General features: G+C 37.5%; 4 protein-coding genes, 3 long non-coding RNA genes and 1 pseudogene across 20 annotated transcripts; 4 read left to right on the top strand and 4 right to left on the bottom strand.

Annotated features, from left to right (window-relative positions):
• Positions 1-68,762: 68,762 nt before the first annotated feature.
• Positions 68,763-84,245, bottom strand: LOC100424026 (killer cell lectin-like receptor 2). The gene is made up of 7 exons (XM_015151065.3): positions 80,057-84,245; positions 78,581-78,747; positions 77,442-77,531; positions 76,250-76,489; positions 74,409-74,551; positions 72,851-72,957; positions 68,763-70,240 (listed from the first exon to the last, which is right to left on the bottom strand). The coding sequence occupies exons 2-7, from the start codon at positions 78,693-78,695 to the stop codon at positions 70,078-70,080; spliced, it is 858 nt and encodes a 285-aa protein (XP_015006551.2). The 5' UTR covers positions 78,696-78,747; positions 80,057-84,245; the 3' UTR covers positions 68,763-70,077.
• A 2,637-nt stretch (positions 84,246-86,882) lies between these two features.
• On the bottom strand, positions 86,883-94,565 carry MAGOHB (mago homolog B, exon junction complex subunit). Its single transcript, NM_001265616.1, has 5 exons — positions 94,422-94,565; positions 91,467-91,525; positions 90,674-90,784; positions 88,703-88,785; positions 86,883-87,245 (listed from the first exon to the last, which is right to left on the bottom strand). Exons 1-5 carry the CDS (start codon positions 94,513-94,515, stop codon positions 87,146-87,148), a joined length of 447 nt encoding a protein of 148 aa, NP_001252545.1. The 5' UTR covers positions 94,516-94,565; the 3' UTR covers positions 86,883-87,145.
• Positions 94,566-100,258: 5,693 nt separating this feature from the next.
• Positions 100,259-157,071, bottom strand: STYK1 (serine/threonine/tyrosine kinase 1). 7 transcript variants are annotated; one of them, XM_015151004.3, is made up of 11 exons: positions 156,779-156,865; positions 135,581-135,696; positions 115,686-115,805; positions 115,105-115,239; positions 112,234-112,497; positions 110,461-110,642; positions 108,657-108,740; positions 105,986-106,194; positions 103,988-104,028; positions 103,228-103,324; positions 100,259-101,706 (listed from the first exon to the last, which is right to left on the bottom strand). In XM_015151004.3, the coding sequence occupies exons 3-11, from the start codon at positions 115,735-115,737 to the stop codon at positions 101,502-101,504; spliced, it is 1,269 nt and encodes a 422-aa protein (XP_015006490.2). In that variant the 5' UTR covers positions 115,738-115,805; positions 135,581-135,696; positions 156,779-156,865; the 3' UTR covers positions 100,259-101,501.
• Positions 157,072-157,118: 47 nt separating this feature from the next.
• On the top strand, positions 157,119-193,091 carry LOC144332777 (uncharacterized). The gene is made up of 4 exons (XR_013400880.1): positions 157,119-157,257; positions 169,749-169,870; positions 190,589-190,646; positions 192,952-193,091. It is a non-coding gene; the product is annotated as an uncharacterized LOC144332777 (long non-coding RNA).
• Positions 180,689-205,038, bottom strand: YBX3 (Y-box binding protein 3). Of its 8 annotated transcripts, none has more exons than XM_015151066.3 (10): positions 204,568-205,038; positions 200,785-200,848; positions 199,792-199,825; positions 197,240-197,329; positions 194,811-194,933; positions 191,540-191,746; positions 185,704-185,801; positions 183,537-183,711; positions 182,848-182,948; positions 180,689-181,247 (listed from the first exon to the last, which is right to left on the bottom strand). In XM_015151066.3, the coding sequence occupies exons 1-9, from the start codon at positions 204,824-204,826 to the stop codon at positions 182,883-182,885; spliced, it is 1,116 nt and encodes a 371-aa protein (XP_015006552.3). In that variant the 5' UTR covers positions 204,827-205,038; the 3' UTR covers positions 180,689-181,247; positions 182,848-182,882. The 8 variants fall into 8 exon arrangements, with proteins under 8 accessions (XP_015006552.3, XP_015006553.3, XP_015006554.3 ...); XM_015151067.3 differs by having other exon boundaries at positions 183,537-183,708; XM_015151068.3 differs by having other exon boundaries at positions 185,713-185,801.
• LOC107000761 (uncharacterized) lies at positions 202,053-214,863 on the top strand. Its single transcript, XR_013400877.1, has 3 exons — positions 202,053-204,053; positions 204,252-204,335; positions 214,296-214,863. It is a non-coding gene; the product is annotated as an uncharacterized LOC107000761 (long non-coding RNA).
• A 32,113-nt stretch (positions 214,864-246,976) lies between these two features.
• Positions 246,977-258,191, top strand: LOC107000763 (uncharacterized). Its single transcript, XR_001447905.3, has 3 exons — positions 246,977-250,156; positions 254,649-254,681; positions 258,066-258,191. It is a non-coding gene; the product is annotated as an uncharacterized LOC107000763 (long non-coding RNA).
• Positions 251,017-251,314, top strand: LOC107000762 (10 kDa heat shock protein, mitochondrial pseudogene; annotated as a pseudogene).
• Positions 258,192-288,358: the final 30,167 nt, after the last annotated feature.

The raw sequence follows: 288,358 nt of genomic DNA, 5'->3' as shown, positions 1-288,358 counted from the left end.
AAATAGCGGCAGGAATAGTGTTAAATCTATAGATTACTTTGGGTCATATGACCATTTTAACATTATTGATTCTTCCTATCCATGAACATGGAATTTCTTTTTATTAGTTTGTGTCATCTTTGACTTCTTTAGCAGTGTTTTCTATTTCTCTTTGTATTTTTCACCACCTTGGTTAGATGTATTCCTAGGTATTATGTGTGTGTGTGTGGGTGTGCGTGTGTGTGTGTGTCTATTATAAATGGGATTATGTTCTTGCTTTGACTCTCAGCTTGAATATTATTGGTATATAGAAATGCTGATTTTTGTATATTTACTTTGTTTCCTGAAAATTTATTTAAAACCGCTTATCAGTACAAGGATTCTTTTGGAGCAGTCTGTAGGGATTTCTGGGTATCAAATCACATAATCTGCAAAGAGAGGTGGTTTGACTTATTTTATTTGGATGTGTTTTATTTCTTTCTCTTCCCTGATTGCTCTGGCTAGGACTTCCAGTCCTGTGTTGAATAGGAGTGATGAGAATGGGCATCCTTGTCTTTTTCTAGTTTTCAAGGGAAATGCTTCTATTGCTTATTCAGTATGATATTGCCTGTGTTTTGTCATAGATAGCTCTTTTCATTTTGAGATACGTTCCTTCAATGCCTAGTTTGTTGTAAGGTTTTTATCAAGAAGGCATGTTAGATTTCATCAAAAAATTTTTCTGCATCTGTTGAGATATGGTTTTGTTTTGGATGGTTTATGTGGTAAATCACATGTACAGATTTGCAAATGTTGAGTCAAACTTGCATTCCAAGAATAAAGCCCACATGATTGTGGTGAATATTTTTTTTTTAGGTACTGCTGAATTCAGTTTGCTAGTATTTTCTTGAGGATTTCAGTATCTATGTTCATGAGGGATATTGGCCTGTAGATTTCTTTTTCTGATGTGTCTTTGTCTGGTTTGGTACCAGGGTAATATTGGCCTCATAGAATGAGTTGGAGCTTATTCCTTCCTCCTCTGTTTTTTCAGAATAGTGTGAGTAGGATTCGTATTAGTTCTTTAAATGTTTGGTACAATTTATCAGTGAAACCATGGGTCTCAGGCTATTCTTTGCTGGAAGACTTTATTGCAGCTTTGATTTCATTATTTATTATTGGTCTATTCAGGTTTCGAATTTCTTTATGGTTCAATCTTGGTAGGTTATATGTGTTTATGAGTTTATCTAATTTTAGGTTTTCAAATTCATTGGCATATAGTGCTCATAAAAATGTAGAAAAATGTAGACTGCTCATAGCAGTCTCTAAAGTTTCTTTAAATTTCTGCAGTATCAGTTGTATTGTCTCCTTGTCCATCTCTGATTTCTTTATGTGGGTCTTATTTTTTTCTTAGCCTGGCTAAAAGTTTGTCAATTTTTGTTTATCTTTTTGAAAAATAAATTTTTTGCTTAATCTTTTGTATTTTTAAAAATCTCAGTTTCACTTTTTACATGTCTGATTTTTATTTTTTTCTTCTACTAATTTTGGATTTGGTTTGCTTTCACTTTTCTACTTCAAGATCCATTGTTAGGTTGTTTATTTGAAATTTTTCTACATTTTTCATGAAGTTGTTTATTACTCTAAATGTTCCTCTTATTACTACTTTTGTTGTATCCCATAGTTTTGTTACTGTATATTTACACTTTCATTTGTTTCAAAATATTTTGTGTTTCCTTCTTAATTTCTTCATTGACTTACTGGTCATTCAGGAGCATATTGCTTAATTTTTATGTATTTGTATAGTTTCCAAAGTTCCTCTTGTTATCAATTTCTAGTTTATTCCACTGTAGTCAGAAAACTTACTTGGTATGAGTTCAATGTTTTTGAATGTTTTAAAGTCTTGTTTTGTGGTCTAACATTTGAAAGAAACAGAAATATAACCTTTCCCAATTCTACTTTTTTTAATTTCATATAGAACTTCTAGAAATTAAAACTCAATACTGGGCGGCCAGGCGCGGTGGCTCACGCCTGTAATTCCAGCACTGTGGGAGGCCAAGACAGGCAGATCACCTGAGGTCAGAAGTTCGAGACCAGCCTGACCAGCATGGAGAAACCCCGTCTCTACTAAAAATACAAAATTAGCCTGGTGTGGTGGTGCATGCCTGTAAGCCCAGCTACTCAGGAGGCTGAGGCAGGAGAATCGCTTGAACCCAGGAGGAAGGGGTTGAGGTGATCTGAGATCATGCCATTGCACTCCAGCCTGGGCAACAAGGGTGAAACTCCATCACACACACACAAAAAAAAAAAAAAGAAAAAAAAAAAAAAGCAATACTGGAAATAAAAACATAATAAACAAGATAAATACTATATTCAATTACACAATGCAAAAGAATAAATCAGGGATAAGAACTATCCAAAATGAAAACAGAAGAAAGTTTCAAAAATATGAAAAAGGACCAAACAGTAAAGAATTAGTGGTTAGACAATACAAGAAAATACACCACATATATAATTGGTGTCACAAAAGAACATGAGAGACAATATGGAACATAAAAAATATATACGGATACATATTAAAAGTATTTCTCACTCAAAAAGAATCAGGAACATTCAGCATACTATTATAAAGTTTTATACTACACAGGAAGTGATATAATACTATTTAAAGATAGACTGTGTAGGGAAGTTTGAATAACTTTTAATATAGAACAACCAATAAAATCAAAAGAAAAGGCTATTGTCAATAAGCCAGCATTGGAAAAAAAAGTGAAGTAATTTTAAAAGCTCAATTAATTCAATTGAAGGTAGTAATTATGGGACAAAGCAGAAATAAAGAGAAAGATTATAGATGTAAATTCAACCATTTGAACAATTACATTAAATATAAATGGTCTGACTACACTTAATAGACATATAACATCAAATTGGATAAAGAAACATTATTCAATTATGTGCTGTATTTGTAAAACCATTTATGTTAATATGAATAAATAATATACTAACAGTTAAAATATGGAAATTATGTACCATTCAAACATTAATCTAAAGAAACCAAGAGTGGTTATATTTATAGCACTCTTGTATTTATGTATGTATGTATCTTGTATTTATGTATTTATGTATGTATGTATGTAATTCAGAAGAAGAAATATTACCATGAATACAAAGCAGTATCACATAATGATAAATTAATCAAACATTCAAGAAGACATAAAAACACTAAATGTGTGTGCATCTATGAAGTGGGATTCAAAATGCTTAATAATTAAAAACAAAATGGAATTAGAAAAAATACAAAATTATATTTGGATATTTTAACTCTCTTTTCTTTTTAAAAACATTTTTTGATGTATATTTGTACGTATTTATGGGGTTCATGTGATATTTTGTGTCATGCATAGAATGTGTAATGATTAAATTAGGGTATTTACGATATCCATAACTCAAGCATTTGTCATTTCTTGTGTTGGAAACATTTCAAGTTCTTTACTCTAGTTGTTTTGAAATATGCAATACATTGTCGTTAACTGTAGTCACTACTGTGCTAGCTAACATTAGAAGTCGTTTATTTTATCTATGTTTGTACTCAATCTCTCTTCGTCCCCTCCCCTCCATAAATGCTTCCCAGCTTTTGGTAACTATTATTCTACTCTCTACCTCTATGAGATTGACTTTTCAAACCCCCACCTTTAATTGATAAAACAAAAAGAGGGAAAATTAGTAAGGTTACAGAATAATTTATTACCAATATCAACCAGCTTAACTTTGTTTGCATGTTTAGAGCAAACACTACCACTAACAGCGGCAGAATGAAGATTCTTCACAAGTGCATAGGAAACATTCACCAAGTTCGTTCATACACTGGACATAAAACCCACCTCAATAAGTCTTGGAGGACAGAAATTATGCATAGTATGTTCCTTCATACAATAAAAATAAATTAGAAATTGTTAACAAAATGACACTAGAAAATCCACTAATATTTAGAAAATTAAAAGCATGCCTCTACATAAATCCATGAGACATAAAATTACAAAATATTTTAATAAATAAAAATTAAACACCTATCAAAATTTGGGAGATGTGTTAATAATGAGTAGAAAGAAAATTATTTCATTAAGTGAAAAATAAAGGATCTCATATAATTGACTTAAGCTTTACCCTAACATACTACCAAGAGAAAAACAAGTTAACCCCAAATAAGCAAAAGGAAGGAAATAATAATATAGCAGAAAAGTATGAAATAAGAACTTAATAGATAAAATTGATTACTGTGAAAGCCAGTCTTTGAATAGATCAGTACGTTTGAAATAACTAGAGTTAACAGAAAAAAAGAGACGAGACAAAAATTATCATTATCTGAATGAAAAGGTGTGGGGAAATTTGCAAAAATCTTACAGATATTAAATGGAGAATGAGTGACTTATGAACAAATGCCAATAAATGTATTGACTTAGATTAAAATACAATTAAAGATGCCTATACAGAAATTAGAAGCCCTACGTTGAACTGCATCAATTAAAGTTGTTAAATTTTTGTTAATTATTTTGCAACAAAGGAAGCTGTAGGTTCAAATTATTTTACTGGTTAACTCTTCCAAATCTTTCAAGAACACAGTTCTTTAAAACACAGTTTGATTTTTTAGAACAAACTCTTCCAGAGAGGTTATTCAAAGAATAATATGATAAAACTTTCAAAATCTGAGTAATTGGACATTAAACTCTAGAAACACAAAGGGCTCCAGCTAGGATGAACAATAAAGGTTGACAGTGAGATTCATTATACCCAAACTGTCAAAAGTCAAAGACAAAGAATCTTGAAAACAGCAAGGGAAAAGCAACTAATCATGTATAAGAAAGTTTCCATAAGATTATCAGCAGATTTATTAGCAGGAACATAACACACCAGATTTAAGTGGAATAAGATATTCAAAGTGCTGGGGGAAAAAATGCTAACCAGGAATACTGTACCTGCCTTTCCTCCTGGTAGTTCTGAGGAAATGAGGCAGCCCAGCTGAACTCTCTCATCTGGACTGCGGGGTTTCCCCTCAGCGAAGCACACCCCTCCACTAAGGGACAAAGTGCTTCGTTAAACGGGTCCTGTTCCCTGTGCCACGCAACTGGGTGAGACTCTCCAGCAGGGGTTGTCAGACAGATGATACAGGAGCAATCCTACTGGCTTCAGGTTGGTGCCCCTTGAGGTCAGAGATCCCAGAGGAAGGTGCAGGCACTCATATTTGCTGTTCTCCAGCCACCTTGAGTGACATCTCCAGGCAAGGGCGTGAACTAGATGAATAGGCCCTGAAGTGAACCCCCAGCAAACTGCAGCAGCCCTACAGAAAAGGGACCTGACCATTGAAAGAAAAACAGAAAGCAACAATAGCATCAACAACAACAACAAAATCTCCACAAAAACCCCAACCAAGGGTCAGCAGCTTCAAAGATCAAAACTAGACAAACTCATGAAAATGAGAAAGAAATCAAGAACAAAAACAAAAAACGCTGGAAACCAAAAATGCCAGAGTTCCTCTTCTCCAGATGATTGCAATCCTTCTCCAGCAAGGGCGCAGAACTGGATAGAGGATGAGATGGACAAACTGACAGAAGTAGGCTTCAGAAGGTGGGTAATAAAAAACTCTGTTGAGCTAAAGGAGCATGTTCTAACCAAATGCAAAAAAGCTAAGAACATTGATAAAAGGTTAGAGGAGCTGCTAACTAGAATAACCAGTTTAGAGAGGAACGTGAATGACCTGATGGAGCTGAAAAACACAGCACGAGAACTTCGTGAAGCATACAAAAGTATCCATAGCCGAATTGACCAAGCAGAAGAAAGGATATCAGAGTTTAAAGACCACCTTGCTGAAATAAGGCATACAGACAAGATTAAAGAAAAAAGAATGAAAAGAAACAAAGCCTCCAAGAAAAATGGGACTATGTAAAAAGACCAAACCTATGATTGACTGGAGTACCTGAAGGAGACGGGGAGAATGGAAACAAGCAGGAGAACACGCTTCAGGATATTATCTGGGAGAACTTCCCCAACCTAGCAGGACAGGCCAGTATTTAAATGCAGGAAATACAGAGAATGTCTCAAAGATATTCCATAAGAAGGTCAACCCCAAGACACATAAACATCAGATTCTCCAAGGTCGAAATGAAGGAAAAAATGTTAAGGGCAGCCAGAGAGAAAGGCCAGGTCATCTACAAAGGGAAGCCCATCAGACTAACAGCGGATCTCTCTGTAGAAACTCCATAAGCCAGAAGAGACGGGGGGTGGTCAATATCCAGCATTCTTAAAGAAAAGAATTTTCAACCCAGAATTGCCCTAGAGCCTGGGTGACAGAGTGAGACCCTGTCCCCAGCACTCCCACAAAAAAAGGGAAACAAAGAGGAAAAAGGAAACAAAATGATTACAAGAAATACAAAAAGTGGTGAAGTAGATGGCAACAGTAAATCCTTTCATATAATTAAGTATAAGTGGATTAAATTATTCAGTAAAAAGACCCAGCATGGCTGAATGAGTAAAAAGGCAGATCTAACTGTATTCTGTCTACAACAGAAACACTTTTGATGTAAGGGCACACAGTCTGAAAATGAAAGGATTGAAAAAGAAATTCCACGCAAATGGGAACCAAAAGAAAAAGGGATGGCCATATTTACATCAGATAAAATAAATGTTAAGTTATAATGATAAAGGATTAGATGACCAGGAGGACATAACAATTATAAACATACATTGCAGCACCCAAATATATGAAGGGATTATTAAAATAACTGAAGGGAGAAATATACAGTATCACAATAATAGGAAATTTTAATATATCACTTTCAATAATTGGTAGAAAAACCACATGGGAGATCAATAAGAAAACCGAAGACTCCAACAACACTATAGTCCAACTGAACCTAACAGATAAATACAGAACACAATCAACAAGAGCAAAATACTCCTTCCTCTCAAGTGCACACAGAACATTCTCCAGGATATATCACATATTAGGTGACAAAAGTGTTAACACATTTTAAAAGTTATAATTCATATCAAGTATGTTTTCTGACCACAGTGGAACAAAACTAGAAATTAATAGCAAAATAAATTGGAAAATTCACAATATGTGGAATTCAAACAACAGTCTTGAACCACTAGTGAGTCAAAGAGAATCACAAGAGAAATTAGAAAATACCTTGAGATAAGTGAAAATGAGTTAAATCATATCAACAAGTATGGGATGCAGCAAAATCAGTAACTAGGAGGGAAGTTTAAAATGATAAATTCCTAAATTAAAAAAAAGAAAAAGTATCTCAAATCAACACCCTAACTTTATACCTTAAGGAATGAGAAAAGAAAGAACAAATAAACTCAAATTAGAAGGAAGAAAATGACAAAGATTATAGCAGAAATAAATAAAATGATTAACATAAGAAAATTAGAAAAGAGTCAACGAAATTCAGATTTTAAAAGAACAATAGAACTAATAAACTCTCATTTAAAGTAACTAGGAAACAAAAGAGAAGACTCAAGCAATAATCAGAAGTAAAAAAGGAGTTATTACAACTGATGCCACAAAAATAAAAAAGGTTTTAAGATGGTAAAATGAACAATTATACGCCAACAAATCCGATAATCTCAAAGAAGTTGAAAAATTCATAGAAACATGTGACTAGCCAAGTCTGAGTCATGAAGAAATTAAACTAAACAGACCTATAACTAGTAAGGTGACTAATTGTGTAGTTAAAAGCCTCTGAACAAAGAAAAGTCCAGCACCAGATGGTTTCATTGAAGAACTCTCTGAAAGGCTTAAGAAGAATTATTATTATTATTATTATTATTATTATTATTATTCTTTTTTGAGACGGAGTCTCGCTCTGTCACCCAGGCTGGAGTACAGTGGCCGGATCTCAGCTCACTGCAAGCTCCGCCTCCCGGGTTTACGCCATTCTCCTGCCTCAGCCTCCCGAGTAGGTGGGACTACAGGCGCCCGCCACCACGCCCGGCTAATTTTTTGTATTTTTAGTAGAGACGGGGTTTCACCGTGTTAGCCCAGATGGTCTTGATCTCCTGACCTCGTGATCCGCCCGTCTCGGCCTCCCAAAGTGCTGGGATTACAGGCTTGAGCCACCGCGCCCGGCCAGAAGAATTATTTTTATTTGTATCAAATTATGTGGTACAAGTGAATTTTGTTACATGCATAGATTATGCAGTAGTAAAATCAGGGCTTTTATGCTACTTACCACCCAAATAATATACATTGTTCCCATTAAGTAATTTTGCATCATTCACTCCCTCCCACCCCTTCACCTTTCCAAGTTTCCACTGTCTATCATCAATCCTTCACAAACCTCCAAATAATTGATGAGTGGGAAACATTTGCCAACTCATTTTAAGAGGCTGGCTTTACCCGGATCCCCAAATCAAACAACAATACAGGAAAGAAAACTACCCATGATGAATATTAATGTAAACATCTGCGACACAATATTATAAAACAGCATTCAATAGCATATTTAAAGAATTGGACACTGTTACCAGGAGGTATTAATTTCTGGAATACAATAATGGTACAACATACGAAAATCAATTCATGTAATCAACCAGATTAACAGAATGAAAGAAACAAATCACATGATTTTCTCAGTACAGATACAGAAAAGCACTGATAAAAATTTAACACCTTTTCATGATAAAAGAGCTCAGTAAACTAGGAAATTACCTCAACATGTTAAAAGTCATGTATGATAAGCCCACAACTAACATCATATTCAATGGTAACATATTGAAGGCCTTTCCTCTAAAATTAAGGAACAAGGCAAAGATGTAAGTCACATAATGATCTTAAAATGGGTTCTTTCATTTTATGGGTTCTAATCTTACTCTGCATTATCCAAACAGGAGGCATAGGGAAGTTTTACACTGATACACAGAGCAGAAAATGCAAAGATGGAATAGAGAGTGATTTGAAGATGTTGGCCTTGAAAATTAAAGCAATGTATCCACAAGTCAGAGAATACCAACAGCCACCATAAGCTGAAAGAAGCAAGAAGTGTGAGTTAATCCTTTAGTGTTGCTATAAAGGAATACCTGAGACTGGATAATTTACAAAGAAAAGAGGTTTACTTTGGCTCATGGTTGGTTCTGCAGCTGGACAGGAAGCAAGACATCAGTATCTGCTTCTGTTGTGGGCCTCAGGGAGCTTTCGCTTATGGGCGGAAGTGAAGGAGGAGCAGGCACATCACATGGCAATAGAGAGAGAAGAGGGAGGTGCCACATTCTGAAACAAGCATTATCTGGCATAAACTCAGAGTGACAACCAAGTCATTACCGAGAGGAGGGCACCAAGAAGTTCACGAGGGATCTGCCACCATGACCCAACAAACACCTCCCACTAGGCTGTCACCGGCAGCCTTGGGGATCACATTTCAACATGAGATTTGGAGGGGACACACATCCAAACCATATCCAAATGAATTCTCCCCTAGAGCTTCTGGAAGGATCATGGACCTGAAGACACCTTTATTTCAGTCCAGTGATACTTGCTTTGTACATGTGGCCTCCAAAATTGTGAAACAATCAATTTATATTACTTAAAGCTACCAAGTTTGTTGCAGCAGCCATGGGAAATTAATGCAGTCCCATTTTCTCGTTTATCAACAAGCCTTTCTAGTAATTTCTATTCAAATTTTAGACCTTGTGAATGATACATTATGGATACATTTGATTCTTTTATATTCCCAATGTGTCATGGACCACGGGATAACCCTTCAAAGAAAGAGACTGTCCACTGCCTACAGTATCCCATTATGGATAATTCTCAACATCCAATATTCAACACTTAATGCTGGGGTACAGAGAGTAACATCTCATCATTGAATTTTGATAGCAGAACGAATTGAATAATAGCTTTCTTATTTTATACCTTCTAGAAAGGGAAAAGATTTGACAATTTCAACTGCCTGAAAGATAGTCATGGGCCCACTCTGCCATTAATATAAAACACGTTAGTAGGCTGAGTCTGACAAAAACAGAGTTAATCTTCAAGTCTCTGGGTACACATTTGAAAATTGTATTGAATTTAGTCTGGGATCTATTCTTTTCAGAAGCTGTGCTTTTAAAGAAGACAGACTTGTTTCCTAGATCTGTCTCAGAATAAAAAAAAAATCTGAGTGAGAATCTTTACTAAATACATAATTATAAAATTAAATATGTATATCAATGTTCACATTATTTTCACAGATATAGTAATTTAAACCTGGCTAGGATTCCTGAAATAGTTCCTGAAGGAAAATAGCAAACAGAAAATTCCCCACAAGCTCTTTGGAATACCAGCATGCAGATTAATATAATTTGTATTATGTCTATACACTGTAAGTCCTATAATAAAATGTATTTCCATAAATAGAATTTTCCCCATTCAAATAAGCATCGTCAAGTAAATATCCTAACAACGAGACTAAATCTAATTGAAATATTAATAGAGCTCAAATTGAATGGTGTTTCCAGAACTAAATTTTTCACTTTACTAGGTTCTGACAATATAATTCAAAGCTAAGCAAAAATTTACCTTTTATCTAGGGGAGAAAAGTATGCTTTGTGTTGGGCATGGTGGCTCACGCCTGTAATCCCAGCACATTGGGAGGCCAAGGCAGGCACATAACGAGGTCAAGAGATTGAGACCATCCTGGCTGACACGGTGAAACCCCATCTCTACTTAAAAAAAATACAAAAAAATTAGCCAGGAATGCTGGCACACACTTGTAGTACCAGCTATCAGGGAGGCTAAGGCAGGAGAATCGCTTGAACCTGGGAGGTGGAGGTTGCAGTGATCCGAGATCACATCGTTGCACTCCAGCCTGGGCAACAGAGACTCTGTCTCAAAAAAAAAAAAAAAGAAAAGAAAAGAAAAAAGGATGCTTTGCAATTTTATTCTGAATTTATAAAACATACCCACGCTTTTATGATGTTTTTACATCTTCGCAAAATTCACTGTATCACTGACACAATCAAAGATTTAAAATTATTAAATTATTATTCTTTTAAAATTATTATTCTTTTAAAATTCCAAGGGTTTTCTTCAAACTTATCAAGTTTGTGCACACCTCAGGATCGAAATGTCAATTTCTGCAATCCTGACTCAGGGTTTTCTAGAATTTTAAGCCACATATTTAAGAACACCTTACCAGCCATGGCTTTTCTAAATTTAACCTGGTATCTCTCCTTTTCTTTCTCAATGAGTGGGTAGTTGATTTTGTGACTGATACACCAAAGATACTCACTTCTCTCAGGCTGGAGGAATTTTCACAAATCCACTTATCGAAAATGGAACGCAAAGACACCCAACTAAACACTAAACATGTTATTTCATACAATGTCTAATCAGTTGCCCAGAAATCTTACTACTGTGTAGAGGAAATTTTAAGTTTGTAAAGCATAATTCTTTGGTTCTATAACTGAAATATTAAGATAAATTACTTTTAAAACAGATCACTTTCAAGGAGAAAAAAAAGATGAAAAACAAATTATTCTTTCAATTAAAAAAATATATAATATTATTTCCTAAACCAGTGTGGAAACATAAAATTTTGTACACATGAAACTCCACAATGTATATGTAATCAGATCTCATATATTTAATGAAATACTTTTCTAGGAAACATATTTCTTCAGTATAATAAAATATTTAATATTTGTAATAGATTTGTAAAGTTATTTCCAGTCATTGACTCACAATTATAGATTTAAATTTTTTGCTAGCAAATTTATTTTATATCAACAAATTCTATGTTTGTATTATTGTTCTTATAAATGTAATCAATAGTGAGCTATGAACTTATGTGTGTTAATATCATTTCTAATAAAAAGCTGATTGTAATTTTAGTAAGCTGTATCAATACAATTCCTAAACCTTCAGATTTCCCTTCACATAATATGTGAATGATCAAATTTTGTATGCTGGCAAGTATGAGAACTTAATCTTCTCCCTTCCTCATTTCTACTGTATTTGTCAATATCTTTAGGTCAGTCTCATTTTCTCTACCAGTGTTTTATTCACCTCACTGCCCAGAAAAGTTCCACACTTTATCCTTTTCGTATTATTTCTCTTGTCAAGAAATACATTTACAGGTATTGCTTGATTTTAAAACTTTCCACTAAGCAGTTCACATAAAATTCAGGAGATTGTTCCAGCCAAATAGTCAGTAAATAGCACCCTGAACCATATTGATGTCATGGGCTGAGCTACACACCACCCCTAGAAGCCACAGAGTTTCCACCACAGCCTTGGCAGCACTGGGGCTTGCTGTTTCTCTACAGGGGTGAGCAGAAACATCCATCGCACACACTCAACCACTCATACACACTCATTTTTCTACTTACTATTGTTATACTAAGTTTTTATATACCTTCAACTTTATCACTCATATTTAATTTGTAAGTGTTTTCTAAGCAGAGAGTTACACCACCTCCTTTTGAAATTCTTCATAGCCCCTGGGAGCCGAGAAATATTTGTTGTTGTAGCTTGCTGGAGCAAAAGAAAAATATTGACTAGAAAATAGTATATCTTTGAACGTGCTGTCTTGTACAAAATCTTCTTTTCATTTTTTATTTGATTCAATATTAAATATCCCAGAAAATGATTTTCAAATGTGCAAACACTAGGCAGCCTAAAATTTTGAATAAGGTCCATCTTACATACTCCTATCACATAGTCCAGGCTTACCTAGCTTTGTGTTGGAACTCTGACTTCTGTGACTTGCTCCCCTATGTATTGTAACTACCTTAACGGACCATGCTTACTTAACCTTTGTAATCCTGGGGCTAACACAGCAACTGGCCACATATGTTAACCCAATACATGTGAGTTCAGTGAATAAATAAATGATATAGAATTGATGTCATTTCCCAGAGCATCTATTCATTCTGCACCACAGATAGAAAAGCACAAAATGATATTTAAGATACAATATAGGTATTTCTTTTTTTTTTCTTACAGCCATAACTTGTAAGCAGTGTGAAGAAAAATAGAAGTCTTTGTGAAAGGCATGTAATATATAAAAATTAAAATCTAATGTTTGATTTTGTTAATTCATTTTTTTCAACTTTTATTTTGGATTCAGAGGGCACATGACAACGTGTGACATGGGTATATGTGTAATACTAAGGTCTGGGATAAAGATGATCCCATCACCCAGGAAGTAAGCATAGTATCCAATAAGTAGTTTTGGGTGCCATGCCAGCCTCTCTCCCACCCCCTAACAGTCCCCAATGTCTATTGTTTCCAGGTTTATATATTTATGTACCAAATGTCTAACTCCCACTTATAAGTGAGAACATGCAGTATTTGATACACTGTTTCTGCATTAATTCACTTAGGATTTTGGCCTCCAGCTGCATCCATACTGGATTCCTATCTTTTGTAATCAATATTATAGGAAAATAAAACAAAAATAAATTAAAATTATTTTTTGCATTTCTAAACTTGGTTATATACAGAAAATTCTCCTAAGAAGTGATTTTCTTGTGACAGAAACCACAGATATATACAACTGTCATCTCTTTCGAATAAGCTGTGATTAAATTGAGAGAATTAATTTTTTTAAGCAAAGTCAGAGAATTACAGTCATCTAAAAAAATGGAAATTCCATGATTAATTATCAAAGCTATAGGAACAGAACACTTATTAGCTGAAACTTTATTCTTTCAGGACTTAAACACTAGGAATTTAGTTCCTCAATGCTTATGGCCACAGTCTTAGTTCCTGCTTTTATTTTCCAAGTCATAGATGATTTTGACCATCTGATTTGGGACATTTTCTGTTTCACTAATACATTTTTTTTCTGAGTCTTGGCTTATAATTGTCAGACAAATAGTACTTAAAACACTTTATAGAAGGTTATTCTAGCATAAATTACACAATAAGTTATCCAGATTCCAGGGTTTCTGTGAAAATGTATAGAAAGAAAATAAACTAGAAAGGATTTAGTGGTTATAGGACTCTGATACGTCATTTCATATGACAGAAATAATTAAAATCCAGGACGTAAAAATTTATTGTGGCAGGAAATAATTTATCATTGTATGATTCCAGAGAAAAGTTAGCTTGATAAGTGAATTTGATAAAGATTTATATAAGGAAAATTGATACTGAAAGTTTCTAAAATATGGGATCTTCCTAGGAAGAAGCTTTTAGCTATAAAGTCTGTAATTTTGATGAAAAAGTCCCAATAACAATAGGTGAGTGAAAATGGGAAAACAAAAGAACTGTTGCATTTCTTCCTGCTTTATACAGTTTGTTTTTTAACTTGTGAATTTTTGGTATACTAGTTCAACTTTTATTTGTTGTTAGGATATTTAAATCAGTTTGAAGTGTTGCATCATATTTGTCTGTGTTTCATGATGGTTCTTCATGAGGCATTTAAAAAATCAGTTTGAATGTTTTAATTCTCATTTTCTGTGTTCTTTCCATAGTATCTTTGTATATTAATAGACAAAAAATGCTTTTTGTGGACTGGAATGATAGTTGGAGCGCTGTACTGGATTCCTAAGTCAAGAGTGTCCTCTTCTGTCAAAATATTGCAATGCATTCTCGTCAATGAATGATTTGGGGGAGAGAAGTTTCTTTTGTTTTGTTTTTTGGATGTCATTTTGTCTAGGATTATTCTAATACCTCTCTTCAACGCATACACACATTTGCTTTTTTCCCTCATTTACTGAGCAGGTTTTAAATGTGCTTTTTCCTTTCTTATGTTTTACGCTCTTCTCCTCAGAAGTCTGGTTTTCCAAGACTAACTCTTCAAGTCCAGAACACACTTTGCTTCTACCCAGCAATCTGACCCTTTTGGAACTCCTTTTTACATTTTCACAATTAGTGTGGTCTTGCTCTTTCTGAGGTAGTTGTCAGTTTAACTGAAACCCCTAGCGCACCATAAAAGGATAGAGATGGGATCTAGGAATAACTCCACTGTAAGTTTTTTTTTTTTTTTTTAATTTACAATAATTTGAAGTTTTGGTATTTTCTGACCCCTAGTCATGCTAAAGGCACAAATTAGTCTGTTTTCATTTTTATTTTTGCATGTAATCTATATATGTTTTAAGGCTATTACAGGAGATTTAAATTTAAGCAACTACCATTAGCTTTTTTTTAATAGTTTTATTTCAATGGGTACCTAGGTTTCAGCAGAATTCTCTGCTGTCTACTTGTCTGTGAAATTATAAAGGGAATAACTTTCCCCGCCTTGATTTTTCTTATTCTTGGCCTAGTTTTCATTAAGAAACCACAAGAAAAAAAGACATAATGTTAACAATATTTTGTATTTCTACAACCTAGTGAACCAGTACACTTAAAAAATTTCTTAGATCAGAAGGTACAGCCCCATCAATTTATAATGCAATTCATTAGTAATTATATTGTCAAGAAGCCATGTTATAACAGCAAATAAAGAGAATTTCAGTTATCAAAGAGAATATGAGATTTTATTTTATTTTATTTTGAGACAAAGTCTCACTCTGTCACCCAGGGTGGAGTGCAGTGATGCCATCTAGGCCCACTGCAACCTCCGTCTCTTCAAGCGATTCTCCTGCCTCAGCCTCCCGAGTAACTGGGATTACAGGTGTCCGCCACCACTCCTGGCTAATTTTTGTATTTTTAGTAGAGACAGATTTCACCATGTTAGCCAGGCTGGTCTCAAACTCTTGGCCTCAAGTAACCTTCCCACCTCGGCCTCCCAAAGTGTTGGGAATACAGGCATTGAGCCACCATGCCCAGCAGAGAAAGTGAGATTTTAGATTATTTGATTACCAAAGCAGAACTGGAAAGAAACACGGATCAGCCAAGGCTTTCCTGACTAGTTTATTTAAACATGCCATTTGACACTGCAAAATATCCTTTCCTGCTTTGTTATGATTATTTATAGTCAAGGACTATGTATGTAATTTACTCATTCACTATGTGTCTTTCTACTAAAGGTCATTCATGTGAACAGTGACTTTTCTTTGTTTTTTCTTCTTTTGTATTCTCAGAACCTAGATGCATGTTTGGCATGAAAAAGATTCTTAATAAATATTTGTTTACATAATTAATGAAAAATTTGTTTTAGAAACTTAATGTAAATATAGTCTTAAATTTTGTTACATATGTATTACATATAGTTCTGATAAAAAGATTTAGATAAAGAGACAATTAGAATTCCACTTTTCCTGGTGGAAGTCTGTTATTTCTTTATCTTGCCTGATTACTCTGGCTAGGACTTATAGTACTGTGTTGAGTAGTAATGGTAGCAGTGGGCATACTTGTCTTATTCCAGTTCTTGGGAGAAATGCTTCCAACTTCTACCTGTTCAGTAAGATATTGGCTGTGCCAACAGACACATGAAAAAATGTTCATCATCACTGGCCATCAGAGAAATGAAAATCAAAACCACAATGAGATACCATCTCACACCAGTTAGAATGGCAATCATTAAAAAGTCAGGAAACAACAGGTGCTGGAGAGGATGGGGAGAAATAGGAACACTTTTACACTGTTGGTGGGATTATAAACTAGTTCAACCATTATGGAAAACAGTATGGAGATTCCTCAAGGATCTAGAACTAGAAGTACCATATGATCCAGTCATCCCATTACTGCGTGTATACCCAAAGGATTATAAATCATGCTGCTATAAAGACACATGCACACGTATGTTCATTGCGGCACTATTCACAATAGCAAAGACTTGGAATCAACCCAAATGTCCATCAGTGACAGACTGGATTAAGAAAATGTGGCACATATACACCATGGAATACTATGCAGCCATAAAAAGGGATGAGTTTGTGTCCTTCGTAGGCACATGGATGCAGCTGGAAACCATCATTCTCAGCAAACTATCGCAAGAACAGAAAACGAAACACCGCATGTTCTCACTCATAGGTGGGAACTGAACAATGAGATCACTTGGACTCGGGAAGGGGAACATCACACACTGGGGCCTATTATGGGGAGGGAGGACGGGGGAGGGATTGCATTGGGAGTTATACCTGATGTAAATGATGAGTTGATGGGTGCTGACGAGTTGATGGGTGCAGCACACCAATATAGCACAAGTATACATATGTAACAAACCTGCACGTTATGCACATGTACCCTAGAACTTAAGGTATAATAATAAATTTAAAAATTTTTTAAAAAAGATATTGGCTGTGGGTTTATTAGAGATGGTACTTATTATTTTGAGATACGTTCCTTCAATGCCTAGTTTGCTTAATGTTTTTATCATAAAGTGATATTACAGTTTATCAAGTCCCTTTTCTGCATCTATTTAGATGATTATATTGTTTTTGTTTTTAATTCCATTTATGTGGTGAATTATGTTTATTGATTTGTATATGTTGAACCATGCCAGAATCCTAGGAATAAGGCTCACTTGATTGTGGTGGATTATATTTTTGATGTACTGCTGGACATGGTTTCCTAGTATTTTGTTGAGAATTTTTGCACCTCTGTTCATCATGAATATCGGCCTGTAGTTTTCTTTTTTGTTGTGTCTTTGCCGGATTTTAATATCAGAAACACTGGTTTCAGAACGGGTTAGGGAGAAATACCTCCTCAATTTTTTGGAAGAGTTTATGCAGGATTGGTACTGGCTCTTTTTTGTACGTCTGGTAGATTTGGGTTGTAAATTCGTGTGGCTGAGAGTATGATTCTACACTAGAAAATCCTAAAGATTCTTTCAAAAGACTCCTAAACCCAGTAAATGACTTAAGTAAAGTTTTCAGATACAAAAATTAGTGGCATTTCTATACACCAATAATGTTCAAGGTGACAACAAAACCCAGAATGCAATCTCATTTACAATAACCATAGAAATAATAAAATAACTTGAAATTCATCTAACCAAAGAGGTGAAAGATCCCTACAAGAAGAACTATAAAACATTGCCAAAATAAACAACAGATGACACAAACAAAAGTAAAAACATTCTATGCTCAAGGATTGGAAAAAGAAATACTGTTAAAATGTCTGTACTATTCAGAACAATCTACAGATTCAGTACAATTCCTATCAAATTACTCATGTCATTCTTCACAGACCTGAAAAAAAGCTATTATAAAATTCATATGGAACCAAAAAAGATCCCAAATGTCAAACAAACAAACAAACAAAAAAGCTGGAGGCTTCACATTACCTAGCTTAAAACTATACTACAAGGTTACAATAATGAAAACAGCATGGTACTGATTAAAAAAGAAAAAAACAGACATATAGATCAATGGGACAGAACAGAAAACCCAAAAATAAACCCAGATGGTCACTAATTTTATATTAATAAAAGGATGTCATGAAATGACAGTCTCTTTGGCAAATTGGGTTAGGAAAACTGGATATCCATATGTAGAAGCTGGATTCATCATACACCAGGCACAATATCAAATCAAAATCAACTGAAGATTTATTTTTGTTTTTTGTGGGTTTTTTTGTTTTTTTTGTTTGTTTGTTTGAGACAGAGTCTCGCTCTGTCGCCCAGGCTGGAGTGCAGTGGCCGGATCTCAGCTCACTGCAAGCTCCACCTCCCGGGTTTACGCCATTCTCCTGCCTCAGCCTCCCGAGTAGCTGGGACTATAGGCGCCCGCCACCTCGCCTGGCTAGTTTTTTGTATTTTTTAGTAGAGACGGGGTTTCACCGTGTTAGCCAGGATGGTCTCGATCTCCTGACCTCGTGATCCGCCTGTCTCAGCCTCCCAAAGTGCTGGGATTACAGGCTCGAGCCACTGCGCCCGGCCTCAACTGAAGATTTAAAAGTAAGAACTAAAACTTTTAAACTCCTAGAACAAAACATAGAGGAATAGCTTACATATTAGAAATATTATATAGAAACAATTTAAATCCAGGAATGTCCTAATAGACTGTACTAAATATACTTTATGTCTTTTTTATCTCAATCTTTCATTTTTATTTTAGAATCAAGAGGTACATGTGCAGATTTTTTACATAAATAACTTGTGTGATGCCAAGGTTTGGGTTTCAATTGACCCCATCACCAAATAGTGAGCATAGTACCCAATAGGTGGTGTTTCAACCCTTACACCTCTCCTTTCATCCCCCCTTTTGGAGTCCCAAGTGTCTATTGTTCTCATCTTTATGCCCCTGTGTACTCAATGTTCAGCTCCCACTCATAAGTAAGAATATGTAAGTATTTGGTGTTCTGTTCCTGTGTTAATTTGATTAGGATAATGGCCTCCAGCTGCATCCATGTTGCTGCAAAGGACATCTTTTTATTCTTTATTATGGCTTCATAGTATTCCATGAGTGTATATGTACCACATTTTCTTTATCCAATCCACTTTTGATGGGCACCTACATTGATTCCATATCTTTAATACTGTGAATAGTGCTGTGATAAACATACAAATTCCAGTGTATTTTGGTAGAATGACTTATTTTCCTTTGGGTATATATCCAGTAATGGGATTACTGGGCCAAATGGTAGTTGTGTTTTAAGTTCTTTGAGAAATCTCCAAACTGGTTTCCACAGTGTAAATTCCAAACTAATTTACATTTCCACCAGCAGTGTATCAGTGTCCCCTTTCTTAGCAACCTCACCAGCATCTCTTATTCTTTGACATTTTAATCAAAATGTCAAATTTGAATCACCATTGTGACTGGTGAGAGACGGTATTTCATTGTGGTTTTGATTTACATTTCTCAAAGATTCCTTGATCTGTATGTCTGTTATGCCAGTACCATACTGTTTTAACTACGGTAGCTTTGTAATATTTTTGAAATCAGGTTGTATGATGCCTTTAACCTTGTTCTTCTTCCTGGAGATTGCTTTGGCTATTCAGTGTCTTTTGTGGTTCCATATGAGTTTTAGGAATATTTTTCTATTGTTGTAAAAAATGCAATTGTGATTTTGAACAGAATTGCTTTGAATCTATAGATGTATTTGGATAGTATGCATATTTTAACAACATTAAATATTCATAAAAGCATAACTACCAAAGCAAAATTATATAAAGTGGGACTACATCAAACTAAAAATCTTCTGCATGGCAAAGGAAATGGCAGAGTGAAAGGCAACCTATAGATTCGAGAAAATATTTGCAAATAACATATCTGTTAAGGTAATAATGTCGAGAATATATAATGAACCTCTACAACTTAATACCAAAAACAAAAAATAGCCCAATTTTTAAAAATGGATGAAGGACTTGAATAGACATTTCTCCACAAAAGATGTGCATGTGGCCAGTGGGTGTACAAAAAAAATGCTCAACATCACTAATCATTAGGGAAATGTTCTAAGATGCTACCTAACACCTGTTAGGATGGTCATTTTACATATATATCCAGAAGGAGGAGAAGAGCCATCCTCTCACTTTCATTTATTACCCTCTTCCTTAAAATGAATATATCCATATATATCCATATATATATCCATATACATATCATATATATATCTATATATATGTTGGTGAGAATGTGAAGAAATTGGAACCCTAGCACATTGTTGATAAGAATGCACTATGAAAAAGCTGTATAGAGCTTCCTCAAAATTTAAGAGTAAAACTACCCATGTTACCCAATAATATCACTTCTAGGTATACAGTATATCCAAAAGAATTAAAATTAGTATCTTGAAGAGATATCTGCACTCCCACATCAATAGTAGGATTATTAAGAATAACCAGAATATGTAAACAACCTAAATGTACATTGACAGATGAATGGATAAAGAAAATGTAGTATGTACATATGATAGAATATTCTTCAGCCTTAAAGAAAGAATATTCTGCCATTCATGACAACATGAATGACCCTTGAGGACCTTAAGCTAAATGAGATAAGCCAGTCACAGAAGAATAAATGCTTTATGATTATACTTACATGAGTTATCTAAAGTAGTCAAATTCATAGGAACAGAGAATGGTGGTTACCAGGGACTCATTTTCAATTGGTTAAGTTTCAGTTATGAAAGACGAATAAGTTCTAGAGATATGCTGTACAACATAGTACCTATAGTTAGCAACAATACACTGATCACTTTAAAATCTGTTAGGAGGGTAGCTCTCATGTCAAGTGTCTTACTTGCCCTCTGCTCCCAAAATAAAGGTCCTCAAGAAAACCTTCATAGATGATAAACATGCCTACTATTTTCATTGGGTGATGGTATTACGAATGTATGCATATGTCCAAACTCATCAAATTGTATATATTAAAAATGTGCAGTTTTTTTGTACATAAACTATACCACAATAAAGCTATTGTAATAAATCTCCAATATAGCATCTATTAATGGTCATCACTCAAACATAATTTGAAGAAATGCAAATTATAATACAAATCACGACATAGCTATTTGTTTTGAACAAAAAATAAATATAACAACAATTAATCTTCTTAGTTTAAAGAAGAAAAATATTTAGTGTAGAATTATTCTGTGTGTTGCTGGTTTTGTGTCTTCTTAGAAATGTAATAGCGGGCTGTATATTCAAGATCCATTTTCCTATAAATAGATTACAATGGTCCATTATTTTTTTAAGTATTTACCTGTAACTAATTGAAAATATACTTTCTGTCATGTTCTTCTGATAAAGTAATTCAAACTTTTTACCAGCCCTGAGGATGGCATTGTGATTATACATCCCTGGGTTCTACTGCTGACCTAAAATAATATAATCTCCATATATAACATTAAAATATATTCCCTTATTAGCTTAAGGGAATAAATGTGAATAATCAAAATTTTTCTTTTGTTAGTGTAGAGCAAATTAAAATTTTTCTGCTTTTTAAAGTTATGAAACAATAGACTCAAAAAAAATTCTTTAAATACAGGATTTAAGTATAAAAAGTTGTGTGTACATATGTGTATATAAATTCTTGGAAATGTTGTTAAAATCTCTTATATGTTAAAGCACATGAGAATGGTCAGATAAAATCTGACCTCCTTCAAAAAATCTAATATTTATGTGAGGGTAATACGAATACAATACTTATCTTCTTTGTTTCTGCATTTTATGTTGAGTGTTGAAGAGCAAATGAATTGTCTTTTAGAAAGTGGCATTCTGGCAGTGGGCAGCCTGTCTGCTACTTAGTGCTCTATTATTTCTCTATATCTATTGTTATATTGTCCTGTTAAATGTTTAAAGAAACATTAACTATTGCTTTACTGTGAGATTTTTATCAAGATTCTTAACATTGTTAGAATATTATTCTTTAATTCTGCCTATTCCTCCACAATATTTTTCTAGCACTCTATCTATATACCACCTTGAGGTCTTCCTTTTTTTAACTGAGGTATATGACACACGTAAATATTAAGAGTATTTTCTTACTGTCTGTCAGGTAGCTTGCGAATATATTTCCAACAATCTTACCTTTCTTCTGAAAAATCATCAGTTTTTGCCAGAGTTAGATTTTTAATTTTAAACCACCCAAATTTGAAAAATATTTACTATAATTTTAGCTTTAAAAAGACTTTCAGATCATGACTTCAGTTATTATATTTTATTCAAAAATTTTTACAGTTTCTAATTCTCATGCAATTTTTATGCTTTCTAGTATATTTGGTATATAGTATAAGAGGAATGTATACTGTGCCTCCATAACTATCCAAATTGCACAACCAATTTTCATGAAATAAATGGTCCTTTCCCACATTACTTGAAACATCATTTGAATAAGAACCACCATATTAGTAGTTATATATATTTATGGTTCATTTTGACAGGAATAAAAAACCTTAATCAGATAAATATCACTTATCACCATTAATTTCCAAAAAATTTTGATCATGCATGCATACATCCAAGAGAAGTATGTTAATTAATTAATTAATTAATTATGAATAAATTTATATTTAAGGCATGAAAGTCACACATAGATTTTATGGGCACATAAAATCCTTACTGTTTTCCTTCTGAGTAATGTAATAAAATAAGTATTTTACAGTTTTATTAACCACAAAATTAAGACAGTTTAGCTGGATCAGCAAAGGTTTATCTGCTCAATTATTAAACACATAATATATTCCTTTTTGAAATGTCAAAGGAATTAAAAAGTCTGAACTGTGTTAGAAAAAATATATTGCAGGCCGGGCGCAGTGGCTCACGCCTATAATCTTAGCACTTTGAGAGGCCGAGGCGGGCAGATTACCTGAGATCAGGAGTTTGAGACCAGCCTGGCTAACATGGTGAAATCCCAACTCTACTAAAAATAAAAAAAATAGCTGGGCATGGTGTTGGGCACCTGTAGTTCCAACTACTCAGGAGGCCGAGGCAGGAGAATCGCTTGAACATGGGAGGGAGGCAGAGGTTGCAGTGTGCCGAGATCACACCACTGCACTCCAGCCTGGGCAACCAGAGCAAAACTCCATCTCAGAAAAAAAAGAAAAGAAAAAATATATTGCCAACATATTTGTATACATTTCCTATTAATTAATTCAGCATATTTATTGAGTGCTCTATGTGCCAAACATTGTACAAGGTTTGAAGTATAAAAGAACAATCAAATAACAACATTACAAAATTAAAATGATTATCATAAAAGCAAGAGTAGACTCACAGTTTGATGCAATAGTATGAGCAATTCCAGGAAAATATCCAAATATGTTTGCAGATAAAAATATTTGTGTAGATTATGAAATATTTAAATTGCCTATTAAATCACAAATTATTTAAATATTAATTTTTTACTGTATGATAAATATAACATTAAAATCAGTGATGAAAGAATAGTGAATCATCTAAACAGTATTCTGGCAGGTGAATGCTGAATTGAAATATATATAGAAAGAAATAATTCTGCCTATGTATGTATACACATGTATGTGCTTTAACTTTTTCCATCTCATCCTAAAATAAATTTCAAATGAATAAAGATAATTTCAGTCCACTTAAATGTCAAACATTTGTTCACTCAATAAAAGCAAATGAACTTTAAAGGCAAGTTGCTAAAGAAAAAAAAAAAAAGGCAAGATGTCCAAGAAAGAATTTATAAGCTTAATATATAAGAAATTCATACTAAGCAATAAAATACAATCAAATGGGCAAAAGATTTTTATATAGGTTATAGGAATAACAGCCTCAGTAAACATCAAAAGAAAATAACTGAAAAGAACAAAGTAAAAATAATCATCTATCCAAATTATCAAACGTTATCTAACATTGGCAAAGAGTGATAAAACAGCTTGCCATAGTTGTCTAATGCAGTGTTCTATAGAGCAATCTAACAATTTTACTTAAAACCACAAAAAAGGTACAAACTCTTTGGCCAAACAATAATAATTCTGTACTTCTTCCCAATAAAAATATCAGAGATGTTCCAAAATTCATATATAATGATGTTCTTCCCCATATTGTATTTATTGTAAAAATTATAATCAAATCATCTAATAACAGAGGCATATTTACACAAATTATAAAATAGCTAATTGCCTTTATTACTTATAAAATTTAAGCAAAACACATTGAAACATTGAGAAAGGAATAAGGAATTGTATTATATACTAGAAGCTTACGGGCCAGGAGAAGAAGAGCCATTCTCCCACTTTCGTTCATTATCCTCTTCCTTAAAAGATACGCCAATTCAAGTCTGACTTGCTGAAAGTAACTTTATGATACTCTGCATGAAGATAAAACATACAAGATAGTTCCTTAATACTCAATGTGCATAAGGGATGAAAAGTATGCAACTTGTGTCAAGTGAGAGGTAAAGAATCTCAAAAATAATTCAGTCTCTTGTCTGCTGATAAATGAAATATCAAAAACATATATTTCAGTATTGCAGGGTCTGTCCATTTATCAAAGCACACTACCTGACTTCATAATATGATACAAAGCCATAGTAACCAAGACATGGTGCTAGTATAAAAACAGACACACAGACTAATGAAACAGTGTAAAGAATCCCAAAGTCAATCCACGAATTAAGAGCCAACTCATTTTCAACAAAGATACCAAGAACATACATTGAAGAAAGGACAACCTCTTCAACAAACAGTGGTGAGAAAACTGGATATGCACATTCAGAAGAATGCAGCTAGACCTTTATGTCTCCCCAAATACAAAACCAAATCCAAAGGGATTAGAGACTTAACTGCAGGACTTGAAACTATGAAACTACCAGAAGAAAACACTGGAGAAATTCTTAAGAACATTGTTCTGGGCAAAGATTTTTTGGGGTGAGACCTCAAAAGCACAGGCAACGAAAGCAAAAATAGACAAACGGGATTATATCAAGGTATAAAGTTGCCGCACAGCAAAGGAAACAATCAACAAAGTGAAGAGACAACCTACAGAATGAGAGAAAATGTTTGCAAACTATCTATCTGATAAGGAATTAATAACGACAGTATATAAGAAAATTAAATAAGTCAGTGACAAAAAAGAAAACAACATGGTTTTTTTAATGGACAAATGATCTGGATAGACATTTCTCAAAAGAAGACGTACAATGGTCAATGAAATACTCAATATCACTAATCATCAGGGAAATGCAAATTGAAACCACAGTGAAATATCATCTCACCCCAGTTAAAATGGCTTTATGAAAAGGATTTTAAAAAGAAACAGATACTGGTGAGAATGCAGAGAAAGGGGAACCACAGTACACTATTGGTGGAATTAAGATAGCCATTATGAAAAACAGTATGGAGATTACTCAAAAAAAGTAAAAATAGAACTACCATATGATCCAGCAGTTTCACTACTGAGTATGTATCCAAGAGAAAGAAAGGTATATATCAAAGGGATGTCTGCACTCCCATGTCTACTGCAGCACTGTTGAAAATACAATATGGAATCAACCTAAGTCCATCAATGGATGAATGTATAAGCAAAATGTGGTATATAATACACACAATGAAATACTATTCAGCCATAAAAAGTGATGAAATCATGTCATTTGCAGCAACTCGGATGCAACTGGAGAACATTATGTAAAGCGAAATAAGCCAGGCACAGAAAGACAAATAATCCATGATCTCACTCATATGTGGGAGCTAAAAAAGTAGATATCATAAAGATAGAGAGTAGACTGGCTGTCACCAGAGGCTCAGAGAAATTAAAGCGGACTGGGGTCAGGCAAACAGAGGTTGATTAATGGACACAAAAATATAGTTAGAAGAAATAAAATCTAGTCTTCAGTACCTCTGTAGGGTGACTATAGGAAACAATATTGTATTATATATTTCAAAATAGCTAGAAGAATTTGAATGTTCTTAGAATACAGAAAAATAAAAATTTGAGATTATGGCACTTAACTATTCTGACTTGATCATTACACATTATTTTAAGGTGTCAAATTATCACATGTACTCCCCAAATACATACAACTACTATGTATCAATAAAAAAAAGAAAATATGCTAGAAAGGTAAATATAGTAAGTGTTCAATAAGCATTAGCAATGCTGCTGCTATTGCTTAAAATGATGATGATGATGATGATGATGATGATGGTGTTTTTTCCTTTGGTACATTCTAAGACATCTCCTGTAATCATTTTCTTTCTTTGTTATTATTAGATTAAATTTCTTACGTTTAGATTGTGAATTCTTAGAACTGCTTATTCCCTTCTACTCAAATATACAGAGTAACAGTTGTCTATAAAAAGAAAGCATTATAATAAAATGCACATGCAAGAACTTAAAAAGGAAAATAATCTGAAATTATTCTGTATAGTTAAATTCTTACACACCTTATTACTCAACAATTCTACTCATAGGGCGATTTGCGATAAAGAGAGGACACATGAAGAAGTCTTTCACATAAGACATGTCGAAGAATGTTGCATGAAGAACTAGTCATAACAACAAAACTGAAAATAACCCAAATTCTCACCACCTAAAGAATTGATAAGGTACAGCTACACTATGGAATAATCAGACAAATAAGTAAAATTCCTGGAATAATCAGACAAATAAATTCCATTATCTAAAATATGAGAATCATACCATCTTTTTTGAAGATTTTGTGCATTGAAATAATGCATGCAAAGATCTGAAATATCATAAACATAAAATCACTGTTAATTATTTGTAATCATTACTCCAATTGGCGTATTTTATTCACTTTAAATATTTTTTATGTATTCAAACTTGAAGCAATAAAATATTTTCTTTCCTAAAGCAATATATTTGTTCTTTCACTGTCTCTTCCACACACACACACACACACACACACAAACTATACTGTCATTAAAATCTGTATGACAAAAATTATAGTTGTTTATATTTTAACACCTAGGGAAAATGCATGGGTATTTTAGAAGCAGGTTAAAAACGTACTTTATTATTTCTAGGTCTCCAAAGAAGCACTAAAATTACATGTTCATTAGTACAGTCAGATATTACTGCTAAATGTTAAGAGTGTACATAAATATAATGAAAGGCCACTTTTGTTTTGAAATATCAATAGATCTAAGTCATTGATTTGCCTATACTCTTAGGCTTTACAAAGCAGTAAAGGACTCGAAATTCTAAACCATTAGTGTGAAAAAAAGTCGTTCTAAAACAGTTTTTCACAGGGTTTGTAATGTGAATCTATGTGCAGATGTTAGACATTGATGGCAAAGCCACAATCAAATGAGATATTAGAGCACAAAGTCCAGTCTTAGCTCTAATAAAGCTTAGAAGTTTGATAAATATCAAAGGGCTATAATAGTTCACAGAAATGCGGGGATGACTTGGGTATAAGCAGTTTCATGGAAACTCTGAAGTCCAGTAGCTTCAATAGCAAGAATAAAAACAGAAGCAAACAAAATAGGAAATCATAAGAAAAACTATGAATTACACATAAGTTAAGTAAATTTCCTGAGACTACAACAAAACTCAAACCACTTAGGAGTTGATCAATAACAACTGAGGCTTAAGTTGACTAACGTACTTAAATCTTGATTTTTGTATTTTTTTTATTCCCTCCTCTATTGCTTTATAAAATATCTATTTTAATGAAATAATTATAAATAAGCAAACCTAAGCTAACTAATAGTGTAAGGAAAGAGATAAATATGTTCTCAATCGCAAGCCACAAATGAGTATTTAAAGACTGTGTGATAAAGTCCACTCTGAAACCTGAAGTGTATAGTAAAAGCTAGCTATTTCAGGAAAGTGTGAGCAATCTAAAAGTCATAATTTTTTGCTATTCGATCTTCCACAAAACAAAGTGAGCTCAAGATTTTCTGAAAGAACCTTAAACTTGAATCTAGGAAGCAGTTCTAATCCTTGGTATGCCACAAATTAATTGTATGGCCTTAAGAAAATGACTTCTCCAGTTTCCTCATGTAAGTAACCAGACATTAAACTAAACCATCTCAAGAATAATTTTTGAGTCTACAATTTTATGTTAATATTATACTCAAACAAAACCTAGACGGGTAAAGTTGACTTTCAATCTGTAAAACGTATCATACTGCCAAGGGTGTTTGTATTTTTATTTTCAGATCCAACTTTCTTATCCTTTTAATTACACTGTGTAATTAGTATGCATTGCATACTAATTGCATACATAGCCTGGTGTAGTGGTGTGAGCCTGTAGTAGTGGCCGCTCAGGAGGCTGAGGCAGGAGAGTCACTCGAGCCTGGGAGTTTCAGGCTGCAGTGAGCCGTGATTGTGCCAGTGCACCCCAGCCTTAGTGACACAGTGAGATCCTGTCTCTAAAAATAAAAAAAATAAACATAATACCTACTATGTCTATAACTATATACTGTGATTAGTTAAATAATGTATGCAGTTTTGAAAAGAGTATAAATTTGTCATCAAATCAGGACTTAGAATGAAGCATCATTCAATTAATGGAGCTGGGAAAATTAATTAACCATCTAGAAAAAAATTAGTCTTTCCTCATACCTAAATAGATTTGAGTTATTGTAGTTTCCATATTTATTGATTCTTCAATATCCACTACATTCTCTTCCAGATTCATCTAATCCACCTTGATTTGGTTAAGGAATTAGAACGGGGCCCAGTTCTTACCAATGAGCCACAGAGGAAGTCTGCAGCAGACTTCTAGGAAATCATTTCTTTCTTTAAAGAAAAAAGACAGAAGAAAATATGATCCCCTTTCTCCTCTGGAGATTCTGTGCAGGCTGTGATGCCTGGAACTGCAACAGCCATATCACAATTATGAGAAGAACTTAGGTTCCTGAAAGTCTTACTGCAACATGTTTACAGCCAACCCTACTCCTGGCCTTCGTGTTTATTATTTATATCAGTCCAAGTTCTTGAAATGATGCTGCTTTCATCTGAAATACACAAACAAGTAAAATTACATTTATTTACATACACATATCACATGTATATACATACATGTATATATGTTTTTATAGAGTATTAGAATGCTACTCTTTCTCAAAATATGTTAAATATAAACTAAACTTGACTGTTAATTATGATGTGTCCTAGTTTAACGATATGAAAAATTCTGATGTTCAAAAATTAAAAATGAAGCTACATTGATATTATAGTTATATTTCATTTTTTAAAAAATCCTACCTAGTTTTCAATCTACCTCAAGCACATTACCAGAAAATATTTCACCTCTACCACACCAATAAAGATAAAGACAAAGACCTTCTTTAGAAATTGTCTATCATTCTCCAGTCAGCAATTTCTAGATATTTGAATAAATTACACTGTTATACCCAATGACTGCTGTTGATATTGATGAATGATAGAAAAGAATTAAAATGCTTAAACCTAAAATCTAAAATGGAATATTGTTATGATTCTCTTTCAAAATCTTCCTGAGATTTTTAACTTTTTCCCTGAGAATAGAAGGAGGAGGAGAAGAAAAATGGTTCTTCAGTTACTAAAAGTGCAATCACAGGAGACAGTGATATTTGAAAATATGGTCATGGTTTTCTCTCCAGATCAGTGGGATCATCTGAGCCCTTAACAGAGAAACTCCATAAGGATTTGATGCTGGATAAATGTGATAATTTATTCAACAGTGTAATTTATTCCGTGAAATATTTTATTGATTTGTCATTTACATATACTAATTTTCACCTTAAGAGTACAGTCGGATGAATTTTAACAAATGTATACAGTCACTATCCACATGCATAATCAAGATATAGAATGTTTCCATTCCCAAAGAGTTACCTCATGCCCCTTTGTAGATAATCCTCTCACACTACCCGTTTCCCTGGCAACCACTGGCAACTACTAATATAATTTCTCTATGTTTGCCCTTTCTGCAAGCTCGTATGCATGGAGTCATACGATATACAACTGCTCAATTATGAATTATTTCTCTTATTAGAATGCTTTTGAGATTTAAAAATGTTTTGAGTATCAGTAGTTCATTCCTTTTAACAGCTGAGAATTGTTCCATTGTCTGAATTGCTATTCATTCACCAGTTGGTGGATATTTGAGTTGCTTATGATTTTTGGCAATTATGAATAAAGAAGTCATAACATTTACATCATATGGATTGTGTGGATACATGTTTTCATTTCTCTGGGTAAATACCCAGTCGTGATTTCTGGGTCATATATTAAGTATATATTTAACTTCATAAGTAATAGCCAATTGTTTTATGAAGTGGCTGTACCGCTTCACATTCGTATGAAGGTTTTTACAGGTTCTACATCCTTGAGAGCACTTGGTATTGTGCATCTTTTTAATTTTAGCCAGTCTGATTGGCTGTATAGTATGTCATTGTGATTTTAATTTCATTGTCCTAATAACCAATAATTTTTATACTGGTTTTTTTTTGACATCTGTATATCTTTTCTGGTGAAGTATCTATACAAATAATTTAATCATTTTTAATAATCTTTTATTTATAGTTTTCTAAGAGCTTTGGTCTCGAACTTGGGGGGTGGGAAAGTGAGGATCCTCCGGAAGGCCTGGGTGGCCCAGAGGGGCCCTGAGGCTGGCAGTTGGGAGGGAAGTGAATCAAGGACTCTCCCCTCAGTGCTGAGGAAAAGGTATTTGGCTCAGTCTCCTACCCCCACTCCCCTACCTGTGAAGGGATGGGGTCTGAGTCTCCTCGCCTCTTTCCAGGGCGCAGAGGCCATTCCTGGTTGAGCCTCTGGAGGCAGCTTTTGCTGAACCCATAAAGGCTGATCATGATGGCACAGGACAGGGCAGCCTATAAGATCCTCAGGAGGAGGTCTGCAGAGTCCCCTGGTGCCCCACTGGGCCTGATGGAGTCAGTGTGATGGGTGGAACATCACTATCACAGCCTCCACCACTCCCAGGGCAGCCTGCCATTGAGTCTTCACCACGTCAAAGGGTAGTGTCAGGACCACAGTCACCATCTCTGAGACTCCACCAGCCACAAAGCTGAGGTCTGCTAACCTCTAGTCCTTTAGCATTCAACCAGCTCTTCTCCAGCTCAGAGTTGGACCCGTGCAGGGTTGAGAAGGGCACATCTTGAAGGGCAGTGGGGCCTAACCCTGCCACAGGGAGCGCCAGCCGCCCTGAGCCACCACAGGCAGACACGGGTGCCGAGCTCATGGCAGGCCACGTGCTGAGCCTGCAGCTGTGTCCCCACAAGCTCCGGCCACCAAGGGTGCGCAGAGATCAGAGGTCAGGGCTCTGTCACACAGGACGGCCTGGAGTTTTGTCGTAAGCCAGTGAAGTAGATGGTGGTGGCTGGCAGGGTCATCACCAGGGTAGCTAGGAGGCTGTCCCCAGGTGTCCTGGTGCCTCACAATCTTCACAAAGGCACCCATGGTGCCAGTGAAGCGGGTTCTGATGGCACAGCGGATGCCATTTGGAGACAGGTGCGGGGGCTCCAGGACACCACTGCCGCACAGGAGGCCCCGCCCTGTGGCTTGGAAGGAGGAGGGCGATTTGGCTTAGGAGAGGTCCAGAGTCTGGAGCGAGGTGTCAGTCACAGCAGGGCATTGAGAGCGCAGGCGGACCTTCACCACGTCCAGGGGTGTCCTGGAGATGGAGGTGACTGCTGCCCGAGGCCACCACTTGTTGGAGGAGGCTAATGTCCTCAGGTCCTGTTCAGCCGCCTCCTGGCTTCAATCCTGCCTCTAGGCCTGGCAGGCGCGGTGGCGCTCGGGAGCACTGCAGGATCTGCGCATGCTCGCCTCCTGACTTCAATCCTGCCTCTGGGCCTGGCAGGCGCGGGGGCGGGGGGGGGGGAGCACTGCAGGATCTGCGCATGCTCACCTCCAGCCAAAACCCACCCTGAGAGCATTGCCGAATTTGATTTGCTGATATTTTGTTTAAAAAGATTAGTTCTATTGAGGGAGGATATTCGTCTGCAGTTTTCTTTCCCCAACATGCCTGTCTAATTTTTATATTAGAGGAATTCTGGTCTCATCAAATGAGTTGGGAAATTCTCCTTCTTCATCTAGAAACTTCTCTTGGAAGAGTTTAAGTGGAATAGGTGTTACATTGTCCTTAAATGTTTGGTAGAATTTACCATGAAAGTGTGGGTTTTCTTTGTGGGAAGGCTTTTTAACTGCAAATTGAATTACTTTAATAGATATAGAACTAGTTAGGTTTAACTATTCCCTCGTAAGTGGACTGTGGAATTGTGTCTTTCAAGAAATTTTTACACTTTACATGTTATAGAATTAATGAGCAGAAAAATATATCCTTTAAATATCTGTAGCATCTGTATTACTTTTCCTACTTTTATTCTTGATAATGGTAATTTCTGTCTTCTTACAGTTTTGGGGAATAATCCATTTTGCTGGCATGTTAAAAGAATCAGCTTTTGATTTATTTTTCTCTATTGACTTCCTATTTCCTATTTCATGGATTTCTGCCCTTATCTTTATTATTTCCTTTCTTCTGTTGGATTTGGAATTAATTTTCCTTATGTTTTAAATTCCGAAGTTGGAATCTTGGATAACCGATTTTAGACCTCTCTTTTCTAAATAGCATTTTATAACTTCTCTCCAAGCAGTACTCCAATAGTAGCAGAATTTTGCTATGTTGCACGTTTATTTTCATTCAATTCAAAATATTTGCTAATTTTGACTATAATTAGCAAATTAACCTATGTGTTATTTATAAGTGCATTTTAAAATTTTAGCATATTTGGCAATGTTCCAAATATCTTTCTGTTGTTGAATTTTTAGATTTATTTGTGGTCAGAGAACATGCAATGTATAATTTAAATTATTTTAAACATATGGGCTATTTTGTCCCAAAATATGGTCTATCCTGGTGACTGTTCTAGGTGCACTTGAGTATTTTTTTTCTGTTGTTGAGTAGGGTATTCTATATATGCCAGTTATTTCAATTTGGTTGATAGTGCTCTTCCAGACTTTTTATATCTTTACTGATTTTTCTCTAAATATTCCAGTAACCACTGAGAGAAGTGTGTTGACATGTTTGACTATAACTGAGGATTTGCCTATTTCTTCTTTCAGTCCTGGCAGTTTTGATTCAGGAGAATATGGTCAGGAGACAGGGAACCTAAGATTGATTCACGCTGACTTCCTAGAACTGAATCAAAAGGAAAACCCCACTTCTCTACATCCAAGTAACAAAAGGATCAGGGGCTACTCCCTTTGCAACATCCCCCACCCCTTTTCTGCATTGAAGACGAAAAATGAAAGTGTCTTTGATTGGTTCCCTCCTGAAACCAATCAGACTGATTACAGGCCAAGTCTTCATGTGTAAGCTTGTAACTTTACTTCAGCCTCCGATTGGTCACCTTATGCAACCAATCAGACTGATCACAGGCCACTACTTCATTTACATAGGGTGTAAACCAAGTAACCAATTGGAAACCTCTAGAGGGTATTTAAACTCCAGAAAATTCTGTAACCAGTTTCTTGAGCTGCTTGGTTGGCCTGTTGCCACTCTGTGGAGTGTACGTTTGTTTCAATAAATCTGCTTTTTTTTTTTTTTTCATTGTTTTGTTTGTGCATTTCATCCAATTACTTGTTCAAAATGCCAAGAATCTGGACACCCTCCACCAGTAACAAGTAACAGTTCTGGTTCTGTGTATCTTCAGATCTGTTATTAGGTTATATATACATTTAGAATTGTATGTCATCTTACCGCTTTTGATCTCATCAACATTATGTAATATTCTTTATCTCTGTTGCAGTAATTGACAAAATTTTCTTTCAGTATAACAAAAATGTCACTTTGTCATCTTCTGATCTGCACAGTTTCAGATGTGAAACTGTAATTCTTATTGTCTCTAAACTCTTAGATGACCTGTTATGTTATTTTTTAACTCTTTTTTTATTTTTGGTAGTTTAGTTGGGATAATTTCTGTTTATCTTCAAGTTCACTTGACTTTTTTTCCCTATCCTGTGTCCAGTTTTTCTAAGAAGTGCATGGAAGGAATTCTTTATTTCTGATATCATAGTTTTATCCTTGGCGTTTCCATTTGACTCTTTTTAAAAACATAGTTTTCATCTCTGAAAAATTTCAGCATGTATCCATGCATTTTTTAATATTTCCACTGTTTCTTTGACATATTAAAAAATTAAGTTTCTCACTGATAATTTCAACATCTTGAACACACATATCTTGAATTTTTTCAGCTCATATTTCTTTTGGCAGGGAGTCCTTTTCTTGCTTTTTGTGTGTTTGTCTCTTATAATTTTATTGAATGGCAAACACTGTATGTCAGGCCAGCATGGCAATACCTGTTCCGTAAATCTGCAAAGTTGGGGTTTGATTTAAATTAATTTAAATTGATTTAAATACAGTTGATACTATTAATCTGAAAACAACTTTGGAAATTGAGGAAGGAAACATGAATTTTATTGAATGGCAAACACTGTATGTCAGGCCAGCATGGCAATACCTCTTCTGTAAATCTGCAAAGTTGGGGTGTTGAGCTAGTTTATGTTTCATTGTTCCTGTGGTCACCTTTAGTACACCACAGGCTTCACATTTTCCCCGTGGTGTACTGCCGCTACCTTACACTTCGTGCAGGGTCTGGGGAGTGGGAGGGTTTTTCTTAGAGTTCTGTTCTGATTTCAGCAGGCCCAGGACAGCTGCAGTGTGAAGGGGTTCTCTCTCTAAGCTCTTGCCCCTCCTCTCTTGTGGCTTGTTATGTGAAAATAACGATAGTGTTGGGAGAAACAGAAATTCTAATTTATTTTGGCCTATTAGTCTTGGGCAAGGCCTTATGTACCTTGGCCTCAGGAGTGTGGTTTCCTCAGCATTCCCTTTTCCTCCTCCTCAGCACCCAAGCTCTTCTTGTGTCTATGGGGAGTCTTGGGCAGGAACGAATTTCTCCTCTGCTGGCATAGCAGATCTCTGCCTTGTGTCACTGTGGGATCCTTGACCCCAGAGGGTTTCCTGCTCGTCTCTCAGTTTGAACATCTTTTTCTTCTCGCCTTCCTTCAACAGCAGAATGTTTTTGTCTAGGATCAGTAATGGGGGAGTTTTCTGCCCCTCTTCAAGCAGTAGACTGTTACTGTGTGTTGCTTGGTGCAAGGTTTGTGGTGGGAGGTATGGTGGTTTCCTCCTCTTTTCTCTGCTACAAAGAAATTTTGCTTCTAGCTTTCTCTTTGCATCACGTATGTTCTCTGTAGACCAGGAGAGAGAGAGAGAGGTTTATCCTACCCTTCCCCCAAGGGAAGAAAACTTTTGCTTATACTGCTTCTCTAAAAGCACTCAAACTCTGCCTGATTCCTGGGAGCAGGAGGGTTGGTTGGCCCTCCCTAAGTATCTTAAAGGTTTTGCTTCAGGTGAGACAAGGCATTGGGAAATGCTGAGGTTTCATGCCTAGACATCGCCATGGCTAAGGGGCTTTCTCTGGCTCTGCCCTGCCCCAGGCCTTCTAATGAGCTCCCACTTGAGGCCTGTGGAAAAGACCTGGAGACTCCCCTTGCAGCTAGGACTCTGAGTGACCTATGAAAGCCCAACTGAGCTTAAGACTTTGTTCAAAATTTAGCGTTTTTATTTTACTTTTATGGCTGCCATCTTTTCCTCTTATGCTCTGCCAAAAATGAAACTGTCTATGAGTCCCATCTCTCCTTAGTGGTGCATGTCCCTCTTGTAGTTCAGTTTAAGTGGTTGCCTTGTGACCTCAGCACTCTGATATCCTCAAACAAAGTTATAATTTTATACATTATCTGGATTTTTCTTCTTGTCAGATGAGAGCGATTATCTCTGTGACTTTTTGTTTTCTAAGCACAAGTTCGAGCAAGATGATTTTTTTTTAACTCAACTGGTTCAGTTTCTGTTAATACATTATTTTTGAGTTAGCATTATAATATTGCTTTGCTGGAATAAAGTCCTTTGTAAAAATATATTTCTGGATGATTTTCAATGAGGGCACTCTACTAAGTGAACTGTAGGCTACACTTTATATAATTTTATTTCATATGTTTTTAATAAGAATCCATGACACCTTTTAACTTAAAAATTGAATCAAAATCAGGCATACAAAATTAATAGTGATGATCTTAAATTGATTTAAATACGGTTGATACTATTAATCTGAAAATAACTTTGGAAATTGAGGAAGGAAACATGAAAGTGTTCAAGTCTTCACGTTTTCATACCAGAAAAACAATCTTTATTACAAGTAAAACATATTTTTAAAAGAATAAAAGTCTAGTGACTTAAAAATCTTTGTAAAAATAGCATTTTTCTTAATCTTAAAAGGGAAAACTTAGGAAATAATGTCTTATGTTAGAGAAATATTAATTCTAAATATTCATTTATTTTAATTTTCTCTTTATTTTCTACTAGATCCTGCTAACATAAAATTTAATACTTTCTTTACAATTAAACATAATATGTAGAGTAAAATCCTATTTTACTAAATGCATTTCTGCCTTAATATTCTACTAACTCATCTGTATATATATCCAACTATAATACATTAATAGATTGTATAATCACAATGACTATTTCTTGGTTACATATAACATTTTGGATTAAAAAAATTTTTTCCTTTGTAATTATCTGCAATTGTAAGTTTTAGTATAGAATCTATAATGTATTTTAAGAAGCAATTGTTCATTTAATTAAACAAGCTTTTTAAAATTTTTAAATGGCTGGAAGAGTATTTAAAAGAATTTTAAGTAATCTTTAAAAGAATTTTAAGTAATCTTTAAAAGAATTTTTAAGTAATTATAAATGGTGAAATTTGTCTTCTTTGTGCTTTTATGTAACTATTTCTAATAATAATATTTCATTCTGGCTTCCAGATATTTAATCTGCACATGGTCATGCCTTTGAGAATATTGTACACATTTGTAAAATTTCATATGTCGTATGTATTATGAGGTAGACACATAGAGAAGAGCACACAATAACTGGAGGACATTGTAGAGAAACTCCAGAAATGTGTTCAATAAAATATAGCACCTTAAAGCAAAACAAAAAATAAAAATAAAAAATTTAACTCTTGGTGATTCTGAGATAAAAACAAACAAAACACCTGTATATTTGTATCATAAATCAATTCTACATCATCTTTGATTGGAGATTAGAGGTAAAATCTAAAACACATACACACTAAACACACTCCTTACATATATATTATACTAGTGCACATTTAAATATATGTTTAATATGCAGATATATGTTTAATATATAATGTATACCATTTGAATTTAATTAGAAAATAGTATATGTAGAGGGAAATCAATCTCTTAAAAAGTGGTGGTTAGTGTTAGCAAAAGGCACACAAGGCTTAATAAATATTCGTGGAAAGAAAGAATGTATGAATGAACAGACGTATGTATGAATTAGTATCCAAATCTAGAGAGACAGAGTTATAGGGATAACAGCCCAGTTGTTTTCTTATTCTCGGGGATTTTCCCTCCCTCTCATTCATACCCCAGCCAGGGACTCTTTGACGATAATTTGCAAAGAAAACATTGTGAAGAGTCTGAAGTAAAAGTTCATTTGTTGAACCCAATGTTTTCCCCCAGGCATTGGGAAGGGGAAGGCAGAAAAGCAGAGTGCAAAATGAAGTGATAGGGGATGCTAACAAGAGAACCCTTGAACACGATGGGACAGAAATAAGGTCATGCATTTTCTACTATCTGTCTGTCACCTGTGAACAACTTGCCACTTCAACAGTTCTGGTCACTTTTACGCTCTCCCGAGGAGAAGATAGGAAACTTGGACACCCTGTGTGGGATTGAGAATCACGAAGGGACAATCTTGCCAACTGGTCAAGACAGAACTGAACCGAACTCTTCGTTCACAAGTGGGATTCTCATAAGAGGAAGGAAAGCAGACACCGTCTGACACTACCCACATCAGGAAGAGGTGAACCTTAATGAGGGAAGAAAACAGATTCTATTAAGGGAAAAAACATTTAATCAGAAAATAAGGCTCTGGAAAGAAAAGGCCAATTGGGGCTTTGTCTAAGGAAATAACAGAATATTTTTCTGCCAGAGAAAGCAACTCCAAGGAAGGAATTTTCAGATTGACTGAAGAGTATTGGTCAGCATCATTAGTACTTTCAGTGAGAAATAATTGAAAATAAATCAGAGCAAGCGTTCCCCACGTGGGAACTCTTAAACAGCCACCTGGGAACTGTTAAAAATGCAAATTCTTGGACTCTCCACCAGAATCACTGAATCAGAAACTCTGAAATGGGACTCAATAATCAGTAGTTTAACAAGCTCTCCAGGTGATCCTTATTCCAACTGAAGTTTGAAATCCCCTGGTGCTAGCACTGGAAGCAAATGAGTCACAGCTGTGAACAATCCCTACCATTAATCCCCTGGGTGGGATAAATAAAAATGAGAAACTAAAAAGTTAAATGATAGAGATTGACCATAGTTCAAAAGCAAGGCTATACGTGAATATAAAATTCTTTCTTAACCTAGATACAAAATGGGAATATGTTTAATCATTTATATAGCATCTCGTTGGTTTTTTTCCAGCTTAATTGAGGTATGATTGACAAACATTATATATATTTAAAATGTACATGTTTTCATATACATTGTGAAACAATTACCACAATGAAGCTAACATAACCATGACCTCACCTAGCCACTTGTGTGTGTGTGTGTGTGTGTGTGTGTGTGTGTGTGTGTGTGTGTGTGGTAAAAACCCTTAAGACCGACTTAGCAAATTTCAAGTATGCAGTACATTATTATTAACTGTAGTCACCATGCTGTACGTTAGGTCTCCAGAACTTACTCATCTTTTAACTAAAAGTTTGACTAACTTCTCCCACCAGCCCCCGGTAACCACCAGTCTACTCTCTGTTACTGTGTGTTCGACTTTTTTAGATTCCACATACAAGTGAGATCATGCAATATTTGTCTTTTGGTGTCTGGCTTATTTCACTTAGAATAATGTCCTCCAAGTTTATCCATGTTGTCACAAATAGCAGGATTTCTTTATATATTTATAGAATAAAAACTAGACTGAATTATGCTTTACGTTTCTTTTCTCTTCTCAATTTTTAATACCTGAAAATGATAATCTCCAGGTTAAGCCTAATAGAGCACTGCCTCTTGCCTGATGGTAATAACACCAAGAGCAGGTGCGGTGCCTATAGGGAGTCAATTTATAGCGTAGACACCATAGCTCTAAACACATTCTCAGTGACTCATTCCAATTACTCCTCTACCTAGTGGGTTTACACTGGCATTTTTTTCATGCCCGCCTAGGTTCTTCCTAGTACCTCACCTTTTCGGCCCACTTTCACTGGCCATCCGTTGTTTAAAACTCAGCCAATGTCATACCATCTTGTCAAAGCATATTCAAACCAACAGCAAATAATATAGTAAATAATAATGGAAATAATTATAGTGAATAATAAATAGTACATAAAATATATAATTAAATAACACATAAGCGAGTTCTACATCACCACGCCAACTCAATCCTCCAACCTCGTAAGAATTGAAAATCTATTATCAAAGACACTATGAAAATACAGCATAAAATAGACCCAGATACTTCCTGAGAGGTTAACGACATCTAGCCCACCAGAGGAAGAGCTGCAGCTGGAGCTACCTGGGCTCCGTGAGTTCAAACCACACAGGAAGCCTCAGACACAGGGGCTCACTTACTGTGTTACCAGGAGGCCCAGGGTGACCCTTACAAGATCTCCTCTCTTCTCCTGCTTTCATCCAAGGTCTAGGAACAAGGCAAAAGTTAATTGTTAAACTAACAGGGATTTAAGATGTACCTTTAAATCCTTGGTTTGCTTTAAATTTGGCCTCTTGGGTACGGATTCTCCCTATAGGTTTACTGTAAGAAACATTCACATGAGAATGTGATATTGGACTAAAATGTCTGATGATTGAAAATAGAATGTTTGGACCCAGATTGGTGATTTTTGTTTTTTGTCTTTTTGGAAGTTTTCCTTCATATTTTTTTGTGATTTCTTAATAGTCATACTTTACCTTAGATTCCATATTTTTGTAAAGTATTTACTTTGTTGGGTTTATTTATTGAAAGTGAAAAAACTAATTCCTTTTATTGACTCTCTTCAAAAATAAGCATTGGTGAATTCTTTGTGTGGTCATTCATATTCCATGGTTTACTAGCTGAATCAAACCCATATATAGAAAAGATACGTGCCAAATACAGATTTTTGGGGGCTAGGTTTTTTGTTGTTGTTGTTATTGTTGCCATTTGACATATATATCATCTTATCTAATTCTCCAAAATGGTATCCATGTTTCAGAGATGAAAAATTAGGGGCATTAGGTGACTCACAAAAAGACATTCAATTGACTAATGCACATCTATATTTTATGTAGTCTATTTTAATCCTCACTTATACTTACATAGGTAGGAAGAAGAGGATAAATTTTGTGATCATTCTTACCCTACTTTTCTGTAATTAATTATAGAAAATGTTTGTCAAATTTTTTTAAGGCCTTTCCATACAAATCACTTAGTTTTTTACATTCAAGGGATATCACACACAAATGTGGTTTTGTTTGTTTGTTTTTTTGGTTTTGAGACAGAGTCTCGCTCTGTTGGCTAGGCTGGGGTCAGTGGTGCCATCTCGGCTCACTGCAACTTCCACCTCCCAGGTTCAAGTGATTCTCCTGCCTCAGCCTCCCAGGTAGCTGCGACTAAAGGCGTGCACCACCACGCCTGGCTAATTTTTGTATTTTAGTACAGATGGGGTTTCACCATATTGGTCAGGCTGATCTCAAACTCCTGACCTCTTGATCCTCCTGCCTCAGCCTCCCAAAGTGCTGAGCTTACCACTGTACCCGGCCCCCCCACGAATTTAACTATGAGCTCCAGGGATGGAACTGGGACAAGCTGGATTTTTGCCTCCAGGTGGCCAACATGAGCTCACAGTGATACCAGAAAATGAATGAGAAGAGAGAAAGTAGCTAATATGAGGGCTGAAAAGTAGGCAGATTGGGAGTTTTCTGGAGAACCGTGTGGAATGGGGAGAGAGCCACTAAGCAGTATCATTTTGCAGCCTAAACAAGGAAAGGTGTTCACTCTCATTGCCCCATAGAAAGCATTTTTACACCCACCTTTCAGCTTTCAAAATGATTGCTGTGTCTCCATCACCAGAATTGCAACTTCAGTGTTTAGCAAGTTGAGAGTCCTCGGCTAGACCCTCAGCATAAACTCTTCTTTTTAGGAAAAGAGATTTTATAATCTCCCTAACATACCCTTAAGTTCACAGTTCAAAGTCCTGACAATACCTTAGCCGGCTATGGAGCTCCGAACTCTTCAAACCTTAGTGCTTGTTCATCATAATTCAATCATCTGCTGCTAGAAAGAGGAAAACCATCTTTAAAAGCAGCTTTCCAAAGGTAACTCCTCCTCTCCAAACAGAGCTGCCTATACATATTCTCCCTCTTCACATACAAATTCTGCTGTGTTAGAACGCTGAGTGCTAGAGAAGAGGGGCAATCTTGTGGAAATCCATATTATTAAAAATCATCTCAGCTTCACAATTCAAATGTTGGAAAAATCAAACAACCAAGATATTTTATTAACAGTATTTTCTACCATAATCTGCCTTAATAACAGCACCAATAATCTTTTCCTCACAGGTAGATATCCTTTCCAACAGAGAAATACCTGTAACAAATGCAAATACTTTTTACTCATGTACCATATTTGCTGTTGGAAATCATTATACAATGAAAAATATATGTTCAAAGTTCAGTATGTCACATAAACCAAATATTATAGAATAATTCAAATTGGAAGAGTTGCAACTATTAAATGGGATGAAGAAAGTTTATTATACCATTATTAGTCTTTAGTATTGTACTTGTTATATTATTTTACAAAATATCTGTTTATATAGCTCTCAATCCATGTTGATCATACATTCAGTGAAGGCAGAAATTCTGTTACTCACTTTTGAACCATCAACATACAGTGCAATGTCTGGCGTATAAAAACCACTAGACAAATAATTACTGAATGAATGCTTTCTCTTTGATTTTTGTTTTTTGTTTGGGACGGGGTTTCACTCTGTTGCCCAGGCCACAGTATAGTGACCTGATCATAGCTCACTGCAGCCTCTACTTTCAATTGTCTCTGGTGCTCAAGCAATCCTCCCATCTCAGCTCCCTGAGTAGCAAGAACCATGGGCATGTGTCACCATGCCCAGCTAATATTTAAAATTTTTCGCTTTTTACAGAGACAGGGTCTTGCTCTGTTGTCCAGGCTGAACTCAAAACTCCTAGCCTCAAACGATCTTCCCACATTGGCCTCTCAAAGTGCTGAGATTATAGGCATGAACCACCATGCCTGGCTGAATGAATGCATATTTTTATGGTTTAACATAACAGAAGACAAAGAATTTTAAGTTACAAGTACTAAAAAGCTTTTAATTTATTTGACAGAGTCTTGCTCTGTGGCCCAGGCTGGAGTGTAGTGGTGCCTTCTTGGCTCACTGTAATCTCAGTCTTCCAAGTTCAAGTATTCTGCTGCCTCAGCCTCCCAAGTAAGGTGGGACTACAGGTGTGAGCCACCACACTCAGCTAATTTTTGTATTTTTTGGTAGAGATGGGGTTTTATCATGTTGGCCAGGCTGGTCTCAAACTCCTGATCTCAAGTTATCCACCTGCCTCAGCCTCCCAGAGGGTTGGGATTACAGACGTGAGCCACTACACCCAGTCGTAAGAAAACTAATGTTATGTTATTGTTAACTTGATTTTTTCTTATTAACATATGATGTTCCAATGAGTCATTGTTGAAAATTGGAGTAACAAGGAGAAATATGAAGAGAAAAAACACTTCCTTATAAAATTACATTAATATGTTTCCTTTCTATAATTTCTATGCAACATACTGGGAATCGCACATTAGTTTACAACCCAATTCATAAATTAGCATTATGCCAGAAGCACTTCTTATGTCATTGAATACTTCATAAAAGTCATTTGAAAGTGTGTATGTTTTTTAGTTGTATGATTGTATCATATATACTAACCCTTTCATTACTGTTGGACACAAGATTTTACCTGGTATTTGACAATTCCAATAATGCTAAGGTAAAATCTTGAGTGTGTACCATTTTTGTCCATGTTGTCTTCTGAAGATAGATTTCTAGTAGACTCTTTGGCTCAAAAAGTACTACCATTTTTAAGGCTATAAATATATTTTGCCAAATTTATGTGCAGTATTTATCTACTAACATTTGCTACAGCAGTTTATGAGAATATAGTTATCACTTTATTCTGACCAGCGAGGCTTACTTTAAAATAAGCCTTGGTTTTAGAGCTTGGCTTATGTGGCGATGCCATCTAGTGGCCATAGTAGAAAATTACAGAATCAGAAGTGAAAAACTTTTTGAAAACTGCCATGAGCAAAATTATAAGGCGATGGCAAATCGCTCAAGTCTCATACGTTTTCAGAAAGCATTCTTGCTGTTTGGATTCCTAAAAATTATCAGGAGCCACATAAAATGAAGATTACAAACTCAAACAGTTTGTAACACTCAACAGTTTGTAGCTCAACAGTTTGTAGCTCAAACATATAAAATGAAGATTACAAACTCAGTTTGTAACACTCAAACAGTTTGTAGCTCACTAATTCATCTCTTCAACCTGAGTTTTTGGAGTACCTACCACATGGTGGATATTCTATTCCCTGCTGATGAAAAAGATGAAGTCTCCATGCATGATTTCCAGGAATTTATAGTTTAATGGGAATACATAAATGCAAATTTACCACTATAAGTTTTACCAAGGGCTTTTACAAGTGGTGACTAATATTTACTAATATTTGTCATTTGAATCATTTTTAGTTTATCAAATGTACAATACCTAATTGTGGTTGACAGCCTCTAAAATAACTCCAATCATCATTCAACTTCTTGGTATTCATGCCAGTGTGTAATCTTCTTCCCAGAGCGTGTGCTCAAGTTGGCATCTCTGTTTCTCTTTCTCTCCCACATACACACCCCCAGCAGAAAACAAACTAACAAACTGCCATGAAGTGAGTAACTCTATGGACAGGTCTATGAGGCAAGATATTGACATTTCTCCCATTAACAGTGAGTGAGGACCTCAGACCAGCCAACAGCACGTGCATGAGGTTGGATATGAGTTTGCCCCAACTGAGCCTTCAGATGGCTGTAGCCCTCACCCACACCCCAAAGGCGGCCTTGTGAGAAACCCTAAGTCAGAGTCACCCATGACTGGATTCCTGACCCACAAAAAGCATAAGTTGTGGGATAATTTAGTAATTTGTTACACACAAATAGTTAACTAATTAACAAATAAAAAGAATGTGAGGCTGGCCTGGTGGCTCATGCCTGTAATCCCAGCACTTTGGGAGGCTGAGGTGGGTGGATCACTTGAGGACAGGAGTTCAAGACCAGCCTGCTCAACATGGTGAAAACCCATCTCTACTGAAAATACAAAAATTAGCCAGGCATGGTGGCCCATGCCTGTAATCCCAGCTACTCAGGAGGCTGAGGCAGGAGAATCACTTGAACCTGGGAGGCAGAGACTGTGGTGAGCCGAGATCGCCCGTCGCACTCCAGCCTGGCTGAAAGAGCAAGAAACCCTGTCTTAAAAAAAAAAGAAAGAAAGAAAGAAAGAAAGTTATTCAAACATTTGAATAGTGATTTCAACATAATTACTCAAGTCCTACACAAAATTACTTAAGTCCTATATAAAATTTAAACTACAATTACAGATTTAGTTAAGCTAAGTCTTTTGAGTACCTCAAACACCTTAAGTGGCAAATATATCCCAAGAAATTATTACAAAACCTATTGCTTGCTCTTAAACCTATCCTAAAATATAACAATAGTTTTTAAACTTCATTTTTTTCTTATTCCTATAATTTTTATTGTTCTCTAAGGCTATAATTCCACTCGATACCTTCCATTAGTTGTATTAATGCATCCTTTTATGTCTTTCTGGGCTTGTAGTGATCTACCTAGACCAATAAGCAAAATATTTCAGTAAATGACTGGTCAAGCAACTGATTTTTAGTAAGTTTGGAACCTGTTTGTTTTTCCCACGATAATTAACCCAAGCTGCAGGCCATGAAGTCTCCTCTTAAACTTCTTTTGTTATAAAAATAAGACATCTTAAATTATCATTTTTCACATAGGTTTGGATTTTTATGACCTAATATCTCCATCATAACTGATACATGTTTTAAGTCTCAACCAACATTTCATTATGTATTATCCTATCTCTATTATGTACTGATATTTTATGTTAGCACTATTATAAAGTATGTATGATTTATTGCATTATTTAAATTTAACGGCCACTTAGAAATTCTATATCCCAGGAAAAGGGAAAAGAAAGTTTGCAGTAAGCTCCCTTTTTATTATTATTATTATTTTTGAATTATACCTTAAGTTCTGAGATACATGTGCAGAACGTGCAGGTTTCTTACATAGGTATACACGTGCCATGGTGGTTTGCTGCACCCATCAACCCGTCATCTACATTAGGTATTTCTCCAAATGCTATCCCTCCCCTAGCCCCCCACCCTCTGTCGGGCCCTGATGTGTGATGTTCCCCTCCCTGTGTCCGTGTGTTCTCATTGTTCAACTCCCACTTATGAGTGAGAACATGTGGTGTTTGGTTTTCTGTTCCTGTGTTAGTTTGCTGAGAATGATGGTTTCCAGCTTCATCCATGTCCCTGCAAAGGACATGAACTCATCCTTTTTTATGGCTGCGTAGTATTTCATGGTGTATATGTACCACATTTTCTTTATCCAGTCTATTATTGATAGACATATGGGTTGGTTTCTGCTATCGTGAACAGTGCTGCCATAAACATACATGTGCATGTGCCTTTATAGTAGAATGATTTATAATCCTTTGGGTATATACCCAATAATGGGATTGCTAAGTCCAGTGGTATTTCTGGTTCCAGATCCTTGAGGAATCGCCACACTGTCTTCCAGAATGGTTGAACTAATTTACACTCCCACCAACAGTGTCAAAGCGTTCCTACTTCTCCACATCCTCTCCAGCATGTTGTTTCCTGACTTTTTAATGATCGTCACTCTAACTGGTGTGCGATGGTATCTCACTGTGCTTTTGATTTGCATTTCTCTAATGACCAGTGATGATGAGCTTTTTCTCATATGTCTGTTGGCCACATAAATGTGTTCTTTTGAGGAGTGTCTGTTCATATCCTTCCCCCACTTTTTGATGAGGTTTTTTTTCTTATAAATTTGTTTAAGTTCCTTGTAGATTCTGGATATTAGCCATTTGTCAAATGGATAGATTGCAAAAATTTTCTCCCATTTTGTAGGTTGCCTGTTCACTGTGATGATAGTTTTGGGTTTTTTGTTTGTTTGTTTGTTTGTTTGTTTGTTTGTTTTTTGTGCTGTGCAGAAGCTCTTTTGTTTGATTGGATCCAATTTGTCAATTTTGGCTTTTATTGCCATTGCTTTCGGTGTTTTAGTCACGAAGTCTTTGCCCATGTCTATGTCCTGAATGGTATTACCTAGGTTTTCTTCTAGGGTTTTTATGGTTTTTGGTCTTTAATCTATATTTAAGTCTTTAATCCATCTTGAGTTAATTTTTGTATAAGGTATAAGGGGGTGTCCAGTTTCAGTTTTCTGCCTTTGGCTAGCCAGTTTTCCCAACACCGTTTGTTAAATGGGGAATCCTTTCCCCATTGCTTGTTTTTGTCGGGTTTGTCAAAGATCAGATGGTTGCAGATGTGTGGCATTGTTTCTGAGGCCTCTGTTCTGTTCCATTGGTCTATGTACCTGTTTTGGTACCAGTACTGTGCTATTTTGGTTACTGCAGCCTTGTAGTATAGTTCGAAGTGAGGTAGCGTGATGCCTCTAGCTTTTTTCTTTTTGCTTAGGATTGTCTTGGCTATATAGGCTTTTTTTGGTTCCGTATGAAATTTAAACTTTTTTTTTTCCCAATTCTGTAAAGAAAGAGAATGGTAGATTGATGGGGATAGCATTGAATCTATAAATTACTTTGGGCAGTATGGCCATTTTCACGATATTGATTCTTCCTATCCATGAGCATGGAATGTTTTTCCATTTGTTTGTGTCCTCTCTTATTTCCTTGAGCAGTGGTTTGTTGTTCTCCTTGAAGAGGTCCTTCAAGTCCCTTGGAAGCTGTATTCCTAGGTATTTCATTTTCTTTGTAGCAACTGTGAATGGGGGTTCACTCAGGATTTCGCTGTTTGTCTATTACTGGTGTTTAGGAATGTTTGTGATTTTTGCACATTGATTTTGTATCCTGAGACTTTGCTGAAGTTGCTTATCAGCTTAAGGAGATTTTGGGCTGAGACGATGGGGTTTTCTAAACATGCAATCATGTCATCTGCAAAGAGAGACAAGTTGACTTCCTCTCTTCCTATTTGAATACCCTTTATTTCTTTCTCTTGCCTGATTGCTCTGGCCAGAACTTCCAATACTATGTTGAACAGGAGTGGTGAGAGAGGGCATCCTTGTCTCGTGCCAGTTTTCAAAGGGGATGCTTCCAGCTTTTGTCCATTCAGTATGATATTGGCTGTGGGTTTGTCATAAACAGCTCTTACTACTTTGAGATACGTTCCATCAATGCAGAAAAGGCCTTTGATAAAATTCGACACCCCTCCATGCTAAAAACTCTCAATAAAGTAAGCTCCCTTTTTAAGACATTTGGCTAAGTCATCAATTTATAACAAAATATTCAACTCCCCTTTCTCTCTCCTTTCTTATTGTACATGATCATCCTGTGTCTAGTTCTGCTTTTTCTAGACTGCTTGACTCACAATTCCCAATATTTTTTATCCTTTACTTATACAGTTTTAAAAAATGCTCCTGTATAAACACATATATTTAAAAGAGGAAATAGAACGATTTAGATATATTAACATACAACTTACTAAAATTTTTATTACTTTATTGAAATACAGTTTTAAAATATAATCTATTATATTCCTTCTCTTAGATTACAACTACCAATAGTAAAACACAATATCTTTTTAGTATCACTGGCAGCTAGCACAGCACTTGGACAGGTGACCTGCAAGTAAACAATTCATGATTATATTGCAGCAAGAACATATTGGCATGATAAATCAGATGAAAGAAATTAACATATAAATTAAAAGTATTATTGCAACAGTGTTTGAAACAAAATAAATATTAATTATCCAGATCAAAACAAAATTACAGAAGCATAAAATTATTGAGGAGGTAACAGCATAATGTGGAACACTGCCCAATGAAAGACATCAAAAAAGATGAATGTAAGAAAATCTTTTCGGCCAGGCACGGTGGCTCATGCCTGTAATCCCAGCACTTTGGGAGGCCGAGAAGGGCGAGGTCAGGAGATGGAGACAATCCTGGCTAACACGGTGAAACCCCGTCTCTACTAAAAATACAAAAAATTAGCTGGGCGTGGTAGTGGGCGCCTGTAGTCCCAGCTACTCAGGAGCCTGAGGCAGGAGAATGGTGTGAACCCTAGAGGCGGAGCTTGCAGGGAGTCGAGATTGTGCCACTGCACTCCAGCCTCAGTGACAGAGCAAGACTCTGTCTCAATAAATAAATAAAAAAATAAATAAATAAAACATTTTCATCCAAACATGCTATGCACATGCTGCAGTCTCTGCCTCAAGTTGATTAATGGGTGTGTCTATGTGTATGCAAACACACATTTACACATACAAATAATGACTTTCTACATTGAGAATAAAAGGTTAATGTGTAGAATTTTAACATTTAATAAATTACTAGAGTGGATTGATAGGACTCACATTTGTCCTAAACCCACCTTCCTAAGGTCACTCACAACAAATTATAGCATGTGCTTTTATTTTCTTTGATTTTTTTTTTTACAACTGCTATAACTACAAGAGCAAGGATAATTGCAAATCAGACTTTTATATGCCAGGCATGTTCTGAAGTTTTCTAAAGCCATTAAAGACGAGATAGTTTCCTTCAGTTCTTCCGCTGGCATGACTATCTGTTGATGGAGAAAACAAGGCCCAGCATTAAATATTCACTTGGATTACTGAGAAGGATAGTCAAAAAAGAACTAATAGAGAATTAGAAGGATGGTGATAAGGGCCTAAACTTTACTGTATAATGCATCGTACACATTTGCCTGACATTCATGTTATTTCCCTAAATAACAAGAGAGTCTTACATTGCAAACATACATTGACTCTATTAGAAATAAAACAAAACAATGTCTCCTGCATTTTCTGCACTGTAATTAATTCATAGATCCAGGAAGAGATGATGAAGTATTGCTCTGAGCTCTTGGGCTCAGCCTCAGAAGCCATTAGGGATGTTATTTCAAAGAGATTACTTTTTCTTTGCTATTAAAAGGCTTATAAACAGGTCTTTTATTATTTATATACAAGTTTATAAATAAAAGGCTTATAAACTTGTGTATATCAAATGCAGAAAGAAATATTTTGATTTAGAATAAAGAAAAATAGTCTAGGAGCAGGTAAAATCTAGGAGCAGGTAAAGTCCATGACTGCTACCTTGGGAAGAAATGAGTTACATTTCCCTGGAGGTGTTCAACCAGAAAGACAAGTACTTGGCAGAGAAATTGTAAAAAGAAATTCACAAACTCATTGAATCGTTGGATATAAGATCCTACTCAAAATGTAAGATTATGTGAGAATAGGTGTTTACCATAACTATATTGACTGCCAGTAGTTCTGGATAGTACTTTTTCTTTTGTCATGAGATTTCACCTCTGTGTAAATATTCTCCTCAGTCATTTCTGAAGAGTAGAGAAACATAACGAGATAGAATATGGGGAAAGAAGAACTTTCTCCATAATCATTCAAGATGTAAACCGAAAACAAAATTCTAAGCCCCCCAACCATCTGAATGGACTCTGCCTCTCAGTCAAGAGCATTTAAAAGTCAACCTGAAAAATGAGTTGAGGCCATGATGGGAAGGAGGAGTCAGACATGCCTCATTATACCCTCCTCCCTTTTGGAATTACTGATGGAACAGACGCTTTCAGTTCCCTAAGAGACATTTACAGCCTATTCTCTCTGAGGCCTGCTACCTGGAGACTTCATCTGCATGATAAAACCTTGGTCTCCACAACCCCTTATCATAACCCAAACATTTCTTTTTATTGACTCCAGGTCTTTAGACAATAACTCTTTCAACCAATTGCCAATCAGAAAATCTCTGAATCAGCCTATAACCTGGAAGCCCCTGCTTCCATTTGTCCCACCTTTCTGGACCAAACTAATGTACATCTTTCATGTATTGATTGATGTCTTATGTCTCCCTGAAATGTATAAAACCAAATTGTAACCCAACCACCTTGGGCACATGTTCTCAGGTTCTCTTGAGGGCTGTGTCATGGGCCATCAGTCATTCAAATTTGGCTCAGAATAAATATCTTCAAATATTTTACAGAGTTTGACTCTTCAGCAACAAAGAAAACAATCATTATAATTCATACATCTCATGCAACATATTGGAAGTAGTTGCTAATAAAAATTATAATTGAGTAGGTTTTCTTCATTTACAAGAATTTCTTTACAGGCCTTCTTGAGTAAAGTGTATATTGGAGTTCTCCACCATTTGTGGTCTTCCGTAGGGTTGAGGATGCTGTTGCATCAGTGATAGGCGGAAAAAGAGTTGATTGGAAAGAGACAAAACTGTAAGATGTTATCATTTCAAAGAGGCTCTCCTCCTACTATAATCAGAAGAAAAAATAACAAGTCAGAATACATAAACACAGAGCTGTCAGGAAAAGGGCAAGCTGAGAAGCTGCAGCTTTGGCTTCCTGAGAGATTTAAGACCCTGTTAATTTTTAAACCACAAACCATAAGGGTTTCCTGTTTTGTTTGGTCTTGTTTTGTTTGTGTTTCATCTGAAACCAACTTGTTTTGTAGTATGGCACCAATTGTACACTGTAATGCCAAATTGTAAGAACATAATTTATAGCTACAGCAATAATAAATCCAGAATTCTGATTTATTCATTCTGCTTATCCTACAAGTCCATTTCTACTTGTCAGATAATCTGCCTCTGCATGGACTTCTAATTCAGTGTGAGACCTCTTTTTTGTGTGACAAGGAGCCCGTTGAAATCTATAACAGTCGCAGGTAGGTAGATCTTATAAATTTGGACATGTCTAATAAAAAGTTTAGAGGTCAAGAGACAGAGGGCTGTTAGCAGCTCAACGGCATCATCAATGCCATTTGCTTTCTAAATCCTTCTAATCTTCTGCGCTTGGACATGTGGACAACTTTGTGGCCACACATAGCTGCCATAGCCCCAGATTAGTATTCATGGCAAGAAGAGAATAGAGGCAAAGCAGGACACTCCAGAAGTCCTCTAGCCAGCTTTGTCTTTAGTTTGATGGCCAGAGGTGGGTCATAAATGGACACTCTATAGCTGCAAGTGTGCTGGGAAAGGGAGTAACTTGTGAGAATGGCAGGAGATTTGGAATGATTCATGGCTTGGCCAACAGTCTCTGCTACTTGATTCTAGCAGTTACACAAGATTTAACCTTTAACCAGATATCAACAAAATTTTTAGGGCCTATTATTCATACTCCAAAATAAATACAAAAGTTAGGGATCCAAGAAGGCTCTTCAGTTCCCAGAAAGGGGATAACATATATGCTATATTCCATAGTACATAGTGGATCAAGAAAACAATATACTATGTTTTTGGTGGTATTTTGATCCTCTGCTCGGTTACCTGCAGCAATTATCGGTAAAAAAAAAAATAAAAATATAAAAATACTTTTAAGAAAAGGAACTTGAGCAAATGCCTTTGAGGAAATAAAAACAGTAGAGTCAGAAAAAGTTCACCTGAGGTGTGTGTCAGGGTTAATGGTGATTCCAAAGATGCCGTAGGCAGTAATGACTTTAAATGGAAAAGGAAAGAGGGGTGAATTTCTGGAATCTACACCAAAGAAGAAAGGAAGAATAGTTCGGCCCTGAACAGAAATATTTGGATGTTTTTAATTCCTATACAGTATTCATTCTTACATCTATTATGGAAACCTTTTTTTTTTTTTTTTTTTGCCTACCCCAGCTAAACACTGTGCTGGTTATCTCCATCCATAACTCCTCCCAAAGGGCCCAATAGCCTACCTTCCAGCAGAACTAATAGTCCATGGTTTAAGTTATGCATTCGGACTATAATAAATCTGAATAAAATGTCATTCTCCCTTTTATCCAACTGGCAAAATACATACTCTTCCTCTAAACTCAATTGAATGGAGTTCTTTGAGAAGACTTCCCTGATAACGTGCTGTGAGTTCTTTGAACACCTTAATTAGGGCCCAATGACTTATGTCTTGACATTGCATTTCAATTACCTGTATTTCTGTTCTCTGAAGTCTGAGCTTCCTGAGGGAAAGATCTAATTTATTTACCTTTACAATTTCAGTACTAAGTATAATATCTTGCACATAGAGTTGAATAAACAACTGTTGGACAAATGAGTAAAGGAACAAATAAATGTTCTGTTAAGGGAAATAATTATAAGCAGAGGAGTCTTAAAAAAAGGAGCAATTAATTCTGTATCAAGGCATCTAAAAAGATCAATTTGATTTACTTGAATGCTTTGTTTCTGAACTAAAATACAAAGTTTATGTTTCGAAAGTTTTCAACTTATAAAGAAAAAAGTCATATAATAGTCTGTATAACTCCAGATAATAAAAAATCCCTGTCTAGATGATTATAGTTTATAAGCTAAGAATAAAGGCTAACTAAAAAGGCTGAGACAAAATGTTCAACAAAAAATATTATCATTTCTAAAGAAAGGGAAAGATAAACTTACCTCTTCTCTACTTTCTTAGTCTGTTTAATTCACATTATTCAGTTCCAAAAGAAAGAAGTTTTGGAAGACCCAGAATTATTCCATTATCAGAACAGAAATTCTTTCACTCAATTACCTGCTTTTTTTTTTTTTTTTTTTTTTTTTTTTGAGACAGAGTCTTGCTCTGTCACCCAGGCTGGAGTGCAGTGGCATAATCTTGTCTCACTGCAACCTCTGCCTTCCAGGTTCAAGCAATTCTCCTGCCTCAGCTTCCTGAGTAGCTAGGACTACAGGCTCATGCCACCACGTCTGGCTAATTTTTGTACTTTTAGTAGAGACAGGGTTCACCACATGTTGTCCAGGCTGGTCTTGAACTTCTAACTTCAGGTGATCCATCTGCCTGGGCCTCCCAAAGTGCTGGGATGACAGGTGTGAGCCATCAATTAACTGCTTTTAACTCACTTCAACTTGGCAATATGCTAATCCAGGGAATTCACTCCCCTTTCCTAATGTTTTAATGTTCTGAATTCACTCTCTCTGAATTTCAAATATCAATCACCATCAGATAGAATTAAAGGTATTAACAAAATCTTTAGAAACAATAGCTGATGACACTTTTGTCCTTTACCTGAAAACTCCACAAACAATTTGGTCAGAAATAGAGTTGAGAGTCTCTCACTTTCCCTGATAAATGCTGAACAGGAAGAAAATATGACATGTGCAGAACAACTGCAAATATTGTCAGCAGCACAATAGGAGATGCTGACATTTCAGCGGCATTCTGACAGTTTCTGTTCTGGTCAGAATTCTCATAGATGCTTACATTGACACTTTTCACTTAGGGAATAGAGCTAAAAACAAGTGCCTATGAAATAAATATCTTTAACTGGTAAATGGAGAGAAAAAAATACCACAGATAACTAGACAAGGAAGGATGGAAAAAACAAAGGAGAGAAGAAAAAAGGGAAACGAGGAAAGAGAAAGGGAGTGAAATGAGAAATAATCTAGTCAAAACTGTAAATGAATTAGATAATCTCTGCAATCACTTTACATGTGGTTTCCATATTGAGATCTTGTCTTTCCTTGATTTTTGTATGATGGCAGAGGAAATTCAAGCCAAAAACTCCAAAAAGCTCCTTTTGGAGACAAGAATGTTCTGACAGCACCTCCTACGATATGACAGAGTCAAAGAAGAAAATATACAAGAGAACTCTGGTATAGAAAATTACAAATTCAAACCATGGGAAAATGGGGTATAGAAAAATTATCTCTTAATTTAGACAGAGAAAGGATTATAAATACTGAAAATTGTCATTTCTATAAATGTCACTGCTCTTATGTTTTACATTGTGTAAATATTTGGAAGAAAATGGCACAATTTTCTTTCAAAAAAAGGAAAACATTCAAAATATTTAAATTATATATATTATATATGCAACATGATCCGCAAGTCTGGAAACATAACGAAGTTTTATAGTAGTGATTTATTCCTATCACTCTGAGATATGGTGACATTACATGATATGTTCAACGTGTTGTTCCTCATTAGCAATGTGTTATGCATAATGGGGACCAACATGGGACATTAATGCAACATTTTTATCAAGGCCTGCACATGTTTCTGTGATATGTTGCCTCCAATGATTTTTGTCTCTAATTTTCAGAATATAAACCTGCTCCATTAGCATTTTCTGGAAGAAGCGATCAAATGGGTTAATCTGTGAAAGTAAATGTTACCTACATCTCCCAACATTATGGCCATCCTGTATTAATGTATATTATGTATATTCTGAACTGCTCCATAATTGGAATAGTCATTCCTTATCAATAATTTACTTGCTATCATGGATATGTGTCTTTTAGTTAATGATCCCTTTGCCAACTAGCCTGGGTTATAGGCAGTGAGTATATCATACTCATTTTGAATTCCCAGTACTTACCACAGCTTCCTATACATGATAGTTGTTTAGTAAATAATTCTTGAATAAAAATAAACTTTAAATATTTCCTTTTTATTTAGCTTTGGAGTACATCTTGGATATATGACACTTAAGCACATACCACCCAGATCCTTATTTCCTCTGACGGTTTTATCATAATAATTGCTCTGAGAGACTTTTCCAATGAAGTCTTAGAGTTACCACATCTCCGCTTATACTTTTCACCACTGAAAGATAGCTTTCTCCATATTCAATTTAAAAAACTCTTCTTTTTTTTAAATGCTCACTTTGCTTCTAAGAGATCTGGACCTAATGGCTTTCATTTTGTATTGCTTTAATGACAAAAGACAAACTTCTAAGTGAGGAAATAAACTGTTTAAAGTTTATACAAATTGTGAACAAGTGTATGAAAAAAAAAATCTTTCAGTGGAATTCGAATGACAGACATTTACTAAATGCAATCCAAAGTGACATGATAAAAGACAAATAGTTTCATAGAGCAGGAAAATGGGCAGTTAATTCTGGCTGGGATGAAACGTGAGAAATTAACATGCCGCTTCAGCTGATTCTTGATAGAAAAATTTTAGCTGTAGAAATGGGAGGGATACAGCACTTCAGGTCAAATGAAACACAACTAGAACACATAACAGGTGAAACAAGCAGCGTCTAGCATAGAGACTTCAAAGCACATAACAATCACTTCTAAAATAGAATTATGGAATTTTGTGTAAAAAAACTGGATTCTACTTTGAGACTTTGACAAAGATAGGCAGATAAAAGCAAAGAAAAAAACTGAAAACAACCCTATTCCACATTATTGATTCCCAATATTCTTCTCTTTGCATCATGAGTCAGAATCTACCATTAAGGATAAACTCATTTTCAGGCTCAACCTTTTTTCTTTTATTTAGTTTAATTTGTATCACCATTTGGTCTTCTTACTGCTGTAACAGACCAAAAGACCTCTTTTACATAACTGCCATAATAACTTGCATGAAAATATGGCACCTGCCATTTTCAAATGCCTATGATAACATATATATCTGCCTTCATACCTGGGAAAATGTCCATTATTCTCAGCCTAGTAAGATAATGGAAGATATCATAAAAAAGCCTCAGATGGATTTGAATATTCCCAACATCATGGCAGAAAAACACTATGTGAAATTTAATATGATTTTAATGTCCAAATAAGGAAAATCCTACTTTGTATACATTAGGTAAATTATAAGAAATTTTATTTGCCAAGTAGATTATGGCAAAAATTCTAAATAAATTAACAGAATGTAAAAGACAAGCCACTGATTGGGAGAAAATATTTGCAAAACCATATTTTTAATCAGCAAAAGATTACCTATTGAGGAATATTTTGGTTGTTTCTGGATTTTTTTTCTCTTATAAAGCTAGTATAAACAGGTATAGAGAGACACCTCACAGATAGCAAATAAGCATATGAAAAGATATTAAGCATCATATACCATTAGGATATTGCAAATTGAAAGAATGAGATACCACTACACACCCATTAGCATAGTAAACACTTAAAATACTGACAACCCAAATTCTGACAAAGACGTAGAGCAACAGCTCCATTCTCATTCATGACTGGTGGGAATGCAAAATAGTACAACATCTGAAAGATAGTATGGCAGATGCTAAAAAAAAAAAAAACTAAACATACACTATGAGCCAGCAATCATACTCTTTAGTATTTATTTAAATGAGCTGATAGCTTAAATCCACAAAACAACCTGCACATGAATGTTTATAGAAGCTTCATTCGTAATTGCCAAAACTTGGAAGCAACCAAGAGTCCTTGTCCAGGTGCAATCACCTGTGGTGGTACTTCCTGACAATGAAATATTCAGTAAAAAAACGAATGAGGTATCAAGTTATAGAGTCATGGAAGAAACTTAAATGCATGCTGCTAAGTAAAAGAAGCCAATCTGAAAATTCTGTATAAGGTATGATTCCAACTATATGACATTCTGGAAAAGGTAAAACGATGGAGATGGTTAAAAAAAAAAAAAATCAGTGTTTGCCAGGGCCTGAGAGAGAGGAAGGAGGAGAGGAATAGATGAAGCATAGGATTTTTAGAGCAATGAACCTATTCTTTATAACACTGTAATGGTAGATATATGTCATGCATTTGTCAAAACCCATAGAATGTAAAATACAAAGAGTGAAACTAATATAAACCATGAACTTTACTTAGTAATATATCAATATTAGCTCATCAATTATAACAAATATACCACACTAATGCTAGATATTAATAGGAGAAACTGGGAGGAGGGTGAGTGAGTATATGGAAACTCTCTGTACTTTCCACTCAATTTTTCTGTAAAACTAAAACTCAAAATTGTAGTCTATTATTTAAAAAAATTCTAATGACATCACTACATACATATCAGGAGGGATAAAATTTAAAAATAAAGACATCACCAAATGATTGCCAGTATGCAAAGAAAATGAATCACTCATGGGTACATGAAATGTTACAGCCTCTTCGGAAAACAGTTTGGCAGTGTTTTATAAATCTAAACATGAACTACCATAGGACTCAGTAACTGCATTCTTGGGCATTTATCTCAGAGAAATTAAACATGTTATGTTCACACAAAAATGTCTATCCCTGTTCATAGCAGCTTTATTTGCAATAGCAAAAAACAAAAACAAAAAACCCTATTTCCTCAAATATTCCTCAACAGGTAAATGGTTAATCAAATTGTGATACATCCATACCTACTTGGCAATAAAAGGAACAAACTATTGATACCTACAAAAACTTGTATAAATTTTCAGGAAATTACGTTTAGGTCACAGACTATATGATTTCATTTACTTAACAGTCTTGAAATGATAAAATTACAGAAACAGAAGGAGTCAGGAACAAGGAATGGAGAAAAGGAAGCAGGTGTGGCTATAAAAGGGCAATAATAGGGAGCCTTGTAATAGAATCACTCTGTATCTGTATCAATGTCAATAACTAAGTTGTGATATTATACTATGATTTTACAAGATGTTACCGTTAGAGGTGCTTTGGTTGGAATGTTCCTTCCAAAACTCAGTGTTGAAATTTAATAGTCACTGTGACAGTATTGGGAGGTAAGACCTTGAAGAGTTGATTAAAGTCATAAGGACCCCACTCTTAAGAATAGATTAATCTCCTCATGAGAGTAAGATCATTATCCCAGGAGTGGCTGTGTTGTAAAAACAGGCTCTCTCTCTCTCTCTCTCTCTCTCTCTCTCTCTCTCTGTCTCTCTCTCTCTCTCTCTCTCTTGCTGTCTCTCCATGTAATGCCTTCACCATGGGATGACCCTTGCCAGATGCCAGCGCCATGCTCTTGTACTGTCTTGGTTTATAGATGCATACCTAGCCTTTCCTCTGTCTTCACATGGCATTCCCCTCTGTGTCTCTGGGTCTTTTCTTATCTCTTAAAAGAACATCCATCATTAGATTTAAGGCCACCTTAAGGCCCACCATAATCTAGCATGATCTCAAGATCTTTACCTTAATTACATATGCAAATATGCTTTTCCCAAATAAGGTCATAAATAAGGTCATGTTCACATTCTTCAAGGGGAGGACTGGAGCCTACCTTTTGGGGGACACAATTTAACATGCTGTACTACTGAATTAGAAACTCTGGAAGTGAGACTCATCAGGCTGTGTTTTCCAGGTGAATCAAATATCAGATTTTGATTTTGAGAAACTAGAAACTAGTAGTAAGATCCACTGACACTGACCAGTACATACCCTTCAACTCTTCACTGGCTTGCCTGATTACACACCAGAACCAGCTTTGGCCACAGGCCAGCATCCCAACAGCATTTCACACTACTGTATAAGTTTTTTCAGTTTTATTTTATTTTTTATGGACACATAATAATTGTACATATTTCTGGGATACAGTGTGATGTTTCAATAGATGTATACATTGTGTAATTATCAAATCAGGAATCAGGGTAATCAGCTTATTGATATCCTCAAACATTTATCATTGCTTTGTGGCGAGGACATTCAAAATTCTCTCTTCTACTTATTTTAAAATAGACTCTACAATATCATCAATGATAGTCATCCTACTTTGCAATAGAACACCAGAACTTATTCCTTCTATCTGTGATTTTGTACCTGTTGACAAATCTCTCTCCATTCCTTCCTCCCTCTACCCTCCCCAGACTCTGATAACCACTATTATACTCTCTACTCCCATGATACCAGCTTTTAAAAATTCCACAAAACAGTGAAACCATGTAGTATTTGTTTCTGTGCCTGGTTCATTTCACTTAACGTAATATTCTCCAGGTTCATCTAAATTAATGCAAATGAAAGGATTTTTTTTTTTTTTAATGAATGAATGCTATTTCATTGTCTATATAGACTAAGTTTTCTTTTTCTTTTTTTTAAAGGCAGAGTTTCACTCTGTCACCCAGGCTAGAGTGCAGTGATGCAATCTCAGCTCACTGCAACCTCTGCCTCCCAGGTTCAAGTGATTCTCCAGCCTCAGTCTCCTAAGTAGCTGGGATTACAGGCATGCACCACCGTGTCCAGCTAATTTTTGTATTTTTAGTAGAGATGGGGTTTTGCTATATTGGTCAGGTTGGTCTTGAACTCCTGACCTCAAATTATCTGCCTACCTCGGCATCCCAAAGTGCTGGGATTCCAGGCATGAGCCACCGCACCAGGCCTATATACCACATTTTTTAATCCATTAATTCATTGATGAGCACTTAGGTTAATCCCATATTTTGGCTATTGTTAATAGTGCTGCAGATATCTCTTCGACATACTGATTTTATTTCCTTTGGATAAATACCCAGTAGTGGGATTGTTGGATCATTTTTAATTTTTTGAGGCACCTCCATATTGTTTTTCATAGTGACTGAACTAATTTACATCTCCACCAACAGTGTTTAAGTGTTTCCACTTTCCTACATCCATGCCAAGGCAGCATTTTTTTTCTCTTTTTCATAATAATCATTCTAATAGGCATGAAGTGATAACTCATTGTGGTTTTGATTTGCACTTCCCTGATGATTAGTGATGTTGAGCATTTATGCATATACCTATTCCCATTTGTATGTCTTCTTTTGAGAGATGCCTATTCAGATCTTTTGTCCATTTTTTAATTGAGTTGAGTTTCTTATGTATTTTGGATATTAACCCCTTCTCAGTTGCATAGTTTGTAAGTATTTTCTCCCATTCTGCATGTTGTCTCTTCACTCTTGATTATTTGATTTGCTGTGCAAAAGCTTTTCTGATGTATTCCCATTTGTCTACTTTTGCTTTCGTTGCCTGTGCTTTCAAAGTCTTAACCAAAAAATCATTGCCCAGACCAATATTATGATGCATTTCCACTATGTTTTCTTCTAATAGTTTTGGTCTTCCTTTTAGACTTTAATCCTTTTAGAGATGATTTAAGTATATGGTGAAAGATGAGGATCTAGTTTCATTGTGCATGTGGATATCAAATTTTCCCAGCACCATTTATTGAGGAGACAGTCCCTTTTCCAATGTGTGTTCTCAGTGCCTTTGTTGAATATCAGTTGGCTGTAAGTTTGTGGATTTATTTCTGTGTTCTTCATTCTGTTCCATTGGTCTGTGTGTCTATTTTTATGCTACCATGCTGTTTTGGTTACTATAACTTTGTGGTATACTTTGAAGTTAGGTAATGTCTTTTTGCTTAAGATGTCTACTATGAGCAGGTGGCCAATGGGCACATAGAGGGAGGCTCAGCATCACTGATAATTAGGGAGACGGGAATCAGAGTCACCACAGAAAACTGTCTAATCACAAGGTGAACAAGAGACAAAGAAAGGACCAAATAATCTATAAAACAACCAGAAAGGAATAATAGAATGCCAATGCATGGTGGGCTTAATATCTAGGTCATGAGTAGATAGGTGCAGCAAACCACCATGGCACACGTTTACCTATGTAACAAAGCTGCACATCCTGCACATGTACCCCAGAACTTAGAAAATAAAATAAAATAAAAAGAATAATAGAATGTCAGGACTAAATCCTCATCTATCAATAATAACCCTGAATGTAAATATATTAAGTTCTCCAATTAAAAGATGTAGAGTGCTAAATTGATTTTTTAAAGAATGATCTAACTTTATGCTTCCTGCAAGAGAAGTACTTCACCTGTAAGAGAAGCACTTCACCTGTAGGGACATAATAGGCTGAAAGTAAAAGGATGAAAATGATATCCCAAATGGAGACCAAATGAAGACAGGAGCAGCTATATTTATATCCGTTAACTAGGCTATAATTGAAAAACTATAAAAAGAGACAAAAATGGTCGTTATGTAATTATAAAGAGGTCAATTCAGCAAGAAGATATAACAATTATATAAATACAGCTGGCCCTCTGTATTCACGAGTTCTACATCCATAGACTCAACCAACTACAGAACGAAAATATTTTTTTTAAAAATCCAATCTGTACTATATATAGTTTTTATTATTGTCATTATTCCCTAAACAATAAAGTAAACCAAATATTTTACATTGTATTATGTTTATAAGTAATCTAGAGATGATTTAATGCATACAGAAGGATGTACAAAAGTTTATACAAATTCTATGCCATTTTATATCAGGTACTTGAGCATCAATGAATTTTGGTAGATGCAAGTGAGAAGTGAAGCCAGCTGGACTTCCTGGGTCTAGTGGGGACTTGGAGAACTTTTCTGTGTAGCTAAAGGTTTGTAAACACACAAATCAGTGCTCTGTGTCTAGCTAAAGGTTTGTAAATGCACCAATCAGCACTCTGTAAAAACGCACCAATCAGCGCTCTGTGTGTAGCTAAAGGTTTGGAAATGCACCAATCAGCACTCTGTAAAAACGGACCAATCAGCACTCTGTAGAATGGGCCAATCGGCACTCTGTAAAATAGACCAGTCAGCAGGAGGTGGGCAGGGCCAAATAAGGGAATAAAAGCTGGCCACCTGAGCCAGCAGCGGCAACCCTTTAGGGTCCCCTACCATGCTGTGGGAACTTTGTTCTATCGCTCTTCACAATAAATCTTGCTGCTGCTAACTCTTTGGGTCTGCACTACCTTTATGAGCTGTTAACACTCACTGTGAAGGTCTGCGGCTTCACTGCTGAAGTCAGTGAGACCACAAACCCACAGGGAGGAACAAACAACTCCAGATGGGCCACCTTTAAAGGCTGCAACACTCACTGCGAAGGTCTGAGGCTTCACTCCTGAAGTCAAGTGAGACTGGAAGGAAGAAACTCCAGACACATCTGAACATCTGAAGGAACAAACTCCAGACACACTATCTTTAAGAACTGTTACACGCATCGTGAGGGTATGTGGCTTCATTCTTGAAGTCAGCCAGACCAAGAACCCACTGGAAAGAACCAATTCTGGACACACAAGGATTTCTGGAAACAATTCCCCAGGGATACTGAGAAACTACTATGCATATGCACTCAACAATGGAACACCTAAATATACAAAGCAAATAGTATGAGATCTAAAAGGACAGACTGCAATACAATAATAGTACCAGACTTCAACATCCCAGTTCCTAAAACAGACAGATTATCCATGTGGAAAATCAACCAAAAAAACCCCATCAGGTTTAAACTGTACTCTAGATCAAATGGACCTAACTGATATTTACAAAACAGTCCAACCAACAGCTGCAGAATACACATGCTTCTCATTAGCACTTGGAACTTTCTCCAGGATGTATTATATGTTAGAACACAAAACAGGTCTCAACAATTTCTTTTAAATATCAAAATCATATCAAATGTCTTTTCTGACCACAATGGAATAAAAGTAGAAATTAATAACAGGAGGAACTTGAAGAATAAATGGGTCAATAAATATATTTAAAAGGAATTAAAAATATCTTGGGACAAACAAAAATGGAAACACAATATATCAAAACCTATGGGATACAACAAAAGGAGTTCTAAGAAGGAAATTTGTAGCCTACATCAAAAAATTAGATCTCAAATAAACAACCAAACATTGCACTTCAAGGAATCAGAAAAAACAAGAACTAAATCCGAAATTAAAAGGAAAGACATATAAAGATTTTTAAAAAGTGGCAAATACGGCCGGGCGCGGTGGCTCACGCCTGTGATCCCAGCACTTTGGGAGGCCGAGGCGGGCGGATCACAAGGTCAGGAGATCGAGACCACAGTGAAACCCCGTCTCTACTAAAAATACAAAAAATTAGCCGGGCGCGGTTGTGGGCGCCTGTAGTCCCAGCTACTCGGGAGGCTGAGGCAGGAGAATGGCGTGAACCCGGGAGGCGGAGCTTGCAGTGAGCCGAGATCGCGCCACTGCACTCCAGCCTGGGCGACAGAGCGAGACTCCGTCTCAAAAAAAAAAAAAGTGGCAAATACACACCATGGAATACTATACAGTTGTAAAACAGAATGAGTTCATGTCCTTCACGGGCTCATGATGAAGCTGGAAACCATCATTCTCAGCAAACTAACATAGAAACAGAAAACCAAACATTCCATGTTCTCACTTATAAGTGGGAGTTGAACAATGAGAATACATGGACACAGGGAGGGGAACATCACACACTGGGGCCTGTCAGGGGGTGGAGGGTAAGGGGAGGGAGAGCATTAGGACAAATACCTAATGCACACAGGGCTTAAAACCTAGATGATGGGTTGATGGGTGCAGCAAACCACCACGGCACATGTATACCTACATAACAAACCTGCACGTTCTGTACATGTATCCCAGAACTTAATAATTTTTTTTAAAAAAAGAAATAAAAACATTAAAGCAGAAATGAAAAAACAGAGACTAAAACAATACAAAAGATCAACAAAACAAAGTGTTAGTTTTCTGAAAAGATAAAATGAACAAACCTTTTGCTAGACTAAGAAAAAAGAGAAGATTGAAATGAATAAAATCAGAAAGATGAAAATGAAACATTACCACTGTGTATTTTTTAATCATTTTTGATGCTTCAACCTTTCCTGTTTCATGCTGAGATGAGATCATCACCACATCCTACTCACTCTATTCAAATAAGAAAATCTAATCTTGAGTTATAAATTTATTAAAATTCTTTAATGATAGAATTTCATTTCTATGGACACTGAAAAACTCTTCTCTACTGCTATATACCGAATATTTATGCCCCCAAAAAATTCATTTGTTGAAACTTTATCCACAGTGTGATGCTATTTGGAGATAGAGACTTTGGGAGGTGATTAGGTCATGAGGGTCGTGCCCTCATGAATGGGATTAATGTCCTTATAAAAGATATCCTAGAGAGCTTCCTTGCCTCTTCCTCCACTAGAAAACACAGCAAAGATGGCCATATGTGAAGCACGAAGCAGGCCTTCACCAAGTACTGAATTTGTTAGCACTTTGGTCTTGGAATTCCCAGTCTCCAGAACTGTAAGAAATAAATTTCTGTTGTTCATAAGCTATCCAGTTTATGGTATTTTGTTATAGCATCCCAAACAGACTAAAACAACGAGGTACCAAGAAATTGATATTTTAGTTCCCAGGACCATGCCATGGGTATAATTCATTAATTCATCAAATATATATTTAGTAACTACTGAAGAAAAGAACCTTTAATGCACTGTGGATACAACTATAAAAAACAAAGGTTAATTTTAAGGTAGAACATACAGACTAGTGGATGAGACAGAACAAAACTTTAAAATATGTGAAGCAAAACATAACAGATAAGTAGACAAGTAAAAATCATATTTAAACATTTAAAAACCATTCTTTCAATAATTGATAATTAGACCAAAAAATCATTAGGACAATAGAAGATCTGAACAAAGCTACCAATCACCTTCACCCAATTGATATTTATAGAACACTCCATTTCAATAGAGCAAAATGCACATTGTTTTCAAGTATACATGGAACATTTATCATGATGGACCATATACTAGGACATATAACAAGTATTGACATATTTTAAAGTATTAAAATCATATAGTATATTTTCTGGACACACAGAAATTAAATTAGAAATCGGTAACAAAATTGTATCTGGAAAATCCTGAAATATTTGGAAATTAAACAACTTTTTTTCTTTTTTTTTGAGACAGAGTCTCACTCTGTTGTCCAGCTATGTTTTTGTATTTTAGTAGAGATGGGGTTTCACCATGTTGGTCAGGCTGGTCTCCAACTCCTGGCCTCAAGTGATCCACCCACCTCAGCCTCTCAAAGTGCTGGGATTACAAGTGTAAGCCACTGCACCCCGCCTAAACAACATACTTTTAAGACATGAGCTAAAAACAATGACCTAACAAAATTTGTGGTATGCAGGAAAATAGCACTTGAAGGGAAATTTATAGCTTCAAGTAGTTATATGTGAAAAGAGACTTTCACTTATGAAGTCAAGATTATAAAAGCAGTTAAACTCAAAATAAGTAGAAGAAAGGAAATAATAAAAGACATATAAGAAACTGAACCAAAAACAAGAAATAAAAAGAATGTTCATTGAAAAGATTAATAAAGTGGATATAAATCTCTAGACTGATCAAGGAAGACAAATAAATACAATATCAGAAAAGAAAGAATATAACTACAGGTCTTACAGACAGTAAATACATAGATTATAAAGGAGTATTATTGTTATGGGTTGAACTATGTCCTCCAAAAGTATATGTTTAAATCATAACCCCCATACTTGTGAACATGACCTTACTTGGTAACAGGGTTGTTTTGCAGATGTAATCATGTTAACATGAGATCATTAGGGTGGGCCCTAATCCAGTATGACTAGTGTCCTTAGAAAAAGAGAAAACCACATATAAAGGCAGAGATACACCAGGAGAAATTCATGTGATGACAGAGTCAGAAATTGAGGAATAAGCTGAAAGTGCAGTAACACCAGGTACTGACAGCCACCACCGGATGCTAGGAAGAGGCAAGGAAAATTCCATCCAGAGTCTCAGAGAGAGTGTGGTCCCGTTAACACTTTAATTTTGGACTCCTGGCCTCCAGAACAGTGAGAGAATAAATCTTTGTTGTTTTAAGCCACCAAATATCTGGTACTTTGTTACAGTAGCCCTAGGAAACTAACAGGACTATGAAAAGCAATATGCCAATAAATTTGACAATTTAGACAAATGAAACAATTTTCTTAAAAGACAAAGATTAACAAAATTGACAGAAGAGACAGAATGTCTAAATGGCCCTGTCTATTAAAGAAATGGTATTCCTAATTAAATACATTCTCCCAGAGAAAATCTCAGGCCTAGATTATTTCACTGGTAAATTAGATCAAACATGAAAGAAAAATACAAATTCTGAAAGAAAACTTTCAAAAATAGAAGCATATTTAAAAATATCCCAAATGAATATATAAGACCAGTGTCTTCCCTATACTGTAAACATTAAAAAATTTTTAAATAGATCAATATCTCTTATGAATATAAACACAAAAGTCCTTTAAAAATTACCCAGTTAAGTCCAGCAACATATAAGGAATATAATATATTGCAACCACATGAGATTTATTCAAGAAGTACAAGTTTTGTTTAACATGCAGAAATCAATCAATGCAATTCACCATATTAAGTGATGAAATGAGAAAGGCTATGTAATTATCTCAATAGACACAGAAAAAATGTATAAAAAATCAACTCCCATTAATGACAAAACTCTTAACACACTAAGAATAGAAGAAAACTGCCTCAAAATGATCTAGAGAATCTATGAAAAGCCAACAGCTGACTTCATATATCATAGTGAGAAACTAAATACTTTTCTCTGTAAGATTGGGAACGAGGAACAAATGCCTATTAGAATCACTTCTCTTTAACATGGTCCTGGAGGTCGTAGCCAGTACAATAAGACAAGAGAAAGAAAAGGAAAGGAAAAGTAAAACTTTCCATATTCTCATAGGACATGATTGTGAACATAGAAAACTCTTAAGGAATCTACAAAAAAAATTGCTAGAAACAAGAAGTACACTTAGCAAAGTGATAGGATATGAGGCTAATTTACAAACTCAATTTTATTTCTATAAACTAACAACAAATACTTTGAAAACTATTTTAAATTCCATTTAAAATACGATCAAAAAATAAATTTCACAAAATATGTGTAATGTATTCTAGCCAGGTGTGGTAGCTAACGCCTGTAATCCCAGCCTTTGAGAGGCCAAGGCAGGTGGATCACAGGAGGTCAGGAGTTCAAGGCAAGCCTGGCCAACATGGTGAAACCCTGTCTCTACTGAAAATATACACACACACAAAATTAGCTGGGCATGGTGGTGCATGCCTGTAATCTCAACTACTCAGGAGGCTGAGGCAGGAGAATTGCTTGAACCTGAGAGGTGGAGGTTGCAGTGAGATGAGATGGTGCCACTCTACTCCAGCCTGGGTGACAGAGTAAGACTCCGTCTCAAAAAGAAAAAAAAAAAATGTGTAATATATTCCAAAAGGTATCACATTGCTCGGAGAAATTTAAAAGACCTAACTAAATGAGAGATAAATCATGTTCATTAATTCTAAGAATATTATTAAGACGTCAATTCTCTCAGATTAATCTAAAGAGTCAAAGCAATCCTGACCAAAATCCCATTAGGCATTTTTGAAGATATTTTGAGAAAATGCAAGAACCTGGAATAGCCAGTATACTTTTGAAAGAGAATGGATTTGGAGAATTGGCACATTTGATTTCAAGGGCTACTATAAAACTACAGTAATTGAGACATTATGGTACCATTACAAGAATAGGCATATAAAATGCTGTCAGAATAGAGAATCCAGAAATTGACTGACACAGGTAGGTCAATTAATTTTGTACAAAGGCACCAAAGTAGCTCAATGAAGAAAAGGAAAGTCTTTTTAACAGCTAGTGCAAAAACACCTGGATATCCATATGGAATAATAGTGAACCTCAACTTTTTTCTCACTTATATAGGAAAATTAACTTGAAATGGACATAAGCTAAACATAAAACTATCAAGCTTCTAGAAGCAATTATGTGAGAAAATCTCTGTGCTCTTAACATAGGCAAAGATTTCTTAGCTAGAACATCAAAAAGTATGAATAAGGAAAAAATGATGTTAGGCTTCAGTAAATTTTTATTTATTTATTTATTTTTCCATAGGTTATTGGTGAACAGGTGGTGTTTGGTTACATGAGTAAGTTCTTTAGTGATGATTTGTGAGGTTCTGGTGCACCCACCTCCTGGCTAAAATTTTAACACTTCTGCTTCTTGAAAGACACCATTAAGAAAATGAAAAGGCAAGACATAGCCTGGGAGAAAATATTCATATTATCTATATCTAACAAAGGATTTGTATCCAAATTATATAAGGAACTCTTACAACTCCATTATCAGAAAACAGATGAACTCAATTTTTTAAGTGGGCATATGAATGTTTTAGAAATATACACATGGCCAATAAACCCATCAAAAGATGTTCAGTATCATTAGTCCTCAAGGAAACACAAATTAAAAATGACAATGAGATACCACTATACAGCTCCTATAATGGCTACAATTAAGAAGACACAATATCAAGTGTTGAAAATGATGAGGAGTAAATGTAATTTTCATATGTTGCAACTGGGAAAGTAAAATTATGCCACTACATTGGAAAATAGTTTAGAAGTTTTTTATAAAAGTAGGTCAGGTACGGTGGCTCATGCCTGTAATGACAACACTTTGGGAGGCCAAGGCTAGAGTATTGCTTGAGGCCAGGAGTTTGAGACCAGCCTGGGCAACATAGAGAGACCCCATTTATTAAAAAGTAGATAAATAAAAGTAAACATACACTTACCAGATGGCCCAGCAATCGGACTCCCAGGTATCTACTAAAAAGAAATTAAAATATGTCCACACAGATACTTGCACACAAATGTTCATGGCACCTTTATTCACAATAGCCAATAAATGGAAACACATCACATGTCCACAGGTGGATGAAGAAACAAATTGTGGTATATCTGTACAATAGAATACTACCTAGTAAGAAAAAGAATGAAATACTGATACACAAAAGCATAGATAAAACTCAAAAACATGCTGAGTAAAAATAACCAGATACAGAAGAGTACATGATGCATTAAATTCTAGACTAAGGTAAACTAATTTGTAGTGATAGAAAGCATATCACTAGTTGCCTGGGGCAAAGTGGGTGGGGAAGTACAGAAAGGAACTCTTAGAGATGATGAAAATATTATATATCTTGATTTCATACTGTGTAAGATATATATATATAGATAGATGTTAAAAGTCATATTCTTCATGACTTAAAGTGAGTGCATTTTATTGCATGAAAAGTAAAACTCAATAAAGTTAATTTTTAAAATGTCAAGGTCAAGAGAAAGAAAGCCTAAAGAACTGTTTCAGATTAAAGGAGACTAAAGAGACATTACAATCAAATGCACTGCATTATCCTGAACATGGAGTTTTTAAAAATACATATAAATGACATATTGGGACAATTGACAAAATTTGAACATGGATTACAGATTAGATCATCGTACTGTAATAATGCTAAATTTTCTGAGTTTGATAATTGCACTGTGATTATATAAAACAAAGTCCTTGATCTTGGAAAATATTTAGACAAAGGGGCATGAAGGCCTCAACTTATTATTAAGTGGAGGATAGAAAGAGAGACAAATATAAAGCAGAGCAAAATATAAACAACTAGTAAGTATGAGTAAAGATTATATAGAAGTTCCTTGTACTATTCTTGCAACTTTCAGTAAGTTTCAAGTTATATTTTATAGCAAAACAAACGTTTTAAAAGATGAGGTAACTTCTAGATGGGAAGAAAAAAATAACTATATTGTAGCTCACAACTGCTTATCAAAACCAGAAGATGCTGAAATAATTTATCCTATTGATAAGAAAAAGACCCAGGATATAATATCAGAGTTCTCTAACTGGTTCTATAGGTAGTTCCAAGAATTTAGAAAGAATGAATAATTCCTCAGGGACATTAAAGGAAGGAATAACCACTCTCAAAAGAGAAAATCTCCTCTTTTCCAGGAAGAAAGACGGCATCTGATCGTTAAAGTCATAGTCCAAAAGAATTTTCTTTTTCTTCCTGTTCATCTTTATTTTTTCAAGAATTAATTAAGTCCTGTAGTTAAAAGCAATGATTTATAATCACAAATTATTATAGGAAACAAAAAAAGAAAACATTCCATTTTCACCTTTTCTTCTTAGCGCACACTGAATCAGAGAAAATAGAGTCAGTTCTCTTCTCACAGATACAATTGTACTTTTGAATGCAATCAATAGTTGCCATTCTTGTTGAGGTCAAAAATGCACATTCTCCTCTCCCAGAAGAAGAACGCATTATTGTAGAATTACTGTAGAACAGAAAACATATGTAGCCAGCTGTTTAATTCCAAAGCTTACAGTTACATAAATCATGATTTTTTTAAATTCTGTTGCCTAAATGTCTAGAATATGGAAATGTTTATCATAACTTCATCACTAAAATATTTTCTTTTGTTCTTAGTCCATTAAATAGAATCATGACCTCTTAATCACACCCACAATCTCCCATTTTATTCCACACTGACAATTTTTGGTCAGAAGGCAAAAGTACCTTGCAATATTGCAATGAAATTATGATATATTGCTTTCCTGTGCTAATTTTTTTTCAATAAAAGTGAGAGATTAAAAAGAAGGTGGCCAGGTACAATGGCTCACACCTGTAGCCCCAGCACTTTGGAAGGGCGAAGTGGGCTCATCACTGGAGCCCAGGAGTTCAAGACCAGCCTGGGCAACATAGTGAGATCCCATCTCTACAAAAAATACAGAAATTACCAGATTATCAGGGTGTGGTGGCACATGCCTGCAGTCCTAGCTACTCAGGAGACTGAGCCAGGAGGTCGGGGCTACAGTGAGCTGAGATCATGCCACTGCACTCCAGCCTGGTGACAAAGTGAAATCCTGCCTCTAAAAACAATAAAAAAGAGAGAGAGAGAGAGAGAGAGGAATTGAATATGTGTAACATAGATAACCAGGGCTCATGTATATATATTGTAAGAAGAAAAGGGAAGAATTGGAATATAGTCAGGGATGAGATTGATTGTTTGTGTTCTGTCTCCTTTCCTCCCCCACCCTATAGCTAGGAGTTATTAGCTAATGACAATTCTTTGAAAAATATCTAAAGCATGACTTCTATTTTAGTAAAATGGTTGATTAAGTGAGTTCTTTAAAAACAATTTAAAATACTGAATAAAAAATGTTAAGCCTTCTTGAATAACTTCATAAACTGATAAGAAGCAGATTCATACTCAGGCTGAATATGAAGTAAAGTAAACTCACTGCAGAGAACAAGTGAAGCACTGAAGATAGTTTTTCCCTTAATGGATGTAGTAGGCTGAAATGAATTCCACTCAAGATGGAGATTCTAAGTAGAAGATAAGCTACGTAGGACTGAGAACCCAAAGGGATATACGTTCAGTATAAACCACCTAGAATTGTCTTGAACCTTGGATCTAAGCAGAAAAGAAAACTGATAATCCAACTTAAGAATTCAAAATCAAAAAGCATCCCTCATATGTTTGCATTTGCTGTATTACTTAAGAAAGTTCAAATCTGCTACAGGAAAATAAAGAAACAGGTAAGGAAGATAAATGAAGCCAAGTAGCTTGTAAGGCACAGGTAGAACTCACAAGATGTGTTAGGTGTGAACAGGTAAAATTAGTAACATATGAGGTGTTAGATATAGATACCGTAAATAAAGTATGTGTGCATTAAACATAGACAAAAAAAGAAGGGATCAAATAGACACTAAACATACACAAAATATACATGAGGCTCATACACACTCAACATTCATGAGGTCTTAAATTCCCCACCCATTGGTGATTCCCATTCTGGTCTCTGCCCAAGAAACACAGATTAAATCCACAGCTGCTCATCAGGTTAACTGGAAACGTACAGCTGTGGCCAGGCTTACACATTCCTGTAAGACAGAATCTTCCCTGTAGAAAAACACGTGTGCTGGCCACAAAAACTTTGTCTGTTGGGTCCCCTTACTCACACCACAAGATGGCCCCATATCATCATCAGGGGAGGATTATGCAGTAGAGAGTCAGGTCGTATGAAGACTGCATAACCCAAGATTCAGGTGATCCTTTCACCCTGCACCTTATCCCGAGTGCAACAACTTATCCTCTCTTTCCCTTTGCACTGTGCTATGGGTTTTACTCTGGTTTAACCAACTGTGATTTGATGATCTTAATTGGGCCTGTAAGCCCTTCTGTTCTGTGACCTCTGGAATAGTCTGCCTGGGAGTGTGCTTGAAGAACATGATTACATCAAGGTAATTCCCTCTGCATGACATCTTTTGCAGGTTTGCAGTCCAGAATTACAATACTTGCAGAACCCACACTTAAAATTATAATAATTAAGATTTTTTAAAAGTCAGTGAATAGTTTAACCAGATTAGAACTAAATGTAAACCCAAGAGTTTACTAATAATGTACTTCAAAATAGAAGGTCTATAGTGAAGGTGTATATACATATATATTACATGTTTTATATGCTATGTGTGTATAAACTAATCATATAAAGTAACTCGAAATAAATTTTTTGGATACTCAGGATACTCATTTGTGGTTGTGGGAGGGATCATTATGGCTGACTTATAGGATGGTCCAATCAGTTCGTACCACCCACCTTCCTTTATGATTTTGTTTCATTTTATGTACCTCATAATACATATTTCTGGGCATGTGTTTAGCATGATACTTTTAAAATTATTATTAATAACTCTTTATGGCCTTCTCTTCCTTTTCTACCTATACTTCCTAAAACACTCTTACTCATTGTTCTAATTGTTACTAAAGACTCCTGCTTAAAAATGAGTTAAACTGTGTGAAATGAGAAGAGACTCTCTTTAGACACAATCTTTTCACCCCCCCACACCAGTGTTATTGTTTGACTGCATTCCAGACACTTACATTCCAGGAGATGTGCCATTATCAATCCATTTCCACTTACTTTCCCTTTTATCATATGATAATCCAATCCAGTAATTATTTTCATAAATCTGAGATTGAATGAAGGCCTATAATAGAAACAAAACATATTAAGTGACTAAATTCCCATCTGTGTGATGAGTGAGAACAAGCACAGGTCAAGGGGCCGGCTGTTTCTATGGTCAGTACTCTGCTACTCTCCACATCATCCTTCATCCGTTCTCGCTAGAAAAACCTCTCTTCCCTAGATCCCTGCCTTTCCATTTCCCAAAGTCATTTCCCCCTCGTATTAATATATTATTCATTTATGTTAAAAAAATGGCTGTCAGTATCACAGATTATTTAAAACATGGAAAGTTTCAAATCCAAATATCTACCAACAGGAAAGTTGTTAAATATTTTTATAATGCTTTATGAAACTATCCAAAATCACACGCCAGGAGAATACTTAGGATGTAGAAAATTGATCATCACTTAATCTTAAGTGAAGAAAGGAGTCCTCAGAACAAATCTATTAAAATAAAAAGGTGTGTGTATGATAGGGGTGCAGTAAAATCTTAAGCCCCATAAGAGGAAGCCTTGCTATAGTTCCACAGCTGGAATGGGTGAAGTATTTGAAAGTATTTACTATGTCTAAAATGTAATATATCCAAGTGACATATTACATAATGTCTGACTAAATGACTAAATATATTTTAAAATATAAGTTTAAATGTGACTGTTTTACACTTGATATGAAATTATCATATGAAATTATTTCATAACTTGATATCATGAATTCTTTTATGCTATGATTTTAAACATTCATTAGATTTGCATATATATTTTCTGTTGTTTTCCTAAACAATGAATAAAGGTTTCAGGCTAATCTTTGCAAACATATCTCTATAAAAACGTGTTTTGAGTATTTGGATAACTTTTATTAGTAACACTTTTTAAAAATTTTAAACACAATTTTTTAAAAATTCAATATTGTTATATTCAATATTGTTATCACTATCATTCAATATTGTTACAATATGTCACTATATTTTCTCTTTTTACAATTCTGTTTTAAAGATACACATCTTGAGATAATATATAACAATGTTAAGTGAGTGTTACCTACAAATGCAATGAAAATCACTATTGAGGCAAATTGGTAAAGCTGTTATCACTTTTATGTTCCTCATTATTATCTCCATTTTGAAGATAGGCTCAGAGAGGTTAAATAAATACTAGAGGTCATCCATCTCCCTTTCTAAGGAGTCTGCAGTATAACCACTCATAGGGAGATGATTTGCAAAGACGCAAACAGCATCCTTAATAATAATGGTTATCACGATAGATAACATGTATTGAATATTTAGTAAGTAGCAGAATTATATGACCACTAGCAGGGAGTGTTTCCTGGGAGCCTCTTAACTATACCATTTTGCTCACACAACAGACACACAAAGACTAGCTAAGGTCTCTCATTCTGGACTCCAGTCTGTCTTCAGTATCTTAGGTCCAACATTGAGAGACAGAGTCCAAGAGAATAAAAGTGAATGTAAAATACCAGTTCATCTTTGTCATCTATCTTCAAAAGAGATGATCTACAATGTTGACAAGTTTGTTTACATCCCTTCCAGTCTTTCTTCTGCATGGTAAAATAATAACAGTTTACTCCACAACAGGACCAGTGGTCTTCAGAGAATTTGCCTACAATATATTAGGTGAATCATCAAACTTCTTGTCATCTGGTATTCTGCTAACCAGAGCAATATGTTTCTCAGCCCTCCATAACTAAATAAAATCCCAATAGCAATCAATAATGATAATACGAGGTTCATCAAGATTCTAGAATACAAGAGATACCTTCACTCCCATGTCCAATGCAGCATTATTCACAATAGCCAAGCTATGAAAACAACCTAAATGTCCATTGATGGACGAATGGCTAAGGAAAATGTGTTATATACAAAAAACAGAATATTATTCAGCTTTTAAAAGAAGTAAGTCCTTCTGTATATGACAACATGGATGAACCTTGAGGACATAATGCTAAGTGAAATAAGCCAGTCACAGAAGAACTAATACTTTATTATTCCAATTATATGAGGGATCTAAAATAGTTAAACTCACAGAAGCATATAATGGTAGTTGCCCAGGGTTGGAGGGAAGTGGAAATGAAGAGTTGTTCAATGGCATAAAGTTTCAGTCATACAAGATGCCTAGGTTCTAGAGATCTGCTGTACAGCGTAGTGCCAATAGTTAATGATACTGTATCGTACACTTAAAAACTTATTAAGAGGGTAGATCTCATGTTGTGACCGCAAATACATAAATAAATAAAAAGACATGAGGAAACTTTTGGAGATGATGGATATATCTATTACTCTGATTGTGGTGATGGTTTCAGTTCTGTCCAAATTCATCAAATTGAAAACATTAAAAATATGCATTTTTGTATATCAATAATAATAAAATTGTCTAAAAATAATAAAACTGAATTAAGTTTTTAAAAAAGATTTTAGAATGTTTTCTAAATAAAAGAAAAATTTTTTTTAACTTTTTCTTTTCCTCATATATTTTATACCATACTAAATTTTTAAAATATTACTCAACCTTTAAAAATGGAGATGGTAAATTTCTACTAATTACCGTGCCTAAATGAGATTAAATATACAAAAGTTCTTTGTAAACTCTAAATCCTAAACAAATATTTAGTAATTGTTGATTAACCAGGTCAATTAATTCCATCATTATGCAAGATAATAGAGTTTACTGTATGAGATTTAATATTTTTATACCTTAGGTGCTTTTAATGGTATCATCACACAGAGTTGCACAAACATTAACACTATGGCAAATCTTGTAGATGTGCAGGAGGGAGTACATATTGATCACAAATAGACCAAATATGTGAAATCAAGGCAGAATGGAAACACACATATGTGCATAACACACACAATTATCTTTCTAACAGCATCCAAATAAAAGTCCTTGTGCCCATTTTAGTGCAAATATATTTTAACTGAAAACCTCCATATTCTATGTCAGCAAAAAGTGGAAGTCTTTAATTTGCTCACAGGACCGAAATGATCAGAATTTTCAGGGGAGTTTACATACTAGTTCACCTTTTGGGAGCAGTAATAATGTAAGACGTGCCAATGAGTTTTGGGAACTATAGGCTTTTACTAATCCAAACATGGATCCTGGAGTCCCAATTCCGTATTTGAAACAAGCAAACCTCCAAGATACCCACACTACATCTATAAGGCACAGACTAAAAGTTGCCCAGTAGACCTCAGAGATCACTAATACATATCATAAGCCTGTTTATTAGGCTTCAAGGATTATGGAGGGGAAGAAATAATGTAAAATCATGCAATCTTTCTTTCAAGATTTCCTTCGTACCTGTATTTTGCAAAAATTTTAAAACGATCTCATTTTCTCTATGACATCTGCTCTTTAGCATGAGGAGTGAATCCAGTTCCTTTTTCTGCAGAAAGCTGTCTTTTTTGAGACTGTCATATTTTAAAGTCTTATTTGTCAAAAGCTGCTCTTTTAAGTAGTTATCATTTTGCATGATGTACTTTTCACTACAGTTTCTTAGAATTTCCTGCTGTTCATGTTTTTCTTGAACACACTGAAAGACTAAAATAGCATACATATAATACAAATAAGTACTCATAATAGTTAAATATTGAAATTTAAGACAAAGGAAAAAATTTTACTCTGACAACCATTAATCATTACTTTAGTTATTACTTTAATTACTCATTTGACATTTAGAAAGTAATACCTCAACAAACTGACCATAAAAAGGGAAACATAAATTTCTCACCATTAGCAACTTAAGTGTAGGATAAATAAAATAAAATATCTGAATAAAATTATGAAGGTGACACCTTATTTCTCAGTTTAGTTCATTTTTAATAACACATCATTTATAAATAAGCGCGAAAGTAAAAGTCAATTTGCCAACATTTAACCACATATCTTCTGCATATGAAAATCTGAACTAAGAAACATGAAGGGATAGCACAATTATTATTGGAGCAGATAGAATATCCACAGCAGAAGAGAGAGTAAGATCCAGATATGTAATTTTATCTGAATATAAAATACCAGTGATTTTTCTCTAAAGATATGAGGAATTCAAACAAAAGATAAAGCTTAAATTTAATATTATGTAACAGCATGTGTAGATTGTTTTACTAAACCATTTCGTCATTACATACTTTGAGAAATGTCAAGAGAAAGCCATAATTTCTTTTGAACAGTTGTCCCTCAAAGAATGTTTATCTCAGATTCACAATAATCAAACCCAAATGGCAGAATACATGTATTACTAAATCCTCTATGAGAAGGAATATTACCATGTATTATACACAGTGAGACAGCTCATCACAGATTCATGGTCAAGGTTAAGTACATTAAAAATGACACTGTGATATGCCCAGAAAAAAATCACCAACAAAGGCCAAAGCCACCTGGGACACTCTCTGATTACAGACGGGGAACAATGGATGGAGCATGGTTAATATCTGCACAATTAGGGGTTACTGCTGCTACTCAGACAAGACAGCTGTATTTTACTACTCACTCTTTGTCACCAACACTGTGACTATCATCAGAAGAAATAAACAGAGGATCCCAAGAGTCACTGCAATGAGACGCCAGGGCACTGAAAACTCTTTAAATACAACAATAAGGAAAATAATCACCAGGGGAAGAGCTCGGCTCACTACTAACCTTGACCTGAGAAACCATTTGAAACAAAGAGACAATCTTCTCTAAAACTTTGACAAAAATATATCACATAAGTATATTTAAATGTGTAATCTGGAAGGTACATGCATGCATTGTAGAAATCCCCCACACAGGAATAGTTCTATAGGATTTAAAAAGTCCATCCCGCATAAAAGCACCAATAGCAGTAGACACAAAACATGTAGTAAAATCTAAGCTAGCATGTGTGCTCCTTCCTGTGATCACAACTAATCATGAAGAGAAAGGAAAAAGCAGTCAATAATCTAAGAAATTAGTAGTCAAATAGTGGATATTCTGAAGCTGCAAATACGGATGGCTCCATCTTTGAGGGAGTTTCTAGAAATCAACTTTTCTTTCTTTTTCATCAATTCTATTTTTCTCTAAACAATACTATAGCCTTTCGCTTTTGAGATCCTCAGTGTCTGAAAGTTGTATCTCTGATTATATTAAAGCAGTCAAAGTTATTCTCATTGTAGAGTTTAACAATGATCATATTTGAAGGGAGAGAGAGAGCAATAGAAAAATTAGAATGCCCTTTTGATTCAAACATTGTTTCTCCATCATTGCCATTAAGATTTGGTAAATACTTAAGGCACATAAAATATCTTCTATCTGCATAAAAATGTTGTTTTAACATTGATTTTTCATTTCTTACACACTCTCTTATACTTTTACGTCTCTAAGAAAACGTAAGGTTTTCTTCAGACTCTAGTCTGTCCTTTATTATCAAGGCCTCACAAATTCTTCTTGACTAGATTTAAATAAAAACATTCTGCTAGCTTCTCAAATTTAAAAGAATTCACTCATTTCTCCATCCTCACAACTTAAAAAAAAATACTTCTACTACTCTACCCCATTATAGTTTCTTATTACCAGCTAAGAACCAGAAGTACAGATAGGAATCTGTTTTCAAATGTCAAAAGTTTGGCAATCCATAAGAAACAGGTGAATGTAGATGCTTAAAATGCATACCTTTGTCATCAGTTTCCCCAGGCCTTTGAGTATCATCAGGCCTTAATCTATTCTGTGACTCTGAAGGAGACTGCAAAAATCTCAGGGTTGAATAAATCTCTCCCTGATCATTCATCTTTAGAGTAAGAAGATAAGTTTTGCATTCAAATCCTGCAACAGGATGGCTTCTGTTGAAAGAAAAATTAAAATGTCAGCCAATAGGAACATACCAGGATTTGATGCTGAGAGATGTGTGTGTGTCTGTGTCTGTTGGTGTGTGTTTATTAACTAAGTGCCTAAAGCATGTAGAGTGAGCCTCATTTATAGAAGAAATGAAAAATCTTTCAACATTTTTGGTAAAGTCATTTATACTTCTAGTGATCACAGTCATAATAATTAGAAAATACAGAAATGATGAGAAAAAAAATCTACCAATAGATTATTGTTCTATTCATCCAGCCAATTTTGCTCAAAATATTCAAAATACATATACAAATGTTGGGCAAAATTGATACCACCATAAATCACTGAAACACTTTAAAACTATCAGTTCAACAAAAAATCTAAATTCTGAAAAAATAAAAATAGCTTGGCTTTTAAAAACTTACATGTATTCTAACATACATATAAATATAACAAAGTTCTTGCATTCTTTTCAACTATACTTGACTCTACCAGAGTGTTTCCCAAAATGTATCACATATACCCTCTACAAAAGAATTATTTGAGGGTTAATATTGCAAATTGGTTAACATTCCAGATTCAGTGCCTTTTGCAAGATGTACTAAATAAAAATCACTTCAGTTGGAGCCCAGACAAATGTATTTTTAATCTCAAATGATTCCATGTACATTAAAATTTTAGAAATAATCTTCCAGTATATTATATTGCCAGAGAAGCCTAAATGAAAATAAAAGTTGTCAACAGGCAGTCATTAATGTCCATAAAAGATTCAATTTATTAATAAATGTCAATATAAAAAAGAATAATTAAATAGCAAATACCTAAAATTTACTTATGTTAGTCAATATAAAAAGATGATACCCAAGAAACGAGAAATATGAAAAAACAAATTGCACATGTAACCATATTCTTTTCTAAATTGTTTTAATTTACAAAATTTTCTAACCCAGTCACATTTTCCCTAATTTCCTAAGAAAAATAAGTATTTTCTATTACAGAGTCATTCAAGATGGATAAAATATATAAATCATTAGACTTAAGTAAAAAGTAATTAGCCCCTCAAATCTCTATTCTTTATTTTGATAACACAAAGCAAAAGTCATAGCATATTGAGAAAGAGAAAATAACTTTTTGTTAATACTGAACTACAATTTCCTTCAGAGTAATGCAGCTCTAATAGAATCAGTAGCGAATGCTTTCCTGTCATTCCTGTTATAATGCTAAGTCATTTGTAATTAAATGCCATATTTCTAGAACTAGTAAGACTAAGGATAATCTGGTAGAAAGATCTGAGAAAATAAAAGCGGATATTACCTGTATCTGTGCTATGCAGTGGTGCAGGTGGAGAAAGCTGATGTCAAAATGAGGGAGAAGCTGGCCTTTCCGGTCCTGGATCCCTAAGGGGTTTTAACATGAAAGGCAGAAATAAATTGTCTTCGAATGTTATTCTAACTCAAAATTTTCTGCCCCACCTCTTGACCAAAGTGGTAAGAGGAAATTGTATGATGAAAGCTGATACTGATGGGAAAGGAAAGATGGTCAAGAGCTGTAGATTCTCTATCTCAACTAACAACCACTTAGTACTCTTTGCAAAATAATGCTCAAAATCAATATTTGAGGGCTGAAAAGATAAAATTTTGTATACATCTTTGGAGAAAATAAAACATCATTAACAAAAAACTAACATAGAGAAACTGCTGGTAAAAGAGATGACTAAAATTCTACATATAAAAATATAGACATATATAAAAGAAGTGTAATGATTAAAATATTTAGCTCTTAGTTTAAATAATAGTCTCTCTGTTAGAAATGTTCTCCTATATGTCACTATTTTTTTACAAGTTCCTTTTTCTATCTATGTTTATTTCAGGTAAGTGTATTTTTTAAAATTACTTTAAAACATCCATAATTCCACTATAAAATTGTGGCATATATTCTTCCAGTTTTTTCTCTGTATGTTACATTTACTATCAAGGTTGGTATCATTCCTTACACAGTATTTCTGATTTATTATTTTCTAATAAATAATATGTATTCCATTATTTTAAAGAAATTCATCTGAAATGTTATTTTTAAAATATTACTCACAGGGATAAACCACCATTTATTTAGGCAATCCACTACTGTTGGATACTTAAATTGTTTTCAATTTTTTGCTATTGTAAAATCTATTTGGTCTGTACTTTTGAATATTTCATTAGGGAAACTTTTTAAGCATAAAATTATATGTCAAAGGGTATAGGTATTTAAAGAACTCTAACATATGTCACCAAATGCCCTCCAGAAAAGATGTTCCCATTGATATTCCATCAGTTGTGTGTGATAATTTCGCATTTGATTTTTTAAGAAAAAGATACTAGCAAATTATTTCTCTATTTGAAATCTACGAAATCTCACTTCATAAATCTGTCCCTAAAATCTTCCAGCAAGGCCTCACATTTTCACCTATACTGAAGACTTTAAAAAATTCATTTTTATCACTCTACCATGAGGTGGACCCTGCCAGAATGTACTGAGATCTCTCATTGACTTTCACTTTTACTGGATTCAGTTTTTTTCAATCTTCTGATTACAGTTCTAGGAAACCAATTGAAATTGTTCTTCAAATCAGGTGATAGTGGTTAATAAGGAGCGTGGGATGGAGAGGCACAGAGCAGCAGGGGAAATTGCTGATACAGGGACATGTAGCCCCTGAAGTCGGCCACATCATCATGTGCAGGCCGTCAGATGAAACATCTCCCAGAGGCTAATTTTACTCGATAATGAAGGTAAAGTTTCATGTGTGGAGTTTGGGCGCTTCAGGAATACTTGCTGCTGGGCATTTTCTTCTTTCCCTCCATCCTGGATTGGTTTTGTCAATCCCAAATCAGAGTAAAGATAGTCCGTATTCCTTTATCTCAATGCCAAAATAAGAAATAAAGAAGTTCTGTGAGAAAAGATAGGAAGTGGGTGACGGGGGCAGGGGCTGGGGTGTAGTAATAGCGGATGTTGAAAAGGTGACAGAGATACTGTCATGTATTGGAGTACGTCTTGTAAATATAACCATATTAAAACCTCCCAACATTTACAAGTATTTATTATTGTCCCCATTTCACAAATGAAGAAACTAAAGTGAAGAAGTTCATTGACTTGCATAAGGAAATGTTATTGCTAATTCTTCATTCCTGTTTAAAATCAGGCCTGACTGAAGACAGAGCACAATGGACCATGAATTCAGAAGGACCTAGGCTTCCAACAAGGTCTTGCCACAAAGTATGAATCCTGGAACCAGGAAAATCTGGCTTGAAATGCTGGCCCCTAGCTCCCACATGTGACTTCAGGGAAGGTACTTCATTTCTCTAAGTCCTGTATTCACCATAGTAAAACAGTGAATTTTTTGGCCATCCAAGGTTGCTGTGAGGGTTAAATGAGATAAGATCCATCTCAAAGTGTCTAACTACAACCTGGCATGTATACGGTAGGCTCTCATAAATGTTAAAAATTGTTACTTGAAGTCCAAGATTCAAGTCGTTCTTATCTATAAAATTTGAATAAGTCAACCAAATCCTCAAGCCTCACTTTTCTCATAGGTTCAATAAAAGTATCACACGCTTCATAGGCTAGGACTAATAAACGTTAGCACTACAGACAGGATTTCTTACACTTCAAAATAAGTAACTGTTTTCTTGTTTTTCTTCCCCTAAGGTTGTAATAGGGGAAACACCAGGACTGCAGTCGAGAAATCCTGACATATCATACTGAGCCAGGTTCTCCATCCTGCCATGAGTCTTGGAGTACCAGTGCCACCATTGCTCTAGAGAAACCATTCTGTGGCTGCATATCTTACTGCCCCATGCAGATAGATACTGGTGATGTTGAGGCATTTTTCTGTTTTGATTTACATCCATATAGCTGGAGAAAAGATGAATAGTTCTCAGGATGGAGACTAGACAAGTGCAGAGCACCCTTTTTTATACTTTTTACGTATTGTCTCTCTAACATAATATAAAGTCCATAAGTCTGTCTTTTTCATTATTGAAACTGCAGCACATGTAAGAGGTATGATGCCTACAAGTGCACTTGATGAACAAAGTGGATCAAGTTAAAAGGAATTGACTATAAAATCTAGATTTGTTCATAGTTTTGAAAAGAGGCAGAATGAAACTGATGATGGGAAAGTCAAATTTGCTAGCTGCTCCTTCTGTATTCTCTTCATTACCAAGCTCTGAATTGCTGGAAAAGGCAAATTTCTCCTTTAAAGGAAAACACAATCAGCACCAGAAGATAACAGTAACTTCAAATGGGATTGAAACTCCCTACTTGGCCTTTTGATTAAAGAGGCACAAAGTTGGAAGTATTAAACCTTATCACAACCAGTTAATAAAACAGAAAGAAGAGAAATGTGAGAGTTTTGAATGTTCTGGTACTTTGTGTTCCAAATTCACTTTTGTGCAAAACATGCACGTAACACACAAATATGAATATATGAAGTATTAATTTGCTTATTTTCTGGCTCCTTTCCTGCAAAAGCCTTTTTTATTTGGGAAACCACACATTTTACTCACTCCTTTCTGGCCATACTGTTAGCTAGAAGCTTAGCACACAGCTTCTAGTCACACCTTCAAACCTTCAGGTCACACTGTCAAACCTCAATGGTTTATCACTTCACAGCAGCACCCTGTTCTTCCTGCCCCAGACTAAAATGAAGGATGTCTGGAAAAACCCCTAGCATGCAGGGAAGATGGTCTGAATCACTTCATTGGGAGGACTAACCTCACCCAGACAAGTTCTCATCTCCTTTTTTAATTTGTTCTAATGCCTAACTTTTATCCCACTGCATGACACTGAATTTCCTGGCTCTTACAGTAAAGAAAAAAAAGAGGCCGAAGCAGGTGGATCATGAGGTCAGGAGATCGAGACCATCCTGGCTAACACGGTGAAACCCCGTCTCTACTAAAAAAAAAATACAAAAAATTAGCCAAGCGTGGTGGCGGGCGCCTGTAGTCCCAGCTACTCAGGAGGCTGAGGCAGGAGAATGGCGTGAACCCAGGAGGCAGAGCTTGCAGTGAGCTGAGATCACGCCACTGCACTCCAGCCTGGGCGACAGAGCGAGACTCCATCTCAAAAAAAAAAAAAAAAAAAAAAAATCTCTGGCTTGAGATTTTGTTTCCCTAATCACCCTTTTTGTCCTTCTTGTCTTTACAGTAAAATATATTCAAATGCTCTAAGTTGGCCGGGCGCGGTGGCTCAAGCCTGTAATCCCAGCACTTTGGGAGGCCGAGACGGGCGGATCACGAGGTCAGGAGATCGAGACCATCCTGGCTGACACGGTGAAACCCCGTCTCTACTAAAAAATACAAAAAACTAGCCGGGCGAGGTGGCGGGCGCCTGTAGTCCCAGCTACTTGGGAGGCTGAGGCAGGAGAATGGCGTGAACCCGGGAGGCGGAGCTTGCAGTGAGCTGAGATCCAGCCACTGCACTCCAGCCTGGGTGGCAGAGCGAGACTCCGTCTCAAAAAAAAAAAAAAAAAAATGCTCTAAGTTTAAAATACATTGTCCCAACAGGACCTCTAGTAACCGATCAAACAGTAACCAACCTTCCTCTTATTTCTGAGAAACCAAACAAGAGGGCCACCTCAGGAACTAAGTTAACCATGATGACATAAGGGCAAAAAAAGGATTCCCAATGGCAATTTAAGGGAAAATAGTTAAGCTGATCTGTAATTAAGACTTCTGATTCTTAAATCAGTATTCTCTCCACCACATCACACAGTTCAAATTAGGACAATGTAGTCCAGAGATTTTGAGTGGTAGTTATCCAACTTTACTGTTCATCATATGGAAGTCAGCCAAGGCAGATTCTGAACTCACCCTCAAATCTTTCATTTATCTTTGTTATCTTTATTAAATTTTTAAAATTTTCTATTCTACTTCATTATCCATTCATGCTAAGAATCCAGTTATTAATGAAAGGGGTCAGTGGTTAAACTTACAGCACAGTTCATGCTCACAGGTTCACACACTTCGAATCAAAACAAAGTAGTCTAACAATAGAATATATAAATCATCTCAGTTACATTTATGTTTACATTAAAAATATCCATACAAATAGACTCAGCCTGATACCAATTCCTGATACCAATACCTATACCCAAGATAAATAATCTAAAGGCAAATAATCTAAAGACAGAGCAAGACAGCAACCAATTCAACAAACTTAAAAACACCTACTATATGGAAAAGACTGTGCTGGGGTTCTGCACCATCTCATGAATAGGGAAGAGGTGGGATGAGGTGCAGAAACAGTACTTGCATTATTTCAAGTGGTCTCTTTATTAAGGAAGGAGGTAAAAAGAACATAATCTGAGTGCAATAAAAATCTAGTTTCATATAAAACTAGTACTATACAAAATTCAGTTTATAATGATCACTGTCCATCAGCAGCTTACGATCAAATAAAAGACAGATCAAAGTATAAGAAAATTGTAGATGATAATATTTTCCTAATGACCTAGTCTCCCATCTTGGTTTAAATATGAGAAATTCTAGTAGATAGTAGGGATAGAGCTAAATAGCCAAAACATAAGGAAGTTAGAGAATGGGGACAAAGACTTAAAGATTTTTTAATATAAGCACGATTTCTCCTCAACCTTGTTCAGTTTTGAATGGATCAGCTTATTCAACGGAGCCAGAGAATGAAGGTTATTTTGAGGAACAACCAAACACTGTGGGCCCACTGGAAGTTCCAAAGGCGATTGTTCCTCTTTCTCCTTGAGGTTGACATCTAAATGCAAGAAAATTATAAGACGATTTCATACTGCACAGTCATCATGGTCTACAACTGGAACAGAAATATTTCACTTACAAAAGACCTGAAGATGATGGTGTACTTGCATAATGAAGTGGAAATCATTTGACTTTCCACGGCAAATCTGAAGACAATGGGCATGCATTTTGAGGAGTGAAAAGGACCATCTAGTGCTCCATGGCAAACAGGTTACCAAGCCATGCTCTAGAGTTATACTGTCCAAAGGGTAGCCACTAGACACATGTGGCTATCTAAATTTAATCAAAATTAAGTAGCACTACAAAAAAAAATAAAATAAAATAGCTTACTGGCACCAATTACACCAGTTAAGTGAAAAACTAAGATTTATTATAAGAGATATTACAGTAAAAAAGATGTTAAGTATAGAATCTAGGTTGGCATATAGGTGTTCACTTTACAATTGTCAAGAGTTTTGTTTTATCCTTTTCACGTTAGAAAAAAAAAATTGTTTAAATAACACGATAAGTTCAGTTATACGAGGCACACCTCAAGTAATCAGTAGCCTCGTTTGGCCAGTGGCTACCCTACTGGACTGCACATAGAACATTTCCATTATTGCAAAAAAGTTATTAGACAGCCCAACTCTAGAGCCTAGCTGCTCAGGAGTCCTGGCAAGCCTTCAGAAACTAATTATTCCACCCAAAAGTCAGTGCTAACTTGTTCCTAGGGCAAGTGGATTATAACTACTGAAACAGTATAACTTTTAAAGAGTGGAGGTTCACATGGAAGAATAAAAGGAAACAAAGGACATGGTTACTAAAAGTAACGAAAGAGGAAATCTATTAGAAAGAGGTTGAAAGGAACTGGGAAACTTAAGTGAGACCCGTGGTCAATAGGAGTTAAAATATTTCTGTCCATTCATACTTACATGTACGTTTATCTAAATGTTTAACAATTTATAAAGCTGAAAACTCATTTAGTTCCTCACCTCCCCTACACACCAAATACATTGTGAAATAAGGAACAAGGACATAATCAAAGATATGCCTAACATGGGGTAGACTTTACTTTTGTAACACTTTAGGACATCACTGCTTATAATTGAAAATATTTAAATGTGAATAATTCCTGAGGGGTTTGTGATAACTGTAAAAAAAACAAAACAAAACAAAACAAAACAGACCTTCTGTAAGCCCCCCAAAATTAAAACCAATCATGTATGAAGGAAATAAGGGAAGATCTACAATTGCCTTTCATGGATGGGAATATGGCTACATATTTCCACCTAAAGTATCTTCTGTCACAGGATATACCTACCAGAACAATTTCTTATTATCTCTAAAGTGAATTAAAGACATAGCCTCCTAGAGAAAACAAAAAACTACTCTGCAACCAGGATTTGGTATGTTTTATTAGAGCAAATTTTTAACAAAAGGTGGCTTTTATTTACAGAATTTAATATGTGTGGGGAATGTCCAACCCATGTGGACTCAAGTAAAGATAACCATTAAGCTGGCTAATGTATTTTCTTATTTTCAGTTTAGATACAAATTTTTTTTTGTTCGCTTCACATTCATAAAAACCCCAATATTGTAAATGACAAATAACCCCTCCCATCCCTTAATTAAATATACAAACAGCTTGAAAACATACAATTTAAATTGGTTTAATCTTGAAGTGTAATCCAATAAGACTGAAAACTAAACATTTCAAGTCTTGTACCAAATAGTAAAATACTCGAAGACCTTCAGGATCCCTAAAATTTAAAAAGGTAAAAGTTACTTTTTCTTCCTAGGATAAAACAATTCTTTAAATTCCTAAAACAAAACAAAATTAAAATCTTTTAACAATTAAGTTAACAATATTTAGGAGAAGGGAAGGATTTTGCCAACAACTACAGCATAAAATGAATATCTTTTCTATAAGAAAAAAATAGTTTCTTCATCAGTATTCATTTTAGTATTTAAAGATTCATCTCCTTATGAATGTCATAACCGCATCATAAAAATGTCTAATAAAGCAGAAAAAATAATACCGTAATGCCACCATTTCATAGAATAACTGTGAACATTTTGATGTTTCTCTATTTTATAATAACTAAAATCATTCCCTGTGCCCCTTTTTACATTGCTTTCCCCACAGCATTAAAAAAAAAATTCCCCAGTAATTTTTAATTAATTTAATAATTCTCTCCCTGTTAGACAACGGGGTTAATTTCCTATTATTAATAATACTTCAATGAGCATCTTCATGCATAATAAAGATTTTCCAATATTTAGGAGTAGTTCCATAGAAGAGATGCTCAGAAATGAAATTACTAGGCCAAAGGTGAATGAAAAATGTAAACGGTTTTTGATGCATATTACCAAACTGCTTTCCAAAAACCACTACCAATTTATAATCCCAGTAGGGTATCAATGCCACATCCTCACCAAATGTAGGAAAAGAAATTTCATAGTTTACAAGCATCCAGTTGGTCTCTGTGAACACAGACTTTTGTGTCCAATAGTCATTATGCATTCATTCCTTTCTCCTTTCCTCTCATAAATATTGAAAGCATCTATTATGTGCAGGGCACTATGCTAACTTTGTGGATACAGCAAGGTTCTCATGGAGCTTACTTAAAGCAGACAAATAGGTTATTACAATTTAGAGTGACAGAAAAAGGGAAGAGCACTATGGGACACTTTGAGGGGAATGGGCACAAATAAGTGGCTTGGATCAGACCAAGAAAATGGGATGTACTACAAAACCCTGGGGCGGAGGAGAGATCGATCTTGGGAAGACATTGGTAGTAAAGGATACTTAGGCTAGACTGGATTTTTTCCATCTTTTTCCCAAGTATTGAGCCCAAGGAGGAAAGTGAGATGACATGGACCTAATGAGGCTGATATAATCCAATAAGGACTTCTTTTCTTTGGATTTTCTGATACTATATCCACATTTTTATACAAAATAGCTAATACAATTTGGGCATTATTATATACAGCTGTTGGATTAAAATTTTTTGGACAATCGATGAAATACTCTGCTAACTTCTACTGACAGACAAGATAGTAAGCCTTTAATGACATACAAATCAGAATTACATCTGCATAATAAACTGATAGGAGGCCACTGAAATTATCTTGGCTAACAAACTGACTATACTATAGTTCTAAAATGAGCCTCTCTAATAATGACAACTTGGCCAAAATGCTTTAACATACTTACTTTGACTGATTTACGTCAATAAGAGAACCTATTTTTGATGTGGTAAATGATATGTGCTCATCTCCAATTACAATTTCAAGCTCCTAAAAAAAAAATAGCAGAAAAATGTAGTTAATATATAAATCTATCCCAGAGATATCTGTATTCTTGCTACAAACGGATCCCAATTTTAGTTGCAAGTTTTCTAGCAGTCAACGGGGGGTGGCGTGGTGGGGGGAAAGAAACTTGGTGTATTAGATATAAACTATATCCTTAAAATAAAAACTGCTCACGAGTACTACCCCCAAATTTAGGACCAACAAAGAAGTGCTTTCCAGAGACATAAAGAAGACACTATGAAACAAAATGACAAAGAAATATTTCTTACAATGTCAGTAAAAACTGAAGACGTCACTTTGAAGCACATGTTAGAAAAATGATAGGAGTATAAGACCATTTTTAATATGACAAATACATATTTTTTCTTTCTGGAAGATTCTACAAATAAAATGTATAATATTAATAACCACCACCACCAGTTTAGCACCTACTGTATGTCAGGCTCTAGTGCTAGGGACTTTATACTCTGTAATCTTGAAAATACCCTTATTAACCTATTTTACAAATGTGTAATTCAAAACTCACAAAGCAGAGGAAAACACTTGTTGATATTTATAACCCTAATGAGGATGGTACTTATATTTGATCCCAAGACTGTAAGACTTCAAAACTAATACTCCACAAAATAACTAAAATTAAGAACTAGTTTAAAAAAAAAAAAAAAACCATACTGTAGATGTTCCTAGTGTGCTGTCATTACTGTATAGCTTTTTCCCTATACTGTTTATCTGCAGGCCTAAAACCAATAATTAAGAAGCTGTATCTGTAATGAATTTTCAAGTTAACAGACACTGTTGAAGACAATCCTAGCTATTTAACCAGAGGCCTAATTATGCAGTTTATGACACACACCAAATGGAGAATTAGCTAAGATGCTCTAACAGCCATAAAACCTTTGACCTGATACAAAAGACAATTTCTGAAGCATGCCTACTCCTCCCCACTAACCAAAACCCATGAACACATCCTTAAGCAAGTAGATAAAATACTAGGCTCTCCCTGAGTCTAAATGATATAAAAGGTTAGCTGCTGTGGTTTGCTTTTTAGTACATCTGTATATCTGCATAAAACAAACTGAGGCCTAAATTTGCTTTTTAAAAGTGATACCATGATTAAAGTAAATACTGTTAACTATTACCTTTGCTCTTCTAAACAATGTTTCTTTAAACAGAAGAGTTAAGTTACTCCTACAGAGTGTCAGCATGTGTTAGATCTCTCCACATTTTCTTCTACTCAAAGAAGGTGATATAAAGTACAATCCTCAGGGATACACAAAAGTGAAATTAAATGTTTCTTCCTTCCAGGGGTTGTATCTCATTTCTCCAAGAGCTGAAAAGACCCAATTCAGAAACCAAAATTTCTTTTTACAGAGTGAAATTAGGCCTTCAGAGTTCTTCAGAAGCCTTTTGAGAAACATCAAGTATTCTGAAGGAATATGAGAGGCAAATGCAATCATAAGTTTTAACAAAGAAACCACCAATCAAGTCTCTCTCTGGGGTATAGGGATGCAAATAAGAATTTTAAAAGTTATGATTTGGCAAAAGTAAATTTTACATAGTCATATTCTTAATAAAAGTGATTAACACACAACAGAAATTATTCATAACACTGCACTGTGAAAGCATCCTAATGTTGGCTAGGGTGACTACAGAGAAAGATATCTAAATTTAGAGCTATGCACTGACTCCTTCACTACTAGGAGGTAGCACAGAAAAACGGAACTAAAAGACAAAATTAAAGAGAATTTACCAGGTGTCTATTAAATGGAAAGCCAAAGAATCAACTTAGACTCATTCAAAATAAATAAGGGGAATCATAATAGTATTATCAATTTTTAATATTTATGCACTTAAAGAATCACTAAATACAAACCTGTCGGCCAACCCTATCAGGGGGAGGCCACAAAGCATCATCTTCTTTTGTAATTTCACTGTCATCAATAATTCTCTTCAGTTCTTCCATTACACTCTTGTGCACATAAGCCTAAAAATTAATCATAATAAAATTGGATAATGTCCACCTATGTCACCCCTCAACTCAGAAAGAAATAAGAGTTACAAACTCTGAATATTCAAATAGAGGAATATAGAAAAATTTAATTGATTCCAAAAGTAGAGAATGAGAGAGAATCATTTATCCTTGTTATATTACTTTTCTTCATCTCTTGCCCTTTCCTCTCACATTTATTTTTCCCTCTTCTCATCATTACCCGTCTTTGAAACACTGTATTCTGCCTTTGTAACATTAAGATCCAAATACCCCCAAGTGGTTAGATCACAAGATCTATAAGGTGAACAGTAATAAATGCAAGTACACTGAAGCAGGAGAATTGCTTGAGCCTGGGAGGCAGAGGATGCAGTGAGCTGAGATCACGCCACTGCACTGCAGCTTGGGCAACAGAGCGAGACTCTGTCTCAAAAAATAAAAATAAAAATAAAAATAAATAAATAAATGCAAGTGTAGTTCACAACAAGGTTAGTTCTCTGAACCTTCTCATTCCTATGGATGCAACCATTGTATCTAATTTAAATGGCAACTCTTTCAATCTGTAAATTGCCTTCTTCTTTACAATATAGCCTTAGATGTACTTTTGTAAATTCAACATAGACTTGAAGAAAATGGGCTAAATGCAAAAAAAAAAAAAAGACATTCGAATAGAACTTACCTCTTTTCTGATCATGACATCATTTTTGTAATTGCTGTTGTTGGCATATCTAAGCTTTCCTGTGGGAAATGGAAAAAAATCAATTTACAATAGCAAAAACTGCTAAAAAAAATTAATGACATCATATACAATTTTAAAGGTAAAGACCATTTTATACTACTTTTATTATTTCCTCCCTCCTTGTGTAAAATCATTGTTAGACATGTAGACAATAAATATTTGCTGGTTAAGTTTGCTGAAGTTGAAGATAGCCAAATATTTAAATAGTCTATGCCTACAACATATAGATATAGGGTCATTTTTACGGCCTATTTTCTTAAGCTACATCATGAACTAGAAAGAGAATCTGCACTAACATTCAAGTTTGTTATATGTATGTATTGGTGTTAAGTGCATTACACAGAGAATTTAATCTAATCTGTAAAACAATCCTAAAAATCAGGTTTTATTCTCTCACCTATTCATAAGAGAGAAAACAAAGTTAAGTAACTTAAACATGGGAGATTCAGACCTAGATCTACTTTCTTTTAATACTCAGGCTTTCTCCACTACAAAAAAATGTTCCTTTTTTTCCTTCAAATGTATGCATACAATTATATTGTAGACATTTTAGAATTATGACTAAGAAGGATACAAACGATGCTTCTGGATCGAAGTTGATGAGTTTGTTAGCTAGTTTATATTTAATTTTAATCCATCATGATTTGTGTATTATCTGATGTATGCTTCCCCTTATGGCTAGTCAGTTGCCCAGACACAGCTATAATGTGCAGCAGTTACTCTAAAATGATAGAAATGCCAGTCTTTGATGGCTTGGCACCAGGCGTAGTGGCTCACGCCTGTAATCCCAGCACTTCGGGAGGCCGAGACAGGTGGACTACCTGAGGTTAGCAGTTCGAGACCAGTCTGGCCAACATGGAGAAACCCCATCTCTACTAAAAATACGAAAAAGTAGCCGGGCATGGTGGCACATGCCTCCAATCCCAGCTTCTCGGGAGGCTGAGGCAGGAGAACCGCTTCAATCCAGGAGGCAGAGGTTGCAGTGAGCTGAGATCGCACCACTGCACTGCAGCCTGGGTGACAGAGCAACACTCTGTCTCAAAAAAAAGAAAGAAAGAAAAGAAAGAAAAAAAGAAAAGAAAAAGAAAAAGAAAGAGAAAGAAAGAAAGAAAGAAAGAAAGAAAGAAAGAAAGAAAGAAAGAAAGAAAGAAGGAAAGAAAGAAAAAGAAAGAAAGAAAGAAAGAGAAAGAAAGAGGAAGGAAGGAAGGAAGGAAGGAAGGAAGGAAGGAAGGAAGGAAGGAAGGAAGGAAGGAAGGAAGGCAGGCAGGCAGGCAGGCAGGCAGGTCTTCGGGAGACTCAATATTACCAATAGAAGAAGTATGTGTAACAGTGCAGTGGCAGATACATTGATTAGAACCACTGTTCTAGCATAAAACTTCCCTGATAATATTCAGGTGCTTAATTTATGTGACCTGCTAAAAGTAATAGAGACAAGCTTGACGGTGTTCACAGGCAGAGGAACTGAAAATAATACTACATAAAGAATAGATGAATTCAGGTAAATTTAGCTGAATTTATGGGGAGAGTAAGGTCGAATACAGTGATTAAGGTTTCTAAATAATTGCAGGGCTGGCACGGTGGCTCATGCGTGTAATCCCAGGACTTCGGGCGGCTGAGGCTGGTGAATCTCTTGACCTTAGGGGTTTGAGGACAGCCTGGGCAACATGCGGAAACCCATCTCTACAACAACAACAACAACAACAAAGGAGATGGGCGAGGTGGCACTGGCCTGTATTTCCAGCACCTCGGGAGGCTGAGGTGAAGGATCACTTGAGCTTGGGAGGCGGAGGTTGCAGTGAGCTGAGATCGTGCCACTGCACTCAGATCTGAGTGACAGAGTGAGACTCTGTTTCAAAGTAATAATTGCAGGACTGTAGTTCACGTGAGTTCTGCCTGAAATGCTTGATACTCTTCTCCTTTCCTAATATACGTTTCTCCTCTAATTTTTTATTCTTGCTCTCACAGAACATTGTCCAAAGCCTGCTTATTAATATACCTACTGCTTTATAGTTAAATGTCTGTGTCCCCACCAAGACAAATCTCTTTGAGTTAAATTTGTCTTACTCATTAGTGTACCTTCAAATTTTGTATTTGCTTGTTGCCCAGCAAAAAACGTGCATTTAAAAAAAACCAAAACATATATATCCAAATGAACTTTCTTGTTGCAGGTAGGCAGGACCAATGTAACATTCTCTAATAGCGCTGTCAGAAAACAAATTGTTGCACGCTACTGGGGTAGCAGTTTCACCTCGTCCTCTGCTCTCACTGCTCTGGAAGTCTGTTTTTTTCTCTCAAAGGCCAAGTCTCTCATTTCGAGACTCATCTCAAGAGTGTCTTCCTCTAGGAAGATTTTCCTGACTCCCTCCTGTGGAACTTTACATCTCCCCTCTTTTTTGGTACTCTTCATGCGTCCTGTGGTGAACAATTATACGTAGACACCTAAAACATATTATTATTCTCATTTGTTAACACGTCGGGCTCCTCCCCTTCAAAGAACACACACAGCCTGAATGAAGAAAAGGTACTGGTCACCACAAGATTTTATTCATCCATTGGACCACCCGCTGATGGGGGTGTTTTCAAAAAAGTGCTAGCATTTTTAATCCAGGTCAACAATCTACAGAGTCCCTTCTGGTGCAGTTACAGAATTCTGATTACTGTAAGTTCGACTTTTCAGTTTGCGACAGGATTAGCTTTAATTTATTGCAATTAGTTCTCTTTCATTTATAAAACCAACTTAGGCCTCCTCTATTCTTAAGCTCCTATTTCCTTCGAGGGAAGCAGTGGCCTCCGCCCCCTGTACCCTCCACACCACCCGGCCTCCCCTCGCCTCCTCCACGGCCTCTCGGTCTCGCTCCCCTTTCCCAGCACCGCGTGCCGTGGGCCTCTTCTCACCGTCCGGCCGAAATTCGAACTCCAGAAACTCGTGCCCAAACTTGCCCTTGTGCCCTACGTAGTAGCGCAGGTAGAAATCGCTAGCCATAGCCATTTTTGTCCCCGAGAAGCCCGCCGAAAACCCAGCCAACGTGTCCCCCGGCGCCTTGTAGTCACGTCATCGCGCGGAATAAGTGCGTCACCACAGGCGCTTCTCTTCCGCCTGCCGTGCAGTCCTGGACTAAAGCATGAAAGCCGAGTCTCGCGTGAGAGGCCAGTTGGTGCTGAAGGGAGAGTCGCATGCCGTGACTTTCTCTTTACTAGGATTGGAGGCACATTATTTTCAAAATAAAGATTACATTATATTAGCAAATATTAGAAATGTGAGCATATGATAGTATTTTTTATCGACTTAGAGCTAAATTAGGTTTGCAAGTGGCTTTTACTTTTCTGGTCTCCCAGTCCTCGGGGCGTTTGTGAGGTGGGTGTGGCTCTATTCCCCCTTTAACTGGGAGCTAAATAAAGATAAAGCTTAGAATAGAGATGGCAGACCGGGAATATAAACCATTTTTCTTACTTGATTTCTAACAGGGTGCTTTCCCCTTTGAATAACGATTGGTAGTTGCCCCGGACCTATAAGCCTATAATAATAGAGACAAAGTCAAAGGAATCCATCACAGCAAAGAACTTAAGAGATCTCATTTGATCTCTCAAGAATTCTGTGAGCTTGGCAATGTAGATTGCTGTATATGCCTTAGGCTGAAGAACAAACAGGCTTAGAGATAGTCACTAGCCCGAGGTTAGGTAGCTGTAAGTGTTGGGATTGAATCCCAGGTCTTCTCACCACCACTTTCTACTAAAAATCACTGACGGTGATTTCAGTGGGACAAAACTGGCTTAAAGTCTTAAAACACACACCCCCTACGCCTGAAAAACCCTGACTGTCACCGTGCTGTTTTTTAACAGCAGAACTTCTATGGTTCTTAATTCATTCAGTAAGGGTTAACTTTTAGTAGCCTGTGGAGTTTTGGCAATTTGACTTAAGATACAACAATGGTTTAGCCCATTACTGTTTCTCGCCAGATATAATTAAATTGGAGGAATGAAAGAATGCTCCATTGTGGCATAGTTTTTAAGGTAAGGGAAAGACTTTTACACAAAGTCTGCTTTTTAAATATTATTGATCACCCTTTTGTTATCAACACAGAGAGTAATCCTCTCTGCTGGTTGACAACCTTCAGTGATTTTTGTAGAAAGTGGTGGTGAGAAGACCTGGGATTCAATCCCAACACTTACAGCTACCTAACCTCGGGCAAGTGACTCTCTAAGCCTGTTTATTCATCAGCCTAAGGCATATACAGCAATCTACATTGCCAAGCTCACAGAATTCTTGAGAGATCAAATGAGATATGTAAAATAAGCTTTAAATTTTATAAAACGTTAGTTTTAACAAACATTTCCTATGTGACAGTTTGAAACTAGAAATAAAAAGGCATTTGCACTGGTAGTCTAGAAAAGAAAGCAAACTTGTAAGGCAAATATCGGCACAATGGAGCAATTGCTATAATTAAGAATATATGTGCCATTCTGGCCAACATGGTGAAACCCCGTCTCTACTATAAATACCAAAAACTTAGCTGGGCGTGGTGGCGTGTGCCTGTAGTCCCAGTTGCACGGGAGGCTGAGGCAGGAGAATCGCTTGAACCTGGGAGGCAGAGGTTGCAGTGAGCTGAGATGATCCCACCGCACTCCAGCCTGGGCAACAAGAGCGAAACTTCGTCTCAAAAAAAAAAAAAAAAAAAAAAAAAAAAGGAAAGGAAAAGGAAAAGAAAAAGGAGGAGGAGGGAGGGGGAAGGGGAGGAGGAAGAAGATGATACGTGGCCGGGCACAGTGGCTCATGCCTGTAATCCCAGCACTTTGGGAGGCCAAAGGGGGCAAATCACCCGAGGTCAGGAGTTCAAGACCAGCCTAGCCAACATAGCAAAACCCTGTCTTTACTAAAAATACAAAAATTAGCCGGTCTGGTGGCACGCGCCTGTATTCCCAGCTACTCATGAGGCTGAGGCAGGAGAATCGCTTGAACCCGGGAGGCGGAGATCGCGCCATTGCACTCCAGCCTGGGTGAGGAAAGCAAAACTTCGTCTATATATATATATACATATATATATATATATATACACACACACACACACACATACACACACACATTTATATATAAATATATATTTTATATATAAATGTGTGTGTTTGTGTGTGTAAAACATGCTGGTAGTACAGCAGAGGAATCAAGAGCATTCTATTGCAGAGTAGGTAAATTTGTAAAAAGAGTATTGGAGAAGGACTATCAACGGAAGTATTTGAATTGGACCTTGAGAAGTAAGTTCTGTTTATGTTCAGTGGGATGAAAAAGCATTCCAGGCAGAAAATGACCTGAGCAAAGACAGTGGGTGAAATGCATATTTTGGGAACACCACGAAATTCGGTATAGCTAGAGCATAAGGTTTAAGTAGAATGACTAAAAAGGCAAATTGAGCCACTTTTCCTTGAATCCATGTTAGTACTTATATAACTATTAGTATAGAAAAATGAATCAATCCCTACAATAGGCCACCGTTTTGGAAAGTACGTAAGAAACAGCAAGCACCATGTTTTATCACTAGGGTGACTAGCCATTCCAGTTTGACCAGGACTGTGGAGTTTACTGGGACATGGGACTTTCCATACCTGGAAACACCTAGGAAAACTGAGATGGGTTGGTCACCACACTTATCACGAGAATAATTCACAGAAATTTGAGCACTGTATTCCATAGTATCTCTGGAAATATCAGCTGTAATCCATTTTGTTGAATTATATGGAAAGCCTCATTCAATATTAGATTCCCTAATGTCTCTCCTTCAGGTTTTTGGCACATGTGGCAGTGTTCATCTTCATGTTTACCTAAATGGAACTATGGTTACCAGAATGTGTAACTATGTAAGTAGAGGTTATGGAATGCACAAAGTATTAACGTCTTTGTTAAGTGGGCCAGTTACTGTCTTGATCTCCAAAAATGACATAGGGGTTCAAGACTATAACCCTGTTTGTAAGATAAAATATGAAACCATGTTTACTTAACTCTTCATATTTTAAACCAAAATTTGAACCTTTTGTATGGAAGCAAGAATTACAAGGTGATAAAGCATTTGCGTTTTGTGGTGTTCTCGGATGGTACACAACAGTGATGTGGTAAAGTTCTTTTGTATGGCTGCTGAGCACTTGAAATGTGACTAGTGTGACTTCGAACTGAATTCTTCATTTTGATTAATTTAGATGAAAATTTATATAAACATATGTGGCTAGAAGCTACTGTATTGGTCAGCACAGTTAGAATCTTTTCATATACTTTTAGTTGGGCTAGAAATAGCAAAAAAAAAAAAAAATTGTGAACATTTTTCAAATCGGTTGTTGTAGGCTCCAAATTAGGACATACTTACTGATATCAACACAGTTTACTTGTGAAAATAAATGTTTGAGCTGCTTAATTGAAGCCAAAATACTGTTTTCACCTTTGCTAATACAGTGGTAAATTTCAAAGCACAAAGTGAAGAAGGTAAGAAATAAACATTTTATTTCCAACTGAAATTAAGGCTTAATGATTAAATCATTCTGACTTCCAATTTTCAGAAATATGTTCCATCTTTATCGTGATAAGCACTAGATATTATAGTCTCATATTTTAAATTTATGAATAATTTTTGATTCATTTGATTTTGTATTTACAGAACAAAAGATATCAGGGCTATTTCATCCAGTTATTAATAAATGGATCAGAGTAGTAAGTCAAGAATAAGTGCATAATGTGGTTTAAATTTTTTAAAATACTCAGAATGAGGTAGTCTATTTTTAATTCATCCATCCACCTTGCTCTTCTCTTTTCCATAACAGACTTCCCTGTGGACTTTAGCCTTATCTGTCTTTTTACCACTCAGTGGTATTAACTTTTTAAATAAGAGAATCACTATCATGCAGAAACACCTAACTTTCCACACCATTCTTTACCACATACGTTCATATATGGAGAGCGCTTGGAGCTACTTCTAGATTATCATGACATGATATATTTAATTCGATTATTCAACCTAAAATTTTTTTCCAGCATTTAACCATATTGTATGCTTCAAACGCATAGCATAATATCTAACTCTTTTGCCCAAAATGGATAAACATAGTCTGCTAAATTAAGGATAACAGGATATCTTCCAGTCTTCCACTGTATTTGCTACTTGTTTATTTCAATGAGCGTGTCAAAGCAAAATTTTAAAAAAATTATTGCAACAAAATTAAGATTAAGAAAACTGCATTAACTTACTTTTTTGTTTTAAAATGCTAAAAAACCCACTGCTATTATTTAATTTTAATAACAGAATACCTAAATCTGGCATGAAAAACATAGTGTTCTCCATGAGCATAATTTGAGAACTACTGGTTCAGACTATTCTATTTTAAATGACGTTGCCAAGTGTCCCTTAGAGACTGTATCTAGGTGGGTGTTTGCTTTATTCCTAAGTGTTGGAACTTTTTTTAACAATAAAGCATAGATTAGAAAAACAAGACTGGAAGAGAAGGCAATCAAACCAATACAAAAAAATCTATCTAGAGTCAACCTGATTAAACGATAAATATTTTGATTCTTTTTTTCATTCATTAGCTTGGAAACACCCAGGTTGGCTGAAAGGTCAAAGATGCCAGAAATATCATCCTCCTTCTGGAAGAAGTCTGGCCAAATGAGAGAAAGAACCAGTTTTCTTAGAGTAAAAATTACTGTATCCAGTTTTCCAGGCAGAAAAACAAATACAATTGGGGGTAAAAAATTTAAATATCAATTGTCTGCTTCCTTCCCTCCTACTGAAACAAATAAGACAGTACAACAAAGCAACCTTCCATTTCACTGTGTTCCACTTTCCCTTAGCTCACTGTGCTGCAACCCATATGCTTTCTTGCAGTTCCTTGCCTCAGAATTTTCACACACACGTGTCCTCCTCCTCGGACACTCTTCTCATTCGGCCTGGGTTACTTACCCATCCCTAAGGTCTCAGTTTATAGCCCATTTCTGCTCAGGGAAGTGTTCCTTTTAAACTCCCTTCTACTACCCTATGCTTTTCCTTGATAGCACTTAACACTTTGCACTTAACAGATACCCACATAAATAAATGTATAATGTGTCTCACCTTCTAGACTGTAATCAAAAGCTTCCTATTTCTTTTATCCTACACCTAGCCAAGTGTCTGGCACGGCAAGCCTTAACACTCAATATTTTTAAGTGATCAGATAAATAAGTAAATATTTGTAATTTTGACTTAAATGGACAGCCGAGAGGCAACAATGGGATTCCAAAGGACTTTGTAATTTTGTGTGAAGCCACTCTTCCACCCTTCTCCCTACTGCAATTTGCTACCCATTTAAATCCTGACTAGTCATTGTGGAATTCTCAGAGCGGCAAGAATCATTATTCCTTTAGCTAACTCATTAGGATTCCATCAGGATTCCCTCTTCTACAACATTTTTAGCTGCCAGTCATCTTTCTTACGGCAGTCTTAGATGTCCCTTTCAGGGTACCCGAGTGTTTTTTAAAATTGCAGACCATCATGTTCAACAGAATTGCCCTCATGATGATGTTTTCAATATTTTGAAATAGTATGAGTCCACTATCATCATCCAAAAGCATGCAAAAATGATGACTTCATCATTGCACATGTATAATATCACTATTTGTGCCGTATCATCTTTAGGCACATCCTGCCTCGCAGTATTACCGACTGAGTTTCTCTTCTTGGCCATAGTAGATTTTAAATGAAAAATATATGAAAGGTTCTGGGTTAGGAAAGGCAAAAGAAAAGGAGAAACACATTTATTGAGCACATATGTGCCAGATAGTGTACAAATACATACTCAGTACATACCAGTCCTCAGAACAACCTTGTGAGACAGGTATTATCCACATTTACACATAAAGAGTCCCTTTTCTGACATTGTACGTTATCTCTTGAATTTTTCTATTGACATTAACTTTCATTTATTTACGTTTATCCTCCGTATGATATTTTTAGCGGTTATAAACCAGAAAAACATATTTCCATTTAATAAATATTAATTTAATAAAATAAGTTTCACAGTATATCAATGGATGATTGAAAATTAGAAGCTGCTATCCTTCCATATCAGATTACATTCTTTTCTAGCCCTTGTTAAAGACTGAGCTACAAGGCCTTCTTGCTTAGTTTCTACATTTCCTATTTATTGTGCACACACACACAGACACACACATACACACACACAGCATTCTTATCACTGTTCTAACATTGACTCTCTAGGCTTAGTCTCCTTAGTCTAATTGGAACTAGGAAGCTAGCTTAATGAACAATACATGTTGAATGCTCTTAATCATGAAATGACTCCTCCATCTTCTAATTAAACGTAGTAACAGAGTTTACCTGTTTCAGAATCAGATAAAAGGGGACCATCTTTCTTTTTTCTATACCTAAGGTGAAACTCAGAGGTTTCTCCATTATAGTTCTCTTCCAACCCTACATGGAGGGCTCAGGACTGAAGAACTTTGTGTCCTACCACCTTTTCTTGAAGGAGGTGTTGGTCCACATCTGTAATCCTGAGCAAGAAGAACCTTAAATTTTCTTTCCCTTCAACTCTTTTATTGGATTTCTAACTCCTTCATTTCATTCCAAATTTTCTGGACGTTGTAATCATCTGGAGAAAAATGTGGTTCCAGAGGAAACTAGCCTAGGATGGGAGGGATGAGCTTATTTGTGTCATGCCCCAACAAATACTGTAGAGTTCTAAAACTTCCTTTGCACACGTCTACCACTTCTACCCAGGATTTCTAGGACTGGAACAGCAGAAGTGAGACTGACAGTATGTCTTAGCTCAGGGTGTGCAGAGTCTCATCCAGCATCATTTAGATTTCCCGAGAAATGTGCAAAGGAAGATCAAGAATCCATGTCCCATTTCTTCCTTTGTGTCCCCTGGAAAGACCATTCTCTGTTCTTAGAGGAATTGATTCCAAGAACATATAATCATGCATGAATGTTTGTTGCCCGGGACTCTTCAAAGCATGCTATAGTTGTAGAAGAGGCTCTCCACTCTGATGCCGGCCACAGCTGCATACAGTTCAGGTACCACCAACTCTGGTACTTGTAACACAGCCTTGTCATCTGCAGTTTTAATGGCAACTTCTAGGCGCAAGCGCAGCTCTCTAGGTGAGGGGCGGCCAGCCTCACGCCAGCACCAGCAGGACTTCATAATCCCGTACCTGAGAGGGAAACAAGAGAAGCTGACTTCCTTGACAAGGCAAATGTATGGGGAGCATGTCTCCTCTCCTCACAAACCTTAACAAACAACTCTGCAATTCTTTAATTGTCTTCTGTTTGCCCTGCTACTCATATTCTTCCCAGAGAGTGATATTCCTTCTCAACCTTTTTATATCAAGTCTCTTAATAGCACTTTCTCAACACGTGCTCTTGTACGATAGGAATAACTTAACATTTTCCAAACTAGGGTATGACAGGACAGTTTTATCACTAGACGTTGTTTGCTGTACATTGTAAGCAACGTGCAGTAAAGTAACAGGGCTGGGTAGAACTGAACACATATCGTTTTTACTCTGATATGAGATAGAGTTTTTAATCATTATATACTGCTGCATGCTTTAGGTTGATTTTCATGTTTCATATATCTCCTCATCAAGATGTTACATTCTTTAATGTTTGTGCCTCGAAGCTGCTGCTAGAACTGCAGATGACAAGGCTGTGTTACAAGTACCAGAGGTTGTGGTACCAGGTCAGGTATTTTGTCGGTTAGGCGTCTCTCCCAGTATCAAGACCAGCCTTTTACACATAGAAATGTTTGTCATCAATTTCTTTCTATTGTCCCTAGCTCCATCACTATACTGTGTGCCTGTGTGTGTGTGTATACTCATATATAGTTAAGATATTTAAATTTAATCTGCTTGATGCAGTAATTGTTTATCATAATGAAAACCAAGTGCTGTAGATTTACCCATTCAATGATGAAAAACTTATAAAATAGCAACAATTCTAATAAAAACATGAATATATTCTCTGCTGCCTTCTTATACACAATTTAACCTCTTCTTACATTCTGTAGCAGTTCCTTTTTGAACTTCATTGGTAATAACAGTCTGTGTAATTTTACGTTTCCATTTCCTGCCTCTACGTTGGTTCACTAACTGTCCCTATCTGCTGATAACACTGGATCCTCCTCCTGCCTTTCTAATTTCTGCTTATCCCCCCTTCCTCTGGTTGGCTTCTGCCACACTGAGAGCTGGAAAAACAGGGAGACAGTCATTTAAAAGTTAAATACTAAATAAGAACTGGTATACTCTGAATGGGTAACTCTAGTGCAATGGGTTTTATGACAGCTGTCTGAACTGTGGCTGGCAGAAGACTGACATGTAGACTAAACACAACTGTACTTGCATTGGGTTTAGTTTACTTGCTACCTATTTTAGAAGCTTCCCGTGGAACTAAACTATAATAAAATTAGATTCCTAGTGTAGTTCTCAGTGTGTGGTGGGGGTATGTGTGTGTATGTGGGTGAGTATGCGTGACTGTGGATGTATATGTATATATAACATATATGCATATATAATATATGAGATAGGTGTATTTCGCTTCGTGGGTTTGGTTAAAAGCTGTACATTGGTACATACAGACAGGCAAGGATCATCTGAGCACTTTGAAAAGGGCGTGATTGATAGAGAGCAAAACAACATTTGGCATGAAAGAAGAGCAGATCTTTAAAACCCACTTACATGGTACGTGTGCAGCTACTGGGTCTCTTCATGATTTTCCTTTTTTGGAGATGCTGTAGGATGCTGGCAGGAGGGACTTCGGGATACGGTGGTGCCCCTGTCGTTATGAAAATAATGAGAACTGTAGGGTCCTCTAAAATACGAACTGTAACTAACACTATTCTTCATCCATTTGGATTGGTTGCTTGCAAAAGATATAGCCGTAGGAAAAATACTACATACGATTCAGTTGCTCCCTGGTGATCAAATCTGGATATAACGTAGTGAATTGGGGGGAAAGGTGTTTTGGAGAAAAAAACCTGATAAGTTAGGAGAAACCTGAATCTCTAAGAAAGTAATCAAATAAGACAAAGTAAGACATAACACCTGCCCTCCACTCTCTGCACATGGGAAGGTGTGCAGTTTCTCAATCAAATGAATTAGTAAGCCTGAAGTAAACATTTTTATGTTTATCCAAGACCACTCTGGGAATTATCCTTGGAATTTGAAAACATCCCGTGGATTTGGTAATATTTTGGGGAAAATAAAGATGAAGAGAGAAAAAGAAAGGTACAAAAGGACAGGGAAGAAGGGAGTGGGGCAAGCAGAAAATAATCAATTTATATGACCATCACGGGAATCAGGCTTAGATAACATGTCGTCCATTACAAGCTTCAACACTGTACTGAACCCTTTCTGAAAGCATACATCACCTACTCCTTAAATAAACATGCTTGCATATTTGCATACAGGTACACACTATTTTGGGGCTCATCCTTACCTAGAGTCACCATCTCATAGAGCAGGATCCCAAAAGACCAGCTGTAAAAGAAACAAAGCCATCTACTTAATTGCTATTTCTGTTTTTCTAAAGAGAGCTCATTTAAGTGTCAGAGGCCTTCAGTAAGAGCCCCATAAAAAAGGCAGATGAAGGAGAATCAAAGATGAGTGTCTGAAAAGCAAAATAACTGCCATTAGAAAGCATTTCTGCTCAATTTCCGTAGATTCGAATCTCTTTTAGGATTGAAGCTATATCTCTATTTACTCTCCTGTATTTTAAATTAATAGATGATTATTATTTGCATATAACCACACAAACACATTTACCTCAATTACAAAAGCACATTTACCTAAAAATATTCCCTCTTGTCTCTTTCTTCCTTTCCATCCCTCTCTGCTGAAATTCTAGCCTTTAATCTTAGAGCAAATCTAATCTTTATTCTTAGAGCAAATCCAACAAGTTTTATCATTTAGTCACTATTTTCTCAGTAGATTTAATTCCCCAAACCTAGGAAAAATATTAACAGAGCAAGCTTTATATATAGTTGAAATTGTTATTTGCCTAAGCAATATGACTTGAGAGGTGTATAGTTCACTATTCTATAATATCATTATTAAATGATTAATATTTTACAGTTAAGTTTATTACCCCCAGATGTCTACTGAAAAGCACATGTCAGTGAAGCAGCAATGGAAATCTCATAACTGACTCATCCTATTAACGGATATTCTAAATTTCCTCTGCTGCTCATGGCATTCATGGCTAGCAGGATATTCTACATTACATCTATTCACTTCTCCAAGCAATTGAGTTATATGGCTACCAAAAGTCAATTGTGATTCTTTATGATCCTGTTAATGTCAATTTTACATGGAATTGCAATTATATGTAGTTATATAATCAATTATTTTATATACTGATTGCATGCAAAACAGTGTTATCTTCCCTCAAACTAAGTTGAATGTTTTGAAAATTATTTATAAAAATAAACTGCTGAAAAAGTGTTGTCAAATCGTGTGAGGGAGACAACTGTAGAAAACTGGGAAAAGTAACATCAAAAGTCTGCAAACAATTTCATAATTATTTTCAAGTTTCTCATGCTACCTAAAATCATTCTGAACTGGAACTCAAAAATAAATCATTCTTATTTAGACTAAAAGATACTATTTACACTAAAAGAACAACATACAACTTCATTTGGGAGACTCATCCTCATAAAAAGAAGACTTGGCCCTCCTTGAAAAAAACAGATAATGTACATTTTAAGTTTTATGTTAAAATAAGTGATTGAAGGTATGTATGTTTCTTTTTATTTTAACAATGTATGGTTTAACTGGCATTTTGGTTATGTGGACCTACCTCCTTCAGATAAAAGAGACTTTACTAGATTAAGTCCTAGGATATTGATGTGAATAATCTTTTCACTTTTTTTTTTTCTAATTAAGGCTGCTAATCTAATACAGAAGAAGTACTTGAGGCTGGGCATGGTTGCTCATGCCTATAATCCCAGCACTTTGGGAGGCTGAGGTGAGAGGATCACTTGAGCCCGGAAGTTCTAGACCAGCCTGGGCAACATGGTGAACCTTGTCTCAAAAAAAAAAAAAAAAGAAAGAAAGAAAAAAAAAAAAAGCCAAGCGGGGTGGTGCATGCCTATAGTCCTAGCTTCTAGGGAGGCTGAGGTTGGAGGATCACTTGAGCCTGGGAGGTGGAGGCTGCAGTGAGCTGTGATCATGCCACTGCACTTCAGCCTGGGCAACACAGTAAGATCCTGCCTTAGAAAAGAAAGAAAGGAAAAGAAAAGGTTGAAAAAGTACCAAAAAGGACTGCAGACAGATGACAAACATGAACTCTGTCACAGAACATTTCTGCTTGAGAGTATGCCTGATTTCTAAGTAGAGATTATATTTGTAGAAATAATTGGCAACAGATCAAATCATATTGAGGGAGAACACCCAAGTCATGAAGAAAGTAAACTCAGAGTCCAGGAATAAACCGTACACATCTGCTCTGATGCCAGCAGGTTTCAGGAGAAGCCGTTCTGGGGCAAGCCACTTGAGAGGTATGGTTTGAGTAGAGGAGATGGCCCCTCGGGTGTAAACTTCATAAGCCAGGCCCAATCCACAGAGCTTAGCAGTGAGATCACTTTGGATCAGGATATTCCTGGCTGCCACATCCCCATGGAACAAATGCTTATCCTGCAGGAATTCCTGTCAAGATAAAATCAAATATGATCAGCTGTCTGAGATCACAGCTTGGGTCACAGACAAGGAGAGACAGTCCTAGGAATCTTCAAAAACACAAGGACATTTTCTACTCTGAACAAGTCTCACTAATAATGATACGTCACTCCCAAAGCATGCTAATGAATCGCACGTTTCTGGATTGTGTTTAGGAATACCAACTTGAGCAAATAATTCAAATGACATTAATACTGGATTTTGAAAATATAATCACCTCTGTGCCAAACACTGACCCCTGCTTGATTTTCCTTTCCCGTGAGAAAGGACCCAGCTAGACACTGGAGAAGGGAGTAGATTCCAAGTTTCTTCCTTTTTTCTTTTTTTTTTTTTTTGAGACAGAGTCTAGTTCTGTTGCCCAGGCTGGAGTGCAGTGGCGGGATCTCAGCTCATGGCAAGCTTCGCCTCCTGGGTTCACGTCATTCTCCTGCCTCAGCCTCCTGAGTAGCTGGGATTTCAGGCGCCTGCTACAAGCCCAGCTATTTTTTTGCATTTTTAGTAGAGACGGGGTTTCACTGTGTTAGCCAGGATGGCCTTAATCTCTTGACCTCGTGATCCGCCCACCTTGGCCTCCCAAAGTGCTGAGATTACGGGTGTGAGCCACTGCACCCGGCCTGATTCCAAGTTTCTAGCAGTAGTCCCCAAAACAATGTAATACATACCAAAATTGAGTATCATAATGAAAAATTTACATACATATCTCACTTTTTACCCTAAAATAACTGCATGAGTTGAATTCAGAAATTCTCTTTTAGATAAATTGAAATTTTACAAATGGCCACAGAGTTATTAAGTGGTACTGACCAGAACCAGGTATTATAATTCATAGGATATACTATATAAACTCTACTAAAAATTCTCAAGCCAGTCTGCATATTGGAATTGCCTGAGAGCTTTTTAAACATAAGATTTTCACCCCAGATTTACTAAACCAAAATGTAAGAAGAAAGACCTGGTAACCTACATTTTTAAGAAGTATCAAATTCTAGTACAGCCAACAGAGCATCGGAGAGCTATGGCACCCTATGATAATTGATTTTTGGAGTCATTTCTGATGGCATCAAACTATTCAAGACATAAGGAGAAGCTGCAAAACTATACATGACTGAAGACCTGGAGATTGAGGGCTGTAATTACTAAACAAGGATGGTATAGAAAATTAAAACGTAAAGGTGATAATTTCCAATCACTGATGATAAAGAAAACTAGCAGTTTTCTGTGTCTGGTGAAGCTTTAAAATAAGAAATTACACTGCCGTGATAAGAATTAAAGAATGTAACTGACTTTGAGGTTGTTAAAAGTAAGAAAACAATAGTATGATATTGCCTTGTAACAGGTAGCACAGGGTCCTGATGAATGCACCAGTTTGACCAATTCATCCCTGTATGGCACCTCTGCAATTGTGGTTCTGAATACAGGGTAGGCTCTATCCTGACACTCTTTATCAAGGGAACATACCAACGAGGCCTTCCAAGCACCATAGACAATATTCCCGTATATGATGTGTACTCTCCCTGGTCCCATAGGAGCTTCACCCATAACTATTACTCTTTACCCACCTTAATCCTTTTTTTCTAACCTTTTCCTGATTCCACTTAGATCCCTATATTCCACACCTCAAGGTGACAAGATATATCAAATACTTAAAACAGCAGCTTCACAGAGCCCTGATTTTCCATAGCAAATGTTAATTTTAAACACAACTATTTAAATAATTTCATAGAAATAGACATAGAAAGTTCCTGGGTAATTCTGGTAAAGGTAAATTTTTTATCTTAAACCCCGAGTTCTTTGTCTTCTCTCTTTAAGTTGTTTTAAAATAAAGGAATTATCCAACTGTTGCTCTTTTCATTCATCCTTTTCCACTTGTTCCTTAATCATTTTGTAATTACATGTACTCCCTGTCACATTCAGTATCAAAGCAAGTCTCTAACCAAACATGTTTTGAACTAGTTTTTCTTGTTTTTCAGGTATAAAATTGCATACTTCCTTCTGGTTCTGTCGCCTTTCACCCATTCAGTTTCTCTTTCTGTATCTTTTCCCTACTTGCTTCCCTATCCATCTCTTTTAATTCTATTATTAGTACATACGGGGATGTAAAAGTATCAAGTAAATGGGCGTATACCTCTTGGCCCTGGCTGTTGAATTTTAGGACTGAAAAATCTTTAAAATCCTTCCTGTTCCTTGTATAAACCCTAAGTTGACTACTTTCTTCCTGAAATTACCAATAGTGTAGTAAATTATCTAGATAAATCCCTAAAGAAGGGACTAAAAACAATTTATCCATGCTAGAGTTTCTGCCCCCTAACTTCTATCTAATTTTCTTTAAAACATATACACCACTTGAGAATATTAGTATGAGAAATATGGCATAAAAAACAAGGTTAACAAGGAAATGTCACACCATCAGTTGTCATTTTGCATCGTCTTACCAGCGCCAAAAGGACCTGCTTTCCAATGTGATATACTTGTTTTTCTGTGAGATCATAGAGAAGACCATCCATGGTCATCACATCCTAGAGACAGGGGGAAAAAAGCCATTATATCAAAATGGCACTAACAGATTTGGAAAAGAAATAAAGTTGGGCAGAGATACTCTGAAATGCAGTTACCAAAGCTAAGAAAAATATAAGGACTAATGTTCAAAGTGAGGCTGATGTGGGAGATTTTCAGATAGGCAGAGAAATAAAATGATCAACTGGACTGGAAAAACAATGACAGACATAGATGAATAGCAGGTAAGTAAGGCAAGTATAAATAAGACTATCCACTGAATAAAACAGCAGTTTTTCTGGGGCTCTGTGTGAGTGTGCGTGTGTATGCACATGTGAGCATACATGTGTTCATGATTAATTTAGCACATTAACTGAATGCATCTTTATTGAATGCCTGAAATGTCCCTTATTCCATGTTAGGAACTTGGAATACAAGCATGAGTAAAATAGCATGGCTGCTGCCTTCTGGAGCTTGTTGTGTGACAGGCACATGTGAATCAGAATCAAATAATCACACATAAATCAATGGTTACATATCTGTAAGTGCCATAAAGGAAATGTACAAAGTGCTAAGACAGCATATGATCGTGGGCAGAAGAGAGTTGATTGAGTTGGAGGGACAGGGAAATTGTTTGATGAGATCTGAAGGATGAGTGGAAATTAACTATGAAAAGAAGAGAAGAGAGAAGTTTGGTGGAACAAGAAAAACATATAAAGATAATCTGAAATAGAGCTGCGCGGTATTTTTGAAAAATGGAAAGAAGCTAGTGCAGTTAGAGGACAAAACAAATTTTAGATGAGTGACCTCTTTGAAAAGTTTAAAATGCCTAAATACTTGCAATTGTCCTATTGACAACACTGGATGGAAGACAATAACAGGGTCCCTTTCTCATACACATTCAGTTGTACAATAATCAGCATATGAGGGAGGTTCAAAGAATGTTGAACTTGCTCACTAGCAAGTGAGAAACTAGGGAAACAGGTAACACTTCTCAAAGAGGAATACAGAACAGGAGAAATTGCAAGGAAAAGGACATCCATTTGAGGCTAAAAATGTCTGAACATTTTAATTTTAAAAAACATGAGTTTGAGATACAAAAGTTTTACAAGCTAAATTTCTCCCTGAGTTTGCCCCACCATACTATGGTAATGTTACAGAATGGAAAACACACTTAATAACCACAACAAAATTACAATCATTATCAAAAATACTCATGTTGTTACATAATTATCTTTAAAACAGCTACCATTTTGAGTGCTTACTCTGTACCAACCACTGCGGTTTTCACATACGTAATTTCTTGTATTTTTTATAATAATTATTACTCCCATTTTACAGATTCAGAAAACTCAGTATCAGAAAGGTGACTTGCTCAAAGTCACATAACTAGTAGGAGGTGAAGCCTAAAGTCCATGCTCTAAACTTGTACTGTCCACTCTGTGCTCATTAGCCACATGTGGCTATTTAAACTTCTATTACTTAAAGTTAAATAAAATTTAAAATTTAGTTTCTCCATCACATCAGCCACATTTCAAGTGTCTAGAAGGCATCTGTGATTAGCGGCTTATCACATTGGATGGAGCAGTTATAGAACATTTCTATAATTACAAAAAGTTCTATTATTCTGTCATGCTATTATAATGTCTCTGCATTTTGTCATTTGTCACACTAATTGACATGTGAAAAGCTAATCAACAAGGTCAAGCCTTAACCTCCTAATACCTCTGCCCTACTGCTCACCCGCCGACAGGTCCAGAGAAAGTTGAGCAGGTCCCCGTGGGCCACATCCTCCAACACCATATAGAGTGGCAGCTGTTCAGTGCAGCAGCCTTCCAGCTGCACTAGGTTCTTGTGTTTTCCCAGGTATTGATGGAATTGGATTCGCCCTAAGAAATCTTGTACCTCATGGAGCCCAGCTGGTTCTGTAGAGGATGAAAGAGCCAGGCAGTGAGCAGTCAGCGCATCCTCAATGAGTGGGAGGCAGGGAGCAGGAGGCAACTTAAGACGGTAATTCTCAAGGCCCCACATGGGAGTGAATGTAGGCAAAAATAAATACAAAGGGGACCAATTAGAAGAAGATGATGCTTAATATCACTGATCTTTTATCAAAGGTAACACAGAATCATAATTATTAGAACTGGATAGGCTTTCATCTGCCTAAACAGAGAGATAGTCTGTTTGCATTAAACAGTTATCGCTGTTTAGTCCTTTGGATTCATACCCTTGCTTGTCTTATCTTTGTTCTATGTATCCACCATTACTGGCCCATATCATGAAGAAGAGAGAGAGAGAGAAAGAAATATAATATAAGCTGGGTTCAATGGCTCACGCCTGTAATCCCAGCACTTTGGGAGGCCGAGGCTGGTGGCTGAGGTCAGGAGTTCGAGACTGGCCTGGCCAATATGGTGAAATCCCATTGTTAGTAGACTAACAATACAAAAATTAGTTGGCCATGGTAGCACATGCCTGTAATCCCAGCTACTTGGAAGGCTGAGGCAGGAGAATCACTTAAACCTGGGAGGCGGAGGTTGCAGTGAGCCCAGATTGCACCATTGCACTCCAGCCTGGGTGACAAGAGCAAAACTCCGTCTCAAAAAAAAGAAATATAATATCAGGAAAGGGTATCAAAGAATAAAGTAAAATGAGGAAACAACCTCAGAATCCTAGTCCAAGTAACATCCATTGTGAAAAATATCAGTTTTAACAGCCTCCATAGCAAAGAAGAGCTAGGGAATCTAGGATGCAAGGATGTTTTAACATATGCAAATCAATTCTGTGACATACCGCATTAACAGAATAAAGTATAAACATCATATGATCATTTCAATCAATGCAGAAAAGGTATTTGATAAAATGCAATATCCTTTCATGATAAAAACACTACACAAACTAAGTACAGAAGGAATGTACCTCAACACAATAAAGACTGTGTAAAAACCCACAGCTAACATCTTACTCCTCATAACATTGTACTTATTCGTGGTAGTCATTTTAGTTATTATTTGGAGATTGGGTGAGGATTCACAAATAAACAATTTGTGTAATTAAAAAAAAGGGCCGGGCGCGGTGGCTGAAGCCTGTAATCCCAGCACTTTGGGAGGCCGAGGCGGGTGGATCACGAGGTCAGATGATCGAGACCATCCCAACTAACACGGTGAAAACCCGTCTCTACTAAAAAATACAAAAAACTAGCTGGCAAGGTGGTGGGCGACTGCAGTCCCAGCTACTCGGGTGGCTGAGGCAGGAGAATGGCGTAAACCCAGGAGGCGGAGCTTGCAGTGAGCTGAGATCTGGACACTGCACTCCAGCCTGGGTGACAGAGCAAGACTCTGTCCAAAAAAAAAAAAAAAAAAAAAAAGGACACCAAGAAAAACATTTCTGTCTCAGGTTTCCACTCTATTTCCTTCTTCTGTACACAGCTGTGATCACAACGGTTAGTTAACATCTCAATGTTCACAAAGCCTGTTAATATTTACTGTGAGGGGAAGGGGAGTCAAACACTTCTTGTTTTACCTTTTAAAGCCTTGAGAATAACACTCTTGGGCTTAGAAGCGTCCCCAGTGTTCATATTGGCTCGCAAGATAGGCCCATAGCTACCGTTGCAAATCTGCTCCAGAACTTCAGAGAGTTGCTCCCGCGGCACCTGCAGCTTAGCCAGGGCAGGTGTAGCTCCCAGAAAGTTTTCCACTGATGTCTCCTTAAGTGGCAAAGCCACATTTCCTCCATGTCCAGCTGCTTCCCAGCTTAGGTCCCTAGACGGAGGGACAGGGGCAATGTCTAGAACAGAAAGATGGTGTCAACCAGTTTTTCTCTGCCCTGGGAATTCCCAGAAAGCAGACCCCGAAACAAACTGGCAAGCAAGTTCCTTCAGCAGTTTTCTCTCTGGCCAATGTGGAGTTGTCTTCTGATGCTTCTCTATAAACCAGCATCAATGCCAAGTTTGTAGAAACTTTACGATAATCCCCATTACTTCTTAGGACAACTTGAGAAGGACCCTAGGAAAGCGGTCATGACACTTCCTTTCTGCCTTCCTTCCTCTGGGTTACAATTGAATACTCCCCATGAGTGTGGTATGGAGACAATTAGGGAAGTTCCTGAATAGGAATCCAAACCACAGATGCCTAAAGGTGGAGGTAACTGCCAGTGAGAACTGTCATTTAAGTCAGACAAATGGCTTTCAAAGTTGAAGGAAAGGTATGGGTAATTAATCAACTTTAAGCTATGGTTATTCTTCCTCCCTCAAGTTACCCCAAAAGTCAAGTTATTTCATATATCCTTGAGTCTCGGTCAAAAAAGTCTTCGGGTACTTTCTCCCTCCCTTGGCCAGCAAAAAAGAGAGGTTCATCCTTCTTATTAAATCTACATTTATTCATTTATTCAATAAATACCACTTATTACATGCCAGGTACTGTTCTAAGTGATGGGAACAGGCAAAGTCCAGATTCACCTGAAGATTACTTTCTAGTGGTAGGGGAGAGGAAGCAGGTAATAATATATCAAGCAATTAATGTTGTGGAGGAAAATAAAAGATGGAGAAAAAGCTGAGTGTGGTGCCATGAGCCTGTAATCCCAGCTATTGGGAATTAGCATTCAGCCTGAGCAACATAGCGAGACTCCATCTCTTAAAAAAAAAAAAAAAAAAAAAAAAAAAAAAAAAAAAAAAGGCAGTAGGGAGAAGCAACACCAGTGAATCAGTCACCTATGTTATATATGAAGGTCAAGAAAGGCCTTTCTGATGAGATAACATTTGAGAAAGGCCTGGAAGCAACTAGGGAGCAAACCATGCTGGTGTCAGGGAGAGTACTGTAGGCAAAGGGAGCAAAAATTGCAAAAGCATTAAGTTGGGAGCATACCTAGAATAGTTGAGAAACAGCAAGGAAGCCACTGTAGCTGGAGCCAAGTGGGATCATTGGAGAGTAGTAGGAGATAAGGCCAGGGAGGCCCAGATCATGTAAGGCCATGGAAATAATTTTGTCATTTTTCATTCTGAGCAAGACGGGAGGTTACTGCATGTGTCTGTGTGTGTGTGGCAGAGAGATTTCAATCTGACAACGAACAGGACTGACTATTAAAAGACTCATTCTGACCTTTCTATAAAGGAGTAGGGGCAGAAGCAGGGAACGTTAAGAGTGTGTTGCAGTCATCTGTGAGATGTGAGAGTAACTTGGGGTTATTTTGAAAACAGGGTAACAGTGTTTGCTTATGGATTAGATATGGACTATGAGAGAAAGAAGGGAGTTAAGGATATCTTCAAGGTTTGAGATTGAAAACGCAGAAGACAGGACTTGCCCTTTACTAAGACAGGCAAGACTATTTGGGGAGGACATTTGTGAGAGAATTTCAGGACCTTTGTTTTGGTCATATTACATATGAGATTTGTATTCTATTGAAACTGTGCAGTAGGTGGGTTAATACGAGAATCGAGTTCAAGGGATTATCATTGGAATAGAAAACATATTTGAATCCATAAGACTAAAAATTATAGCATTTAGGAAGTGGCTTTAGTTTTTTTAAGTATTTCAAGAAAAGAAGTTCAAAACTGTTTCAAATGCTTTTGACAGATCAGGTAAGAGGAAAACTGAGAATTGATCATTGGACTTGTCAACATAGCTGTCATTGATGACCTTGGAAAGACTTGTTTTGGTAAAGTGGTAGAGAGAAAAACCTTATTTTAGTGGGTTCAAAAGAGAATGTGATGAGTAGAAGTACTAGAAGTGAGTTTAAGACAACTTGTTTGAGAAGTTTTCTATAAAAGTGAAGTATAAGATAAGTGGGATAAAATTTAAAGAAAAACAAAGGATTAGCCACTATAGAGTTTCATATTATTACGAGAGTTTTCTTTTTCCTTCTTTTTACCCTGAGTTTCATGTATGAGCTGATTCCCTTTTATTATATGCTCAATGGAACTCTGGAATAGACTGTTATCATCTACTTAGCACTTCAAAGACTATTAAAATATGAAGGCCCCTCCTTTCCATCATATATCCTGGAGGCAAAGATTAGGAATGGAATGTATCATAGGGTGATATGTCATCCTCCTAGGATGTTAATAAAGCCCTGGACTTTACCCCCTTAGGTCTTTCTCCTAGGTCCTTAGGCACTCATATAGTCAAAGTTTTGATAGTCCAATAGGAATAGAAACAGGTTATATGAGGTTTTTTTCTTGCACAATCTTTTTTCAGTCAGTAAGCACATGTTGAATTCCAACTCAGGACTTCCTAGAAAAGAGATCATCCCCCTCTCAACTCCATGGGAGGGAACCCATGCCTCTCTCATTGCAGGTATCTAGACTTCTACACATGGGCTCATTGAAACTTAGACCATACTTTTTCCTAATCTCCATCTTCTTTAAGCCCCTGCCCAGCCCCAAAGTTTGAGCTTTACCTCGAGGTCCAGGACGCTGCTGTTGAGTTCTTTGTTCTCTGATAAAAAGCCACAGGATGACCCCAAGAAGGATGAGGAAGATAGTAACCAAGAAGGTTGGGACGATAATCACTTCATACTGCTTCTCCTGGATGACTGGGTAGGCAATCACATAGGAAGAGAAGAGAATGAAGAAGAAGCCTAACCTGGCGTTCATGCAATTTCCCCTATGCACCAGCAATCAGCTCATCATACATGAAAAGGTCATCTCTTCTACCTTCCCCTCTACTTCCATTCAACAGAAACACTGCTGGGAGTAACTCTCTAATCCGAAACCCCAGTGGCCCTGTTTCTTAGCCCATCAAATGTACATGACGTTGCTTCTGGCAGTTTTCTTACCAAGATTGAAGATGCAGCATCTGGATCGCTGATTAGCACTTACCCTCTCCCCAAAAAGACAACGGCTTCTAGTCCCCATCCTTTTATCACCACTGTCTTCATTTCTACTGGAAATCAAATCATCCTCCTTCTAGAATCTATCCAGACCTTAGCCTTCATAATTCTACAATCAGAGGAGAGACATCTGTGGAATCTGTACTTACCACACAACTTGTCACTGAGACTGCATTCCAGGAGCGTCCGTGTCATGCCCATTGCCACAGGGCTGTCCTCTTCCCTGCTAGGCCCACAGAGAATGCACAGAGCACAGCTGTGAGTAATTCCTAAGGATTGAGTGATTTTTGAAAAAATAAAAATAAAATGAATGAAAAAAATAAATGAAACACACACAGAATTTTACACTGCCTCTACAGATCGCTAGTTAGGTAATTGGCTACCTCTCTGAGTCATCCGTTTATCTCTATCTACCTAGCTGACATTCAGGTTGGAAGAACCCTCCCGACCTTCTCCTTTCAACATTTCTCTTTTCTCTATTATACAGCAAAGACAGCTCTGATCTGCTCTTCTCCTTTCATTCAATTGTTACTGAAATTATTTTAAAGTCTCCCCTCCCAGCTGAGACTTCTGCTCCCATGATCAAGTACAGATTCACAACATCTATCTGAACCGTGATCCACGCGTTATGTAGGCATGATCTACCTCCCCTACAGTATTAAGCATGTCTAATATGTTTTTTTTTTAGCTGTGCATCACATTTTTTAAGCAAAACTGTTTTTTGAAGTTGGGATCTTGCTCTGTAGTCCAGGCTTGAGTGCAGTGGTGTGATCACGGCTCACTGAATTCTCAAATTCTTGGGTTCAAGTAATCCCTCTGCCTCAGTCCCCCGAGTCTCTGGAATTACAGGCATGAGCTACCATGTCTAGCTCTAAAGAAAACATTTAATTTCATTTTTACACACAGTTAATTCAGGTAATGAATAAAAAATTGACAGATGTCAAAGGACATGAATTACACATTTGCTTTATTTCTCTGAAATATCCGCACCCTCACAAGCAATGAACAGACAGCATTTATCAATGAAAACTATTTAATTCTTCATCCCTCAGAGCTTCAAGGTGCTTCCTCTGCTCATATCAGATATAGACATGGACACTGATTGCTACCAGGATATAAAGGAAGTATCAGTACCAAGCCACCTTCTCTTTCTCTCTTAAATAAAAAGAAAATACATTCATATGATTCAAAAAATAAAAATGTAAAATAGGATAGCATAAAAATCTTTCTCCCACCCCATTCTTTTCCATTTATCCAGTTCTTAACTCTCCTCCAGTCTCCTCCAAGTAGACTCTAGTTATTAGTTTCTTGTTTGTCTGACAATGGATTCTTTATGTGTATCACTGTTAAGTCTATATAATATAATCAGTACATATTTCAAATAACACCCCCAGAAACTTGGTTCTTTCTTTCAGAAGAGAACTCATGTTTGCCACTCTCCCATCCCTCTCCTAAATTTATATTTTGCCTTTGCTTGACAAGACACGCCCATGTTTCTATAGTCAGCAAAGCCTACTTCTTTAATTCTGATTAACTTGAAAGAAAATATAGTGATTTTTCTCCTAAATAAGTCTAAATATGTGATCCAGTTTTGGAGTGACTCGATAAAAACATAAAACAAAAATCAGAAGCATAGCTTACATAATATGCTACCATATTGTACAGCTGTTACATTGGCCATATTGTGCGGTCCTCTACTATTACATTATGCATTGTTTTTATTATAGATACTAACAACCACAGTGTTACTTACTGAGGTAGAATCTCTCAGTGCCTGAAAGACCTATGTAAAGAAGCCTCCCAGATTCTGCCTTACCTGTTTTCCACTCTTCCTGGAGCACCATGAACTTGTATGTGTGTTCAATAGTTAAGCAATTCCCTTATAACTCAAGAGAGACAAAACTGTGTAGTTGGTTGACAAAAGCCCAGGTAGACAGCAAAGTAGCCAGCGAGTGGAAAATTTGCACAGAAGACGGAAATTCTTATCCTTATCCTTATTCTTAGAACGGGATCTAAGAAGTCGACGAATAGTTAGATAGCAAAGTCCACCATATCTAGTGTGTAAACCAAAAAGGCAAGGAGAAATGTGGCTGAGAAAGTTTTCACAATTCACGAGGCCACATGGAAGGACTGGCACTTGTGATGAAACTTTCAAGAAACAGACCCTTAAGAGAGTGGCACAAAGGAGAAGGTCTGAAAAATAAAACACTGGATCAGTAGGGTGAATTCAGGAAGGCTATTAGAAAATTCATCACTGCTATTCTCATTCTTATTTTCCTTTCCTTCGCTTCCTTTTCAGTGGATTATCAGAAGTAATTATTTTCATTCAAGGAGCAGCCAGTTTAACCAGTTTGGCTTTCTGGGGAGGAGGTTCTCAGCCTACTCCCTCTTACCACAGCACAAGTGGAAAAAAAGGGTCAGTCAGCAGCTAGCTCAGACTCGTGAGCTCTGCCCAGAAAACAAACTACGCACCCACTGATACATACTGCAGGGAGTCGTTTAAAGTCATATGTGTACGTGTACCCCAACATGGGTACAGTGAACTGCTCATGGAGGGCATCCATACTCAACCATATGCACCTGGCCAAACACACCTATCCCTGATAATTCAAACTCATGCTTACACCCTTACACTGACTATCACACCTATTACAGAGCACTCACCTTTGGATGCACTATGGCCTGCTACTGCATTTCCTGAACCAGGTTCTCACCATCCCATTTATTTGTACATAAGTCGTTTAAAGAGGCAAGGCTTATTGATATCTCGCAGCCCAGTGAAATTGGATGCCAGAGCAAGAAGATAAATGTATAGAATGATGAGGCCCACTCAATGAAATTGCTTTCCATATGTGTATACAATAAGCCCTTTCTGATGGTTACGGTTTAGGTAGAGGCATATGGAGCATACCAGATGAGTCTAGGATTTTTAGGGCATACACACCGGGCACACCCACATATCCATGAACGCCAGTGTGGGAAACCTCACCACAAAGAGGCCACCAAAGCTCATACATCAGAGAATGCTTATATTTACTTGTAACAGCAATATTCCTCTCTAGATCACTGTTTTCCTTGAAATTCACACACAGAAACCACATGGCTTGGCCTGCCCACTCTGACAAGCTGAGAAAAGTCATGCCTTGATGCCAAAACCCTCGAGGATGACTTTTCCCATGGGTTCAATTCTGGCCCACCTGACCACTAGAAGGATACTTCTGACCAAGGTGCCTGTTCAGTCTGACCAATACTCCACTCCCTTTCATTGTATCTAAATACTTTTCCCAATATGTCATATCTTATATCGTATAAGAAATAGCATATCTTAAACTAAATATTCTCCTGCTGTAGGCTACTGCTTCTTCTCTTAGCTGAACTGTAAGTTCTTAACACTATAAAGCATTATCCACAGTTATCCACAGTTCTCTATTTAATGTTATGAATAATGAAATCCATGGCACTGGAATCAAGGGTCTAGTGAAATTGTAATATATTTTATTCTGACAACTATGTTTGATAGTTGTAAAATACGATTGTATATACTTTGCCTTTAGTTTACATAATCCTATATCTACAGAGCCAAATCTCTTCAGGCAGGGTTCTAATTAGAACAATAATATCGTCTCTCTGGTAGTTATCATTACTAAATGTTCTCTCATCAGTTGCTTCAGACTTTCTCTTAGCATGTTAAAGTTTTAACTCCCCTCTTTTTTTTTTTTTTATTATTATTATACTTTGAGTTCTAGGGTACATGTGCATAATGTGCAGGTTTGTTACATATGTATACTTGTGCCATGTTGGTGTGCTGCAGCCATCAACTCATCAGCACCCATCAACTCGTCATTTACATCAAGTATAACTCCCAATGCAATCCCTTCCCCCTCCCCACTCCCCATGATAGGCCCCGGTGTGTGATGTTCCCCTTCCCGAGTCCAAGTGATCTCATTGTTCAGTTCCCACCTATGAGTAAGAACATGCGGTGTTTGGTTTTCTGTTCTTGTGATACTTTGCTAAGAATGATGGTTTCCAGCTGCATCCATGTCCCTATAAGGGACACAAACTCATCCTTTTTTATGGCTGCATAGTATTCCATGGTGTATATGTGCCACATTTTCTTAATCCAGTCTGTCACTGATGGACATTTGGGTTGATTCCAAGTCTTTGCTATTGTGAATAGTGCTGCAATAAACATACGTGTGCATGTGTCTTTATAGCAGCATGATTTATAATCCTTTGGGTATATACCCAGTAATGGGATGGCTGGGTCATATGGTACATCTAGTTCTAGATCCTTGAGGAATCGCCATACTGTTTTCCATAATGGTTGAACTAGTTTACAATCCCACCAACAGTGTAAAAGTGTTCCTGTTTCTCCACATCCTCTCCAGCACCTGTTGTTTCCTGACTTTTTAATGATTGCCATTCTAACTGGTGTGAGATGGTATCTCATTGTGGTTTTGATTTGCATTTCTCTGATGGCCAGTGATGATGAGCATTTTTTCATGTGTCTGTTGGCTGTATGAATGTCTTCTTTTGAGAAATGTCTGTTCATATCCTTTGCCCACTTTTTGATGGGGTTGTTTGTTTTTTTCTTGTAAATTTGTTTGAGTTCTTTGTAGGTTCTGGATATTAGCCCTTTGTCAGATGTTAACTCCCCTCTTTAATTGGGAATCCTGAGGAGAAACAGTGCGATGAAGGAGACACAAAGGGGAAGAGAATGAAAGTAAAATGAGGAGTAAAGTCCATGCTAAATCTTTACGAGACTATAGTCTGAAGACCATAAAAGCTCATGAATATAACTATAACGAAATTGAACTAAATAGTAGTATTAATTCTCTAAACTTTTATACATACAATACAAGCATAATGTCACACTGCATTTAGGCATCTATTTTAATTCACACTATATTCTATTTGCAACCATAACACAACTCTTATTAAGTGGCATTTCTGTTCAGTTAGCACAATACAGTCTCCCAGACACAATCTGCAATTTACCCATGACTTTCCAGAGTAAACTATTCTTACCAAAATATACCTAGACGTAAGACTTCTAAAATCAGATTTCCTGTACTCTGCCTGCTTACGTGTGGTGAAAAATTCCGTGATTGAACTCACTAGAACATCTGGCTCTATTCCAGTAAGGTACAATTAAATCCGTTGTGCCAGCCTCACCTTCAAGCTTACTGCTTGCTTATCAACACATGCGGATCTTCTAGCCATGTTCTTTTTAGATAGACAAGTGATCCACCCTCCCAGGTGGATGCCACATGGGTCAAGGAAGTTATTAATGGCTTTGGGCTATGGGGCAGAAGACTCAAAGACTAAAAGTGAGGAGGGTAAACTATATGGAGGTAGCAGCCCCTAGCCTGAAACAGTCTGCCTTCTTGTACAGTCAGTCTTTCATCCTTACCCTTGAGCTATCTGGAAAACAAAACAAAACAAAAACAAAAAACCAAACCAAACCAAAACCCAAACCAACAAACAAAAAACATGTTTAATGGGCTGAACATATTAATTTGGAGGTGAGACAGAGAACAATGCTCAGATCTAGAGGATTTGAGAATTACTTGTTACCAACATCCTATAAAACAAGCTTCCTGTTTGCAGATCTAATAAACCTGTGTTTAGTAACTACGGTGTGCCAGGTATTGTGCTAGGCACTTTCATACAAAGAAGGCAAGGCAGAAACTGAAGGGTTAAGTTATGAATTAGTGATTAAGTTATAAATTGGCCACTTTTTTTTTTTTTGAGGTGGAGTCTTGCTGTTGTTGGCCCATGCTGGAGTGCAATGGCATGATCTCGGCTCACTGCAACCTCTGCCTCCCAGGTTCCAGCAATTCTCCTGCCTCAGCCTCCCAAATAGCTGGGATTACACGTGCATGCCACCATACCCAGCTAATTTTTGTATTTTAAGTAGAGACAGGGTTTCACCATGTTGGCCAGGCTGTTCTTGAACTCCTGACCTCAGGTTATCCGCCCGCCTTGGCCTCCCAAAGTGCTGGGATTACAGGCATGAACCACCATACCCCACCAAATTAGCCACTTTTTAAAAAAAATGGCAGAGCAAAGTTGCACACCCAGGTCTTTTACTTACAAACCCAATGTTCTTTATACTATTTCCTTATACATATATACTTGTCTTTCAAATAAGCAAGACCAATGAGGTCAAGAAGGATTACATTAGAATCCAAAAGAATCATGGAGACCACAAGGCTGAAACCAAATTTTACTAACAAATGCACTCTAATTTGGAAAGAATGCATGAATTGAATCTGCCTGTAAGGGTGTCATATAGGAACCTCATAGGGACATAGATGACATCTGCCTGTCTGTCTTTAAAGTACATTCTGAAAATAGAGGTAGAATCAGAATTTTTTTCCCAGTATTCACCAGATTATGCCATCTTGGGTTGTTTCCTTTGTTCATTTTCCTGGGTCTGATCCCCAATCCTATTTCTATCTTCTGCTTTTTGAGTAAAACAGTCCGGTTCTTAGGACTAGCCATCTTCCACCGTGAGCATGAGGGTCAGGAAGAGACCAGAAATTGCAGGGCACAGGGCACTGGCCTAGGAATTAGGGTCTTCATGCGGCTCTCTCGGGGCCCCAGGCTCTCCCTTTCTAGGGAAACAAACCAGTGAGAGGACACCGAGTGCATGGAAGGGCACACTGGAGACATGATTCTTTGTAAATCCAGAGAAGCATATTTGTGTAGATAACTTGCCTTATGCCCGGTGATATCTCCTAGTGTGGGTGAGGCAGGGAGGAGGTTACCTAAGAGAGGTTATCTTGTCCTCTCACTCTTCTCAGACATTGAGAAATTGTGCTTATTCTGATCTTTGCCCTCCCTCATCTTCCTAGAGACCCAGGGATCAAACCGAACTTTGAAACTCTAGGGAAAGTGTTTCAGAGGGCTTCTCATAGGGAAACCCCTTTCCACCATGGTGCCTAGGAGTCCCTGAGCCTGTTTCAACAGATCTTTTGACTCATTGGTGCTCACCAGATGATGACATCTGAGGGCTATCAGCTTTTCTTGCTTCCTATTTTTACCTATCTCCAGAGATTCCTGAAACATACGTGATATACAGTTGAGATGAGGAAGCTTAATCGGTATCCTGGTACCTCACAAAAATTTACTTTGCAGAGGAGCGAAGTGATTGGAAACCAGGCCCCATAACATCTAGGTAAGAAGCGCAGTGCTCACAGACACTTACAAACAGCATCAGATTTTAAATATGGTTTCACAGATAAACACATTTTATTTCCTTTGAGGTATTATACACATTCAAAACAGCTTATTTTTATCATAATTATCTTGCTATTTTTTATGTGCCCAATTCCATAATCCTTCATCTACCAGTTTCAAACAAAAGCCCAAAAATAGCATATCTTAAACTAAATATTCTCCTGCTGATTACTTTCTCTTTCTGAGATTCCTAATGAATAACAATTTTCCCAGCTCCTCAGTTTCCCCAGCTCAGCATAAGGGCTATCATCAGTAAGAGGGAAAAGCCGAGAACACACAACGCCACTCCCACTCAGTACAGGATTATCTCTGATCCATCCGCGTCTCCTTTTCCTACCTGATTAATGCACCAGAAGACGGCTTGGGGCTGCTTTCAAATACCTTGTTCCTACTGTTGTCAGTGACCTTTCATTTCCAGGGATCAGTCCTCTTCTTTGGTATTCGGCCTGCTGGGTTTTTCCCTCTATGGAAGATTTTGGGTTCTCTAAAACTCTCTTGGAAGTCTCCCCTCATAAGTGAGGAGATCTGTTTTGTTTTCTGGCCACTTTTCCAGGCTATCTAACACACTGCCCCCCGGCAGAGAGGAGGGCCCAAGCTGAGGAGGACTGAAGGACGACAGGCTACACAGGCTGTAGGGGCACATATACATGTACACGCACTTTCTCATTCTCTGATAAATGAGACCCGGGCCCAGGCAGACAGAGAGATGTGGTCATGAGGTTTCACCATCAGAAAGCTAACTCAGCTGCTGCTTACCTCAGTGCTGTGCCGTACAGGGTGTGTCACTATAAAAGTTCTATATGTAGAATGTAATTCCAGGTAAACAATAACAAACCCCTGGCAAGCGGAAAAAGACACCCCTGGGAACACATAACCTCCTGCCTCATTCTGCACAGCCGGTATCCAAGGGCAGGTTCCCCTCCCTAGGGAGTGGGTCAGCGTGGTTCAGAGCTGAGCAGTCCGGGAATTAGGGGAAGTGGAGTCAGCCGTGACTGTGCCGTAATAACAGAGTGAGAGGGTTGAAGTTCTAGTTCTGGTTTGGCGGGTGATTCATTCAGCATCCGGAAGCATGTCACCTGACCTTGCCATTCCTCGCCTTCCTAGTTTAGGGAGCAGGAAACGTGCGTGTCTCCTAAGGGTTGTGCGTCTCTCTCCTGCTGCAGAGAGCAGCAGGAAGTTTATCAACTGGAAAACGGGCATGCCAATCAATAAGTACCCTCAGCCAGTTATGCTACTTCTCCTTGTCCCTGCAAGAGCTCCCAGATTTTGGAGGCTTCCTTTAATCCACATCTTCCCACCCATATCATGGCAGCCCTGGAATCTGATAGGTATCTCTTCCTACCCTTACCCTGCATACAATTTCCTGTGCTATAATGGTAAGGAAAGGGGCTTTGGAGTTTGGCTTCTGTTTGAATCTCATTTCTGTCATTCATTATGACTTTGTATGGGTATTTTAACTTTGTGAACCCCCGTTTTCCCATATGTGAAGTGCTGCTGATGATATCTACCTACCAGGGTTGTTGAGAGCTGTATAGCATAATTTCTGTAAAATATCTAGAACATTACCAGAGCCATTGCGGATCATCAATACGTGTTTCTCTCCCTCTTCCTTCCTTACTTTTTCACCTGCCTTTCCAGTTGGGAAATAGTCACACAGCTGTATCAATCAGGTAAACATGCATAACCAAAAATAACAAAATGAAACAAAAAACCTTTCATCTGAATATTTATAATATTTGTGGATGTAAGTATACTCATCTCCATGTACAGAGAGGGAGTTAAAGTAATCAAAAAGTTAATGCAGGATTTAAAACTTCTTATACTTGAATTAGGTGCCATTTGACAGCAGAAATAGTACAGCTGCCAGTAGATATCTGAATTGAACAATTACGCTGAGGAAGAGAGATTTAAACCAGATAAATCAAATAGCATAATGCTGTAAACTAAGGTATAGAAATGGAAAGAATGCTAGATAGTGGTATGGTATTTACCAGGGAAAATGTATCAGCACCTGCCTGATTTCTTCTGCCTCTAAATTTTTCAGCTCCTCGTACTGATTCCACTGATAGCACTTATATGCTGGCTAATTTCCACCCAGTTCCTGAACCAATTCTGATGAGGGCATTATGGGGATCAGCAGTCTCAGTCCTCTTCATCCTATTTATCTTACATACTTCCCAATTTGGGGAAGATGTAGCCTTTATCCACTTCCCAAAATCTGCCCCCTTACTCATGCCTGTTAACAGAACTCTCTCAAATCTGGACCCCTCACCTGAATGCCATACAAGTCGATGAGGCCTTGTTGTCCTCTCTTTGCCTAAATCAATCCTAAGTAAGATTGAAATGTTGCTTTATACTCTGATTACCGTGCTCTTGCTACTAATATAAAAGCCTCCCAGATAAATGCAACCACAATGGTCGAATGCCTCTTCACTGACCATCATCCTGCTCCACTCTACCTCATTCCTACTTCATTCACACCCCTGAACCCCACTGCCTTTTGTTCGGCCGACCACACTGAAAACCTGAGTTGCTAAATCTTGCCTGAATTTTACTCTATAACTGGACCATCCATTTGAGACAACTCTACTTCTTCTGCTTCTACAATCTAGTGAGTTTATCTCACATCATTCCTTGGGAGGCCAGCCTTATTCCAAGTCATTCACTCAGATGTTAAATAACTAATCATAAAAGTTATTAAATATGTTTTGCTATGAAGGAGAAGTTTAAGGTGCTATAAAAAAGGTGCAATAGAAAGAAAGTCAAAAAAAGTTTCTCTAAGTAAACAATATTTAAACAAATGATGAGTAGGAGCTGACTAGATAAAGGTGGGCACAGGCACAAGGCAAGAGAGGAGGAGTATCCAGGCCTTGGATGAGAAGAGAGCTTGACACATTCTCAGAACTGGAAGGTCAGTGGGCCTGGACAGTAACAAGAGAGGAGAAAACACGAAGAGATGGCACTGTGCAGGTAGTCCAGAGGCAGATCATAATGAGCCTTTAGGCCATGCTAAACATTGCTTGTTTTATTCTAAGTATCACCGAAGTGTTTAAGTAGAGTGACATGATCCATTTTGTATTTTTAAAAAAAACATTATTTGGAATACTACTCAGCAATAAGAAGGAACAAATTATTGCTACATACAACACTTGAATGGAACTTAAGGACTTCATGCTGAGTGGAAAAAGCCTGTCTCAAAAGGTTACACGCTTTATGGTTCCATCTGTATAATATTTCCAAAATGGCAAAATTAGAGAGACAGAAAATAAATCAGTGTTTACCAGTAGGAACAGGGAGAAGGTGTGACTTTGAAGGTGTAGCATGAGGGAGTTCCTTTATGGTGACAGACAATTTTGTATCTTGACTGTGGTGATAATTACATGAATATATATGATAAAATATCAAAGAAATATGTACAGAGAGGAACAAGATAATGCATGAATGCAAAAACTGAAATCCCAGGAAGCTCTATAATCTAGTTAATTATACTATGCCATTGTCAGTTTCATAATTTGGATTATTTGCTACAGTTATTTAGATGTTCCCACTGGGAAAATGGGTAATTGTTACATTGGATTCTATACTATTTTTGCAACTACTTGTGAACTTCTAATCATTTCAAATTGAAAAGTAAAAAGTATTATTTTTGCAGCCATTGAATAACAAATTGCAGGTGATAATAAATACATACGAGAATATCAATTGTGAAACTAACAATTTCATAATCATTTTTGGGTTACAGTAGTGACAGTAAAAAAAGAAAAATAATGGACTGGAAACCATGAGGAGATTGAACCAACAGGACACAGTGGTTGTAGAAGGTAAGAAGAAGAAGGAGAAATCAAATAAGAGGAGAAGATGATGAGTCGTTCTGGACATTTTGATTTGAGATGCCAGTGTGACTTTTAAGTAGAATATTAGAAATAAGCATTTGGTTGTACAGTTCTTAGGATTCATAAGAGAAGCCTGGACCAGAGATAAATATCTGGGAGTCATTAGATAATACTGAAAGCTTGAAAGTGAATAAGAGAGAGAGGAAAAAATAAACAAAAAGGAAAAAGAGAAGAGAGGAAAAGAGGGCCTAGGAAAGAATGCATGGAGTTCCTACGGATAAGGCTACATGAAGGAAGAGGAGTTGGGGTCCAGGAGGAAACTCAAAAAGGGCCTAAGAGGGAAAAACTAGAGAAGTAAAGGGGAACCAAGAATTTGTGCTGTTGTGGAAGCAAAGGAGAGGATCATGGACAGCAGCTGGACTAAAATCTGATGAGAGGTCAGGAAAATAATAAGTAGTGGATACAGGCAACATGGAGGTCACTCGTCATAGAAAGAATGGCTATAGTGTAGTGGTCAGAGAGCAGGGTGGTTCTGGGAATGAATAAGTGGTGAGGATGTGGAGAAAATGTGTTTAGGGAGCTCTTCTGTGATCTTTGAGACTTGTATGAATGAGAGGACTGAAAAGAGGAGTTCAGAGAGAGATTTTATAGTTGATTTCTTTGGAAACAGGGCTCCAGCAAGATGAGAAAGGGAACTAGTAATACCCAAACATGCAGTAATCTCTCATTCTAAAAAAACAAAGCAAAGTTTGGTATGGAGAGGCCTGTATCAGGCATAAATAGTTTACAAAGCCTAAATACACACACACACACACACACACACACACACGCACACACACAATGAAAAACATTAAGATAGATTACTAGAACACATAAATATCCCAGAAAAAAAGACACATATTTAGGACTTTAATATAAAGAAGTCAGCATGAATCAAAATGAGCAGATCAGTGGTTCTCAAACCAGAGAGCACATTAGAATCTCCTAGGAGGCGTTTTTTAAAAATATCAATCCTGATATTCATTTCCCACTTGATATGGTTTGGCTGTGTCCCCACCCAAATCTCATCTTGAATTCCCATGTGTTGTGAGAGGGACCCAGTGGGAGGTAATTGAATCAAGGGCCAGGTCTTTCCCATGCTGTTCTCATGATAATGAATAAGTCTCATGGGATCTGATGGCTTTATAAGGGGGAGTTTCCCTAAACAAGTTCTCTCTCTTTGCCTGCCACCACCCATGTAAGATGTGACTTGTTCCTCCTTGCCTTCCACCATGATTGGGAGGCCTCCCCAGTCACTTGGAACTGTAAGTCCATTAAACCTCTTTCTTCTGTAAATTGCCCAGTTTCATGTATGTCTTTATCAGCAGCATGAAAATGGATTAATACAGTAAACTGGTACCAGGAGTGGGGAGCTACTGAAAAGATACCCAAAAATGTGGAAGTGATTTTGGAACTGGGTAATAAGCAGAAGTTGGAACAGTTTGGAGGACTCAGAAGAAGACAGGAAACTGTGGGAAAGTTTGAAACTCCCTAGAGACTTGTTGAATGACTTTGACCAAAAAGCCAGGCCGGGAGCGGTGGTTCATGCCTGTAATCCCAGCACTTTGGGAGGCTGAGGTGGGCGGATCATGAGGCTGAATCACGAGGTCAGGAGATCGAGACCATCTGGCTAACATGGTGAAACCCAGTCTCTACTAAAAATACAAAAAATTAGCCAGGTGCAGTGGCAGGCACCTGTAGTCCCAGCTACTCGGGAAGCTGAGGCAGGAGACTTGCTTGAACTGGGAGGTGGAGGTTGCAGTGAGCCGAGATCACACCACCGCACTCCAGCCTGGGAGACAGAGTGAGACTCCTGTCTCAAAAAAAAAAAAAAAAAAAAAATGCTGCTAATGATATGAACAATGAAATCCAGGATGAAGTCATCTCAGATGGAGATGAGAAACTTCTTGGGAACTGGAGCAAAGGTGACTCTTGTTATGTTTTAGCAAAGAGACTGGTGGCATTTGCCCCTGCCCTAGATATCTATGGAACTTTGAACTTGAAGGAGATGATTTAGGGTATCTGGCAAAGAAAGTTCTAAGTAACAAAGCATTCAAGAGGTGACTTGGGTGCTGTTAAAGGCATTCAGTTTTAAAAGGGAAACAGAGCATAAAAGTTTGGAAAATTTGCAGCCTGACAACGTGATAGAATAGAAAATCCCATTTTCTGAGGAGAAATTCAAGCCAACTGCAGAAATTTGCATAAGTAGCAAGGAGCCAAATGTTAATCACCAAGACAATGAGGAAAATGTCTCCAGGGCATGTCAGAGATCTTTGAGGTAGCCCCTCCCATCACAGACGCAGAGGTTTAGGAGGAAAAAATGGTTTCATGGGTTGAGCCCAGGGTCCCTCTGCTATGTGCAATCTAGGGACTTGTTGCCCTATGTCCCAGCTGCTCCAGCTGTGACTAAAAGGGCCAAGGTAGAGCTTGGGCTGTTGCTTCAGAGGGTGAAAGTCTCAAGCCTTGGCAGCTTCCATGTGGTGTTGAGCCTGTGGGTGCACAGAAGTCAAGAATTAAGGCTTGAGAACCTCTGCCTAGATTTCAGAGAATGTTTGCTGCAGGGGTGGGGTCCTCCTGGAGAATATCTGCTAGGGCAGTGCAGAAGGGAAATGTGGGTTTGGAGCCCCCACACAATGTCCCTACTGAGGCACCACCTAGCGGAGCTATGAGAAGAGGGCTACCATCCTCCAAACCCCAGAATGGTAGATCCACCAACAGCTTGCACCATGTGCTTGGGCAAGCTGCAGACACTCAACACCAGCCCACGAAAGCAGCCAGGAGTGGGGCTATACCCTGCCAAGCCACAGCATCAGAGATGCCCAAGACCATGGGAATCCACCACTTGAATCACCATGACCTGGATGTGAGACGTGGAGTCAAGGAAGATCATGTTGGAGCTTTAAGATTTGACTGCTCTGCTGGATTTTGGACTTGCATGGAGCCTGTAGCCCTTTGTTTTAGCCAATTTCTCCCTGTGGAACAGCTGTATTTACCTAATGTCTATATCTCCATTCTATCTAAGAAATAACTAACTTGCTTTTGATTTTACAAGCTTATAGGTGGAAGCGACTTGCTTTGTCTCAGATAAGATGTTGAACTGTGGACTTCTGAGTTAATGCTGAAATGAGTTAAGATTTTGGGGGACTGTTGGGAAGGCAATATTGGTTTTGAAATGTGAAAACATGAGATTTGGGACGGGCCAGGTGTAAAACGATATGATTTGGATGTCTCCCCATCCAAATCTTTTCTTGAATTCCCATATGCTGTGGGAGGGACAAAGTGGGAGGTAATTGAAACATGGGGGTAGGTCTGTCCTGTGCTTGTGATAGTGAATAAGTCTCACAAGATCTGATGGTTTTATAAAGGGGAGTTTCCCAGCACAAAAGAGTTCTCTCTCTCTGCCTGCCATCATTCACACAAGATGTGACTTACTCCTCCTTGTCTTCTGCCATGATTGTAAGGCCTCCCAGTCACTCAGAACTGTAAGTCCACTAAACCTCTTTCTTTCATAAATTTCCCAGTCTCAGGTATGTCTTTATCAGCAGCATAAAAATGGACTAATACACCACTCCTCTTAGAGATTATGATGATTATAAACCCCATAGATTATGACTTCACATATCAGCTTCAATCAAGGAAATGCTTCCCAGGAGATACTAATGTACAGCTGGGGTTGAGAACTACTAAGATATATTCATCAAATGGAATTTAGGTGATAGAATACTTGTTTGATAACAAAAATTATAGTTTTGATTCACCTGTACACAAAATAAATTTTGGGAAAAAAGCTAGATGCTTTGAGAGACATAAAAAATTAACATTATAAATTATATTGGGTTTGCAATAACTTCCTAAGCTTAAACAAAAAACTTTCTTCCAACAGGAAAAAAAAAAATCACAATGAAAACATCAACCAATAAACAAATAAAAACATAGTACTTTTACAGTAATAAGAAAACCACTAATATGCCAATAAATAAATAGTCAAGGAACATGAAAAACAAAAGAAAACCAGTTCACCAAAACAAAATGTTTAACAAATATGGAAGCATGGTGAACTAAAATGAAAGTTTTTTTATCTTAAATAGTAATGTTAAAACTACTTTAAAATAAAACAAGATACATTTTTTTGCCAATCCATTTAAGAAAAAAAGATATTTATTTATTTATTATTTATTTATTTTATTTTTTAATTTTTTGAGCTGGGGCCTTGCTCTGTTGTCCAGGCTAGAGTGCAGAGGCGTGATCTTGGCTCACTGCAGGCTTGATCTCCCAGACTCAAGTGATCCTTCCACCTGAGCTTCTTGAGTAGCTGAGATCACAGGCAGGTGCCACCACACATGGCTAATTTTAAATTTTTTTTTGTAGAGATGGGGCCTTGCCATGTTGCCCAGGCTTATCTAAAATTCCTGGCTTTGAGTGATCCTCCCACCTCAGCCTCCCAAAGTGCTGAGGTTATAAGTATGAGCTACCACACCCAGCAGAAAACAAGATTTGGAAACTAATATTTATGCTCTAAAGAGTTTTATTTAAAAAGACCACTCTTATAAGATTGACAAGGAATCTAAATGTCTACATTTTGAAAAATAACTTGGCACTATGAAAATTGAGAGTCTGAATGGCCTTAACGATTTTGACTCTGTAATTTCTCTCCCAAGTGTCAATTATGTATATGTTTTTTTTAAAAATGGAAGATGTTTCTGAACACACAAAAAAATCTGTGACACTTATTTAACTGTTTTGAAAATATAAATAGGGATTTGCTTCAAAATAATTCATGAACTTGAAGGAGGAGAAATAGGTGGAGAAATAGGTGGAGGAGAAATAAAAAAAAATTAACCATGTGTTCAAAATTGTTGAATTCAGGGGATATACATGGGAAGCCATTCTACTATTTTTGCTGCTTTTGTATATATTTGAAATTTTCTGAAATAAAAAATTAAAAATAGAAGAAAAACTTAAATTTTCATCAAGAGGAGGGATGTTTCAAATTATTTTTATATAGTTGGACAATGGAATACTACATATTTATTAAATTTATGTTCACAAAAAGTTTTAATAAATGGCAATTTTTAATGTTAGTGGGTTAAGTAAAAAGGCACATTTTAACAATATATGTACCACAAGAGTACAATGAAATTGAGTGGGAAAAACACCTGTGTAGGGGAATCCCAAAGAGAACTATATAGAATGTTATAGCAACAGTGATGATAGTTAGTATGAATAATTTTTTCCTCTATTTTCTATTTTCCAAATGGAATGAATTAAGCCTTAGTTATTTTATAATAAGAACATGCAAAAGAAGAAAGACTACAAGGCAGAAAAGTTTGATAGCCGAAATACAAAAGAGAAAATTGGCTGAGGGTAATAAAAAAAGTCAAAGAGGGAAAACAATCTTCCTAAAGAACTAGTGTTTAGAATTAAAGACAAAGTACAATCGTTAAATCAAGATTAATGGCTTCAAAGAGGGCTCTCCTGGCCTACAGTCAAGGTGAAGATCTGGAGTTTAACAAGCTTCACTGTTGCTTGCTAAAGGCATTATCTTGCCGACCTGGGAGAAAGCCAAGTTGGAACTCCCACGAACAAAGTTAATGTATCATCTCCATTCAACTGTAGTAAAGGAGAAAGAATAAAAGAACCCGTGTCAGAGTTAGGGGTGGGTTTATCTTAATGTATTGAAGCCTTGGTTTACTAACCTATACAGTTGAGATAATTCTGCCTGCTTACATCAGAGGATTCTAGTGAGAATTAATAAGAATGTAAAATTGTTCTTCAGTGATAGTAGGTAAAAGTGCCTCTTCTAGCAAGAATGTATTTGTATAACATAATTACTTTTCAGACAAATGGTTCCAACTTTGTGCTCCTGATCAAGATTCCCTTTTTGATGGCTTTCCTTCAATGCATTAGCATAAATGTAGCTAAAATTCCTTTCTTCCCAGCACAGGCACAATAAAATGAAAGTGCCCGAAGACTTGCTAAATGCTAAGTAAATTTAGGAAACCAATTCAGTGAATAAAAAGTGAAGGAGCAGGTCCGGGTGTGGTGGCTCATGCCTGTTACCCCAGGACTTTGGGAGGCCGAGACAGGTGGATCACCTGAGGTCAGGAGTTCGAGACCAGCCTGGTCAACATAGAGAAACCCCGTCTCTACCAAAAAAAAAAAAAAAAAAATTAGCTGGGTGTGGTGGCAGGCACCTGTAGTCTCAGCTACTCAGGAGGCTGAGGCAGGAGAATTACTTGAACCTGGGAGGCGGAGGTTGCAGTGAGCCGAGACTGCGCCATTGCACTCCAGCCTGGGTGACAGAGCGAGACTCCATCTCAAAAAAAAAAAAAAAGTGCAGGAGCAGTGTGTGTGCAAGTGTGGTTGTGGGTGTGTGAGGTGTGTGCGCAGGAGTGTGTATTTTCCTAAGTTGAAGTTTGCAACTCTACTGCAGCTAGCTTGTTGTCTTAAGAGGGCCATGCTGGAGCCCAACAGCCTCCTGCCTTGGTCCTGCACTTTTCCTGCTCTGAACTTGTATGTGTGAGGGAAATGCTGGGCTCACTCACTCCTTTCCTTATGGTCTTTTATATCTGCCATGAGAAAGGTGTATTTACTATTCAGACTCCTAGGTTTCAGCTCACTTTCCAGTTTTTTTAATTATAAGTCTCAGAAACATAACCCAGCCCATTTCTGAAATTCAGTATACCCATCTCTCCTACTATTATAATTAGCTTTGTACTTTTGAGTGAATTACTTAATCTCTCCTCATCCTCAGTTTCTCATCTGCAAATTGGGTTTGCAATAGTATCTAACACAAAGAGCCATTGTAATAATTAACCAATTTTACATGATAATGCACCTAGAACAATACCTAGTACATAGTAAGCAGTAGCTGTTACTAATTATTCCTATGATAGCTATAAAAATAAGAATATTCCTATAATAATTACTGTTATTATTCCTCAAATTATGACATTTTTGAATGACCTCTCCTTGTGGATAAGACCTTCATTCTATGTAACATCAATATGATAACATAATAACACTCACATTTCTGTATATTCCACAGGAATAAGATAATTATTTCCTGACACCTGAGCTTACAGAAAATCTTACTTACACTTTGGTACAATTTTCTGACCATCCTTCTGCAATGTATCTGCTTTTTAAATCTTAAATTGTCAATTGTTCTATTCTTTTTTTGTAAATTGCTTCATAGTTTTCAAATTTAAAAGGTCATATGAGTATTAAAGTGGACGCAGCAGATTTTATACTATTCTTTTCCTAGGCTCTAACAACCAAAATGTAAGTCAGAGGTTCTACTTGAGGAGCTTTTTAAAAATCCCATTGCCTGGGATGCATCTCAAACCAATTAAATCAGAATCAGATTCTGGGAATAGGAACCAGGTATTGAGATGTATGTAAAGCTCCTAAGGTAATTCCAATATGCGACCAAGTTTGGGAATCCTGCCTTAAACCCTTGTTATCTCCTTTTCTTAATTCATCCAGAGAAAATTCACCAGACTCTAATTTATTAGATAAGATTCTACATTGGCATCCACTATTCTAGTTCTCTCTCTCTCTTTCTCTCTCTCATTCTTTCTCTCCCCCTCCTCCCTTCATTCATCTCTCCCTCATTTGTATGTAATCTTCAGCAAGTGAGATCATTTCCCCGGGGTTTAATCCCTAATCTGTAAAATAATGGGTCATAGTCTTGCACAATGTAATCAGAGATGTTTTGACAGCACAAATGAGATAAAACATATGAAAGTACTTTAAAGTTTTAGAATACAAATACAAGTATTTCAGAAATCCAAGGTAGAATTATCATATTCCCCACATCCTTCCCTCTCCTCTCATGTAGACATGCGCAAGGCCATCTCTTCTGAAGTACCCTTGCTTCCTGAAGTAAAGCTTTTCTATGGTAAATAACTTGAGGATCTGTTAAACTCTTAAGGTTTTGGTATTTCTTTCACAGACTTTCAAGCAAACTTTACTTAAGGCTGTATCATTTGTCGACCACACTTTTTATCTTGTCTTATATCACTACTTACAGTTTTTAGAGAGAAAAAGGGTTAACGAGTCTACAGAGGGATAATATGAGATGCACTCTGGAAAAAATCTAAGACAAATGAACTTTAAAATAATGCTATTTTTGCACACCAATATGGTCTCCAGTATGATGAGGTCCTGACAGTAATCTTCACTTTGGCTTCAACTTCCTTCTGCTCTGAAATTCATCTTGTTTTCCTCACCTAAATATTTCTCAATAGAAAGTTCTAGGAGAAATGCTTGGTTGAAAGGAAGAAACTTCTCCTGAAACAGGGAAAGGAGTCAGGAGATCTCAGTTATAACACTGGGTCAATGACTTCCCGTGTGACCTTTGGCAAATCAATTAACATATCTTTTCTTTTTTTTTTTTTTCTTTGAGAGAGAGTCTCGCTCTGTTGCCCAGGCTGCAGTGCAGTGGCACGATCTTGGCTCACTGCAAGCTCCACCTTCCGGGTTCACACCATTCTCCTGCCTCACCCTCCCGAGTAGCTGGGACTACAGGCCCCCGACACCAAGCCCAGCTAATTTTTTTTTTTTTCAATAGAGATGGGGTTTCACTGTGTTGGCCAGGATGGTCTTGATCTCCTGACCTTGTGATCCACCTGCCTCGGCCTCCCAAAGTGCTGGGATTACAGGCGTGAGCCACCGTGCCCGGCCCAATTAACATCTCTTTTCTAGAGAGTTGCATGTAAAGTATTTGAGATGTATAACAATCAGTACAAATATGAGGTATTATCATTATTTATTGATATCTCATGAGGAGTACTCAAGAAAGTAGAACTATAATGAAACTAAGATATATAAAATATATTTACATATGAGAATTCAGAAGTGTAAAACCTGAGAAAAGGTGGATAAGAGTTTTTCTCTATCATCTTAAGCAAGAAATTTAATACCTTATATCATTTCCTCAAAATCCAGTCCCTGCAGTCCTTTTAGTAGGATCTGTGCATCCTGTATGTTGACAGAAAGAATCAGAGCTCCTGGAAAATCAAGAATGGTAGATGTGCCCCTACAATGATACAGAAAGCAGTTTAAAGCAAAGGTATATGAATAATGATAGCAATACCTGCTACCCTCGTGGATTCTTGACTTGTCCTGGGAACAAAAACGTGGCACTGCATTAATGTTTAAAGATTGGTCTTGTTAGAGGCCGGGCGCGGTGGCTCAAGCCTGTAATCCCAGCACTTTGGGAGGCCGAGGCGGGCGGATCACAAGGTCAGGAGATCGAGACCACAGTGAAACCCTGTCTCTACTAAAAATACAAAAAATTAGCTGGGCGCGGTGGCGGGCGCCTGTAGTCCTAGCTACTCAGGAGGCTGAGGCAGGAGAATGGCGTGAACCCAGGAGGCGGAGCTTGCAGTGAGCCGAGATCGCGCCACTGCACTCCAGCCTGGGCAACAGCGTGAGACTCCGTCTCAAAAAAAAAAAAAAAAAAAAAGATTGGTCTTGTTGGAGGCATTTGAACCAGAGCAGCTCCATTTTGAATAGGGGCTGGGTAAAACAAGGCTGAGACCTACTGGGTTGCATTCCCAGGAGGTTAGGCATTCTTAGTTATAGGATGAAACAGGAGGTCAACAAGATGCAAGTCACAATGGCCTTGCTGATAAAACAGAATGCAGTAAAGAAGCCAGCCAAAACCCACCTCCACCAAGATGGCCACAAAAGTGACCGCTGGTCATCCTCACTGCTCATTATACACTAATTATAATGCATTAGCATGCTAAGAGACATGCCCATCAGTGGCATGACAGTTTACAAATGCCACAGCAACATCTGTAAGTTACCCTATATGGTCTAAAAAGGGGTGGAAACTTCACTTCCCAACCCTTTCCCAGAAAACTCATGAATAATCCACCTTTGTTTAGCATATAATCAAGAAATAACTGTAAGTCTACTCAGTAAAGTAGCCCACACTGCTCCTCTGCCTATGGAGTAGCCATTCCTTTATTCCTTTACTTTCTTAGTAAACGTGCTTTCACTTTATGGACTCACTCTGAATTATTCCTTGAGCAATGTCCAAGAACCCTCTCTTGGGGTCTGGGTTGGGACCCCTTTCCAGTAACATCTTCCTGGAAACCATGAAGGGACTATACTGAGGAAAATTCTATGGACCCAAAGGAAGTAGACTACAGCACTGCCAATTGGCCAACTTTAGGTAAGGGGTGGGATATGTTTTGCCCAGGCAAGACTACAGCACTGCCAATTGGCCAACTTTAGGTAAGGTGCGGGATATGTTTTGCCCAGCCAAAGGATCAGATTAGGTTAGAGGTCGAACTTAGGAGAGTATCTCCTAAGACAGAGAGGGTTAAGGTCCCTCCTAATAAAAGGCAAGGATGCTTAACGCAACTTGAGTTTGAGGCCCAATTTAGAAAGGTTAGAGTCCGTCCGAAGATTTAGGGGTTAGAGGCCCCTCTCAGCAAAGTCCTTCTTAGTTAAAAGTGGATTTGACACTATGGGATGTTAACTGCTATTCTCTTTGGATTAATCTGCCTTGCACTCTTTGCTGACAGCTTTGGGTGACAGGATTAGGCATGTACAGGATCACCAGACATGGGGATCTTTTTTCTCCCCAAAGGGGGAAACTTGACAGCTGATGGGACTGCTAGGAAACATCCTCCACTACTGACAAGTGGCCACCTGGGTCTTTCTCTAGTCTCCCTGAGCTCCTTGGCTTCCCCACCCCACCGTAGGCAACACTTTTATCCCTTCCTGTTCCTCTGTCTGTACAAACCAGTTGCAGGAATGGTAGAAATCACCATCTCTTGCAACGTTTTGATTAATGAGTAAAAGGATTCACGAGGCTAGTCTTAACGCTGTAGCGAATCTGGTGTATTTTGTGCTTTGAATTTGTCTTTCTGTGTTATTCTGTCATAAAGGGGAGGTACCTTGGGATAGAACACAGGCTTAGGACTCCATAAGCTGGATAGGGTTTCTCCCTCATCTTGTTTTACTTCCTTGGGAGCTTGACTTTGTAACCACGTGGCAGTACTTTCTCTTAGTCTCTGCCATCCAGAGGACAGCAATTTTGGAGTTTATGACATAGTTAGCTCTAAAAATTGTTTTCAGCAGTTAAAAGCCTTCATTAGCTCAAAACTGCCTGCTCTAGGCCGTTTCTGGGAAGGCAATGGAAACCTGCCAATGCTGTAGCTTAGTAGTTAAGGCTTTGTCTTTTCACAATGGCATCCCTGGTTCAGGGTTCAATTTCTGGTTAGGGAATTAGTACTTTCTGGTTGATATTTGTGTGATCTTTGCCATTTGTTGATTTTATTCCCCTCCATGAACAACTTCTATCTTCCCTTCTTGAATCTTCCTTTCTCCAAGCTACCTTGTAGACTCTAAGTCTTGTAAAAACTGCTAATCATCTCTTTTAAAATACTGGTACACTTGTGATTAAGTCATAACCTTAGTGAAGGCTTACCGGTTTCATCTGGGAGGTTACTTTTGGTAGAGTTTAAAAGCCAGAAAAATGGATTGTTTGGCCTGGCTAAAGTCAGGTAATAAGAGATTTAAGAGGATTTTTAAAGTGTTATGGTTAAAAGTCAGCTTTAATTAAAAGCAGATATATGAGCTATATGTATATTTAAAAGGTCTTTATAATTTTTCTCTTCTTGGATCTTATTTCTCTGAGGAAAAAAAAAAATTTTCTTCTCAGTTGACTAAATTGTTGATAGGGTTTGGCTATGGCCCCACCCAAATCTCCTTTTGTAGCTCCCATAATTCCTATGTGTTGTGGGAGGGACACAGTGGGGGATAACTGAATTATGGGGGCGGTTCTTTGCTATGCTGTTCTTGTGATACTGAATAAGTCTTGTGAGACCTGAGAGTTTTAAAAGTAGGAGTTTCCCTGCACAGGTTCTCTGTCTGCCTGCCGCCCATGTGAGACATGGCTTGCTCCTCCTCCTTGCCTTCCACCATGATTGTGAGGCCTCCCCAGCCATGTGGAATTGTAAGTCCATTAAAGCTCTTCTTTTGTAAATCGTCTAGTCTCAGGTTTGTCTTTATCAGCAGGGTGAAAATGGATGAATACAGGGCTGGGCGCAGTGGCTCACGTCCGTAATCCCAGCACTTTGGGAGGCCAAGGAGGGCGGATCATGAGGTCAGGAGATACAGACCATCTGGCTAACATGGTGAAACCCCGTCTCCACTAAGAATACAAAAAATTAGCTGGGCGAGGTGGTGGGCACCTATAGTCCCAGCTACTCGGGAGGCTGGGGCAGGAGAATGGTGTGAACCTGGGAGGTGGAACTTGCAGTGAGCCAAGATCATGTCACTGCACACCAGCCTGGGCAACTCTGTCTCAAAAAAAAAAAAAAAAAGAAAAAAGAAAAAAAAATGTATGAATACAATTGTTTTTCTCCATTTTGTCTTCTTGCCACTCTTGATACACATGAGGTGATCTAAAATAATTTCTAACAGCCTGGGAGTCCTTGGGAAAAGCAGAGGAGTTGCCACAGATCCTGTTTTGGAAAAAAGCTTCTGTTTTCCTTATGAAACCACTGGAATTGAAAGGGGATAAATAAATCCTTCTCAAAATCTAATGCTGTGTTTCATTTTGTATTGTGTTATCTGATGGTTTTGACTTTTGTGGGTATCAGAAATTACTTCTCATTATGAGAGAGCTTTGGTTGGTAATAACTAGGAAACATACTTTTAGGGATGGCTAATGGAAGTTATGGAGGAAGGATACTCGGCTCTTTGCATGTTTGGATCAGAGAAGCATACTCTTGGCCACCTGGAAGATATGGAAGTGTCCCCATTGCCACACTGAGAGATAAGAGTCCCAAAGGATGTGGACTTATTTCCTCTTTTTGGGGATTCAACATCTGGTATAAAAATGGGACCTTTAATTTTTTTAAATCTGTTTTGCCTTCCAGCTATGCCTGCCTATTAGGCTCTTGAAATTACATGCTTTCCTGGTCCTGTTCCTCAAAGGGCTCCTCCCTGAAGCCAGTAATTCAATTAAGAAACTTAAAAATTGGCAAATGAAAAATCTTACAACTATTGGATCTTCTGTCTGTTGTGTATTCATATGTGTTGTATGTGTAATGTTTATATATGAAAGAGCTCTGATTAATTGGTTTAAAAATAATAAGCACTTAAATCAAATATTTTGTCAGAAAAATAAAAACTGTAAGGCTTTTTAGTTCATGCAACTTTAGTAAGCTTTGGGAAATAAAGACAGTTTTAAAGATTATTGGTAAAATAAAAATGTCTTCCGAATTTCGACATTTGGTCTAAATTAGGCAAATAAGATATTAGATTTACTAAATGCTTTAAGGTCATAAACTGCTTATTTGACTTCTGAAAATTGTTTGGTATACCTGCTTTAGAGACATTAGATTCTAGATAAGTCCTGGGGATATGTAGAATTCGCCATGCCCCCTGGCTATGCTGGAAAGATCTTATCTTGTACTTCTGTCTGGTGTCCTAAGCTTCACACCTAGTACCTAATTAAAATCACTTACTTACCAGGTTTTTCACCAAAAATAAAAGTTGCTAAGAGTTAACATTGTAGGCCGGGCGCAGTGGCTCAAGCCTGTAATCCCAGCACTTTGGGAGGCCAAGACGGGCGGATCACGAGGTCAGGAGATCGAGACCATCCTGGCTAACACGGTGAAACCCCGTCTCTACTAAGAAATACAAAAAATAGCCGGGCGAGGTGGCAGCGCCTGTAGTCCCAGCTACTCGGGAGGCTGAGGCTGGAGAATGGCGTGAACCCAGGAGGCGGAGCTTGCAGTGAGCTGAGATCCGGCCACTGCACTCCAGCCTGGGCTACAGAGCGAGACTCCGTCTCAAAAAAAAAAAAAAAAAAGAGTTAACATTGTAACATATAATCGAGACTACTGGAAAAACAGTTTTAACATGCAAGGTGTGTAAGGAAAGTGAAATGTGTTTTTGGTAAAAGATTATAAGAAGGCATGGGAATGTGAATTTTTTTTAGCCTAGTTTAGAAGGCTAAGGGGTTGTAAGTATTCTTTATCCTGAAAGTCTGAGCAAATTGTGGAAGATCTGTGAAAAATTAATCTTGTGAAGGAAATTCTGTGTGAACATACTGGCTAAAGTTAAAGGGGTCTTATTCAGTTTTTCTGTAAATTGAACATTGGAATAAAAGCACAACAGGGTGTTCTTAGAGCACTGATCTGCTCCTTAACAAAAATTTGTAGAGTTTAAAAAGGCTTATGGGAATCTTACCTTTTGGTCTAACTGCTTAAGATTGAATAGATTTGTCTATAAGGTTTTATTAAGAATTAGGATTGACATTAACAGTACACTAATGCAAAGGGTAAAATCTGGCTTTCTCTCTTGAATAACATTTTTGTGTAATATTTTTAAAAATGAAATTCTGTTTGCCTTTTGACTAAACTATAAGAAAAAGACAGGAAGGAAAAGAGACATTGTGTGGAAAGCTGTCTTCCCTGTATTAATGAGTAAAGTTTTTTGTCTTTTTACAATTTTTGAGTTATCATTTTGGCTAAATGAATGACTTATGGTGACCTGAGATTCTATGTTTGTAATATCAAGTGCTTAAACCTTCGATATTTGACAAACTTTCCAAAATCAAATGATAAATTATGTCTTTTTCTGACCTAATTAATCTTTTCATATTAGGTCCCCTAAAGTCCAGAAGAGCCATATTTGGCTTAATGTGGTATAGAAATCTATAGAAATCATACAGGAAGCATTATAAAATATAAAATTATGTTTGCCTTTCTTTGGGCTATATTTGAATAAATACGTTCTTAGTTATGTGTTCCAAAATTATGGGAAGCTCCTATAATTCTAATATGACTTAGTGTATTGTTAATAATTATAATTGTTACATAATATTATTGTGTGCCATAGAGGTAACCACATTTCCTTGTCAATCATGTCTGACTGTGACTGCCCTAAGACTTTTTGTCATTCACAGACAACTGTTGTCTTGTTTTGATCCTGTTTTAATGGTGCCTTATAATCAGCAATAGGACTTTGACAGGTGCTCTTGAATGCAGGTTTCTGATAACTTTGGAGATTGTGACATTAGGATAGAGGAGAAAACTTTCATGATTCTCATGGAGAGCTGAAATGTTCATGAATATCAAACAGAACAGGAGTTAACTGCATGGATTGAACTAACAAGGAATGACTGAAATAATCATTTTGTGACTTTTTGCTTAAAATATTGCTAATTCTTTGCTTTGTTTTTCAGAGTGAAGAAAATTTTTGGGTTTTCTATAGCTTGTGGCAATACTCCTGTAAAGAAAATTTTAGAGCATATTTCTCTCTGATTTCTCCAGAATTTGGAAACTACTTGTGAGTATGCTTAACTTACGGCAATATAGTTACTTGCATAAGTGAAAAAGAATGCTTTCTTTTGCAACAGGACACAATTGGATAAACTTTTTATTACCAAGTCTTTGACTAGAATAGCGTGCTTTCCTTTAAGGAATTAAACTTGACTTACACAGCCAATAAAAGCTCCTTGGGAAAACTGGCCTCATACCTTGTCTATGCAGTCCCTGTACAGGGTTCCTGACCTCTGGTAAGTGAAGAATGTCATTTTCTGATGGGCCCAGGAGCCCCAAGTTATCTTGGGACCTCAAGAGGAGGGGAATTTATCCAACTCATAGGTATTTTATGGTACAAAACCATGGCTGAGCTCAAGGAGTTTTTAAAAACTCTTAACTGAAATTCCTGATGGAATAAAGTTTCATCAGAGATAATTTAAAAAGAACCTATGTGAAAAATAATTATTCTTGCTGAACTTCATACAAATAATCAGGCCAAGTATAACACTAAAGCTTACTTTTGCAAACAAATCAGTTCTATTATGATTTGTCTTTAGTCAAAATGAGGAGATAGAAAAATTATGTTTCAAGAACTATGGTACACCTGTTGTTAGATTCTAGTCCCATCAGTTTTTAGTTTTTTTCTGCAATTTAGACTGACCCTGCCTATTCCTGTGAATCAACCAGTGATCTCTAACTGCAGCTCAGAAGAAACAAGATGGATGGGTAATATAAAAATCTGGATTAGTATTCTAATTCTGGGCAAGTACTGGAATCAGTTAGTGACCCCATATCATCTTGGTTCCAACAGTTGCCCACTTCACAAAAAGCCTTGTTAGTTTACTTAGGATAATTTTGTTTATTTTGCTCTACTCCTGTGGAATATATTGCTTTTGCACCCTTTGTGTAGGAATGCAGTATAAGCTTACTGAATGTTTTCTTAAATTGAACACTTATTAATATTCCAGATATTATCTTTTGTGGGAAATCAAGAGTTATGAATGGCCATCTGCATATTGATGCTTTCTGACCAAGCTTCTCTCTACCCTGAATACAAAAGACACTGATAGTTAGGCAGCAATATCATTGCCACTATTCAGCCTGAAGAAGTTACAGAAGATGGATCTTCATCCCTCTACAACCCTTAGGATTAAGGGTCCCTTTGTAAAGGAGAGGAGAGAAATATGTTAGAGGCATTTGAACCAGAGCAGCTCCATCTTGAATAGGGACGGGGTAAAATGAGGCTGAGACCTACTGGGCTGCATTCCCAGGAGTTCAGGCATTCTTAGTTATAGAGTGAAATGGGAGGTCAGCCCAAGATACAGGTCACAATGACCTTCCTGATAAAACAGAATGTGGTAAAGAAGCCAGCCAAAACCCACCTAAACCAAGATGGCCACAAAAGTGACCTCTGGTGGTCCTCATTGCTTATTATACACTAATTATAATGTATTAGCATGCTAAGAGACACTCCCACCAGTGTCAAGACAGTTTACAAATGCCATGGCAACATCAGGAAGTTACCCCATATGGTCTAAAAATGGGGGAACCCTCAGTTCTGGGATTTGCCAATCCCTTTCCCAGAAAACTCATGAACAGTCCACCGCTTGTTTAGCATATAATCAAGAAATAACTATAAGTATACTCAGTCAAGTAGCCCACACCACTGCTCTGCCTATGGAGAGCATTTCTTTATTCTTTTACTTTCTTAGTAAACTTACTTTCACTTTACTCTATGGACTCGCCCCGAATTTTTTCTTGAGCGAAGTCCAAGAACCCTCTGTTGGGATCTGGATTGGAACCCCTTTCCGGTAACAGTCTGACCTTTACTTTTTGAAATGAAATACTAAAACTGTCTCAAGAAAAAAGTAATCTTCAAATCAGGAGGAGAAACATCATGAGTTTATGACCAAAATTCCAGAGGAAAATCTTGGAAAATTTTTGCCTAATTTTTACTTACATTAAACAACCAGTATATATTAAGTATCGTTAACCATTCCTTGCTAGTCCCCATCTGTCTCCTCTAACATATTTTTGGACCTTTTCCCAGGACCCAAGTAAGAAGGCAAAATTTAGATGTTATATTCTCGATCCATATCATCGCCTCTTCCTCTTGGACAAAACCCAGACTCTTTTCACACATCGCCATGAAGCAGAGTCCAGCCAATAAACGGAGTGAAGCAATCTGCTTCGGAATCCACCCTGCTCTGCTCTTCCTTAACTGACATTTGTGTTTTACACAAACTTCCTCGATACTGGTTTTGATTCCCACTATTACCTAGTACAGTTTATTGCACACGGTTATAACAGCAAACATTTATACTGTGGTAGTCGTGTGTTAGGCACTCTTCCAAGCACTTCACAAATATTTAGTCATTTAATTCTACCAGATGAAGAAACTGGGGCACAGAGAGGTTAAGTAAGTTACTCCAGACCACACAGCTAGTAAGCAGTGAAGATGGATTCCAACCCAGATCATTTGGCTTTAGAGTCCATGTTCTTAAAATCTGTCCTATACTGTTTGTCCGTCCAGTAAATTCTCAAAAACTAGTATTTTTTGTAAAATTAGAATTACCTTTAATATTACTTGTTTTTTAAATTGAGATATAATTCATATACCATAAAATTTACCTTTTTAACGTGTGCAATTTAGTGGTTTTATTAGAGTCACAAAAGTATGCAACCATCACCAATATCTTATTTTAGAATATTTCCATTACCCTAGAAAGAAACTCCTACCCAATAGCAGTCATACCCTACTGCTCCCTTCCCCAGCCCCAGGGATTCATGAATTATTTTCTGTCTTTATGGATTTGCCTATTCAGGACATTTCATATAAATCGACTCATACAGTATGTGGACTTTTGTAACTGGCTGGCTTCTTTTACTTGCAAATGTTTTCAAGGATGATCCATGTTGTAGCATGAAAGAGTACTTCATTCCTTTTTGAGGTTAAATAATACTGCATTGTATGGATATACACAGAGATTTTGTTTAGCCATTTATCAGTGGGTGGGCATTTGGATAGTTTTCACTTTTCCACATTTATATAAAACGCCGCTGTGGACATTCACATACAAGTTTCTGTGTGGACATGTTTACATTTTTCTTTGGTATATATGTAGGAGTGAAATTGCTGACATGGTAACTCTATGTTTAAATTTTGAGCAACTGACAACTGTCTTTTAAAGTGACTGCATCACTTTATACTCCCACCAGTAATTTATAAGGAGTCCAGTGTCTCCACATCCTTAACAAACACTTCTTGCTTTTTGTCTTTTTTACTGTAGCCCAACTAGTTGGTGTGAAATGATATCTCATTGTGGTTTTGATTTGCATTTTGATGCTGAGCATCTTCTCATATGCTCATTGGCCATTTGTATATCTTCTTTGAAGAAATGTACATTCAACTCTTTTACCATTTTTTTTGGTTGGGCAATTTGTCTTTTTATTGTATAAGTACCCAGTATATATTCCAGAAACTAAACCCTTATTAGATATATCGTATGCAATATTTTCTTCCATGCTGTTATGTTGTCTTTTCACTTTTGATGATGTCCTTTGAAGCATAATAGCTTCTAATTTTGACAATTTTGTGTTTGATTGCTAGTGCTTTTGATGTGTGTTTAAGAAATCATTGCCCAACCAATATCACAAAGATTTACACTTACGTTTTTCCTAATAATTTCAGAGTTTTAGTTCTTACCTTCAGGCCTTTGGTTCATTTTGAATTAGAGGTCAAGGTCCAACTTCATTCTTTTGCATGTGAATATCCAGTTGTCCCAGCACAATTTGTTTAAAACACCCGTTTTCTGCTCTTTGTTATTATTAAAGATAGTCTTTTTCAGCCTTATTATTATTAGAGAAAATGTCTCCCTTTGTCCCCCAGGCTGGAGTGCAATGGTGTGATCAGAGCTCATTGCAGCCTCAAGCTCTGGACTCAAGGGATTCCCTCTGCCTCAGCCTCACAAGTAGGTGGGATTACTGGCGCGTGCCACAGCACACAGCCCACGCAGTCTTGATTACGGTAGATTTGTCATAAGTTTTAATATCATTAAGTGTGGCTGGGCGCCGTGGCTCACCCCTGTAATCCCAGCATTTTGGGAGGCCGAGGCGGGCGGATCACGAGGTTAGGAAATCCAGACCACAGTGAAACCCCATCTCTACTAAAAATACAGAATGAGCCGGGCACAGTGGTGGGCGCCTGTAGTCCCAGCTACTCGCGAGGCTGAAGCAGGAGAATGGCGTGAACCCGGGAGGCGGAGCTTGCAGTGAGCTGAGATCGGGCCACTGCACTCCAGCCTGGGTGACAGAGCGAGACTCCCTCTCAAAAAAAAAAAAAAAATTCATTGTGTGATTCCTCCAACTTTGTTCTTTTTCAAGACTGTTTTGGCTATTCTGAGTCCCTTGTGTTCTCATAAATTTTAGAATCACTTTGACCATTTCGGAAAAAAAACAAAAACAAAAACGGCTGGAATTTTGATAGCGATTATGTTGAGTATGTAGATCAGTTTGGGGAGTATCACTATCTTAACAGTATTAAGTCATCCCATTGAAGAAAACAATATGTCTTTCCATCCATTTAGGTCTTCTTTAGCTTCTTTCAAGGATATTTGGGATATTTTGTAGTTTTTGGTGTTAATGTAACATTTGTTGATAATAAACTTTATAGTTCCATGGCCTCTAAAGGTTAAACCAGAATTTGTGTGTGATTTGGTGAGACCACAGAATGTTCTGTGTCTGGAAGAATCTGTTCTAGGACAGGTTGGGCGACAAATGCCTCCCAGAGACTGGCCAGAAACACATTCTATGTGAAGTAGCATGGTGTAATACAATGCCACTATTGATCCTTCTCATACCTGGGATAAGTAGACAGACTATAGGGCACTACATTCTACAGTTGTCTTGATGTCACAACCCAGCTTATTTTCCCCTGACAGCCCACAGGGGATGATCTAAATTTCTCAGGTTGTCATAAATTGCAGGGACGAGAGAGTGTGTCCAAAGAATCTGCATCCCTAACTTCCTATTAACATAAATACTTCTATTTATCCATCCTCCTACAGAGACCACCGCTCCCTAGGCACCAAAAATATGTCTGATTGAGATTTAAGTAAAAGCCCAGAAAGATGCAGCCCCCAATATCTCCGCTAAACCCTAAACTCAGGTGTAAAAATGCTAGTACATCTAGCACAGGACAGAGAGTTCTATGTCAAGGATCAATGAACTTCTTTTTGTGAGCAATCTATCTCACACACTATCTGAATATTTATAAACCCACAACCTGTCACTAGTTATGTCTTGTTGATACTGTCAAATTTTTGTTGTCCGTCTGTTTGTAGATATCCTAAGGTCACACTTTTATGACCTTAGTTCAAGTGAGCCTGATTCTATTTCCTAGTAAATGTTAACTTAACGAATTAAGAATAGTTCATTTTAATGTCAGCCCCCCAAAAAAGGAGACTTAGAAAAAATGATTTTGGTGTGGAAGGGGAGATTATAATTGTAGTTTTAAATCACATTTGGTTTACCTACATTTCTTTTTTTCTAATGCTGCAAAACTGGAATATTTTTCAAAATTATCCCCATTTTTGTAAAAGAAAACCATTTCACAATAATTTGTGGATATTTTGCCAACTTCATATTGCATGTGGAAACTAAGTTTAAATGAAAAGGTGACTTGCATAAGTCAGAAAATGAATCAGAGATCTAATCAGATGTGGGACCTTCCAATCATGAATCCATAATTAGACTGTCTCTAAGTATGAAACATGGGTGAGGAAAAGAGACAGAGAGTGAACTCAAGGTCACTTGGGGTTATGGGAACCGCCTGGGCTCCAAGAAAGAATGCAAACACAGCAGGTTCAACTCTCAGTGTCAGAAAGCCATGCCGTTCACACACTGTAAATGAGGTGACCATCCCATACCTTCTGTACCACTATAATCACACCTCCCTGTTACAGAAACAAAAAACATAAGAACAGCAACTCTGTTGTCTATTTCTTGATCTCTTTGACAAATACACTATGAAATACAGCACATGCTTCACAAATGCCACAGAATGCCCTGTGTGTACAATAAGAAGGGTGCTTTGAAAGCAACAACAAAAACCTAACTTCCAAATATACTGGTGGGGGAACTAAGGCACAGAGTTCAGATACCTCCCAATAGTTAATTAGCACCTAAGCATTGTGTGTTGGCATCTCCATCTGGTGCTCTTCCCACTACAATTTCCCACCCTTCATACGACTGACTGGATATTCCATCTATTTTTTTTCAGTTGAGTTTTGTAGGGATGAGAATGAGGAAGAAGACCCTGGCCCTTGCAATTCACAATGTGCATACACTTTCACCGTTTCTTCTGGGTCTTTGGGATGCACATGTATCCGGACTAGCCTCTGCCAATCTCTACCAGATACATGAAGGCTACAATATTTATATCTCAGTTGTGTTTTCATTGATGGGGCTTTAAGAATATTCTAATTAATACTCTGCTTCTTTTTTCTTCCTTAGCCAGAACTCGCTCTGACTTATACTAAGATATCAGCGCCAAGGAAATTTAAAGGAGTCAGGCCTTGAGCCCTGTGAGGAAAGACCACAGAAGCAGGAGTCAGGGAAGCCATGTGATTTCACATCAGATGGGCTGGATTTGTGGAATTGGAGAATAAGTCTTATAGAATAAATCTGACCACAAGGAGGTCAGGATCAATTTTCAGCATTCCAGTTTCCTCTCTCCTCCTTCCTTGAACCATAAGCCAAACCTGTTAATTCTACTACTAAAACAAGTTCTTTCTTGCTGTTATAGCGTCTAACTGGCCGGAAGTGGTACTAAATTTGGGCCCAGGATGAAGAGGTGTCAAAGAGCTGCAGCCTTCACCTCTCTGGCTCAAGTGATCCTCCCATCTTAACCTCCTCAGTAGCTGGGACTACAGGCGTCCACCACCATGTCCAGCTAATTTTTGTAGGTGAGGGTCAACCAGGAGCTTTTCCTGTCTAGGCGAAGCCAGCCTGATCTGGCTTAACAGAGACTTTGGAGAAGTTGATTCTAAGCCTTTTTTCACTGACACAAACTAGGGGTGACTTGACATACAATTGGTCCTGATAGCTGACTATTGTCAGAAAAAAAAAGTACTTGAGATCAACTTCTCTAAACATCAAATTAGCACCTTTGGCAAGTATTTTTCACCACTTATTTGGTAGCATAATATGAATATAAAATAATCCTGTCTCCTAAAGTTGTCCAACACAAACCCTGCATTCATCTCCCACAACACAGTACATCTGGTTAAATCATTCAATGTCTGAGTGTGCAACTAAAATCAATCATTTCAAGGCTTTTTCCAGAAAGGCATCTGACTTCATATGTGGATATTACATGTTGATATGGTTTGGCTCTATGTCTTCACCCAGATCTTACCTCAAATTGTAATCCCCATAATTCCCCCATGTCCAGGGAGGGACCCGGTGGGGGGTGATTTGATCATGGGAGTGGTTTCCTCCATGCTGTTCTCGTGACAGCGCATAAGTTCTCACGAGATCTGATGATTTTATAAGGGGCTCTTCCCCCTTTGCTGCCTTCACACGCTTTCTCTCGCCTGCCACTATGTAAGACGTGCCTGCTTCCTCTTCTGCCATGGTTATAAGTTTCCGGAGGCCTCCCCAGCCATGAGGAACTATGAGTCAATTAAATCTCTTTTCTTTATAAATTACCCAGTCTTGGATAATTTATAGCAGTGTGAGAAAGGACTAATACACATGTGTATTACTGAGATTTTTCTATAACCACAATGTATAGTTTGAAATACATTCTTTTCCCTTAAACCTTTGGCATCCACTACTCTGTCCTTACTAGAATTCTAACTTAGCCTAGAATTATATACATATAATACTTTTAATTTAGATCAATATTCTAAAACTATCATATTTCTATATATTGTTATCTAACAATTTTTGAAAATACACTTAAATGTATAAAGATGCGGCTAGTTATTGAGGTTATAAAAGGTTAACAGCTACAGAGGAAAAAAACTAAAGCAGGTTTCCTTTTCATTTTTTATTTTGGCCAGGAATTTAAAGCATAAAAGTATAAATTTTGGGTCATAAAAGTTAAAACACTACCTTCAATTTGCTCTGACCATGGCAACTGTTAAGAATTAGCGGTCAGCTGGCCTCCACGGCTCACTTCTGTAATCCCAGCATTTTGGAAGATTAAGGCATGAGGATCACTTGAGGCCAGGAGTTCCAGGCCAGCCTAGTTAGCCAGGGTCTTCAGCAAGACCCTGTCCCTTAAAAAAAAAAAAAAAAATACAAAAATTAGCTGGACATGGTGGCACACGCCTATAGTCCCAGACACTGGGGAGGTTGAGATGGGAGGATCACTTGAGCCTGAGAGGTCAAGGCTGCAACAAGCTGTGATCATCCCCCTGCACTCCAGCCTGGGCAACAGAGTGAGACTCCGTCTCAAAAAACAAAACAAAACAAATTAACTGTCGATACTCCTTGTTGTCACTATGCCAAGAAGGGTTATTGTGAAAGAGAAATATGAGAAAACTGATTGAGATGGCTTTCAGGGAAGTGCATAATACTCAGAAGCTTGGATACGACCTAGACTGCTGGGGGCTAAGGAAAGAGTGAGCATCAGGAAATGTTCGTGCTTCCTGAAGACTCACCCTTAGGAGGTAGTATTCACAATATGATAGGGCTGAACTCTAACTGCCCAATTCAGCAGAAGGTATAGGTAGGAAAAGCTAGTGAAGAAGGCCACCTGGGCTGAGGAGGGTTCTGCAGGAAATGAGGTCATAAGCCAACGGATGGATAGAAACCCCTTACTCCATCCCCATTATCCTTTCCCTATCCAGAGGTTACTATATCCTCTGAACTCTAAACTCGCTTATTATTATTCTGGTTAGAAATCTCAAAGAAATTGTGCAAAGTTCAAAAATAAAAGACTTCTTTTTTTTTTTTAAACCTGGAAGAATCTCCAGCAATTTCCCAGTCAACCTCTACCCTTCATTTTTAAAAGGAATAAAAATAATAATCAAACAACTAAGGACCCCTGAGGTAGGTGCCTTGTTGTTTGCTCACAAAGACAGAGCTTAAAACAGATTTCAGGTCCCCTGGACCGAGAGAGGACTCTGTCCACTCTACACTGATGTCTGTGTCATTAGTTGCCGCCGCCGCTGCTGCTGCTTTTTTTTTTTTTTTTTTTTCTTTTTTTGACAGAGTTTCACTCTTGTTGCCTAGGCTGGGGTGCAGTGGCACGATCTTGGCTTACTGCAACCTCCACCTCCCAGGTTCAAGCTAATCTCCTGCCTCAGCCTCCCGCGTAGCTGGGATTACAGGCAGCTGCCACCATGCCTGGCTAATTTTTTTTTTTTTTTTTGTATATTTAGTAGAGATGGGGTTTCACTATGTTGGCAAAGCTGCTCTCAAACTCCTGACCTCAGGTGATCCGCCCTCCTCAGCCTCCCAAAGTGCTGGGATTACAGGTGTGAGCCACTGCGCCTGGCCGGCCATAATTAGCTTCTTTACCTTTGTGCATATTCATTCCCTTCTACTTTCACTTTCTCCAGTTAGAAACTATGCCAAGACATGATATGCTAATACCCAACCTACTTATTCAGTACTTAATCAGTTTGCCTATTATTATCTGTTTCTTCCCAACAAGACTGTAATTTGCTGGAGAGCACAGTCAGCTTCTTTAGGTCCCTCATTAGCACAGGCCAGAAGTAGGCACAGAACAGTAGCTACATCTAAATTCAGAAAGCATGTTGGAGAACTGGAGACTGGCTGAGCCTGGGCTGGTAGGGAGGACAAAAATGAAGTGGCAAAGTAAGAAGAAAAAGCATGAAACCTTCATGAGAATAAAAATTTAGGGGCCAGCTATTTTGTTCACTGCTGTATCCCTAGCACCAAGAGCAGTGTCTGGCATATATCGGAATTCATATGATTGTTGAATAAATAAGTAGCTAATTCATCTATGAAAATAGCATTGGCTCTGCAAGAAATTTTTATAGAAAAATAACCTATAGAAACTAATGAGGCATAAAGAATTAAACTACAATACTAAAAGTACAAGGGGGAATGGGGAGTAGTTTTTAACAGTATATATAGCAAGTCCATGGTACCCAGGTTTCTGCTCAATAGGGACACATTTTTTGTTCCATAATTAAGCAGGTTGTTTTTCTTCAGATAAAATATTTAAAGTTCTTTGCTATCTATAAACAGCAGGCAAAACATCGAGCCTTCAGAATAAAAATAAGATAATATACTCAATAAAGAACACCATATACAAAAATCAACTCAAAACGGATTAAAGACTTAAATGTAAGATCTGACACTAAAAGTACTAGAAGAGAACATAGAGAAAAGCTCCACATCATATTAGGATAGGCGAGGTTTTTTTGGACATAAACCCAAAAGCACAGGCAACAAAAGCAAAAATAGACAAAGGGGGTTACATCAAACTAAAAAATGTCTGCACAACCAAGGAAAAAATCAACAGAGTGAAGAGATAACCCATGGAATGGGAGAAATATCTGAGAAGTGATTCATGTCTGGTAAGTGATTAGTATCCAAAATACATAGGGAACAAAAACAATAGGGGGAAAACAAATAACTGTATTAAAAATGAACAAAGGACCTGAATAGACATTTCTCAAAAGAAGACACACAAATGACCAACACATACGTGAAAAAATGTTCAACATCACTGATCATCAGGGAAAATGCAAGTTAAAACTACAATGAGCTATTACCTCATACCTGTTAGAATGGCTATTATCAAAAAAATGAAAAATAAGTGTTGGAGAGGATATAGGGAAAGGAGAACGCTTGCACACTGTTGATGGGAATGTAAATTAGTACAACCATTAGGGAAAACAGTAGGAAAGTTCCTCAAAAAATTAAAAGTAAACTACTGTATGATCCAGCAATCCCACTATTGGGTATACATCCAATAGTGGTTTGACTTTTGTATATGGCGTTCTTTATTGAGTATATTATCTTACTTTTATTCTGAAGGCTCAGTGTTTTGCCTTCTGTGTATAGATAGCAAGAAAATGAAATCAGCGTGTCTGATTTCAGACATACTGCTGTCTGCCTGCCATGTTTATTGCAGCATTGTTCACAATAGCCAAGAGATGGAATCAATGTAAATGTCCATCAATGGATAAATGAATAAAGTATAAATACATATAGTACAAACACAATTAAATATTATTCAGCCTTTTGAAAAATGGAAATTGACAACATGGATGAACCCAGGAGACATTATGTTAAGTGAAATAAACTAGGCACGGAAAGAAAAATATCCCATGATCTCACTTATATGTAGAATCTAAAAAAGTTGAACTCATAAAAGTAGAGAATAGAAAGGTGGTTACCAGAGGTTGGGGGATTTAGAGGGGTTGGAAAGATGTCAGAGGATATGAAAGGATTCTTCCTAACAAGGAGGAATAAGGTCAAGAGATCTACTGTACAACATGGTGGCTATAGTTAATAACTATGTATTGTATTCTCGAAAATTGCTAAGAGAGTAGATATTAAGTGTTCTTACCACAAAAATATGTGAAATAATACTATGTTAATTAACTTAATTTAACCATTCCACAATATACACATATTTCAAAACAACATGTATATGATAAATTATATATATAATTTTTAATTTTTTAAAATTAAACATAAATTTTAAATATACATATAATAAAAATAAAGAATACCCAGTTGGGAAAGCTCAGGTATGGTAGGCAGAATAATGGCTTCCCAAAGATGTCCATGTCCTAATCTCCAGAACCTATGAATATGCTGATTTTTAGTAGTGTTGAAATAGCGAAGGGGAATTAAGGTTACAGATGGAATGAATCAACTGACCTTAAAATAAAAAGATTACCCTGGAATACTCAGTGAGTTCAGTGCAGTTACAAGAATCCTTAAGTGTGAGAAAGGCAAAAGTGTGAGCGTCAGCATGAAAAGACATGAGAAACACTCGACCAGCCATTCCTGGTTTTGAAGATGGAGGAAGGGGCCATGAGCCAAGGATTGTAAGCAGCCTCTAGAGACTGGAGGAGGCAAGGAAATTGATTCTCCCTTAGAACCTCCAAAAGGAACCATCTATCTGGAGACCTACCCATCCATTTTTACTTCTGACCTCCAGAACTGTAAAATAAAACTTTATGTTGGGTTAGGCCACCACCTTTGTGGTAATCTGTTACAGTGGCAACAGGAAATGTATAAACTCAGGTTAAAAGAAAACAGAGCTGCAGAATCACATAACTCCTGGCAGAACTTCGGAGCACATGTTGGTTGGGACTGGTTGTGAGGGTTTGGGAAAGGTGGGAATTAGTTTCTGCCAGAGACAACCGAAATAGATGCAATGCTCAACTAACTTGTGCATGATTAAAGACTTTAGTTGTTAATGGGTTGAACTATACACCCTCCCAAAATTAATATGCTGACATTCTAACCTTCAGAACTCATAATGTAACTTTATTGGGAGATGATAGTGCAGAGATAATCAATTAAAATGAGGTAATTAGGATGTACCCTAATCCAATAAGACTAGTGTCCTTATAAAAAGGGGAAATTCAGGGGCAGGGCACGGTGGCTCACACCTGTAATCCCAGCACTTTGGGAGGCCGAGGCGGGCGGATCACGAGGTCAGGAGATCAAGACCATCCTGGCTAACACAGTGAAACCCCATCTCTACCAAAAATACAAAAAAAAAAAAATTAGCCGGGCGTGGTGGCGAGCGCCTATAGTCCCAGCTACTCAGGAGGCTGACGCAGGAGAATGGTGTGAACCCAGGAGGTGGAGCTTACAGTGAGCTGAGATCACGCCACTGCACTCCAGTCTGGGCGACAGAGCAAGACTCCGTCTCAAAAAAAAGGGGGCGGGGGGGGGAAATTCAGAGACCGATATATACAGGGAGAATACCACATAAACATGAAGACAGCCATCTACAAGCAAAAGAAAGAGGCCTGGAATAGATGCAGCCCTCATAATACCTTAGCTTTGGACAGCTAGCCTCCTGAACTGTGAGACAATCATTTCGTTGTTTAAGCCAGAGGTCACCAACACCCGGGGTGCAGACCGGTCAGGGGTGCACAGCAGGAAGTGAGAGGCAGGTGAGCCAGCAAAGCTTCATCTGTATTTACAGCCACTCCCCACTGCTGTCATTACCTCCTGAGCTCCTCCTCCTGTCAGATAAGCCAGGACACTAGATTTTCTTTCTTTCTCTTCCTCTTGTATTTTTGGTGGAGACGGGTTTCACCAAGTTGCCCAGGCTGGTCTCAAACTCCTGAGCTCAGGGCGATCCACCCACCACCTCCTCCCAAAGTGGTGGGGTTACAGATGTGAGCTACCATCCCCGCAAGCATTAGATTCTCATAGGAGCGTGAACCCTATTGTGAACAGTTCATGTGAGGGATATAGGTTGTGAACTCTTTATGAGAATCTAATGCCTGATGATGTGAGATGGAACAGTTTCATTCTGAAACCATCTCCCACCAACCTCATCCGCATCTATGAAAAAATTGTCTTCCACAAAATCAGTCCCTGGTACCTGGTGCCAAAAGCCATGCAGTTTGTAGTACCTTGTTACAGCAGCCCTAGCAAACTCATACAGTAATGCAGGCACTGAAAGAAAACGCGTATGATTTTCATTGAAGCAAATACTTCATGATGTCTCATTGAAAGACCTAGCTGCCGCCTAGCTAGCTGTCAATGGAGACTGCGGTATACTGAGGGGGAAAAAACGGGTAGACAGCACAGAGTTCCGTTTCCAGGTGTATTTCAGTTGAGCTGTGCTGCACATTATAGTAACTCGACTCCTTTATTGCCACAACTACTTCCCACCCAGTGGGAAGGAAGTGTGGTCTCATAGGTATAAGAAACTCCAATGTGGAGAGGACTCATTACAGAAGGAAGCAACAATCGCATAAATGAAAGAAAGAAAGAAGGGAGACAAAGCGGGGATGAGGGGTTGATAGAGAAAAATGAAAGAGGAAAAAAGACATTAAAAAGAAAACAGAGGTGAAACCTCGTCTCCACTAAAAATACAAAAATATTAGCCGGGCGTGGTGGTGGGCGCCTGTAATCCCAGCTACTTGAGAGGCTGAGGCAGGATAATCGCTTGGACCTGGGAGGTGGAGCTTGCAGTGAGCCGAGATCGTGCCACTGCACTCCAGCGTGGGTGAGAGAGCAAGACTCCCTCCCCCATTCTCCCCACCCCCCAAAAAAGAAAGAAAGAAAATACAGATTCAGTCAACAAGGGATAGCACATCACGCTGTACCCTTTTTAATCATGGTTATTGATATCTCATTTAAATATCGCAACAACCCTGGAAAGTAATTCCCGTATTTATGCTTTGCAGTCGAAGAAGCTGAAGCTGAAAGCAATGAGTCCATGGTCTGAAAGGCTATGCAGTCCTCTGACAAGTAATTCCTGTAAGCTCATTCTTTCCCTCCCCCCTCTGCTGATGGCCCCCTCTCCAGGAATAAACAGAGGTCCCCCATTCCTGGGTTTTCTCATGTTTCTCTCTGCACCAAATCTGCTGAGGCAGGTTTAGTCCCTTACCATATAAAAACACAGAAGCCAAACCCCACAAGATGCTTGTTCCGAAGAAACACAGGTTAATTCACTTGGTGATTTCTGTTTGTTCACATAAACACAAACAGCAGATCACAACCGTTCCGCTCCCAGCCTCTTCCCTTCTTCTCCCTCCCCAGCTGCAAAGTCCACCCCCAGCTGCCTCGCCGCCATTCCCCTCCCACCTTCTTTACCCTCCCCGCCGCGCCCGCCCCCCATGCCCCGTTCACTACCGTGTCCCTCCTGTGGTCACTCCGGTTTCAGGTGGGACCGGCCCAGTCAGAGGGGAAATAATGACTGGCTCGGGTAGGGCAAGGTGTGCCAGCCTCAAGGAAATGCTTTTCAGTCCCTCCTTCCCACTGCGGGGCGTGGCTGCCGGCAAAGGATGGAGTTCGGGCGGGCTCCCGCGAAGGGAAGTCTGCGGGCTCCGGGGTTTCCGGGACTCGCCACACGCGAGCCACAGGAAACCTCTGCTGAAGCTGTAAAAGCTGGACTTGTTGCTGATCTACAGTGATCGCTAGATGCCAGGTATCGCGGAGACTCCAGTCCAGGTGAAAACGGAGTCACGATACAGGGCAACAGCGCCACCTCACGGCCGGCCCCAAAGCAGCGGCCTCCACTGGCGCCTAAAAATGGTCAGGATTCACATTCAGGTGGATTATTCCGCGCCAGGAACGTTCTCCACCTGAAGGCTTTGCCGGGGTGTTCCAAGGTAATATTGACAGGCCGGGAGTGGTGGCTCACGCCTGTAATCCCAGAATTTTGAGAGGCCAAGGCGGGTGGATCACCTGTGGTCAGGAGATCGAGACCAGCCTGGCCAACGTGGTGAAACCCCGTCTCTACTAAAAATCCAAAAATTATCCGGGCGTGATGGTGGACGCCTATAATCCCAGCTACTCAGGAGGCTGAAGCAGGAGACTAGTTTGAACCCAGGAGGCAGAGATTGCATAGAACCGAGATTCTGCCACTGCATTGCAGCCTGGGCGACAGAGCAAGGCTTCGTCTGAAAAAAAAAAAAAAAAAAGATAGTACTGATCACTGCGGAGACGTGGGGGAACCTAGAAGGAATTAATGGGAATTAAAATCCCAAGATTAAGTAATTGATCATTCATTTAGAGAGCACGCACACACACACATATATATGTATATGTATATGTGTGTGTGTGTGTATGTGTATCCCATTATGTCCTGGGTTCTCCTCTGGGGAAACAGTGAACAAATTAGTTATGTTACCTGCCCACATGGAAACTAAAATAATAGAAAATACTTAATAGATAGGTGAAGGAATTCTGTTAGATATGAACACCTAATACAAATTCTATTAAAGAAATATGGGTCATAGGAAACTTGAATATGTCACCAGTTTGTTCAGCATTGAACGCATACGAAACACAAACTGACATTCATTAGAGCAAAAAGAACTTGGGTGCAATGTAATGTGGAATATTTAGAGATTGAGATATGGCAATTCTCTAGAGCTTTCTCTATTGGCATTTTCATTTCCTTTAGGGCTTTATAAAAACAGGATGAATTGTACTTAATGCCACTGAACTGTTCATTTTTAAATGGCTAATGGTTGATTTTATGTGATGTGAATTTTACCTCAAAAGGAGAAAGGAAGACATCTCATCAGTTAGTTGTTCTTTCCATCCTTTATGTCATAAGTGATAAATCAAAGCCAAATGAACTCTTTGGAACTTCATATTATGTAATTTTCTACTCTACCTCCCCAAGCATGCTCCTTGATGACAGATAAAGTAGTTTACTCATTTTTTAAATTTCTGCAGTGTGTTGCTAGATACTCATTCTGATGCACAGAATTTTGTTTAAAATCTCGTTACTGTTATGGTAATAGAGGTTATAACCTCTAGGATTAAAAATATATATATATGGTACAGAAAGGGGAGGCAAAATTTTACTTTCCAATTTTGTTGAGCAAATCAAATAAATTATACATTAAAAACATTTCGAGATAGAGAAAACACTGGAAATGGTAATGCCGAGACACGGAAACAACTAAGTACCACATAGTCTGAGTTAAACAGCAGAAATACACAATGAGGTACATATGTATAGCTAGTCCCACACATTATACTCATTAATAAGATGGTTAGAATATCCATTATTTCTCTTTTCTCTTCAAGTTTTCATTCCCTTGTAATTTCAATTATTACCTCCATCTCAAATTTATGAGCCTCCAACTCATTGTCAACAATGCTTCGGCTCCAGTGTTTCTACCAGATCATTATTTCTGCCTCATTATTAATTCCGTAGGAATTTGTCGAATGCCCATTATCTCTCTGTCCAGATTAAGTACTGAACAGTAGTGGGAAGTCACACTGAAATATACATTGGAGATCTCTTCCTTCTCCAGTTTAGTCTACATGAATCCTAACTGCCAGATCCTGCTCTCCTCTAAGCTGTTAAAGCCATCCATCCACGTGTTACTTAGTATATTCCCTCTTGTATGATTCTGCAATTGTGAGGAAGGAATCTATTGGTTTAGTGGGGTGGAATCTATTTACAGAAGGCATGGAGGAATTCCTGGAAAGTCATTCATTATAAGAAAAAAGAAAATCAAAGCACAAAGGTATTTTCCACTAACAAGAATAGCTTGGGGTTCAGCATTGTGTCTGCATCTCAATGTCCTTTGGCCAAGCCCTTATGAAATAACAGAGTCCTAGTGAGAGGGGACTCTAAGTACAACTGGTAGAGTTATTTCACAGAAAAATACAACAGCAACAATAAAACTGTATGAGACCTTGTGTACGCAAGGTAGCTTTGCGTTGGAACTGTTTTCAAGGGAATATAACACAAAAGCGAGGCAGGTGAATTCTTCCAACCTTATCTGGAAATGCAGCTCAACTTTCACAAAAGGGCAAGCAGTGGCTACTAGTGGGAGGTAGCTCTACATGGGCCTGAGGCTTACCTGAAAGGCTTGCACTGGCACAGAGGATCAGAATCCCTTTGACGAAAGCTATAAACAGAGTCAGTGGTAGAGTCACCGCAGCAATGCCTGGCATCTAAATGGAGCTTCCCAGGCATTTAGAGAACAGTAGACATCACCAGAGGAAATCTAAGACAAGGAAAATAGTGGATTCTATGTAGCAGCTAGGGTTTGGGATTGTGAAAATGTATGAGGTCCTCTACTATCTTGAAGATCTTCAGGGACAGTTGGGGAAAGGATCTTTTAAGAAAAACCAGAGGTTCTGCAACCAACTAAAGGCAGTGACAGAGTATGGGAAATTACTACTGATATGACCTCATGTTTAACCCTGGTTGGTATACCCTATAGAATATTGATCATTGGTAAGCTTCCATGTATATGTTGTTTCTTTTTACATTATATATTAGTTTTCTATTGCTAACATAACACATTACCACAAACTTAGTGGCCTAAACAATATAAATTTTTTATTTTACAGTTCTGTAAGTCAGAAGTTAATATAATTCTACGTGGGTTAAAATCAAGGTATTAGCAGGGCTGTATTCTTTTCTAGAGGTTCCTGGGAAGAATTTGTTTTCTTGCCTTTCCCAGCTTATAAAAGTCTCCCATATTCTTTGGTTGCTAGCCTTTTTTTTCCCCCATCTTCAAAGCCAACAGTGGCTGGTTGAGTCCTCTCACATCAGGTGTGTGTTTCTGTGACCATTCTGCCATTGCTGTGTGTCCTGTTCTCTCTCTGAGCACAGATTAGAAAGTTTCTCCACCTTTAAGGACTCACATGATGAGTAGATTGGGCCCACAGGATAATCTTCTTCTCTGAAGCTCCATAACCTCGGTCACATCTCCATTGTCACTTTTGCCATTAAAGGTAGCATAATTGTTACCGGTGGAGGGTGTCCAGGTTCTTGGCGTTTTGAACAAAGAAATGGACAAAAGACACAAACAAAGCAATGAAAGTAAATCACAGATTTATTAAAATAAATTACACTCCACAGACTGAGCAGATTCGAGCAAGTGACTCAAGAGCCTGGTTACAGAATTTTCTGGGGTTTAAATACTCTCTAGAGGTTTCCTGTTGGTTACTTGGTTTAAACCCTATGTAAATGAAGTAGCGGCCAGCAACCAGTCTGATTGGTGATGCAAAATGACCAATCGGAAGCTGAAGTGAAGTTACAAAGTTACACACGAAGACTTGGCCTGTAACCAGTCTGATTGGTTGCAGGAGGGGACCAATCGGAGGTCCTTTCATTTTTCATCTGCAACGCAGAAAAGGGTGGAGCGGGAAGTTGCAAAGGAAGTAGCCTCTGATCGTTTTGTTACTTGGGTGTGGATAGGTGGGGTTTTCCTTTTGATTCAGTTCTAGGAGTCAGAGCCAATCGGCCTTAGGTTTCCTGCCTTCAAACCCTATTCTCCTGCCTCATAATCACAGGTTCTGAGGATTAGGGTGTGGACATCTTTGGGGGCCCATTGTTCTGCCTACCACACATTGCTTGGAAGAGCGTGCAGTATAAGGTCCATGTCTTACACCTCTTCGTAGTCTCTGTTTCCTGTAAATACTAAAAAAAAATGTTATTGTCCTTAAAAAACGTATACCACTTGCCAACTACTTTTATTCTCAAGAACATTCGTTCTCCCTATGGATTAAAAAAACGTGATAATTAAGGATATGATGTCAACCATTTGGGTCCACTCATTTTTTTCTTCTCGTTTTCCTTCTTTCGCCAGGATTCTCATACAGTTGTTCGGTTGAGAATGACTGTTTAGAGATCACTGACCTACAGCTAGATTCCAGAGCTCGCATCAGCTTGAGCAGGTTGACCTTTCTGGGCCTCAGTTTTCTCACTTGTAAAATTGAAACGTTAGACTACATTAGCCTCAGGTTCTTGTCAGGGTTCATATTCTATGATCCTCTAAACATTGCATGCACAATCTCATCTCCCCCTAACTCCTGCCTGCTAGAGCTGTTGCATGCTATGGAACATCTCTGGCAGGTGGACATCCAGCTTTGTCTACACTTCTTCAGTGCTGAGGACTGGCCACCAAGTAGCTTATTCCATTCATAACACCTGATTATCAGAATTTTTTTTCTTATACCTAACCTCTCTAACCCCCAATTTGTTTACATGTAAAATGAAACAAAAAAGCCTAACTCACAGAGTTGTTGAAAGTTCAAATAAAAAAAAAAAATACTGAAAGTACTTCTTGAAAATCAAAAGCACTACAAAAGGGTTAATTGCCATATTATTATTACCTAATATTGCTAATAATAACTTACGTTTCTATTAATCTATACTTGTGCAACCTATGGTGGATTGTACATCTCTCTTTTAAACACTTTATTTGTTCATCTCAGTCCCCTTCAGGTAAAACATCAAAAATAATTCTGAATCAAAATTCTGACATTATCCCTCTCTAGCTATATTACTGAGATATTTTCAACTACATACTTGATTTTTTTTAAAAAGCACCCGTTTTATATTATTTCCACCTACTTCACTGATAAAGGTAAAAAGAACAGAGTTTTTACGATACCACTAAATAATTATCTAAATGTTGGTACTTAATTCAATAAGCAGTCTTTAAATATGATTTTCCAAATAGCTACTGCCCTCCCTAATGGACTATAAGCTTCAAGGTAAGAATACTGTATCCACTGAGCTGCTCAAATCAGGAAGCTGGGAAATGCCACATAGATGCTGTTCAATCTTTTTGCCTCCATTTCATGTAATCAAATATGAGTAACAGTTGTACCTTCTGAATCTCTTTATCTTGTCTCTTTTCTCTCTTACATTATCTGAATTCACCCCTCTTCTTTTCCTGCCTGAATTTCTGTAAGAGTCTTCCAACTGGCCTTCACTCCTCAATCTCACCTTCTAATTTTTCATTTTATTGCCAGCATATTTTTCCAATGAGTATGTCTTACTATGCAATACCTACCCCCATTTACAATCTTTGCAAAATAAAATTTCTTTTTTTTTTTTTTTGAGACAGAGTCTTGCTCTGTCACCCAGGCTGGAGTGCAGTGGCCGGATCTCAGCTCACTGCAAGCTCCGCCTCCCGGGTTCACGCCATTCTCCTGCCTCAGCCTCCCGAGTAGCTGGGACCACAGGCACCGCCACCTCGCCCGGCTAGTTTTTTGTATTTTTTAGTAGAGACGGAGTTTCACCAGATTAGCCAGGATGGTCTCGATCTCCTGGCCTTGTGATCCGCCCGCCTCAGCCTCCCAAAGTGCTGAGATTACAGGCTTGAGCCACCGCGCCCGGCCTGCAAAATAAAATTTCTTAAAGATGATTTCTTACATTATTACAAAATAAAATGTCTTGATGGTGAATCTCCCTTAACCCTCACCTTATCTATACTTCCTAATATCCACCAATCATACTACATATTCATTTTTTCTACAAAAACCAAAGAAACAAGTACTAAATCCTCTCACCTGACAAGCATTTGCACACTCTTTTCCCTATGCTTGTAATGCCCTTCCCCTCCTAACTTACTTAATAATTCCCACCTAGCTGTTTAGGATGCAGCTCACCTCTGAGAAGTAAATGGTCCCTGAGCTTTACTCTGAGTCGTCTCCTATGCAGACTGTCCTTCTTTCTTCTTGGCACCAGAGTGTTTCTCATTTGTAGTTTCCTTGTCTGTTTCTTCTAATAGACTATATTCTCCCTAAGGACAGAGAACCCAATTTATCACTATTTATGGACCCTTGCAAAGTGCCGTGGTGTGTTTGTCAAATATGGGAAGAGTATAAGAAAAAGTGATGGTCTTACATTGAAGTCTCAAAATACTTTCAGATTTATCATTTTGTTAGATCTCTATAAAACCTTAGTGAGGACAGATACTGTAAAAAACATGTAATTTTTATTGAGATTCAGTGATTGTGTCTTGTCCATAGTCACACAGAAAGTAAGCTGCAAAGTCAATATTTGCCAAATTAAATGCTTTATTAAATACATGTTTGTACCCAAACACATAAAAATTGCTAGTAAAATAAACTTTAAAAATGTAACTGTGTGCTAAAGCCTCTAAGAGGTAATTAAGAAGTGCATTGAGATCAGGAAGCCCAAATCTCACCAAGGATTCATTTATATCATAATAATGCTGTGGTCTGAATAGAGTCCAGGAAAAAAAAACCCCAGAGTGAAATTTTTTATGTATTCAACATTACCAAGGGGAAATATGCTTTTATCACATGATGTGAACACTTTGTGTAGCATAAGGTTGCTATTACTACATAACACAAGATCCCCAGTACTTCCTTCCCCAGGTCTTCCCAATATCTTTCAAAAACTCTAAACATATTCCCGGAGCAATGCACTTGTGATTTATTGTTCCTAGAACACTCTGGATTTCTCCTCAGCTACCCGCCACCATCACTTCCTTCAGGTCTCTGATCAAATGTAATCTTATCAGTGAGGCCTTTCCTGACCACCCAACCCCACTCCATCTTGGCACATATAGTCATCCTTGCCATTATTTTCCCTTTAGAGCTTATCATACCCAAACATACTATACAATTACTTCTTTATTTATCATCTTTCTTCCTTAACTTTGTAAAGACAGAGTCCTTTTTGGTTCACAGAAGTATTTCCAAAACCTAAAACAGTATCTGGTACATGATAGCCCCTTAATAAATATTTATGAAATGGATGAGTGAATGAGTCAATGATCCGTGGGATATATTTCCTTCTGGGTTAAGCATGAGGTGTAGTTGTATATTTTGGAAGCAAATTATTTGACTCTTTTTATAGATGCAGTTCACTTATAGCTACTTGTATTTCTTAGAAGTAAATTTCTTACAAAATATCAGAACCAAATTTATGGCCCACTTTATTATGTATAGGATTCATGGCTAACATATTGTGCTCTGCCTCAATTTTAACTTCAACCTATTTGCCCTTTACTTTATTATCTTTCCAATTTACTTATTTTTATCTTTTGATGTCATATATATACATATATATTTTATATATATATAAAATAATATCTTAAGATGCTTTACTATATATAGTATATAGTAAATATAGTATATATTAAATACAAATATAGCATACAGTAAATATATAGTATATACTATATAGTATAGTAAATATGGTCTATAGTATATACTACATATAGTGTACTATATATCATATATATTATAGTATATTTAAGTATATATACTATATAATATATATTATAATATCTTTCAGTATACGATGTATAAAGTATATATAGTATATCATATACTATAGAGCGAGTAAAGCATCTTAAATTGTTCTAGAATAGGAAGGAGAAAAATTCAATAAACGAAGGAAGTTTTTTAAAGTTATTAAAATGTCACTTCTTATAAATGATTTTTGCAAACATAGTATTAAACAATGCTTGGGGAACTAAAAATTAGCAGTTTATGAATGGGCAAAGCTAAAGACAGATCTCATTTTCACCATGCTGTGCCCCTACAAGTGCAGCATGAAGAGGCAGTTAATCTTTTCATGGGTTCTTCCTTTTGCCTAGCACTGACAATGTAGCATGAAGAGAAAAGCATGGATATTGTAATCAGAAAGACCGTGGTTGAAACCTAAATCCACCTCCAAACAGTTCATGCTTTGGACCTGTGGCAGAGATTGTGGTAGGTTCTGCCCACCTCACCTGTTTCTTCCCTCCAGGTGCACTTTCCCAGCACCCTCTCATCTGGGTAGGACCATGTAACTAGCTCTTGTCCAGAGACCATAAGCATTAGTGCGTTGTCACTTCCAGTCCGAAGCCCAGGGGCTCCCTCATTTCCCTGCCTACTGGCTGGATGAGCACAGAACAGGCTGAAACCACGTTAAAGGTGATAGAACCACAGTGTGAAGGAGACTTTATTCTTAAGTAGTGACCGGAAGGAGAAATGCCCAGAGAGAGCCACCAAACCAAACAGAAAAAAATAGATTAAGCCACTGGAATTTAAGATTGTTGATTACAGCAGCTAGCATTATCTTGAGGAATGCAAACATATTAGGATGCAAGAGCCGCTGTTTTCCACATCAGTAAAAGGGAAATAGAATGTGTTTCAGTAAAGGTAAAATATAGTATATTTACAATGCTTGATATTTTGGTTACTTTTGTAGGTAATATGTAAACCAGGAGGAAAAAATATATGTGTCTTGAAATATACATGTCTTGAAATATATGAAAATAAGGTTTTGCTAAAATTTACTAATATTTTATATCATGAAATGACAGTGGCACCCTCACTGGGTCTGTATGTCACAGGGTTGTGTATTCTGTATGGAAGACAAGATATTCATCTAGTATCCTGGTGAGCAATACATGGAATGAAGGGGTTGCTCATGTGCAAGATGCATTTGTCCATACCTGTTTAACATAATGCAGCCTATGATGATATCAGTGTGGTTTAGTTTATAAAACAAAAACCAATAAATAGTGTGATCTTAGCAAAACCATAAAATGACAGGAGTAATAAGTACAATTATTTGTTTTTACTGCTTTCATCTGTCAAAATACTCAAGAGTTATCACGTTCAAAATACTATTCATTTTTCCCTTTACACAAAGTCAAGTTTCCCACTTTGTGCTCTATTCTTTGATAAGTACTGGCAGGAATATGCTACCTAGCAAATGATATCCCATGACTTAAATACTATGATATAAAATAAACATCAATCCTCTATATATGTGAGTTTCAAATCCACAGATTCAACCAATTGCAGATTGAAAATATTCATTAAAAAATGGATGATTGCATCTTTACTGAACATATGCAGACTTTTTTCCTTGTTATTATCCCTAAACAATATGGGATACCGATACCGATTGTTTGTATAGCATTTACATAGTATTAGGTGTTATAAGTAAGCTAGAGATGATTTAAAGTAGATGGGATGATGTACATAGGTCATATGCAAATACTATACCACTTTATATAAGGAACTTGAACATCTGTGAGTTTTGGTATCAGCAGGAGGTCCTGGAAGCAATCCTCCATGGATACTGAGGAACAACTGTACTTAAACACTATGTCTATACAATGAATATATCTTATGTTACATGATAAGGGAATAAGAGAGTAAAGAAAACAAAGACACACATAAACACAAATGTATTCATGGCAAAAAAAGGAGGAAGTACTCATGACAATTACAGTCCTTATTTCTGTAAGCAGTCAAGTGGTTGTAGCTGGTATTTGTAATACCGTCTTTCACTACCTTTTCTGTGTTCCCTTTGCTTTTAGCAACACCTCAGCTGGTCATGATTCTTTACCAGGTGGTGTGACCAAAACCTTCATTTCTGAAGGATCTGCCCCCTTAGTACTCCTCCCTAGACTAGGTTGCTATAGTTTCACTGACCTTAATCACAGAGCATGTAATCTAAGAGATGCCCTAAAGGATCTACTGTATTCCAGACATGTTTTCTTCCTGATTTCCATTGCAAAGCAGTTGTCCCATTTTGCCTTAGGAGTCAGGATCTTTCTCTGCTAAGGTCAGCATTCACATGGGACACAGGAGAAGTCTATCCATATAGCTCTTCTGCAAATATTTTTTGCCACCAATATTCTAATCATGTTCCTTCCAAATCCCTGAGCATCCAGTGAAACCATTGGCCACAGCCCATAAATCAGTATATAACCACATGTTTAGCCATTTTCTGTTACAAGCAAAGTAAACAATCAGGTGCACTTCTCAATGTTCAGCCCACTGGGGGGTTTCCCTTTACCAGTGTCCTTCAATGATGTTCCATAGCGGGGCTTTAGGGCTGCAGCTGTGTAATTTCAGGTAGTGCCTGCATATAGTGCAGAACCATCTGTAAATCAGACCTAAGTCTTCTCTTCCTCTGACCACTGATCACAGGAAGCTCCCAGTGAGGCTGTAAGTGTAGGCTGGGAGAGAGAAGGCAGTATAGTCGGAGTGGGCATTTGGACCACTTTTCATGTAACCTACTTGTGCCTTTAGGCCTGCTCAGGCCTGATCATGTATATACCACTTCCATTTGATGATGGAGTATTACTGGCATATCCAATTTTATGGGTTGAGGAGCCAGATAACTCCCAGTTCATGGTGGGGGGCTCAGGTCCAGTTAAATTAGTGGCCCATAATTAAGTAGTCAGTCTCTACTAGGCCCAGTAGCACACCAAGAGTTGTTTATCATAAGAATAGTAGTTATTTGTGGATGATGGGGCAGGGCCTTGCTCCAAAATCCTAAAGACTTGTCCTATGATTCACCTAAGGGAGCCTGCCAAAGGCTCCAAACAGCATCCTTATCTGCCACTGATACTTCAAGCTCCATATGGCCCAAGTAGCAAAGCAGCTTGCACAGCAGCCTGGACCCGTTGCAGAACCTTGTCTTGTTCTGGGCCATACTCAAAACCAGCAACTTTTCAGCTCACTTGTAAATGGGCCAGAGTAACACACTCAAATGAGTAACGCGTTCCTTCAAAATCCAAAGAGACCCACTAGGCATTGTGCCTCTTTCTTGCTTGTAGAAGGGGCCAGATGCAACAACATATCCTTCACCTTAGAAGAGATATCTCAACATGACCCACATCACTGCGTCCTAGAAGTTTCACCAAGGGAGAAGATCCCTGAATTTCCATCACATTTATTTCCCACCCTCTGACATACACATTTCTTACCAACAAGTCTAGAATAGTTCCCACTTCATGCTCATGAGGTTCAATCAACATAAGCCATCAATGTAATGAACCACTGTGATATCTTGAAGAAGAGAAAGTCAGTCAAGATCACTGAGAACTAAATTAAAACACAGGTCTGTCAAGTTGACCTACTGATATGGTTTGGCTCTGTGTCCCCATCCAAATCTCATCTCAAATTGTAATCCCCACATGTCAAGGGAGGGACCTGATGGGAGGTGATTGGATAATAGGGGCAGTTTCCCCCATGCTATTCTCATTATAGTAAGGTAATTCTCACGAGATCTCATGGTTTAAAAGTGGTGCACATTTCCCTGCCCCCTACTCCCATGTAAGATGTGCCTTGCTTCCCCTTTGCCTTCCACCATGATTGTAAGTTTCCTGAGGTCTCCCCAATCATGCAGAACTGATAAAATTTGGTTGTGTCCCCTCTCAAATCTCATCTTGAATTGTAGTTCCCATAATCCCCACGTGTCATGGGAGGGACCCAGTGGGACGTAATTGAATCATGGGGTTGGTTACCCCCATGTTACTGTTCTTGTGAATTTTCATGAGATCTGATGGTTTTATAAGGGGCTTTCCCCCCTTTTGCTTGGCACTTCTCTTTCCTGCCACCATGTGAAGAAGGACATCTTTGCTTCCCCTTCCTCCATGATTGTAAGTTTCCTGAGGCCTCCTCAGCCATGCTGAACTGTGAGTCAATTAAACCTCTTTCCTTTATAAATTACTCAGTCTCACGTGTGTCTTTATTGGCAGCATGAGAAAAGACTAATACAGGAAGTGAGTTAAGTAAACCTCTTTTCTTTATAAATTACACACTCTCAGTAGTTCTTTATTGCAGTGTGAAAATTGACTACTACAGAAAATTGATACTGGCAATTTGGGGCACTGCTATAAAGATACCTGAAAATGTGGAAGTGACTTTGGAACTCAGTCACAGGCAGAACTTGGAACAGTTTGGAGGGCTCAGAAAAAGACAGAAAGACAGGGGGAATTTTAGAACTTCCTAGTAACTTGTTGAATGGTTTTGACCAAAATGCAGACCAAAAACCTCTTTCCTTTCTAAGTTACCCAGCCTCAGGTAATTCTTTATAGCAGTTGAAAATGGATTAATACACCTACCCTTTAGTTAAGACAGTGAAAGTGCATTAATAGCATCGCCAGGAGAAAGCAAACTGCTTCTGGTGAATCTTATGAACAGGTATGGAGAAAAAGGGATTTGATAGATCAATAGATGTATACCAAGTACCAGAGGATAAGTTAATTCACTTAAGCTATGAAACCATATCTGATACTGCAGCTGCAACTATAAGCATCACCTGGTTAAGCTTGTGATAATCCTCCGTCATTCTCCAAGATCTATCTGTCTTCTGGACAGACCAAATACGAGAGTTGAATGAGGATGTGGGGGAATCACTATCCCTGCATCCTTCAAGTTCTTGATGGTGGCGTGAATCTTGGCAATCCCTCAGGGAATGCAGTATTGATTTTATTTACTATTTTCCTAGGTAGAGGCAGTTCTAATGGCTTCATCTTGGCCTTTCACACCATAGTAACCCTCACTCCACAGGTCAGGGAACCAATGTGGGATTCTTTCAGCTACTAATGGCATATGTCTATTCCAGCTATGCATCTGGAACTGGGAAGACCACCGGATGGATCTGGGGACCCACTGGACCCACTGTGAGATGACTCTGAGCTAAAACTCCATTGATCACCTGATTTCCATAAGCCCCTACTCAGACAGGTAGGTCAAAGTGATATTTTGGGACTCCCAGAATCAGTGTAATTTCAAAACCAGTGTCCAGTAATCCCCCAAATATCTGATTATTTTCCCCAGTGATTTTTACCCCAGCAAAAGGCAGTAGGTTTCTTTGTGGAGGGCTTGGAGAAGATTAACAGTATACATTTTTGATAGGGTACCAGGCTCCTCCCTCAAAAGGACCTGGACTCCCTTTCATGACTCTCTGTTTTTATGATTCAGCTTAGATTTTTGTTCACTTGACCTAGAACTTTTCTGCTTAAACAGGTAAAAAATGTAGTTAGACTTTCTATTTGTTTCCCTTCTAAGAGCACTATAAGCAATTAGCTAATATCACAGGTCTACACAAGTCAGACTATTCTGATTACTGCTTTGACTCTGATGCCCTCTAATGTAACTACGCCCAACTTGCCTTCGCCCCGCTACCCCAAGATCCAATTACTCCTACTGCATTTAGGTTTCCCAATTCAGTGACTGCAGTTCCCGCTATGAGGTCTGGCCTATAGAGAGTAGAGCAATCAGAGAACTCTTCAAGGATGCCAGAACTTCCTTCACAAATTTATTTCTTCCAGTATTGCTGAAAGATATGTCTTCTGGACTTCTCAGTGTGAGTATGTCTTAAATGACTAATTCACTCTAATTCTAATATCCCTATGCCTTTGGATTTCTTCCTCTACATTAAACCAAGGCATTTTTGGTATTTCCAATTCACTCATGGTGAACCACCTTTTGGTTAATGTTTTAGCCAAACAATCAAATTAAGTTTTAGAGCTCATTCTAACTCCTTGAGTTGATCTGCAACATTAAATGCAGAATCTCTGCATAGTGAGCCCATGTCAATAAATTCAGCTTGATCCAATTTTATGTTCCTTCCATTATCACCCTATACTCTTAGTATCCATTCCCACACGTATCCCCTGGATTTCTGTGTGTATGAATTAGAAAACTCAAGTAGCTCATTGGGAGTGTAGTGCACTCCTCAAGGGTCATACTTTCTACCTCACCCTTAGGGGCCTGCTGGGACTTCAGTCTAGTTGTAGGTCTAGAAGAAAATAAGGGTGTTGGGAGTGGGTCCTGAGAATCAACATTGTTTCACTGGGCCACTGTCTCAGAGAAGGCAATTACTGTTTTCAAGGCAATTCAGGGTTAATACCACTGGGGGTGAGGATGCCACTGTATTGGGCATGGGGGTACTGCTTCTTCTGGAGTTGAGGGGACCACTTCTGCTGGGGCTAGGAAGACCTCTTCTACTTGTAAAGAATGCTATGAGAATTGAGGGACTCAATGTCCCCAACTTCATCAGGGTCTTCCCACACAGCCACATCCTAATGTATAGGATCCCATGCTTTTCCATTTAATGCCCTCACTTCAATAAAACATACCATGCAAAGCTGGGAATTCAACTTGCCGTGTACTCAGCCAGTCACAGGATGAGGTTCTGCCTTCGATTTTCAGCAATTTCAGTCCTACAGCTACAGGAGATAAGAGTCTCCTTCAGCTCAAACATAAAAACTCTTGAGACAGTTATGTAGTGCTTAAGCTGGGATTTCATATCCCTAAGCTCATCCTTTTCTTTCACTACTTTGTCTAGCAACATAGGAATAACCAACTAACATCATTATTTTCCTTAGTTTTCCAAAAGTGATTGAAAGTATCATATACATAGTCACTTAGCTCCTTGCTTCCTTGTAAGTGGTGAACTAGGAGTACCCAGTAGAGATTTTGCATATCTCCATAAACTATCAATACACTATCATTCATGCCATACACTATCAATGCTTTACTTACTACTGGAAGTAGTCATTAGCATCTTTAAATCTAATCAGATTAGAGTCAATTCTGGGAACTCCAGAAGCAATTCTGAAAACTCATACTTAAAATTCTATTCCTCTAGAAGCACTCTCAATACCAAAATCTCTATTAGTCAGGGTTCTCCAGAGAATCAGAACTAGTAGCATATATTTATATGTGTATATATAATATATACATATAAAATGTATATATAATATACACATATAAAATGTATATATTATACACATATAATATATATAATACATACACATATAAAATATATAATACATACACATAAAATGTATATATGATGTATATATGTATGTATATATGATGTATATATATGATCTGTATATAATGTATATAAAAGATTTATAATAAGGAATTGGCTCATTATAGAGGCTGAGAACTGCTTGCTGTCTGTAAGCTGGAGTTCCAGAGATGCCAATGGTTTAATTCAGTCAGAGTCCAAAGGCCTGAGAGTCAGAGGAGCCAGTGGTGTAAATACCAGTCTCAGGCAAGAGAAGATGAGATGAGATGTTCCAGTTCAAGTGGTGAGGCAGGGAAAAAGGGGTAAATTCCTCCTTCATCTGCCTTTTGCTCTATTCATGGCTTCAATGGATTAGGTGATGCCCACATACACTGAGAAGGACAATCACTTTACTGAATCCACAGGTGCGAATGCTAATATCTTCTGGAAACACTCTCACAGGGGGTAAATTCCTCCTTCATCTGCCTTTTGCTCTATTCATGGCTTCAATGGATTAGGTGATGCCCACATACACTGAGAAGGACAATCACTTTACTGAATCCACAGGTGCGAATGCTAATATCTTCTGGAAACACTCTCACAGGCATACCTCAAAATAATGTTTAATCTGGGTACCCTGTGGCCAGTCAAGTTGACACACAAAATTAATCATCAAAACCTTCCCAACTACAATGAACTTCATAAAGAAAGGTCTCAATACCCACCAAATGCTGCTTGTTGGGGATGATGGAAATGATTAACAATTGCACATGCCATTAGCAGTCATATAACCTTAAAATTTAACCTTAAAAAGAAAAAGGAGAAGAACTAAGCAGAAAAAGTAGGAGGAAAGGGTCTGAAAGTTCTGAGTCTGTCAAGAAAATGACTTCAGGAATAAAAATAATAAGGAAAAAGTCATTATCAGCACACTTTACTTTCACAACATCATCAGGGTTATCTCAAACTGTACTTGTCAAAAAGGATCTAATATCACAGTTTAAATACACTTTTTCTAAATAGAAACTAAATGACCAGAACGAGCAAGGTATTTGATCCTTGTTTAGCTTCTCTCTTACCTATTTTCGTCGGCTATACTTACGATACAATGTCATTGGCACACACTTGGATTACTCTACATTGGCTGTGGCCTCCACTATCCTTTGCCCTACAATTATGTAGAGGTATAGATTACATGTCTCAGGCAGTGAAACATAATCCCTAGATGAGACCAGGACAGAGCCATCCACAAAAAGACAATGGCATATTCTAGTTGAGGGAGAGCTGGGATAGTCTGAAATGTCTTCCCCTTTACCTTTAGTTGAAAACCACATTGTTCCTTTCAAACATGTTGAAACCACATTCTTGAGTGAGCAGCCTGAGGTTATAGATGATGAGTTTTAGACCTGAACCTAGATCTTGTAGCTCCTGAGCTTGTTCTCCATCTAGCCTACTTTCTGTGAATTTCAGTCTTATAATACATTTGTATAACCAGCATTCACAACATTCTCATTTCCTAAATGGCAACAAAAGAGACTAGCGAGGATCGTTGTGGAGGCCTAAAGCAATGTTGATAACATTGGTATTTAATGTGTTGTTCATTTATGCAAGAGAATTTAAAGATAACTTCATACCATGCCTCTCAACATTTTTCACAAAATTTTTATAATCTTTCACTTTGCCTCACCGAATTTTTCTGACTTCTGCAGTAGTCAAGACAGGTTTTGGTTAGATTTACTTGAGTCCACAAGGCAAGTTTCAAAATGGGAGAGGTGCTTTAATTGGCTGGTTCAAACCAGGTCTTTTGGCCACCCCAGTCAGCATATGGCCCCAGATTCCCTTGTCTCCCCCAAAACTCAGCAGTTATCATGTTCATAGAGCAGAAACTACTGGACCTACATGATTAGATGGTCTTTCTATTGGTCCAAGGATAAATAACTTAATAATATCACTAAAACCACTAAACAATAGCAGAGTTATTTTTAAGAGCCCATGGAACATTCACTAATCCTGGATCATAAACCAAACAAAACTCAACAAATTAAAATAATCAAAATGATACACTGTGTGTTCCCCGATTATGATGAAATAAAAGTAGAAATTAATACCAGAATAACAGAAAAACCAACAAGCACTGGAAATTAAACACCATACTTCTTAATGGGTCAATGAAGACGTTTCAAGAGAAATTTTAAAATACATTAAACTGTATGAAAATATGAATACAACATTTGAAATCTGTGGGCACAATTAATGCCATATTGAGAAGGAAATTTATAGCATAAGTGTTTATATTAGAATAGGAAAAAAGTCAAAAATAAATAATCTGAGCTCCAGTCTTAAGAATCAGAAAAAGAACAAAATAAACCTAAAGCAAGCAGGAAAAAAGAAATAATAAAGCACAGATGTCAATAAAGTGTGAAACAGAAAACCAGAGAGAAATCAATAAAACAAAAAGCTGGTTCTTTGAAAATTTTTGATGAAATTGAAAACCTCTTATGAGACTGACAGAAAAAAAAAGGATGCAAATTACAAATATCAGTACTGAAACAGAGATTTTACTACCATCCCCAAAGACATAAAAGGAAAATCTAAAAAATCATTATAACTCTTCATACATAAATGTGGTAATAATTTAGAGGTAATGAATTCCTTAAAAAGCACAAACTACCAAAACTCCCCCAATATAAAATAGATAATTTGAATAGACCTATAATTGTTATATTTGTAGTTTAAAAATTCTCAAAAAAATCCTCTATGCTCAGATGGTTTCACTGAAGAATGCTACCAAACATTTAAAGAAAATTTAACATCAACTATACATAATCTCTTCCAAAAAATAGAAGAGGGAGGAACACTTTCCATCTCATTTTAGAAGGCTAATGTTAACTGTGATACCAAAACCAGACAAAGACAGTACAGAAAAAAAGCTACACACCAGTATCCCTCATGCACAGAGGAGTACAAAACTTCAATAAAATATTAGCAAGTTAAATCCAATAATATATTTAACATTATACAACATGACCAAGTGCATTTATTCAGGGAATGCTAGGCTGGTTCAATATTTGAAAATCAATATAACCCACTATATTAACAAGCTAAAGAGGAAAAATCATGTGATCATATCAACTGAAGCAGGAAAAGCATTTCCCAAAATCCAATAATCATCCATGATAAATACTCTCAGCAAACTAGAAAACAGAGAGGATCTTCCTGAACCTGATAAAGAAGATCTACAAAAACACCTACAGCTAACGTGATACTTAATGATGAAAGGCTGAATGCTTTCTCCCTAATATTGGGAAAAAGGCAAGATTATCCACTCTACTATTCTTAGTTAATATAACACTGAATGTCCTCACCAGTCAGCACAATAAGAACAGAAAATAGGCCGGGTGCGGTGGCTCACGTCTGCAATGCCAGCACTTTGGAAGGCTGAGGCGGGTGGATCACGAGGTCAGAAGATCTAGACCATCCTGGCTAACACGGTGAAACCCCGTCTCTACTAAAAATACAAAAAAAAAAAAAAAAAAAAAAATCGGCTGGGCGTGGTCGCGGGCGCCTGTGGTCCCAGCTACTCCAGAGGCTGGGGCAGGAGAATGGCGTGAATCTGGGAGGCCCAGCTTGCCGTGAGCCGAGATCACGCCACTGCACTCCAGCCTGGGAGACAGAGCCAGACTCCGTCTCAAAAAACAACTAAAAATAAAAATAAAGAACAGAAAATAAATGAATAAATAGCACACAGATTAGAAAGGAAAAAATAAAACTGTGCCTACTTGCAGATAACATAATCTACCAAAAAATTTCCTAAAACTGTTAAGTTCAGTGAATTTGCAGCATAAAAGGTCAACATATACAAATCTATTTCTATACACTAGCTATGAACAGTAAAAGCTTATAGTACCATTTGCAATCACTAAAAATGAAATACTTGGGTATAAGTCTAATTAAATATGTGCAGAACATATATGCTGAAAAGTAAAATGCTGACGAAAGAAATCAAAGATTTGAATAAATAGATGTATGTGTTCATGGATTGGAAGACTCAACATCAATTCTCTCCAGACTAATCAAGGGCTTAACACATTCCCTATCAAAATCCGAGCAAGATTTTTTTTTTTTAGAAACAGGTAAGCTTATTCTAGAATGTACACAGGAAGGCAACATAACTAGAATAGCTAAAACAATTGTGAAAAAGAATAAAGTGGGAAGAATCACTCTACCTGATATTAAGATTTACAGTAATTATGGCAATAGGTTATTGGCAGAGATATAACAAACAAGACTAGTAGAACAGAATAGAGACCCTAGAAAAAGACCCACACAAGCAGAACCAACTGGATTTTGGCAATGCTATAGAAAAGCTATGCAACTAAGACAGTCTTTCCAACAAATGGTGCTGGGACAACTGGACAGACACAGGTGAAAAACTGACCCTCAACTTAAACTTCATATCTTATACACAAAGATGAAGAAAAACATGGAAGAAAATCTTTAAGACCGAGGCTAGGTAAAGAGTTCTTAGACATAACACCAAAAGCACAATCAATAAAGGAAAAAAATAATAATAAACTGGAGTTCACTAAAATAAAAATTTTTTTTTCTGCACAAGATACTGTTAAAAGGGTAAAGATAGCTAGGTGTGGTGGCTCACACCTGTAATGCCAACACTTTGGGAGGCCGAGGTGGATGGATCACGAGGTCAAGAGAGCGAGACCAGCCTGGCCAATATGGTGAAACCCAGTCTCTACTAAAAATACAAAAATTAGCCAGGCATGGTGGCGCATGCCTGTAGTCCCAGCTATGGGAGGATGGGGCAGGAGAATCACTTGAACCTGGGAGGCAGAGGTTGCAGTGAGTCGAGATTGTGCTACTGCATTCCAGCCTGGGCAACAGAGTGAGACTCTGTCTCAAATAAATAAATAAATAAATAAAAATTTAAAAAGAACTCATCTAGATTATAAGAACTCCCAAAATTCCAACAGTAACAAAAACCAAACAGCCCAACAGAGTGAGACTCCGTCTCAAATAAATAAATACAAATAAAAAAAGTAAAGAACTCATCTAGATTACATAAAGAACTCCTAAAATTCCAACAGTAACAAAAACCAAACAGCCCAATCAGAAAATTGGTAAAAGACATGGAAAGACATTTCACCATAGAAGATAGAGACATGGCAAATAAGCACGTGAAAATATATTCAACGTCATTAGCTATTAGGGAAATGCAAATTAAAGCCACAATAAATATCACCTCACCTATAAACGTTAAGCAAATAACGGTGACAATACCAAATGCTGATGAATATGTTAAGAAACCAGGTCTCATACGCTGCTGCCATGAATGTAAAGTGACATAGCCTCTGTAGTAGTTTGCTAGGGCTGCCGTAACAAAATACCACAGATTAGTGGCTTACACAACAGAAATTCCTTTTCTCAGGTCTGGAGGTTGGAAGTCCAAGATCAAGGTGCTGGCAGGTTTGGTTCACCCTGAGGCCTCTCTCCATGGCTTGCAAATGGCCTTCTCTTGCAGCTGCTTTACATGGTCATCCCCCTGTGCATGCATGCTCCTGGTGTTGCTTCTCACAAGTACACCAGTCGTATTGGATTAGGCCTCACCCTAAAATGGACTTATTTTAAACTCATTATATCACCCCTTAAAACAACTTATCTCCCAATATGGTTATTGGATTAGACCTCACCCTAAAATGGACTTATTTTAAACTCATCTCTCACCCCTTAAAACAACTTATCTCCCAATATGGTTACATTCTGAGGTACTGGAGGTTAGGACTTCAACATTTGAGTTTTAGGGGGACACAGTTAGGCCCTTAACAGCCATGCTGGAAAACATCTTAGGAATTTTTTAAAATACACACAGAAGGCCGGGCGCGGTGGCTCAAGCCTGTAATCCCAGCACTTTGGGAGGCCGAGACGGGCGGATCACGAGGTCGGGAGATCGAGACCATCCTGGCTAACACGGTGAAACCCCGTCTCTACTAAAAAAATACAAAAAACTAGCCGGGCGAGGTGGCGGGCGCCTGTAGTCCCAGCTACTCGGGAGGCTGAGGCAGGAGAATGGCGTGAACCCGGGAGGCGGAGCTTGCAGTGAGCTGAGATCCGGCCACTGCACTCCAGCCTGGGCGACAGAGCGAGACTCTGTCTCAAAACACACACACACACACACACACACACACACACACACACACACACACACGAAAGCTTCTTCCCACAATTTTTATTACTCGGGAAATTCTGTTCTCAACTGGTAAGAGGGAGTTTTGACCAGTGGTGCCAAGTCCATGTGGCAGGCACAGGCGTTGCCTGGAACTCCTTATGTGCAAGTCTTCATGAATTTAACAATGAGATCAATGCATAAAAGAACAATACTATGGCAATAGCAAAGTGGTGATTTCTAGTCTCTTTTATCACATGCCTCTATTCTATACCCCTTTTACTAGAATACTGTCCAAACTAGAAACATAGGGAGGGATCTGCAAACTAAGCTCCCTGTGTTATTTGACCAGTGTGGATCATTCATTAGAGCTTACCATCCCCATTCTGAAAGCCTGGGTGATTCTGGAGCTAGGTCATCAGTTAAAATGAAATGCTTTCACAAAGCATTATGGGAAAATCACAAAGCTGATGAATTCTTATCTCTGCTGCTGTACAAGGTCACCACATTTCCAGAGATTTGTATCAGCACCTGTATCCTAGTTTCTAGACTTTTTCTTATTAAACAAGATGCTTATGCCATAATATACAAAATCATTCTCAAGAGATTCTTTTCCATTTTTTACCCAAAACTAGCTTCAATCTAATTTAGCTCTAAAATGTTTCTTTAAAATCTCAAAACATTGGTCTTTATAAACACATTTATCCACTCCAAGAGCAAAAATCTTTCAAAACTTGCATCTTTGCAATAAACACAAGAGCCCTTATAACACTGTTACAGCTGATTTACTTGTGATCTGAAAGTACCCAGCATCACTCTTACACATAGTAGGCACTCAAATACTGATCTGCATAGTGCTGCTTTCTAATAGGTGCAGTGCCATCAAATATGAACAACCACACAGTTAAGCTGTGATTGCAGTATGACAGATAGCTTTCCAGTTAATTTCTGGTTGTGGTCTCACCCCAGTAGCATGTATTTCTTGATAAAGCAATCCAAGGTCCCTGGTCTGCTGCTGTGAAATAACGTGCTTTTGGCCCATCCTCACGTCACATCCAATTTGTGTTCTTTCTGTACCTACAACCAGTGTGTTTTCCCCAACTCTGCATTCATTCCATTTTTTTTCTCCAGAAATAGAATAGCTACAATCCTGAAACAGTATGTAATAGTATCTAGAAGTAAGGATATTGGGATTATATCAGGCAAAATGTTTGCAATGGCAATTAAGATACCCTCAATATTCCATCATAGAAGGCTAGTACAATTATGGATAGTTCTGTAATGGAATGTTATATAGTCAATACAAATGATGAGAGGACTCTACACATGTTGATAACAGGAAAAATACTAGGTGAAAAAAAAGTCGGTGCCAAAAAATATACGGTACATTTTAAAAACATTTTTAAAAGTATGTTTGAAATATTCTATACTAGAATAGCTTTAAAGTGAGCAGGAACAGAGAAGGGGAAGTTAGGAAAAAGAAGACTGGCTAAATAGTATAGTTGAATTATCCATAGAACTTTAAACACGGATATGTCTAATGATTGTTTTTAAGTTGTTAACATAAGCACAATTTAAGCTCATTTCCTCTTCTCAAATTTGCATTAGTCTGCCAATCACACACACATACACACACACGGACTCACACACATGAAATATGTGAAATGGATGTATTTTTAAGATATGCTAACTGGTTGCCTGGAGGAAACTGGAACCAAGATGGGAGACTTTTTTAATAGAATACTTTTTTATATAGTTGATTTTTTTTGCTTTGGCCTATTACCAATTTTTACCAACCCTTTTAACTTCAAGATAATACAAGGTTCTTGAACAGTTCACATTCATCTGCTTGCCATTTATTAGGCAAACAATGCCTCCTCCACCTGCAGTGTTCTTCCCTGCAGATACTCAAATGTTTAATGACCCCTCACCTTAGGACTCCATTTAAATAGGAGACCCTCCCCACTATTTAAAATCAGCATACCCATATAATTATGCCAGTCCCTATCCTCCTACCATGTCTTATGTTTCTTAACAGCACTTATTGCCATCTGAATTAAATTCCATATTTGTTTATTTTCTATATGTGCCTGGTCATTGAAACAATGGTACTTTGTTGGTTTGTTCCGTCCTAGCCACTAGAATAATGTTTACCACAAACCTAGACTCAATAAGTACTGTTGCAGCAGATCTGAAAAATAACTATATAGCACTGACAGCTGCTATAGTTTTTCTCAACTTAGGGGCACCATGGCTGGGAGTGGGGGAGAAATGTGAATGAACCCAAAAAGGCAAGAGCTCCCTTGTATACCCTTGTCACCCCACTGAATGAAGATTACTCAAAGAGACAGTACCAAATAATTCATGCCTACTACTGACCTCAGACATGAACTTGTGAATTTCCAGCTGTACATTTCAACAGGAATCCAATTTTTTATCATCTCAAGCTTATATGCCTAAATTTGTGAAACAGCATTAATTTAATTTACATTTGGCTTTGAATTTGCCACTAATCAAGTCAAGTAAAAGAAGTGGTGGAGAAGACAAACACAGGCTAAGGTCGGCAAAAATACACTCCTATTAAACATTTTGTCCTTTGAAGGGTAAAAATTTTATTTTTGAGGAACTTCTTACTGCACATTTTCAAAGAGAGTCACATAAGAAAGCAAAAATGTTATCCTCCCCTCATCCTAGAAATAAATAAGAAGGACATAAATTTTTTTTTTTTTAAATCATGACACTTGGAGGTTTAGCACCAGCATCCAAAATGAACAAAAACGGAAAAAAAAGCATTTACTATATATTTCAGATTTCTTTGGTTGGGGTTCTCCCCATGCGGTATTAATATTTCTTCAATATATATATTACCAAAACAGTAAAAACCAGGAAAAAAAATATAAACCTAGCGGTCACTGAAACTGGGGAGGCTGCTCTCTTGTCTTCTGTGCAGGCAGGTTCTCAGCTTGCTGGAAAAATTTGTTGACATTTTCGTTTTGTAGTTGTTTCTTAAAGAATAACAGTAAACATTCCAATGTCCAAATCTTGCTTTGTCTTCCACTTTATTGCTTGAATGTTTCTTTGGTGTTGGTAAGGTTGTGGCCTGCTTTTTGCTTTATTTCTGAATGGTCACTAATTCTTTAGGTCACCTGGGAAAAATTAAAATCAAACTTACAAAGAATGACAAAGTAATCATGAGTAAAAGAATAAAAAGGCAGAAATTATCTGCTTTTCATATAATTAGAAAAAGAGTACTTCAAATGCTCTAAATACAAACACATCTTGTATAGATCTGTAAGCAATATGTTAATTAAATGGAAACTCTCGCTTTTTAATAAAGTATTTTTATAAACCAGAAGTCAGTACATAATAGCAAAAATTTTATAAAATTGTATAAATTAAAATTACCATTACTAATGAACAATACTCAAAATCATTTTAGTGGCTGCACCCTATCTCCTAATATGAAAATACCACAATTAGTTAGCTACTTACCAAATGTCAGACAGACTAAATTGTAAAAATATTTTTTCCTAATATTTAAAATTATTTCCTTAGAAACAATACCTAGAAATAATGTTACTCCATAAAAGGTTATGATCATTTTTATGATTAATATGCTACTCTAAATCAGTTAATTCCAAGTTTGAATAGGGAACTTATTTCTGTGACAGACTGTCCATGCTACCCAAGATAAAACAGAATATTGCCCTCATAGCAAATGCCTACCTAATCAAAGGCTGATTAAAATCCCACATCATTGGATATAAAAGCAGATGGCCTTAAGACACAAGAACTTATAATAATCCCAAAACTTCATTTATGAAATGTTAACAATTTTTGAAAAACAGCATTGACACCGAGTTTACAACCTCTCTCTTAACTAAAAGCTAATGGAAAGGGTGATAACCAAGAAGTATAAGAACTAAAGTCTCAGTTAAAAGGGTTATAGGAGGGAAAAAAAAAAGCCCAGAACTTATAATTGAGTTGATCTTTCTAGCTACAATCCTTTCTATGTAAATAAAATGTCCAAGATCTTTAAAAGACAGAAAAAAGTAGAAAATGACAAGAAAATAACAAGCTATCCTTTTATGAGAGGTTATTCTTTACCATACCCTATTGTAAACACTTCCTGTTATTTCACTTAATAATCCCTGCAACAACCCTAGTAAATATAATTAGTATCCTAATTCTTACCAGTAGCAGACAGTACTGAGACAGAGGATAAACTGCTCAAGATCACCCAGCAAATGAGAGGTGCAGTAGAGCCTGCATTGGATAGAAAAACCTTGGCTCTTATACATTATGCTGCACCGCCTCAAAATAAATAAAGTTGATTATCAAACGAAAAGGGAAGGAAAAAAAACCTTTAGTTTATTCTACTGTTTCTGATTACTTAACAGGTTCTGAAACTGTTTCTGATTACTAAAACCAGGCCTTTGTTAGCAACTTTCAGCATCAGTTTTCCTAAGTGGTACTGGCAGTTAAAAAACTGCCTGTCTAGAAAAAAGAAGTTGAGTATCATCAACTCCGTCTGAATGCTTATACCCTCACCAAAGCTTATCAAAATGAGGTCAATCCCAGAAATATTTAACCACCAAATCACTCTTGCCACAGAATCCCAACAGAGACAAAGAGTTGGCACAGATGAACTGCAGAACTAGTTTAGACTAATTTGTACTCTTGTTGAGAAACCAGTAATACTAAACAGAAAATACCAACTCAAGACTGGGCTGCCCCAGCGCTTACCCTGCCGATGGTGAAGGTGCCTGGGGAGCCTGGTGTTACTCAGCACTGCTCTGCTGGGTGGGTGGAGCGGGGTTCTCAGTTGGTGCTTCACCTGCCTTGGCCTAAAATGCAAAACAAAGCCATAAATCAGATAAAGTCACATGACAGTGGAAAGTTCAAGACTGAAAGTTCTTCAAAGTTTGAATTTTCCTGTAAAGGAAAATTAGCATGCAAAAAATTACTCTTATGTATGAGTCACAAATTAGTACCATATTCAGTCCCTGGCATTTCTACCAAAACAAAACAAAACCAAAACCCCACAAAAACAAAAAACAAAACAAAATTAGTACCATAGAAGAACAGCTTACAAACGGCAAACTAAATACCGCTACTCTCCATGAAGTCTGTGACATACAACTGCTTTCAACTCGTGTTTAGAGGCAGCTTCCTCTCGATTAATGCCTCTCTTATTTGAAGAGCCCTAAATGTATGAGCTCTGAATCCCCATTAGTATGGGTCATTCTTTCAGAGAATGTTAACTGGATTCAAATATTTGGTCTGTGTTATGTGCAAGGCACACCCTATATATACAGATCTTGAGCAAAATGTTTTTGTATTTGTTAAGTGTCAAGTTATCATGTGATAAAACCACTCTTAGAATGCTAGTTTGACATGATTAAAGACAATCCACCCTGACTGGTTGGATTGACCTCTTTGCCATCTTGTGAAGGAGCGTTAGGAAGACGCGGGCGACGCCGGTAATTGTAGGGACGCCGGTATCCACGGCGAATTGACGGCTGGTTTGGACCACTGGAGGCTTGCTGATTTTCTTTATCTTCAGCCTCTCCAACTGCTGGGGCAGGTCGTGGGCGAGGAGGTCCTCTGCTGGAGGGAACACAGGACAAAAGAGAACAAGTGCCAATAGAACAAAATAGAACAAGTGCCAATGGGACAGGGCTTCTCCAGAAAATAATGTTTTATTTATTTTTAAAAATTAAGAAGTCAAGTGATCAGGACCAGGCGTGGTGGCTCACCCCTGTAATCCCAGTACTTTAGGAGGTTGAGGCAGGCGGATCACTTGAGGTCAGGAGTTTGAGACCAGCCTGGCCAACGTGGTGAAACCCCATCTCTGCTAAAAATATAAAAATTAGCCAGGTGTGGTGGCATGTGCCTATAATCCCAGCTACTTGGGAGGCTGAGGCAAGAGAATTGCTTGAATCCATGAAGCAGAGGTTGCAGCAACCAGAGACTGTGGCACTGCACTGGAGCCTCGGCAACAGACGGAGACTCCATCTCAAAAAAACAAAATAAACAAAACAAACAAACAAAAAAAGTCAAGTGATCAGTACTTATTGCTAGAATTATTCACAGGCCAGTGCAGCAAAAGGAATCGAGGTTTCATGAAATAAAAAAAAAAAACAAAACAAACAAAAAAACACATTTTCCATCATTTTCCCCTTTCATTTGAATACCTATTTGCAGTGCACATACACATACTGAACACATACTCTGTTCCTATCAGACCCTTTGATAAGCACTAAGAATAGGAAAATTAAAAAAGAGAAGAAGAGTAGTCTGGCATCTGCCTTCCATGAACAGAATTTAGTAGAGACTAAGGGAATTAAACATGAAAAGAAACAATATTATGTGTCAGAGTCTGTGCTAGTCGGTTTTCAAATTAAATATTTAATTTGAATGGTAATTCTGTGGATGAGATTTATAACGAGAAAACCAAGAGGTTTAGACGATAAAGTGTACGGTTGAGCTGTATAAAAGTGCTGCTTTTATAGGTTAAAAAAGGTCAACTATGACTTTCCAAGATCACATAGCCAGGGACTGACGAAGCTGAACCTCACACATGCTACTGCATCCTTTTTGTTCCAATAAGACATTTCTATGCCATCTCTTTTATTTGAAAGTCCTTAGTACTTAATCATTCGTGATTATGCCTAAAACTGGAGGGAACCTTGTGAAGAAAAAGGATACAATCCTTTTACAATTACATTGGTAGAATCCTTTCCCAGTATAATATACTTTTTCTCCCTTTAATAAACCCATATTGACACATTTCAAGGTAGCATAAACACCATTCAGGAAGGAAGTTGTAGTTTTCCCACTTACCACAAAGGGTAAGATAAAAGAATGGGCAGGCTTATAGTATAAAAAGCTTCAAAGGGATCTTAGGGAGGGAGTCTAGCCTAACTCAGTCTTCAAAAGGAATAAAGCACAAATACAATAACCCAGCATTCACTAATATTAACCTCAATGGTGGTAATAATATCTAATACATATTGAGGTCTTTATCAGGTACCACACTAATTATCTTAGCTGCATTAGTACCTTTAATCCCCAACTACAGAATACCTCTGTTTTCAGACAGGGTCTCACTCTGTTGTGCAGGCTGCAATGCAGTCCAAGAACATACATCTAATGAATTGTAGAGTAGGAAGATAAATTCAGGTGATCTGATTATACCCTGATTTAAACCCTCTACTGGACTGCCTCAAGGAGCAATATTCAGTATCCCAAACACCCTCTGACACTCAATTCTTCCTCCATTTGCAGCATTACCACAGAATTGCCCACCAATAATTTATCTGATTTATTTTGATAAAAATTAAGTATTAATTTACATCATATTATAGTTCCAGAATACAAAATGATGCTTTGGCGCCGCAGAGATAACTAAAAAATCTAGTATTAAGTAGGGGGGAAATGTCACACCACCACCTGAAAACTCTGGCATGCAATCAAAGCATTCACATCTTCTAGATATATAATGAGTCCATTAAAACAGAACCACACGGTCCTCATTCTACCATTAAAGGATGTGCACACAAGTCCTTTAATGGGCCATTAGTGGAAAATGCCACATACCTACGGTACCTTGGGCGGTAAGTTGGATTTCGATGAACCGGTCCCTGAAGCTGTGCTCCCTCTGGGACTCCATCCTTCATCTCTCCAATCTCACCAGCCTGGAGAGGCAATGAGAGCTGACAGTGAGTGTCACAGCACAGGGGATAAGATACAGTGCATATAGCTATGTTCAGAACATTTTTGAGAAGTAAAAAATAAAATGCTTCATTAAAGCTAGGCACTCTCAGCGGTAACACAAAACTATTTATGAGTAAATCTTTGTGAACGACTGAAAAGGAAGACAAACCTAGTCTGACTAGAACAGTCATTTGCTTAATCCCAGAGCACCTCACTTTATTTTCGTGCATCAATTTAACATTTTGAAATCGGATACATCTCATTCATCTATTTAAATAAAATACTCTTTTATTTTTCTTTACAACAAAGTTACTTTAAGCCAGTGGAATAAAATTAACTTATTGTACTACTTCCAGGGGGAAGAAAGAACAACTTAAAAAACAAACAAACAAAAACCCACCAACAATGCCTGCAATTCTTTACCATACAAGCCATAGCTTAACTTTATTTTCTTATCTCAAAACATCCCTTCCGCCTCCTAGGAGCCAAATATTGTCCTTCATATTTCGTCAAGAAAAGAGACACAGTCAGAAGACAGTTTCCACATTCTCACTAGCAAATCTACCAAGCTCCCTGTATTTACATTAGAATGTTCTTGTCTCCCCTTACCCTGGATAAGTGATCCAAGCTCATATTTGAAACCAACAGCCTCTCTATTCTCATCAAGTAGATACAGCATGTTAACTCTATTCTTCACTATATATTTTTGCCTTTTCTATCATTTCCATCCAAGCATATATACCCAGTGAAATAGCACCCATACTTTTCAGTTTCTTAAAAGTTTGAAATAAGCACAAAGTTACAGAAAAGTTACATGTAATTCTCAGATCCCATTCGAGTTTCACCATTTGTCCCAATGATGCCCTTTATAGCAAAAACACCATTTAGAATTATGCACTGAAGTAAGTTATATCTTTTTGTTTGGAGCAATTATTTATTTATTTGAGATGGAGTCTCGCTCTGTCGCCAGGCTGTAGTGCAGTGGCGTGAACTTAGCTCACTGCAACCTCCGCCTCCCTGGTTCAAGTGATTCTCCTGCTCAGCCTCCCAAGTAGCTGGGACTACAGGTGTGTGTCACCATGCCCAGCTAATGTTTTGTATTTTTAGTACAGATGGGGTTTCACCATGTCCGCCAGGATGATCTCAATCTCTTGACCTCGTGATCCACCCGGCTAGGCCTTTCAAAGTGCTGGGATTAGAGGCATGAGCCACCATGTTGGTTTTCATGACCTTGATGCTTTTTTAAAGATGACAGACCAGTTATTTTGTAAAATATCCCTCAACTTAGGTTATTTGGTGTTCACTAATGATTAGATTTTGTTTTTGCATCCCCAGCAAAAGTGACACTGCATTCTCCTCACTGCATCCTGTGAGGTGGCATATAGTTCCAATTTGTGCCATTACTGACAACGTTCACTTTGATAAGTGGTTAAGGTGGTTACCTGCCACCAGGGTCCTCCTCTGTAAGTTCACTCTTTCCTTCTTTGTAATTAATGAGTCCTATGTGAGGAAGTACTTACAAAGTGTGTAAATATACTATTCCTTATCATATTTTTCAATATATTGGTTTATTTATTTATATTTTTACGGACTCATGGTTTTCTATTTTATTCAATGAGTTGTAATCTGTTACTATCATTACTGGCCAACGGGAACCCCTTCAAGCTGGCTCCTATCCTTTTGACATGTTTCCAACATTCTTGGAGTACTTCTTCCCTTTCTGGCACAACATGATGTTCCAGGCTCATATTGTACTTTCTCTGTCCCAGCTCTGAAATCAGCCATTTCTCCAAAGGGAATTCTTTTTGTTTGAGAATGTTATTTAAAAACAAAAAATTGGGGGACAGGTATGCTCAATGCTGTTACTAAGGTATCACTGCTTTCAGGAACTTAATAGACAGAACTATGGAACACATATACACACAATGTTACATATATATGTGTGTCTATGTATGTGTATGTATGTGCGTGTATGGCAAACACACATGCCTACCTTGATCTGCCCATCTAATGGCTTTATAAGTTGTTGGTGAGATAAGGGGTAAGGGAGAGACTGGGGCAACTCTGCATTGTAAAAAGCAAATCAAATCACGCAAACATCTTGCTCTGCTCTCGTATCTTCTTCTAGCTACTACCCCATTTCTTTATAGACATACATACTAAAGAAAAACCAAACACCATGACCACCACTACAGAAACCTCAATGGGGGATATGTCTCCTCTTCCCACCCTTTGCTGTTTCTTAAGTTCATTCTATTTAAACTTTTGTCTTCACCAAACCACTAACCTCCAAGTTACCAAATCTAATAATCAATTCTCAGCTCAATCTCCTCTACTTATCAACAAGCATTTAACACATTTCATTCTTGAAATACGTTCTCCTTGGCTGCTCCTTCTCATTGTCCTTTGTTAGACAATCCTCATCTTCCTAATCTTTAAACTGTTGGTGAGTCCCAGAACTTGATCCTGGAATCCTATTTCCACCTACACTCACCTTATAGTTTATCTCATCCTGCCCCTATGGCTTTAAATATCCTGTTTTATAACTCCAAATTGGCCAGGCGTGGTGGCTCACGCCTGTAATCCCAGCATTTTGGGAGGCTGAGGTGGGCGGATCACAAAGTCAGGAGATTGAAACCATCCAGGCTAACACAGTGAAACCCCATCTCTACTAAAAAAAAAAAATTAAAAAAAAAAAAAAAAATTAGCCGGGCGTGGTGGCGGGCACCTGTAGTCCCAGCTACTCGGGAGGCTGAGGCAGGAGAATGGCGTGAACCTGGGAGGCAGAGCTTGCAGTGAGGTGAGATCATGCCACTGCACTCCAGCCTGGGCGACAGAGCAAGACACCATCTCAAAAAAATACATAAATAAAAAGAAATTAAAAAAAACTCCAAATCATTATTTACAATCCAATTTCTCCCCTTCAGACTCCCATTCACGCTTTTCCTGGGACCTGATGGACTTGATCCCTTGCTCCATTTAGGTCTCTTCTCAACTACAACTTAATGAACTCCCCAAAACGCTGTCAACCACTGTATCTAAGGCTACACCTTCCATCCTCCAGCCACTTCCTACCTCTTCCCTCTGTTTTTTCTGCCTACTTAACACCTCCACTTGTACGTGAATTTACTATGAGAAAAAGACCTCCAAAGAATTTTCACCTTTCCCTCCAAACCCAATCTTCTTCAATATTCCCATATTTGTTTAAATCAAAACTACAGAGGTATTATTTACTCCTCATACAATACATTGCCATTCCTCATACTCCTCATTCAATCCATCATGAAATGACGACACCTCTATATGCTTAAAACATCTTCCAAATCTAACCATTTAATGAGACCTTGCACTGACAGCTTCTCTAAAACAGCCCATGTTCATCTCTCTACTGAGAAGATTACAGCAGCTGTTCTCCCTCCTTTTAACTCTTGCCTTCTGTGGTCTAGTCCCAACAAAACAGTCCAATAATCTCTTAAATGTTTCTTTACTGTTGAGATCCCTTTACTGGCTTCTCATCACATTTACAGTAGGTCAAGTCTTTACAGTGGTCTACCAGCATGACTGACCTCCCCTGAGATCTCACCTCATACCCTCCCCCGCTTCACTCACATCATCCCCATCATGAGCCTCTCTTTAGTTTCCTAAGTAAGCTCGGCCATTTCTTCCTTAGAAACTGTGAGTCACAAAAAAAGACTGACAGAAACAGCAATTAACGTGTATAAAGGATGAGAGTCTGGCAGAAAGACTGGGTGACATGAACAAAATGAATTAAAATTAAGTTCTACCACTTCTTGTCCATGTAAAATAAAAGCTGCTGATTTTTAAAAATAATCAAATTCCTTCATTTGTGACAATAACAAAAAATATGGAAACCACTCTTTCCCTCAGGCTATAGAGAGAACTGAAGAACCAATTCCAAATATCTGTCACTTGGCAGATGCCACAATGTTGCTCCCTTCCCTCCATCATATAATTATTTTCTCAAAGACAACAAGTACCTAGTAGCTCAGTGAATGATTCTACTTAATTTTCAAATCTACAGAACTATTTTCTTTAAAAATGGAAGTCATTCAGTCACTAATAAATCATGCTATATTATGTCCTTGCATAAGGCAAATACCACAGGCCCATATATTCCTATTTTTTTCTATTATGCCCAATACATTTCATAGCACTGTAATAGAAAATGTTGGCAAAGACTTTTCTATTTGATCTCAGTAATTTTACCATCCTAGAGATCCATCTATATATTTTTAAGACATCACACTGACAACTTTGAAGTAGCTTAGATATATGGATGAGAGCTTTAGGAATTTTCTTTTGATGATCTTGACTGGCTCAATCAGACTACTTAGTCAGGGAACTAGCAGATATTATACAGATTATTAAAAAATACTGTTTAAAGGATCAAGACAACTTTTACTTCTGACATGGAATAGGTAGGAAAGTCAGTCATTCAGTCCACAACTAAATGTAGTTAGGTTACGGGAATAAGTAGTGTACATGTTCAAAAGGAGCTTTCGATTAGCTTCTGTGCATCATGTTTTACGTGGCACTAAGGAATGACTTTGCTCTGAAACTTCAATTCCTAAGGTGAAATACATTTTATTTCAAAAGACATGAAAAAGAACCACCACGCTTTCAGCAAACATGACATATGTTGTATACGCCAAACACTAAGGAGGAGTATTTCAGGAAAGCACTATTAAGACACTAAAAATAAGTGCATATTACAATCTCACTGACTTTTCCTGTCCTTGTTTCCTAGAAGCCCCGAGTGCTGCCCTAAAGCTACTATGTCTCATGTACCCAATCTCTCCATATATGTAAGTCTACTTGTTATTTTTAGCACATTTGTCAGGGGCAGCTGTTGAAGAGTAGAAGGAAAAAAAACAAGAAAGAACACAGTCATGCATGATGGGACAGGAGAAGGGTAGCAAAGAACAGACTGAACATAATGTTCAGTCAAAACATCTAGTGGGGGGGAAAAAAAGAAACCCCAAGGACACTAAGGAGAAAAAAGTTGTGGCTAGTGATAACAAAAATGATGACCTATCCCTAGTTTTCCAAGTTCCCCAGGAACTGCAAAGTTGATGTAAAGTTTATTAAGCACAAAACAAACAACAGCTGTACTAATATTTTGCAGTAAAAAAGCAGAATCAATAATCAACAACCTCCATTCTGGTAGGTTGCCTTTAAAAATCAGCACAATCTCATTTAAATCTAATACTTTATAAACGTTATGTATGCTGTAGGCATCTTTTGCTAAATCCTTTATATTTAACCATCACAACCCTATGGTGCAGGCATTTAATGCCCCCATTTAATGGATGAACTTAATCTAAAACTTGGTTTACTCAAAACCTCACAAGTAAGTAGCAGAAACAGGATTCAAATTAAGCCTGACTTCAGAGTCCAAGCTCTTACACACTCCACCTGTCTTGTTACCTTAATTATTTTTTCATTCTTCTATCAACTAGAAACTTTAGCCACGAGGGTTCCCTATTATAGGCATGGAACACGTGGTTTTGCTTCTAGAAATGTTACCGGAATGACTGCTTTGAAAAAGCAGACTGAAGGCCTTGCCTCAAGCTTGTGTAGCATCAGGAAGCCATAAGCAAGGTTTCTGCAGCTGGTGTTGGAGGAGGAGGAGGAAGAGGAGGCAGAGAAGGACGGAAGGGTGAGGATTGCTGAAGAGAAGTCTCAGTTGCAATTTTACCTGTATTCTGTTGGGATGGGGTAAGACCCGTGAGCGACGGTCAAAGGTCTGTCCCACGTGGTAAGGCGGGAACCGCCGCTGCCGGTACTGAGGGCGATACTGGGGGCGGCGCAGCTGATTCCGGGCCCCAGAGAACTGCCTATCAGTGGCAGGGGGGTCAAATCCTTCACTGCTGCCGCTCCCTTCCTCCTCCTCCTCCCCAGCGTACTAGCGAAGCAAAGAAACAGAGATTCAGAAGAAGTTTTAGCAAGGAAAGAACCAAAGAACACCATTTAGGATGAGTATCACCAAAAGAAAATCTCCCCAAAGCAATAATCCTTTCCATTATACAGACAAAATGCATTTAACCCAGATTATCATGTGATTTCCTGGGATAAACTACATTAAGATTAGAGTAGATCTGTGCAGATAAAATACCAAGAAGCAGAAAAGCAAGAGCAATCAATCTACAATCAATTTAATATTAATCTAATTAGAACTTGTATCAGCTAACCCACCACCCAAAGAGTATCTGCAAAGCTTATAATGTTTAGCTCCATCAAATGCATGTCTCCCAGGATTTACCATCCACTGAGGCAATGTCAGGGAAAAGCCAAAAAAGAATACATTTTATGATGTTACCAACATATTTGACCCAAGTGGTATTCTTCCTACAACAGTCTGTAAAGTGTGGATGGGATCTCTGAAAACTTCCAGGGGGTCAGCGAGGTCAAACTATTGCCATAATATTACTAAGATGCTATTTGCCTTTCCCAGGCATTCTCTCAGAAGTATATGGTCTCCCAAGGGCTACAATGACATGTGGTCTCTCAGCAGACTGAATGCAGAAACAGATGTGAGAATCCAGCTATCTTCTATTAAACCATACATCAGAGATCTGCAAAAGTATAAAGCAATACCACTCTTTTCAATTTAAATAGTTTTTTTCCATAAATACTGTTATTTTCATGAACATATAATTACTTTAAATAAATACTTTAAATTTTACTTTCTAATATAATATTAATATAAATACACATTGACAAAAGCTCTAGGATCCTCAATAACATGTAAGCATATAAACAGATCCCAAATCCAAGAAGTGTGAGAACCACTGACCTATGGCATGACTCCCTTTATATGTTTAAGAGTAAAGCTTTAACCATACTCTGATGGTAATAAGCCCTAATCCTGGAGGTTTCTAAATACAGAACTTATTAACAAAGGAAATTACTGATTCATTTTATATTTTTCCTCTAAATTATATCATATATTACCATTTTACATTTTAAAAAACCAAACATCCTACAAAGACTATGTGATTTCATGTCTGACTTTAAAGGGGATGTGCAATTGTCTTTAATGGGAAGTAACTAGATTTTAAAATGAATAAATAAAAAAAGCAAAATAATGACCCATTACTTTTTTTACAGGAGTGTATTTAAGCTTTGGACCCTTCCAGAACAAGTCCACATGTGCAACCAAACTCTCCCTCCAACAAAGCCTCAACTAGTGTAACTTCAAAAACAACAAGCCTTTCCACTCTTCATAAAACCTCTACCAAAGATGAGATTCACAATTATGTAAATGTTTATTTGCACAGAAAATGCTTACCAAAATACTAAGTGTGAGACAACATAAACTGTTTTTCTTCTTAGGCTTATCTTTCTCTTTTGCATTTCACACAATCAAATCTTTTAAGAGTTTTACAAAGCATAATAATGGCACCAGCACTGCTGAACATGCTCTTTTGAGAGATACTGAACAAGTTGTTGGGACTTAGACATTACGACAAAAAAGCTCATTTATGTCTACACTTACGAGTTTTAATAATTTTGTTTCTTAAGCGTTTTAACAATTTTGTTTCTAAATATCTTTTATATGCATAACTTTAGAATTTTCAGGTTTTGGAGGGGAAGTCTTTAAGAAAAATTTTTCACTGAATGTTTTTCTACCACTTTTACTTTTGAATTAACCTAGGAGTCAAAATAATCACAGTTAGAGCTCTGTAACTCTGATGAACTTGAAAGAGAACATGTAGGAAATGCTATAGCAGCTCTTTCCTAGCTACCCCCTCATAGCTTATTAAAAATCAAATAAGATAAGCAAAAACAAAGAAACAAGTGCGAAGTCCTAAGGAATCTGACAGAATTAATTTGGGCAGGGTGTGATGATGGTAGAGAAAAGAGGAAAAGCAGTTAGGTAAACAGAAAGATGTAAATCTATCAAAACATAAAGATAGGTCATTCTCAATCTGCAGATATTTAATTCTGTTGCGTTTTTCTTTGGATGAGATAGGTAGTCACAATCCTGTGCTGACAAACATTCGGAGTTTTCTTCCATGTGCCAGTACCTGGTTCTAATTCTAGAAACACCAAGAACTGATTCAAATCTAGTAAGTTCCTCATGACCACAAATATACCGGGTCCGTTTTGGGTGCCTTGAGAATACTCCTATAAACTGAGCCTCCCAAGAAAGCTCCAGCCAGATTTGCTTACACACTCTTTCCCCTGCATTGAAACCAATCTAAAGAACTAAAAATCCACAGAATCACTTATTGCTTCTTTCCTTTGAAATAATGGAAAAATGCTATGCTAAATAAAACAGCCTCTTAACCAAGGCAAATTAGTTAATAGTTCCCTGGCCTGCACTTTTATTGCCTATTCACAAGTTATTTCCCATTCTTTCACCAACGAAATTTTTATTTTCTTAGAGGTCAACAGTGTCGGCACCAAGGAATGAACAACAAGGTTAAGTCAATGATGGAAATTGCATTCCTCTTTGCCAGTGAATGTGTGACTAGGTTCTGGCCAGAAAAAAGAGCCAAATGAAGAGAAACCTTGTTAAAACCTCAGCACTGTCTCCCTTAAGTCTTCCTGTTCCAAGATAATTAAATGTCTATTACTTGTAGCCAAATATATCCTGACTGATACAACTTCTGAATGGCAAGTTTCTAACGAGACCAGTAGCTCTTTAAAAATTTTGAGCACTAAAATTTCCCCTTTAGAGTACCGTGTATACTGCTCCAGTGATGGGTGCACCAAAATCTCAGAAATCACCACTAAAGAACTTATTCATGTAACTAATCACCACCGGTTTCCCAAAAACCTATGGAAATAAATAATAAACATTTTAAAAAATAAGATAAAAATTTCCTCTAAAGAAAAAATAAAAATCACTTAAATCATTTGTCTCCAGGAGAAGACAAGGCATTTATCTGCTCCAAGTACATACACTTAATTCCATGCATGAAGAATTTCTCAATCACTGGTAAGTAACAGAAGCAACGTACATTCCGGGGAGGGCCACGGCGCCTTCCATAGTAGCCACGTCTGTAACGGCGCCGATCAGCAGCGTAACGACTCCCTTCCACAGGAACTCCATCCGGGCCAGTCACATTGGCAGCTTCTGCACCCTGAGAAGAAAAGAAAAAGATGGCCTCAAAATTAAAAAGAACATAAGCTAACTCACAAAACAGCCTTGGACTGCAAGAGTGTAAGACTGGCAGAACATACTAAGAATTCACACTGTGAGTTTAAAAACAGATCTAGGTTTTAAACAAAGTGAGCAAGGCACTTCACAACCTGATTTAAACATGTATGGCTTGTGTGCTCCCACAACCTGAGCTTTGCTTTCTTGTCTAGTTATACCAATCACAAAAGCAATGTGTAACCTCTTTAAAGAACAAACTAGCAAATATACAACTGTCAAAGTAGAAGTAATGCTAGACCAGGAAGACTATTCCTCAATGGGAAATATCTGAGATACTGTTACTTTCCTAGAATGTGTTGAAACCTATGTTAGTCTAGGAGGTACCAAGAGAATCCCTATTCATGGGCTCACGTGATTCTCTGTCCAGCACAAAGGTACTGAGTGAAACTTCTCCCATTTTGGCAGCAACAAGAAGAAAGGGTCTTTGATGAATAACATTCGCCACACATGTAGTCCTTCTTTACACTTCCTTCTTTAGACTATCCTTGAAACAGATTTAGAATTCTTATTCTCATATGGACAAATGGATAATGTTTCAAAAATGTAAAAAAAAATGTAGACCAAGAAGATTTCAGAGAAAGTATTTCACACCCTACATCAATTTGTAAAACCCCGAGTTCCGAAAACATACAGAAGAAAAATCAACCCAAAACAATTTTTTAAAAATTGGACAGGATATCAGAGATCCTCACAGACCAGCATGTGCCGGTGAGTGACCTGGAAATCTGAAAGACTTACAAGATACCCCGGAGATCACACTGGTAAAGATAATCACTTAAATTTCTGCATCAAATGAAATGAAGTGTTTTCTTTTAAAACACAATGGTTTGAGAGCCATTAGGAACATGAACTATGGAATGGTATATGTGTACGTGGGAGGAACACATACAGGGAGTTAACCTGTCATTCATTCAGTTAATTTCTAATTCAGCTGCCACGACTACCTGCCATGGCAGTTGTGCTATATGTAGTTTTAGCGTGTTTTTAATCTAACTCAACATTGTTTTACTAATATCTATAACAGACTAAACACAAAGCATAAAGGATACTACTGACATGGAATTAAATATATAACAGTATTAAAAACTGCTGTAGCTAGTCTTCAGGATAATCCCTCAACTTCTTGGATTCAATTCACCTGAACAAAGCTATTTTAGGGTCTATCAGGATACCTTCAGCTTCCCAAAATCCAAACCAAACAGAAAACAAAATGATTAATATTCAATTTCAATTTCCTTTTATTGAGATTAAAATATACTTTACCATGTACTATTTGTAGGTAGAAGTGCTTACAAGTCAGCCTGAAAACTTTACTTTGATAAAAGAAATCTTCTGCCCCAAAGCAGTTTTTTTTTTTTCTTTTTAGTTTTTGAAACAGAATCTTGCTCTGTCACCCAGGCTGGAGTGCAATGTCTCAGAGGTACAGACTCCACCCCCTTGGTTCAAGCAATTCTCCTGCCTCAGCCTCCTAAGTAACCAGAATTACAGGCGTGCGACCACAATCAGATATTTTTGTAATTTTAGTAGAGACGGGTTTCACCATGTTGGCCAGGCTGGTCTCGAACTCCTGATCCCAGGAGATCCGCCCGCCTCGGCATCCCAAAGTGCTGGAATTACAGGTGTGGGCCACCGCGCCCAGCTACAAAGCAGTTGTAATAATAAGATAGTTAAATTTTAATCTGCATTTCAAAATACATACCTTTGGTACAAAAATAAAAGTTATTTTTAAATTGAGAAATGAGCTTTTCTTTCCATAATCAGAGTCGATCACTTATTAAATAAGAATTAAAGTATCTTTATTGCAGAATGTTTAAATATTTCTGCTGGCTGGGGGCGGTGGCTCACACCTGTAATCCCAATACTTTGGGAGGCCGACACAGGTGGATCACCTAAAGTCAGGAGTTTCAAGACCAGCCTGGCCAACATGGCGAAACCCCGTCTCTACTAAAAATACAAAAATTAGCCGGGCGTGGCGGTGGGTGCCTGTAATCCCAGCTACTTGAACCTGGATGGCGGAAGCTGCAGTGAACCAAGATCGCACCAATGCACTCCAGCCTGGGCAACAGAGGGAGACTCCATCTAAAAAAAAAAGATTCTGTATAAAAGTCACTTCCTGCTATTGTACAAAAATTCCAAAGTCATGTCAATTAATAAGGGGCTGACAGACAATTTACTGTGCAACAAAACTATGTGCCAGCACTTTGATACCCAACCACAATTTCCTCTCACCTTCTCTCCTTCAACCACATCAAACTCTACAGTTTCTCCATCTCCTACACTGCGCAGATATTTCCGTGGGTTATTCTTCTTGATGGCAGTCTGGAAAGAGAACAAAAAATTTTATTTGAAGTAAAGAGAACAGAAAATTTTATTCAAAGTATATTTCAATATTGGCCAGAGATGTCATTGCTTTCAAGTACACTAGAGTGAACCTGAAGAAACTGTTGATCAATTATTATTTTTCCATCATTCTCCCACTAACTTGGAGCTCTAAAACAACAACAAAAAAACCACTATAAAACTATATTCCACATTACTTTCTTGATTTGTGCTATTCATCTTGACAGGTAGATTAAACAAAACATGTTTTTCCTATAATTGCAGTATGTGCAGTGACTACACACTACTGTCCCAGGCTGATCACCTGATCATATTAGCTGTATTAATTACCTCAAACCAAAGATAAAGCTGTAGCTCCATCAGCAAGGGCAAAAAAATGCTTTTGTGAGATCTTACATACACACACAAACACGTATTTTAGGGATAGAGGTTCCTGTAGACAACAGAAACTACTCACTTCAATAGGGATTTTTAAAATGTGAGCTAGGCTTGAGGGGGAAAGGAGGCAGTGATAAAGAAAAAAAATTAAAATGCCAAGGGGATAACTATTTCTGACAGAGTAAACAAAATTGTCTCAAGAATCAGAATGTATTAGCAATAATCTGGCCTCCCCCCTCCTCCCTCCCATTTTGTAGATGAGTTAACAAGAGGCTAACAGTTAAAGTGATTTATCTGAAGTCACAAATGTAACAGCCCCAGGGATGATGGGGGAAGTGGAGGAGAGGGAATTCATATCCCTGTAGTCTACCTATATGATATTTATTCAACATTTCCCCCATCACACAATTCATATGTCAACAAATCCTATGTTTCCTATAATACATTAAAAGGTTAGTGAAGATGCTATTCTTCATTAAACATCTACATCTAAATATCTCCTTATGAATAGGTACTGTTCTCTCTTTTTCAATCAATGAAGGCAGAAAATAATTCCTGCAATGCATTTCCATTTCTTTGGCTGGTATCTCTAAACAGTTAAAGGGGCTTGAGTTTCTATGGAACTAGGTCAACCTTATTTTACAAAGCGATTAAGCATGTGTAATCCAGCCCATCCCCTAACTCCGAGTAGGAGGGAAAAGAAATAGTGAGCCAATAGAGCAGAGACCTCACCCATAGAGGAAAAACGGCAGTTCAGGACAGGATATATGCGCACGCAGCATGAACATTCAGCCATTCCAAAAACAGCCCCTCCCTGCCGGCTCTCTCCCTTTTTCCTGTTAAACTGGGCAGGCCTCAACACACTGAGGTGACTCACCACACAACCTCACGGGGGCTGGAATCGGGTCATATACTCACAGGCTAATAAAGCCAGCCACCAATACAGCAACTTCTGAGGATCTTTACCTCTAGCAGTCTTCAGCATTCTTACCCCAAAAGGTCTATTAACCTCAAACCTCCAAGTATTATAAACAACTCTATTATGACCCTAAAAGTCACTGTATCTCAACAAAATAAATCTACTCAAATTATCTAGGTACAACTGAGATATATCCAGTCAAATAGAAATATAAACAATAGAAACCATAGCTAGATACCACTCTCTCCAACTCCTACTGCCACTCCAATACACACACAAACCTAAACAGAAGGAAACAAAAACACAGAAAATCAGATGTGTTCTGGACTTCTGCATTGCAAGAGAACGGGCTGGCATTAGTACCTGCTGCTCTATCTTCCTTACTGTTATCCTCTGAGAACACATATTTCAGACAATTCACTGAAAACTAAATAAAAAGAACACCAAGGATAGTATTCTTTCTCTTAGCCTATTTTATAAAGGAAGTCTAGGATATATTAGTAACAAAATAAATAACATCCTAGGCTATCAAAGCAAAGAAAAACTGAGGCACCAATAGCAGAGAAGCTCCATATCTTACCCATTGCCTCTGTTTCCTGCAAATCTAAGGGAATTTGCATCTTTTGACCTGGATATGTCCTAACATGCCTCATTTAACAAGAGTGAGGGCTACCCTGGAAACTGGAAGTTTTCTCATCTTACTATCTGCTTCTCTGTGCTATTTACTTCAATTGAGAGCTGCTCTGACAGAAGAGCTTTAACTAACACTTACCCAGGCAGAAGCCAGATTGGCTCCAGGCAAACACTAAGGAGGAACCACATCAGGAGAACAGGATGCTAATATGGAAAGAGACTTTTTTTTTTGCCTAAGGACTCAAAGTCTTTAAAAATTAGAAAGTGGTCTAACCAAATATTGCTTTATAAAACTGCAAAAATAAAACTATTTGAAAACAGTTAATATGATAGGACAGAAAAAATTATTTGCCAATCTTAAAATGTGGAACTGAGCTCTTGTTGCAAAATAAATCACAGAAAGAGTTTAGATTAAAATAATAATCCACAGGACTTACTTTTGGGAAAGGGATGACAGAAGATTACATACCCCCTCCTCACATAGAAATGTAATATTTATAATCCCTCTTACCTGATGTACAAATACATCTTCTTTGGTGTCATTTCTGTTGAAAGACAAAAAGCTCACAATTAAAGGTAGTAGGTATGTGGAAAAACTTAAAAGAACCTATGTGTTATTAATTTAAATCCCAAGTCCTCAAAACACAACATATATTTTCACTTATTTTCTACACTCAATTCAGACACCTAAAATCAATCCTTGTTAAACATTTCTAACTCCACAAGCCACCCACCTTCTTCCACATTGCCACAGTGCTTAGATCTAAGCTCATAGACTCAACATACAGAAACATCCCCTTCCTCTGTCTCTTTCTGAATCACATGGTGTGTAATCAGAGCCTTAGATTTTCCTCCCAGCAAAAGCAAAGCAAGACAGTTAAAAGGACAGGGCACAGCTGTGAACTAGGCTCTCCTTACACTGAAACTTAAAACAGTCCCCCACCCCCACCCCACCAAAGGAGACAAGAAATTGGAGGAACTTTAAGAAAGGGTGGGAAAGCAAAGAAAATGTCGATATCATGTAAAAACCTCAGAATACACTCCCAACATCTTGTAGTTGTGTTCTCATTCCTGTATGGTTAAAAGCGGCCACAGTTTAGTTTCTACATAGGACTAGACCAGAAGTGGGTTAAAGATCCAGCTCAAGTACTGACTAGTTGGGTGACCTTAGGAAAGCAGCTTAACCAGTCTAAGACTCCATTTCTCCATCTGTGAAATTATGGATATTGTCTCATTTATCCTAAGGCCCTTCCCATTTCTGATTTTATCCCCTCCTCCTTTTTTTCCTTAATGACTAGACTTTACGAAATAAGTTATTTATTAGTGTCCTGGAAATGTATTTTAAGTAATATTTAACAACCAGTAGCTTAGAAATAAGAACATTACAGTGCTTAGAAACCTAAAAAATTTATATAAGCCATTAATGAAGTATGATAAGGGATTTATAACTGTTAGTGCCACAATATAAGTATAATTTAAAACATGCAAATACACACACACATACCGATTTATAAATCCATATCCATTTCTGACGTTGAACCATTTGACAGTGCCAAGGACTTTGGTGGCTAAAATAGGATTAAGCAGATAAATTAGTATCTGACCTACAAAGAGATAAAGCTCATATCACTAAGATCTTGATAACATTAGACAAAGCCTAAACATACCTAAAGAAACCTTTAAAAGCTTAATTCCAAAATACATTAGAAAAAGAAAATGGAGCAAGCCAAGATAGTCTAAGGAAGCACTTTTCAGAAGACTAAACCTTTCTTCCTTATTCAACTTTTCAGTAAAGTCACAAGATAAGCAGTGATTATGTCTATACAATTCTGTAATCATTAAAATTGAGAAACACTGAAGGAAAAAAAAATGTTCAAGAAGAATGTTACAAGTTTTAAGCTAGACAAATGTTGTAAGTTCAAAAGAGGGGCTACAATAAAAGAGTGAAAGACCTTAATACATCACTTTCATACTTCGAAATATTAGGCAAACTTGAATGAGAAACATGGTAGCTCCTTGTTAACAGGCACTCTAGAAAGACGTAAAGCAACTTGTCCAGTTGCCAAATGGGAGCCCATCAGAGGAGTCAAGAATAATAATAGAACTGCTGCTGTCTCAATCCAGTTCGGTACTTACCACCCTGAGACATGATATAACAGGTCTTTTCAAACCACATGATGAATTTGGGTTTGTTTCTCTGTTTACCTTGCTCTCTACAGTTGTGCGAATCAAACTTAAGCATTTTCCATAAAATCCCCCTCTTTACTGTGATCGCTGTCTCTACCTCATGAACAGGACCACTTCTCTACAATGCCTGGTTTTAGCAGAATTAAGAGAAGGAATCTAAACAAAATAAAACTTCATGTAACTTGTATTTTGTAGGTTTATATTTATCTCAACTATTTCATATATGATCTTTGGAATCAATCGTGAATGACAAATTCAGTACTTCTAGGAAATGTCCCTGTCTAAATTCAGGAAGTGCAAAAAGCAATTATCTAGACTTAATGAAACAGGAAACCTGATAATAGATTACCTTAAAGACAAAATAAACAAAAAAGGCTCAGTAGAGAATGAAAGTAATTATTAACATCAATCCATGCTGTCTCTTCATAAAATACAAAGTTTATAATTTCCAAGGATAAACAATAAGGCTTCACTTTTAAATTCAAAACTAAAATAGTAATTAGGACTCGCTCTGTTGTAGGCAGGGTTAGTTCTGAATTTTGCTAGACTGATACACTTGGGAAAATACTTTAGCTCTCTTTGTGGGGGGGAAAGAAAAACAAAAACAAAAAACATGTCTTTATATCTCCAAAGTTATGCAGTCTACATTGATTAGGCATTCTCCAGCTTTAATTCCAAAGATCTCTCATCTCTCCAAAGGAGAGATCAAACCCAGGCAATCTTACGCTTGAGGCCACTCTAATCGGAGCAGCAAGGCAAAGGACAAAAAACCAGTTGAAGTTTTAGATGTAAATGTACACAGAAGAGGCCCGTTTTTGATACATGCATATGCATTTAAGTCAGGCAATATTCCAAATAATATGCTTTTAGTGCCTCTTTTTATTTGCCCAAAAAATTAATTACCTGGGAAAATATAAAGACTGGAACTGTTTTTTAATATCTAGCATTGTTGATGGAATAATCTTGACTAAAAAGGCAAAACTAATAATACAAGGAAAAGATGATAAATAATTCTCAGGGCTAGCCTCAATCCAGGCTGAAGGTTATTTTTACTCTCCAATGTAGTTTAAAAAAAAGTTTTGTAATTCCACAAATACTTCTCTGAGGACTTTATATGATCAAATTCATTCCCACTTCTTGCTTTAAACCATAAACCTACTACATATACACTAAGGGGAAGGTTTGGGGAGGAACACCATAGATTTCCATAATATTTATCAGAAGGAAAATTTTTTTGCACTCGTGAAAACAATTTTTCCTGGTCTATGTGCCTATAAACTCAAGTTAAGCCCATTTGCAAATACTAGAACATACCCATTTTAGTCAGCACTGTGCCTAGCACATCTTAGGCATCCATGTGTTTGCTTGGCAAAGGAAAGGGGATGGCAGGACACACTAGACAGAGACAAACAGTGTTGAGGCGTCATGTAGAAACGGCTGTCCTTCATTTTTAGAGAGATGCAGTAAGAGTGGAAAGATAAAAGTCATCAGACTCATCACCAGGGATCTGCAGAGGCAGTTGGTTAAGGAAATCAACCTTCATTTATCTGTTTCCCTCATCTTTAAAGATAGTAGTATCTGCTTTCCCAATCTCAGAACTGAGTACAGGATTAAGTGAAAAACCGCAAAAGTTTTCTACAAAAATAAGGCATCATTAAGAATGTTATCTTAACAGTGCTTTGGAGAACACAAGGTTGTCTCTCTCAGACATCTGGCAGAAAGTGTTCCAATAAATATTTGCTAGAAACAACATCACAATGTACTACTGACTAGATTTAAGTAACTTTTAGTCCAGTAAAATGAGGCCTATTTTGTTTCTTAACCTACACAGGTTACAATCACCATGTTGTTTGGTAGGGACTTAGTAAAAGCCCTGGAAAAAAAAGAGGAAAATAGTCCTCTCAAGGTGGGGAATATTGAAAGGTGTTACACTTTTCTCACATTGTTCCCTCAACTTTCTTCCCAAAGGGGAAGTAGGGCTCAGAGAGATCAGACAAACATGCCGCACCCCAAATAGTGAAAATGTCTCCGAAGCATCCTACACCATCTGTTAACATTCCTGTGTTCCTGTTTAAGAGTGAACGATATGGACACACACCCTTTAGGGAGGTTATTCACCACCCACCTGCTTTGCAAGCGTTTAAGAACTCACACAGGGCGTTACTTAAGAACAGAACGCTTAAGTTACGTGACTAAACCAACAACCATCACAGAAACCCTTTCCATCCACTGCTCCCCTCCAAATCTGAACATTTCATCTTCCTGTTTCCCTTCCTAGGTTACAAGTGCCAAGGTAACAATGTTTTGAACTAACGTCATACTCCTACTTCCGACGAAGTTTTTTCAGCTGCTACACCACGTGCGTTCCCACAGTCCGGGAAGAGGGAAGCGTGTAGCCATTGGTGGACACTGAATGGCTGTTTGCAGCAGTGGGCACAGAGAGGGGGAGGAGGACGTGGGACTAAGATCCAAGTTTCCCGGAGACGATTGCAACACCTCTTTGCTGGCATGGAGCCGACAGGAGCATGGCGTCTTTCCCATGCCCATGTGGGAAGGGCGTCAGGGAGAGACACCCGACCCTTTCTGGCAAGAAGCTTTTCTATCTTTCCCTCCCCGTTTCCTTCTAGCGCCTTCCTCTTCCCCAAAGGAATGCTCTCCTTTCCCAGATCCCAAGCAAGGACCCAAAGTGCCAGGCCCACGTGTCCGTCCTTCCCCTACGTCCACATCCATCTCTACCCAAGGTCCCCTCTCCCAGACCGCCTCTCTTTTCCTCTCCAAACGCAGGCATTTTCCAACACGGCAATCCGCGACAGTGCCCGTCTGGTAGACAGAAGTTAAGACCTAAACTTTATGGCCCGGAACCAGAAGGTAGGTGCACGCGGCGGCGAGGAGCGCAGGGCGCAGCGCGCTCACCTGGGAGCGCCAGCAAGGGAGGCGGCCAGCGGCGGCCGGAACTGGGGACGCGGAGACCCCCGGAGACCCCATGCTGTCAGCGTCTCCAGCCCGGGTGGGAGATATAGCGCGAGCTGCCCACACGTGCTCCGCGGCCGGCCGGGCCCGCCCCACTACTGCATCCCCTGCCCTCCCCGGCCTGACTCACCGAGAACTTTTTTCTCCGCGTCTTCGCTGCCGGGGGCGGTGGCTAAAGAGGTGGCGGCCGCGGTACCCGTGGCTGCGGGGGCCGCGTCCCCACCCGGGTTTCCTGCGACGTGGGCGGCGGGCGCCGGGGCCGCGGCCTGGGGCGCACCGCTGCCCACCGGGCTCTTGGGCGCGGGGTCCTGGGGAGCCGCGGCGGCCGCCTCCGTCGGAGCCTGCGGGAGGGTGGTGGTGGTGGTGGTGGCCTCGCCCGCCTCGCTCATGCCTCCTCCTCCTCTGCTCTCGCTCAGGCGCCTCGGTGGCGGTTGGTCGGCGGTTAGCGCGGCTGGTGGTCGCGGTGGCCCGGGCTCGCTCTCGGGGAGGCCGGGGCGGATCTCGCGGCGCAGGCGGCGGCGGCCGAGATGGGGTCGCGCGGCGGAGGCGGCTCGAGCTTTGGGCTGCGCGCTCCTTCTTGGGCTCCTCGCTCGATCTTACTGCCCCAAAAATGGCCCCGCACAAGTTTTTCTAGGCGGCGCACCGGCCCGGGAGGGAAGGGCGGGCGAGGGGAGAGGGTGGGGAAACTTGGCTTGGGAGTCGGGCCCTGGGCTCTCATTAGCATTTAAAGGCGCCCGGTGCCCTTTCCATGGCTCCAATCCGCCGGGACGCGAGCGCGCGGGCCGCGTTGCAGAGCCAAGGAAAGCCAGGGTGAACGAGGCGCCTGGGTGGTCGTCTGGAGCGTTCCGAGGAGCCCGCGCTGCTGACCCTTTGTTGGAGCGGGGTGCAGGGGCTCTCCTCCCTCAACCCATCTTGACACCCGCAGCTGACCTATAGGAGAGGTAAAATAGGGCACCCAAACTACTCTGCGCTTTACTGTCTCAAACACTTGTTTTTAAATCCTTTGCATCTAGTCAGTAATTCAACATATATCAAGCCTCAGCAGCTATTCGTAGCGCAGCCATTAAAAACTGGAATAATAAAACCTTAAGACTATTTGGCAACTTACTCCTGAAAGGTAATATACGGATAATTTCATCTGTAACACGCAGATGAGGAAATTGACCTCACAGATTTAATGTAAATTCAGAGTTTACACCAATTTAACCGCGACAAATAATGAGCTGTCAATATATATTTAATAAGGTACTTGAAAAAAACTGAATAAATCCACGTCCTACCTTCTGCTCCAGTTGCCTCTGCCAGCTGGTGAAAGCTTAAGGAACTGAGCCCTCTTAGCCTCCAGGATGAGAGGTATAGAGAAACAGATCACCCAATCAACATTATTCCCAACTTGACGAGCCCGCATGGCCCTTTGAGAATGGACTGGATGGTACTAAACACAGGGCCAAAGGGTCTGGGATCTATACCCAAAGACTGTCTGGAATACAGGATTATTTGGCCCCTAGGGTTCAGACAGATGAGGTATAAATTCTGGCTCTGTTCTTTATTAACCAGGTTAACTTGGGACAGAGATTCAATGTCCAGAGTCGGTTTCCTTCTTTATGAGAGGTTCTCAAAGGTGACCTGAAAAATAGATGAGATTATCATGTGTAACTCCAGTGTCCGGTCCACTTAAAGCTCCTTCGTTTTGTTTGTTTTTTAAGTTATTGCCTGTTCCCTCAAACAGTTTACCAAATTTTTTCCAGGAATGAATCTGTAATGTTGATGTCTACCTTACATCAGTAGGGTAACTATCAAGTGTAATTCATCTTTGTATCTTCACTGGTTAGTACAGTATGTAGCATAGAGTTTGGACATAATACATTTTTACAGAATGAAAACAGACCAAATTCTTCCAAACTCAATTACTTAACTGCACATTTGCTATCAATTATGAAACTTTCCTGAATTCTTACTTTCTTGTTTCATCCACAGAAAACACAAAGAAATTATTTGAAAAAATGGCAAATTATGGAATTTTGAGCTTTTCTATGTAATTCATCAATATTTTAAAAATTACAAACTCTTAAATGTTAGATTCATATTTTAGTTTGACTTCAATATGGAGCATACAGCGATGTTATATAAATGCAGATGCTTTTAAAATGCTGGTCTAATTCTGAGAATGATTAAATTATTTCTTAATTTGAAAGGTTATGCTCTTAATTACAATTAAATTATAAGAATGATTTATTCTGGTGAGGACTGACCATTGACTTTCTTATTCAGCAAAATGATTATCATTGCCATTACCTTTCAGAATTACATTACAGGAAAAAAGAGATTGAACTCTTCAAACCGATCCAAAAGTAAAGCCTTTTAAAAAAATTCATCCTTGGAAATAATTCATAACTAACAGGTGTGGTCTCCAACCTCTGGAAGACCCTAAAATAATTACAGATGCACCCTGGGATTTCCTAGAATTTGTGCTGGACTGGCTCCCAAAACTACATATCATTGTCATCCAAAAAAAGCAGTGAGCAGCTGGAAGTTCTTGGTACTGGGCTAAATAAATCTAAAGAAAATTAGAACAAACATGATCTATGTTGTTTTCATAATCATAACTAGGAAGCAACTTGGATACAGATACACATAAATTTAATCCATTCCGTCATTCACTAATTCATACACTCATATTTGCTAAGCAAAGACTTTGTCAAGTACACCATTATGAGTATCCAATGTTGACCAGAATGGAGCTGGTCATAAGGTCTTTTGATGTGATGTTAAATTATTTTTCACTATCAACATTTCTGTTGTAAGACAATATCATCATTTATTAAGTTTAAGTCAACAAAGAATTATAATCTAATTGCTGACAGCAATCATTTTTAAGCAATTATTGATTTGATCATAAAAACAAATGCCACTCTGTTCCTAGCATGGAGGAAGTTAAAGCTTTCACAACTGTTGGAAGGGCTGAAGGAGGGAAAGTCAGAGAAGCTCCGTTGAAGATCTCAGACTCCAGTCCCCAAGACAGTGGTTCTCAGGAGTTCTCCTTGAAGCCACTGGAGCCACAAGATCTTTCGGAAGTTCTCAGCAATTCAGGGCTGGATTGAGGTTTTGTGACACTTAAAACTCATACAATTTAGAGAGCCCTTTTTGAGATAAAGTTATGAATACTAAATTGCTATGAATACTAAATTGCTAGGACTGCTCCTAGAGTCTTAGAAAGGATCGGCACAAGATAGGAGCCCTGAAATTTAAACTTCATTAGCTTTACTTCTGTACCTGCTATCTCAGTCAGCACCACAGATGCAGTAAGTCCTCAAGAAGTTCATCTGGAAGCAGCTTCGATGCCCATGCATCTTTCTGTAACTGACTCTGGAATATAATGGTCTCCTCCTCTTCTTCCTTCTAAACTTTGAGCGAAAGCCTCTCATTTGCAGATTCCAACTTGGAAATACACAGGCCAGGAGGGAGATTCTGGGAAATGTAGTCTCTGCGTTTGAAGAAGCTAAGGTTGATGCTAAATTGAGAAGAGACTAGCATATCACCCTAAGGAAGAAAATGCAATTAATTGACTAAGGAGATTGAGGAGAATTCAAGTTATTCAAGGGACTGGAGCTTAAAGTAAGGAAGCATTGTATATTAGCATATTTGAAACTGGAAAACAGTGAAGTATTAATCTAAATTAATACAAAAAAGAACATGAGGGAAATGATCAGTTTGGAACAGAAAAGTTCAAGAATAAGAGAGTAAAGGTATTTCAGGATGTCTCCAGCAATGTTCACGGGGAGAGTGGACCTTGGTTATCATGCTCTGTTTGGCACTCAGTAATAGTGCATTCAGCACATTTATTAATCATTCCAATTCAGTGTTGAGAACATCATGCAAAACAGGACAGGAATGCCCCTGTATTGATGAATTTATGGTATAGACCCACACTGTCCCAATGGAAATATAATTTGAGTCCCAAGTGTGAACCAAATATTTAATTTTAAATTTTCAAGCAGCCACAATAAAACAGTGAAAAACAGATGAAATTAATTTTAATAGATTTTACCTAACCCAATCAATATAAAATATATATTATTTCCACATTTAATCAAGAGTAAAACTATGAATGATGTATTCTACATTCCTCTTTTTTTTGGTGCTGTCTTCAAAGTGTGTATCTTACACTTTTAAGACATCTTAATTTGAACTTACATTTAAAGAGTTCAGTGTGGCTGATGACTGCCATATTGAGTAGCACAAGCCTTCTAGACAATTAGAAATTTAGCCTGAATAATTCTTCAAGATTCCATTGGGAAAAAGTCCTGGTCCTGAAAGGTGGACCATACATTAGTCTGTGGTTACCCATCAGGATAATGCTACCTGTTGGGCTGGTTTGAGCTTCCTTTGTGACATGTAATAGCCAAAGAATTGGATATTATATCCAAACATGTAATTGGATATTATATCCAAACATATAATATCCAAACATGAACCATAATGCTGTAATTCTGAATAACTCTATAATGATGTCACTGATAATCTCTAGGGTATGTAAACAAAGTGAATTTACAATATCCATTCCATGGCACCACTGCCTTTATAGACTATGCTTCTTATTTAACTTTCACATATATTGGCCACCATAGTGAAGATGTATTATAGGATTTCTTCCTTTTCATTAAGAGAACTAAGAATATGGTGGGGAATTGGCTGTGACTTTACTCTCCCCTATGGGAAGCTGGATTTAGAGTTCAGAAAATGTTGCACCTGTAGACCTGAGATTATTAAGCAGGAGAAAAAAAAAAAAAGCAATTACTGAGAAGTTTTAAAAAACCTGATTATTTCAACATATATTGATTTTATATAAAAGTTCCAGCTTCTAAGTGACGTTGTTGCATTTGTTTTGCTTTTACTTATTTTCTCAACTATGTAGATGTGTTTATAGTGTTTATTTAAAGACTAGCAGATGGATACAGTTTTGGTGAGGAACTTGAAAAGATTATCCGATAAATTCAAACTAGAAAGAAATTTATCCATCTCAACCCCACTCATTTTAGAAACAAGGAATTGCAGTTCAGAGATTAACCGACTTTCTCAAACTAATTTATGTATTTGGTGGCGAAGCTAGAACCAAAACCCGAGTCTCCTCAAACCCAATTCAGCACCCTTGCCACCATAAAATTCTGATTGACAAAATGTCCATGCTCTATCATTGAGTCCCCTCAAAAACAGAGCAAGGCAGCACTTTGGGAGGCCAAGGCGGGTGGGTCGCTTGAGCCCAGGAGTTTAGGACCAGCCTGGACAACATAGCAAAACCCCGTTTCTACAAAACCAACCAAACAAACAAAAACTAACAAAAATTAGCTGTGCTGGACATGATGGCACATGCCTGTAGTTCCAGCTACTCAGGGCTACTCAGGAGACTGAGGTGGGAGGATCACTTGAGCCTGGGAGGTTGAGGCTGGAGTGAACTGTGATCATGCCACTGTGCTCTAGCCTGGGTGACAGAGTGAGATCCTGTCTTAAGAAAACAAAGAAAAGAAAGAAAGCAAGGCTGTCTGGCTACAGAAGATAATGTTCAGATCTTTCCAATTAGGTCCTCTGGAGAGGAAACCAAACAGCTGTGTGCAATTTTATTTGAAGCATTTTGAAACTTTCTGAAGCAATGAATAAAATATATTCTCTTCTTCCTAAAAAAGCTTTATTCTGTCTCTTTTTGCAATACTATTTTTCTCTTTTTTTTCTGTTTTAATCCACTTTCTTTATTCTTTTAACTTTCTTTATCACCTCACTTTATGTCCGTACTTGTTTAGGAATTAAATCTCAGAGACTATCAAATCTAGATTATTGTCTAGAAGATATAGAGTCTTTTATTTCTTGGTAGATAAGATAATTCTTAAAAATGCACTCTCAAACAGCAAACAGGAAAATGCACTCTCAAACAGCAAATAGGGAGGAAAATCATCCAATGTGTCTCTTCTTCAGTTTTTGCCCTTCAAAATTCTTCCTTCTCTTCTCTTTAAATTGAACTCTTCCTTTTAGTCAGACTTTCATTTGATCTCTTTAGCATCCCTAGTGGCTCACCATAATGATCTATTTCATACTCATTTTTTGGAGACATGTTTAATTGGATTTTGATGTTCCTTTAACATGGAAACTTTGGAGTAGAAACTGAGAATGAGAAAATTTGGGAGAAAGAAAACTGGCTCCTAAGAAAATTCCAAGAGAGAATTTGTTAAAATTCCAATCCGAGTTTTAACTTCCAAATGAATATATATATATATATATATATATATATTCAAAAAATAAATACACGTGCTCGTGCGCACGCGCGCGCACACACACGACCACAAAATAGTAGTATTTGTTAATGTAGATCTGAATATGTATTTATTTTGACATTATGGAGTAAATATAAACAAGAAGTATAATATCTGCTTCTCCAAGGATTTAGATCTCCAGAAATCTTACTGCACTGTGAGCAAAATATTTCTAGTTTTTTATTTCCTTTTATTCTGCTTTTGCCAAATCCCTTGCATCCATCACTATTGGTCTTTTAGTAAGCATGGGATGGTAGGGAGCAGAATTTAAGCACAGACGAGTATTATGACGGGATACCTATTAGTTTGTTTGGGGTGCTACAGAAAAATACCATAGACTGGGTAGTTTCTAAACAACAGAAATGTATTGCTTACAGTTTTGGAGGCGGGGAAATCGGAGATCATGGCACCATCAGATTTGGTGTCTGGTGAGGGCCTGTTCTTCATAGATGTTGCCTTCAGTGGGTCCTTACATGGTGGAAGGACAAAAAGGCTAACAAGCTCCCTCGGGTCTCTTTTATTAGGTTGCTAATCCTATTGGTGAGGGCCTGTGCTCATGACCTAAATGTCGCCAAAAGGCCCCATCTCCTAATGCCATCACCTTGGTGATTAGGCTTCAACGTGTGAATTGTGGAGAGACACAAACGTTCAGACCATGGAACCCATGTGTTGACTAGCACGTATTTTACTACCATTTCCAATTACAGATCAGCTTGTTGCCAATTTCCAGAAACACATCAACCTAGTGATATTTTACTTTAAATCATAAAATATGTATTTTAAAATAGTTTTAGTAAAATAATTTTTATTCTATTGGTATTCTTTTTTTGCAGCCTACACTGATTTGCAACATTAACTCTCAAGCCAGCTTTTTCTTCTCTTTGACTTTTTATTACATTTAAGATGAAAAAGAGTAATCAATAATAGAATGGTCTTATTGATAAAGACAGATCAATTTTAGAGTTTTTCAAGATAAATGTTTTAGCGTTTAAAGCTATACCACTCTAGAAGTACCCACAGTGAAATTTTACATGAAAAATTAAGAAACAAAACTAGGAGTCTTGAAATATCAAAGGGATAAACTTAAATTCAAGTAGGTTAATTTGTAAAAACAAGATTGCAAGAATCAACTGGAATGGTTTGGTTTGTTTTCTGAGGGGGTTACTTTTTTTCTTGTTGGTGAGTTGAGTGATGATTTATATACATTTATTATTATTATTTTGGGGGCCATCCTAAAAAAGACCCACTAAGCTAAACACCTGTATTTTAGAATAGAAGGCAATATTAAAAAGTATGTTCCAGTAAAGACATATACTGTTTGACTGTGGCTACTCCCATTCTCCTGTATGTCGATCTCATGAATTTCTTTTCAAATTCAGGATTCATAACCTATAACTACTATGAAATATAAAATATTTCCCTAAAATATGGAAGCTGACATCTAAAAGGACCCATTACACATACTGGGGCCTAAGAAAATAGAAGAATGCCATTTTATTTGAATTGCACTGATGTGTATAACTAGCTATTTTAATGTATCTAATAAGTGTAAAACAGAAGAACACAAGTTAAATTGTACCAAGAAGGAACTTGGTTTGGTAGCATGAAAATGTGAAGGGTGAGAAATTCCATCATGTGACAAAATGACTTTGAGGTGTCCCTTTGAAGTAACTACAATCTCTGTGGGCAGGGAGTTGGTTAATGGTTGGATGTAGTCTGGGCTGTTTGTGAAAAGGTCATTAAAATATACTCAATTAGGACTTGACTGTCCGGATTTGACAGGAGTAGGAATCTGCTGTGGAGGGTTCTCCACACTCCATTCCATCGCTCAACCCTTCTTTATAGATTAGGAAATAAGATTCACTATGAAGACTCAACAGGTATAACTGGGCACACCTTATCCTTGGTTTCTGATCTCGGTATATCCTGGTCCTTCAAGATTAGTTGGCACTTTCCTGACCTTCATTATGGCTGAAACTCTTAAGCAAGCTGTACATACCTGCAGAAATAGGCCACAGTACTCTTTGAGTTAGAAGTCTGTCGAGAAAATGCTGGATTGGGGTTACTGAAGCCTTTTGCTCCGGATGGGGACCAGCCCCTGTTGAGAGTAAATTTGGTAATCAGAGGATCCCTCTCGTTTCCTGCAAACAAAAACTGGAAAGAAGAGACAAAAATATGAGTAGAGACTCTTATAATTTCATTTGACCTTAACTCTCAGTGCAGTGGCCGGATCTCAGCTCACTGCAAGCTCCGCCTCCCGGGTTCACGCCATTCTCCTGCCTCAGCCTCCCGAGTAGCTGGGACTATAGGCGCCCGCCACCTCGCCCGGCTAGTTTTTTGTATTTTTTAGTAGAGATGGGGTTTCACCGTGTTAGCCAGGATGGTCTCGATCTCCTGACCTCGTGATCCACCCGTCTCGGCCTCCCAAAGTGCTGGGATTACAGGCTTGAGCCACCGCGCCCGGCTGCTTTTTTACTTTTCTATTTTCTTTACAGACAGGGTCTCGCTCTGTCACCCAGGCTGAAGTGCAGTGGCACCACCATAACTCGCTGCAAACTGTATTTTCCAGGCTTAAGAGATCCTGCCTCTCCTGCCTCAGCCTCCCGAGTAGCTGGGAATACAGCTCTGTTGCTATTGTTCCTCAAACTCCTGGCCTCAAGTGATCTTCCTACGTCACCTGCCTCAGCCTCCCAAACTGCTGGCATTACAGGCTTGAGCCACCACACTTGGCCAGTTCATTTTTTTAATCCATTAACTTCTTAGGCCTTTCTCTGGTTTGCTGTATTCTGTGGTTTTGAGGGTGGGATAATTACTTGAATATGAACAGGAAGCACTCTTCATCTGGTACTTACCATGGTCTACATACTAAACACGGACGTTGTATTTATTATTTCTAACCTTTACACCAGCTCAGTAAGTTTGGTGTTATTGCAATTTTATAGGTAAGGAAACCAAAACTCTGAACGGTTACTCAATTTGCTTATGATCATAAAGATAGTAGGTCATAAAATAGGGATTCAAACTGAGATTCATCAGGGTCCAAAGTCAGGACCATCTCCTCAGCTCTACGCTGACATTCATTCCTCTTGTCCTTATCCATGCAGATTATGTGAGACTATCAGCTCTGGACAGTAATTAAGTACACGTTCAGAGAGGCAAGTTTGTTTAAATATTATAGGGGAAGTTACATCATTATATGCTTACCTTAATCCTCCTGCCTCCCTCCATCTCTGTCAAGCTCTGAGGCTCAGAAATACGGAGGCAAAGAGTGGAGGGGAAAGGATGTATGTGCAGTCAGACAAGTGACAAGGCTATGACTGTTTTTCCATTTTTATATACATTGATATTTTATGTGTCTATTTTTTTCTTGTTTCTATCTTATATACAAGCTAGAATTAACATCAATTTCCCCTCTGCTATGCTACCCCAACTCCATTTAAAATTCCAACTTGATTATGTAAATTAAATTGCATGTTATTCATATTGCAATAGAAGAGTCAGAGAGAATTCTGACTAACTGGATTTGTTTCGGTGATTTTCTTTTTCCTTATTCTAGAAAGCTAAGTTTTTGGCATTTGGTAGTTTGCAAGACTGAAAGCAGAAGCGGCTTCCAGAAGAACCCCCTCCCCTGCCCTCTTAATTTTGTGAGAATCCAAGCCCACTGAAGAAATTATGCCAGGAAATTCAGAGCGGAAGGGGAAAAGAGTTAGTGTCTGAAAGAAGATACGCAAAAGCAGAATTCAAGTTAAGGAGAATCTCAAGCCTGGGGAAAAAAATAAGCTCATCTATGTAACTGGGACTGTGGCTGTTCCCTCTTGTGTTCTCTGGAAGGACTTCGAAACGTGCAGGATATCTTCATAGTAGGCACATTTGAGTAGCACCGTGTTCCTCAAGGTTCTCAATTCTAGCAAAGATTCCCATGAACACTGTGGTGCAGAGCCACAGAACCACTGGACTTGGGCATTCCTGCAAGTTGGACAGTGTTCATCTCATCAGTAAGTGTGGTCAGAATCTAGATTAAAGACTAAACAGCATGCTCTATTGAAGATGGGATGGGTGTGAAGAGGAGGGGATGGATTTGGGATGGATTCCCCCAAATAAAATTAATTTTAAGTGAAAGAAAATAATGTAGGCTGATTTTTTTTTTTTGTCTCCAACATACATTCTTTACCTTTTTTCCTCCCTGCTCTATGCCCCAGAGAATTAACCACTTTGAATAGCTTCTACAGACTTCTTTGCTCTGGCTTCCAGTTGGGTCCAGTCATTGGAGGGCACTGCAGAAGAAGAGAATGGAATGAATTGGGATATGTATTTCCAAGGATCCCTCCCTATAGTTTGATAGAGTCCCTTTCCTGAAGGCAGCAAATCCTGTCTAGGGCCCCTGTCTAGTCTGGGTTGGGTTCTGGAAATGATTTCCTCTCTTTGCACTCTCAAACCCTAGGATCTTTAAGCTTCCCTGTTGTTAGCCCTGAGGGTGCTTCATCATTCCTGGTTGATCTCCCCTAATCCTCCCTACACATTTTAGTGTATTTTTTTTTGTTAAAACTCTCAATTAATTGCCTTTTATCATGCTTTTTCCTGCTGGGGCCCTGACTGATACATTATATGACTTTTTTTCACCACACATGGATATGTGGGCTATGATTCATATCTCTTCTATGTGCCTTCCCCCCGGCTCCCCTGCCACTGGAATTACCAAAGTATTTGTGTGGTCCATATCAGAGCCATGGGTAGATTACAACTCTTAGCACTGAAGCCAAATCATTTTGAAATTTTAGCACCAAAAGTCCCACATCCTGGGAAATGCCTTAGTCCCAGACAAACTGGATAACTGGTCAGCCTAGCTGTGACTCTGGTGTAGATTTGGGTGTGCACTTTCACAAGTCCCCAGTGATATGTGACTAGAGTACTATGGTGAGACTATCTGAAAGTTACTACACAATTACACATATAAGATAGTCCAGCAGAAGATAAATTAAATTAGGGTAAATACAATCCATTTTAGTGTTTAGCAATTACCTGGAGAATACTTTTTGGGGGGCATGACTATAAGACCATCATTTCAGAATGGATTGTTAAAAATTAAACTTCTGCTTGAAGATGGTGGAGTCATGTTGTCAGAATCCTGGGCACAAGGCAAACATCATTTCCCCAAACCTGGACATGCCATCTGACACATGGTTTAACATGATGGGACAGATGATAGAACCTGGAAAAGGCCACTTAGATTAAGCTGGAGATGATTACCTACCAGAAATTCAGAGTGTTTTTAGGAGACACAATTTCCATCCCAAGAGAAAAGACATTTCTGTCTTAAGGCTCAATAATGAGGTGGCAGGTAGCTGAGAAAGGAAGATGACCTCTGGAACGCCTGAGGGTGTCAACCTCAGGAAGCCACTAGTGCTCTCAAGTCATGTGTTTCTGAGACTAGTTCAAGGTACTTGACAGATGGTTCTGGGTGCTTAAAACCAAAGAAGATTGTAGGTAGACATCCCAAATGTTGCCAGAAAGCTCGGGAAAGCACACTATATTCATAGTAAGGTTAACTGGCCCATTCAGCCCTGGTATGGGCAGGAGCAAAGCTGAGTATCCTTCTCTCTGCAAAGCCTAATCTGACTATACCCAATCCCTTTGCCAAACTTCTCTCAACTGGTGAAGCTGGTAAAAGAAACTGTTTCCTTCCATAGCAGGAGACAAGGTGCAGGCAAACAGATCCTTTTCTGTGGATTGACCCAAGGGCCCATGAGAGAGTTGATGGGGAATTAAGGTGGCAATTAAAATCTCTGAATGCTACTTTTCAAAGTTTTAGGTAACTGGGGCCCCTGGATAGCCACACTGGATACCCTTCTCTCATTCTCACCAGAGAATCGGCTTCTGTGAATGTTTGCCTGCTGGTACCCCCATTGAATTGCAATAGACTTTAACCTGCCGCCAAGGTGGTGGCCTGAGGCACCTGGAGAGAGCCTGGGACCTGAAAAAGACTGGCCCCATAGCAACACCAGCTCTACCAGTATCATTTTGAAATTTTAGCACTGAAAGTCCCACATCCTGGGAAATGCCTTAGTCCCAGGCAAACTGGATGACATGACTGGATAAACGAAATTTAAAGTCGTATGTCCTGGGTTTCAATTTTACAAGCTGTGCAACTTTAGACAAATTTCCATTTCGTTTCTTCAGTATCTTCATCCGTAAAAGGCAATGATAATAATAGTACCTCTTGCCAAGCATGGTGCCTTATGCCTGTAATTTCAATACTTCGGGAGGCTGAGGTGGGAGGATCGCTTGAAGCCAGGAAATTTGAGAGCAGCCCAGGCAACATAATGGGACCTTGATCCTACAAAATTAAAAAGAAAAGAAATTAGCTGTGCAGTGGTGCACGTCTGTAGTCCTAGCTACTCAGGAGGCTGAGGCGGGAAGATCACTTGAGCCTAGGAGTTCAAAGCTGCAGTGAGCTTTGGTGGCACCACTATACTGCAGTGTAGGTGACAGAGCAAGACCCCAGCTCTTAAAAAATAATAATTATAAGGTTGTTGTGATGATTAAATGAGACAAAGTGCATAAAGTTCTTAGAATAATACTTGTCACAACCAAAATACCCAGTGAATGTGTGCTTACCCTCATCATCAGCAGGGACACATGTGTAAGATAGCTGTTTAGAGTTTAGGGGTGTGCAATCACCCTTCTTTTATTGTGCTTTTGAGGAAAATTTACATGCTCACAACTAACCACACAGTAAGTGCTTTGATGAAAAAGCTGAGTGTGTTTTGGGGTTCTTTAGGAGAGGGAGTTCCAGTGGGGCCACTCTTGTCTCAGTAGAGGTCACATGCAATTGACACCTCTTTTGCTTGACTCACTTTTGAGTCACAGCTCTGCACACTGTGCTCAGGAACTGGGAAAAGCTAACCAGCTCTTACCAGGTACTTTCTGTGTAACAGAGAACTGGTTGTGCTTGGGAAAGATTTTTAGACAACAATAAACTGGAAATTTGAAACAGGAAAGTATAGTCTAAACCTTCACCTGGTAATGGATGAAAAGCAAGGAGAGTGGCACCACCCTCTCATTCTTCCCCAAACATGGATGGATGTGAGCAGGGGACTATGACCCAAGGGTCAGGGAGAAAGGAGAAATGGAATGGCTTCAAGGATGAAGAGGCTTGACTGAAGATTTGGTTTGAATGAGCAATTCATGGCTTCCCACCAATAGAAAAACCTCATATCTCCGTTTAAGCCCCACATGGCTACTCCATTATCTGAGACTCCAAGTTCTGTGAGGCTAATATAGACTCTGAGTAGCCCTGTCAATGAGTGGATTTGGAACTGTTCTGGAAGAAAGAAAAATTTCCAAGAAGACTCAGTTTCTGAAAGGCACAGGCAAGAAATGTCCCCTGTGCTCAGCTCACATGTTCAGCTCTTGAGGAACTCAGAGAACTTATCGCCCCTCCATCCAGCCACTGATTTTTCTGAAGGTTCCTGTCCTTGAAACATCTCTCACTCAGGCTAAAAAAATGGTTTCTTTTTCTATGCTGTGACGAGGACAACAAAATAGGTGTAAATTTTCTTTATAGAGATATATTAATTGATTATGGAAATGAGGTAGAACAATATTGAAGGCCGGGCGCGGTGGCTCAAGCCTGTAATCCCAGCACTTTGGGAGGCCGAGGCGGGCGGATCACAAGGTCAGGAGATTGAGACCACAGTGAAACCCCGTCTCTACTAAAAATACAAAAAATTAGCCGGGCGCGGTGGCGGGCGCCTGTAGTCCCAGCTACTCAGGAGGCTGAGGCAGGAGAATGGCGGGAACCCGGGAGGCGGAGCTTGCAGTGAGCCGAGATCTGGCCACTGCACTCCAGCCTGGGCAACAGCGTGAGACTCCGTCTCAAAAAAAAAAAAAAAAAAAAAAAGAACAATATTGAAATATAATATTAAATTATATCTTTTTGTCAGCCTATTTGAGTGGCAGGTTGGATTTGATTTAATTTCATTTAAAGAAAATAAAATAATTTGACAATTCATGGATATCTCATTTTGTGAAGACTCTTGTCCTCATTATTTTCTCGAAATCTTATTGAAACCATATAAAGTTCTGTAATAAGTGTAGATATCTTGATGACAGTTAATTTAGTATCTATCATGTGTTAAACCCCACTCTACAGAGCTAATTCTAACTAGTTAATATGTACACCCAGCCAGTTGATCACAAGAAGATTAGTTTACAGGGCATGAGCCATCAGTGTAACTCCAAAAATTTGCATTTCTTATGTGCATATCTTAAATAAGAGACAGGTATTAACAGTGTAAACTGTCTCAAGGCCAATTTCCTATTACTTCCTTCTGCCTCTACAGTGTCCCTGGGGAAATACTTTCTTTACCATTTAAAATTTTTTTTCATTCAATCTTTTAAAAAGAGGGAGGGATATGCGCTATTGTGAAAAGCTTAAAAAGTAAAGAGTTTGGCTGGGCGTGGTGGCTCACGCCTGTAATCCCAGCACTTTGGGAGGCCAAGGTGGGAGGATCATGAGGTCAGCAGTTTGAGACTAGCCTGGCCAACATGGTGAAATCCCATCTCTACTAAAAATACAAAATTAGCTGGGCGTGATGGCACACGCCTGTAATCCCAGCTACTCAGGAGGCTGAGGCAGAAGAATCGCTTGAACCCAGGAGGCAGAGGTTGCAGTGAGATGAGATTGCGCCACTGCACTCCAGCCTGGGTGACAGAGAGACTCTGTCTCAAAAAAAAAAAAAAAAAAAGTAAAGAGTTTATAAAAAGTGAAAATCTCCCTTTCAAAGCCTTCTCTCCAAATCCCACTCACCAGAGATAACCACTATTAAAAGTTTGCTTTACATAATTAGGTACAGTAATGACTTCCATAATTAGGTACAGTAATGAAAATATAGAAGGCTAGAGAGTCATGGTGATTAAAAAAATAAATAAATGGAGAGAAGAGAGGAATCTTGCTTAAGAACAAAGTTCTGAGTAACTGCTGACTGGTGAATGTGAAAGGCAAACTGAGTTGTAAATCAGCATTCAGCAACCATCGTGGCACTAACTGGATCAAGGTAAGATTCATCAATTTACACTAAATCAAGGAAGAAAATTTGATGAGGAGCAGGACATCTCCATGGGTTCAAAGTATCTCCCCACAAATTTCTCATTAGTTGGAAGAGAAAAAATAGTAATTATATAGTGGAGAGACTGAAGAACACCTTGATTAGGTAGGTGATCAAAATTAACACCATCAATGAGTGGTAGATGGACATCGTGTGTCTCTAGATGAGGTATCCTGTGAGAATACAACATCACCTACGTAGGATTCCAGCTGTAAATGCATAACCTGAATTTAATAATGAGGAAATATTAAACAAAACCCAAATGAGGAATGCTGTATTAACACGAAGTGGGTCTATATTCTTCAAAAATGTAACTTACCCTCAAATGGTTCAGGCAAAAAAAAAAAAAAAAAGAAATAATAAAGCAAATGGTGTAAAAATTTAATAAGTGAATCTGTGTAAAAGGCAAGTATTTGGATTATTTTTGTACTCTCTTCTACTTCCAACTTTTCTGTACATTTGAAATTATTTACTGAAAAAGTTGGCCGGGCGCGGTGGCTCAAGCCTGTAATCCCAGCACTTTGGGAGGCCGAGGCGGGCGGATCACAAGGTCAGGAGATCGAGACCACAGTGAAACCCCGTCTCTACTAAAAATACAAAAAATTAGCCGGGCGCGGTGGCGGGCGCCTGTAGTCCCAGCTACTCGGGAGGCTGAGGCAGGAGAATGGCGGGAACCTGGGAGGCGGAGCTTGCAGTGAGCCGAGATTGCGCCACTGCACTCCAGCCTGGGCAACAGCATGAGACTCCGTCTCAAAAAAAAAAAAAAAAAAAAAAAGAAAAAGTTAAATATTCTAAAAGCATTTTTTTAATCTTTCAGGATTTTTCTGTACATTTACAATGTTTGTGGGTGTGTGTATATATATATATGGATACTATATATTCAAATGCATTTTCTGTCATTATAAATCAAGTTTACTTTAAAAATTTATTAATCTACCAATTGCTATGATAAAACCACAGAACTGGGCACTGAAGCACTGAAGAGGAGTTGGAGTGGTTCTCAGTGGTACACCAAGAAGCCTAAGGCCTCAAAGCAGAGAGTATGACATCTTTGTCATTGGTTATGGTTCCTGTGGTCACCTGGCAGGTTGGGGAACAGAGCGAAATAAGGGTGAAGGGCATAATGTGAATATCTTACTATGTCTAAACACCCAAATCAAAATATAAAACACATTAAATATATGAGATAAATATGGGCCATTATACATTTGGCATATTTTTCACTTATTCATCTTAATATATGTCAGATTTATAATCCATGCAACATCTAGCATATTGTGGAGATTTAATAGAATTTTAAGATAACTAAGAAAATAAATTATTTTATTAGATTCTGTTGGTCAATCACAATGCTTATGACCAAAAGGCAAAAGAGACATTAGTTATCAAAAGACTCTGCTATTGATTGTGAATCCTTTAGAATATAACCTGCTAAATTTAAGGCCTTTTTTTCTCTCTTATTATTTTTTGAGATAGGGTTTCACTCTGTCACCCAGGTTGGTGTGTAGTGGTGCAAACAAGGCTCATTGCAGCCTCGATTTCCTGGGCTCAAGAGATCCTTCTGCCTCAGCCTCCTGAGTAGCTGGGACCACAAGTGTGCACCATCACACCTGGATATTTTTAAAATATTTTGTAGAGATGGAGTCTTGCCATGTTGCCCAGGCTAGACTTCAGCTTCTGGGCTCAAGGGATCTTCCTGCCTCGAGCTCCTAAAGTGCTGGGATTACAGGCGTGAGCCACCACACTTGACCTTCTTTTCCCTATCTTTAAAAGGCCATAATAATGCTGATTTCTCAGCAGCTCTCTGGGGAGTAACTTGTAAACAATGTCTAAAGGCTTCAATAACTTATGAGTGCCTTATAAAGCTAAGTTAATACTGACAGGTGTTATGGGCTGAATATTTGTTTCCCTTCCTCTCCAAATTTCTTATGTTGAAGCCCTAACCATCAATGCAATGGTATTTGGAGGTATGGCCTTCTGGAAGGAATTAGGTTCAGAGGAAGTTATGAGAATGGGGCCACCATGATGAAATTAGCATCTTTATAAGAAAAGGAAAAGACCAGAACCCTCCCTCTCCCTGCCTTGTGAGGACTCAGCGAGAAGGCAGCCATCTGCAAGCCAGGAAGAGAGCCCGCACTGGGGTACTAAGTGGGATGGTACCAGCAAGAAGGCAGCCATCTGCAAGCCAGGAAGAGAGCCCTCACTGGGGTACCAAGTGGGGTGGTATCTCAATCTTGGATTTCCCAGATTCTAGAACTGTGAGAAATAAACTCTTGTTCTTTAAGGCACCCAGTTTATATTTGTTATGGCAGCCTGAGCTGACTAAGACAACCGGGTATCTCAAGTCGCATACAACTCTGTAGTTTCAGATGGTGAAGAGTGGAGTGAGTGGGAGGTCTCAAGACCAGCTGGAGGCAGTCATGAGCTTTAAGAAATATTGCATGTGAACATTGTGACGGTAAAGATAATAGACATTACTGTTATTTATTTGGGGATATAATTCCAGGAGCAATACAATATGTACCAAACAGAATCAAATGAATAATGTAGCAAAATTTTGAAATACTTACCAAAAGGTAAGGTTCTTACAGAGCCCGGGAAGGTTATTTCAGGTCCTCACCTAAAACTCTAGTTAACTTGGCTTGTTTGTTATCACTCCTCTGAATGATACAAAGCAAAAAGGTAACCGAATTCCCCAAGCTTGACTCAGCGTGCCCTTTCTTTCCCCACCTTCACTTTTTTTTGGTCTCATTTTGAGACAGAGTCTTGCTTTGTCACCTAGGCTGGAGTATAGTGGCCTGGTTACTACTCACTGCAGCCTTGATCTCCTGGGCTCAAGCAGTCCTCCCACCCCAGCTTCCTGAGTAGCTGGGACTACAGCCATGTATCACCACACCCTGCTATGATGTTTTTTTTTTGTAGAGACAAGTTCTCGCTTTGTTGCCCAGACTAATCTCAGACTCCTGGCCTCAAGCAATCCTCCTGCTTTGGCCTCCCTGCTGGAATGGCTGGTCTCTTTCCCCTTTTATCATTTTTTCCTCTCTTTTCCAGGCTCAAGCCCTCTCTTCAGCAACAGTAGCATCTTGTTACCCTTATCTTACTCACATATATACAGAAGGCTGTCACCAATGAGAACTAATTTGAGTTATTCACATTGAAACCTCACCTACTGTAAAATATATGCCACAAGTAGACTGAAATTCTAACAAATAGAAACTTACACATTTTAGTTAGTGTGTTTTTGGTAAAGAGATTTCATATCTTGTGGAAACTTCAATGGGTTAACAGTGGTTGCCTGGACTGTTTCATTAAGAAGAGCTCGGAGGGGCGCCGTGGCTCAAGCCTGTAATCCCAGCACTTTGGGAGGCGGAGATGGGCGGATCACGAGGTCAGGAGCTCGAGACCATCCTGGCTAACACGGTGAAACCCCGTCTCTACTAAAAAATACAAAAAACTAGCCGGGCGAGGTGGCGGGCGCCTGTAGTCCCAGCTACTCAGGAGGCTGAGGCAGGAGAATGGCGTGAACCACTGCACTCCAGCCTGGGCGACGGAGCAAGACTCCGTCTCAAAAAAAAAAAAAAAAAAAAGAGCTCTGGAGTCAAATCTGAGCTCAGGATGAAGGAGAACCTTGACAGGTTAGTGATGCCAAACATGTCTACACAGGATTAGTCGGGGGATTCCGTGTTCCTGTGTCGGATCTTCCATCTATAGGTAAACGTATTGCCTCCTCTACAAATCCTCTTTTTACTCATGTGCTGTCACGGCTTCATATGATTTTACAGGCTGTTTCTTCTGGCTGGAATACCCTTTTTTGTTTGCACACCTGAGAGCTTTCATTATTTTTTCAAGACTGTGTTCACACTTTACCTTTTTTCCAAAGCCTCTCCCAGTTTCTCAAAGCTTCTTTTGACATCACTGGATTGTGAACTTCTGGTTTCTCACCAGTCTCTGCAGCACCTGAAGAGGGCCCAGCTAAAAGTGAGCACCAAAAGAATGATAAGGGAGTAAATGTACACACACAAGAAAAAACACAAACTAGTGGAGGAAAAGAGAAGACAAGCAGTATCTAATATAGGAAGTTAAGCATGCAAAGAACACAAAAAAAGTGACTTGCAGTATTGTAGGTATTTGGAAGCAAAGAAAAATCTGGGGATAAGGCAAAGAAGCATGGAGGAAATGACATTTGAGTGACACTTTGACAAACATAATATTTTGAGAGAGATGGCAAGGATCATTGCCATAAAGGCAGTGTAGGTAAGGATGAAAATGTCCTCAAAAAGGCATTTATGTCATTTTATATCACTGACAATATAATGTAAACTAGTTTATAAAACAGCCTCTGTTCTGTAGAATAAATAGTAAGAGAAGATGAGAATCTATTTTGTAGAAGAAGTTCAAGATCAGATCCCACTCTCCCTCTGGGAACAAATCTAAGAGCAGAAACACTAAAGAATTATTGGAACAATGAAGGAAAAAATGGAGATAAGTTACCCAAAATAAACTTTCCTGCATCTTACGTTTGCTTAATTAGGTCTGCCAACAAGGTCCTGATGGAATAATAAATAAAAGTAGTGATCATTACTTAGAAAGAAGTAAAGCTAAAGAGGGCAAGGCATGGAATATTGACTAAATGAGGAAGTTATTCTGCAGTGAAACCTGTTTCATACTTGCCAGGGAACTTGAAATGGGAACTATAAGAGGTATAAGATAACTCATCTTTGTAGAAACATTTGGCTTCAAACTATTGTGGTTTGACTTTGAATTTTTGCCTAGATTATCTTGTAATTCTGGTTTTTTTTTTGTTTGTTTATAAAATAGGAATAATGATGGTTATCATGATGATGACTGAAAAAACTTTTGTAAGGATTAAGTAACCTAATCGAGTTCCTTGCACATAATAGGACCCTAAAGCAATGTATGGTGGCTTCTGTGAGTGCTAGGCATTATGCCCTATGAGTTCTACTATGCACTAGGCATTTTAGTATATGTTATCTGATAGTGTTCTCAACATCACTTTTAATAGGTATTATGAAAACCAGGATACAGTCAAACAAATGTCCTCAGAGAGTTAGGTAAATCCTCAGATTCCATATTTAGTAAATGGCAGACCTAGATCTTAAAGACTGGATGGCCTGGCAACAAAAGATATAATAATTCCGTTATACCATGCTCCTTCACAAACATGTGACAATTTGAGCGCAATTTTTTTTCCCTTTTCATTTTGTCTACTACTAGCCTTGACTCTAGCTTTTGAGCTTTCACTTACCTTTGAGAGTATGTAGATGTCATTTGTGAATGCACCTATATGTATATATTTAACTCTCCTGATCACCATTGTACCAAATTGTAAATGGACCTTGAGAAGTAGGTCAGTTAAAAATTTTGCTGTATATTTGTTTGATTTTGGTTTTTGTTACATTTGGTTTTGTTTGGTATAACTCTGTATAAACCTAGAAAAATGTCAGTTAGAAATGGTTTCTCTGTCCTGAGCTTAGAGCAAGAGTTCTTAAAGTGCAATCCCAGATCAGCAGCATTGCATCACCTGGGAATTTGTGAGAGAAGCAAATTCTTGGACCATATACCCCAGGCCTAATGAATCAGAAATTTGAAGGGGAAGAAGGTGGCTGGCAGGCAGCAGTCTTATGTTTTAACAAACCCTTTAGGCAATTCTAGAGGGTACTGTAGTTTGGGAACCACTGACATAGGGCGTAAGCAGCATGTAATTTAGCTTTTGATAACAGGTTATACTTATAGTGCATTGGTAACTTTTACCTTTCTTTTTTGCTAAGTATAATAAGAAATACTGGTTGTAAACAACTTCAGAATGTCATTTTAAAAATCCACTGACTTGCTTCTAATCAATATATTAAATATCCTTACTATATCTGCTTTATTATTATTATTATTATTATTATTATTAATTTTCCCTAGGAAAAAGTCTTTTTTTTATTATTATACTTTAAGTTCTAGGGTACATGTGCACAACATGCAGGTTTGTTACATATGTATACATGTGCCATGTTGATGTGCTGCACCCATTAACTCATCATTTACATTAGGTATTTCTCCTAATGCTCTCCCTCCCCCAACACCCCCCGACCCACCCACAACAGGCCCCTATGTGTGATGTTCCCTGCCCTGTGTCCAAGTGTTCTCATTGTTCAATTCCCACCTATGAGTGAGAACATGTGATGTTTGGTTTTCTGTCCTTGTGAAAGTTTGCTCAGAATGATGGTTTCCAGCTTCATCCATGTCTCTACAAAGGACATGAACTCATCCTTTTTTATGGCTGCATAGGATTCCATGGTATGTATGTACCACATTTTCTTAATCCAGTCTATCATTGATGGACATTTGGGTTGGTTCCAAGTCTTTGCTATTGTGAATAGTGCCGCAATAAACATACATGTGCATATGTCTTTATAGTAGCATGATTTATACTTCTTTGGGTATATACCCAGTAATGGGATCACTGGGTCAAATGGTAATTCTAGTTCTAGATCCTTGAGGAATCGCCACACTGTCTTCTACAATGGTTGAACCAGTTTACACTCCCCCCCACAAAAAGTAAAAGTGTAAAAAGCTTTTACACTTTTACAACAGTGTAAAAGCGTTCCTATTTCTCCACGTCCTCTCCAGCACCTGTTGTTTCCTGACTTTTTAATGATTGCCATTCTAACTGGTGTGAGATGGTATCTCATTGTGGTTTTGTTTCGCATTTCTCTAATGACCAGTGATGATGAGCATTTTTATGTGTCTGTTGGCTGCATAGATGTCTTCTTTTGAGAAGTGTCTGTTCATATGCTTTGCCCACTTTTTGATGGGGTGTTTTTTTTCTTGTAAATTTGTTTGAGTTCTTTGTAGATTCTGGATATTAGCCCTTTGTCAGATGGTTAGATTGCAAACATTTTCTCCCATTCTGTAGGTTGCCTGTTCACTCTGATGGTAGTTTCTTTTGCCGTGCAGAAGCTCTTTAGTTTGATTAGATCCCATTTGCCTATTTTGGCTTTTGGTGCCATTGCTTTTTGTATTTTAGTCATAAAGTTCTTGCCCATCCCTATGTCCTGAATGGTATTACCATTCTAGAGTTTTTATGGTTTTAGGGCTAACATTTAAGTCTTTAATCCATCTTGAATTAATTTTTGTATAAGGTGTAAGGAAGGGATCCAGTTTCAGCTTTCTACATATGGCTAGCCAGTTTTCTCAGCACCATTTATTAAATAGGGAATCCTTTCCCCATTTCTTGTTTTTGTCAGGTTTCTGAAAGATCAGATGGTTGTAAATGTGTGGTGTTATTTCTGAGGCCTCTGTTCTGTTCCATTGGTCTCTCTCTCTGTTTTGGTACCAGTACCAAACAGGCTTTCTTCAGAGCTGTCACCCGGCTTTGATGAAACAACCATGACACTGACCCTAGACTAAGGTTTGAATTCTGCCTAAGTCACTCACTACCTCGGTTACCTTAGATAATTTACTTGATTTCTCTCTTTCTAGTTTTTTTTTTTTCCCCTGTAAAATGAGGAAGAGATTGGTACAGTCTCCTTTGCACTACTGTGAGGATTGCCAAGGGTCTGGATCACAGTTGGTTCTTCCGTGGGAATCATTGCCATCATCGTCATTGCCCTGTGTGCGGCCTTCCTTCCGCCAGCTTCTGTGTCCTCGGTGACATCATAAAATCAGGGAAAGGGAAGTCTGGAAACACTGGCCATTGAAGAATACGGTTTCTGAGAATTTCCACTCTGAATTTGCTTTCAGTTCAGTGTTATCGCCACCCTGTGGATTTCTTGGGTAATGAGACTCAGACCGGGAAGTGAAAACGGGGATTTTCAGCAAATCGGTTCCAGTAAATCTCAGCTGCTCTTGTGGGCGCCCTCTTTTGAGCACCGGAGGAATGAGCACAGTCCTTCATTCTTTTGGTTTTGCAAAGTTGTAGAGCTGCGTTCATAAGTGGTATCATTAATTAATCTGCCCTTCTCCCTAGACCTTCCTCCTCCCCAATTTTCAATATAAAAACTGATTCCCAAATAGTTTTAATTTCAAAGCTGGTCAGTGGTAAATTTAGGAAGATAATTTAAGGTCTCCTGACTTCCAATCAAACATAGTTTCCTCTTGCCCAACTGGATAATAGATGCTTGTTTTACAATTAGCTGATTATTTCTCATTATTTACTTACTTTATAAGTAGTAAACAATTGACCAATTGGACTTATGGCACTGTGTTTACATGTGATCCTGCCCCTTTCTAGTTTATTTTCTGGAGGTTGTCAATCATCTTCCTTTAGAAGTATTTTCTGCCATTCTTTTTTGTGGAATTATTGGGTGATTGTCTAAAGGCCTGTCCCTATTTGCAGGGACTCTTTGAGAATTTCCACCTTTGTGTATTTCTCATACTTCCTGAAATATCCCTTCATTTCACAGAAACTGTGCAAATCTTATTTCCTCTAAGCCCAATTTAAGTCCTGCTCACTTCTGAGCCTTTTAGGCCATAGTAACTCTTGCTCTTCTTTCTGAGGCTCATATCACTGGCATATATGAATTATTTTAATGTCTTAATCATATTACTAAGAGCACTCGAATTCCCAACACATACATGATTAATGCTTATTTCTGGATCTATTGTGGGCATCCCTGCTTTCTCTTCCCCTTTCTATCATATTTCCATCTTTCCAAACAATCAGAAAAAAAAATCCATGGCCTATTTTAGATAGTGGCAGATTATTGTGTTTTGTTTCTACAGGTGTTTACTTGTGGCAACCTGTTTCCTCGTTGTGCATGTGTGTGCATGCTAAGTACGTGTGTGTGTTTAATTCCCTTATAACCTTCTGCTGTGAGGATTTTATCTATAAGTATTCCTTGGGATCTGTGTGCAAGTTGCTTTCCTCTACAGGAAAGGTTTTCCTTTGCTTCTTACATGCAAACTGAAGGTATCACTTTAAAACAAAATTTCAGGTTGAAGTTTTGGGGACTAAATGTTGCAAACATGTTTGAAGCCTGGCTTATGGTTATGAATTCTTAATGGCAATTATTTTCCCTCTCTCCTCTCATTTCCAAGGTTGAAACCTTTAATACATTTGTTGTTCCCTTTTTGTTGGCTTGTTTGTTTGCTTGTAGCTCTCCATCACAATCAGGGTGTAGTTTTATTGTATCCCAGGTGCATGTGTGCTGGAGGAGTTTCTATGAATTAGTCTCCAATTTGACTGTTTTTTCATTAGTCCAACTTGAGTGTGGGCTTTGTGGCTGTCCTTTGTCCACACTGGCTACACCAATGAAAGCTCAGATTATCCTTGATTTACATATACCCTCAGGACAGGACCAAATTTTAGGCTTTACTTACTTCCCTGGATTTTTGCTTTGTCTTTATTTTTGTTAAATCTATGAACATTTCCTTTTATTTTTACCAGATCAGTCATGCATTTAGCCATATTTTTTCATGTTACAGCTAGAATCCTAAATTCTTTGAGTTGAGATACTTGTCCTTGAAGTACACAGTGATCACCCATTGAAAGTTTTAGACTAATTTTAGGATGAGTTTGTAAATTTCATGGAACAATTCTGTTAGGATTTTAGATTGCAATTTCACTAAATTTGGAGAATTCCAGGAGATTAATATCTTCACAATACTATTCCTTCTCATTCTTGAAAATAACTTATGATTCCACTTATTTATGTCATTATGTTCTTCAGTAATGTTTATGTTTTTTCCTTTGAAGATCTTACGCTGCAGTTTTGTAAACAGGGTTTTTTTAACTTCCATTTTTTTATTTGTCACTGTTGTATAACTAGCTAATACTTACATAGTACTTACTATGTGGCAGAAATCATTTTAAATTCCTCAGTAATCTTTTACCTGATGAACTTGTTTATTGATTTAAATAGTCTGTCATTTGGTTTCTCTTGAATTTTCAATGAAGGCAACTATATTATCACTAGTCATTGACTCCTTTCTCATTTTCTTTTCAGTACCTGTGCTTTTTATATAATTATTCATTCATTTTTTATTATTATTTGTCTATTTGGTGTCTCTCTTTAATGAGATTGTTCTGCACTGTGTGGGTTGTCACTCTTGATTGCAGTTTTATATTTTCATTTGAGAATTCCTCTTCCTCTGCTTACAGTGTTCAAGTGGAGACGGTTAGAATCTGAAGGATAGAAATCTGACAGGATTGAATTGAGGAAGAAAATCTGGGCCCAAAGATAGAAATCAGATAAGATGGCTATGGATGAGATTTGTTCTGTACATATATATGCAAACACACACATGCATATATATATAAAAGTATTGTCAAACCATTTGCAGTGGTAGCTCAACCTGACGGTTCAGAGTTTCCAGACAATACAAAATGTGTTGGGAAAATAGTGTTGAAAGACAGATACTTCCATCTCTCATGGAGCTTATATCAGAAGAGGAGTCAAATGTTGAAAAAAAAGATTATACTACAACAAAGTCATAATCATTGTACTAAGGACATTAAAGCAATAGATCATTTGGCAATGCGCTGCTCAAAAGAATCAAGTTTAATTCCTCTTCCCCTGCCTACAATGTTCTAGTGGAGATGGCTGGAATCTATTACTGCAAGACCTTCCAGTGCAGGAATGAAGATTTTTCTATTCCTTTTGGGTGTTGCCAAACACCTGGAACACTGTGCTACTTCTGTGACCCAGTTATTCATACTAATGTCTCCAGTCTAGAAGCAAATGCTACACTGTTCACTGCATGACTGTCTCTCTGTCTCTCTCTCTCTGTGTGTGTAAATGCTTATGTTTGCGTGGGGATGTGGAAACGGGGCCAACCTGCCTGACTGTTTCACATGCCATCTCTAAGCAGTCATCCGAAGGATGATTGTCCTTGGCTCCAGACTCCTCTTTATTTTCATTAATTGCAAGTTAGCAGAGTCTGCAGAATTCATCTCACTCGTATCAGCCATCTTATCTGATTTCTAATTTCTATTTTTGCGCCCAGATTTTCTTCCTCAATTTGATCCTGTCAGATTTCTATCTTTTAGATACATATACATATATTTGGTTTTCTAGTGACATTTCCTTCTTTTGTTCCAACAGGGTTAAGACTTTGTTCTTTATTTTAAAATTCATTCTCAAAGATTAGTTGTGAGGTGAAATTTGTTGCATTTGTCCATCCTGCTTCATTGATGTAATTGTTACTAATACCTACTTATTAATTGTTTTCCTTATTCTTAGCTATCTTTTATTGGCTAAACTGCTAGCACAACAACCAATAATAGAAGAAGTAATAAAATAATATTTGTATTCATCAACCTCTGATCAATGCATAGGTCAGAGAAACAGTGACGTGAAAAAAATGAATAATGATCATAGGCTATTATATATTAACTGAAATCACTTTGCATTTCTCCAAAACGTTCATAAATCATATCACAAAATTCTCCCCACAAGCCTGGGACAATTGGTGTAATTTCAAGTAGAGAACAACAGATCCAAAGAGTAATTGAGATTCACACTATTAGAATGTAACAGAATGTCTCAATGCTCAGGGTAGCATGGCTGTTAAAAGCACAAGATGTGCAGCCAGACAGTCTGGGTTCAAATTTCATTCCAATTACCAACTAACTTGTGTTACCACTGCAAATTATTTAATTTCCCCCTCTCATAGTTTCTCATCTACAAAGTGTTATTAATTAGTACTTCCCTTAAAATATTATAGTAAAGATTAAATTGAAAGAGCTTAGAACCGTTTCAATTATATAATATGGTGGTCAGGCACAAAGGCTCATAGCTGTAATCCAGCACTTTGGGAGGCCTAGGCGGGCAGATCACTTGAGGTCAGGAGTTTGAGACCAGCCTGGCTAACATAGTTAAACTCCATCTCTACTAAAAATACAAAAACTAGCCCGGTGTGGTGGTTGACTTGAACTCCTGGAATCAAGTTATCCACCCACCTAGGCCTCCCAAAGTGCTAGTTATAGGTGTGAGCCAGCATGCCTGGCCACATATATGATTTGTATTAGTCCTTTTTCTCGCTACTGATAAAGACATACCCAAAACTGGGTAATACAGGAAAAAGGGTTTCATGAACTTGCAGTTCCACATGGCTCACAATCATGGCAGAAGGTATGGAGTACTGTGTCACACCTTACATGGATGGTGGCAGGCAAAAAGAGCTTGTGCAGGGAAACTCCCCTTTTAAAACCCTCAGATCTCATGAGACTTATTCACTATCATGAGAACAGCATGTGAAAGACATGCCCCATGATTCAATTACCTGCCACCAGGTTTTCACAGCATGTGGGAATTCAAGATAAGATTTGGGTGGGGACACAGCCAAACCATATCATTCCGCCCCAGCCCCTCCCAAATCTCATGCTCTCACATTTCAAAACCAATCACGTTTTCCTAAAAGTCCCCTGAAGTCTTAACTAATTTCAGCATTGACTCAAAAGTCCACAGTTCAAAGTCACATCTGAGACAAGGCAAGTCCCTTCCACCTATGAGCCTGTAAAATCAAAAGCTAGTTAGTTACTTACTAGATACAATGGAGGTACAGCCATTGGGTAAATATAGCCATTCCAAATGGGAGAAATTGGCCAAACAAAGGGGGTACAGGCCCCATGCAAGTCTGAAATCCAGAGGGGCAGTCAAATCTTATAGCTCCAAAATGATCTCCTTTGACTCCATGTCTCACATCCAGGTCATGTTGATGCAAGAGGTGGGCTCCCATCACCTTGGGCAGCTCTGTCCCTGTGACTTTGCAGGGTATAGCCCCAGTCCTGGCTGTTTTATGGGCTGGTGTTGTCTGCGACTTTTCCAGGCACATGGAGCAAACTATCAGTAGATCTACCATTCTGGGGTCTGGAGGATGGTGGCCCTATTCTCACAGCTCCACTATGTGGTGTCCCAGTAGGGATCCTTTGTGGGGGCTCTGACCCCACATTTCCCTTCCACACTGCCCTAGCAGAAGTTCTCCAAGAGGGCCCAGACCCTACAGCTAACTTTTGCCTGGACATCCAGGAGTTTCCATACATCCTCTGAAATCTAGGTGGAGGTTCCCAAACCTTAATTCTGGATTTCTGTGCACCTGCAGGCTCAATACCACGTGGAAGCTGCCAAGGCTTGGGGTTCCACCCTCTGAAACAACAACCTGAGCTGTACCTTGGCCCCTTTTAGTCATGGCTAGAGTAGCTGGGATGCAGGGCACCAAGTCCCTAGATTTCACACAGCAGAGGGACCCTGGGCCCGGCCCAGGAAACCAGTTTTTCTTCCTGAACCTCCTGGCCTGTGATCAGAAGGGCTGCTGCAAAGGTCTCTGATATGCCCTGGAGACATTTTCCCTGTTGTCTTGGTGATTAACATTCAGCTCTTCATTGCTTTGCAAATTTATGTAGCTGGCTTGAATTTCTTCTCAACAAATGGGTTTTTCTTTTTTATCACATTGTCAAGCTGCACATTTTCCAAACGTTTATGCTCTGTTTCCTTTTTAAACTGAATGCCATTAACAGCACCCAAGTCACCTCTGGAATGCTTTGCTGCTTAGAAATTTCTTCTGCCACATACCCTAAATCATCCCTCTCAAGTTCAAAGTTCCACAAATCTGTAGGGCAGGAGCAAAATGCTGCCAATCTCTTTGCTAAAACATTACGAGAGTTCAGTTTTTTTTTTGCTCCAGTTCCTGACAAGTTTCTCATCTCCATCTGAGACCATCTTAGCCTGGATTTCATTGTCCATATCATTATCAGCATTTTGGTCAAAGCCATTTAACAAGTCTCTAGTGAGTTCCAAACTTTCCCGCATCTTCCTGTCTTTTTCTGAGCCCTCCAAACTGTTCCAACTGCTGGCTGTTACCCACTTCCAAGGCCACTTCCACATATTTGGGTATTTTTTCAGCAGCACCCCACTCCTGGTACAAATTTACTGTATTTGTTCGTTTTCATGCTGCTGATAAAGACATACCCGAGACTGGGTAATTAATACAGGAAAAAGGGTTTAGTAGACTTACAGTTCCACGTGCCTGGGGAGGTCTCACAATCATGCAGAAGGCAAGGAGGAGCAAGTCATGTCTTACATGGATGGTGGCAGGCAAAAAGAGTCTGTTTAGGGAAACTCCTCTTTTTAAAATCATCAGATCTCATGAGACTTATTAAGTATCATGAGAACAGCATGGGAAAGACCTGCCCCCATGATGCAGTTACCTTCCACTGGGTCCCTCCCTCAACATATGGGAATTCAAGATGAGATTTAGGTGGAGACACAGCCAAACCATACCATGATTGAAACAGTTCTAAGCTTTTTCAGTGTAATATTTACTACATTTTGAGGGCAGTACTATAATTAACAACATTTTGTAGATGAGAAACTAAGAGATGGGGAGATTAAATAATTGCAGTGGTAACACAAGTTAGAATAAAATTTGAACCCAGACTGATTACTAGACTAGTAGCCTAGTAATCCCAGCTACTTGAAAGGCGGAGGCAGGAGAATCACTTTAATCTGGGAGGTGGAGATTGTAGTGCCAAGATTGCACCCCTGCACTACATCCTGGGTGATAGAGCAAGACTGTCTCAAAAAATAAAATTATTTAAAAAAATCATATAACATGCACTCAATAATTGTAGTAGTTATTATTATTGCTATATTTTGTCCAGCAGCTTTTACTGTATTATATTATTGTATGTATAGGGGTAAAACCCCACCCCCGATATTTAACTGTGAGTTCTTTTCTATTTCCCTAAGCGTCTCGGCTGGTTTGAGAAATAAAGGGAGAGTACAAAAGAGAGAAATTTTAAAGCTGGGTTTAGAATTTGGAGGAGACATCACATGTCGGCAGGTTCTGTGATGCTCCCCGAGCTGTAAAACCAGCTAGTTTTTATTAATGATTTTCAAAAGCGGAGGGAGTGCATGAACAGGGTGTGGGTCACAGAGATCACATACTTCACAAGGCAATAAAACATCACAAAGCAAGTGGAGGCAGGGTGAGATCACAGGACCACAGGATGGGGTGAAATTAAAATTGCTAATGAAGTTTTGGGCATGCATTGTCATTGATAACATCTTATCAGGAGACAGGGGTTGAGAGCAGACAACCTGTCTGACCAAAATTTATTAGGCGGGAATTTCCTCCTCCTAATAAGCTTGGGAGTGCTACAGGAGACCAGGGCTTATTTCATCCCTTCGGCTTCGACCGTAAAAGGTGGCCGCCTCTAGGGGGCCATCTATAGACCTACCTTCAAGGTGCATTCTCATTCTCAGGGATGTTCCTTGCTGAGAAAAAGAATTCAGCGATATTTCTCCTATTTGCCTTTGAAAGGGGAGAAATATGGCTCTGTTCCATCCAGCTCACTGGCAGTCAGACTCCAAGTCTTATCTCCCTTGTTCCCTGAAGATTGCTGTTATCCTGTTCTTTTTTCAAGATGCCCAGATTTCATATTGTTCAAACACACATGCTCTACAAACAATTTGTGCAGTTAATGCAATCATCATAGGGTCCAGAGGTGACATCCTCCTCAGCTTATGAAGATGATGGCATTAAGAGATTAAAATAAAGACAGGCATAGGAAATCACAAGGGTATTGATTGGGGAAATGATAAGTGTCCATGAAATCTTCACAATTTATGTTCAGAGATTGCAGTAAAGACAGGCGTAAGAAATTATAAAAGTATTAATTTGGGGAACTAACAAACATCCATGAAATCTTCACAATTTATGTTCTTCTGCCGTGGCTTCAGCCGGTCCCTCCGTTTGGGGTCCCTGACTTTCTGCAACAGTATGTAAGACATTTTACGTAAAATGTAAATTTTCACAGTCCTTTTGAATTTAGGGATAAGCCCAGAAAAAAAGAAAAGAATTCTAACAGTGCAAATATACACAAACACACACATGCACACATATATAAAAGTATTGTCAATCCATTTGCAGTGGTAGCTTAACCTGGTGCTACGGAGGTTCTAGACAACAAAATGTATCAGGAAAATAGTGTTGAAAATGACAGATACTCCTGTCTCTCATGGAGCTTACATCAGAAGAGGAGTCAAATGTTAAAAAAATGATTACACTGAAACAAAGTCATTATAATTGTATTAAAGGCATTAAAGCAATAAATCATTTGGCAATGTACTGCTTAAAAGTATCAAGTTCAATCATGATGACTGCAATTTTATCTCCTGGAAGATATACCTGGAAAATATGGTATTTGCTTTTTAAATTGTTAAAAAAAATGTGGTAGCAGAATATTTACAGCTCTTATTAGAAGAATTGGAAACTTAGCACTTTTTTATTTCCATTTTTACTCTACAGTTGAGAAAAACAAAGAATCTAACAGGCAGGATAATTCAGGACTTTGGAGACATGTATTCCATTGCGAAGAAAATGACAGATGTTCTATTGTTATTGTTGTTAGAAGATTCTGGAAGTGGGGAGATGGCTAAAACAGTAAACATGCATTAGTAGGTTCATGGATTTTAATTAGTATGTTAGGAAGGCAAAAATAAAAACTTTCTATGTATTTATTGGAGATTAATATACACAAGAATTCTTCCATTACTTGTGTCATTAATCTATATTTAACTCAAAGTTGAGTTAATAAAAACAGCTTCAGGGGTTTCTTTATTAATGTTATTATTATTATTATTTGATACAGAGTCTTGCTGTGTCACCCAGGCTGGAGTGCAGTGGCACGATCTCGGTTCAATGCAAGCTCCGACTCCTGGGTTCACGCCATTCTCCTGCATCAGCCTCCTGAGTAGCTGGGATTACAGGCACCTGCCACCATGCCTGACTAACTTTTTTGTATTTTTAGTAGAGGCGGGGTTTCACCGTGTTAGCCAGGATAGTCTGGATCTCCTGACCTCATGATCTGCCCGCCTCGGCCTCCCAAAGTGTGGGGTGTCTAACACTTAACATTATATAAGATTATCCAATATATTCTGATTGCCTACTACGTCCTAAGCACTATTCTAGGTATTTGGGGTGTATTAGTGAGCAAAATAGATAAAGATCTTTAACCTGAATGCACCTCAAGTAAGTCAATAGAAAATACCCACTGTGTTCCATGAACCCTGTCTTTGTGGAGAGAGAAATGGGAGAGGAGTAGAACCCTGCTTCTGAGGATGGAACTGAGGGCAAACTAAAGGTAGCCAAGCTGCAGTCAAAGAAAGGGACAGCTGTCATGACATGCTCCTCAGGCTTGTTCCAATGATGTTTGCTCACCTGAGGTATCTTCACTGTTTACCCCTTAACAAGCGTCTACATTTGTAGGCGCACTTGCCACTAGGTATGCTGTTCAAGCAACGTCATGAACTATCCCCTGCATCTCAGGTCATCTCTGTTTCTAGGCAGAATATTCAGGGCATGAGGAGAAGCCAGATTACAATGGATTGAGAAGTGAATAATTGCTAAAGAAGTATTCTTAGATGACAGAGTGAGATTTCAGTGGCATTAAAACAGTCATTCAGGATCCTGCTACTCAGATTTTTGCCACACAATTCCTGTTGTAGGAGCTTATATGAAAATAATAGTGGAAAAAAGAAAAGCACACTTCTGTTGAGTTGCATCTAACATAAATTTAAGAACCAAAGTTAGGACACCAGGGGAAAAATTGTGGATTGACGGAATTACCCTTGACGATCCCATAATTGCCCAAGTTCAAGTACTTGGTACCTGTTTTGTTTTTACAACTATATATCAGTTCCTGTAACCTTTCGTTAGTTAATGTCTTTTATGCAATTAATTAATTCTCCAATTGCTTCCTCAAGAATATTAGCAAATCCATCACTGCTTACATGTCTGTTCATATGAACCATTCATTCCTTTTCTTCTTTTTTTCTTTCTGACTGTATCTCAAAAAAAATCTTTTGAATCAATTCTTTATTTTATTTTATTTTTTTTGAGACGGAGTCTCGCTCTGTCGCCCAGGCTGGAGTGCAGTGGCTGGATCTCAGCTCACTGCAAGCTCCGCCTTCCGGGTTCATGCCATTCTCCTGCCTCAGCCTCCCGAGTAGCTGGGACCACAGGCGCCCGCCACCTCGCCCGGCTAGTTTTTTGTATTTTTTAGTAGAGACAGGGTTTCACCATGTTAGCCAGGATGGTCTCGATCTCCTGACCTCGTGATCCGCCCGTCTCGGCCTCTCAAAGTGCTGGGATTACAGGCTTGAGCCACCGCGCCCAGCCGAGTCAATTCTTTATTATTTCCTTAGGTTTTCCCTTGTATACTGACTTTTTCAGCCTGATTGTACTTAGTAAAGGTGATCATTAGCGTCGTATATGCTACATTTCAACAATTTTAATGTGTGAATGGATAGCTTCCATTGTAACATTTGAAATTATCTGGATAAGCACTGGGTAATGCAGGACTATTTGGTGCAAACCAGATTACAAGTACCTAAGTGAGCCCTTTGACTCTATTTCTCCCTTGAGAAGGCTGAGCACAAGAGGGGACCATTGACTATTTATTGACCTAGCCAAATGATGAAGAGAGAAGAGAATAATCTCTCTGTCTTAAGCGAGAAAGCCCAGCTAGAATATATTCCAGGGGGTAAATGACCAATAGTGTGCACTGCACAAGGATTCTGAAACAGCATACCTATCCCTAAAATATAATCAAGTTAATATCCTAATATCCTTGGTTCCGAACATTCAGATGAGAAAATCCTTATATCCTGGGAGGGAACAGAAAGGGAGGTGGGCAGAGATTGGAAACATGGAATGAAGCACAAAAGTGTATGAAGAATAAGCACGCCTCTCTTTTCATAAGTACCTCATAGCAAATACATTATCCTACAGTTACAAAACGAACCCAAATTTTACAATAAAAACACCATCAGAGAAAAAATTATCTCTTATTAATTTTTCAAATAAAATATCTCATGCGTTATCAATTAAAAATTTTAAAAAGTAAATTCCACATTACTCTGCTCTCCAATGTCATCTTCTGCTCATTTTATTCAGGCCATTCAGATACCTTGTTAGATTCCCCTTTCCTTTCATTGTAGCTAAAATCGAGTCATTTTCACTTAAGCAATTATAGGTGCTTGCATCTCGAAAGTCAAAAAATATTCCGTTGCTTTCCCTCAACAGTCTCACACATATTCCTTTCCCAACTGATAAGAAAGATGATTACACATAAAAAATAATACAAAAATATCTCCACAGTTAAGTTTTGAAAATTTGCCTTGAGCAATACCATTTAATGAGCAAAAGTGATGTTCCTTTGATCAGTTACAGAAGTAGAAGAAATAAAAGAAAGAAAATATTGTTTTCTACTTAAACTATCAGTCAATTTCTAACAGATGTCCATAGTCCATAAACTGTAAACTTCAACTCCACAGGAAAAAAATATCACCTTTAAGAAGTTATGGTGAGTTTATGCCTTATCTACACTCTCAGAGAAGAAAATGTGAAACTCTCTGTTTTCTTTAAAATTGTGTAAACATTGCATACAGTTTACTTAAGGAATTATTCCCCTTAGTTTATGAGAAATCTGAATTTCTAATTCCTTTTGAAGCTGATATTCCTAGTATCATACTACTAAATGGAACATGAGTTCCACAGTGTTTTTTGTTTGTTTGTTTGTTTGTTTTTTTTAGCAGGGCAGTCCTATTTGTACAAATATAGGTCCAGGAAAACTTAGCCACATCCAAAATCTTCCAGTCTCCTTCCTGTATGTCTTTATTTCCATCAGAATCCCAAAACTTTTAGCTCTACATTATAGTGTCTGTCTTTATTACCTCCAGTAGTAAAATTCTCTACCATCATATAAATGACAAATACAACTTGTATATACTTATAATATACAATGTGATGTTTTGATATATGTATACATTGTAAAACAATTACCAAGAGTTAATTAACTATGAGCCAATTAACATATTCTTCACCTCACATAGTGATCCTTTTGTGTGTGTGTGTGTGTGTGTGTGTGTGTGTGTGTGTATATATATATATAGTGAGACTATTTAAGATCTATTCCCTTACTGATTTTCAAGTATACAATACATTATTATTAACTATAGTTACCTTTCTGTAAAAATGGATCTCTAGAACTTATTCCTCCTGTCTAGCTGAAACTTTATACCTGTTGATCAACATTTGTCTCCCCATTCTCCAACCCCAATCCCAGCCCCTGGCAACCACCATTCTACTTTCTTTAGATTCTACTATAAGTGAAATCATGCAGTATTTATCTTTCTATGTCTGGCTTATTTTGCTTAGTAAAATGTCCCAGGTTCATCCGTGTTGTCACAAACTACAGAATTTCTTTTTTTTTAAAGGTTGAATAATATTGCCTTCTAATACACACACACACACACACACACACACACACACACACACAACATTTTCTTTATGCGCTCATCAGTTGATGAACACTTAGCTTGATCTCATAAATGGCTATTGTGAATAATGCAGCATAACATCAAGATATTGATTTTTTCCTTTAAATATATGTCCAGAAGTGGGATATCTGGATCATATAGTAATTGTATTTTTAACTTTTTGAGAAACTTTCATACTGTTTACCATAATGACTGTACTAACTGACATTTGCACCAAAAGTGTGCAATAGCTCCCTTTTCTCCACATCCTTGCCAATCCTTTTCTTGTATTTTTGATAAAATCCATTTAAACAGGTGTGAGGTCATATCTCATTGTGGTTTCAATTTGCATTTTCCTGAAGATTAGTGATGCTGAGCATTTCTCAAATACTTACTGCTCACTTGTATATCTTCTCTGAGAAATGCCTATTCAGGTCCTTTGCCCATTTTTAAATTGGGTTATTTGTTTTCTTGCTATTGATTTTCTTACATATTTTGCATATTAATTCATCAATACAGATATGGTTTCAAATATTTTCTCTCATTGTGTAGGTTGTATCTTCACTCTGTTGATTGTTGCTTTCACTCTACAGAGCTTTTTAGTTTGATGCAAGTCTATTGTTGCTTTTGTTACCTGAGCTTTTGGGGTCACATCTAAAAAATCATTGGCCAGATCAATGCCAAACTTTTCTCTATGTTTTCACTTAGCCATTTTACAGTTTCAGGTCTTACACTTAAGGCTTTAATTGATTTCATTTTTGCAGATGGTGTAATATTTTATATATGATGTGGTTCAAATTCATTCTTCTGCATGTGGATATTCAATTTTCCAACATCGTTTATTGAAGAGATTGTTCTTTCCCTACTGTGTGTTCTTGGCACCTCTTTGAAGATCAATTGATTATACATGCATGGGTTTACTGGACTTTCTATTTTGTTCCAGTGGTTTATATGTCGCTTTTATGCCAGTGCCATGCCATTTTAATTACCATCATTTTGTAGTATCTTATGAAATTACATGGTGTGATGCCTCCAGCTTTGTTATTTTTACTCGAGAGTGTTTTGGTCTTTTTTTTTTTTCATAGAAATTTTAGGATTTTCTGTTTCTGTGAAAAATGCCATTGGATTTTGGTAGGAATTGCATTAAATCTGTAGATCACCCTGGGTATTATGGGCATTTTAACAATACTAGTTCTTCCAATCCATGAAAACAGGGTATTTTTCCATTTATTTGTGTCTTGCTCAATTCCTTTTGTCAATGCTTTACAGCTTTTAGTGTACTGACTATTCACCTCCTTGGTTAAGACTTCCCTTTTAATATACTTTTTGACCCATTTGCTGTGCAAGAGTGTGTTGTTTAATTTCCACATTATGTGAGTTTTCCAATGTTTTGACTGTTATTAATTTCTAGTTTCATGCTATTGTGGTCAGATAAGATACTTGATATGATTTCAGTCTTCTTAAATTGGTTAAGACTTGTTTTCTGACCTAACATGTGATCTACCATGTAAAATGTTTCATGTGTACTTGAAAATAATACATATTCTACTGCTGTTAGATGGAATGTTCTAGATATGTCTATTAGGTTGATTCGGTCTATAGTGTTATTTAGATATGCTGGTTTCCCTATCTCTATTGATTTTTTGCCTGTAAGCTTTTTCCATTGTTGAAAGTAAGGTATTAAAGTCTCCTTCTAATGTATTGCTGTCTCCTATTATTGTATTGTTATTTCTCTCTTCAGTTCTGCTGATATTTGCTTCACAGTTAGGTGCCCTGATCTTGGGTGCATATCATTTTACAATCATTAAATCTTCTTGATGAATGGACTCTTTAATGATTATATAATGACCTTCTGTATCTCTACCCACAATTTTTCACTTAAAGCCTATTTTGTTTACATAAGTATAGCCATGTCTGCTCTTTTTTAGTTATCATTTGCATGAAATATCTTTTTCCATCCCTTCACTTTCAACCTGTATGTGTTCTTAAGGGTAAAGTGAGTATCTTGTAGGCAGTGCGTAGTTGAATTTTGTTTTTTAATTCATTCAGCCACTCTAAGCTTTTTGATTGTAGAATTCAATCCATTTACACTCAAAGTAATTATTGATAGGTAAATAATCACTGCTGCCATTTTGTTAATTGTTTTCTGATTAGTGTGTGGTTCCTTTGTTCCATTCTTCATCTCTTGATGTCTTCTTTTGTGATTTGATGGTATTTTTGTAGTGATATACTTTCAATCCTTTCTCTTTGTCTTTTATGTACTGATTATAGATTTTTTTTTCTTTGTGGTTACTATGAGGCTTACATAAAACACGTTATAGTATAATAATCTATTTTAAGCTGATAACAACTTAACTTTGACAACATTAAAAAATTCTATACTTTGACTTCTCCTCCCCCTCCCAGTTTTTATGTTATTGATGCCACAATTTACATTTTAAATGTATCTAGTAACAAATCTATTATTGTGAATCTATATACCTATTATATCTATATAATAGATATATATTAACAATTTATCCATTGTTATATCTATTAACAAATTATTGTACCTATAGTTTTGTATTTTATTATACTAGATTTGAAGGCTATTTATGCACTACCATTATATTAGAGTATATAAATTTCACTATATTTTTCCCTAAAGTGAGTTTTATTTTATTTTTATTTATTTATTTAAAGTTAATAGACTCTGTTTCTTAGAGCAGTTTTAGATTTACAGAAAAATTGAACATAAAGTACAGAGTTCCTATATATTCATCTCCCATCCCTACAGTTACCTTTATATTAACATCTTGTGTTGGTGTGGCACATTTGTTACAATTGATGAATCAATATAGACACACTATTGTTATCTAAAGTTCCTATTTTATATTAGGATTCACTATGCATTGTACAATTCTATGGGTTTTGCCAAATGCATAATGACTGCTTTAACTTTTATCTGTCATAAGGACTAAGTGATATACAATTTTAGTAGAATGAACAGAAAAGAAATGAATATAATTAAAAATCAATTTGTGCAATAAAATGATTTAAATTATATGGATTGGTGCTGCATAATTTAATAAATTTTTATTTGCACTGTAACATACTTGTAAAAGTAGACTTATACAGTGAGTTATATAGCTTTGTATGTTTCTACGTTTATAGTTAGAATTCTTTCCTTTCAACTTTAAAAATTTTCTCTGGCATTTCTTGTAAGGCAGGTGTAGTGGTGATGAACTACCATAGCTTTTGTTTGGGAAAATATTTCCCTCTCCTTTATATCTGAAGGGCAGTCTTAGTAGGTATAGTGGTCTTGGTTGCCACTTTTTTAAAATTATAGCTCTTTGAATAAATTATTCCACTCTCTTCTGGATTCAGGGTTTCTGCTGATAAATTTGTTGAAAGTGTTTTTGGGGTTCCCCCATATGTGATGTGTTACTTTTCTCTTTCTGCTTTCAAAATTTTCTTTTTGTCTTTGACTTTTGATAATTTAATTATAATGTGTTTTGTGAAGATTTCTTTGTATTTAGTCTATTTTGTTACTTTTGGCTTTATGAATCTATACATTAATTTCTCTCTCCAGATTTGGGAAGATTTTTGCCATTATTTCTTTAAGTAAACTTTCTGCTTCTTCTCTTTCTTTTCTCATTCTTTTACTCCTATAATGCATACATTGACTCTCTTGATGATGTACTATAAATTCTGCAGATTTTCTTCACTCCTTTTAATTTTTTTTGTTTCTATAACTGGATAATTTCTGATGACATGTCTTTATGCTCACAGATTCTTTCGTCTGATTGATGAAGTCTGTAGTTGAAGTCTCTCTGATATTTTTAAGTTCAGTCTTTATGTCCTTCAGCTTCAAAATTTCTATTTGATTTTACTTTTAATAGTTTCCATTTTTTTTGGAACTTTTCATTTTATTCATGTATTATTTTCCTAATATTTGCTTAGTTGTATATTTGTGTCCTCTTGTTCTCACTGAGCCTCTTTAAGATGGTGTTAATGACAATGATTACTGTTATTTTTTGAGACAGGATCTTGCTCTGTCATCCAAGCTGAGTAAAGTGGCATGATCATAGCTTACTGTGGCCTCAGGCTCCTGGGCTCAAGTGATCATCTCACCTTAGCCTCCTGAGCAACTGGAATTACAGGTGAGTGCCACTATGGCCAGCTAATTAAAGAAAAAAGTTGTAGAGAAGGGGTCTTGCTGTGTTGCTCAGGCTGGTCTCAAACTCCTGGCTTCAAGTGACTCTACAACCTCGGCCTTCCAAAGTGCTGATATAGGCATGAGCCACTGTACCTGACCAAGATGATTATTTTGAATTCTTTTACAGGTAACTCATAGATCTCTAGTTCCCTAGAGTTTGTGCATTTGATGAGCAGGTACCTTTTCCAGCCTTTATAGACTGGCTACAGCAGGGAAAACCGTGCACCAGTCAGTTTATCTAGAGATTCTGTGTGGGCCATGTAACAGAATCTCTAGAGAGACGGCTTTGGTGTTTGGATTAATGTTGAGCAGGTCTGACACCTGGAAAAACAGAAGCTGTCCAGGCACCATGGTCTACTGCGGTGGACCTTTTGTCTGGGTCCGCAGAAGCAGGCCTGGAGGTGGGATCCACAAAGACCAGCCTGAATCCTGGATCCATAGCAGCCATCTGGAAGCTGCAGTGGGACTGGGACCTGGGTCCATGATATAATAGTAGGCTTGGGTCTTTGGTCCTGGGTCCACAAAGTCTGTCCTGGAGCCTGGATCTATAGCAGTGGTCCTGGAGCTTGGGTCCATGGGGCCAGTTTGGTATTGGAATGTACTGTAGCAGTTCTGGACCCTGGGTTTGTTCAAGTAAATCTGTAGTGTGGGATTCCAGGGGCTGGCTGGGACTCTGGGGCCATGGGAACCAGTCTGGAGCTAGGCAGACCTGGAGTCTGAGTCCATGTGGGCCAGCCTGGATCCTGGGCCATGGGATCTAGCCTGGTATGAGATTTCACTGAAAAAATATAGCAAAAGTCTTTATGCCTATGGGTCCTGTCCACTAGAAGAGTTTAACTGGCTCACTTCTTCATTTTAATGGAGGCATAACCTATGTACACTATAACGCATATCTTAATTATATAGCTTGGTAAAATTTTACATATAAATAAACTTGTGTAACTGCTTATGAGATCTAGATAAAGAACATCTCTGTTAGCTTATTCTTAAATTGAACTCTTGATGTTTTTGGAGCAAAGTCTGTGCCCCCAGATCCAGGTGAGGAACAATATATCCCTTTCTGTAAGCTCTCTTCTTCCCCAAAAAGTGCTTTTTTATGGCTTCTAAATTTTGCAGGCCATGAGTATATTGCCTACTTCAAGGGAAGCAGAGATAGCTCTGTAGTCCAAATCCTATTCTGAAGCAGCGGACTTGGCCTCTGGTGTTCTAAGATTTTTTGCAGATGTGACTTTACTTTTTTTTTTTCTAAAGCATATTTAACTTAATTGTTTTCATTTTGTTTACAAAATGACTAACAAAGTTGAATATCTTTTCTTGTGTTTATTGGCTATGTCAATTTACTGCTCTGTGAAGTGTCTGCTCAAATTATTTGCCTATTATTGAATGGTTGTCTCACATTTCTTATTGCTTTGTAAGGGTTCTTTCTAATTTCTGGTACAGCCCTTCTTAAAGACTTGTGATGCAGATATCTTCTTTATGATCTGCTCTGTTGGTGTCAATTGCTATTTTTATGATTTCCTAGGACAATTTTGGAGGCCACCTCTCAATAAGTTTTGCAAATAGCTCCTACTAGAACAATTATTCCACTTTGTAGGATCTTGTTTTTCATTCTCCATTAAACCAATCCTGACCTATTGAAAATGAAGTGAGGCCATTAAATATAAATTGTGCTTTATCCAAAATGTAATATGTAAACATTGCATATAACTTTTTGAAATTAAACCTTAATATGGCATCATGAAGAATTAACAATAGATAAAGGAATCTGAGCAATGTTCCATAATGAAGTTTGTTTATTCCAGAGTAAAAGAGAGTGAATAATCTATGTATTTACATGTTGTATAGATATTATAAATATGTCTGAGTTAGCAGGTAGACATATAACCATTTTAAGGCAGGAGAACAGACCGCTAGATGCTATTGCATTGTTCCTGCATACCTTTGATTCTAAGTGTCTTCATAAAGGGAAACTATAACTTATGAGAAATAAGACTTTAGATCTATAGATTATTTGTTTAATAAAATAGGAAGACATATCAGGAAGCTCAGCATACCTCATTTAAATGGGCACTGGCCTCAATAAAGAAACTATTTTCTCTCAAAATTCTAATCTTTTCAAGCAATACATTTTGTTAACCAACAAAAATAATCATGGTCCCTTTACTTTCTATTTCTTATTTGACTGATATTGTGGTTGACCCTAATAAAACTCTCAGAAGCTCTGTGTGGTATAAGTATTAAGAAGAAAAAGCAAAACAAGCTTACATATTTCACCCTTGTATATAAGGACTGATGCCTAACATAGATTAACATCATGTAAAGAAAGTTTGAATAATATCATGTTTTTTAAGAAAATTCCGGCCGGGCGCGGTGGCTCAAGCCTGTAATCCCAGCACTTTGGGAGGCCGAGACGGGCGGATCACAAGGTCAGGAGATCGAGACCATCCTGGCTAACATGGTGAAACCCCGTCTCTACTAAAAATACAAAAAACTAGCCGGGCGAGGTGGTGGGCGCCTGTAGTCCCAGCTACTCGGGAGGCTGAGGCAGGAGAATGGCGTAAACCCGGGAGGCGGAGCTTGCAGTGAGCTGAGATCTGGCCACTGCACTCCAGCCTGGGCGACAGAGCGAGACTCCGTCTCAAAAAAAAAAAAAAAAAAAAAAAAAAAAGAAAATTCCTCTCCCGATCAGGAATATCAGACAGCTGTTAGTATTTGTTAGTGTTTCTCTTGCTGTTCCACTTAGTGTTATTGACTTTTGTGCTTTAACCTTTCCCTTTCCTGGAATATCTAACTCTCCTGCCAATCTCAACAACCGGTGGAAATCTGACTGAGGAGCTTTCTCTAAATCCTGTGCTGGAAACCTTCTGTAATGAGGAGGCACATTCTACGTCATTGAGAATAAAGCTATCAATCATAAATAATCCATAACAATAAAATAATAAAGATAACAATGTTTTTCCTTTATCTCCCTGTTTTTGTGTTTTAGCATCCCCGTAGGACTCAATTTAATGTTGAGGGATAGGTAACATTTCACTGATTATTTCTGTATACCCACCAATTCCCAAAGGGCTGTGATGGAGGTTTACTACTTTAAAATGGAAGGTACAAAGCAAAGGTAATAAGCTTTTATTCAAGGAAGTCTTTCAAAGTCATTGATATAACATCTATTTCAAATTGTTGTGAATATATATGGCACATGAAAAGAAAGCAACCTCAAGAATTAAAACCCAAGTTTTACTTTGGATTCTTCTCCCATAACGAGTAACAAGTACTTGAGAAAGTCATTAAAACACTCTGGGCTTCACTTCACTCTCCTCATTTTCAAGTTAAGGATTTGGGAAAAAAAGTTTCCCTGATATTTTTTGCTTCATTATTTTAAGATAAAGTTTAGTTTTATAAAGTTAGATTAATAAAAATTTAGGTTTTAAAGGAGAAAATAAAAGAGCTATATCTATTGGGAGATAACCGGTTTTAATGATGCCGTAGATACATTTTTCACCTACATCAATATTGTTTTCACCTGCAAACAATATTGTTCTGTAAAGATGACACAAATGGTAGATGTCAGTTTAGAAGCCCACGTTTACCCGTGAATAGAACATACTGCTCTTTCTCAAATTTGCATCAGTAGATGGATCCCTTGAGGGAATACCATTTCAGGAGATGGAATTTTGAGGATTCACATTAGAAATGAAAGATTCCAAGCCTCACACAAATCCAAAGGGAATTAAAGCTCTTCTCTTGAAGTTCAATGCACTTTAATTTGGCTTTGGATAAACAGACTGCCAAGCTGAGCTAATGATTTTCCCCAACTTCTACGACTGTTCTTCTTACTCCCTTCATACTGCTTTGAAGTAGACAGCTTTTAAAATTTCCTAAACTGAAATTCTAATAGTCTTCCTGTCTAAATTGTGTGAGTCAGGGCAAATAAAAAAGTTGAAAATACAAAGTAGACATTTGGATAAGGCTATAATATACTTGTAGAAACTCACCTAAGGGCTTAAGAGAAGACAGTAGAGGGATAATAATGTGAAATTCGTCTATATTTATAATAACTGTTGTTCTGTTCCCTGATAAGACTACTTTCGTGTTACTTTAAAAAATACTACAGTCATCATCTGGTCACTTCTCCCTGCAGCTACTATTATTTCTGCAGTGTGCTCCTGTGCCCCACCACCGTCTCTCCACATCTCATTCTGAATACTATACAGCTCTCAACTTTCTCTTTGATACTGACTATCCTATTTGTTCTCTAATTTCTGCCCTTATCTTGTATAAAAGACAGAAATAAAAAGATAATTGGCCGCAATCTTGCCTCCTCTCTGTAATAGCTCTGATTCTTTTCTGCCAATGTCTTCCTCCCGCATGCCAAAGACGTGGCTGCCAGTGCCTTGGATCCTGTCTCTGGTGTTAACCTTCTACTTGGCTCTCTTACCAACTCACTCTCACCCTCCATATACTAATACATGCTGTCAGTATGTGGGAGGCAATCTTTTCTTTCATCCTGCTGTAAATATCCCAAAGAAGAAATGCATGCATTCTAAGGAACACCCATATCGTTCATCATTATCACTAATATTTATTGAATACTTATGAATATACCAAGATAAGAACTTTATATGTGTAATGTTATTTAATTATCACAAAATGATATGAGTTAATTACTGCTTCTCTTTTATAGACAAAGAGAATGAATGCAGCTTAGAGAGGTTAATCAGTTTGCTCTAATTACACAGGCAGTAAGTGATGAAGACAGATTTTGACACTGTATCTGACTTCACAACATAAAACTTAACCCCTGTGTTCTATTACTTAAGGGAAGTTTTCTTCTTTGGGTGTATTCTCTCAATCAAGCCTTTCCCCTGCTTATAAAATAGTCTTTTATATTTTTGTAGTTTTTCATAGACAATTTGATAAAGTATCAATTTCTACCATGAGAAACCTTTTTTTTTTTTTTTCGGATATACAGCGTTTGAGACAAGCATAAGTCTTTAGAAAGTGATTAATTCAGTTCTCTCAGTTTTAATAATGCTCCAGGTCAAAAAGGTAATAAATGGAGGAGTCAAGTCCTGAGTTCATGGAAATCATTAGATTTGACCTTTTGTGTTTATGTGAGAAGCAACATTTTTTTTTTTTTATTTTTTACTTCCTAATTTCCTTCTGTGGGGGCAAGTTTGTCTTAATTTTCCTTTCAAGGTGCTGTGAAAAAATGTCATTGTTCACCACATGTTCTCTGGATCCTCTATGCAACTTCTAACATCTCACTTCCAACATTTTTTGCTAAGGGCATGCATAAGGTGTCATCCATCTTTATTTTTAAATTTAATATCTATGAACTAAATTAAATCTTATATTAGATATTATACATTAATGTAGGTCTCTACATTATAGATGCTTTCTCTGATGCTCCTTTGTGACTCCTTTTCTACTGAGAAATCAGAAAGTTCTCCTAGATTCTTTCCCAAAAGAGTTTTTGGGTCATCAGGCAATTATATTTGCATTATCTTAACCTTTTGTTGTTTGTCATTCTTGTCATAGTTAAGGAAGACAGCAGAATCCATATATCATTTGACAATTGTTAGTAACATAGAACACCATGAAATAGGTGGTAAATCATATGAAGGAAATGTTGCGGTAAAAGCCGCCTCAAACTCCAGAGGCCATTCCTGGGTAGCAGCAATGCTGTTATTGTTCTCTATAAGCCATATAAGTGAGGATCCCCAAATTTCCCCAGCAGAGGGGAAGTATAAGTCTGATTTAAAGATGTTTTCTTTCTTTCTTTTATCTACCTTGCTGGCTTTGAGCACAACCCAGGAAGAAGTTCAAAACCAAGAAAACGGTAAGTCTGATACGATGACAGGTATAAAGTTTTGAGACGTGTTAGCAACTAGACTGTCTTTTTCACTTCAGTCATGTTTTTCCTTTCTTTTTCCCAAGACCATAGAGAATAAGATGTAAGAGAATTAAGATTTCAACCCTAATTCCAACATAACAACTGACTAGACAATCTACTCAGCATATGACTTGTTAAATCATGATTCGATTTCATATTTGTCTTTTAAGTCTATCGATTTCTCTATCAGTTACGTACGATGTCAGTTCTTCTAATCAGTAGTACAGATTAACAACAACCACACACTAACATTTCTAAGATTTCTCTTATCCTTTCTCAAGAGTCTTGCCTTATTATTTTAATCAGGTGGTATTGAAATTTCAGGGAGAGATTTAGCTTATTTTGAATAGCATTTCTAATAGCTAATTGAAATAATTAAAGGACAATTTCTTGTTATACACTTGTCACTTTGGTCAATTAAAATACAATTTTAGAATGCTAATTAAATTGATTAAAGAAGTTATTTTTTTCTACAGATTTGTAGAGATAAGCCTTCTTCAACTTATTCATTTTAAATTAAGAATGTATTTACTGAAAACCTATTATGCAGAGGGTACAAAAGAAACATGTGATGTGACTTATTGCCTTTAGGTAGCAGACCATCTTCATGGGAGAGTAAGGCTCAAATATACTTAATAAGGTAGTACCTAAAAGAAGTACTAAATTCAACGTTTTTACTGATAGATTATGTTATACAAACAAGTGATACACATTCCATAGACCCGCAGGATTAGGATAATGACGAACAGGGTCTCTCCTGGCAGTACTATATGAAAGCAGAGTAAAAGTCGGCAATAGAGGGGCTCATGGCAGGGCAAGCATTTAGAAAGTTACTTCCACTCTTTGACCAAGTATTGGTTGAAAGGTGTGCCATCGAAACTGTAACCAAAGGAACCATTATGCTTCCGGAAAAATCTCAAGGAAAAGTATTGGCAGCCACAGTAGTACCTGTTGGATCAGGCTCTAAAGAAAGGGTGGAGAGTCAATCAGTTCGTGTGAACCTTGGAGATAACACTTCTTCCAGAATATGGAGGCACCAAAGTAGATAACAAGGATTAGTTCTCATTTAGAGATGGCGACATTCTTGGAAGGTATGTAGACTGAAATAAATCCTGTTGAAATGGCATCAACACGAAGCTTCCTATTCCACTGAAGTTCTGAAATTTTTCATCATGTAAATAATTTATATGTCTCTCTTTTACACTAAGCTAATCATAAATGGCAAAAATAATAATGACTAAGTTATTAGAATCAAATAAAAAGAGAATTAAAGGAGTCAGATGAAATAAGCAAGAATGGAGTATAATTGATTGAATTATTTTTTCATAGTTATGTTTGCATCTATTATATGTCGTGCTATTGCAATGAACATTAAAAAAGTAGTGCTTGGAATAAGATTAATAATAACTATTGTAAATGTATCATTTGAACCTCTCCATCCTTATGGATTTCATTATTTTAAAAAGTACCACTTTTTTCACATAGAAATAATATAAAACATAATTTAAAAGTTGAAATATTTACAAATCAACCTCAGGTGTCATTACAAAGTTTTCGGCTAAATTGTAAAATCATGTATTTAGTTTTAAGAACCTATTTTTTTTCATTCTCGTTAGTTTATCTAATTTTTTTTTTGTAATTTACATCCTATATTTGGTCTTATATATTTTCAATCTTATATATTACTTAAAAATAAAGTAGGAAGCCACATTAAGAATAAAATAAAAGGACCATGAAAATGGTTGTAATTGATATCTAGAAATAAGATGATATATAAAGTGGGTTGCATAAAAGCTATACTTACATTTACCACAAGGTGACACCCTAGCATCACGAGTGACAATAAAACTACAATACATTCAGAAGCATAATCACAATATGATGAAAACTAGCTCAAATTATTACAAGTTCTTTCTTTCAAGGAAATCATCATGAGAAACCAGGGTTTAAGCATTATGCTTAGTATTTTATAAGTTTAACTCTCCCTGACTCTAGTTACCTTAGATTTTAGATAATTCTAAAGAATTATCCAGAATAATTCTATATAATTATCCAGATTAATTCTAAATAATTATCCGGAATAATTCTATATAATTATCTAGATACAACTAGATAATTCTAACATCTAATTTTACCTCTTATCTTGGCATCTTCCCTTTCCTCCTAGTCATATCTTCCTTTATTTAAAGAGAAAAATGAATCCTACCTAATACTCAAGTCAGTTGTATATCAGCTCACTCAGTTCTTGAAAAATAATCCTTGATTTGTAGAATCCACTTTCTAATTACTCTCCAGTCAACAGGAGTTTGGTCTCCAATGCCACCTTTCTATTGAAACTAGCTTTCAAAGTTTCAATGAGCTCAATGAGTATCAAAATGAGCTTGCATTTGACACTAACTGCTGTTCATCCCACTCCTTCGGAAACTCTCTTCTAGTAAGGTTTGGTGGCATTAGCCTCTTCTAAATTTGTTGTTAGCTGTTAGGTTGTTGCTATTCGATTTAGTTAGTTCTTCTTCCTTAGTCTCTTTCTTATATGGTTGCATCCTCCAGAATTTTGCCACCAAAAGATCTGTCAGCCAGTCAGTTTTCTGTACAGGAGTCCACAGACTATTTTCTCAATCCTTTCCTTAGAGTTCAAGAAACACAATCCAGCCAATATTGATTTCATAATGTGGTGGGCTTTGGGGCATGCACATCTTTTTCTTGAGTTTCCATCCAAGGTTTAAGGTTTTAGTTCCTGATACTGAGAACACCGAAGGCAGATGGCAGGCAGCTTCCCCTCTGAATCCTTTTCAGGCTCATCCTTCTATCCTCTCAACTTATCCACTGCCACCACGTGTCTCTTCTTGCATTTGATTCTGATGAGTGGTTCTACTGCTGGGCTCCACTGTTGAGTAGGGAGAAAAAAGTGGTTTTGGATCCTGCATGTGAAGGTGGAGAGGGAAATAACTCCAAGTCATGTATTGTGTTAGGTCAGATTCTTCAGAAGCCAATCCTTAAATGGGACTGTTTTTAAAAAATATTTATTGAGAGCTCTCCCAGAGAGGGGATTTAGTAAGCAGGGTAGATAAGGAATAAGGCTAAGCAAAATGTGGTCTCACGTGCAGACTAGCTTAGTCTAACCCCACACAGAAAAGTCTGAAACACCTATTGCTCCATAGAGTTAGTCTCACTTGAGGCAAGGAGGCCAGACTTTTATACCTTCATGCCAGAGAGCCACTGCTAAGGGTAGTTACCTGGAGAATGGGGTAGCTGTGAGTTGCTAGTAGCCAATACTCACAGCAAGTCAATGGCCACTGGCCAGTAAAAGGGATGAGGGCAGGGCTCCCATAACTTCCCTACCTGTTGTCTTCAGATGGAGGATCTGAAAGCAAGTCACGCTTTTTCACTGCAAAGGTTAATCCTTGCTAATATCCTAGAGGTAGACATGTTCTATCTTTGACCTAGTGTTTAGTCACTTTTAAAAACTCAGTTTACATATAGACAACAAAAAGTAGACACTTTACAGTGGAGAAACCTGGGTGATACCATCTTAAATAAGTAATCAAGTTAACATCGTCAGTAAGTGCCAAGACACAGTGATATCAGGCACCCCCTGATGTGATCCAAGGAGAAGGGCTCTTCACCTCTGTGGTACTCTTTCCAAAATCTGTAACTGCAGTTTAGTTATAAAAAAATCAGACAAACACGAATTGAAGGACATTCTATAAAACAGCTGCCCAGGACTTCTTAGATATACAGGTCATGAAAGACAAGGAAAGACTGTGATACTCTCACAAATTGGAGGAGACTAAGAAGTTAGAAATAAATGCAGTGTGCGTCTTGCATGGAATCCTGAAACAGTAAATGAGCATTGGTGGAAAAGCAGGAAATTCAAACAAAATCTGTAGTGTAGTTAAGAATATTCTACTACTGCTAACTTCTTCATTTTGATAGTTGTACCATGGTTACGTAAGATGCAAACATAAAAGGAAGGTAAGGGAAAGGTAAACAGGCACTCTCTATTATCTTGGCAACTACTCTGAAATCTAAAATCATCCAAAACTTAAAAAATATTTTTTTCTTTTGAAAATCGTTATTCTGTTTACTTATAAATGAGGGACTGGGTTTGTGATGAAGAAGAATCCATTCTGCCATATTACAAGTGCATGAAATAGTTGACAAAATAATATTCCTATTGAACAGTGAAAAATCAATAACATAAAAGAATATTTATATAAAGCATAATTTTATGCTACATATTCACTGAGATGATACATGACAAATGGCTGTAGTATGGCAAATAGAAAAGAGCCACTTTGTTTTCCAATCACTTACTAATAGTAATTGCCCTAGAATGAGAACAACATATTACCAAGTCACTTTAGAATTTGCTAAAAGAAGATGTTTGAGCAAGAAGGGAGCACTTACTTTATACTTTATTCTCCATTTCCCTTAGGTGTTTGGCAAGACCAGGATGCTCAATGGCAAGGTGAGATCCTGGTTATCTCTTTTTCTTCTAGCATTTGTTTCCCTAAGTGGAATACGAGATTTACTGCATCTTTTTGGTGAATGATATGAAATAGAGGCCTGATGTTCATGACTGGAGGGCTTATCATTGAGAATTATGTTAAGCTGTAAGTAATAAAATTCTTGACTAACTGTAGCTTAAACAAATAGCAGTTTCATTTTTGTATATAATGGGAAGTCTGGAGGTAGACAGGCTCCTGTATTTCAGCTCCTCTGTCTTCCTTTGGGGGTGCTCCACCCATTGCAGGACACCCAGCAGCCTTGCCTCACTTACTGAATACAGTTAGGGAGCTGCAGTGCTGTGACAGCCAGATCGGCCAGCAAAGATTTCCAAAATGCTTCCAGTTGAGATCCACTGGGCACATTACTCCCCTGAACAAAATCAGGGTTCTATTAGCAAAGAAGAGGAGAAAGAGAAGTTGGGCTAGCACTGCCTGCCAGAGAAGATAATGAAGTGGAAAATAAAGGGCAGAGTTATATTTATTTACTTTTACTCTCAGGACAGGGACTGACCTGAGTACATTGTGCAATGTGCAAAAGTAATGTAACATAATGTCATTCTGCCACCTGAAACTGTGACCATGGAACACGTAGCAAAGAGGGAGTGAGGGAAAGGAAGGTAGGAGACATCACTATCATCTGATAAACAAGCAAGAGCTGGAGAATAATTACCCACAGGGTAATTGACAGGATTGAACAAACTCATAGTGAAAGAAAATGTCACAGAAAAATTAGCTATGCAGGACATTTTATCAATTTTTTTTCCAGAATTAAACAGACTGATGAAAGAAAACATTGTAATATGTATAGCTCCTCCATGAAAAGGATTGTAAGCTGCTCCAATTCTGTTACTCTCCTATTAAAGGAAACTAAGGGTTATAGAAAAAAGAAAAATTCAGTTTTAAGCTGAAATTAATACTTGGTTGATTCTATAATTCTACTATTTTTCCTTTATCTTTTTTAGGAAGTCAATTCAGACAACCATATTAGTTTTATTTATTGTTTAATTTACAGATTATATGTATCTCTCTGTGTGTGTATGTGTGTGTGTATCTTTTCTTTTCTTCTTTCCTCTTTTCTTTTCTTTTCTTTTTTTTCCTTTCTTTGAGAGACAGAGTCTTACTTTGTCACCCAGGCTGGAGTGTAGTGGTGCCATGACAGCTCACTGCAGCCTTGATCTCCTGGACTTGAGTGATCCTCCCATGTCAGCCTCCCAAGTAACTGGGACTATAGGCTCACACCATCACAGCTGGCTAATTTTGTATTTTTTGTAGAGACAGGGTTCGCTATGTTGCCTAGGCTCATCTTGAGCTCCTGGGCTCAAGTAATCCTCCTGCCTCTGGCCTCTGACACTATATTTTTACTCTTTTCTCTTATGTACAGTGTTTCCAAGTCTATGGTATAAGGAACATCAGGAGTTAATATATTCATATGTTAAATTTTCTTAACTTTCTATAGTGTTATAATGGCATAGAATAATTATGGACGTTTATAATGCTTTCTGTCATTTACTAATTACTGATGATATTTATTTGCATTTTAATAAGAAGCCTGTAACCTAATTGACCTCATGTAAAGGAAGAAAGCTATTCCTGTTAGTCCTAGTGAAATTTGATCAGTGTTTCTTGGATGACAGTAAATGTGAACAGATAACATACACAGTGTGCAAAAACTTCTGAAAATAACTGATTTTTGTAGATTACATAACTAGGGTTAAAGAATTAGGGACCCTTAGCATTGCAAGGTACTTTTAGGAATCTCCTTGGATTTAATTATTCTCTTTAGCAGTAATCTTTGTCTAATATACTGTAAATTTTACTAGTTTATCTTTATTATCTATCTTGTCCACTCCAAAATAGAACTTTTTTGTTTTTTCTATTTACTACTGTATCAGGAGTGCTGACAACTCTGGAATACACAGTAGGCACCCAATACATATAAGGGAATAAATAAATGAATAAAAGCTGTCTGTATCTGCTGATCATCCGCAATTTAGATGTCCCATACTACATTCCAAGTAAGCCTACATTTGAACACACCTGGTAGTTTAAAAAAATGTGTACATGTATGAAACTATTTTAACATAGCACTGCAATAAAATTCTATTAAAATAGAAAAACATAAGTTGAGCATCTTTCCATATTGTATAAGTAATTCCTTGACCCCAATTTAAATTTCAAATGTGTATATTCCAAATAAACATACATATACTAAATCTATATATATTTGGAATATATACTTTCCAATTATGTATATAAATATTTCAAATATATATTTTATAAATATATGTATTCCATACATAATATATATCAAAGTATTACAATAATCAGGTTGGATTTAGTCTAACAGCCAGTTCATAATGATACCTTAAAAATATACTTGATAGTGCTTTATAGTGCTTTTAAAACATGATTTAAGGAGCAAAATCAGCTAACAGAAGAGCATAATTAGGAGATTATAGACATATCTTTTAAAGAAATTAAATTCCTGGTACAAATAAGAGAAGGTAAAAAAGCTCACAATTCCTTTTTTCTTTTGTAGTTGAGGGCAAGCCAGGTACATGTCCTGAATTTATAGAATCTTTTGACACAAAGCAACAGAGCCGCAGTCAAGACTGAAGTCAAAAGAAATTTAGATCCCATCTGGGCAAAAGGGCCTCTAAGGAACAATCTAAGATTTCCACCTGTTGTTCTGGGGTTCCTTGTATAAATGATTATGACTGCAGAGATCTTATGAAGTGCTGTGGTACCTGTAGATGTGGCCTGAGGTACACACATCCTCTTATGATTGACCCTGTATTTTTCAATTCACCTCCACAATCTAAGGCATAAGTAAGTATGGGGCAACATGATCTCCTCATCCGTTCTCCGACTCTCTTAAAATACTTTATGTATCTTTTGTCTTAGTATTCTTCCAACCCAACCTCATATTTTATATTCTATTATAACTATAGTATAGAATTTATAGTTAGAATGGTCTAGAATATAGTCCACTTTCTCTATGACATATAAAAGGGCATGCCATCTCAGAAGAAATTCCGCATATATGTCACCTGATTTCAATTATTTATTCATTCAATTAACATTCATTGGATGCCCACTATATGTCACACACTGAGAATGCAGGAATGGACAGGGCAGATGGAACCTCTATAGTTATGCAGTTGATAATATTAGCATATGTTCTTTACCCTTCACTAAGCAACCAGAACTTTTCCTTTTTTTTATTCCCTTCTGCACCCCTTCCATCTCTAAGGAAAAGAAAGCATGAGTCTCATGTCACTTAAAAGTTAGGCATCAGTTTTTAAGCCTTGGTTGAACTACTTTCTTCTCTGTTTTCCTCCCAGATATTGGATGGAGAAATGGATTCAGACGGAGGCATCATTGAGCTTATTCTTCTTGACTCATCTCAGTCCAAACATTACTCTCTCAAGTGTTGTTGTTAAAATCTGCATATTAAAAGCTCAGCATCATCTATTTGTGAGCTCTGTGTCTCATTCAGGGATTTTAATTAATTTTGAGTTCTAAGGGTACCAGAAATAACTGGATTAGCAAAGCCTACGGTCTTCTCTGCTGTCCAGTTGGGATACCTATGGCCCAATGGGGCATCCCCAAAGTTTCTTTAGAATATGAAATCTAAGGGATTCTGGAAAATATTCAGAAAACACACATTTCAATTTAATCATCGAAATGGCCTGCAGATAATTCTGAAAGTCCACCTGGCATACAGGTTCTTTGTTCCTGTTTTGTCTTGTATGTAATTGGTATTATTTTAATCTTTCATTTGATATTGATCTAATCTTTTACTATTTGTTTTGGGGAAATATATGGAAGAAATCCATGCCAATGACATTTACTAATCTGCTTAAGTTAAGGCACAAAGTAGATTAGTGAGATCCATGGGAGCCATCTCTTATGATGTCCACTTCGAGATGACAAATTTTTCCCATTTGTATAATTTGAACTTGTTAATTTAAGAAATAATTAATGAACTTTAATGAAGCCTACCTTTGCACAGACATGCTTCATAATATGGCATGAAAATGCATGAATCATATGGATAGTAACTTGTACGAATTCAAAGAACAAAGAAATTGCTGGTAGAAGCTATAGCTGACAATGCTGGCAAATATTCTCATTTGTTTTTATATTTTATTCAGTGATGGGGAAGAAGAAACTCCAGAAAAAAGAATTCCACATAAATATTAGTATGTTTCTTTTATACTTTTTCAAAGAAAACTTGTTAGAATAAAAAGAAAAATTATGTTTACTAAAAGGTAGTAGCCAAAAGTTGCATATAGCTCAGCATTGTATTATGTTGCTCAAGGCTTACATTCAATATACTCCTCTGCAAAGCTGTAATTATGATTTTGTTTTACTGAGTCAATGAGGAAGAAAATTATTGTGTTCCCGTAGTACTGAAATGAAAGTGAGCTTGCAGCTGGAGTGATGAGATAAAACTAATCTTGCTGTTAGTGTCTAATTGGCCCTAAACATGGCGGGTCTTAGGCACTTTGAATAGCAAGGGGTAGGTTGATGATAATGCTAGTGAAAAATTAGAATTGACCACTTTAGCTGCTTACTAAGTAAGACTACTTCCTACCACCGTGAGCTATGTAGCTTAGCTATCAACTTTTAAAACTTATTTTTATTTACTTTGAATTCCACAATTAATATATAAAGTCATTCTCAGTGTAAACATATTTTTAAAAATTATGAACAAACTAAAAATCCTTCTTGACTTACCTAAAAATAAATACTATAATCTATTTGATTTATTATCCAAACAGGCCTTTTGGGGTGCCTTTATGTTTAAGAACATTTATAAATATATACTGTTATTTTGTGTACTTAATTAAACATAACGTATACATCATAGCATATCCATTGTGTTCCAGCTTTAGTTTCTTACTTAACAATATGTCTTGGAGACAATTCCATGTCAATTTGTAAAGAACTGCCTCATTCTTTTTTTAACTGCTGCTTAGGATTTTATACAATTAGATATATTAGAATTAACTCCAGCATTCCTCTGCTGGGGGCCATGTAAATGGCTATAATTTTTTTGCTATTACAAATAATGTTTAATATATATATGTAAACATACATGTTTTAATATAAGTATTATTATTATTTAGGTATGGTGAGACCAACAGATCAGAAGATGACTACCATTGAAGAGATAGTGTGTTATTTGCAGATCCCAAGAGAATGGGACACACCTTGTCATACTGTGGGTGGTCACACATGGAAGCCTCCATGACAGTCAAGTGGCAGAGGGAGCAGGAGAGGACTGTGGGCAAGATCTTCTATTGTGGTTTCTGTGGGAAGGAATGGTTGATGCAGGATAAGAAGGTTAAGGATTAGCTAGTTTGTTTCAGTGGGCTCTGGGGTATATAGACTGTTCCCGGTTGTCTGAGACCCTGGGGTGATTAGGACAGGTGGATAGTGGTCTGGAGTGTGAGATCCCAAAGGAGCTGGTTGTGGAGTGTGGACACTGAATTGATTTGCCTTCGTAAAGCAAGCTCACTGGATGGGTTGCTTGTTGTCTCTAAGAATTGGCTAATCCTCAAAGGGATGGTCTCCCCAGGGTGAGCAAGGCCTCAGATGTCAAGGCATTGACACACAGAAAATAAAAGCCATTTGCTATTTAAATATCCTTCCATTTCATTTTCCTATGTTAGCTCCTAATGGAATTGCAGAAGGGAAAACAGATTAAAGCTTTTCTAGGTCAATCATTTTAAACAAATACGTAATAACGATCTTGAAATTTTTTATGTAATATTTGTTTACAATATTTGTTTAAAAAATAAACCCATGGTGACTGGTAGAAATTGTGAAAAATTTAGAATATACTTTCTATTTCAGTTATTATTAAATCTCCACTTTTAAATAACATACACTGAGAAATAATCAATATTCTTCCACATTACCTGCTTAGAGAATAAGGTGGTCTCATGCCTTAAGTGGTTGAATTTACAGCTTTTCTGTTTCTGGACCTGCCTGCTCTTCAATATTTTGTACTTCTAGAAAGAAGTACATATTGGGAAGTAACTCTTCTGTTTCTCCAAGCTTGTTTCTCTAGGCAAATGCATTTTTTTTCTCATTTAGCAAAAGCAAAAAAAAAAAAATTTTATTCATAGAATAAATCGAATAAAATATTACCACATTTTTGAGGTTATATTACTTTAATCCTAATTCTGATACAGTTAGCAAGGTGATCATTCTTAAATCCAATAAACTAGTGGAAGCAAGTGTTTTTGCTTATTGTCTCAGGGAGAATGGCAGTGGTGTATACATATTTACTTCCTTAATTCTATGATTTCATTTATTATAAGATATAACATCACTTTAATGTCATATAACTTTAATATTGAAAAATAGCTAGCTACATTAAAATACGCATTGATTGTAGGATGAATACCATTAACAGAAAAGAAAAAATAAACATTAAATATTTCAGTTGTACTAATGTTTTTAGGGGATTTTGTGAGATTTGTATTAATTTTTTTATTGATACATGATCAATGAACATATTTTAAAATTACATATGATAATCAAATACATTCATATAATTTTTAAAGATCAAATCATTGTAATTGAGCTATCTATTCCTTTAAATATTTGTTCATGAAACTATTTTTAAGTGCCCTCTTTTAGACTTCTACACTCCAAGTTGAGGTGTGGTGAGCAAAAACAAATAACAAAAAACAAGAGAAGTGGAAACAGTGCTTGTGCCCAGAAAAGTGGTGAAGGCAGGGTCCTATGAGCCGTTTTGAGACAAAATAAATTTTTAATAGAGGTGACTCTAGCCACTACTGTAAATATAAATTTACAGTAAATTTAGGACCAGTTATAGTACCAGTAAGAAAACAACTGAGTTATGGGCCCATATACCTAATGTAAATGACGAGTTAACGGGTGCAGCACACCAACATGGCACATGTATACATATGTAACAAACCTGCATGTTGTGCACATGTACCCTAGAACTTAAAGTATAATAAAAAAAATAAAAAAGGAAAAGAAAACAACTGAGTTTAAGCCAGTGGATGACCAATAAAGAGAAAAGAATGTCCGCCTGGAAAAGAGTAGTCTAAGAAATATGTAGCACTAGAAGGCAGAGCTAAGGAGAAACTTTATCAGAAACCGTATCATATCAAAAGACATCATAAGGAAGCTCTTTAATGTTATCCAAACTTAGGCTGACCACCTACACCTCTGCAAATCTTTTCAACAACAGCTTTCTCTTGGATATAGTGGTGAGTAGAAATTTCAGTCTTGGTTGTTGTCTTAATTGTTGCTCTTAGAAACGTATATTTGTCCCATATCTTTCAATTCCATAGTAAACCACTGCTCACTTTGCTGTTGGATACCACCAGGGTGCCCTGAATATAATACTCTTGAATTATTACTGTTTCTTCCCCCATAATAACATTAAAGAAGGAGGTAAGAGTCAAAACAATCTTTCCCTTTATTCTCTTTCCTGATGTATACATTTTTAAAAAGGAAAAGTTTAGACTAAATGGAAGAAATTACAATGTAGAATTGGAAAATATTAAAACTTTGTACTGAAAGTAATTTTGTCCGGGGCCTAAGGAGAAAGCATTGAGGAAATTAAACTTTCAACAAAGAATCACTGCAAGTTTCTGTCTACTGACCTTTCACAAAAATGAGACAATCTTTTCATCTTAAGAGAGTTCTAGCAGTATCTCAGAAAAAAGAATTCAGGGTTGGAGATATTAAAAGATGGGCTCAAATGATTTAAGGAAGGTCTCTCAGGATAGAGAAGTGATTGGACTTGGGCAAATTTCATGGCATAATAATTTAGAACTGGTGGACATATCAAAGTGAGGGTCTTGAAGCTAATCTTTCTTTTTTTGTTTTTGAGAGAAGGTGTCACTCTGTCGCCCTGACTACTGGAGTGCAGTGGCACGATCATAGCTCACTGCAGCCTCAAACTCCGAGCTCAAGTTATCCTCCCACCTCAGCCTCCTGAGGGCTAGGTAGCTAGGACTACAGGCGTGTGCCACCATGCCTGGCTATTTTATTTCTTACATTTTTTAAAGATGAGGATTTGAGGTTTTGTTATGTTGCCCAGGCTAGTCTTGAACTTCTGGCCTCAACAAATTCTCCTGCTTCAACCTCCCAAAGTGCTGGGATTACAGGCATGAGCAACTGCAGCTGGCCCATAAATGTTTTTAAATAAGCTGTTTGTCCAGGTGAACAGACTGTTGCCTAAGAAAAGTTGATTTTCAAGAATTTCCTGAAGCACAACAAAGTGAAGTGATTTTTGGTCTTACAGGCTTATTTTTCCCAGACTAAGTTTTCTCAGAATAACTAGGTCATATTAATACAGGAGAAGGTTTCAGTTCTTAGTTCTAATATCTATGTCACGTACATGCAGGTTGTTACAATTCTCATAGGCCAATTTCTAACCTGATTTCCTTGCCATCAATTTTGTAATAGTTTGGCTTCTTTGATCTTCTAAACCTCTAGTAAATCCCAGGATATCATGTTGCTTACCTCTGGGTTTGATTGTGCCCTGGAATGTAACCTTCTCTTCCTACTGCAGTATGTTTCCTCAAGTCTAAATAATTAATCTATGGTAATGCTCAGAGAATTTTCAGAAATATAACAGGTGATGCCTGTTGCAATTTTAACTCCTAAAATGCCCAGGAATTTATGGTAGAGGGATATGGATACAGGCTTTAATTTGGCATTCCAAATTGTATAGTGTCTATGGGGAAACGTGGGTCCTCTTAGCTGATTCTCTTTGCCATGTTTCTATAGAGGTAAAGTACAGGCATACTTGTGTAATAATATTAAAATGAGACTCTTGGTTTTATGAAATGCCTTAGATGGTTAAAGCTAACTCTGCTTACCTTTCAAACAAAGTACTAGATGGCCTAAGCAGGACTTGCAAACCATGTGGCTGAAAATGTATTTAAAACTAATGTGCCATACCTACTTTCAGGTAATGTATACCAAGCAGACTGGAGATGAGAGAGAGAAGTTCTTTGGGGAAAAAGTGGTGAGAATGCTGTGACAATTTTCCTCTCTCCCCATGGAGATGAGTTGAAGAAAATGCTTCCTCCTCACTGACCACTTAGTAAGAGGGGCTCAAGAGCTTAATAGGGTTCTCTGGAATTTGAGGAGTACCAGTTAATCATTGTCTAAATCACCCCTGAGAAAAATGTCTTCAGGTGAGTGTGGCTGAACGACCCTGTTGCCCAGCAGAGTAGAAGGCAGCATTTGAGAGGAAACCACATGCCTAGCCGCAGCAGATGAAAGGTGCATGCTTTCTATGGAGCACTTGTGGGCTACCTAGCAAAGAGAGACTGAAATTCCCTAGGAGATGTTCTGAAATGGAGAAGCAACTCAGCAGAGAGAGGCTGGGGCAGAATCTGGGAAGGGAATGGGAGTGATCAGAAATTGTCGGCTGAAGCCAGGGTGCTGTCCAGGTCAAGGGAGTTGCAATCAGAGGCTGCAGGGTTGGGGAAGGGGAATCACTCTTTCGCACCCACCCCACACCTCACCCACTGCCCCCCATGTAAAATAAAAATAAAAATAAATAAACATAAGAGAAAGGGCAGCTTTCAGCATGTGTCCCAGTGGCAACCTATAAAATAAGTTTCAACAAGCTGAAGTTAACTAAAAATTATTTAGTCATTTGGTCAAGCGAAATCAACAAACACGGCAATTCTTTTTTTATTTTATTTTATTTTATTATTTTTTTTACAATGCTTTAAGAGTTTATTTAACAATTCTCTACCCAGTTGAAAATTAAACCAAAAGAGTTTCATGGAGTCATTCTGAGATGCTCATAGAAGTATTAGCAAAACGTAGCTAGTCTGTTTTGTACGTCATGTAAATATTTTAGAATAGCATTCTGTGATCATTTTTTTTAAAAAATTTAAGTTCTAGGGTACATGTGCACAACGTGCAGTTTGTTACATATGTATACATGTGCCGTGTTGGTTTGCTGCACCCATTAACTCGTCATTTACATTAGCTTTTTCTCTTAATGCTATCCCTCCCCCAAGCCCCCACCCTACAATAGGCCCCGGTGTGCAATGTTCCCTGCCCTGTGTCCAAGTGTTCTCATTGTTCAATTCCCACCCATGAGTGAGAATGTTTGGTGTTTGGTTTTCTGTCCTTGGGATGGTTTACTCAGAATGATGGTTTCCAGCTTCATCCATGTCCCTACAAAGGACATGAACTCATCCTTTTTTATGGCTGCATAGTATTCCATGGTATATATGTGCCACATTTTCTTAATCCAGTCAAATCATTGATGGATATTTGGGTTGGTTCCAAGTCTTTGCTATTGTGAATAGTGCTGCAATAAACATACACATGCATGTGTCTTTATAGTAGCATGATTTGTAATCCTTTGGGTACATACTCAGTGATGGGATCACTGAGTCAAATGGTATTTCTAGTTCTAGATCCTTGAGGAATCCAAACATAGTGATTCTCTTAACTGAAAACAAGACAATCAGAGAAAGTCATCTTAAAAATATTATGATGTATTTGTTTCCATGAAAGCCAGGAAATTAAAATTATAACAAATTCTGGTTTTGTGATATTAAAAATAATTAAACTTAAAAATAATTTTGTAAGTTTCAATATATCTACTTTTCAATTTTTCAGTATATTTTCCCATTACTTTAATGTTCTGGAAAAAAATTAATCATTAAAAATATATAGAAACATGGATATAGGAGAATATATTTTCCCTTTTGCCTCTAGTTTCAATGTAGATAGTATGAAAATATTTGTAGTATCTAATATAGTAAGGCACTGGTATTTATTTAAAATTTCAACATTTTGCTAATTATGAATTTTTCTGTGTTAATTTTGACTGTTAAATGTTGCATTAAAATTATTGATAAAAATAATAAGCAAATAAATATATAGCATTGTTGTTGATTACTGAGTTTTTTGACACTCCCTGAAATTTTGTACCCAGGGCAAGTGCTTCTCTTGCTCCACCATAATTCTGGCTCTACTAGGTGGAGACATATACTCTCATCTTACAAATCCACCATGCTCAGAGAGTACAGTCTGGATTTATTGATAAGAAGATAATTTTTTCTAAGTGGCTCATAATTTGCGAAATAACTTAGTTTCACAGCGAAGTTAGTATTTTGCATTGTAAACAGAACAGTTTTTACTTCTCTTTTATCACTCCTGCTTTGTAATAATGTCCTGAAACCTAAATTATTATGACAATGTTATATAACCTTCTTATAGAATATGTTTCATATTTATGATTGATAGAAATAACTCTTAAAATCTATATAGAATATTCATGATCCATCACTCAACTTAGAAATAGAACATAATAACTCAAAACTGACTGTATGCTTATCTCCCAGTCCAACTCCCTGCAGGTAACAATCCAAATTTTCCTTTATTCCCTTGCCTTTAATAATAGTTTTACAACACAGTATCTGCAAAAACAAACAAACAAAAAACCCAGCAGTTGCACATAATGTTGGAAATGGTATCAGATCAGTGCTGTTCAGTACCTTAGAGTCTCTTTAGTGATAGCATGATAAATACCAGATAATTTTTTGTTCTTTAATTGTTAGTCTCATGACTGGTGACATTTTCCTGCCATACTTTAAAAGGAAAAAGATGGCCGGGCGCGGTGGCTCACGCCTGTAATCCCAGCACTTGGGAGGCCGAGGCGGGTGGATCACGAGGTCAGAAGATCGAGACCGTCCTGGATAACATGGTGAAACCCCGTCTCTACTAAAAATGCAGAAAATTAGCCAGGCGTGGTGGCGGGCACCTGTAGTCCCAGCTACTCGTGAGGCTGAGGCAGGAGAATGGCGAAGGCTGAACCCGGGAGGCGGAGCTTGCAGCCAGCCGAGATTGTGCCACTGCACTCCAGCCTGGGTGACAGAGCGAGACTCCATCTCAAAAAAAAAAAAAAAAAAAAGGAAAAAGATGAAGAGATTTGTGAATCTGTTTATCTGTTGCCTTTTTTGATTTTTTAAAACTATACGTATTAAATATTTATTGGGTACAACTTGATGTTTTGATATATGTATACATTGCATAAATCAAGCTAATTACCATAAAAATGATAGCTTTACAACATATTTATATACTTCTAAATAATATATTGCTTAGTTGGCTTGTGTTTTACAGCATGGTATTGTAATATATGCACAGTATTAGGTGGCTTGAATTTTTTTAACCCCACATTCTATTTTCTTTTCCAACTTTTATTTTAAGTTCAATGGGTTCACGTGCAGGTTTGTTGCATGGGTAAATTGCATGTCATGGGGGTTTGGTGTACAGATAACTTTGTTACCTAGAAAATCAGTATAATACCTGATAGGTAGCTTTTCAATCCTCACCCTTCTCCCACCTTCCACCCTCAAGTAGATACAGTGTCTATTGTTGCCTTTATGTCCATGTGTACTCAATATTTATCTCTCACTTATAAGTGAGAACATGCTATGCTTGGTTTTCTGCTTGGGTGTTATTTTGTGTAGGATAATAACCTCCAGCTCCATCTTTGTTGCTGTAAAGGACATGGTCTTATTCTTTTTTTATAGTTGCATAGTATTCCATGATGTATATGTACCACATTTTCTTTATCCAGGCCACTGTTGATGGGCATCTAGGTTGACTTCATGTCTTTGCTATTGTGAAAAGTGCTGCAGTGAATATGTGAGTGCATGTGTCTTTATGATAGAACAATTTATATTCCCTTGGGTATATACCCAGCAATGGGGTTGCTGGGTCAAAGGGTAGTTCTATTTTAATGTCTTTGAGAAATCTCCAAGCTGCTTTCCACAGGGGCTGAACTAATTTACATTCCCACCAGCAGTGTATAATCATTCCCTTTTCTTCACAATCTTGCCAGTATCTGATGTTTTTGACTTTCTAGTAATAGCCATTTTGACTAGTGTGAGATGGTTTTTCCTTGTGGTTTTGATTTGCATTTCCCTAATGATTAGTGACATTGGACATCTTCTCATGCTTGTTGGCCACATGTCTGTCTTGTTTTGAGAGGTGTCAGTGTGCTTTGCCCATTTTTAATGGGGTTGTTTTTTACTTTTTGATTTAAATTCCTTATAGTTTCTGGTTAGTAGACTTTTGTCAGATGCATAGTTTGCAAATATTTTCTTCCATTCCATAGATTGTATGTTCACTCTGTTGATAGTTTCTTTTGCTGTGCAGAAGCTCTTTAGTTTAATTAGGTCCCACTTGTCAATTTTTGTTTTTGTCGTAATTGCTTTTGAAGTTTTCACTGTGAAGTTTTTGCCAGGGTAGATGTCCAGAATGGTATTTCCTAGGTGTTCTTCTAGGGTTTTTATAGTTTTAGGTTTTACATTTAAGTCTTTAATCCATCTTGAGTTGATTTTTGTATATGGTGAAAGGAAGTGGTCCAGTTTCAATCTTCTGCATACGGCCAACAAGTTATCCCAGCACAGGTTATTGAATAGGGAGTCTTTTCCCCATTGCTTGTTATTGTTGACTTTTTCTAAGATCAAATGGTTGTAGATGTGCAGTTTTATTTCTGGGTTCTCTAACTTGTTCCATTGGTCTATATGTCTGTTTTTGTACAAGTACCATGCTGTTTTCATTACTGTAGCCTCATAGTATAGTCTGAAGTCCAGTTGTGTGTTGCCTTCAGCTTTGCTCTTCTTGCTTAGGATTGCTTTGGCTATTTGAGCTCTTTTTTTGATTCCAAATGAATTTTAGAATGTCTTTTCCTAATTCTGGGAAAAATGTCATTGGTGGTTTGATAGGAACAGCATTGAATCTGTACATTGCTTTGGGCAATATGGCCATTTTAACCACATTGATTCTTCCTATCCATGAGCATGAAATGTGTTTCAATTTGTTTGTATCATCTCTGCTTTCTTTGAGTACTGTTAGTAATTCTCTTTGTAAAGATCTTTCACTTCCCTTGTTAGTTGTATTCCTAGATACTTTGTGTGTGTGTATGGCTATTGTGAATGAGATTGTGTTCTTGATTTGGCTTTCAGCTTGGATGTAATTGGTGTACAGAAATGCTACTGATTTTTGTACTTTGATTTTGTATCCTGAAACTTTGCCAAAGTTGTTTATTAGATGTAGGAGCTTTTGCGCAGAGATTCTGAAGTTTTCTAGGTATAAAATCACAATTGCAAAGAGAGATATCTGCAAAGAGAGATAGTTTGATTTCCTCTCTTCCTATTTGGATGCCTTTTATTTCTTTGTCTTGCCTGATTGTTGTAGCTACGATGTTAAATAAGAGTATTGAGAGTGAGCATCCTTATCTTGTTGCAGTTCTCAAGGAGAATGCTTCCACCTTTTGCCTCTTCACTATGATGTTGTCTGTGAATTTGTCATAGATGACTGTTATTATTTTGAGGTATGTACCTTCAATACCTAGTTTTTTGAGGGTTTTTAATATGAAGGGATGTTGAATTTTATTGAAAGCCTTTCTGCATCTGTTGAAATGATGATGTGCTTTTTGTTTTTAGTTCTGTTTATGTGATGATTCATATAACCTTGCATCCAAGAAATAAAGCCTACTTGATCATGGTGGATAAGCTTTTTGAGGTGCTGTTGGATTCAGTTTGTTAGTGTTTTGTTGAGGCTTTTTGTATCTATCTACATTCTACTTTTGTGATTCCTCCATATTGACAGTAGATGTGATTAATTTTTACTCAACATACCATTTCACCAAGTGAACACATTGTATCTGTTTATGAATTGTGTGGATAATAGAGATTTGAACTGCTTCCAATATTTTGTTATTGAGTGACATTATTGTCAACATTCTTGGAAATGTCTCAAAGAATACATGAGTGACAATATCTTCATTTTTATTCTTAGGCCTAAGAATAAAAATTCTGAGTCACAGGGTATGCACTAGTTTAGGTTTACAAGATAATGCCAACTTGTGTTAGAGTGGTTTAATAATTTTTGCTTCTATAATCAGTATAAAAATTCCTGTTTCACATCCCTGCCAAGTCTGCTTTTGTCCAACTTCTTTAAATAAAAAGTTTTATTGAGATATGATTGTCATACAAAAAACTATACATATTTATACAATTTGATAAATTTAGAAATAGATATACATTCATGAAACCATCCCGACAATCAATACCATAAATGTATCCATCACCTCCAAAAGTTTCCTCCCATGCTCTGTTTTTTCAGATAAGAAAACATAAGATCTACTCTCTTCACAAATTTTTAAGTATAAACACACTATTGTTACTATAGGCACTATGCTGTATAGTAGATCTGAAGGAATTAATGTATCTTGCATAACTGAAACTTTTTACCCTTTGACCAATGCCTTTCTTTATCTCCCTGTCCCCAATCTCTGGCCACCACTGACCTGCTCTCTGCTCCTATGAATTTGACTATTTTTAGATTTCACATTTAGGTGGCATAATGTAGTGTTCGTCCTTCTGTGTCTATATATTTCACTTAGCATAATGTCTTCCAGGTTCTTCCATGTTGTTACAAATGATTGAAACTTAGAAAAATTTATTGTAATTGACAAAAGTGAAAAAAAAAAAAGAGCTTCAACCAATCACAAACAACTAAACGGCCATTTGAACAGACATTTGATTATACAACTGGAAACCGCTCATCAGACCATACACAAATAAGGCAAATATCTCATCACACCAGTCCCAAATAAGGCAAACACCTTACTGTTGCCAATTAGGTGATTCATCTGCTTGCCTTTCCTTTGTGTCATATAAGCAGCTCACTGTTCATGCTGCTGTGCGAAGCTCTCTGAACCTCTTTCTGTTTTGAGTACTACTTGATTAGTAAATAGTTCTTTGCTCAAACTCTGTTAAATTTTATTTGTTTTAAAAGTATGTACCATATTTTCTTTTTCCATTCATCCATCAGTAGATATTTAGGTTGCTTCCACTTTTTGGCTATTGTGAAAAATGCTGCAATGAACATAAACTGCTAAGATCTCTTCAAGATCCTAATTTCAATTACTTTTGGTATATACCCAGAAGTGGAATTACTGGATCATATGGTATCCCTATTTTTAATTTTTTGAGAAACCTCTAAACTGTTTTTCATACTGGCTGACCCGATTTACATTCCCATCAATCATTCCAATGACGAATGGGATTACGTCAAATGAAAACGCTACTGCAAAGCAAAGAGAACAATCAACAAAATGAAAAGGTTATCCACTGAATGGCAGAAAATGTTTGCAAACCATGTATCTGTAAAGGTTAATAGTAAAAATATATAAGAAATTCCTATAACAGAAAAAAAACAAACCAATTAAAATTAGGCAATGTATTTCAACAGACATTTCTCAAAAAAAGATATACAAATGGCCAATAGTTACGTCAAAAGGTGCATAACATAATTAATCATCAGAGAAATGCAAGAAAAGAACTCTTGGACATTGTCAGGCTTCTTTACTTTTGCCTATCTGGTGGTGGAAAAGTGGTATTTTATTGTTGTCTCATAAGCATTCCCCTGGTTATTAATTAGGTTGAGCATCTTTTCATGTTTATTGGCCATGTGAGTTTACCTCTTCTGTGCAATTCCTGTTCAATGTCTTTTGCCAGTTTTTAAAATTGAGTTGTTTTCCTTATTTTTTGGAGTTCATGTAAATTTAGGTTACTAAGTGTTAAATATATGTGTTGTAAATAGTGCTTCCGGCCAGGTGCAGTGCCTCATGCCTGTAATCCTAGTACTTTGGGAGGCCGAGGGGGGTGGACCACCTGAGGTCAAGAGTTCGGGACCAGCCTAGCCAACATGGTGAAACTCCGTCTCTACTAAAAATGCAAAAATTAGCTGGGCATGATGGCACACACCTGTAATCCTAGGTACTCATTGTTTGAACCTTGGGGGCGGAGGTTGCAGTGAGCCAAGATCGTGCCATTTCACTCCAGCCTGGATAAAAGAGCAAAACTTCGCCCCCACTCCAAAAAAAAAAAAAAGTGCTCCCATTTTGTATCTTTTTTTTTCTGTCTTTATGATGTCTTTTGATGAATCCAAATATTCCAACTTTTTTCCCAGCTTTATTGAGGTATTACTGATAAATAAAAATTATGTATATTTAACATATACAACTTAATGTTTTGATATACATATATATTGTGAAATGATTGCCACAATGAAGCTAATTAATATATCTATCTTTTGTTGGTTTTGTGATAAGTTACCTTTTGTTGGTTTTGTGATAAGACAATTTGACTCTATCAGCAAATTTCAAGTATACAAAACAGTATTATTAACTCTAGTCACCACTATGTATGTTAGATCTCTAGAACTTGTTCATCCACATAACTGAAACTTTGTGCCTTTGACCAATATCTCTTCATTTCTTCTACCATTCTACTCTCTGCTTTTTTAGTTTGACTCTTAGATTCCACATTTAAGTGAGATCATGCAGTGTTTGTCTTTTTGTGTCTGGCTTATTTTGCTTAATGTAATGTCCTCCAGGTTCATCTATGCTGTTGCAAAAGGTAGAATTTTCTTCTTGTTATAAGCTGAATACTATTCCTGTGTGTGTGTGTGTGCGTTTACTATTTTTGAAAAAATCATTCATCCATGGACACTTAGGTTATCTTGGCTCTTATGACTAGAACAGCAATTAACATAGGACTACAGATATATCTTCAACACATTGATTTGATTTCCTTTGCACGTACACTCAAAAATGGGATTGCTGGATTATATGGTACTTCTTTTCCAAAAATCTTTGAAGAACATCCATATGGTTTTCCATAATGGCTGTACTAATTGACAATTCCACCAACAGTGTACAATGGTTCCCTTTCCTCCATATCCTTGCTCAAACTTATATTTTGTCTTTTGATAATAGTCATTCTAACAGTTATAAGGTGATATCTCATTGCAGTTTTGATATGCATTCCCCTAATGCTTTGTGATGCTGAGCATCTTTACATTGACCTGTTGGCCATTTGTATGTTTTATTTTTAGAAATGTCTATTCAGGTCCTTTGCCCATTTTTTAATTGGGTTATTGGGTTGTTTTTGGCTATGTAGTTATTTGAGTTCCTCATGTATTTGGGATATTAATTCTTAATCAGATACATGGTTTGCAAATATTTTATCCCTTTCTGTAGGCTGTTTCCTTCACTTTGTTGATTATTTTCCTTTACTGTGTGGAAGTCTTTATTTTGACGCAGGCTCACTTCCTTATTTTTGTTTTTGTCGTCTGTGTTTTTGGGATCATATCCAAAAAAATCATTGACCAGACCAATGTCAAGAAGTTTTGTTCTATGTTTTTTTGTTTGTTTGTTTTGTTTTTTGAGACGGAATCTTGCTCTGTTTCCCAGGCTGAAGTGCAGTGGCATGATCTCGGCTCACTGCAACATCCATCTCTTGGGTTCAAGCAATTCTTCTGCCTCAGCCTCCCAAGTAGCTAGGACTACAGGTGTGCGCCATCATGCCAGGCTAATTTTTGTATTTTTAGTAGAGATGGAGTTTCACCATATTGGCCAGGCTGGTCTTGAACTCCTGACCCTGTGATCTGCTCACCTTGGCTTCCCAAAGTGCTGGGATTATAGGCGTGAGCCACCGCGCCTGGCCTCTATGTTTTTTTTAAAAGTAGTATTACAGTTTCTGATCTCGCCTTTAGCTCATTTCGAGTGCAATGTTATAGATGGTGTGAGATAAGTGTCTACTTTCATTCTTCCACATGTTGATATCCAGTTCTCCCAACAGCATTTATTGAAGAGACTATCCTCTCCCCCATTGTGTGTTCTTGAAAGCCTTGTCAAAGATTAGTTGAATATAAATGCATGAACTTCTTTCTGGATTCTATTCTGTCCCATTAGTCTATATGCTTGTTATTATGCCAGCACTATAATGTTTTGATTACTGCTGCTTTATAAGAGATAAATATAATCTATACCTCAATTTATTTACTTACAACTTTGGAATGATAATAGTACCTATTTTTCCAGGTTGTCAAGATTAGATTAAATAAGATGGCTAAAAGGGCTTACACAATACTTTGGGCATATATTATCAGTCTCAAGTTTGGGCATGTGAATATTAAAATCAAGATCATGACTCAGTTCTAAAGAGCAGGGGGTGAAGATAAAAGTTACATTTGGAAGACGGCTTGAAGGAGTAAAATGAAGGTCAATTATCAGGTGAAAGCAGGTAAAGGTCAAAGCCTCATAGAGCCATGTGGAATTAAAGGGTAAACAAGTTAATTATTGGATGATAGAAGGGAAGGTGTCAAGTGTTTACTGGAGCGAAAACTAGACTTCAAGTGATGATTAAAGGCCAACATCTGAACCTGGCAGAAGCAAATGAGGAAGTAGGAAGTTAAGGCTTAAGGTAAATTGCAGGACAGTTCCTTTCCATTGTATTAGACTACAGCTTGCTGGCTAGGGTCTTCATTTTTAATAGTGTTTTAAAAATATTAAAAGTTATCGTTAAAGTTTAAACAATATAGGAGCATAAAAAGAAAAAGTCTTACTGACTTCCACCACGATTTTATTTCCAGAAATAAATCACTAATAACATTTTTGTCTATAATTTGAAATATTTTCTGAACACAAATCTGTCTCTCATATATATATATATACATATATTAGGTTGGTGCAAAAGTAATGGCAAAACTGCACTTAATTTTCCACCAATTTATATTAATGAAAATGAAAGAAAAATGATCACCGCTATTAATAAAAATGAAAATGAACACATTACTACATTCAACAAAATGCTGAGTGAAAAAAATCATTATATATGTGTATATATATTCCTTTTATGTAGAAATGGGATCATAGTAATCTTTGTTTTTATTTAATAATATAGTTAGGATATAATTCCATATGCATACCACACATTTATATCTCCTAACTTCTTTTAAATAACTGAATTATATATTTTTTGTATTGGTGATCTGTAAGTTACCTAACAAATTTGGTGAACATTTATATTGTTTCCAGTATTTTGCTATTATAAGCAGTGCTGCAATAAAATTTCTTATTCATTTATTTACCTATTATGCAATAACAGTTGCAGGATAAATTCTAAGACTGAGATTTCTGGGTAAAACACCAGGCACACTTTACATGTTGATGGTTTGTACAACTCAACTTCCAAAAATTGCTTCAATTTGAACTCCCCAAAGGTATAAGAGAATGGGTGCTTCCTACATTCTTACTAACAAAGTTTTAAAAATATTATATAGTGTACACAAATGTATGTCATCTAATTAATAATTTTAAGGAAATATTTATTGTTAAAATGTAATATGCCTCTAGAAAAATGTACAAATTACAATTATGCAGATTTACAGATATTTATACAGCAAACACATCCAAGTAATACAGTCCAGCTCACTAAGTTTTATACTAATATTTTACATTATATTACAACACTCCAAAGGAATCCCTTGTGCTGTTTCTCAGACACTAGTCTCCACTGCCTGTACATACATATCTTTCATGTTGATTAGTGTTACTGTTTTAAACTTTATGTAAAATGTAACAAGATAATATCTACTTTTCTGAGTTCAGTTTCTTTCACTCAGCATTTTCTATGAGTATAGTAGGAGTAGTGTTATTATTATCATTGCTATGTAATATTCCATTCTATGACTATACTACAATTTACTCATCTATTTTCCTGCTGACAGACATATGGGTTATTTCTAATTTGGGCTATTTCAAATCATACTGCTAATAATAATACACTTTTTTTAGTGCACATATCTTACATTACTGTTGTGTCTATTCCTGGAACAAAAACTGCTAGGTCATAGAATATGGGCATGTTCAGCTTTAGTTCATACAGCAAATCTTTTTCCAAGTTGTTTGTATTAATTGGTACTCTTCACCAAATACATCACCCCTGCTGATTTCGCATACAGAAAATGGCATCTCCTAGCTTTAGTGTACAATTCCTTAATTTTATGTGTCATATATTATTGTTTCTTATGTTCATTAGGAAAGTCTGAATTTTATTCTTTGGGAATAACTGTACCCACCTCTCTCTACTACCTGGATACTTCTATAAAATAAAATACAGTAATGCATTGTTTAATGATGGAAATATGCCTGAGAAATGTGTTGTTAGGTGATTTTATCATTGTGTGAACATGATTTAGTGTACTCACACAAACCTAGATGGCATAGCCTACTACACACCTAGACCATATGGTGCAGCCTATTGCTCCTAGACTACAAACTTGTATAGCACGTCACTGCACTGAAAACTGTAGGCACTTGTAACAGAGTGGGATTTGTGCATACTAACCATAGAAAAAGTATAGTAAAAATATGGTATAAAAGATTAAAAAACAATACACCTATATAGAGAACTGTATTAGTCTGTTCTCGAATTGCTAATAAAGACATACCTGAGGCTGAGTAATTTATAAAGAAAAAAAGATTCAATGGACTCACAGTTTCACATGGGTGGGGAGGCCTCACAATCAAGACGGAAGGTGAAGGAGGAGCAAAGACATGTCTTACATGCCGGCAGGCAAGAGAAGTGCCGAGCAAAGGGCAGAAAAGCCTCGTATAAGACTATTGGATCTTGTGAGAACTTGCTCATTATCATGAGAGCAGCATAAGGGTAACTGCCCCAATGATTCAATTAACTCCATCTGAGCCTGCCCGATTTGGGTGGGGACACAAACCATATCATCCCGCCCCCTCCCAAATCTCATGTTCTCACATTTCAAAACAAATCATACCTTCTCAGCAGTCCCCCAGAGTCTTAAGTCATTTCGGCATTCACTCAAAAGTCAACAGTTCAAAGTCTCATCTGAGATGAGACAAGTCTCTTCCACCTAGGAACCTGTACAATTAAAAGCAAGTTAGTTACTTTCCAGATACAATGGCAGTACAGGCATTGGGTAAATACACCCATTCCAAATGGGAGAAATTGGCCAAAATGAAGAGGTTACAGGTCCAAAATCCAATGGGGCAGTCAAATCTTAAAGCTCCAAAATGATCTATTTTGACTCCATGTTTCACATCTAGTTATGCTGATGCAAAAGGTGGGCTGCCACAGCCCTGGGCAGCTCTGCCTCTATGGGTTTGCAGGGTACAGCCTCCCTCTTGACTGCTTTCACAGGCTAGTGTTGAGTGTCTGCAATTTTTCCAGGTACATGGTGCAAGTTGTTGGTGGATCTAACATTTTGGGGTGTAGAGGATGGTGACCCTCTTCTCACAGTTCCAGTAGGCAGTGCCTAAGTAGGGACTCTGTGTGAGGGCTCCAACCCCACATTTCCCTTCCACACTGCCCTGGCAGAAGTTCTCCATGAGGGCCCAGCCCCTGCAGCACACCTCTGCCTGGACATCCAGGCATTTCCATACATCCTCTGAAATTTAGGTGGAGGTTCCTAAACCTCAATTCTTGACTTCTGTGCACCTGCAGACTCAACACCACATGGAAGCTGCCAAGGCTTGGGGCTTGTATGCCCTGAAGCCATGGCCTGAGCTGTACCTTGGTCCCTTTTAGCCATGGCTGGAGCAGATGGGATGCAGGGCACCAAGTCCCTAGGCTGCACACAACAGGGGGGCCCTGGGGCCAGCCCATGAAACCATTTTTTTCCTCCTAGGCCTCTGGGCCTGAGGTAGGAGCGACTGCTGCAAAGGTCTCTGACATGCCCTGGAGACATTTTCCCCATTGTCTTGGTGATTAACATTGGGCTCCTCATTACTTAGGCAAATTTCTGTAGCAGGCTTGAATTTCTTCCCAGAAAATGGGTTTTTCTTTTTTACTGCATTGTCAGGCTACAAATTTTCCAAACTTTTATTCTCTGCCTTCTCTTGAACCACTTTGCCGCTTAGAAATTTCTTCTGCCAGATACCCTTAATCATCTCTCTCAAAGTCAAAGTTCCACAGATCTCTAGTGCAGAGGCAAAATGCTGCCAGTCTCTTTGCATGGCAAGAGTGACCTTTACTCTAGTTCCCAACAAGTTCCTCATCATCATCTGAGATCACTTCAACCTGGACCTTATTGTCCATATTTCTATCAGCATTTTGGTCAAAGCTATTCAACAAGTCTCCAGGAAGTTCCAAACTCTCCCACATCTTCCTGTCTTCTGAGCCCTCCAGGTCTCTAGGAAGTTCCAAACTTTCTCACATTTTCCTGTCTTCTTGTGAGTCTTCTAAACTGTTGCAACCTCTGTCTGTTACCCATTTCCAAACTTGCCTCCACAGTTTCAGTATCTTTACAGCAGTGCCCCACTACCTGGTACCAACTTATTGTATTAGTCTGTTCTCACGTTGCTAATAGACATGCCTGTGATGGGGTAATTTATAAGGAAAAAGAGGTTTAATGGACTCACAGTTTTAGGTGGCTGAAGAGGCCTCACAATTATGGCAGAAGGTGAAGGAAGAGCAAAGGCACATCTTACATGGTGGCGGGCAAGAGAAGTGCTGAGCAAAAGGGGGCAAAGTCCTTTATAAAACCATCAGATCTCATGAGAACTCACTCACTATCACAAGAACAGCATGAAGGTAACTGCCCCCATGATTCAATTACCTCTACCTGGACCTGCCCTTGACACATGGGGATTATTACAATTCAAGGTGAGATTTGGGTGGGGACACGGCCTTATCATGAATGGAGAACTTACTATCAAGCACTTACCATGAATGAAGCTTGCAGGACTGGAAGTTGCTCTGTGTGAATCAATGTGTGAGAGTGGTGAGTGAATATGAAGGCCTAGGACATTACTGTGCATTACTGTAGACTTTATAGACAATGTAAGCTTAGCTTACATTAAGCTTATTTAAAAAATTATCTTTCCTCAGTAATAAATCAACCTTAACCTACTGTGAATTTTTTTATTGATCATTTTTTAAACTTTTTGACTCTTTTGTGGTAACATTCAGGCTAAAACACAAATCGTACAGCTGTCTAAAAATATTTTCTTTGCTGTCTAAAAATATTTTCTTTCTTGATATCCTTAATCTATAACATTTTCTTTTTTAAAAATTTAAATTTTTTAAATTTTTTAAATAAACTCTTTATCCAGCCACCTTAAGCTTTTCTCCAAATCTGCTTTTATATTCTTTTGATTACCCACCTTGGTGAATTCTAATGTTGCTAGTTGTATAAACCAAAAAAAAATTTTTTTGTTAAGAACTAAGACACAAGCACACACATTAGCCTAGGTCTACACAGTGTCAGGGTCACTAATATGACAGTATTCCACCTCCACATCTTGTCCCACTGCAAAGTCCTTGGGGGCAATAGCAAGCACAGAACTGCCATCTCCTAGGATAACTGCGTTCGTCTGGAATACCTCTTGAAAGACTTGCCTGAGGCCATGTTACATTGAATTTCTTTTTTTTAAGTAAGTAGAAGTTACACTTAACTTTCTTTTTATAAGTAGAAGCGTACTCTAAGATACTGATAAGAAGTATAGTAAATACATAGAAGTATAGTAAATACACATACCAGTAACATAGTCATTTGTTATTATCAAATATTATGTGCTATAAAAAACTGTGTGCACTATAGTTTTATACAACTGATAATGCAGTAGGCTTGCTTTCACTAGCATCACCACAAACAGGTGAGTGATGCATTGTCCTATGATGTTAGGATGGCTACAATGTCACTAGGCAATAGGAATTTTCTGTTTCATTATAATCTTATGAGACCACTGTTGTGTATGCAATCTGTCATTTACTGAAATGTCATTATGTGGCACATGACAATAATTATATTTGTAGTTTTAAATTTTTGATGTGATGTAAGTAGTTTGGACTTTTATTTTTATTGATTTGCTCTTTCAGTCTCCATGTGACTTTCCCAGCTAGGAAAATTTTTTTCTACTAATCTTTCATTTTTGCTTCTGTGCCAAAGTGTCTATATGTTGACTGCCCATTCTCTGTTCCTTTCTGTTACTGCATTACAATTTTTATGCTATGTTCTTTCCCACTGCATTCTAGACACATATTTATTATAACAATAACTAGCATTAATTTTGAGTATTTACTAAATGACCTTTACATATTTTGACTCAATCTTCATGAGAACCCAAAAAAGTGAGCTCTATTACCATTTCTAATTTATACACAAGGAAACTGAGGCCAGATTAGACTGAATAATTTTCCCAAGTTTACGTGACTAGGAAGTGACACAGTCACAATTTTAACCCAAGCAGGTTGGCTTTGAATTGTTGACTTGATTGTAATCAACATTCCACTCCATACTGTCTGTCCTAGATAGTTACATAGGCTACAACACATGCTATTTGATTTTCTGGTGAATACTTTTTGCTTCTTTCTGCCTTCATGAATTTCAGTTGTGCTTTTCTAGTTGTACTTTCCATAAAAGCCTTTCTTGTTTGATCCAATTCCACTTTTATATCATAATGTTCTCTTCTGCACACTTTGTGCTACTCATTCACAATGCCTACTATTCATTCTTAATCTTAATTGACTTCTTCTTCTGTTGATGTCACTAAGTACTCTGTGATGGCATCCCCACATGGGGCTCCTTGATTTTTTCTGTATCTTAACCTTTAGTTTTCTCAGGAGAGTCTTTAACTGTCTTCTTCCTTTCTTGTTTAACTTACACACTGGGGTTTATTTCATTCACTGCTATGGCTTTAAGCACCTATACATTTGTGACTCCAAAGTGTATATTTCACCCCAAGCCGAATCCTGAGCTACACAGTAGAGTATTTATTCCTGTAATGTTGGTTGAGCACCTATTTTCCAGGTGCATGTGAGACACTAGAAAATTCCACATGACTCTTATCCAGTCACCTTAAGCTTTTCTCCAAATCTGCTTTTTTATTCTTTTGATTACCCATCTTGCTGAATTCTAATGTTGCTAGTTGTATAAACCAAAAAATAAAATTAATCTCAGAAAACTCAGTTGACTTGCTTTTTTATTCTATCATCTTTACTCTACTTCTGGAATATCTCATTTAGTATTTCTCTTCATTTGAATTATCACTGTGTGTTTCTTGGGGGAATTGCAATAGTCTACTTTCTTCTCAACAGTCGTAAGAATCATCTTTCAAATGTGGTGCTCTAATGAACTTATTTTTTGTGTGATATTTATTAATTATTTCCCATTCCATAAAGTATAATTAATACCACCACCTTTGTATGGCACACACAACTTTTGTCATCTGGTTTTATCATTTGGTCCCTGCCTACAAATGCAGTCTTTTCTCCTTTCACTTCAAATCTTTTCTATCTTAAGACACTATAATTCAGAAATACTGAACAATATTCAATGTCTCAAATATGGATGTTCTTTCACTCTTTTTGTTCCTTTACACATTTCCTGAAGTACTCATCATTCAGCTATCTATCTGACATTTAACTTTTAATTTATGACTTCTTTGGAAATACCATGTTCTTTATGAAATTTTCTCCGATTTCCACAGGCAGACGTGAGTGCTCCATTTACTGCTGATGATTTGAATTTGCATGTACTGGCCTAATGGCACTAATCCCATTCATGAGGACTCCACCTTTGTGATCTAATAGCTTACCAAAGGTTTCACCTCCTAGTACCATCATATTGGGATAGTATTTTAACACAAGAATTTTGAAAGGATAGCAACAGTGAACCATGAACATAACACTGCACTTCAGTCTCCAGCCTCCTGGGCAACAGAGTGAGACCTTGTCTCAATAAATAAATAAATAAATAAAAATAGTGACTAGTCCTATAAAATAAGGAGTAGTGAAAATAAGGAGTTGCGCTTCCCAGTCTTGCTTTCTTAACCTCTAGTCATCTAAGCAGCACACATAAAGTTTTGCATTCCACCCTAACAGTCTACTGCAAGAATGATTCCTGTAGATGTGATAGCTGAAATGATGAAAATGATTGATATTTATAAGGTCAAAGTTAGAAACTTAAAGGGTCAGCTGGAAATGCATTCATTATGTAGCATGTCTAATTACTAGAAACTTAACCAATTATTTTTGTCTAAGCAACAAGATATCCCAAGGCCAGGGCTGGTATGGAAGTTTAGTTATGCTATCAGGAGCTAGGTATTTTTCTATCTTTATTTCTACCATACGAAACTTGTTGATATTCACCCTCATCTTATGGTCCCATATTGCAAGATGGCCATTAAGATTTAAGATATTGTGTCTGCATTTTAGGCAATTAGAAACAATGATAAATGGTCAAATATTATGCCACAGGTATCTGCTCTTCCTCCACTCCCTACCTGAATGTAAAGTGGCTCTCAGGAGCACTATCCAGTAGACTTCAACCAACTTCTAACTTTCTGGAATTATGCCACATGGTCACCCCCAGCAGCAAAATAATCTGAAAATAAATATTTATTAACAGGAAATGTTGCCACCCTGATCAGTATTGGGTTTCTGTAAAGAAAATGGTAAAAATTGATACTGGGTAAGTAGACAGTGGTACCTGCCCCACCTTGTAGGTAATAATTTAAAAATGAATATTCAATAAAACAGACACAAAAAGGATGTAAAAATAATCAAGAGATTTCAGTGTTACAGAAGTCAAAAGAAAAAAAACTGTAAGAGGGAAGAAATATATAGCAATATACAAAATTTTAAAGAGGTTAAGGAGAAAAGGACTAAGAAAATATTACTAAGTTTGATGATCAGAGACAAGCTGTGACCTCCAGGGAGAGTAATTTCAGGACACTTTTTTTAAAAGTGAGCAATTGTTTTAGTAAGAACAATAGGTACCTCAATAGGTTAGGAAAATTAAAAAAGTTTATGGAAGACTTTTTTTAGGCTAACAGAAACGTGAGGATTTTTTGGCTATAGGTAGCCAAATTAGTGAAGATTGAAGATGTAAAGAAGGGAACACAAAATTGTAAAAACAAAATATGAAAATTCATCCAGAGGAAAAAGAATCCTTTCTTTCATTAACTATGTTTTAAAGAGATAGTTGGATATGGTGATTCTATTCCAATGAATCTCAACTTCTTCTTTTTTTTTTTTTTTTAACATGCTAGATATAGATCTCTTAGTGCCTGAGCACATTCAGGGATAAGAAACTAATTTTCCCTGGATAGCTCAATCAATTGTTTCAAGTTTTAATAATTCTAAGAAATTTATTTTAATATTATTCTAAAGTAATTAAAATTATTTAAGATAATTTAAAATTCAAAATTATTTAAGATAACTTAAATAATTATAAAAATTATTTTATACTATCAACAAATTATCCCCCTTTTAAAATCAGTAGCTCTTTTTGTATCTTCCAGAACTACACAAACAAAATTACTTTTTGTTCTATGTAACTATGTGGAACTATCATGCTTACTCATATTCTTCTCTTTCCAAGCTGAACACTCTTAATTCACTCAGTGATTCTTGAATGATATTGTTTTCCAACCCACTGATTATTCTGATTATGTTTAGTTTCAAGATTTCACAGTCCATTCAAATAACAAACTCAAGCACATTCTGAATAGCTATAGTTTTCTGAGTCTGAAGTTGATTTTAGTCTCTTACTGGCAATTGCTTTCATTTACCCAAGCTGTGTTAGATAACTTATACTAATCTTTCTCGAGGCCTTATTGCTCTTTCATCTTGTGATTATATTTCTATTATTTTAACCTTTTGATTTCCTGATGATTCTGTTGGCTCATTCTATAGGAAAAGGACCAGAAGTAATTGATGTTTGGATAACTTGAACCATATTGAATATGGTAACAGAAAAGAGAACCATAGTTCTGAGTCGAATATTCATTAATGAAAGACAATTATTAATACGTATAACTAACAGTTGAGAAGGGTGAACAATTGTTTTCATGAATCTTACTAAATTTATGATTTTCCTTTGAGGAGCTGGACCAGACTTTTAAACCAACTCAGCAAGTCTGACTGATGGGCAAATGGACAATTAGATATGAGTAAGAAGTGCCCAACCCAGTCCTTTATGGATTGTGTCTGAGGTTCCTACAGCATCAAGGGAGATGGACACCATGGCTTACATCAAGGTGCTGCTGGTCCTGCTCCCAATGGCTTTGGTGACCCTGAGCTCTGCTCAGAGCATAGATGATGGCAAGAGGAGGAAATGGGGACAATACAATGGATAATGGGGTTAAAATGCATGGAAAAGACTAGAGTTAGATTGACCCTTTCAGAAATTAAGCACTTTATTTTCAGACAGTAGGTCAGTAAAAGAGGCAACCTTAATTTCTATTTTTCACTGATTGCAGATACCTCTCTGAAAATCTGGGCCTAAGTCTTAAGTCAACATCTTTATGATGTAATTTTGCTCTTCTAAAGTATATGGATTTTCAGTTATTGATTCTGTTTCTGTGAAACAGGACATCTAAATTGAATGGAAAATCTGTATTTTTCATTTCTATAATCTATAATAGAATTCTATAATTCTGTAATTCGTCTAGAATTGCATTTCCTTGACATCAAACTCTTGAACATTTAAAAATATTGATAATTTTGATTAAATTTGTACTTAATCAAAATTTTGATGTTAAGCAGGCACTATCAAATTCTATCCATTCCATTCCTTAATCCTTTAAAATACAGGTCACCCCTCATTCAGAGTCAATGATTGGGACTAGGGTTCTACTTTGGGAAATTTTGGTTTATTGTATCCAAACCTTTATGATTTTTTTCCCTAAAGCTCTCTTAGGCATTTTTAAAACTCTTGTGTCTAAACCTAAGTGTCTTTCTACAAATTCACAGTTGGGGTTTTATCAAATCATGTCTTAAATTTGTCTTCTTTTTCATTTATTTTCTCTTAAAATCCTGAGTATTGTTGCTGAAGAGTTCTTTCAAGAGTAAGGTAAACCTTTATTAAGGGATGCGTTCTTTTCTTTTTTCTTCAGAACCTACCATACTTTTCTTCTTTGTTTAATAAGCATTCTCAAAATTCTTGAACATTGTCAACATTGAGTTTAGGGAGTACCAAAGGGAAAAAGAGACTTACAAAACCTGAAAGTTTTAGTGGTTCTCAATAATAATATTGTTCGATTTATTGCGACAAGCCTCCTCTGTCACCCAGATTGGAGTGCAGGGGCATGAACACAGCTCACTGCAGCCTCCACCTCCTGGGCTCAAGCTATCCTCCTACCTCACCCTCCTGAGTAGCTGGGACTATAGGCACACACAATCACACCCAGCTAATTTTAAAATTTTTCATAGAGATGGAGTCTCACCATGTTGCCCAGGCTGGTCTTGAACTCCTAGACTGAAGATATCTTGCCACCTCATCCTCCCGAAGTACTGGATTACAGGCATAAGCCACCATGCTTGGCCCAATAATGGCTAATATGGACCATCTCCCTCATTTTCACATTAGAATCTCTTGTGTCAGAGTTGTAATTAGCATCTGAACATCAGCAGAATATCGACACAGTACTTATTTGTAAATGTTTTTCTCTAAATCTTTCTATAACCAATGGCTAATGATTGAATAGCACAAATCTCTTATCTTTGCAAGAGCAGTATCTCCCTTGACATATAACTAATTTGAAGCGTAAAGATACTGTGAAATTTGCCTACATTATTATAGTCAATCAGTGAATGTATCATTGCACCTTCTTTTGCCACTCTGACTTAAAACACAAATTCTTCATTGTTTAGTTTTCAAGTCCTGATGTCTGCTTAAATACTAATTTGTCTCAGAGTAAGTGAAATTTAAAGCCGCTGTTAGTCACACACACTTTACACGAAAAATCTGAAGTCCGTTCTAATGGCCTGGGTGAGAGACTCTGTGTAGGAGGAAGGATATAATACATGTCCAGAGTACATGAGAGAGCTAATGAGTTATGCCACCAAAGAAGTGGCAGAGTTGAGTAAGTGAGTCAACCAACAATTTTGTTGTTTAAAGAAAACTTTTATGCTTAATCATCTTTTTCCCTGGTTCTGACTTGTCAATGACCCTTCTATTGAGTTTATGATGTCATTTCAAACTTCATTCTTTTTCTCTTCTTTCTTTGAAGGAGCCTCTCAAGAGGAAGATGAAAAGACCCAAGCACCATGTGAGCTATTTTGAGTTCAATTAAGTTATTAAGAATTGTTCTGAATGAATTCAAGGAACCTCTTGGTTATTGTTCTAATAAAAAATTTCTACAAGTTTTAGCTGTAATGCAAATAATCATGTTTAACCATGAAAACTTTTTTTCTCAACCATTCTACTATTAGATTTTAGTTCCACATTGTAGAAGAACAAAAGACCAAAAAAAAATCCAGGTGCTGCGGCTCAGACCTATAGTCCCAGTGCTCTGGGAGGCTGAGGAGGGCAAATCACTTGAGGTCAGGAGTTCGAGATCAGCCTAGCCAACATGGTAAAATCCCTGTCTCTACTAAAAATACAAGGAGTTAGCTGGGCATGGTGGCACACACCTGTAGTTCCAACTACTTGGGAGGCTGAGGCACTTTAACCGGGGAGGCAGAGGTTGCAATGAGTTGAGATTGTGCCTCTGCACTCCAGCCTGTGCAACAGAGCAAGACACCATCTCAAAAACAAAAACAAAAACGAAAACAAAAAGACGCAAAAAGAAAAAAAAAAAAAAAGAATGATTTGCTTTAGATATAAGGGGCTGTCTGAGGTCCAGTGTGGGGTTCCTCCTTGCTTTCTGATTCTTTTCTTGCCTAAGGTACCTGGCCTTGGCTGGTGTTGTGTGGCCAGGCCTGTTTGATGATTTCTGAAAGAGATATTTTCATTATTCTCCCCCAACATTAATTCAATAAAATTCAATGCTTCACAATCACTCAGGCAGGGCCCTATTCTCTGTACTGAAGATACAAAAAAGTAAATTAAACACTGTCACTGTCCTTAAGGAATTCAGAATGTAATGGAAGATGTAGCTTGGACATAACACCTAATGATGATCACCATCAAAAGAGTGACAAAAAAGGGTGTTATGAAAGCTCAGAGCAGGAGATGAAAGGGAACGTCTCATGTAGGAAGTGATATGTAATATGTGCCTGGGAGAATGGTGGGAAGGGAACAGAAGGAAATGCATGGCTAAATCTACACATACCTCATTTCATTTTCAATGGCTCAGGAACATAGAATAATCCTGAATGGCTGAAATCAAAATAAAAGATAATGAAGTTGGAAATGTGGGTGAGCTCCAGATTGTGAAGGCTGTTACAAACGGCAACTTGAATTTGTTATTTAGTTTTGTGGCAAAGAGATTTTTGAACAGCAGAGTGGCACAATCATTTCTCTGTTCACCTGACAACAATGAAGGCAGCTTGAGGACACAGACTGCCTTTTGTTCTTTGAATCTTAGTGTCTGACATGTCTAGAGTATTCAATTACAAGTATGTTAGTCTGCAAGAGAATGATCATAATTAAGAGTCACAGCCATGAGATCACAAAGAAGTAATTGAAAGTTGAAACGAAAGACAGTGAGGGCCTACAGTTTTGGGGGGCATTTCTGTTTTTGTTACCAGCATATAAAACTTGGGAAACTTCACATAAATATATTTCTGGGTTCTCTGAAAAAACAGAACAGGATACCCTAGACTCTGTTTTCAAACCTGACTGAAGTTATCTGGCAATAGATAGTGGTCTTTACCTTTGCATGGCACTGGTAGTCGTCTCTTGTTCACCACCTGGTCCACTCATGATTCCCCTGGCTCCTCTATATTTGAGTTTGAGATTCCCAGCTTAGGGTATATTTTCACACCTTGACAGTGATGGCAGTCATCTAGATAGAACAGGGGGAATATCTGAATTAGGAGTGGGTTGTTAGTGCTTCAAATATGAAAAGGATTTAAGAATGTCCTTTACTGAGGTAGAAGAGCCAGAAGTGAGAGAGAAACATGGAAGTAGAAGAGTGTGTTCTGGGCTGAATTGTGTTTCCCCAAAATTCTTATCTTGACATCTCATATGGTTTGCCTGTGTCCTCACCCAAATCTCATCTTGAATTGTAGCTCCCATAATTTCCACATGTTGTGGGAAAGAGCAGGTGGGAGATAATTGAATAATGGGGGTGGTTTCCCCATACTGTTCTCATGGTAGTAAGGAAGTCTCACGAGATCTGACGATTTTATAAAGGGTTTCCCTTTTTGCTTCACTCTCATTCTCTCTTGCCTGCCACCATGTAAGACATGCCTTTTGCCTTCTGCCATGATTGTGGGACCTCCTCCCCAGCCACGTGGAACTGTAATCCATTAAACCTCTCTTTCTTTATAAATTATCTAGTCTTGGCTATGTCTTTATCAGCAGCGTGAGAACAGACTAATACAATGTTCTAACCCCCAGTACCTCAGAATGTGACCATATGTGGAGATAAGGCCTTCAAAGAGGTGATTAAGTTAAAATTAGGCCTTTAGGGTTGCACCCTAGCCCAGTATGACTGGTGTCCTTGTAAGAAGAGGAAGAGACACCAGGAGCACCCATGCACAGAGGGACTGCCATGTTAAGGGGCAGCAAGAGGGTGGCCTCTCCAGCCAGAGAGGCCTCAGAGGAAACCAAACTTACAGATGCTTTCATCTTAAACTTCTAGCTTCCAGAACTGTGAAAATAAATTGCTGTTGTTCGAGCCAAAAAAATAGTAAAGATGGTGAGGGTTTGGATTTAATTATAGGTACTAGGAATTTGCAAAAGGAGACAATATGGGGTGGGTTTTATTTATATATTCTATTTGTGAAACTATAGACTTAATAGTTTGTGGAAAGTAATAGAAGCAGTGGGAGAGTGGGCCTTGTATGATTGCTCTGCTATTGGCATA

The sequence above is a fragment of the Macaca mulatta genome, chromosome 11, assembly GCF_049350105.2.
Source record: "Macaca mulatta isolate MMU2019108-1 chromosome 11, T2T-MMU8v2.0, whole genome shotgun sequence".
Classification (NCBI taxonomy): Eukaryota; Metazoa; Chordata; class Mammalia; order Primates; family Cercopithecidae; genus Macaca; species Macaca mulatta.
This window is presented reverse-complemented; position numbering and strand designations above follow the sequence as displayed.

What these genes read in the sequence shown, in the direction of transcription:
- LOC100424026 (XM_015151065.3), bottom strand. Translation starts at nt 78,695, where the DNA reads ATGAATGATCAGGGAGAGATTTATTCAACCCTGAGATTTTTGCAGTCT. An exon ending in TGGGGAAACTGATGACAAAG is followed by an intron (nt 77,532 to 78,580) that starts GTATGCATTTTA and finishes TTGTATTTAAAG; the next exon opens with AGTTTTCAGTGCCCTGGCGT. An exon ending in CACAGTGTTGGTGACAAAGA is followed by an intron (nt 76,490 to 77,441) that starts GTGAGTAGTAAA and finishes ATGCTATTTTAG; the next exon opens with TCTTTCAGTGTGTTCAAGAA.
- MAGOHB (NM_001265616.1), bottom strand. Translation starts at nt 94,515, where the DNA reads ATGGCTATGGCTAGCGATTTCTACCTGCGCTACTACGTAGGGCACAAG. An exon ending in ATGTCATGATCAGAAAAGAG is followed by an intron (nt 90,785 to 91,466) that starts GTAAGTTCTATT and finishes ATTAATTTTTAG; the next exon opens with GCTTATGTGCACAAGAGTGT. An exon ending in ATTGACGTAAATCAGTCAAA is followed by an intron (nt 87,246 to 88,702) that starts GTAAGTATGTTA and finishes TTTAAATTTTAG; the next exon opens with GGATCCTGAAGGTCTTCGAG.
- STYK1 (XM_077953048.1), bottom strand. Translation starts at nt 117,380, where the DNA reads ATGGTGCTCCAGGAAGAGTGGAAAACAG. An exon ending in TCTCAGTGACAAGTTGTGTG is followed by an intron (nt 115,240 to 115,685) that starts GTAAGTACAGAT and finishes TTGCCTACCCAG; the next exon opens with TCATCCAGGAGAAGCAGTAT. An exon ending in CTATGAGATGGTGACTCTAG is followed by an intron (nt 103,325 to 103,987) that starts GTAAGGATGAGC and finishes TCATAACGACAG; the next exon opens with GGGCACCACCGTATCCCGAA.
- YBX3 (XM_015151066.3), bottom strand. Translation starts at nt 204,826, where the DNA reads ATGAGCGAGGCGGGCGAGGCCACCACCACCACCACCACCCTCCCGCAG. An exon ending in AAGATGTATTTGTACATCAG is followed by an intron (nt 197,330 to 199,791) that starts GTAAGAGGGATT and finishes TTCTCTTTCCAG; the next exon opens with ACTGCCATCAAGAAGAATAA. An exon ending in CCCATCCCAACAGAATACAG is followed by an intron (nt 185,802 to 191,539) that starts GTAAAATTGCAA and finishes TTGCCTCTCCAG; the next exon opens with GCTGGTGAGATTGGAGAGAT.